Below are 288,358 nucleotides of genomic sequence, written 5' to 3' on the forward strand. Positions count from 1 at the left end.
ATCACCCACAAGACAAAACAGAGACCGGAGAAATGAAAAACAACATGAGATTTACAAAATACCTACCTACCTACCTACCTACATACATACAAATACTTGTCAGCCAGCCCTGAGTGCTGGTACCAATTACCCAGTGCATACATTCATGGTTTAGTTTTTAGAGCAATGTTCTCAAAAGTTTGTTATTGTTTCATAAAAATCTTTTTTATTTTTTACTTCTATGTGTGCTACTTGTTTTATGTAGTCTACTGGTTTTATATAATCAGGTTTAAGTACTTTGCATTAAATATTTTTCACCTATATATAAATACTTGTAAATACTGATGAGTCAAATTTTAAAAAAAGACATAATTTATTCTAATCACCATGTTCTATGAATGAGATATTTATTTTATTATTTAATTCATGCCCCATAAAATATTCTCCAAAGGTTTTTCTACCTTTTTTCTTGTGTAGGGGAGGGATTGATAAGGTTGTTCAGTTGATATAATAATAGATTTATGACAGCTATAATGCACATAAATCATGTCATAATCTCTCCTTACCAAAAGGCATCTGAAGTTTTCCATGTCACGTCTTCAATAAACCGTCCTATAGTTTGGAGCTTTCGAGAATAATGATAGTGAGTTTTAAAATATTTTAAATGAATACAGTGTATATTTTCTCAAGCTGGAAGCTCAATCTGTTCTTTTAGCTTTAGGTATCTTTCCTAGCTCATCAGTATGAGGTAGGATTGAAAACCACAGTCGATAAACTGAAATGCATCACTAAATAAAAACAGGAAGTAAGTCAATGATTACCTTCCCTGTTGTATAAATATGTGAAGAAACATATTGAGCACACATCAGTTCCATCAACAATATCAGTGAGTAATCTCTACCTGTATGTTTTCCCAAATATTGTCTATATTTAACTTATCATACTTTGATTTAATTTGAAGTGCAATGACTGACTCTCCCCCAAAAAATAAGAGAGTCTGTGATAACCTTAATTTCAACATATCAAGTCCTGTTTATTAATAACCTTGAAATGTTAGCTTATGTTCTAATAGCACAAATTCTTTATTTATACATGAATTTGTAATTAATTTCCCAAACAAGGAAAATTTGAGAATAAAAGAAGCCCTATTAATTGTAATAAAAGAAGAGAGGGAAAAACCCAGGACAATCCTGGCCATAATTCAATTATTTAACATTGTTGGCAGTTTACCAATATACCCATTTCTAAACTCTACAGTCCCAATTTGCCTTCTTTTTGCATTCATGATCCCTACTGTAGAGTCTAATTTAGACAAAAAGAATGAAGATGAACAGCAAAGAGTCTGTACCCAGACTGTGTTGGTTCAAACCTCAGTTCTTCCACTTACTCTTTGTGATGTCTGGGGAAATTTACCTAAACTCTCAATGACTTATTTCCTTTACCTTTAAGTGGGACTGAAGATTTCAATAAATATTTCAAATATTTGTGAGGATTGATTAGGATATAAGATATTTGAGACTGTACTTAGCACATAGTAAATGATTAATAAATATAAATTACTATTATTGACTGAAATATACTACAGTCAGTTCTGTATATAAAAATTGGAGGGGAGGAAGCCCAAATTGTATTTTCTTATTATATTATCTTACTTTTTCATCAACAGAAGTATTCGTGGTAAATTAAGTATATACAATGAAGAATGAAGTTTTGGTGACTAGATATGAGGAAGAATCTCAATTTTTTTTTAAGATTTTATTTATTTATTTGACAGAGAAAGATCACAAGTAGGCAGAGAAGCAGGCAGAGAGAGAGGGGGAAGCAGGCTCCCTGCTGAGCAGAGAGCCCGATGCGGGACTCAACCCCAGGACCCTGAGATTATGACCTGAGCTGAAGGCAGAGGCTTAACCCACTGAGCCACCCAGGCACCCAAGAATCTCAATTTTGCTCCAGTTTACATCCATGCAAGTTTGTGTGTGCACATTGTAAGAGAAACTTATTTATTTCCAAAGACTTATTTTTATTCCTTTTTAAAAAATTAACATATAATGTATTATTTGTTCTGGGAAATCAGTCTGTGAATCACCAGGTTTACACATTTCACAGCACTCACCATAGCACATACCCTCCCCCGTGTCCATAACCCAGCCACCCTATCCCTACGCCCCCACCCCCCAGCAACCCTGTTTGTTTTGTGAGATTAGGAGTCTTATGGTTTGTCTCCCTCCTGATCCCATCTTGTTTCATTTTTACCTCCCTACCCCCCATGACCCCCTGCCCTGCCTCCCAAATTCCTCATATCAGAGAGGTCATATGATAATTGTCTTTCTCTGATTGACTTGTTTCATTTAGCAAAATACTGTCTAGTTCCATCCACATCTTTGCAAATGGCAAGATTTCATGGGTTTTAATGGTTGCATAGTATTCCATTATATATATATATATATATATATATATATATATATATATATATATTCACATCATTTGACATCAGGGAAATACAAATAAAAACCACAGTGAGATACCACCTCACACCAATATATATATATATATATTCACATCTCTTTATCCATCTAGGCTCTCTCATAGTTTGGCTATTGTGGACATTGCTGCTATGAACATTTGGTTGCAGTGCCCCTTTGAATCCCTACATTTGTATCTTTAGGGTAAATACCCAGTAGTGTGATTGCTGGGTCATAGGGTAGCTCTATTTTCAACTTTTTCAGGAACCTCCATATTGTTTTCCAGAGTGGCTGCACCAGTTACATTCCCAGAACAGTGTAGTAGGATTCCCCTTTCTTCACATCTTCACCAACATCTGTCATTTCCTAACTTGTTAATTGTAGCCATTCTGATTGGTGTGAGGTGGTATCTCACTGTGGTTTTTATTTGTATTTCCCTGATGTCAAATGATGTTGAGCACTTTTTCATATGACTGTTGGCCATGTGGATGTCTTCTTTGCTGAAATGTCTGTTCATGTCTTCTGTCCATTTCTTGATTGGATTATTTTTTTCTTTGGGTGTTGGGTTTGATAAGTGCTTTCTAGATTTTGGATACTATGTCACTTTATCTGATATGTCACTTGCAAATATCTTCTACCAATCTGTCAGTTGTCTTTTGGTTTTGCTGACTGTTTCCTCTGCTGTGCAGAAGCTTTTGATCCTGATGAAGTCCCAATAGTTCATTTTTGCCCTTGTTCCCTTGCCTTTGGCAATGTTTCTAGGAAGAAGTTGCTGTGGCTGAAGTCTAAGAGGTTGCTGCCTATGTTCCCCTCAAGGATTTTGATGGATTCCTTTCTCACATTGAGGTCGTTCATCCATTTTGAGCCTATTTTTCTGTGTGGTGTAAGGAAATGGTCCAGTTTCATTCTTCTGCATGTGGCTGTCCAATTTTCCCAACACCATTTGTTGAAGAGACTATCTTTTTTCCACTGGACATTCTTTCCTGCTTTGTTGAAGATTAGTTGACTATAGAGTTGAGAGTCCATTTCTGGACTCTCTATTTTGTTCCATTGATCTATATGTCTGTTTTTGTGCCAGTACCATACTGTCTTGATGATGACAGCTTTGTAATAGAGCTTGATGTCTGGAATTGTGACACCACCAACTTTGGTTTTCTTTTTCAACATTCCTCTGCTATTCAGAGTCTTTTATGATTCCATATAAATTTTAGGATTATTAGGTCCATTTCTTTGAAAACACTGTTGGTATTTTGATAGGGATTACATTAAATGTGTAAATCGCGTTAGGTAGCATAGACATTTTCACAATATTTGTTCTTCCAATCCATGAACATGTAACGTTTTTCCATTTCCTTGTGTCTTCCTCAATTTCTTTCATGTGTACTTCATAGTTTTCTGAGTACAGATTCTTTGCTTCTTTGGTTAGGTTTATTCCTAGTTATCCTATGGTTTTGAGTACAATTGTCAATGGGATCAACTCCTTAATTTCTCTCTCTTCTGTCTTGTTGTTGGTGTATAGAAATGCAACTGATTTTGATGCATTGATTTTATTTTTTTAAGACTTTATTTATTTATTTTACAAAGAGAGAAATCACAGGGCACCTGAGTGGCTCAGTGGGTTAAGCCTCTGCCTTCAGCGCAGGTCATGATCTCAGGGTCCTGGGATAGAGCCCCGCATCGGGCTCTCTGCTCAGCAGGGAGCCTGCTTCCCCCCTCCACCCCGTCCCTCCCTCTCTCTGCCTGCCTCTCTGCCTATTTGTGATCTCTGTCTGTCAAATAAATAAATAAAATCTTAAAAAGAACAAAAAGAGAGAGAGAGAGAGATCATAGGTAGGCAGAGAGGCAGTCAGAGAGAGGGGGAAGCAGGCTCCCCACTGAGCAGAGAGCCCGACATGGGGCTGGATCCCAGGACCCTGAGACCATGACCTGAGCTGAAGGCAGAGGCTTAACCCACTGAGCCACCCAGGCACCACTCAGTGCATTGATTTTACATCCTTTACTGAATTCCTGTATGAGTTCTAGGAGTTTTGCAGTGGAGTCCTTTGGGTTTTCCACAGAAAGTATCCTATCATCTACAAAGAGTGAGAGTTTGACTTCTTTGCTGACTTGGATGCCTTTAATTTCTTTTTGTTTTCTGATTGCTGAGGCTAGGACTTCTAGAACTATATTGAATAGCGGTGGTGACAGTGGACATCCCTGCCATGTTCCTGACTTTAGGAGAAAAGTTTTCAGTTTTTCCTCATTGAGAATGACATTCGCTGTGTGTTTTTCATAGATGGCTTTGCTGATATGGAGGTATGTATCCTCTATCCCTACACTTTTAAAAGTTTCGATCAAGTTTGAGTTTGATCTTTGATTAAGAAAGGATGCTATACTTTGTCAAATGCTTTTTCAGCATCTACTAAGAGTATCATATGGTTCTTGTTCTTTCTTTTATGAATGTGTTGTATCACACTGATTGATTTGTGGATGGTGAATCAACCTTGAAGCCCAGGAATAAATCCTACTTGGTCGTGGTCATGGTGAATAAACCTTTCAATGTACTATTGGATCCTACTGGCTAGTATTTTGGTGAGAATTTTTGCATCCATGTCCATCAAGGATATTGGTCTGTAATTCTCCCTTTTGATGGGGTCTTTGTCTGGTTTGGGGATCAAGGTAATGCTGGCCTCATAAAATGAGTTTGGCAGTTTTCCTTCCATTTCTGTTTTTTGGAACAGCTTCAGGAGAATAGGTATTAATTCTTCTTTAAATGTTTGGTAGAATTCCCCTGGGACTCTTTCTGGCCCTGGGCTCTTGTTTATAGGAAGATTTTTTTTTTAATAAACATATAATATATTTTTATCCCCAGGGGTACAGATCTGTGAATCGCCAGGTTTACACACTTCACAGGACTCACCAAAGCACATACCCTCCCCAGTATCCATAACCCCACCCCCCTTCTCCCAACCCCCCCCAGCAACCCTCAGTTTGTTTTGTGAGATTAAGAGTCATTTATAGTTTGTCTCCCTCCCAATCCCATGTTGTTTCATTCATTCTTCTCCTACCCCCTTAAGCCCCCATGTTGCATCTCCACTTCCTCATATCAGGGAGATCATATGATAGTTGTCTTTCTCCGCTTGACTTATTTTGCTAAGCATGATACACTCTAGTTCCATCCACGTTGTCTCAAATGGCAAGATTTCATTTCTTTTGATGGCTGCATAGTATTCTATTGTGTATATATACCACATCTTCTTTATCTATTCATCTGTTGATGGACATCTAGGTTCTTTCCATAGTTTGGCTATTGTGGACATTGCTGCTATAAACATTCGGGTGCACGTGCCCCTTCAGATCACTATGTTTGTATCTTTAGGGTAAATACCCAGTAGTGCAATTGCTGGGTCATAGGGTAGTTCTATTTTCAACATTTTGAGGAACCTCCATGCTGTTTTCCAGAGAGGTCGCACCAGCTTGCATTCCCACCAACAGCGTAGGAGGGTTCCCCTTTCTCCGCATCCTCGCCAGCATCTGTCATTTCCTGACTTGTTGATTTTAGCCATTCTGACTGGTGTGAGGTGATATCTCATTGTGGTTTTGATTTGTATTTCCCTGATGCCGAGTGATGTGGAGCACTTTTTCATGTGTCTGTTGGCCATCTGGATGTCTTCTTTGCAGAAATGTCTGTTCATGTCCTCTTTCCATTTCTTGATTGGATTATTTGTTCTTTGGGTGTTGAGTTTGCTAAGTTCTTTATAGATTTTGGACACTAGTCCTTTATCTGATATGTCGTTTGCAAATATCTTCTCCCATTCTGTCAGTTGTCTTTTGGTTTTGTTAACTGTTTCCTTTGCTGTGCAAAAGCTTTTGATCTTGATAAAATCCCAATAGTTCATTTTTGCTCTTGCTTCCCTTGCCTTTGGTGATGTTCCTAGGAAGATGTTGCTGCGGCTGAGGTCAAAGAGGTTGCTGCCTGTGTTCTCCTCAAGGATTTTGATGGATTCCTTTCGCACATTGAGGTCCTTCATCCATTTTGAGTCTATTTTTGTGTGTGGTGTAAGGAAATGGTCCAATTTGATTTTTCTGCATGTGGCTGTCCAATTTTCCCAACACCATTTATTGAAGAGGCTGTCTTTTTTCCATTGGACATTCTTTCCTGCTTTGTTGAAGATTAGTTGACCATAGAGTTGAGGGTCTATTTCTGGGCTCTCTATTCTGTTCCATTGATCTATGTGTCTGTTTTTGTGCCAGTACCATGCTGTCTTGATGATGACAGCTTTGTAATAGAGCTTGAAGTCCGGAATTGTGATGCCACCAACTTTGGCTTTCTTTTTCAATATCTCCTTGGCTATTCGAGGTCTTTTCTGGTTCCATATAAATTTTAGAATTATTTGTTCCATTTATTTGAAAAAGATGGATGGTAATTTGATAGGAATTGCATTAAATGTGTAGATTGCTTTAGGTAGCATAGACATTTTCACAATATTTATTCTTCCAATCCAGGAGCATGGAACATTTTTCCATTTCTTTGTGTCTTTCTCAATTTCTTTCATGAGTACTTTATAGTTTTCTGAGTATAGACTCTTAGCCTCTTTGGTTAGGTTTATTCCTAGATATCTTATGGTTTGAGGTGCAATTGTAAATGGGATTGACTCCTTAATTTCTCTTTGTTCTGTCTTGTTGTTGGTGTAGAGAAATGCAACTGATTTCTGTGCATTGATTTTATATCCTGACACTTTACTGAATTCCTATACAAGTTCTAGCAGTTTTGGAGTGGAGTCTTTTGGGTTTTCCACATATAGTATCATATCATCTGCGAAGAGTGATAATTTGACTTCTTCTTTGCCAATTTGGATGCCTTTAATTTCCTTTTGTTGTCTGATTGCTGAGGCTAGGACTTCTAGTACTATGTTGAATAGCAGTGGTGAAAATGGACATCCCTGCCGTGTTCCTGACCTTAGCGGAAGAGCTTTCAGTTTTTCTCCATTGAGAATGATATTTGCGGTGGGTTTTTCATTTGTGGCTTTGATAATATTGAGGTATGTGTCCTCTATCCCTACACTTTGAAGAGTTTTGATCAGGAAGGGATCCTGTACTTTGACAAATGCTTTTTCAGCATCTATTGAGAGTATCATATGGTTCTTGTTCTTTCTTTTATTGATGTGTTGTATCACATTGATTGATTTGCGGATGTTGAACCAGCCTTGCAGCCCTGGAATAAATCCCACTTGGTCGTGGTGAATAATCCTTTTAATGTACTGTTGAATCCTATTGGATAGTATTTTGGTGAGAATTTTCGCATCTGTGTTCATCAAGGATATTGGTCTATAGCTCTCTTTTTTGATGGGATCCCTGTCTGGTTTTGGGACAAGGTGATGCTGGCCTCATAAAATGAGTTTGGAAGTTTTTCTTCCATTTCTATTTTTTGGAACAGTTTCAGGAGAATAGGAATTAGTTCTTCTTTAAATGTTTGGTAGAATTCCCCCGGGAAGCCGTCTGGCCCTGGGCTTTTGTTTGTTTGGAGATTTTTAATGACTGTTTCAAGGGTCTGTTCAGGCTTTCTATTTCTTCCTGGTTCAGTTGTGGTAGTTTATATGTTTCTAAGAATGCATCCATTTCTTCCAGATTGTCAAATTTGTTGGCGTAGAGTTGTTCATAGTATGTTCTTAAAATAGTTTGTATTTCTTTGATGTTAGTTGTGATCTCTCCTCTTTCATTCATTATTATATATTTGGATCCTTTCTCTTTTCTTTTTGATAAGTCTGGCCAGGGGGTTATCAATTTTATTAACTCTTTCAAAGAACCAGCTCCTAGTTTTGTTGATTTGTTCTATTGTTTTTTTGGCTTCTATTTCATTGATTTCTGCTCTGATCTTTATGATTTCTCTTCTCCTGCTAGGCTTAGGGTTTCTTGCTTGTTCTTTCTCCAGCTCCTTTAGGTGTAGGGTTAGGTGGTGTACTTGAGACCTTTCTTGTTTCTTGAGAAAGGCTTGTACCGCTATATATTTTCCTCTCGGGACTGCCTTTGTTGTGTCCCACAGATTTTGAACCATTGTATTTTCATTATCATTTGTTTCCATGATTTTTTTCAATTATTCTTTAATTTCCCGGTTGACCCATTCATTCTTTAGAAGGATGCTGTTTAGTCTCCATGTATTTGGGTTCTTTCCAAACTTCCTCTTATGGTTGAGTTCTAGCTTCAGAGCATTGTGGTCTGAAAATATGCAGGGAATGATCCCAATCTTTTGATACCGGTTGAGACCTGATTTAGGACCCAGGATGTGATCTATTCTGGAGAATGTTCCATGTGCATTAGAGAAGAATGTGTATTCTGTTGCTTTGGGATGAAATGTTCTGAATATATCTGTGATGTCCATCTGGTCCAGTGTGTCGTTTAAGGCCTTTATTTCCTCGTTGATCTTTTGCTTGGATGATCTGTCCATTTCAGTGAGGGGAGTGTTAAAATCCCCTACTATTATTGTATTATTCTTGGTGTGTTTCTTTGATTTTGTTATTAATTGGTTTATATAGTTGGCTGCTCCCACGTTAGGGGCATAGATATTTAAAATTGTTAGATCTTCTTGTTAGACAGATCCTTTGAGTATGATATAGTGTCCTTCCTCATCTCTTATTATAGTCTTTGGCTTAAAATGTAATTGATCTGATATAAGGATTGCCACTCCTGCTTTCTTCTGATGTCCATTAGCATGGTAAATTCTTTTCCACCACCTCACTTTAAATCTGGAGGTGTCTTCAGGCTTAAAATGAGTTTCTTGTAGGCAACATACAGATGGGTTTTGTTTTTTTATCCATTCTGATACCCTGTGTCTTTTGATTGGGGCATTTAGCCCATTAACATTCAGGGTAACTACTGAGAGATATGAATTTAGTGCCATTGTATTGACTGTAAGGTGACTGTTACTATATATTGTCTCTGTTCCTTTCTGATCTACCACTTGTAGGCTCTCTCTTTGCTTAGAGGACCCCTTTCAATGTAGAGGACCCCTTTCCTGTAGAGCTGGTTTGGTGTTTGCAAATTCTTTCAGTTTTTGTTTGTCCTGGAAGCTTTTTATCTTTCTCCTTCTATTTTCATTGATAGCCTAGCTGGATATAGTATTCTTGGCTGCATGTTTTTCTCATTTAGTGCTCTGAATATATCATGCCAGCTCTTTCTGGCCTGCCAGGTCTCTGTGGATAAGTCTGCTGCCAATCTAATATTTTTACCATTGTATGTTACAGACTTCTTTTCCCGGGCTGCTTTCAGGATTTTCTCTTTGTCACTATGACTTGTAAATTTTACTATTAGGTGACGGGGTGTGGGCCTATTCTTATTGATTTTGAGGGGCGTTCTCTGAACCTCCTGAATTTTGATGCTTGTTCCCTTTGCCATATTGGGGAAATTCTCCCCAATAATTCTCTCCAGTATACCTTCTGCTCCCCTCTCTTTTCTTCTTCTGGAATCCCAATTATTCTAATGTTGTTTCGTCTTATGGTGTCACTTATCTCTCGAATTCTCCCCTTGTGGTCCAGTAGCTGTTTGTCCCTCTTTTGCTCAGCTTCTTTATTCTCTGTCATTTGGTCTTCTATATCACTAATTCTTTCTTCAGCCTCATATATCCTAGCAGTGAGAGCCTCCATTTTTGATTGCACCTCATTAATAGCTTTTTTTATTTCAACTTGGTTAGATTTTTGTTCTTTTATTTCTCCAGAAAGGGCTTTTATATCTCCCAAGAGGGTTTCTCTAATATCTTCCATGCCTTTTTCAAGCCCGGCTAAAACCTTGAGAATTGTCATTCTGAACTCTAGATCTGACATATTACCAATGTCTGTATTGATTAGGTCCCTAGCCTTCGGTACTGCCTCTTGTTCTTTTTTTTTTTTTTTTTTTTTGGTGAATTTTTCCGCCTTGTCATTTTGTCCAGATAAGAGTATATGAAGGAGCAAGTAAAATACTAAAAGGGTGGCAACAACCCCAGGAAAATATGCTTTAACCAAATCAAGAGATCCCAAATCATGAGAGGGGAGAAAGGGGATAAAAAGAGGTTCAGAAAGAAAGAAAGAAAAAGAAAAAAAAAGAAAAGAAAAGAATTAAAAAAGAAAATGAATAAAGAAAAGTATAAAAAAGAAAAAATATATATATTAGATAAACTAGTTAAAAAACATTAAAAAAGAAAAGGGTAAAAGTTAAAAAAAAATTTTAGCAGAAGAAGAGGAAAAAAATGAAAAAGAAAAAAAAATTAAATTAACTGCAAGACTAAAAAATCACAGGGAGAAAGCCATGAGTTCCGTGCTTTGCTTTCTCCGCCTCTGGAATTCTGCTGCTCTCCTTGGTATTGAAACTGCACTCCTTGGTAGGTGAACTTGGTCTTGGCTGGATTTCTTGTTGATCTTCTGGGGGAGGGGCCTGTTGTAGTGATTCTCACGTGTCTTTGCCCCAGGCGGAATTGTACCGCCCTTACCAGGGGCCGGGCTGAGTAATCCGCTTGGGTTTGCTTTCAGGAGCTTTTGTTCCCTGAGTGCTTTCCATAGAGTTCCGGAGGATGGGGAGCCCAGAGGAGCTGAGAGCCTGGGGCCCCACTCCTCAGTGCGCCCTCAGAGAACAGCACCCAGTAACTCCCGTCTGCCTGACCTCCGGCCACGCTCCGAGCTCACCGAACCTGTGGCTGGTTCAAGGTAACACCAAGCTGTGAGCTTACTGTCGGCTCTGTCTCTGTAGCTGGCTTCCCCGTTCCAATACCCGCAAGCTCTGCGACACCTTCTGTGACCCTGCGGGACCTGAGGCCACGTTGACCCCGCGTGGGCTTCGCCCCAGTTTAGCCTCTGGAGCGATGACCCTCAGCGGAACAGACTTAAAAGTCCTGATTTTGTGCTCCATTGCTCTGTCACTTGCCAGGAACCGGCCCCTCCCCCCAGGGTCTATCTTCCCGTCGCTTTGGATTCACTTCTCCGCCAGTCCTACCTTTCAGAAAGTGGTTGTTTTTCTGTTTCTAGAATTGCTGTTCTTCTTCTCTTCGATCTGCCGATAGATTTGCAGGTGTTTGCAATCTTTAGATAAGCTATCTAGCTGATCTCCGGCTAGCTGAAGTAGTCTCAGCCTGCTACTTCTCCGCCATCTTGACTCTTCCCCCCTTGTTGGGAGACTTTTGATGACTGTATCAATCTCCTTATTGGTTATGGGTCTGTTCAGGTTTTCTATTTCTTCCTGGTTCAGTTGTGGTAATTTATATGTCTCTAGGAATGCATCAATTTATTCCAGATTGTCAAATTTGCTGGTGTATATTTGCTTATAATATGTTCTTATACTTGTTTGTATTTCTTTGGTTTTGGTTGTGATCTCTCCTCTTTCATTCATGATTTTATTAATTTGGGTCTTGTCTCTTTTCTTTTGGAGAAGAAAGGACCCTAGCCAGGAATGTATCAATCTTATTAATTCTTTCAAAGAACCAGCTCCTACTTTCATCGATCTGTTCTACTGTTCTTTTGGTTTCTACTTCATTGATTTCTGCTCTAATCTTTATTATTTCTCTTCTTATTCTGGGTTTAGGCTTTCTAGGCTGCTCTTGCTCCAGCTCCTTTAGGGGTAGGGATAGGTTGTGTACTTGAGAGCTTTCTTGGGTTGTTTTTTTGTTTTGTTTTGTTTTTTAGATTTCATTTATTTATTTGTCAGAAAGAGAGAGAGCGAGAGAGCAAACACAGGCAGACAGAGTGGCAGGCAGAGGCAGAGGGAGAAGCAGGCTCCCCGCCGAGCAAGGAGCCCGATATGGGACTCGATCCCAGGACGCTGGGATCATGACCTGAGCCGAAGGCAGCCGCTTAACCAACTGAGCCGCCCAGGCATCCCAGCTTTCTTGGTTCTTGAGAAAGTTTTGCATTGCTATAGACTTTCCTCTCAGGACCACATTTGCTGTGTTCCAAATATTTTGAACAGTTGTGTTTTCATTTTCATTTGTTATTTTATAGAAGAGTTATTTTAATTCTTCTTTAATTTCCTGGTTGGCCCATTCATTCTTTAGTAGGATACATTTAGCCTCCATGTATTTGAGTTCTTTCCAACTTTGCTCCTGTGATTGAGTTCTAGTTTCAAAGCATTATGGTCTGAAAATATGCAGGGAATGATCCCAATCTTATAGTACCAGTTGAGAGCTGTTTTGTGACCCAGGATGTGATCTATTCTGGAGAATGTCCCATGTGCACTAGAGAAGAATGTGAATTCTGTTGCTTTGGGATGGAATGTTCTAAACGTATCTGTGATGTCCAACTGGTCCAGTGTGTCATTTAAACCCTTTATTTCCTTGTTTATCCTTTGCTTAGATGATCTGTCCATTTTCAGTGAGGGGGGTGTTAAATTCCCCTACTATTACTGTATTATTGTTGATGTGGGATTTTTTTATTTTGTTATTAATGGGTTTATATAATTGGATGTTCCCATTTTAGGGGTACAGATATTTAAAATTGTTATATCTTCTTTTTGGACAGACTCTTAAGTATGATATAGTGCCCTTTCTCATCTCTTATTATAGTCTTTGACTTAAAATCTAATTTATCTGAAATAAGGATTGTCACCCCAGCTTTCTTTTGATGTCCATTAATATGATAATTTGTTTCCCTCCCCCTCACTTTAAATCTGTAGGTATATTTGGGTCTAAAATGAGTTTCTTGTAGACAGCATACCAATGGGTCTTTTTTTTTTTTTTTTAATCCATTCTGGTACCCTGTGTCTTTTGATAGGGGCATTTAGCCCATTTACATTCAAGGTAACTATTGAAAGATATTAATTTAGTGCCATTGTATTGTCTGTAAGGAAACTGTTACTGTATATTGTCTCTGTTCCTTTCTGACCTGTTACTTTAAGGCTCTTTCTTTGCTTAAAGGACTTCTTTCAATATTTCTTATAGGGCTGGTTTGGTGTTTGCAAATTCCTTCAGTTTTTGTTAGACCTGGAAGCTTTTTATCTGTTCTTCTATTTTCAGTGACAGCCTAGCTGGATAAAGTATACTTGGCTGCACATTTTTCTCATTCAGTGCTCTGAACATGGCATGCCACCAGTCCTTTCTGGCTTGCTAGGTCTCTGTGGATAAGTCTGCTACCAATCTAATATTTCTACCATTGTATGTTACTGACTTCTTGTCGCAAGCTGCTTCCAGGATTTTCTCTTTGTCACTGAGACTTGTATGTTTTACTATTAGATGACAGGTTGTGGACCTATTTTTATTGATTTTGAGGGGGGTTCTCTGTGCCTCCTGGATTTTGATCCTTGTTCCCATCACCAAATTAGGGATATTCTCTGCTATAATTTGTTCCAATGTACCTTATGCCCCTCTCTTTCTTCTTCTTCTGGGATCCCAATTATTCTGATATTGTTTTGTCTAAAGTATCACTTATCTCTCAAATTCTCCCCTCGGTGTCCAGTAGTTGTTTGTCCCTCCTTTGCACAGCTTCTTTATTCTCCATCATTTGGTCTTCTATGTCTCTAATTCTCTCTTCTGCCTCATTTATCCTAGCAGTAAGAGCTTCCATTTTTTACTGCACCTCATTAATAGCTTTTTTTAATTTCAACTTGGTTAGATTTTAGCTCTTTTATTTCTCTGGAAAGTGATTTTATTTCTCCAGAAAGGAATTCTCTAATATATTCCATGCTTTTTTTTGAGCCCAGCTAGCACCTTGATAATCATCATTCTGACCTTCAGTTTCTACATATTACTAATATCCATGTTGATTTGGTCCCTAGCTGTTGGTAGTGCCTCTTGGGTTGTTTTGTTTTGTTTGTGGTGAGTTTTCCCCCTTGCCATTTTATCAAGATAAGAATGGGAGAACAAAATTCTAAAAGGGTAGCAACGACCCCAGAAAAACATACGCTAACCAAATCAGAAGAGACCCAAAACTGGGGGAGAAGAAAGGGGAAAAAAGAAAGAAAAAATATATATGTATTAGACTGGTGAATAGAACAGAGCTGCACACTTGATTTTGGGTGTATTTTGGTCTGTTAGAAGAAACTGCTTCCCAAAATTTAAAAGAAAGAAAAACATACATATATATTACAAAGATAAGGGTAAACACAATGAAGGGATGGAATATGACTGTAAAGATAAAAATTAAAAAGTATTCTAAAAAAAGGAATTGATAAGATAAGTTGGTTGAAAAAGAAAAAAAAAAGCAGAAAGAATGTGATCAGGCTGGAGCCTGGAACAAAGCCATACACTAGAATTAAGGTATATTTTGATCTATTAGAAGAATGGTATCCCAACATTTTAAAGAAAAAAGAAACCTATATGTATACAAAAAATAAGGTTAAATACAAAGTAGGGAGAGAATATGACTATAAAAATAAAAAATTCAAAAAGATTTTTAAAAAGGTATTGATAAGATAAAATAGTTTAAAAAGGCTAAAATAGGAAAGAGGAAATTTTTAAAAAATAGAATAAGAGGGGTGCCTGGGTGGCTCAGTGGGTTAAGCCGCTGCCTTCGGCTCAGGTCATGATCTCAGGGTCCTGGGATCGAGTCCCACATCGGGCTCTCTGCTCAGCGCAGAGCCTGCTTCCCTCTCTCTCTCTCTGCCTGCTTCTCCGTCTGCTTGTGGTTTCTCTCTGTCAAATAAATAAATAAAATCTTAAAAAAAAATAGAATAAGAAAAAAATAAAATTAAAAAAATTTAACTTTGAAAGACTAAAGAATCATGGGGGGAAAGCCGTGAACTCTATGTGTTGCCTTCTCTAAGCTTTGGAGTCCTAAAGCTCTCAGTATCAGTGAACTTGGCTGGATATTCTTGCGGATCTCCTGGGGAAGGGGCCTGTTGCCAAGATTCTCAAATGTCTTTACCTGAGGCGGATTTGCACGACCTTTGCCAGAAGACAGGCTAAGTAATCTGCCCGGTTTTGGTCTCGGGAGCTTTTTCCTTTCTGTAGAGCTTTGGAGGACGGAAATGAAAATGGAGGTCTCCCAATCTCCAGCCCCATAGGAGCTGAGAGCTCAGCCCCGTTCCTCAGCGCCCCCTCCTCAAAAAGCTGTTAATCCCTCCCATCTTCCTTGTCCCCAGCCCCCACTCCCTGCTCTTCAGCCTGTGACCAAGAGTTTCTATCACAGTAGCACAGCACCATTTGGAGTCTCCAAACCCAGATTCCTGCTGTTTTCTCCCATGCCAGGAAGGAGGGGGTGTCCACAGATCTGCCACTTGTGGGGACACTCCTTGAAGACCAGTGGCCTATGCTTGGGATCATGGTTTAAGGAAAGCCTGAGCTGAGAACCGACTCCTCGGCCCCTTCTCTGGAGCCGGTTTCCCCACTCCCAATACCTGGGTGCTCTGCCACCCTCAGATACCCCTCGTCTTTTTGTGACCCTGTGGGTCCTGAGATCACACTGTCCCTGCAAGAGTTCCACCCCCCACTGAGCCTCTGGAACCACATCCCTCAGTGGAACAGACTTCCAAAAATTCCGATTTTGTGCTCTGCGGCTCTATCACCTGCCAGGAGCCGGCCCCTCCCCCCACGGTCTATCTTCCTGTAGGTTACCTTGGATTCACTTCTCTGCACGTCTCACTTTCCAGAAAGTGGCTGATTTTCTGTTCCTAGAATTCTGCTCTTCTTCTCTTCTACCTCCTACTGAGTTAGTAGGTTTTCAGAATGGTTTGATAGCTATCCAGCAGAACTCTTATGACAGGATGATATGTAGAACTCCTATGCCTCCGCCATCTTGCTCCTCCCTCCACATGTAGTTTTATTCTATCCTCTTCCTTACTTCTCTGAAAGGAAAATAAAGTGGTGGACTGGTGCTTGGTTTCTGAGTTGAAGAAATGGGAGACAAGACACTTGAAAGAGCAGTGTTCATGCTGACGTGGCACTCCATGCCAAGGGAGTGAGAGTTTGAAGCTTGGACTTGGAAGCATTGGTGTTCACAGAGGATGTGATCCAAGATTGCCACACTCAGAGTCCCTCAGCTGGTCTGCCTAAACGGACCCGTTCTGGCCTTTTGAAGGGCAGCTTGAAGGAGGAATGATCTGGAAGAGACACACCTGAGTGGGCCAATGTAGACAAACCCAGGGAATTCCAGAGCTAACAACGAACACATTTCTGAGGCTGGAGTTGGCTTCTCCGTAAGCAGCATTGAGCTGGGGAGGAAAGCAGTCTCTGGGTCTTAGGAGTCACCATGTCAGCAGGTATGAGCCTGGCAGAGGGAGTCAGATTAGATAGCTGGGAGATTGTGAGGCAGCGATGGGTCCTTCGCTCTTGATGCACAGGCTAGCTTGCTCCAGGGACAGGGCTCTGCTCCCCAGCCAGCCCTTCTGCTGCAGATGTGATAGGAAACTTGCTTCCTATTGGGTTCTCCAGCCCTCGTCTCAGCAGGGGGCTTGGTGGGAAGCAGCCCACAGGCAGCATTCTGGATTCTTGCCCAGTGTGCCCCTTGCTTCCTTGGACGAGGCACCACAGATGTCCTCTGACTGTTGTCTATGAATTCAGCCAGCAGAAGCACTTCTTCCAGAGCCACACCCCTGAGAAATCCTCCACTTTCCTGTGCTGTGTGCAAGAGGCCATTTTTCTTTTTTTTTTTTTTTTAAGATTTTATTTATTTATTTGACAGAGAGACATCACAAGTAGGCAGAGAGGCAGGCAGAGAGAGAGAGAGGAGGAAGCAGACTCCCTGCTGAGCAGAGAGCCCGATGCGGGACTCGATCCCAGGACCCTGAGATCATGACCTGAGCCGAAGGCAGCGGCTTAACCCACTGAGCCACCCAGGCGCCCAAGAGGCCATTTTTCATTTGGAACGGAAATCTCAGCTCCTGCCATGAGGTTCCAAGGCCACACGGCACACCAGTCTCCTTGAAGCTCTAGTTCCACATGGGGCCTGATGTGCGAGACTGATACCAATCCTGGAGAGTCCGCTCCTGTTCTGCTGCTGCTGCTGCAGGTTCCTTCCTGAGAAGTGTGTAGCAAAGCCTGGTTTGTGATGACATCCCAGGAAAGAGGGACAGGTGCACCATTCTTTCCCAGCACAGGAGGATGCTGGACGTCAATCACAGGTGGCTGGTGCAGGGAGGGGAGATGTCTGTTTCCCAGGACCTTGGCCAGAGGGAGATTTGGACCCTGGGATGCTTCTCTGCTCAGCTTTCTCAGGTGAGCACATCAGGCAAGAGGAGAATGTGTGTGCTTACCTGGAATCAAGCAAGGTGTCTGGTTTCAGGTTTCATGTGCAAGTGGATTTCTCTTGCACAAGGAAGCCTCCTGCACAAATGAGCCAAGTGGATGGCTCATTTTCCTGATGGTCTTTAGGGTGCCATAGGGGAAACTACTGACCTGGCATCCTGGCTGTGCAAGACCTCTGATCACATTTTCCCCCAGGGCTCTGGACTAGGAAATCGGAAGGAGTCAGTGGTGAAACCATCTGAGCAGGGCTCTGTTTCTCCTTTGTCAAGATGACCTGGTCAATGTGATAACTGGTCTGGAAATAGAAAGCAGGAGACAGGGCTGGGGTGCTGAAGGGAAGGTGGCAGTAGTGCCTGCTATTCACATAGGGGCCAGGTGTGTCTCCACTAGGAAGGTGATGCTTTAGTCAAATTCAAAAAAGTTTTTTTTGAGTTTTATCAATGAAGAGTCTTCTAAAAGGAAGGGAAAGCATATGCAAAGGCCCTGGGGCAGGAGCATACCAGGTATGTCCAGGTGCAGCAAGCCCTGTGGCCATAGGAGACAGCTTAGAACATGACCTCAGAGAGGTGACAGTAGGGTGACAGAAAGCCATGGCAGCGCTGTGACCCCATGGGACCCCGTTTCACTGGGCCATCCTGGCTACAGTGTTGAGAACAGATGACACATGGTTGAGAATGGGTAAGGGAGGTCAATGATGAAGCTTTTCTAGGAAGCGAGGCAAGAGATGGGCTCCAGTATGGAACAGACAGGCAGCCTTGGAAGGATGGATTAGTGCTATTCTGGGTACCTATTGAAGATGGAGCTCACAGGGTTTGCTGATGGGTTTGATATTGGGAATGGGAGAAAGGAGGAATTGAGGTAAGTCTGAGCTCTTGTGGGTTGTCCCAAGTGAGGCGAAAGAGGAGGTTTCTGGGGTAAGCGGTAGTCCGTGTTCCACCTGTTGAGGAAGATGCCTTTCACAGTGGACCTGCTGTTGTTTGTGTCCAGAACTCAGAACTTCTACCCCTTCAGCAACTTTCAAGTACAAGTCTTCCCCACTTTTCTCAAAGTTCATGGTAAGACACTTAGCTTTTTCAAAAGATCTATGTTATTACACAGCTCTAGTAGCAGGAAGAACCCTGAAGAGGATTTCTCTCTCATGAAAAAAGTCAAAAAGTGTGCATTGTGTTCAGGATCTGTTTTCTGGGGAACCACCACAGAGGCAGCGTGCACCTCAACCAGCTCCTTCCTAGGCACTGCTCTCCATGTCCAGCCACCAGCACTTTGAATTGTGTTCGTGAGCATCTGCTGTGCTTTATCTCCATTTATTTTGGGCATCTGTGAGGATGTTGTGTTCTGAGGCCTAAGAGGAGCCAAGAGAAGGAACTTTTGGTGTCTGAGCATGCTCACTCATGTTTCTTTAGAAATGAATGGTAATTCCTTTTTCCATTTATACCACTTCTGCTGTGAAAGGTTTCCTAGGAACACTGAACTTTCAAGTAGTGGGGGAACCTGTACCCCATCCTGCAGGGTTAGCTTTCATCTCCATTTTGCACAGAACATTCCATGACTTGTGGATTTTATCATTCAAACATGGCACCTTTGACTACCTTCACCCATTTCCCCTCACCATCTCTGAATTTGGAACCACCCATCTGTTCTCATTATCTATGTACTATTTTTTTTTCCACGTGGAATATCTATGAGAGCCTCTGGTGTTTGTCTTTCTGTGTCTGAGTTACTTAGCATAATACTCCCAAGGTCACCATTTCCATGTCTGGTTATCATGAATAATGCTGCCATGAACATGAGAGTGCATCTCTCCTTTGGAGGGAGTGTTTCTGTGTTCTCCAAAGAAATACTCAGTAGAGCAGTTACCAGATCATGTGGTAGTTCTATTAATTTTTCCTGGAAACTCCACAGCATTTGTCACAGTAGCTGCACCAATTTCTATTCCTACCAACAGTGCACAGGGTCCCGTTGTGTACACACCCTTGACCACACCGGATATCTGTCTCTGGGACGATTGCCGTTCCCACAGTTGTGAGGTGATAGTTGATGGCTCTTTTGACTTCTCTTTCCCTGATGACAATTAGCCATGTTGAACAACTTTCTCTGTGTCTTTTGACCATCTGTATGCCATCTTTGGAAAGTGTCTATTCACATATTTCTCAGTTTTTATTCAGCTTTTGCTTGGATTTGAAGGAGTGTTTTCTGTATTTTGGTTATTAGCCTCTTCTCACACATAGAATATGCAGATATTTTTTCTCCTTGAGGAGGTTGCCTTTAAAGGTTTGATGGTTTATTTTGTAATGCAGAAATTTCAGCTTGATGTCCTTCCACTTGTTTATTTTTGCTTTCGTTGCCTTTGCTTTTGGTGTCTGATGTAAAAGTCTCTTCCCCAAAACCAGTATCAAGAAACTTACTACCTGTGTTTTCTTTTTGGAAGTTTATGGATTCAGTTCTTATGTTCAAGTCATTCATCCACTCATAATTTGTATGTGCAGTGTAAGAAAGTGATCCAGTCCCATTCTTCTGCATTTAGTGTCCAGATTTCCCAGTACTAGTCATTGAAGAGACGTCTTTTCCCATTTTATATTTTCTGCTATGTCATAAGTTAAGACCATACATGTGGGGGTTGGTTTCTGAGGTTTCTATCTATCTTTCCTTCTTCCTTTTACTTTCTTTCTTTTTTTCTTTCTTCCTTTTTTCTCTTCTTTCATTATCTTCTTTCCTCTCTTCCTCCCTCCCTCCCTCCCTTCCTTCTATACTTCCTTCCTTCCTTCCTTCCTTCTATCTAGTCTTACAGTTTATTTGTTGGGAAAATATTTTTCCTGTCAGAATATATGTGGACTTCATTGGTGATGTCTTCATACTCTTTGGTAGAACTTTTCTCTCTGAAAACTGTTTTAGTAAATGAGTAGCTGGATCTATAGCTTTCAACAGGTTGAACATTTGGGCAGAACTACTTAAGTAGTATCCTATTCTTCCATCAGACACCACATTGTGTCTGATTCTCTTCTTTTGTGATATTCTCAGTTGTGATGATGGCTATCTGTTTCCTTTTCTGTGGTAAGTTTATTAAGGTGAATTTAATTTTTCCTAAAAGTGTGGATTCTAAATCATCCTTATTTTATAATATATATGTATATAAAACAGCATGTTTTAAAAATGCATTTATTGGTAGCAAACACTGGAACAGGACATCAATATTATAAATTCCCATTCAGAGTCAAAAATTCTATCAGAGCTAAGATTAAATATACCTTTAATATATGAATGAATAAACTTTGCCAAAAGAACTATGATTATGTTTCTGAGATTTCTGTTGTGTTCCATTGTCCTGTGTGTCTGTTTTTCTGCCAGTACCATACTGTTTGATGACAGTACTGGCAGAAATCTATAATCTAGCTTGAAATTGGTACTGGCAGAGATTTGTAATCTAGCTTGAAATTGGAGTGTGGTGAATCCAGGTGACAGTCGCTTGTTTGCTTGCATGCTTTCTTCCTTCCTTCCTTCCTTTTTTTCTTTCCTATTAGTGAGAGTATTTATTTATTTGTTTGTTTTTTAATTTATTTTTACTTATTTTACATTTGTATTCTAAATGTTTTTCTTTCACTTCTTTTTCATTATGATCATATAATGTGTTATTTGTTTCAGGGCTACAGGTGAGATCCTTCTGTTTTACACACCATACAGTGATCACCACAGCACATACCCTCCTCATGACCATAAACCAGCCACCCCATTCCCTCACCCCTCCCCCTCAGAAACCCTCAGTTTGTTTCCTGAGATTACGTGTCTCTTTGCTTTGACTCCCTTTCTGGTTTCATCTTGCTTCCTTTTTTTTTTTTTTTTTTTTCCTCTTCCCCTATGATCCTCTGTCTTGTTTCTTAAATTCCACATATCAGGGGCACCTGGGTTGCTTAGTGGATTAAGGCCTCTGCCTTCAGCTCAGGTCATGACCTCAGGGTCCTGGGATCGAGCCCCTCATTGGGCTCTCTGCTCAGCAGGGAGCCTGCTTCCTCCTCTCTCTCTCTCTCTTCCTGCCTCTCTGCCTACTCATGATCTCTGTCTGATAAATAAGTAAAATCTTTTTTTAAAAATTCCACATATCAGTGAGATCATAGGATAATTGTCCTTCTCTGATTGACTTATTTCACATAGCATACCACCCTCTAGTTCCATCCATGTCATTGCAAATGGCAAGACTTCATTTTTTTATGGCTGCATAATATTCAATGGTATATGTACATATATATCCACTCATCTGTCGATAGACGTCTGGGCTCTTTGCATACTTTGGTTCGTGTGGGCATTGCTGCTATAGCCATTGGGGTGCAGATGACCTTCAGATCACTACATTTTTATCTTTGGGGAAAGTACCCAGCAGTGCAATTGCAGGGTTGTAGGGTAACTCTATTTTCACCTTCTTGAGGAACCTCCACACTGTTTTCCAGGGTGGCTTTGTTGGGTCCATGGTCAAAGGAGCGAGACTGATACAAAGCGAAGGTCCAGCAAAGCTTTTTTTCACGCCAAACATCAAGAAACAAACTGACCAGTCAGGGCCGTCTCTTACAAAGAGGTGACCTCCCTCTGCCTTACCAACTAACTTTGAAAGGGCAAGGGCCATGTGGTTGGGTCTGGCCATGCACAGGTGGCCAATGAGATTGTGACACACGGAGAAAGCTGCGCAGTCATGCTAGTTCACACATGGGTGGCCAATTGAATTACAATTTACCCTTGTAGATATTTGAACTAGCCTATCACCTTGGTCAGAACTGGCGCCCAAAAGGCGCCCAAAGGGCAGAGCCCATACTCCTTGGTAGCTAGGGAGACAGTATGCACCCCCACCAATTGAATACCTCCACCTGGCCTGATCCACCCTTATATTTGGGCTTTGTTACCTGTGACTGGTTTCCGGGACTGGGAAGGCGGGGCGGGGCAGGGACAGCTTAAGTTTTACTGCTTAAGGTAAACTTAAGACAGCTTAAGTTTTACTTTAAACAACAAAATCACCGTTTAACCGGATGGCATCGCTCTGGCTAAATAGGCCCTTACAGCTTCACCAGCTTGCATTCCCACCAGCTATATAAAAGGGTTCCCCTTTCTCCACATCCTCACCAACACCTGTCTTTTCCTGACTTGTTCATTTTAGCCATTCTGACTGGTGTAAGGTGGTATCTCATTATGGATTTGATTTGTATTTTCCTAATATTGAGGGACATTGAGCACTTTTTAAGTGTCTGTTGGTCATTTGGATGTCTTCTTTGAAGAAATGTCTGTTCATGTCTTTGGCCTGTTTCTTGATTGGATTATTTGTTCTGTGGGTGTTGAGTTTGGTAAGTTCTTTCTATATTTTGGATATGAGCCCTTTATCTGATATGTCATTTGAAAATATCTTCTCTCGTTCTTTTTTGTTGTCTTTTGGTTTTGTTGACTGTTTCCTTTGCTGTGTAAAAGCTTGTTATCTTGATGAAATCCCAACAGTTCATTTTTGCTTTTGTTTCCCTCACCTTTAGAGACGTGTGTAGCAAGAAGTTGCTGTGGCTGAGGTCAAAGAGGTTGCTGCCTCTCTCCTCCTCAAGGATTTGGATGAATTCCTGTCTCATATTGAGGTCTTTCATCCACCTGAAGTCTATTTTTTGTGTGTGCTATAAGAAAATGGTCCTCCATTTCATTCATGACTATGGTATGGTTTTCTGAGTACAAATCCTTTGTCTCTTTGATTAGATGTAGTCCTAAGTATCGTATGGTTTGGGGTGCGATTATACATGGAATGGAATCCTTAATTTCTCTTTCTTCTGTCACATTGTTGCTTCAGACAAGTGGAAGTGATTTCTGTGCATTGATTTTATATCCTGACACTTTACAGAATTCCTGGATAAGTTCTAGCAATTTTGGGCTGGAGTCTTTTGCGTTTTCCACAGAAAGTATCCTATTGTCTGCAAAGGGTGAGAGTTTGACTTCTTTGCCAATTCAGACAACTTTTTTTTTTGCTTTTTGTTGTCTGATGACTGAAGCTAAGAATTCTAGTACTGTGTTGAACATTAGTGATGAGAATGGACATCCCTGTAGTGTTCCTGACCTGAAGGGAAAAGCTCTCAGTTTTTCCCCATTGGGAATGATATTCGCTGTGGGTCTCCCATAGATGATCTTTATGATGTAGAGGTACCCTCTCTCCCTCCATGGTGAAGAGCTTGGGTCAAGAAGGGATGCATTAATTTGTCAATGCATTCATTTGTCCTGCATCTACTGAGAGGATTCTATGGTTCTTGCTCTTTTTTTTTTATTAAGGTAGTGGATTCCATGGATTGATTTGTGGTTGTCGAACCACCCTTGCAGCCCAGGAATAAATTCAATTTGGTCGTGGTGAATCATCCTTTTAATGGGCTGTTGGATCCTATCCTATTGACTGGTATGTTGGTGAGAATTTTTGTATCCATATTTTCAGGGATAGTGGTCTGTAATTCTCCTTTTTGGTGGGGTCTTTGTCTGGTTTGGGGGACCAAGGTAATGCTGGTCCTATCAAAAGGATTTGGAAGTCTTTCTTCCCATTCTATTTTTTGGAAAAGCTTCGGAGGAAGAGATGTATTAAATCTTCTTTAAATGTTTGGTAGAATTCCCCTGATAAGCCATTTGGTGCTGGGCTCTTGTTTCCTGGAGGATTTTTGATGACTGCTTCAATTTTGTTGCTGACTATGAGTCTCTTCAAGTTTCCTTTTCTTCCTGGTTCAGATTTTTTCATTTCTATGTTTCTGGAAATGTATCCTTTTTTTCAAGACTGCCTGATTGGTTGACATAAAGGTGGCATCTTATGTTCTTATAATTTTTTTGTATTTCCTTGGTGTTGGGTATGATCTCTCCTTCTTGATTCATTATTTTATTTATTTGGGTCCTTTCTGTGTTCTTTTTGAGAAATCTGAGCAGGGGTGTATCAACCTTATTAATTCTTTCAAAGAACCAACTCCTAGTTTCATTGATCTCTTCTATTGTTCGTCTGGTTTCTACTTCATTGATTTCTGCTCTGATCTTTATTATTTCTCTTCTTCTTCTGGGTTTAGGCTTTCTATGCTCCACTTTCTCCAGATCCTTTAGGTGTAGGATTAGATTGTGTAATTAAGACCTTTCTTGGTTCTTGAGAAACGCTTGTAGTACTATATACTTCCCTCCTAGGACCGCCTTTGCTGCATCCCAAAGATACTGAACAGTTGCGTTTTCATTCTCCTTTTTTTCCAAAAATTTTTAAAATTTACCTTGAATTGGGGCGCCTGGGTGGCTCAGTGGGTTAAGCCGCTGCCTTCGGCTCAGGTCATGATCTCAGGGTCCTGGGATCGAGTCCCACATCGGGCTCTCTGCTCAGCAGGGAGCCGGCTTCCCGCTCTCTCTCTCTCTCTGCCAGTCTCTCTACCTACCTGTGATCTCTCTCTGTCAAATAAATAAATAAAATCTTTTAAAAAAAAAAAAATTTACCTTGAATTGACTGGTTGACCCATTCATTCTTTAGTAGAATGCTCTCTAGCCTCCATGTATTTGAGTTCTTTCCATCTTTCTTCTTGTGATTGAGTTTCATTTTCAAAGCATTGTGGTTTGAAAATATGCAGGGAATGATCCCAATCTTTTGGGATGAGAATGAACAGGGCAGCATCCCTATCTCTGGCCCCAGAGCTGAGAGCTTGAGGCCCCACTACTCAGTGCACCCTCACAGAAAAGCAGTCAATTCTACGTGTCTCCCTGGTCGCTGTCTGCACTTTGTGCTCACCAGTCTTGTGACCAAGAATTTCTGTCTCTGGCACACAACCCAGTTTGGAGTCTCCAAACCCAGCAGACTCCTGCAGCATGCTCAGGCACAACTCCTCCTGGGGGAAGAAGGGGGCTCTCCCCAGTTGTGCCACTTCTTGGACCCCTTCTCAAAGAGCAGTGGCCAGACTGTGCTGCAGATTACAGCTTATGGCAACCCCCAGCTTAGAGCCCACTCCTGGGCTCACTCTTTGCAGCCGGCTTCCCTGCTCCAATACCTGGGAGCTCTGCTGCCCTCGATAGCCCCTGGTCTTCCTGGGACCCTGAGGATCCTGAGACCACCTTGTCCCTTTGAGGGTTCCACACCCTGCCCAGCCACCAGAGCTACATCCCTCACCAGAGTAGACTTCCAAAAGTTCCGATTTTGTGCTCTGCTGCCCCTAGCATTTGGCAGTAGCCGGCTGACATATGCTCCCTCTCCCCAGGATTTATCTTCCTACCTATCAGCTTAGACTCACTTTACTCTATGTCCTACCTCGTGGAAAGTGGTCTCTTTTCTATTTGTAGCGTTGCTGCTATTCTTTTCTTGGATCTCTGCTTGAATTTGCAGGTGTTCACATTGGTTTGGTAGCTCTCTAGCTGAATTCCTTGTGCCAGATGAAATGAAGGTTTCCTACACCTCTGCCATCTTGGACTCTCTCTCTCTTCTTCGTTCTCCAGATTGCTTTGGGTTCGGTGGACATGTTAACATTATTAGCTCTTCCAGTTAATGAGCGTGGTGTATGCTTACATTTATTTGTGTCATCTTCCAAATCTTTGGCCCATACATTCACCCACCAGCACACACATATTTTTCCTTCCTTTTCCACCATGTGTTCAGTATAGCAGGACTTCCTCATTCTTGGTTACTTTTATTCCTAGATTTTTTTTTTCCTTGATGCAAGTGTCAATGGCGTTGCTTTCTTAGTCTTTTTGTGAAAGTTGGTCATCAGTACATAGAAATACAAGTTGGGGCACTTGGGTGTCTCAGTTGGTTAAGTGTCTGCCTTCAGACCAGGTTCTGGGAATGAGTCTGGCATTGGGTTCCCTACTCAGCAGGGCATCTGCTTTTCCCTGACTCTCTGCTGCTCCCCCTGCTTTTGCTCTCTCTCTCTCTCTCTCTCTCTCTGTCTCTCTGTGTCAAATACATACGTTCTTTAAAAAAAAAAAAAAAAGAAAGAAAAAGAAAAGAAAGAAAGAAATGCAACATGTCTCTGTATATTGACTTTGTATCCTGCAGCTTTACTGAATTTATTTATTCTAACTTATTCAAATTTGTTTATTTGTTAATAAAACAATTTTTTGTGGACTCCTTAGGGATTTCTACATATAGTATCTTGTCATCTACAAATAGTGACCATTTTCTTTTCCTATTTAGATTTCATATCTTTGTTCTGTTTTGGTTATTTGTTTTGTTTTGTACTGTTTTTGTCTAAATGGTTTGGCAAAGGCTTTCAATACAATGATGAATGAAAGTGGTGAGAGTGGGCATCTTTATCTTGTTCTTGCTGGTAGTGGGAAAGTTTTCAGCATTTCACCTTGGAGTATATGGTCAGCTGTGGGCTTTTCATATAGGGCCTCTGTTTGGTTGAAGTATGTTCCCTCAGTACCCAAATGGTTTAGAGTCTTTATCATAAATGTATATCAAATCTTGTCAAGTGTTCTTTCTTCATCTATTGTAACAATCCTAGAATTTTTATCTTCTATTTTGTTAAGGTGGTGCTTGCTATTGGTGGATGTGCAGATGTGGAATCATCCTTGCATCCCTAGAATAAATCCCAGTGGATCACTTTGTGTAATCCTCCTGATGAATTGTTGAATTGATGTTGCCAATAATTTGTTGAGGATTTTGCATCTCTGTTCAGGAGGGATATTGATCTTTCCTTTTCTTGTGGCATCCTTGTTTTGGTAGCAGGGTACTGCTGCCTTCATGAAATGAGTTTGGACCTATGCCCTTCTCTCCTTCTTTAAAAACAGTTTGGGAAGGGTTGGTATTAACTCTTCTTCTACCATCTGGTTACAACTCCTCAGTGAAACTGTCTGGTCTTGGGCATTTGTTTCCTGGGAAGATTTGACTATCAAATCAATCTTTTTAATAGTGATCAGTCTATTCAGATTTTTTTTTCCCCTTCTAGGTTCATTCTAGGTTGTTGTTAAGAACTTAACCATTTCTTCTAGGTTGTCCAAGGTGTTAGCCTCCACTTGCTCATAGTACTCTGTAATGATCCTTTGTATTTTTGTGATATTCCTTGTAATAGCTCAGGTTTCTTTCTCCTCCAGTTTGTTTCCTATGATTAAGAGTCTCTCATGGTTTTTCTCCCTCTCTGATTTCTTCCCATTCAGTTTTCCCTCCCTTCCCCTGTGGTCCTCCACACTATTCTTTGTGTTCCACACATGAGTGACACCATATGATTATTGTCATTCTCTGCTTGACTGATTTCATTTAGCATAACCCCCTCCAGTTCCATCCATGCCGATGCAAATGGTGGGCATTCATCCCTTCTGATGGCTGAATACTAATCTGTGGTATGTGTGTTCTACATCTTCTTTATCCATTCATCTGTTGAAGGACATCTCAGCTCCTTCCACAGTTTGACTCTTGTGGACATTGCTGCTATGAACATTGGAGAGCACGTGCCCCTTCATTTCACTGCATCTGTATCTATGGGGTAAATATTCAGGAGTGCAATTGTTGGGTTGTAGGGCAGCTCTACTTTTAACTTTTTGAGGAACCTCCATGCTGTTTTTCAGAGTGACAGCACCAGCTTGCATTCCACCAATAGTGTAAGAGAGTTCCCATTTCTCCACATCCTTGACAACCATTGTTGTTTCCTGTCAATTTTAGCCATCCTAACTGCTGGAAGGTGGTATCTCATTGTGGTTTTTAATTCTCTGATGACAATTGACTGGAGCATTTATTCATGGACTGTTGGCCATTTGTGTGTCTTCTTTGGAGACATGTCTCTTCCTGTCTTCTGTCCATTTCTTGAGTGGTTTCGTTGTTTTGTGGGTGTTGAGTTTGAGCAGTTCTTTGTAGATCTTTGATACCAGAACTTTATCCGTCATGCCACGTGCAAATATCTTCTCCCATTCTGTAGGTTGCCTTTTCGTTTGTTAATTATTTCCTTTGCTGTGCAGAAGCTTTTTGAAGCTCCTTGATGAAGTCCCAATAGTTCATTTTTGCTTTTGTTTCCCCTGCCTTTAGAGACATGTCTTGCAAGAAGTTACAGTGCCCAAGGTTGAAGAGGTTGTTGTCTGTGTTCTCCTCTAGGATTTTCATGTGAGACAGGAATCAATTATCTTTCTTTTCCTCATTGTATTTGAGCCCTCTTATTTTCTAGCTAAAAGTTTGTCAGTTTGTCAGTTTCCAAAAAAGGCAACTCATATTTTCACTGATCTTTTGTCTTTTTAGTCTTCTTTGGATTTATTTCCACTCTCCTTTTTGTTAATTCCTTCTATCTACTGATCTGAGGCTTTGCTTGTTTTGTTTTGTTTTTCCACTTCTTTCTGGTGTATATTAGGTTGGTTATTGGAGAGCTTTCAGATGGATTGATGAGGACCTGAGTTTCTATGAACATCCCCCTTAGAGCTACTTTAGCTGCATCCCATAACTTTTCATAGGTTCTCTTTTTCATTTGTCTCAAGCTGCTTATAAATAGCCAAGGTCCCGAGTTACCAACTGGGTGTTGGTGGTGGGTGGTGATGTGGGGCCTGTGGTCTGTCTCATCAAAACCTGTGAAATTCAGGGACACTCCTGTCTGTTGAATTGTGTGGAGGCAGGTACACAGCAGTCTCTGGCGATGCACGAGAGTCACACTAGACCACCACCAGAGGGGCAGTGTGTGGTGGGAGCCAGTGCTCTGTTTCCATGAAAACTGATCAGGATCTGGTGACTGTGATTCCTAGCAGAAGCATGGAGAGAGGAGGGTGGTGGTGGTGCACACTTGCTAGTGTTGTGGTCAGCACTAACCTGGAGTCCACTGAAGTGAACCATGCCTGGCACAGAAGGCGCCCAGTCACTGTAGCTGTGGGCACTGTGCCTGTGGCTACTTTCATGCCAGGGGCTCCCATGCTGCCGCCTCCTATTTTTCATCATCTTCATGGTCATGAGCTTCTGCTCTTGCCCCATGGCCTGCCGGGGTACTGCCCTCCCTCCATCTGGCCCTCATCCTTTGCCTTGTACAAGCCGATGCCTGGGTAGCTGTCTCAAGAGGCAGCTCTGTCAGTCCCCTGATGGAACACTTCCATCAATCCCCTGAGAGATGAGGATGATGCCCTGCCCTGGAAGGAGGCTGCAGGTCCTCAATCAGGAGACCCACATCTTCCTTTTCAGCCTGGCCTGCCCTCCTCTCCCCTCACTCTTCCTCAGGAGACAGCTGTGACCTTAAAAACCAATATTGTTTTGTGTTTCTCCATTCCTTAGTTCATCCATGGAATGTCTTTCAAACCTCTCAGTGGGTTTTCAGCAGTCCTGCAGGGCTGTCTGCTCAAAGAGGGGATGACCTTGGAGGGCCAGCCTTCCCTGCCACTGCCCTCTGCATGTCCCGCAGCCCTGGAGCCAGCTGCCCCACTGAGTGCAGGGGACATGAGCCAGCCCTTCCTGAGCCCAGGCTGTGTCAGCAGTGTAGACTGATGTGTGCCAGGAGCAGTGGGCAGGTGGCATGGGCCAGGGGCAGGCAGTATCTCTTTCCGATTCCTTCCCCCTTTTCCTTCCCAGAGGTAGCTCAGAGCAGCCTCCACACCCCACATCACGAGATCCCTTGACCTGCACTTCCAGCATTCATTTGGGGAGCTTGGTGGGCTTCCTCTTGCTTCTGTGTCCCATACCCACACACGTCAGTTCCTGGATCAGAGGAAGGATCATACCCTTGTCTGTACTTTACCCTCTTCCTATCCTGCACTGAGCCCACCCACTTTTGTGTCTTCCATGGATGCACTTGGAAGCAAGCTTGTACACAGGAAATCTAGTAGCCAAATGGATCCAAGTCATGATCACTGAATTAGTGATCCAGTATAGAGAACAAACCAGCTCTGAAACCTGTCACACACTGTTACCATCTTGTACTAGAACAGAAACAGCAATAGTTTTCTGGATTATAACATGGCATCTTTCTCTACTTACACTCTCTCTTTTTTTTTTTAAGATTTTATTTATTTATTTGACAGAGAGAAATCACAAGTAGATGGAGAGGCAGGCAGAGAGAGAGAGAGAGGGAAGCAGGCTCCCTGCTGAGCAGAGAGCCCGACGCGGGACTCGATCCCAGGACCCTGAGATCATGACCTGAGCCGAAGGCAGCGGCTCAACCCACTGAGCCACCCAGGCGCCGCTACTTACACTCTCTTGAATGCATAGGTGCTGATCCTGGATGAAAAGGGACCATGGCTCCTGTGGGCTAGGATTAACAGGTAAAATATAAGAATTTACTGAAATTTGAATTGGAGGCATAGAGGGAATAAATAGTGATGAGAAAGTACTCCAAAGTAGGACATATGAACATTGTGTATCAAAGCTTTTTCAAATAGGTTACTGAAAGAAAAATCTTTTTTATTGTTTATTTTAATACCAGCCAAGTTAGCAGACAATGTTATATTAGTTTCAGGTGTACAATAGCGTGAGTCAGTAATTCTATATAATACTCACTGCTCATCAAAAAAAGTGTAGTCTTAGTCCTCTTCATCGATTTCACTCAACCCTCCATTCACCCCCTGCTTTGGTAACTGTCAGTTTGTTCTCTGCTGTTAAGAATCTGTATTTTGGTTTGTCTCTTTTTTCTCCTTTATTTATGTATGTTTGTTTCTTAGTTCTACAGAAGAGTGACAATCATATGGTATTGTCTTTCTCTGACTGACTGATTTCACTTAGGATAATCCTGTCTAGATCTATCCATGTGGCTGCAAATGGCAAGATTTCATTCTTTTTATGGCTAAGTAAATTTCCACTGTGTGTGTGTGTGTGTGTGTGTGTGTGTGTGTGTACATATCTCTCAGCTCATTCAGCACTTTATCAATGGACACTTGGGTTGCTTCCATATTGTGACCTTGTAAATAATGCTGCAAGAAACGTAGAGGAGCATGCATCCTTTTATGTTATTTTTTTGTATGCTTTGGGTAAATACCCAGTAGTGTGGTTGCTGTATCCTAGGGTAGCTCTACTTGTAACATTTAGAGGACCTTCCATACTGATTTCTAGAGTGGCTGCAGCAGGTTGCTCTTCCACCAACAGCGCAGAAGTGTCCCTTTTCCACACCCTCCCAGCACCTGCTGTTCCTTGTGCTGTTGTTGGGAGCCATTCTGGCAGTATGTGCTAATATCTCATTATACTTCTGATTTGCATTTTCCTGAGCTTGGGTGATGGTGAACATCTTTTTATGGGACTGTTGGCCATCTGTATTTCTTCTTTGGAGAAATGTCCATTCATGTCTTTGGACTATTTTTTAACTGGATTGTTTTTCGGTGTTGAGTTGTATCCACTCCACATATTTTGGACACTATCTCTTTACTGCATAGGTTATTTGAAAATACCTTCTCCCTTTTAGTAGGTTGTCTTCTTATTATTACTTCTTTCTTCCTAGTTCTTCTGCTGTGTGGAAACTTTTTATTTTGATATAGTCCCAGTTGTTTATTTTTGCTTTTATTTCCTTTGCCTCAGGAGACAGTCTAGAAAAATGTTGCTTTGGTCCATGTCAAGAAGTTACTGTCTGTACCCTCTTGTAGGATTTTTATGGTTTCAGGTCTTCCACTGAGGTCTTGAAACTGTTTTGAGTTTATGTGTTTGTATGGTGTAAGGAAGCAAAGTAATTGCATTCTTCTGTGAGTAGATGTCTAGTTTTCCAAGCACCATTTGTTGGAGAGACTGTCCTTTTCCTTTTCAATATTCTTGCCTGCTTTGTGGAAGACTAATTGGCCACACCATTGCGGGTTTATATCTGAGCTTCTCTCCTGTTCCCTAGGGCACTGTGTGTATTTTTGTGCCAGTGCCATGCTGTTAGGATGACTACAACTTGGTAGTATAACTTGAAATCTGGAATTGTAACTCCTCCAGCTTTGTTTTTCTTTTTCAACATTGCAATGGCTGTTCAGTATCTTTATTGGTTCCCTACAGATTTTTAGGAGTGTTTGCTTGAGTTCTTTTTGTTTAACTGATGTCAGTGAGCCAACCTGTAGTACATCATTAGTTTCAGATGTAGTGTTCAATAATAGATCAGGTGTGTATAACCCCCAGTGCTCATTGCATCACATGCCCTCCTTAATGCCCATCACCCAGTTACCTCACCCCCATTCCACCTCCCCTCCAGCATCCCTCAGTTTGTTTCTGTAATGAAGAGTCTCTCGTGGTTTTCCTCCCTCTCTGATGACTTCCCATTCAGTTTTCTCTCCCTAAACCTCTGATTCTCTGTGGTGTTTCTCCTGTTCACATATGAGTGAACCCATGTCCCAATTGTCTTTCTCTGATAGACTAATTTCACTGAGTATAATACCCTCCAGTTCCAGCCAGGTGGATGTGATGGTAAGTCTTCATCCTCTCTGATGTCTGAATAATATTCTGTTGTTGATATGAACCACATCTTCTTTATCCATTCATCTGTCCATGAACTCCTGGGCTCTTTCCATAGTTTGGCTAGAGTGGATAATGCTGCAATGAACATAGGGGGCGGGGCAGGTGCCACTACTTTTCACTCAATCTGTATCTTTGGGGTAAATACCAAGGTGTGCGAATGCTGGGTTGTAGGGTAGTTCTATTTTTAAATGTTTTTAAGTTCTGGGCAGTCTCCACAATGGATTCTATCTCAGGAGTTCTGAATCCCATCGCCCCTGCTCCTATGGAGTCCCCCCATTGGACACAAAGGCTGTTCCATGGAGATTCCCCAGGGCAACACTGGACTAGCCAGTGTCTTCAGGGTGTGCCCCCAAGCCATCTGATGTGGCTGAGGGGCCATGAGCAATTCTGAACCCAAACCAAGGTTTTGGCTGTTCTGCCTTACCTGCACACAAATAGCAGTGCCTGGGTCCGGCCTTCACTGCAACTGCTGAGCCAGCTTAGTGAGGACCTTGCCCAGGACACTAGCCCCACGATACTGTGAGGGCATTCCAAGTCCACAGTGAAGTCATGCAATGCGGCAAGGGATTCTACATTAGGGTAGATGATGCAAGGTATCAATTCCCACCAGACAATAAAAAAAAAAAAAAAAACCATTTAAATGACAGAATAGTAAGTAGTTCAATGTACTCTATATAATGACAGTGATGGGCAAAGTGAACGATGGCATCAAAAAGGGGAAGGGGAGTTCCAAGAAGCAGGATGGAGTTGTAAAGGGGTAGGGGGTGTCTCGTGGAGGAACGGGCCAGGAGGCTTTCACAGGTTCCAAAGGGTAGCATCAAGATGTGCACTCTGCCTGACCCACAACCCTACAGAAATGCAAATTGGCCTGAGTCAGTCACTGTGGTCTCTTTGTTCCTGGGTGGTTCTTTCTCTGCTTCCGGAGGCTGTTGATTCTCCTTTGTTTTCCTCTGAGGGGCAGTATTTTGTGTGGATTCAGGGCTGTTAGTTGACACAAATTCTTCCTGCAGAGAAGTGGACTAGAAGCCATCCTTGTTTCCTAAGTAGACCTGAATAGATTCCATAGTAGTAGCCCTTTCCCAGGCCCCTGGGCCTTAATGTGCTCTCGAAGTTCTATTCTTAACAGGGTGAAAGAATTCTTTCAGTTTTTTAAAAATTCAACAAAGTCACACTTTTCATCATCTCTACCATGATCTGTAAACACTGAATGAACAAGGTTTGACAGGATGAAGGAAGAATTGGCTTTGCAGTGGGGTTTGGGGCACTGTTGCCCCCGTGTGGCCACTCTCCAGATAGCACGTGGTCGAATGTGTTTGGATTTACCGGATTCAAGGGAGAGTAAGACCGAAGAAGGTTGGTCCTTGAATTCCTTACCTCCTGAAAACCATCCTCTAATTAATGAGCAGTATCCTAAATCGAGTATCTCTTAACTAGGTATTAGGGTTAGGGTCAGGGCAGTTACATACATTAACTATAGGACAGCTTCTTGTATGTCAATCTTACCTGCCTGAGTTGTTTTTAAAGAATACAATAGGAGAAGATATAGTCACCAAAGCACTGAGCATAGGACCTGTCTCCCGAAATAGGTCACTAAACACAATGATTGTTTCATCTTAGCTCAGGACCAGGAAATGGGCCTATATGTGCTTGGCAGGTAGCATCTGTGGCCAGCTGGCTATCTCCCCACCACAGCCACCCACAGCCAGCTCAGCCCATCCTCCGCTCTGCTCAAGGGCAGCAAGCAGACGGACCAGGTGCAGGTGGGACTCCCTCCGGTCAGGTATGGCTTGCTCCCAACAGGTAGAGAAGTGGGTCAGCTCCCATGCACATGATGTGTTCCTTTGGTTCCTTGCTATAAGCCTCCCCTTTCTGTCATCCTGGTCCTGAACCTTTAGCTCCTGTGAGAACTTGGATTTGCACATTTGTGTTGACTTTTCAAAGTGTAGATCTGTGTTCCTTCGTTCACTGTCCTGGGATTGGAGATGAAGGTGGTAAAAGTCATCCTATTGTGAAAGCAGCCAAAAGAAATATCAATGTGCTCTGCTGCCAGCACCATAGATTTGAAAGCCATGGCCCACTATGTACTTCATGTTCTACACAATCAGCTTTAGGGACTCACAGATGCATGTGACATGAAAGCGTATTGTAAGAAATTTCATTACCAAACTTTTGCCTTGCAAGAGACAGTTTAGGGTCACCGCCTCTCACCTGCGCTATCATTTCCAGTCTGGCCAATGCCCAGTCACACTGACACGTGTAGCCACACAAGGGCACAGCTGTGACATCCTCCTGGAGCACCCCTGGTCCCCTTGTCCGCCGGTCTGTCCAACCCTGCACACCCCCAGTCCTCCAGAGCATCCCCCATCGCATCACAGCTGTGATCACCCTCCTGGAGCATTCCCGGCCCCCCACCCCCAGGTTGTCCAACCCTGCATACCCCCAGTCCTCCTGAGTGTCCCCTGTTGTGGCACTTGTCACACAAGGCTGTCAATTGTCTCTCAGTCTGTCCTTTCCGCTTGGAGTAGATCTCTTACGGTTGCCTGGCTGGGTGACAGGTGGATGAATGGTTTGGAGATCTTTTGTCCTGGAACAGAAGGTGTCCTTCAAATCCCTGATGGGCAGGGGGAGTCTCTGCCCCTCTGTGTGCCCCCAGCCTCAGTGGAACCTAGTGTCCAGGACAAGGGACTTGGGAGTCCTCACAGATGAATTTTGTTCTATGAAGGTGGCTTCCTTCTGAGATCACTATGCAACCACATTGCATGGCCATTCCTGGGGGACAGAAAGCATGCTACTGTATTGTATTCTCCTTGCACACTGTGGCTACCAAAGAGGAAACACACACTCACCCTCACAAGTTCACACTTACACCTCCGTTTCTGAACATCACTACCATGGAAATGACAATGAATTCCCATTGGACTGCAGACTTGTAGACGGGCCATTCAAGGTGTCAGTAGAGGAGGATGGAGATGGTGCTATGGCTAAAAGGATGGAAGTCCTTGCCTCTGGGGGTGAAGAAATTAGATTTGTCCCAGAGGCGCTACATTCTACTCAAAGAAGGGACAAGATCCTACGACCTTTGAGACCAGGGATTGGCAGACTTTTCTGTAATGTCTTCTGTAAAGATTTTCTGTTAGGTGTTGCAGTCCACATGGTGTCTCTGACAATGTCTGCACTCTTGCATTGTGGCTTGAAAGCAGCCACAGACCATCTAATGTTCCAGCCACACCTGATTACAAGAATATAGGGGGAGGTCCAATTGGCCCATGGGTGGTAGTTTCCCACACCCCAGATCTGCAAAATGTTGGATGATAGTGGAGAGGGCTCTTCCTTTCCAGTGGCAGAGTGGGAAGACTCTGTGATCTGTCCTGCCTGACCCCAGCCCCTGTCCTTGAATGAAAAGAAAGATGATAGTGAGATTGGCCAAAAGTTAAGGCCTCAGGAATCCTCCCCCCCATTTCTCTGACAGAAACTCTCTCGAGTTTCCCCCAACATGTTTTTCTGTGGTGGAATTCAACGTAGGTATTGTTTAGCTGAGTCAGTCCCCACTGCCTTGTGGCTATATCATTCAGGTTACATACCACACTGATGGACATCTTGTTCAGGCCAAGACCATGAGCACATTTAGGGTTCTCCTGAGTTAGCAGAGGATCCAGCATGTATGGGCTTCAGGACGAATCTGAATGAGTCCTCAGCAATGTTATGGGGCACCTAGCTTCCTGGGCCCTCTGTGGCACTGGCATGGGCCTGTCCTAGGCCACAAAAAACATAGCTTTTTCCATCTTCTCTACCCTCTGTCAGCATCTGTGTTTCCTACCAACTGTGTCTTTGCAGACAAACTCTGAGATGACCTATGGCTTGGGACTCCACTGACATCTCAGAGTCTCATTATAACCAGTGCCAGAGGTTTCTGTGGCCCTGACCTGACCTTTGTTCCCAGATATGCCCCATGAAGAGTCCCATGACAGCCTGGAAGTCCAGGAAAGATCTGTGGGTACAAAGGCAGGATCACCAAGGGGGTTAATGGCGGGCATGAGGTTCCGCGTTTATGGCCCGTGGTGCTGCCAATGTTGGCAGTGGTCTCAGTGGGGCATGCAGTTTCTCCTGTTCTGAGGGGTCTGTGCAGCTCCAAAGGGCATGGTTTCCTCCTGGGGTGTGACTCAGAGGTCCCCAATCTGGGGGGCTTCAGGGCCAGGACTCTGGGGACAGAAGCCTGAGAACCCAACCCAGAGTTGGGTTTCAGGCCAAGGGGCATGGAAGCCTCACCTTTCGGTGGGTCTCCCAGAGGGTCTGAGGAGAGGGAGGTTGGGTAGGCATTCAGAGGAGATCCAGGCCACATGTGAACGCAGCATTTAGAGTTCTCTCAGACAGGCTTCCATCCATGACCAACCAGGACCCTGGGCCAGGCCTAGGTGGCTCCCACGAAGGACCCCGCTGCCGGGAGCAAGTTCGCCCGGGGATTCCAGCCAATTCTCATGAGATTTCTGCCCAAATCAATGTTGATTTGGGCAGAAATCTCATGAGAATTGGTTGGCATTGGGTGGTGATTCTGGCCGGGCACCCACCCGGTGTTGGGAGCGCTTTCTCGCTAGTTGCATGTTGTGGCCATGTGGACCATCAGATGGGCCCACGTGGCTCCCCTGAGGGCCCCCGTGGAGGCAAGCTCCCTGGGGTCTGTGATGTGGGAGGGTGTGAGCCTGAGCTTCAGACTCTCGGTTTGTGGTTCGAAGGAGTACCATAGGTCAGGGTGGCCTGAGGGGGGGCATGTAGGTTTCTCCAAGTATGAGGGTTTTGCGCAGCTCCCAATGGCACGGTTGCCTTCTGTGTGGCAGGTGGAGTTCTGTGGTATGGCTCGGGGTCCCCAATCTGGAGGGCTTGGGGGATAGGCCCCTGGGGATGAAAGCCTAAAAACCCAACTTAGGGTTCAGGTTAGGGCCTAGTGGCACGTCAGGCCCGATCTGCCAGTGCTGAGACTGGCAACCCAGAGGGCTGAGCAGAGGGAGGTTTTGGCCATGTGTGCACCTGGCTTTTAGAGCACTTTCTTGCGTGGTTCGGGCTGCGACCACTCGGGATCTGGGGCCAGGCCCTGTCAGGTCCCCTTAAGGTCCATGTAGCTGGAAAGGAGTTTGCTGGGGATTTCTGAACAATTCTCACGAGATTTCTGTCCAAGTCGATATCAATTTGGGCAGAAAGCTCATGAGAATTGGCCAGCATCGTGCAATTCAGGCCACACTCATGCCCGCTGTTGAGAGCACTTTCTGCCTAGGTATGTGTTGCCACAATCTGGGAACTCAGGCTGGGGACACCCAGTTTCATGGGTGCTGAAGTCAGAAGGAGATTCTTTGGGAATTCTCCTGGATAGAGGCATGCTGGTGGTTTCAAGGGGCTTGGCGTCAGCAACCCTGGGGTAAATTTCATGCCTGACGCTGGGTGAGTCAGGTTATCCCACAAGTTTTCCGTTTCCTCCTTAGGAAATTGCTGGCAGATAATGTTCTGCTTGAAGCAGAACCCACCTGCACTGTCAGTGGGCATGCGGGCTGTTGCAGCCACTCTGGAAAAAAGTATGGTGGTTCCTCCAAGAGCTAAAAACTGAACTCTAGGATCCAGCAATTGCACTCCTAGGTATTTACCCAAAGGACACAAAAATGCACATTTAATGGGGTACAAGCACCGTGATGTTTATAGCAGCATTATCAACAGTAGCGAAACTATGGAAGGAGTCCCAATGTCCATTCACTGAGGAATGGAGAAAGAAGATGTGGGTGATCTATATCTATATCTATATACAATGGAATAGGACCCAGTTTCAAAAAGAATGAAATCTTACCATTTGCAAGGATGTGGATGGATCTGGAGTGGATTAAGCTAAGCAAAATCAGTAGGACAAGACCAATACCCTATGACTTGACTCCTATGGAATTTTCAAAAAGAAAACAGATGAATATAGTGAAGGGAGAAAGATAGGCCAATGAGAAACAGACTCCACCTTAGAGCACAAACTGAGGGTTGCTAGAGGCAGGGGTGTGGGGGAAGTGTTCAATGGGTGATGGCAATTAGGGAGGGCACTTGCTGTGATGAGCTCTGGGTGTTCTATGCAAGTGAGAAATCACGAAATCCTATCCCTGAAGCAAAGGATTTACCACGGCACAGAAACGAGTTGGAATTGAAGTCAATGAAGAAAAGAAGACCATGTTCTGCTTCATGAAGAGTGAGGTAAAAGTGGAGTGATTTTCACTCTCCTATTCTGTAGATGATCATTTTCAAACACACTGTGGTAGGATACGCTAGTTTATTTTTGCATAAGGAATCCTCAGAAAGCTGCCATGGGGAGGCACCTGGGTGGCTCAGTGGGTTAAAGCCTCTGCCTTCAGCTCAGGTCATGATCTCAGGGTCCTCCGATCGAGCCCCACATCAGGCTCTCTGCTCATCAGGAAGCCTGCCTCCCCCCACTCTCTCTGCCTGCCTCTCAGCCTACTTGTGATATCTGTCTGTCAAATAAATAAATAAAATCTTAAAAAAAAAAAAAAAAAGCTGCCATGGAAGATTCAGATCTCAGGGCATGTACATGTTCCATTGATACGTTCCTTACAGTTTGCCCAGGTACACAGGTAGGTGGAGAGAAATGTGACAGAAGAGGAAAGGAGGTGTTAAGCATTCAGGAGGTAGCCTTTTCCTTTTCTCATGAAAGACTTGGGCCAGTGTAATTTTGGAGGAAGGAGGGGGATCCCAGAGCTCTGCGGCAGAGGGAGTTCCAAGTCTGCCTTGAGCTGACAGGGGTCCCTGAGGTGAGCTAAGCTAAGGCACGATCTGCCAGTGCTGGAGCCGGATCCCTGGGGTGCTAAGTTGAGGGCAGGGTCAGGAGGTATGTCAGGCTGCGGGTTTGTAGCCAGGGAGCTACAGAAGGTGGGGGTGTAGGTTTCAGGGGGGCATACAGGTTTTTCCACCTCTGAAGGGTTCTGCACAGCTCCAAACAGCAGTTTCCATCTGGGTGGAAAGTGGACTCCTGGGGTGAGGCTCCTGGGTCCCAAATCTGGAGGGCTTGGGGGACAGGCCCTTGGAAACGGAAGACTGAAAACCCAAGCTAGGGTTCAGGATAGGGCTTAATGTCACGGCAGGCCCAATTGATCTGCCAGTGCTGAAAATGAAACCCCAGGGGGCTGAGTAGAGGGAGGGTTTGGCCACGCGTGCCCCCGACTTTTAGAATGCTTTCTCACAGGGTTTGAGCCCCAACGGCTCAACCACTTGGGACCTCCGGCTGGCCCAGGCAGCTCCCCTGAAGGCCCCCATAGCCAGAAGTGACTTCCGCCAGGGGTTTCCAGCCAAATCTCAGGAGCATTCTGCCCAAATCGATATCGATTTGGGCAGAATGCTCCTGAGAATTGGGCAGCGTTGGGCGGCGTTTCGGGCCACGCCGCCCTGAGCTAAGAGCACTTTCTCACTAGGTGCGTGTTGCAGCTGTGCAAGACCATGAGCGGGCTCCTGGAGCACCCCCCCTCCGCCCCCCCAGGCAAGCTCCCACGGTGCAGAGGTGAGTTAGGGTGTGGCCTGAGCCTCAGTCTCTAGCTTTTTTTTTTTGCAGAAGGGGGCGCTGAAGGTGAGGTGGTCTGAGGTGGACATGCAGGTTTCTACCGCTCTGTTTCCTGCAGCTGCCAAAGGTATGGTTTCCTCCTGGGTGGCAGGCAGCGCCCCGCCATATGGCCCTGCCCTTGAGGGCCAGGACTCTGGGGACGGAAGCCTGAGAACCCAACTCTGGGTTAGGGTTTGGGCCTAGGGGAGTGGCAGGCCCCAGCTGCCAATGCTGAGGCAGGCTCCTGGGAGTACTGAGTAGAGGGCGGGTTTGGCCACCATTCAGAGACGACTGGGGCTGCACATGCACCTGCCCTTTAGAGCGCTTTGTCGTAGGCTTAGGGGGACATCCTGCAGGACCCTGGGCTGAGCCCAGGCAGCTCCCACGAAGGTCCCGCTGCAGGACCTGGGGCTTTCTGGCCAATTCTCACGAGCTTTCTGCCAAATGGACATAGATTGGAAAGTCAATGTGACCACTTGATTAAACAGCATACAAAAGGTAAATAAGTGATGAGTATATATTAAATATACCATTCCAGATTTGAAATTCTATTAAAATTGCTTGATTTAAGTCTTCAAACAGCAAAGTCTTGAACATTCTAGAGCCAAACTTTGGAGGAATTTTTTTAAAAAATATATTTTTTTAATTTTTTATTTTTTATAAACATATGTTTTTATCCCCAGGGGTACAGGTCTGTGAATCACCAGGTTTACACACTTCACAGCACTCACCAAAGCACATACCCTCCCCAGTGTCCATAATCCCACCCCCTTCTCCCAAACCCCCTCCCCCCAGCAACCCTCAGTTTGTTTTGTGAGATTAAGAGTCACTTATGGTTCGTCTCCCTCCCAATCCCATCTTGTTTCATTTATTCTTCTCCTACCCACTTAAGCCCCCATGTTGCATCACCACTTCCTCATATCAGGGAGATCATATGATAGTTGTCTTTCTCTGCTTGACTTATTTCGCTAAGCATGATACGCTCTAGTTCCATCCATGTTGTTGCAAATGGCAAGATTTCATTTCTTTTAAATGTACTGTGCTCTATTTATTTTTTTAAAAAGATTTTATTTATTTATTTGACAGACAGAGATCACAAGTAGGCAGAGAGGCAGGCAGAGAGAAAGGGGGAAGCGGGGGGAAGCAGGCTCACCGCTGAGCAGAGAGCCTGATGCGGGGCTCGATCCCAGGACCCTGGGATCATGACCTGAGCCGAAGGCAGAGGCTTTAACCCACTGAGCCACCCAGGCGCCCCTACTGTTCTCTATTTAAAGGTGTTCTTGTCCAGGACAAGATATTTTTAAAAGTTTAAGGCAAAGCCAGCTTGGTAATATGCTTCAGGGAAAGCTAGGGCAGGGATAAGGATAGACATGTAGATCAATGGAATAGAATGGAGAGTCCCAAAATAAACCCTCGCATTTAAGCTCAATTGATTTTTGACAAGAATGCTAAGGCAATTTAACAGGGAAAGAATGTTTTTTTCAACAAATGGTGCTAGGACAACTGGGTTGCCCATGTGCAAAAGAATGAAGATGAACTTTTAACTCATACCAATATATGAAAACTAACTTCAAATGGATCAAAGATCCAAATTGAAGAGCTAAAACTATAAATCTCTTAAAAGAACACATAGATGTAAATCTTCATGACTTTGGGTGAGGCAATGGTTTCTTAGCTATGACGCCAAAAGCAGTAGAAACTAAAGTAAAAATAGATAAATTGAACTTCATCAAAATTAAACACTTCTGTGCTTCAGAGAACACCATCCAAAAGTGAAAGTGGAAGAAAATGTGCAAATAAGATCTGAAAAGGAACTTGCAAAAAGAATGTATAAAGAACTCCTACAACTCAATAATAAAAAGACAAATAACCCAATTTTAAAATGGGCAAAGGATGTGACTAGACATTTCTCCAAAGAGATATACAAAGGAGCAGTGAGGGGGTGCCTGGTGGCTCAGTGGATTGGGCCTTCAGCTCAGGTCATGGTCTCAAGGTTCTGGGATCAAGCCCCGCATCGGGCCCTCTGCTTGGCGGGGAGCCTGCTTCCCCCTCTCTCTGCTGCCTCTCTACCTACTTGTGATGTCTCTCTCTGTGTCAAATAAATAAATAAAATCTTTAAAAAAAAAAAAAAAGAGTAGTGAGGACACAAGAAGATACACAACACTAACCATCAGGGAAGTGACAGTCAAAACCACTATGAGATTCTGCACTCACCAGGCTGGCTGTAATAAAAGACAGTTAACAAATGTTGACAAGGACATAGAGAAACTGTCACCTCACATCCTGCTGCTGGGCCACAATGTAAAATGGTACAGCCACTGTGGAAAACCATCAGGAAGTTCCTCAAAAGTTAAATGTAAAGCTGCCCAGTGACTCAGCAACTTCCTGGATATGCTCCAGGAAGAACTGAAAACATATGTCAACCCAAAAACTTCTACACAAATGTTCATGGCATCACTGTTCTTAACAGTCAAAAAGATGAAACGACCAAAATGTCTATCAACTGATGAATGGATAATACATAAAATGGAATAATATTCAGCAATAAAAAGAAATGGAATAGGGCCCCTGGGTGGCTCAGTGGGTTGAGGGTCTGCCTTGGGGTCATGATCCCAGTGTCCTGAGATTGAGCCCCACATCAGGCTCTCTGCTCAGTGGAGAGTCTGCTTCTCCCTCTACCCTGTTCCTGATCTCTCTCTCTCTCTCTCTCTCTCAAATACATAAAATCTTAAGAAAGAAAGAAAGAAGAAAGAGGAAAAGATGGAAGGAAAAAAGGAAGGAAGAAAAATGGAATAGGAGGTTATGTAGAGCAGTGCCTTCTTGACTGGGTTGAGGCAAATACAGCAAACAGGTGTTGTGGGGCGCCTGGGTGGCTCAGCCAGTTAAGCTGCTGCCTTCCACTCAGGTCATGATCCCAGGATCCTGGGATGGAGTCCCACATCTGGCTCCTTGTCCAGCAGGGAGCCTTGCTTCTCTCTCTGCCTCTGCCTGCCACTCTGTGTGCTTGTGCTCGCTCTCTCTGACAAGTAAACAAATAAAATCTTAAAAAAGAAAAGAAAAAGAAAACAGGTGCTGTGATTTGTCCTCCTCTGTTTTCTCCTCTTCAGAGAAAAAAAAAATAGAGTACTCAGAGTTAGAGGATAAAGACGCAGGAATGTTGAGCTAAGGACCTTCCCAGAATTCATAAAGTACAGTCATCAGAGAAAACTTTCCTACAGAAAAGACTGGATCCTGGAAGGAAAATGGTGACTATGAGGAGGATGTTGTGGTAAATGATCCATAGCAAAGAGGTGGTCAACTCCAATGATGAAAAGGGCAATGGCAGAAAACAAATTAATTTTTTGGCTGAGATAACATTTAGCAATCATTTTCTGTGGCTCAGGCTGGGTTCTAAGTGATTTGCACGGATTATCTCATTTGATTTTCACAACAGCCTACTCTCTGCCCAGGGAGACAGTCCCCATTCTAAATGTAAACCAGCTCCTGGTACTCGCTGCTTCCCTTCCCCGGAAGCTTCCCTTATGCATAGGGTGGAACGCAGACACCTGACCACTGTCTCTAAGACCGAGGCCACCTTCTAGAATTCAGCTCATTCCACTCCAGCCACTCTGGCCTCCTAGTGTTGCCTTAAAGCCTGTTGCTGTCACAAGGACTTTACATTCCCTGTCCCCCAGCTTGGAACACTTTTCCCCAGGTGTTCCCATGGCTCACTCCCCAACTGCCACTCTCTGTTCAAATATTGCTTCCCTAAGGGAGGCCTTCCCCAAAGTCACTCTGCCTCACTCAGCATCTCCAATCCTGCTTTGAGCCTGCATCTCTGTCTGGCTAGTCATCGGCTTTACTGTGTCCCTCCTACATTACTAGTTCAATGAGAGTAGCCTCATCTTCTGTTCTGCTCTCTGTTCTAGCTACCAATGCCTGGAACTGAGTCTAGCATACAGCAAGCACTAAATAAAATGTGTTTGAATGAAATTGGTCCGTCAAATATTGTATTTGACTCTCTGTGTTGGTTTCCTTCTTATTTTTAGTAGTGTGATATTGCTGGGAGCTTTAATTCATGTTTTGTCTGATGAGACAAACAGGGAATGTTTTCTCTGAGGGAAAGGCTGAGTATGGTCCGCCTTTGGACCAGACCCTAAAAGAGGACATGGCACCCCCTGAAGCCAGCGTGATGGAAGCAGCAGTGACAAGCAAGAAATCATCACAGGACAGGTCCATCTGAGGAAAGAAGTTGGGCTCTGGGGATGCCTGGATGGCTCAGTCAGTTAAGCGTCTTCAGCTCTGGTCATGATCCTGGGGTCCTGGATTTGAGCCCCCATCAGACTCTTTGCTCAGCGGGGAGTCTGCTTCTCCCTCTCCCTGCTTGTGTGATCTCTGTCTCTCTCTCTCTCTTTCTCAAATAAATAAATAAAATAAAAAAGAAGTTGGGCTATGAGGGCTACCGCCCGCCACCTACCCCCTCCCCCCAACCATGGAACCCACCTATCATTCTCTCTCCACTGCCAACCATAGTTTGGTCCCAGTGGACTTGAGCACCTCTAAGATATCAAACAGTAATTATTCTTCTTTCCTGTTTTCCCTTAGTATCTCTAAACAAAGAAGCAAAGAAACCAGCAGGAGTAGGGCTTAGAGCATCACTTCTGAATAGTTCAAGGAGGAAAACCACCAGGAAGGCTGAGGTTCTTTCCTCCCTGACTGAGCATTAGATTCACCTGGGGAGCCTTTAAACCGCCTGCTGCCCAGGCCACACCTCAGGCTAACTCAGTCAGAACCCCTCAAGGTGGGGCGCAAGCGGCTATAGTGCTTACAACTCCGCAGGTGAATCTAATAGGCCCCCCAGTTTGAGGGTGGGGAGCAACAATTCTCACACTTTAATGTGCACACAGATCTCCCAGGGCATGTGTAAAAAAGTTGATTCTGATTCCAGCACTGGGGCTGGGGCCTGAGATTTTGCACATTTGACCAATTGCCAAATGCCACCTCTGCTGTCTAGCTCTCTGTGGACCACAGTTTGAGTAGAGAGTGTGAGATCAATACTGGCTTTGACTCAGGTTCACAACTTTCAGATCTAAGGTTTCGTGATCTGGACATCATTAATCCACGTGTTCTGCTAATTCCTGGGCGTCTCAGCCACTTGACGGCCCTTGTTCTCTTTGCTCTTCCTGGCTACCTGACTGGCTGTTGCTGGGGAAACAGAAGACCCACCTCTTGAACCATCCCACAATCAATGCTGTCCCCGATGTTTCTCAACTGCATGGCCAACTTGTGGATTATCTCCTCCTGGTGATGGTTCTGGCCACTGCTACTCTCCTTGGGCTGAAAAGGCAGATAGTGACCTACATGGGCAGAAGAGTTTAGAAGAGATTATTAACTATCTGTAAACCCCTCACCACTAGTCATAAAAAACTGTCTTATTAGACGAGAGGGATGAAATCTCATCATCAATGATTATAGAAAAGCAAAGTCTTATATTGGAATAGATTAGCTCTGTTCAATAAAAATATAATTCAAACTACATACTAATTTCAAATTTCCTAGTAGTAACACCTAGTATAACGTAAGTAATATATTCTATTTAAGATGATATATCCAGGGCGCCTGGGTGGCACAGTGGGTTAAGCCACTGTGTTCGGCTCAGGTCATGATCTCAGGGTCCTGGGATCGAGTCCCGCATCGGGCTCTCTGCTCAGCAGCTAGCCTGCTTTCCTCTCTCTCTCTCTCTGCCTGCCTCTCCATCTACTTGTGATCTCTCTCTGTCAAATAAATAAATAAAATCTTTAATAACAAAAAAAAGATATATCCAAAATATTATCATTAAATGTATAATCAATATAAGATTATTGCTGATATTGTTTTGCATTCTGTTTATTATACCTAAGTCTTTCAAATCCAACACAAATACCTACAGCACATCTCAATCCAAGCACTACCCTGCTTTCCAGGTGGAAAATCTTGATCTGTATTTAGTCTCATGCAATTTACAGTTTAAAACATGAATTCATGCATCCAAGTTGTTCCAAACATACTTAAAGTTTTCCAACAATGAAATCAAGCATCATTAAAGATGCCAATCATCGGGACGCCTGGGTGGCTCAGTTGGTTAAGCAGCTGCCTTCGGCTCAGGTCATGATCCCAGCGTCCTGGGATCGAGTCCCGCATCGGGCTCCTTGCTCGGCAGGGAGCCTGCTTCTCCCTCTGCTTCTGCCTGCCATTCTGTCCGCCTGTACTCGCTCTCTCTCCCTCTCTCTCTGATAAATTTAAAAAAAAAAAAAAAAAAAAACTAAAGTTGCCAATCATCCTCTGACTTGCCCACACCCCCTTTCAATAGAATCTGCCATGTTGCCTAAGCAATCAAGCTCCTTCTTCCATGTCCTCACCCTGAGCTCAGGCCCATAGCTGTTTGGATCAGAGATGGATACCTGACCCAAGAACCATGACTCACTGGCTGGTCAGGTAGTCAAAACCCAGCCCCTAAAGAGAACAGGGTCCCTTCTTCTCTGTTTAGTGTTCAGGAAACTAAGAAAAAATCGGCAGCAGGACCAGTAATGCTACAGGACTATGTTGGGCCCAGGGTAAGTCAAATCCATTTGCAAGCAAACATTATGAAAGGGAAGGAAACACTGAAAGAAGAGATGGAGAAAGCTGGTTGACAGAGAAGAAAAAGCCACCAGTAAGTAAGCCACCAGACACTTACTAGAAAAGCAAGATTAAAAAAAAAAAAAGACTGGCCCCAGAACTCCCTGAGAACCTGACCCCACCAAGTTCAGTTCTGTTTCATAAACATCCTCACCACAGCTTTTTGGAGGTGACCAGAGTAGGTTTCTCTTCCCTGCAACCAAACAAATAATCATCAAAGTATCATATCAATTATCATTGTGCAGAGCTGTCAAATGTAGGAAAAACTGTGTAGGAAATTATGTTGGCTATACAGCTGCTTCAGTACAGACTCTGAAAGCAAAATTTAAAAATTAGGTCCCTGGGGCACCTGGCTGGCACAGTCGGTGGAGCACATGACTCTTTATCTTGGGGTTGTGAGTTTGAGCCCCATGCTGGGTATATAGATCACTTAAAAACAAAATCTTTTAAAAATAATAAAATGAAAATAAAAAGGTTCCTGGTACTAGTGGCTTGTGTTTGGGTTCTGGTCATTTATCCATTCCTATTAAAATTTGAATGGAGGGGCACCTGGGGGGCTCAGTCAGTTAAACACCTGCCTTTGGCTCAGGTCACCATCCTGGGGTCCTAGAATCAAGCCCCGCATTGGGCTCCCTGCTCAGGAGCATCTGCCCCTTCTGCCACTCCCTCCGCTTGGCCCGCTCTCCCACCCCACAGAGCTTGTGCTTACATGCTCCCGTGCACACACTCTCTCTCTCTCAAATAAATACAATAATTTTTTTTAAGTTGAATGCAAAATGTCTTCAAGGCTCTGCTGTACTCAACCTGTTTAGTCAGGATCATCTGCTGACTAAAGAGAGACCAGTATCCCTGTCCTACATATATTTACACAGCAAAATACCTATGCCACAATGTTATAAGAAATATTATAAGATTACAGGAAAGAAATTATTTTTTTAAAGATTTTTTTTTAATTTACTTGACAGAGAGAGAGAGCACAAGTAGGCAGAGGAGCAGGCAGAGGGAGTGGGAGAAGCAGGCTTCCAGCTGAGCAAGGAGCCTGATGTGGGGCTCGATCCCAGAACCATGGGATCATGATCTGAGCTGAAGGCAGATGCTTAAATGGCTGAGCCACCCAGGGGAGACTGGGTGACTCAGCCACCCTGAGGAAAGAAATTATTAAATCAAAGCTCTAAAATAACCATATATCGGAGAAGTAAGAGGTCTTGTGACAAGATGACAAAAATGAATTAAACATAAAAGTAAAACTGTATTTTCCAAGAATTGAATTTTTAATATCCAGAGGGAAAAAGTATCTTGCTCTGTGCTGAAAAGTTGTGTGAATGTATATACGTAGATCTCCACACAGTGTTCTGAAAATAAAATCATAGTCTGAAAGGCCTCCTGGGAAATTTGGGACAATCATGTGGTTAATCTTTTGCAAGAATAATTCCTTCATAAAGCAAATAATAAGCCTCAATGTATTGAAACTTTAAAAAATATTGCTGTGGTGATAATCTTACCTAGAAAACTTTGTCCCTTCAGCTGCACTTGGGGAAACTTTCAAGCAAACATACTTCTAAGGTTTTATAAGTGTTTCTTTGCTGCTAGCTATACTGTGATTATTTTAATTTCTCCTATGGTGATCGTGCTTTCATAATCTTGATTTTGTTCACTAAAAATAGAGTTCTAGAGACTTCTGGCTCAAGCCTGGACATAAGCATCGGCCTCCCATTGCCCCTAATCCCTCCCAAGACACCACCAAAATGAATGCATAAAATTAGAATAAAACCACAACAGTGAAAAGAATGGGAGATGGATCAACAGCAGATGAGAGATGTGTATGTGTTTCTGGAAGGCAGAAAGCAGATGAGACGATATGGACAAATGAGCCAGGCAGAGAAAGTACCAAGACCTCACCACAGGAGCTCCTGAGGCCTAGAAGCCCATTTACTCCACTAAAACCCCAGGGCTGGGAGAAGGAGACATGACCTTGACTGGAAGGCTGGCTGATGGGGATCAACTGTACCACATGGTACCTTTGACACCCCCAGGCCACTATACCCAGCACAAACTTCAGGCAAGAAAAACCCAGGCCACTCTTCTCTAATGGAAGAGAACAAATTTTGTGGAGAAAGCCAAAGCTTCTTTATGAATGTTGGTGCCTCAAATTAAAGGTTTCCTTGTTGTAGCATTTGGAGGACCTGGGACCAGAAAGTGAGCTCCCTGACTCATGTTCCTAAAGTCCCCCTAACTCAGAGCCCTCCTATGCCTCAGTTTGAGTCCCCACTCAATGGGGGCACTAATTAATCATAGTGGTAAAATTCTGAAGCCAGATCACTTGGGTTCAAATGTAAAATCCACTATAGGTAACACTGTGTAACCAGGGACAAGTTATTTAATCTCTCTGTGCCTCAGTTTCTCCAACTGTAAGAAGGGAATAGTAATGTATTATTTCATCAACCATAAGATTTTGTAATGTCTCCAAAATCAGAATGTGTTTTATAACCTATGGCATGTCATATTTCAATGACATTTACCTTTTAGAAGTAAACAAAATGATGGTATATTTTACAATTGATGGCATATTATTAAACCTAATGAAATAGCATAGTAAGTCTCTCATAGAGAGTTTGGGAGATGACTGAATCAGTTCACAACAAAGTGTCCAGAACATAGATAGACACTACATAAATGTTAGCTACTACTACTACCTCCTTCATACTCACACAACAGCAGAAAAAACCCACACCAGTCCATAATTTCTTTAAAATAAAGGATCACTAGCAATTGAGAAGGACCACAGAAGCAAGAGAAATACCAGAAAAACAAAGAAAACTAATCCTGAAGAATACATGTAATTCAGGGAATGGAAGAGAATGTTTGCCAATTCTAATGTATATATTTTGAGAGATTTAAGAAAATATTACATTCAAGACAAAAAAGAAACTGCTATGAAGAAAGAACAATCCTAGAACAAAATCTTTCCAATTTAAAAAATATGGTCACGGGGCGCCTGGGTGGCTCAGTGGGTTAAGCCTCTGCCTTCGGCTCAGGTTATGATCCCAGGGGCCTGGGATCGAGTCCCGCATTGGGCTCTCTGCTCAGCAGGGAGCCTGCTTCTCCTCATCTCTCTCTCTGTCTGTCTCTCTGCCTATTTGTGATCTCTCTCTCTGTCAAATAAATAAAATCTTTAAAAAATATATATATATGGTCGCCAAAATTCAAAAGACAATGGATGGTCTGAAAAAATTAAGTCAAGGAAATCACTCGGGGAAAAAAAATCAGAAGGTGAAAAATATACGAGAGAAGAGATAGGTAATATAGAGGGTCATTATGGAAAGATGAGCATTTGATTTATGGGATGGCCAAAAAGAGAGAAACAGAGGAGGAAAATTTCAAAGCAAGCAGTGTAAGAGAGCTTCCCAATGCTGAAGGACACCAAACATCAGATTAGAAAGTCCCCCCAACTCCGCACCCTGCCACCGCCACACACACACACACACACACACACACACACACACACACACACGCCCCTCCAAGTTCCCAACACAGCAAATGGGGAAGTAAAAACCTCACCTCCAGAACATACTAAAATTTCAAAACACTAGGCATAAGAGACACTAAAAATCTCCAAAGAGAAACACAGGTTAGTTTGGCCACTGACTTCTCAACTACAATGCATACTAGAATATAAAGGAACCATTTTTGTCCCCAAGAATTCTATAAAAGATTATTTTCAACCTAGAATTCCATGTCTAGCTGAACTCTCAGTCACACGTGAGAGGCAAATGAAGATATTTGCAGATCTGCACAGGCTCGAGAATTTTTCTCCCATACAAAATTCCTTAGGAGGGAGTATTCCAATAACACAGAGTATGACTAAACCAAGAAAGAGAAAGAAGATTTAGCAGAAGGTGAATCCAACCCACGTGAAGGAAAGTCCCAGGATGACAGTGGGACAATAGGCCCAGAGAGAGACTAGATGAGAGCCAGAGAACAGCTCTGGAAGGACAGACCCTTGAGCAAGGGAGATTTAGTAGAATAACTGGTATGGAAGAAAATTGGGGGAAACTCAAAGAAATGGAAACTATGAATCATGTGGGAGAAGAGAAGGAAAGGGAGTGAGAAAGTCCAGAAAACAATAAAAGGTCATACAGGAAGTTTATGGCCTGAATGTGAAGCAAATTTTAATGTGGTTTAAATTGAAAATAAAGGAATCATTTTTTAGGTCCTTTCAACAGGATATTCCTCTGTGTTCCACTTAATGGTACTCTACCTGTATGACTGGACAAGGTTTCAAACAATCGCAGGTTTTGTCCCTTGTTTTATGACTGGGAGGTGATTACTCTGAGGGAAAAAGTCATTCTAGCACATATGGATTTTATTGCTGGTAGCAAGAACCCCTAATCCCAGAGCCTTGCATAACCTTTTACCTTTGGATACTGACACAATGGGTAGACAGAAATGAGTGTGAAGATTCTGAAGTCTTGGCCTCTCTTCATGCTGGACCATCTGCTTCCAAATTGGAAAACAGATACCTCCGCTTCACAGGGACAAACCACCTTTTCCAGAATGCAAGTCCTCATCTCAAACTCAGCGGGACCTTTTCTTTTAGCTGAGGAAGGGAACTTCTTTTAGGAGAGCTTGAAGCCATTAGCTAGTACTTTGAACATTTAAATCTGTGAAATGCAAAATCAACAGTCATTGCCTCATCTCACAGGACATCAAGTCAACATATTATAGTTAAATGTTCGATGGCTAAAAAATACCCGAGCTGAATAATAATTTCAAAACAGTTTGCCTCAGTTTAGTGGGACTACTGGTCAATCTCAGAAAGGCTCAAAGTCTCTCACCAAGGACAAACTGCTCTTTTTAAAAAGAACTGCTGATGTCACCCAGGATTGAAGTAAAGCAAAAGAAAATTGGCCATGCAGGAAGGCTGAACAGAAGGAAGTTTGCATGACTAGTGAAGTGTGAATTTGAACCACCAGACTAGATGTAGCATCAAGAAGTATAGACTACTCGGGGCGCCTGGGTGGCTCAGTGGGTTAAGCCACTGCCTTCAGCTCAGGTCATGATCCCGGAGTCCTGGGATCGAGTCCCACATCGGCTCTCTGCTCAGCGGGGAGCCTGCTTCCTCTTCTCTCTCTCTGCCTGCCTCTCTGCCTACTTGTGATCTCTGTCAAATAAATAAATAAATTCTTAAAAAAAAAAAAAAGAAGAAGAAGTATAGACTACTATTCCAAGCGGTGCCCATGATGGAAAAAGAACAGACAGTGGCAAAAGGAAGAGGTGAGTTGAAGGAATTTTCTAGGTTGAGAGTCTTGAGCAGGTTTTGTAGGTTGAGGAGAGGAACTAGAGCAGGAATAATGGCAACGGAACATAGAGCAGAGCAAATTGTTGAGGCCAAGTCCCAACAAGGTTTGGGACAAAGGTTTGGGACAAAGGAGAATAAAATCACATGGAAAGATTAACTTTGAATCAAAGTTAGAGGGTGGGGCACCCTTCCTTTGAGATAGAATAGTTGGTAAGATGTGACGTGCAGGTACAGAAGTCTGGGACAAGGGAGAAGGAAATTAGGTGTTTACCCCAATGACTTCAGTTTTGTACATGAAGCGGAAAACTATGCCATCTGCTGAGAAAGAGGGGGATCTTGAAGTGGCTGAAATCTGTCACTAACAGAAATGGAAAAAAGAAGGCTGACCAGAGTTACATAATAGGGGCTAAAGACAACCATCACCTCCAACCCCACCCCCCCCAAAAAAAAGAGAAAGGAAAAAATGTGTATATATCCCTGATGGACATTCTCTTTCCAGCTGGTAGGTGTCCTAAACTTGAACCTAAAGAAAAGACATTTTTATCCTATCTTCCCATAGGGGAAGCTTCAAGGCTTGGCCCAGTTACTTTCTAATTTCCTATTCTTAGGCAAGATACTTAGCTTCTCTGGGCCTCAGTTTCCTCATTTGTTAAAAAGGACTCTAAGATATTACGAATATTAAAAACTGATGTTCATAAAGTGCGAGGTATATAATAAGCTTTATATTATATATCTTAGCTACTACCATTGGACTTGGTATTAGATGATATTTACATAGGTATAAAAATGTAAACCAAGGTTACTAGTTTCTAACTTTTGGACTCAGCTGATGGACAAAGTATGGAAGAGTTGTTGTGGCTGGAGGCCAGAATATAAATGCTAATGACTCCAGCTATATAAAAATAAAATAAGTGTAAGGGACAAAGAGCAGGGTATGGAAGGCCAAGTGAACAGAGGACAGGGAAGTTAATATCTGCATCTTATAAAACTGGGAGTCATATGACAGTGCTAAAAATACATGAAATAAGAAAGAGGATTTTAAATTACTGAAGTCTCCAAAGACAACAAATGGAAGTTTTACAATAATTTAACTATCAACCATGAGAAGAGAGGGTATAGTATGAGCTAAACCCCATCTGTCATGTTAAAGAATCAATGGGGGGAGAAAAGAACCAATGGATGGCACCAATTTAATAAACCAAGACATGGAAGAATAAACACACATTATTAGAACAGTAGTTCTCAACTCTGGCTACACATGAAGATCAACTTGGAGACTTAAAAAAAATTTTTTTTTTGGTCTGGGAATAAAACTACAGATTGGTGGTTTTTTTAAAGCTCCCCAGGTGATCCTAGCCTACATGTAGCACTGAGACTCACTAATCGACACAAGTGGAAAACAGAGCCAGTTAAAGTTTCCTTCCTGGAAATGGGATAGTGGGGCAGGGGATGGAGGTGAAAGGAGAGACTGGATACTAACCTAGCCTTCCTTCACTCATTCATTCATTCATTCATTCATTCATTCATTCAAGAAATATTATAGGGGGCACCTGGGTGGCTCAGTGGGTTAAGGGCCTCTGCCTTCAGCTCAGGTCATGATCTCAGGGTCCGGGGATCGAGCCCCACATCAGGCTCTCTGCCCGGCGGGGAGCCTGCTTCCTCCTCTCTCTCTGCCTGCCTCTCTGCCTACTTGTGATCTCTGTCTGTCAAATAAATAAATTATATATATATATATAAAAAATAGAAGGCCTTCTATGTACCAGACACTGCTTCACGCCCTTTTTACCACAACCTCACCACAACCTCTCTAATACTAGTTGATTTGTTCTCATGGACATGAGTGCTTGGAAAAGATATTCTAGTGCAATGAAAACACAGCATCATTACCTGAACCTACACGTTGACACACTCTGGGCAGCCAGTGAGACCCACTTCTGCCTGACTACAAGGAGCATCACCTATGCAGGATGACACAGTTGGAAAACAAAATCTTTCACAAGGGGACAGCCAGGCTGTGAGGGGACTGGGAAAGACAACAGGAAGAGTGTCTAAGGGCACGGGAGATTACTCACCCCACTTCACAGGCCCCCTGTCCTACCGCCAGAAGCCACTGAGCCATGACTGCCTGGCTGGGTTCAAAAGTAGAGCTCTGAGGGCACCTGGGTGGCTCAGTCTGTTGAGCCTCCAACTCTTGATTGCAGCTCAGGTCACGATCTCAGGGTCCTGGGATGGAGCCTCATGGCAGGCTCTGTGCTCCGCAAGGATTCTGATTCTCTCCCTCTCCTTTTCCTTCTCCCTCTGTCCCTCTCTCTATTCTCACTATCTTTCTTTCTCTCTACAACAAATTTTTTAAAAAGCCTTTTTTAAAAAAGTGCTCTAAGGTCAATGGCTCCAGAATTCCTGAACCCTACAACAGGGTTAAGTGGGGAAGGGAGAATATAGGAGGTAAGGAGGGCCAGGGTCTCAGTGCATTAGCTCATTTCAGGTAAGAGAAGGTGAATTACATAGTAGGTGAAATATACGGCCCTTTGATAAAAATTGCAACCATACTGCCTGTCATTTCAGTTTCTATTGTTGTTGTCAAGAGTATCATGAACCCTATACACATTAATGACATTCTCATCTCAAACCATTTTGAAATAACACCCTACTAATTAGTTGACACCCAATCAAAGATTACGTGAGGGTACCAGTGAGGGCTGAGAGCTCACCCAGGAGAGAAGGCACGCAGAGAGAAGAAAGGGCAACCGAGTAGGGAGATCCTCCAAAGGGAGGTCACCTTTTCAAAATGGGTTTAGGACCAGCCCTGCCCATGCCAATCAGAAGCATAATGATCTCCATCTATTAGTTTAACTGATCAGTTAACTGACACCTGGGAAATACTAAATCCACTATCTGCATTAGGAAGATGGAATACAAGTTGTATATGTTTCAGTAATGGACAATGGGAGAAATGAAGAGCTATATAGAAGCCAACAATACTTGAATAGCTCAATTGGAATTGGGTAGGCAAAGGGGCAGAAAAGAAAGGACATGCAGATAGGATGCAATAAAGGATTAAATGTACCAAAGCTAGGGATGTGTTTTACATTCCAGAACTCAACATAATAAATAATATTTTGTGCATATCTGACCAACTAACCGGTGTATTCCAGGTACCTGGGTGGCTCAGTGGGTTAAAGCCTCTACCTTCGGCTCAGGTCATGATCCCAGGGTCCTGGGATTGAGCCCCATATCGGGCTCTCTGCTCAGTGGGGAGCCTGCTTCCCTTCCTCTCTCTCTGCCTGCCTCTCTGCCTACTTGTGATCTCTGTCTGTCAAATAAATAAATATTTTTTAAAAAAAATAAAAATAAACAGTGTATTCCTTGAGGACTGTATCTATTTCATAACTCTGAGACCTAGTTCAGTGCCCTGCATATAGAAGGTCCTCAACAGATATTATTGATTATGATTCTAAAGATGCAGTTGCATGAGGGGGTAGAGAGAATGGGACAGAAAATAAGGTTAGGGTTAGATGAAAAATGTTGGCTATTCTATAAGAATAAGAACAGCCCTACCTTTTAGTTTCTCTTGAAGACAGATCTTTCATTTAAACTTGTAAAATATCAACAATAATTCACATTCACATATTTTACCTCTTGGTATAGAACCTTATCAAAAGCCTGAAGAAACTCCCACAGTTAGTGGTGGGAGTGAAATTGGTACAACCTCTAGTTGAGGGGGGCAATGTATCAATCAATTTTTACAAATGCAAATATGTGCAAGGTTTACAAATACAAATATGCAAATTTGTTGTAGCACTGTTTCAATATTAAATGATTGGAAACAACCTAAATGTATATCAAGAATAAACTATTTTTTAAATTTTTTTTTATTTTTTATTTTTTATAAACATATAATATATTTTTATCCCCAGGGGTACAGGTCTGTGAATGGCCCAGTTTACACACTTCACAGCACTCACCAAAGCACATACCCTCCCCAATGTCCATAATCCCACCCCCCTTCTCCCAACCCCCCTACCCCCAGCAACCCTCAGTTTGTTTTGTGAGATTAAGAGTCACTTATGGTTTGTCTCCCTCCCAATCCCATCTTGTTTCATTTATTTTTCTCCTACCCCCTTAAACCCCCATGTTGCATCACCACTTCCTCATATCAGGGAGATCATATGATAGTTGTCTTTCTCCGCTCGACTTATTTCGCTAAGCATGATATGCTCTAGTTCCATCCACGTTGTTGCAAATGGCAAGATTTCATTTCTTTTGATGGCTGCATAGTATTCCATTGTGTATATATACCACCTCTTCTTTATCCATTCACCTGTGGATGGACATCTAGGTTCTTTCCATAGTTTAGCTATTGTGGACATTGCTGCTATAAACATTCGGGTGCACGTGCCCCTTCGGATCACTACGTTTGTATCTTTAGGGTAAATACCCAGTAGTGCTATTGCTGGATCATAGGGTAGTTCTATTTTCAACATTTTGAGGAACCTCCATGTTGTTTTCCAGAGAGGTTGCACCAGCTTGCATTCCCACCAACAGTGTAGGAGGGTTCCCCTTTCTCCACATCCTCGCCAGCATCTGTCATTTCCTGACTTGTTAATTTTAGCCATTCTGACTGGTGTGAGGTGATATCTCATTGTAAGAATAAACTATTTAAATAAATTATGCTATATTCACACAAGGGAATATTATGTCATTGTAAATAAAAATGACACTCTGTAACTATTAATGGAAAAATATCTACAAATCATACTGTTAACTGAAAAAACAAGTAAGGACAGTGTGTTTTGAATGCTACCTTTTCTCTAAAAAGGGAGGGGTATAAAAATCTATATTCACGTTTGCTCATACTTACATAAAAAACCTCTAGAGGGGCACCTGGGCGGCTCAGTGGGTTAAAGCCTCTGCCTTCAGCTCAGGTCATGATCCCAGGGTCCTGGGATTGAGCCCCATATCGGGCTCTCTGCTCAGCAGGGAGCCTGCTTCCTCTTCTCTCTCTCTCTCTCTCTGCTTGCCTCTCTGCCCACTTGTGATCTCTCTCTGTCAAATAAATAAAATCTTAAAAAAAAAAAAAAAGAACAATGGTTGCCTGCAATAAGTAGTCTTCAGAGTGGGAACTGAACAGACAGGGAACAAGAATGCAAGACTCTTCACCATATGCCAAAATTTTCATATTCTTTAATTTTCCACCCATGAAAATATGTTTTTATAGGCAAATACTTCTATAGCACTTAATATCTTAGTCATTGTTAAAAAGCCATTTAAAATCAGTAACCATTTATTATTAATGTATTAACATAAATACTCAAAATTTACTTTAGAAAGTATCTCAAGAGTGTCATAACTCTATTGTGGTTATACAGGAAAATCTTTGTTCTTAGGAGACAAATTATTTAGAAATGGAATTATTTAAAGATGAAGTTAGTAGGTCTACAACTTTATCTCATAACTTTCTTTGTAGCAAAAAAAAAAAAATCTGTACATGTGTTTGTGAGTATGTGTGTATAGGGAGGTAGAGAAAGAGAGAGATAAAAAGATAAATCAAATGTGCTCCCCCCTCCACCAAAAAATGATAAATCCATGCAAGGGGTAAGAGGCAAAGGGAGAAGCAGGCTCCCTGCGGGGCAAGGAGCCCGACGAAGGACTCAATCCCAGGACACTGGGATCATGACCTGAGCCGAAGGCAGTTGCCCAACCAACTTGAGCCACTCAAATGTCCCTCATTTGTACAACTTTTTTGCATATTTTAAATTTCCTAAGGTAAACAGAAAAGAAAAAAATATCTCAGGAAAGTCCTTAAAAGTGAAATAGAACATTTTTACTTAGTTTCTATAAACCCTTTGGACTGATTTTCAAGGTCCTTAGACTATATCTCAACTCACCTCTCCAGCCTTCTTACTCTATTTGACCAAATTTTATCTTTACCTTTGAATCACAACTCAAAAAATACTTTCTCAATATGGCTTTTTTGAATCTTCCAAAATAATGTGATCTCTCACCACTGTGAATATCTATAGAGCTTTTAGTTCTACTGAGATACATATTCTAAATTTTGTTATAATCATTGAATGTTTTGGGACGCCTAGGTGGCTCAGTCGGTTAAGTGCCTGCCTTCAGCTCTAATTATGATCCCGGGGTCCTGGGACTGAGCCCACTGCAGGCTTCCTGCTCACTGGGGAGTCTGCTTCTCCCCCTCCCTCTGCTTGTGCTCTCTCTCACTTTCTCTCTCTCAAATAAATAAAATGGAATCTTAAAAAAAAATCATTGCATGCTTTTATTATATAAAACAAGAGATGATAATGTATATTAGATGTGTGTATTAAATTTTTTTTTCAGGGTGTGGAAATTTTATTTCCTCCAGATAAATTTTCCCCTATGACAAGGTATAGAATGACATATATGAATGATGAGCAATCCTAAATTTAGTTTAGCTCATAAAACAAGAAACGGTTCACCCTCACTAATCCCTTAGCTGAAGTTATAACACTTAACAGTATGCAAATGACAGTACCATTTTATATTTAGGAAATCAGACATGACAAAGTGATTTTCTTTTCTTTGGGTCATAAGCTGTCCAAGTAATGGCAAAAGACTTAGTTATCTTAAGCCCCACTGGGATGCAGTTGCCTAAGCAAAACATCACTGCATCTGATTTATTACTGAGTACTCTGAGGAAGACCTTGGCCCCACTTTCGTCATCCCTTCAGATGACTTAAAGAAATATGACTTTTATTTAAATACCATGTACACAGTAACTACCTGTACATGAGTTTTTAAATGTTATATTGTTCAATTTTTCCTAATTCTATGAGGATGAAAAGTAACTCAGTAGTGGGTTGAGATTTGCTGTATGTCTTCACTACTAAGTTAACATTAAAATTATACCAGGCACATTTTGGCAGTTAGTGTAAACCCAGCATTAATGATATACATGCCAAAAGGTGTTTGCTTCCAAGATCTCAGCTGAAACAGATGCATGGGGGCCTACTTTCAAACTAATGCTTCAGACTTCCCTCTGATTTTGACATCAGTTTGGCATTTTGATTGCCTATGAATAAGAACTTCCTTAACACTGCTATTAGAGGCATCCTAGTCACCTCCCACTCTGTCTTAGTATGAAGTTGGAGATGGCCTTTGGTTACCTCCCCTTTTATCAACTGATCTCTCTTATGACCTTCCAGGATACTGAGAAGGGATCTAGGTGACTCAGTCTGGGCTAAGCAGGCAGGGTAGAGCAGGACGGCTTTTCCACCCACTCCTTAATCATTTGGTGGGCAATGGCTAACTTGGGGGGCAACCAGAATGTCCCGTCCTGTTGCTGAGTATATGGACTCTTTTTCCTCAGGGCTGTGGCCACCTCATCATGACTGAACCAGCCAGCTGCCTCTAGTTCTTTCAAGTTCACCTGGATCTCTGTCTGCCCTGGTTTCACAGTTGCATGACAAGCAATCATGAGTGAGCTATTAGGAAAGAGCCAGTGCTGGGATGCAGAGTACTGCAGTCTTTCCACCTCCAATCCCATCTCTTCTGCAACTTCTCTCCAGACAGCCTCTTCCAGACTTTCACCTATGTCACAAAAACCTGCCAAAGCAGAATACATTCCCTTGGGAAAGGAACTCTGGCGAGCAAGCAGGCATCGTGTCCCATCTGACACTAGAGTGATCACCACAGGAGCCATTTGTGGATAATAGATGATCTTATTGGAAGGGCACACACGCTTGCTGCCAGCCATATTCTTCTTGGTGGGCTGCCCACTTCTGCTACAGAACTGATGAGCATCATGCCAACGGAGAAGAGCCTGAGCCATGGTCAGCAAGGAGGCATCCTTTGTATTCAGCTGAAAGAGAGCCTTTGTCAGCTCAGTGAAAGAGCCCTTGAGCTCTGTCTCTATTTCTGGTTTCTGTAAGGCAGCATTTTGGGAAGAGGAGCTGGTCAGACCTAGATCCAGAGCAAACCATGCTTCATGCTGGTCAGAGCATCCAATCAGCACAGAGTCTTCTATTCTTTGTGTGTCCTGTCCAAACTTTGCCAGGAGCCTTTCCAACTCTAGTAGGCTATGCCGGGGAGCCTGGTATTGGTGTCCAGATTTCTGAAGCAAAGGAACCAGTCTATGAAAGAGGTAAAATGCTCCTGTCTGCTGGGCTTTTTTACATGCATCATCATCTTCCTTCAGCTCAAATAAATACCGGGTCTTAGCGACATAAGTTGACAGCAGCCTAAAGTACCAAAAAGATTTTCTCCTGCAAGCAATTCCACAATACAGGGACATTGTCAGGTCTCTGAATTTGGGGGAGGGTGCCTTCCTAGGCCTCTGGAATCAACAGAAACCAATTTTTTTTTTAAGATTTTATTTATTTATTTGTCAGAGAGCGAGCAAGCGAGAGCGAGCACAGGCAGACAGACAGAGTGGCAGTCAGAGGGAGAAGCAGGCTCCCTGCAGAGCAAGGAGTCCGATGTGGGACTCGATCCCATGACGCTGGGATGATGACCTGAGCTGATGGCAGCTGCTCAACCAACTGAGCCACCCAGGCGTCCCTAGGTGTGTTTATTATATACTTACCTACTGTACATACATGGTCTATAACAGTAATTATTAGTTATGAGTTACTCCCTAAGAACTTAACAATTAAAAGAAAAAAGAAGTGTCTTTGATAACTTAGAGGCCAATATAATTTATGTGTAGCGGAAATGAGAAATGGGCAGTCACTGGAAGAGGAGAGACTATCAGTTCTCCCTTGCCCAAAAGGCTCCCTTTGCCTCCTTCAGATCTCAGTCCAGGGTTAATCTTGAGGGAAGCCTTCTCCCAACTCCCTGCTAGATCAAAGCCCCGTTATAGCATCTGGACCTATCTGCCTCCTTTACCCCACAATATGCTCCAGGACGGAAGGGACTGTTAATGTTTTTGCTCACCACCGTCACCCCAGTACCTAGCAGCGTCTGGAACTTAGTAGACCCTGGTTTTCTTTTGGGTTTTTTTGGGGGACGGGGGTTTTTTGTTTTTTTTTAATTTGTAAAAAAAGAAAATGTGTCCCTCTGGAGAAAGAGGACACTTGAGACTTAGAAGAAAAGAGAAAGGGGCAAAATGAGCATCCAGCCACTCTCTGAGGGAGAAAGAGGCTGAACAACTGGATTCTCTACTGACTTCTACAATCAATATATCGCATTTATACTACCTACATACACACGCATACGTACAGACACACACATATACATAATTCTACCCTTTCCTACCAGTAATTATTACATTTTTAGAAGTGGAAAAGCCCTCTTTTTGCTCTTATTACGTTTTGTTTTCCCCAGAGTTTCTGATTTCCCTTAAACAACCTATCCGGGTGGTTTCTCCGATTTCCCAAGATCCTACGCATCTCCTCAAATTTTCTTTTAAAAAGCGTTTTTAAATTCCCCTGACAGAAATTGTGTTTTCTTTCTCCAAAGAGTTATACTTTCAAACATGTCTATTTCCCCAAAGTAGCCGAGACATTTTGGCTTCAGCGAGTCGCTAAGGACTGGGGATTTCCACTTTCAGTCTGTGCCCAAGAGGCAAAGAGGGCATAAGGGGACCTTTCAGTGACCAGCTTCCTCAGTAGGAGTTTTAGGTGAAGTCGTACTTAAGGCTTTTTTTTCCCCCTTTAGGGTTCCCAGCCAGAGAGCTTCCGCAGATCCTCCGCGCGACCTCCTCGACCTTTGCGGGACCTGCAAGCCGTTGACCGCGCTGCCAGTCTGTCCCGCGGGAAAGCGCGCGCTCCAGCTGGCGATTTTGGCGGCAGAGGTCACGTGGTCTCGCTGTGGCCAATGAGGGGCGCACACAGCGCTCGCGGCGGCCAGAATCCGTCTCCCGAGCGAACAGGGAAGCGCCCATCTAGCTGCTGGCCCCCGGCGCGCTTGCGGGAGCTCGGAGGCTGGAACCCCGGAATACACTGCCCCGCGCCTCCCGTTACCCTGCGGCTGGGCGTTCCTGACGCTGTTCTGACACCTTCAGGGCCCCCTCTGTCTCCATGCCTCTAAATGACCTAAAATATGAGGGGACAAACGCGCCGCCGCTTCCGGAGCCGGGAAGAGAGTGAGAGGGTGGTGGAGGGCTTCTGTCCGCTTCCAGCTCACGCTGACGGATCCCCTGTTTTTCTAACACGCCGGTGGCCCGCCCCCTGCCCCCGACTAAAATTCCTGTCACAAATAAGATTTCGCATGCAGGGTAAAACGAGAGTTCTAGGCGCGAAAGCAAACGTAAATTAGGTTGTTGGCTGTTACTGTATAACTCAAACGTAGGGGCTTTATTCTTCACCCTGCTTCTGTTTTTGAGGTGAAACTCTAATTTGGATTAAATGTGGCAACCGGCCACAGGGTACCTCATAAGTTGCTTGAGGAAGGCTCTGTGAGGCTCAAAGGGTATAGTTGAGTGCGGAAACACTGGGAAAAGTTTATAATAAAACAGAAGTTCCAGAATAGTGAAAACGATCGCACAACTTGATGAATATGCTAAAACCATTGGTTTTGCACTTTAAAGGTTTGAAGTTTATGGTGTACAGATTACATCTCAATTTTTGTAAAAAAATCTATGTTCTAGAAGATAGGTGACAGAATCTCAGGCTTTGAGAAATCATTGTTGACACCTGCGCAGATCAAAACTCAGTTATTTTAATCAATCCAGTTATTTCTGGAAAACGTACCATATTTGATATGTGGCAAGAGGCTCTCACGATGCTTGAATGTCCACTTTCTCAGTGGCATATATTCTTTTAAAACTGAAGAATAGTCTGAGATTAGCTTTAATTATTCCTTCCAGGTGTCTAGCATATTCTTTTTTTTTTTTTTTTTTTAATGACAGCGAGAGAGATCTCAAGTAGGCAGAAAGGCAGGCAGAGAGAGGGGTGTGGGGAAGCAGGCTCCCTGCTGAGCAGAGAGCCCAATGCGAGGCTGGATCTCAGAACCCTGAGATCATGACCTGAGCCGAGGGCAGAGGCTTTAACCCACTGAGCCACCAGGCGCCCCTATCTAGCATATTCTTTTTATTTATTTATTTATTTATTTTTTGGTCTAGCATATTCTTAATCTAAAAGTCTAAAACCCCATAAATTTAGCTTCTTTTTTTTTTAAGATTTTTATTTATTTATTTGACAGAGATCACAAGTGGGCAGAGAGGCAGGCAGAGAGAGAGAGGAGGAAGCAGGCTCCCTGCTGAGCAGAGAGCCCGATATGGGGCTGATCCCAGGACTCTGGGACCATGACCCGAGCCAAAGGCAGAGGCTTTAACCCACTGAGCCACCCAGGTGCCCCTAAATTTAGCTTCTTTAACCCCAACACCCTAGTGCCCTTCAAAACATGAGACTCTAATTTTCCAACACTCAGGGACATTTAGGAATCATGCAAATTTTTGTAAAACAAAAATTCATGTTTATATTTCCCTCATGTTCTTTCCTATACTGGCAAAATCAAAAAGGAACCGAAACTGAATTTTCTCTACTTAACAATATTGACTTTGTCTGGTCAAGTTAAAGACAAATCTCTATTAGAATGCAAATTTGATCTATTTTAGTTAATTTTGGATCATCTTAATGAGTTGTCACATCAACAATTTAGAGCTAACAGACACTAAGAGATTTATGAGGCAATGTCAGTCTTAGATTTTTACCACCTGAGAACATTAATGAATGATTGACCACTATCTTCTTACAGTTAATGTTTAAATAATCTATTTAAGGCCCGATTTTATGTCCTCAATACCAAGAAAAATACATGCTAAGTATAATATTTATCTTAGCTTAATGCAAATAATATCTTACCTGGGTTCCTTGACATGGCTGAAACTGGCTGGGAGCTGACAAGTCAGTCATGTACTCCTGAAAACTGTATTTCACCCACAGGGATTTGCAACGATTTGTTACTTTGGGAGAGGCATTCAGAAGTTCTTTAGGTTCACAAACAATGGTATCATGTTTTTTCTTCATGTTTTTTCCCTGTTGAAAATACATCTTCAGAAAATTTCCCCCATCAGTGTATATTCAGTATGTTTGATGAATATTGGTGTTCTAACAATACAAACAGGTTTTATTCTATATATCTAAGGGTTATGGTTTTGAGTGGAAAATGGAACAGAGTAACTAAGGTCTTTTTCAACTTAAATAAACATCTTTCTATATTGTTGGTCTTTAGATCTGCAACCACATCACATCCTCATCTCCAGGGAGTTCTTCTTCATTTTTTCAGTAGCCACATTCTACCAAGAGAGTAGTCTAAATAAGTATGCATAGAAAAACGCAAACAAAATGGCATAGTCAGAAGAAAGTAGATTTAAAGCCTAGAGATGGGGAAGGTTGGAGATGAAATATATTTTTGTCCTACTTCTTTGCGTGTGTATGATTTTGTATTCTTTCTTTAATTCCCCATGTACACATAGTCCATCTCTACACATGGTTCATAGTCCATCTCTACAACCTCTAATGAAGACTGTTCTTCCGCCCCTACACCTTTTTTCTAATACGGCAGCACCAAACCAATACACTGAAGAACTGAACTAAGACTTTCATTGTTTACCAGTGCACTTAATTCTCTTGACTTAAAGGTTAAGGGGCGCCTGGGTGGCTCAGTGGGTTAAGCCTCTGCTTTCAGCTCAGGTTATGATCTCAGGGTTCTGGGATTGAGCCCCACATCAGGCTCTCTGCTCATCGGGGAGCCTGCGTTCCCCCCTCTCTCTGCCTGCCTACTTGTGATCTCTCTCTCTCTGTCAAATAAATAAATTAAAAGAAAATCTTTAAAGGTTGGCCACAGTTTCACTTTGTAGTTTACCCTCTAAATCTAAGCACTTTAATGGAAATGGAAGAAATGGTTAGAAGTCAGACAGTAAAGAACAACTAAAGAAAGTAACAGAAGAGGACTTCAGGTGCCTTAGATCAATGCTATCCAATAAAAATATTTGCATCACATATGTAATTTTAAGGTTCCTAGCAGCTACACGAAACAAATAAACAGAAACATGTAAAATTAACTTTAATGATATATTTACCCAAATATATTCCAAAATAAATCCAAATACTATTATTCCAATGGGTAATCAATATAAAAATTACTGAAATATCTTATATTCTTGTTAATGTACATCTTCAAAATCCAGTATGTATTTTACAATACATCTCAATTTGGACTAGCCATATTTCTGGTGCTCAGTAGCTACCTGTGGCTAGTGGCTGCATTCCAACTTTAGACAAAGAAGCAAGAAGTAAAAACAAACAACTGAAAGAAAAGCAATGAGCAGTTATCCCAGCTATGCAAACCAAGAGGGGGTGGGAATCAGCCAGTAGAATTCTGACTCATTCTTTTTCAAATTTACTATATTTTCCAGAGCAGAATGCTACTTGAATATTTTGATTTTTACGATGTGGGCCAGATGAGGGAAGAGGGAGCTATGCTTTGAAGGGCTGTGGGTGCCTGGGCCTTTTTGATACCTTGGGAAGCTTGACAGTTGGTTTTTTTTTTTTAATCCCTGTGACTTCTTTATTTTATAACTGAAAGTTTCTTCTTCTTAAGCCCCTTCATCTATTTTAACAGTTTGGCATTTTAACTATATGCATCAGACAACCTTCTGATCCTAATCTGATTTCTCAAGTACACTTTCCATTGGAAAAAGGACTTGCTCTCCAGCTAATGCAGCACGGCCAAATTAGCCCTGAATAAAATTATTAAATTACTAAATTAGCCAAAATTGACGGTCAAGATACAGTTACAGGTTTGTTTGTTTGTTTGTTTAAGATTTTATTTAATTATTTGAGAATGATAGAGAGCATGGAAGGTTGTGCAGCAGGAGGGGAAGAAGCAGGCTCCCCAGTGAGCAGGGAGCCCAATGTGGATCTCAATCCCAGGACCCCGGGATCACAACCTGAGCTAAAGGCAAACCGTTAACTGACTAAGCCACCCAGGCACCCCCAGAGTGAGGTTCTTATCTGAAAGAGCTAGCTGATAGGCTTTCCCATCAGCCCCTTGTGAAATTATCATTTTGTACTGTGTATTCACATGACATTGCTAGATAACTGAGAAGGAAATATCTAACCATGGTCTTTCAAAATAAACAATTAAGAATGCTGGAATTGGTTTTCCCCAAGTAGGTTTTTATTATAATTTTTCCCAAACAATTCTACAGGATGTTAAGAGGTATTTATTGAAAAATAATCAATGCTAATTATATTTTTCCATCTAAAGTTTATTTTTAAATATATGTAAGAAAAAGCACTATGCTCTTTTTTATAGTTGTTCATATAATTAGATAATTGCCTTTAGGAAATGGTGTGCCTACCTGAAACACCAGGAAATCCCAGGATTCATGAAAGGACAATAATGGCTATGCACATGGAAGCAAGGCAGCTACTGAGCTGATGATGTATTTGTCTATTTAATAATCACTGGTTTAAAATAGCATGGAGGACAAGGGGAGTTAGAGAGGAGAAGGGAGTTGAGGGAAATTGGAAGGGGAGGTGAACCATGAGAGATTATGGACTCTGAAAAACAATCTGAGGGGTTTGAAGGGGCAGCGGGGGGGTGGGAGGTTGGGGGAACCAGGTGGTGGGTATTGGAGAGGGCATGGATTGCATGGAGCACTGGGTATGGTGCAAAAGCAATGAATACTGTTACGCTGAAAATAAATTTTAAAAAAGTTTTTTTTAAAAATAATCATTGGTTTACTGTCTTAGTATTTCAATACATATTTATGATATTTTTCACTTAATAAATTATGTTATCTACTTTGTTTGGAGGTTGTTCTGATTCAAAGTTTAAAGTATATATGAGGGAAGTTTTATCATTTCTTGCAGCAACTAATTCATGTATGGATTTACATTCTACTGTCTATGTGTAGTAGGCTAAATAACCATCCCCCAAAGATGTTCACATCCTAACCCCCAGAACCTGTGGATATTTTATCTTATGTGGCAAAATGGATTTTCCTTATGTGGTTAAGTTAAAGCTATTGAGAAATATCTAATCATCCTGAGTTATCTGGGCACAACTTAATCACGTGGGTCCTTATAAGAGGGAGGCAGAAAGGTCAGAGTCAGAGAAGGAGGTATGACAATGGGAGCAGAGGTCAGAGTGTGTAAGAAAGATTCAATGAACCAAGAAATAAAAGGAAGCCTCTGGAAGCTAAAGAAGAAAAACCTGGAAACAAGGAAATGGATTCTCCCCTAGAGCCTCCAGAAGGAAGGCAGCCTTGCCAATCCATTTTAAACTTCAAACCTCCAGAACTACAAGATAAAAAAATTTGTGTTGTTTTGTCACTCAGTCTCTGGTAATTTATAGCAGCAGAAATAGAAAATATATACACTATGCTGATCGGAGTGCATATTACTCTCAGTACATTATGATCTTAAAAGTGTCCATGTAAAGTAAGTTTGGAAATGGACAAGAGTCATTTTATAGTGTTTCTATAAATAACTAGACAATCATAACTAAGATCATGAAACTTTAAATACTTATTGGTGGTATCAACTGTAAATCTAGCTATTTTTTTAAAAAACTAATCTCTACATTCAACATGGGGCTTGAAGGAACTCACAACCCCAAGATCAAGAGTCACATGCTCTACAGACAGAGCCAGACTGGTGCCCCTAGCTACAAATCTTTATAATGAGTAATATATGTTGATCAACAATGAAAAATATATATTTAGGGATGCCTGGGTGGCTCAGTCAGTTAAGCATCAGCCTTTGGCTCAGATCATGATCCCAGGGTCCTGGGATCAAGCCCTGCATCAGGCTCACTGCTCAGCAGGGAGCCTGCTTCTCCCTCTGCCTGCCACTCCCCCTGCTTGTGTGCTCTCTCACACTCTCTCTCTCTCTCTAGCAAATTTTTTTTAAAAATCTTTAAAATATATGTACATAGCCCCTATTAAATGTTAGGCATTGCACTACACACTGGGGATATAGCAGTCAGCAAGACAGAAATGGTCCCTTCTCTGGTGGAGGTAATGGTCTAGCAGGGGAGGCAGACATATATACCTAATTAGAATCATGATAGGTATTTGAGACTGAATTATAGTGAGTGGACCTAACCTAGTCTGGGTTAGGAATGATGTTTAAGCGGGGACCGAAAAGATAACTTGGAATTGGCCAAGATAGCTGAGATAGTCCCCATATCACTACTCCCAAAAATAATAAGGAGGAAAAAGAAAATAAAGGTTTCATCTTTATTGAACTAGTAGTCACCCCAAACCACAATGCATGAAAATGGAAAATGGATTCAGGCGGGTGAAGGACTTAGTCAGGCCTAAGTGGTTGGAGAAGGAGAAACCAAGGAGAAGCAAGGCGGGGTCACCCTGAGGAGCCCTGGAAAGACTCATGAACTAGAAGGAGGTAAAGTACAGAGAGAAGTTAGAATGGAGATGGGAGGGGTGTAATGCTGAAAAGGAGATCTGTTTGAAAATCCATTTAACAAATGGACAGATCCCCCACGTTGTCATTCCACCTGATAGAATCAGGCTACTGCTTTTACCTCCATAGGAAACAGGAAATGCCACCTTTGGAGAAAGTAACCCAAAGGATTTATAGTTGTGGCAACACAAGGCATAGATCTGACTGAAAGAAAAGAGGAATTAAGTCTGAAACTGAAAATGAGGCACCCAGTCTGCTTCTCCAGCTCACAGAACTCTGCCACCAAGTTCTACTCTCTAGCAAAGAATAAAAGAAAAAAATGAACCATGCCAGAAAAAAGAGCCACAAATACTGACATTTGGAGGTCCCCAAAGGAAAAGCCTTTAATTAACAAGACTCAGACACAAATCAGGGCAACTGCTCAGCTTTTAGGACTTCACTCTTAAAATCTGAATGATAAAAATCACCAGATACCAGAGGGAAAACTTCAACATGAAAAATTTAAAAAACCTTCGACATATAAGAATCCGGGAGAGAAAAAGAATCACAAACAAACAAACAAAACCAGAGACAATGCAGGGAGCATAAAAATACTTCAAAGAAAGACACCTGGGTGTCTCATTTGGCTAAGCGTAAGCATCTGCCCTCATCTCAGGTCATGATCCCAGGATCCTGGGATGGAGTCTCACATCAGGCTCCCTGCTCAGCGGGGAGCCTGCTTCTCCCTCTGCCTGCCACTCACCCCTGGTTGTGCTCGCTCGCGCTCTCTTTCTCTGACAAATAAATAAAATATTTTTTAAAATACTTCAAAGAAATTGTAATGTCATCAGAAAATTATTGTATCCATGAAACAAGAACAGGATGAGAAAAGAAAAAATCATCTAAGAGCAAGGAAAGCAGCTGAAAATTACAAATGCTAAAATTCAGTAAATTCAGTAAAAAACTATATATTGAAAAATAAAGATAAGTCCTCTGAAATAGAATAACCTTAGAAGTTGATACAAGTCAAAAAAAAGTCATGAGGACATTCTACAAAAATAACTGGTTGGTCTTTTTAAAAAAAGTTAATCTCATAAGGAGATAAAATAATAGGCAGATGGACAACATTGCTCTAGATTTTAAAAAGCTAAAGAAATAAAACAACCAAATGCACTGTGTGAACTTTGGATACTAGCTTTAAAAAAAAAAAAGAAAGAAAAGAAAAACTACTATTAAAAAAGTTATTGAGGAATTATTGTTTCCTTTCCTGAGCACAATAATGCTATTACAGGCATACAGAGATTGTCCTTATTTTTAGGAGTTACATTTTAAAATATTTGGAGGTGAATATCATGTTGTCTGCCCACTTTCAAAAGGTCAGCAAAATAGTTAAATAAATATATAAAGCAAATATGGGGAAATGTTGACAATTGCTTAATCTAAGTAGTGGATATATTAATGTTGATCATACAGTTCTCTCAACTTTGAAATTTTTCATAATAAATTGTTACAAAAATAAGATAAATATGTCAAAATGTTGATTATTGTTGCATCTAAGTAGTGGTTACATTTTTGTTGAATGTATCATATCCTCATTTTTTCTTTGTGTTTGAAATTTTTCATAATAAAAACTTATGGGTAAAGGTCATGAGAGAGATCTAAAATTTTATAGACCTTTGTGTTAATTCTGTAAGAATTGTGGCCTCTTTTGTTGTGTTTACCATACAACGTATTTTTAAAAATTTGTTATTTAAATTCAACTTAGTTAACATAGTGTATTATTAGTTTTAGGGGTAGAATTTAGTGATTCATCAGTTGCATGTAACACCCAGTGCTCATTACATCAAGTGCCCTCCTTAACACCCATCATCCAGTTATCCCATCCCCCCACCCACCCCTAACCCCTCCAGCAACCCTCAGTTTGTTTCCTCTTATGGTTTGCCACCCTCTGTTTTTATCTTATTTTTCCTTCCCTTCCCCTATGTTCATGTTTGTTTCATAAAATCATATGGTATTGGCTTTCTCTGATTTATTCCACTTAGCATAATATCCTCTAGTTCCATCCGTCATTGCAAATGGCAAGATTTCATACTTTTTGATGGCCAAGAAATATTTCATTGTATATATAATCTGCATCTTCTTTATCCATTTATTTATCTCTTGATGGACATCTTAGCTCTTTCCATAGTTTGGCTATTGTGGACACTGCTGCTATAAACATCTGGGTGCATGTGCCCCTTTGAATCACTATGTTTGTATCCTTTGGATAAATAACCAGTAATGCAATTCCTGGGTCATAGGGTAGCTCTAGTGTTAACTTTTTGAGGACCTTCATACTGTTTTCCAGAGTGGCTGTACCAGTTTGCATTTCCACTAACAGTATAAGAGGGTTCCCCTTTTCCTGCATCCTCACCAACATCTGTTGTTTCCTGAGTTGTTCATTTTAGCCATTCTAACCAGTGTGAGGTAGTATCTCATTGTGGTTTTGATTTGCATTTCCCTGATGCTGAGTGATTTGGAGCATTTTTTCATGTGTCTGTTAGCTATTTGTATGTCTTCTTTGGAGAAATATCTGTTCATGTCTTCTGCCCATTTCTTGACTGGATGTTTTGGGTTTTGGGTGTTGAGTTTGGTAAGTTCTTCTTCTTTTTTTAAGATTTTATTTATTTATTTGACAGACAGAGATCACAAGAAGGCAGAGAGGCAGGCAGAGAAAGAGGGAGGGAGACAGAGCCTCTGCTGAGCAGAGCCCCAGTGAGGGGCTCCATCCCAAGACCCTGGAATCATGACCTGAGCCTAAGGCAGAGGCTTTAACCCACTGAGCCACCCAGGCACCCCCTAACTCCTTATTTTTAAAATACTGATGTTTGGTTGATACCACGCCAGATATCTTACAGAGTGTACCACAGGTGCCCCAAGTTTGGTAAGTTCTTTCTAGATTTTTGGATGCTACTCCTTTATCTAATATATCATTTGCAAATATCTTCTCCCATTCCATAGGTTGCCTTTTAGTTTTGTTGACTGTTTCCTTTGCTGATGAAGTCCCAATAGTTCATTTTTTGTTTTGTTTTCCTTCGACAGTGGTCTTTTTTGAAAATAATTCAAAATAGAATGAAGCTGTCAATAAACTGGCTGAATCCAGTCAAATGGGGTTGCTATTATAAGTCCTAATCATATTGAAAATTAGTTAATGATATAATTGAAATTCTTCTTAGTTTAAGTGGAACTGTTTGGGTGTATAAAGGCCAAATGAAATCAAACCTATATTTCAGATATCCAAGAGAATTTGGCATATAAGAGAACTAACAATCACCCATATTTATAAGTTTATTAGGCTTACACTAATGCACAAGTACTTGAAAAGTCTTTTCAGTCAGACAATTATGGCATGTAAAAAAAAATAGTTTAAATGAATGTGATTTGAAAAGATTTCTAATTAGTTAAGCAGCAAAAGCCTCTATTCAATCAACTACTAAAATGTGTAGACTTTCAACCAAAGTAATAAAATGTATCAGCTGAAATGTTATCATTTTCTTTTTATTCTTCTTTTAACAGCTTAGGGAGCTTGAAGTAATATTTTTCTGTGGTTAAAACCCTTCTTGAAGTTATGAAAAGTCAAACATATTGAAAAGAAGAAAAAGAGAAGACTAGAGGATCTAGAAAGTACAATATCTAAATAATAGGAATTGCCGGGGTGGAGGAGAGAAAAACACAGAGAAGGGAGGGGCTCATCAAAAGAAAGAAGTAAATCAATAATGATGGGGGTGGGGGGCATAACAAATTCTTTAGCAATGATTGCTTTCAAAATTATGCGCCTGGATTTTTTTTTTTTTTAAGATTTAATTTATTTATTTGACAGAGAGAGACACAGTGAGAGAGGGAACACATGCAGGGGGAGTGGGAGAGGGAGAAGCAGGCTTCCTGCTGAACAGGCAACCCAGTTTGGGGTTGATCCCAGGACCCCGGGATCATGACCTGAGCTGAAGGCAGCCACTTAACAACTGAGCCACACAGGTGCCCCCCTGGTTTAGCTTTTTAAAATAAAAAATAAAAAAATAAGGAAGCAAAGCAAAAGGAAGCCAGTGTGATTGAAGAATAATGGATAAGTAGCCTCCAAAAGAAAAGATTTATAGACAGGAGCCAAATCATTCAGGGCCTTATATGTCCTGCCAAGAGCTTTAGATTTTATCCCAAAAGAAGTGAGATGGGGTGCCTGGGTGGCTCAGTTGCTTAAGCATCCAACTCTTGATTTTGGTTCAGGTCATGATCGCAGGATCATGAGATTAAGCCCCCAGGTGGGGCTCCACACTAGACTGGGGCGTGCTTGAGATTCTCTCTCCCTCTTGCCCTGCTCCTCCCCTGTTCATACTCTCTTGAAAAAAATAATAACAATAAAAAAATAAAAGAAGTGAGACATTATTTGTGGGATTTAAATAAGGGAGTGACAAAACCAGATTTCTGTTTCAAAAGACCACTCTGGCTACTGAATGGAGGGGGTTTGCAAACAGACAAGAGATGACTATATTTCAGTAATCCACTAGGGTGGTAGCAGCGGAGATGGAGAAAAGTGGTTACATTTGAGAAGACTGAAGTAGAATTGACTGATTAGGATAAGTAGGATAAGTAAAGTCTAGGGAGTTCAGTTAGTTAAGCTTCTGCCTTTGGCTCAGGTCATGATCTCAGGGTCCTGGGATCAATCCCTGAATCAGGCCTCTGCTCAGTGAGGAGAGGGCAGATCTGCTTCTCCCTCTCACTCTCCCTCTGTGCTCACTCGCTCTCTCAAATAAAGTAGAGCTTTTAAAAAAGAGAGAGAGAGAGAAGGATGATAGGGAGATGCCCAAATTTTTGTTGAGCAAGTAAGTGGATTATGGTGGCATATTCTAAACCAGAGAACTCCAGCACAGAATTGACATTTTGCCTTGTTTGGTGATAGGTTTCATTTGGGAGAGGGGTATTGGTGACAGGAAATGGTAAGTTGGATATATTCAATGATGTCTCTGAAAATCATTCAAGTAAAGAAGTTAAGTGAGCATTTGCCAAGACAAATTTGGAGCTCAGAGGAGAGATCAGGGCTGGAAATTTAAATTTGTGAGTCATTATCCTAGAGAAGATGAAAATGCAGTGTAAGTGAAAAGAACACCCTTACGTTCAATCACTAAAGAAATATTTAATAAATTCCTACTATGTGCTAGACACTATGCTAGGCACTAGGTTACAATTGTGAGCAAAACCTTTACGGTACAGGATATATAAGTGGACTCCACTGTGGGCAGTACAAGTCCCTACAGGGTGTTGTTGAAAACAGTGTGGCGTATTTGTATAGTGATATTAGTGGGGGGTTATATTCAGATTTAACACTCCAATCAGGTATCATAAACCTACTCCAATGCCTGCCAAGATCCTGCCCACAAAAAAATTGTCCTACAACCTATATGCTATATTTGTACTATTCCTCTAGATATTCACGTAGGTTAAAAAATATATACATACATGTATAATTACCTAAGTTTAGAATTTAAGCCTGTTTCACATATAAATCCAAAGATTTTTTGCATGGGTTTTATATATACTGGAGTTTCTAAGAATGCATTACAGTATAAATACAGAGAAATCAAGAGAAACATACTTTTATTGCTACTGTTTTTCTGAACTTTGCCAAAATTCGTTTACTTTATCAGAAAATCAGATCATAGACTACACGCCACACATGGTAATCAAGTTCCTAATTTAATATACCTTATCAGACTATATTTGTGGCTGTCACATTTCCAGTGATTCTATGTATAAGTGCAACCAAATGACTACTTAATTGAGTTTTCTCTTGTATTATATCTGACATGTATTGAAAAATATATATATGGTAACTGCTATTATAAATTACTTTCCTTTCTTTTTTTCTTTTCAAAGATTTCATTTATTCATTTTACAGAGAGAGAGACAGAAAGCACAAGTAGGCAGAGTAGCAGGCAGAGGGGGAGTGAGAAGCAGGCTCCCCGCTGAACAGAGAACCTAACATGGGGCTTAATCCCAGGATCCCGAGATCATGACCTGAGTTGAAGGCAGATGCTTAATCAGCTGAGCCAGCCAGGCACACCAATTAATTGCCTTTCATTCTCCTCTATGAGAAGATAATTATATAGATTTTTTTTTTTAAATTGGATTTGTACATAGTTCCTATAAACCATACATGTCATTCCAGGATAGAAGATGAGGTGTGACAACACAGTTGGGTTTTTTTTGTTTTGTTTTGTTTTTTTAAGATTTTATTTATTTATTTGACAGAGAGAGATCACAAGTAGGCAGAGAAGCAGGCAGAGAGGAAGGGAAGCAAGTTCCCTGCTTAGCAGAGAGCCCCATGCGGGACTCAATCCCAGGACCCTGAGATCATGACCTGAGCCGAAGGCAGTGGCCCAACCCACTGAGCCACCCAGGCGCCCCAACACAGTTGTTTTAAAAAGTGTCTTTCAGGGATGCCTGAATGGCTCAGTCAGTTAAGTGTCTGCCTTCAGCTGAGCTCAAGACCCCAGGGTCCTGGGATTGAGGCCCACACTGGGCTCCCTGCTCAGCAGGAAGCATGCTTCTCCCCCTGCTTGTGCTTGCTCACTCTCTAATAAATAAATAAGTAAAATCTTTTAAAAAAATAAAAATAAATCAATCAATAACTAAAAAGTGACTTTCAAAGTGTCCTAAGGCCCTTATATTGTCCCAGAAGAGGTAAAAATACAAATGTAAATTTATGTTATACTTAGGAAGTTACACTTTTTATATGATATAAAATTAGATCTGTATGAATGGCTTCATGAAACTGTGACAGTAATGACAGTGTGCTAGCTCCAACCTGGGCCTGAAGGGGCCTAGTGTGTGTCCCTGTTTGCCCTTTTGTACTTCTTGCCATCTCCAGGAGAAGAGTTTTCCCTGGATAGCTGTTGCCCCTCAAACTGAGCACCAGAAAGAATGCCAAACAGAAGCCAGGAAAATGCCAGTAGGCTAGAATTAGGGATTCTTCCCCCTCCCTTTTCCCAAAGAAATGAATTAGCAATTCTTTATTCCACTCCCTATTTTCCAAATTTTCTAAATGAGCATAAATTACTTTTCATACTCAGAAGATAGAAAGGTTACTAAAGAAATGAAATCATTAACTCTTCTTGCAGTAGAGTAATGCATATTTATTTTTCCCGGGACACAAATTTATTAGAGTGCACACTGAGGGCAATAAACGTTTGTTGATGAAAAAAGGAACCCTCTTAACTCTTCTCTGCTGAGCAAGTCTGTTTGTTCTTAGTCTTTCTCTCCCTAAGACCAGCTTCCTCCTTTTCTCCACTTCCAGTTTCTCTCCTCCTGACTCCTCCTCCTCCTTCCCTAACACTTTTTTTTTTTAAGATTTTATTTATTTATTTGAAAGAGAGACAGTGAGAGAGAGTATGAGATGGGACAAGGTCAGAGGAAGAAGCAGACTGCCCGTGGAGCCGGGAACCTGATGCAGGACTCGATCCCGGAATTCTGTGATCACGACCTGAGCCAAAGGCAGTTGCCTAACCAACTGAGCCACCCAGGCACCCAGCTTTTTAAATAATTCATTCTCTATATTGTCCCAGCATTTTGTAATTTTTTTGAGGCGGGGCAGAGAGATGGGGAGGGAGAAATCCATAAGCAGACTCCCTGGCTGAGCACAGAGTCCAACTCAGGGCTCTATCTCAGGACCCTGAGATAATGACCTGAGCCAAAATCAAGAGTCAGATGCTTGGGGCGCCTGGGTGGCTCAGTGGTTAAGCCGCTGCCTTCGGCTCAGGTCATGATCTCAGGGTCCTGGGATCGAGTCCCGCATCGGGCTCTCTGCTTGGCAGGGAGCCTGCTTCCTCCTCTCTCTCTCTCTGCCTGCCTCTCTGCCTACTTGTGATTTCTCTCTGTCAAATAAATAAATAAAATCTTTAAAAAAAAAAAAAAAAAAGAGTCAGATGCTTTAGTAACTGAGCCTCCCAGGCACCCTCTTCTCTAACTGTTCTTAGTCACTCTTCTTTTCCTTCTCTCCAGCTCTAATTTTTCTTCCCATATTTCTCTCCTTTTCTTTTTTCTCCCTTTTCTCTTTAATTCAGCATTGCCTCCCCCCCTTCTTTCTTCTCTCCTCCTTCCATGGGAATTCTACCTCTTAGCCACAATAAATAATTATTTATAATGTTTATTGAAAGTTCATTATTTACAGAAATTCATCCTGTTTTTAGTGTTTGAATAATTTTAAAATGTAAAAATAGATCAATACTTGTGCTTAATTTTTTAAAGTTTTTTTTTTTTTTAAGATTTTATTTATTTATTTATTTGACAGACAGAGATCACAAGCAGGCAGAGAGGCAGGCAGAGAGAGAGAGAGGAGGAAGCAGACTCCCTGTTGGCAGAGAGTCCGATGCGGGGCTCGATCCCAGGACCCTGAGATCATGACCTGAGCCGAAGGCAGAGGCTTTAACCCACTGAGCCACCCAGGCGCCCCTAAAGTTTTTTTTGATGACACATTAACAGCTAAATTAAATTCCTTTTTCATTATGTGTGATGCTTTTTTGACTTTTCGGCGGTTGGTGATTCTAGGTGAAAGTTTCACTACCTCAATTTATGTCTCCAAAGAAAAGGACTGACCTCCAGTGACCTGACCTTTAGGTCAGGAATTTCCAGTGACCTGGAAATTCCACTTATTTGGACAGACAATATTTACCAACATAACCAAGGTCATCTTTAAGAAGCTTTTGGAAACCAGTCCAAATTCCACCTCCTGACACACCTTCTTAAATATATATTTCTACCCAGGTAGAGAATCAGGTTACAGAGTATTCATTATAGGCAAACCCGGAAGGGAAAATAAATTATGACCATGAGCTGATCACTCATCCTCTTTGGATCTTAGATTCCTTCTTAACAACTGAAAAACCTGACACTTATAATTTCTAAGGCCCTTTCCACATTTGGCATTTCATGACTGAATCCCAAACCATGAAATTTCTAAAAGGGAAACATGAAACCCAAGGGGTAGAATTTTCTCAGTAATCCTAGAATTTCAAAGCTAAATTGGTTCCATGGAGTTCACCTAATGTGGCCTAAAATAACTTCATCTCTTTGAGCCTTGATTTCTGTATCTGTAACATGGAACTAATAAACTCTGTCTTGCCAGGCTGCTGGGAGACTTAGAGCTACTATCTACCTACTGGTAAAAAATAAGACAATAGGCGCAAAATGGGATTGCTTCTGCTAAACCCCACATCACCAAATGGAGCCGTAATTACAGGTTTGGCTCTCTCAGGAATGAAATCTTAAACCAGTCAGTCAGGAACCACTGATCAGCACTAGGGAGGTAATCTACCTAACAGACCCCCACCCTCCAAAAACCCACTAAAGGAAAGTAACTTTGCAACAACCAACCTGCTTTTCGTGCCAAGTAATAACTTCTTTGTTCCCGCTCCCTTCTGCCTATAAGTCTTTCATTTTTACAACTCCTCAGAGCTCCTCTGTCTACTAGAAAATAAACTCTTAATTTTTAAACTTATGTATATTTATTGAAGACAAATTGACATACAATATTGTATTAGTTTCCAGTGTACAACACAGTGATTCAATATTTATAGACATTATGAAATGATTACCACAGTAACTCTAGTTACCATCTGTCACCACACAAAGTTGTTATAATATTATTGACTATATTCCCTACCCTCTGTTTCATCTCTGTGTCTTATTTTATAACTGGAAGATTGTACTCTTAATCCCCTTCACCAATTTCATGTGTCCCCTCCTCCCTCCCACAATCTTCAGTTTGTTCTCTGTATCTATGAGTCTGCTTCTGTTTTGTTTTATTGGCTCATCTGTTTCTTAGACTCCACGTATGAGTGAAATCATACAGTATTTGTCTCTCTCTTATTTCACTAAACATAATACTCTCTAGGTCCACCCACATTGTTGCAAATGGCAAGACTTCATTCTTTTTTTATGGCTATAAACTCTTAAAATTTTTAATGTGCCTCGGTTTATCTTTTAACACTACCCGATGGAAGGCAGCCAATAATGGCAGCTATCATTTGATCTAAAACTCCTGACCTAAATTTCTTTTAAGATTTATTTACTTACTTGAGAGAGAGCGAGAACGAATGGAGGGAAGGGTCAGAGTGAGCAGGAGAAGCAAGCTCCCCGATGAGCAGAGAGCCCGATGCGGGACTCAATCCCAGGACTCTGGGATCATGACCTCAGCTAAAGGCAGCCGCTTAAATGACTGAGCCACCCAGGTCCCCTAAAACTCCTTTTAGATGAAAAGAAATAACATATAGAGCTAATGACTGACCCACAGGCAACCAGGCTGATTACAGATGCCTGATCAGCCTTCTCTCATCTGACTCCTTCTCAAAGTCACTTTCTAAGTACAGGTTTCCCCCACTACCTGAAAGTAGAGCGTCCTCATGAAAACCTTTGTAACCCAAAATGGCATAAAGAAGAAGAAATCACCAGTTATTTATGTAGAAAATTTTTTGAACATTCCCAGACCCAAGCAAATAACCTCTCTTAAGCTTTTCTCATACCTTAAGGACACATCTTGCTAACAGATCCACAAAATAAGTTGAGATAAAACACAGGTGTTCAGGTCATGGCACCTTGATGCCGAGATGCTGAGCACAGTTCTGGGGGAGAAAACTTGTGCTCAGGTGTGCGCTGCTTGAACAGTTTCTTGTGAGATAAACACTAAATGCTGTTTTTCTTTTTGCCTTTTTTCTTGTAAAAAATGAAAATCCTCTTTGGATTTCTCTCATTTGGCAAAAACAGTTACTAATGTGGGTCTCTTGTGAAAGTAAAGTAGCATAAGTCAAACTTTCAAAAATCAAGGGGTACTTGATTTTTGCTTTTCGCTATCCTTTCCAAGGCCTGAACATCTACTAATTTTCAGCATCTTAGGGCCTATCAGCATTTACAAGAAGCGAGAGAGAATACCCCAAATTGCTATCTAAACTTGGGGTTAAGTGCCTCAGAAACCAGAAACAAGAAGACAAACTTTTTTAAATTTGTATTTAGATTAAATTAACTAACATATAATATATTATTAGTTTTGTAAGGGCCTATTTAGCCAGAGCAATTCCATCTGGTTTAACAGTGATTTTGTTGTTTATGCAGTAAAACTTAAACTGACCCTATCTCCCTGACCCCCTTCAGAAAACTTACTTAAAAGCAAGTCAGGGAAACCAGTCCCAGGTAACAAAGCCCAAATACAAGGGTGGGTCAGGCCAGGTGGAGACATCCAATCAGTGGGGCGCACATACTGTCCCCCAGCTACCAAGGAGTGTGGGTCCCGCCTTTTGGGCGCCAATTCTGACCAAGGTGATAGGCTAGTTCAAATAGCTACTAGGGTAAATTGTAATTCAATTGGCCACCCGTGTGTGACCTAGCATGACTGTGCAGCTTTCTCTGTGTGCTACAATCTTATTGGCCACCTGTGTGGGGCCAGGCCCAACCCTAGGGCCTTTGCTCTATAAAAAAGTTAGTCTGTAAGGCAGGGAGGGGTCGCCCTCTCCGTAAGAGGCGGCCCTAACTGGTCAGTTTGATTCTCGATGCTTGGCATGAAATAAAGCTTTGCTTGACCTTCACTTTGTATCAGTCTCGCTCCTTTGATTATGGACCTAACAGTTTCTGAGATAGAGGTCAATGGTTCATCAGACTTATATAATACCCAGTGCTGGGCACCTGGGTGGCTCAGTCGGTTGAACATCTGCCTTCAGTTCAGGCCATGATTCCCAGGGACCTGGAATCGAGCCCTACACTGGGATCCCTGCTTAGTTTCTCCCTCTCCCTCTGCCTGCTGTACCCCCTGCCTGTGCTCTCTGTCAAATAAACAAAATCTTTTAAAAAAAATACCCAGTGCTCATTACATCATGTGCCCTCCTTAATGTCCATCATCCAGTTACCCCTTCCTCCTACCCCCACTCCCTCCAGCAACACTGTTTGTTTCCTATGCTTTAGAGTCTCTTATGGTTTGTCTCTCTCTCTGATTTTGTCCTGTTTTATTTTTCCCACTCTTCCCCTATGATCCTGTTTTGTTTCTTAAATCCACATATGAGTGACATCATATGATAATTATCTTTCTCTAATTGACTTATTTCACTTGGCATAATACCCACTAGTTCCATCCACATCGTTGCAAATGGCAAGATTTCAATTTTTTTTATGGCTGAGTAGTATTCCAAAGACAAACTTTCTGAATTGCTCTCTTCAACCTTTGTATATGTTGCTATCATGTGATTTGAAAAGAGTGGTTGGGGGCACCTGACTTACTCAGATGGTACAGCATGTGACCTTTGATCTCAAGGTTGTGAGTTCAAGCCCTACTTTGGACTTACGTCAAAAAAAAAAAAAAAAATCAAGCAGTGGCTAAGGAAGGACTGAGTTAGTAATTTCCCACAATTCCTTCAGCTAAGGGAGGGTGTGCATGTGTGTGGGTATGGGTGGTGTGTGCACATGTATGGCAACCCTTAAAAATAAGAATCTACAAGGACAATTATTTACTACACCATTACAAAACTGCACTAGAAAGCACACATCAGATAGAGAACCAAATGCCCTCTTAAGAAAAGATGTTAAGGGGAGGACTGGGTAACTGGGTGATGGGCATTAAAGAGGGCACTTCATGTAATGAGCACTGGGTATTATATGCAACTGATGAATCACTAAATTCTACCCCTGAAACTAAAAATAGACTATATGTTAACTACATTGAATTTAAATAAAAATTTTAAATTAAAAAAAGATGTTAAATTCTCTTTAAAAGTAATTCAATTGTTACCAATGACTATGGCTAAAAAAAATATTGAAAATATTTTATCATTATAACATGGTTTATTTTCATTCACACTGCATAATGTTAAGGAAAGCAGTATATTTTGATACATAAACTATTTATGGTACATTAACGAGGACCACTTTATGTCACAAAAATAGTCTTTGGGATTTCTTTTTTTTTTTTTTTAAGATTTTATTTATTTGACAGAGAGAGAGACACAGCTAGAGAGGGAACAAAAGTGGGGGAGAGTGGGGGGAGCGGGGAGTGGGAGAAGCAGGCCTCCCACTGAGTAGGCCGCCCCATGTGGGGCTCCATCCCAGGGTCATGACTTGAGGCCATGGCAGCCACCTACCAACTGAGCCACCCAGGAGCCTCTGGGTGTTCCTTTTAAAGATAATATTGGTTCGGATGAAATGTGTATATCTGCCATTAATAGTCAATACTTCAATAAAAAATTGTTTTAAGTAAAAAATAGCATTAATATTAATAGCACCTCGAATTTCTCTAGTGCTTTGAGATTATGAATTTTTGCATACATTTTTTACTATGTTTTCTTCCCCGTAACAAACTCAAGGCAAAGGTAAGTTGGTTATCATGTTACAAATTAGGAAATCCAAGCTTGTGCATGACTTGCTCAGCCAGTAACTGGTGGAATGGCCTCAAACTGAGGTCATCTGGCTCTTCTTCCGATATTTTCTTGCACTACATTGTACTGCCTTATGAATCTGATATCACTTCATGTTTTTGTACTTCCTTTTTCATGTACTTTGTACATTCACAAACACTGATGTGCTTCCAAGTGGGCATGGTAACTCCAAATAAACAAGAACACTTTGAGCTCTTGGTTAGCAAGCAGAAGAGACATTTCTGAATCCACATAGTTCCTATTATTTATCTTACTATCTGTTCATTTTTCTTTTTTCTTTAAGATTTTATTTATTTATTTGAAAGAGAGACAGAGAGCACAAGCAGGGAGAGGAAGAAGCAGACTTCCTGCTGAGCAGGGAGCCTAATGTGGGGCTAGATTCTGGAATTCCAGGATCACCACCTGAGCCAAAGGCCGACATTTGACTGAGCCACCAAGCTGTCTCTGTTCATTTTTCATTATAAAGTTTCCCAAAGAGTGGAGGTGAGGGGCCAGGACACATGCTTTGGTAAATTTGCCATATATCAGTCACTGTGAATGTTTGGGGAAAGGAGGAGGTATGATTTGAACAAGGTGAAAGAATCTCCTGGTTTTCTATGGTGACTCAGTGGTAACTGGAGTCTATTTTGCAAGCCTAAAGCTTATTAGTTCAAACCCTAATTTGAAGAATGTATATTTTGGGGCCTATTTGTTTTCTTTTTCAGATAGAGTTCATTTAAAACTCGTATGAAGTTAAAAAAAAAAACAAAAAACTTCCCAGCGTTCTTAGTATTGGGTTCAAGAATAAGACTTGTGTGTTTATAAACAGAGGCAATGTGTGTTGACAGAACTGGTGCATGGGATTTCGAAGGTCAGTCTGTTTGCAAACTGTAACAGGAGTAATGACAGATAAACATATTATCAGTTTACACTCAGCCTCTGCTGAAGCCTCAGGATAACATATTTCTATATTTTCTGACTCCTCCATTCTGACTCCCAGCAGGACTTCTATTTACAAAGGTTTATTTGATTCTTGAATCTCAAGCAGAGCATTCTATGTCCTTTTAAAAAGTCACAGAATTCTGAGATGAATTGTCCTCACATGTGGGTGGGCAAGGGAGGAAGCTCCTGCCCTTGGCAAAATCTCAATGGGTAAAGTTATAGATCACTCTCCTGACCATTACTGGAATTTAACCATTAATTCTCAAGAAATTGTTCCTTATCTTTCATCATTCCATTCACCTTTTTTCTAACATTCAAAACACACTCTACTACCTACCTGTTCATCACCTTCTAAAAAAAAAAAAAAGACAGTACCTAAACAAAATTCAAAACTGTATTACAATGTGGATTGTCTTTCAAAGGATTCAGGATTTTTTTTAAAGCCTTTTGCTTTTAAAAATAATTTCACCTTAATATTGTTCCAGGAAACCAAACAGATATACATGCAAATAGCTAGATGTGGAGAAAATGCATTTCAGCTCTTGGGTAGGACTGGCCTGTCCCTCCAACTCTTTTTTTTTTTTTTTAATCTTTTTACCATAAAATAAAACACAGAAACAGAAGACACTATAAAGAAAATGTTCGCCTTAATAAATTATTTTAAGGAAAACACCCTTGTAACTAACCATCACCAAGTCAAGAAACAGAATTTGGCTACCTTCCCTTAGAAGCTCCTTCCAAGTAAGTGTCCCTTCTTAATCATTCCCGGCCACCACCATCTTCTAAGTGACCATGATCCTAACCTCTGTAGTATCACCTTCACTTCTTTTTTTCTTTAATGGTTTCTCCACCCAAATGTTCACCCCAGACAGTACAGTCTCTCCCCCAACAATTACGACACACTTAAAAAAAAATTTTTTTATATCTTTTAAGTCATCTTTTTTTTTTTCAACTTTATGGTTTATCTCTTCAAGAACAGAAGGCCTGGGGCGCCTGGGTGGCTCAGTGGGTTAAGCCTCTGCCTTTGGCTCAGGTCATGATCCCGGGGTCCTGGGATCGAGCCTCGCATCAGGCTCTCTGCTCAGCAGGGAGCCTGATTCTTCCTCTCTCTCTCTCTCTCTCTCTGTCTCTCTGTTTACTTGTGATATCTCTCTGTCAAATAAATAAATAAAATCTTTTAAAAAAATAAAAATAAAAAAAATAAAAATAAAATAAAAACATAAAAAAAGAACGGAAGCCCTTTGACTTGTAGAATTTCCCAGTCAGGACTTTGCAGATTTTATGACCCTGGTACAGTTCAACATATTCCTATATTTCCTACAAACTGGCAGCTGGATCTCAAGTCTGATCAGATCTAGCTTCAATCTCTTTAGCAGCATTTTAAGTGGCGGTGTGGTCTTCCCTCAGGAGGTACAGAAGGTCCACCTCCCTTTTTATTATCTTAAGAGCTGCTTAGGCATAATGCCTATATCTATTAATTCACAGGGAATTACAAACCTGGGATAGCCTATCATTTCTCTTTGCTTAATAGTGGAATACTTTAACTAGATTCACTTACCCTTATATCTTATTTGGTTACCCAAATAACCAAACCTAACTTTTATAAGTTCCTTTAGAGGAGAGATCCTATAATCATTATCTACATAATTCTCTTGGGGTCCTATACCTTTTGATTGTGCTACGTTTTTGTTGAATTTGCAGATGAGACATTATAAATGAGACTAAAAGACTCACTGAGTTTGCATGTAAAGCACATTTATACTAACAAGGATCCAGTAGCAAATTCCAGCCACTAGAAACTCAAATTCGTGATCCTTTGGTTGTTTATGTTTTCAAGATCCAGTCTTTGTTTCCAGTTGGTCATTAGCCTTTGTGACGTTCCTGAAGAGATTGTTAACAAAGGTGAACTGATAGAGTAAAGGAAAAAGGATTCTTGTGAATCTATTTTGCAGGGTTCCAGCATGCCCCCAAAAGTCAGGAATTAGTTATTTACATCTATATTTGAGCACAGTTTTGGACTTCCAAATGGAAGTGATGATTCTTTCAAAAAGTCTCATTTTATATGTCTGCAGTAATCTAGAAATCATAAAATCTAGACCATTTAGTTAAAAATGCAAATATGATTACTTTGAGAGTTCAGAAATCTTGGGATTTTTGCGTTGTTTTTACATTTACTACATATGATGTAGAAAGGAAAATTAGTTTCTTTTTTTTTAAGATTTTATTTATTTATTTGACAGAGAGAGATCACAAGTAGATGGAGAGGCAGGCAGAGAGAGAGAGAGAGAGAGGAGGAATCAGGCTCCCTGCTGAGCACAGAGCCCGATGTGGGACTCGATCCCAGGACCCTGAGACCATGACCTGAGCCGAAGGCAGCGGCTTTAACCCACTGAGCCACCCAGGCGCCCGGAAAATTAGTTTCTTATACAATAACTGATACCAGCTATTACTTTAAAAATATTTTCATTCTGGGGCACCTGGGTGGCTGAGTGGGTTAATCCTCTGCCTTCCACTCAGGTCATGATCTCAGGGTCCTGGGGTCATGATCTCAGGGTCCTGGGATCGAGCCCCATATCGGGCTTTCTGTTGAGCCAGGAGCTTGCTTCCCCCTCTCTCTCTGCCTGCTCTCTGCCAACTTGTGATCCCTCTTTTTCTGTCAAATAAATAAATAAAATCTTTTTTAAAAATTTTCATTCTAAGATGGAGTTGTTTGGTATTGACAGCTGAAGGCATTTAAGGTATCTCCTGGAAGTTCTCAGGAGTTCACCTGGAAGCAATAAGGGAGAACTGCCACACACTCAGTGGATGCTGAGCAAAACTTTGGGGTCAGATGATCCAAGTTCTCAACCCGCCAGCACCACTCTGTAGTTTAATGACCTTAGACACTTAACTTGTCTATGTCTTGTTTTCCTCATTTGTGAATCTGAGTAATAAAATCTACCCCCCAGGGTTGTTGAGAAGTTTAAGTGATGTGAAATATTGGAAAAGGCATTTTGCAGTATTTGCTAGTAGTGGACAGCATATTCAAAGAGACTTAACACAGTTAATTGTATGAACTGTATTGCCTTTTGAATTAGCCATCATGGCAATGGAAAATTCCAGGTTTGCCAATCTGACATGAGAAAGGGTTTTAGCTTCAGATAGAAATGCATCTGGGAGGGGAGGAGTCAAGATGGCAGAGAAGTAGCAGGCTGAGGCTACATCAAGTAGCAGGAGATCAGCTAGATAGCTTATCTAAACATTGCAAACACCTACAAATCTAACGGGAGATGGAAGAGAAGAAGAACAGCAATTCTAGAAACAGAAAATCAACCACTTTCTGAAAGGTAGGACTGGTGGAGAAGTGAATCCAAAGCGACGGGAAGATAGACCGCGGGGGGAGGTGCTGGCTCCTGGCGAGCAGCGGAGCAACAGAGCACAAAATTGGGACTTTTAAAAGTCTGTTCCGCTGAAGGACATCGCTCCAGAGGCTAAACCGTGGTGAAATCCTCATGGGGTCAGCGTGGCCCCAGGTCCGCAGGGTCACAGAAGGATTGGGGGTGTCTGAGTGTCGCAGAGCTTGCAGGTATTAGAACAGGGAAGCCAGCTACAGAGACAGAGCCAAGGAGTGAGCTCACAACTCGGGGTTACCTCGAACCAGTCGCAGCCTGGGTGAGCTCGGAGCGTGGCTGGAGGCCAGGAAGACAGGGGTTATTGGGTGCTATTCTCTGAGGGCGCACTGAGGAGTGGGGCCCCAAGCTCTCAGCTCCTCTGGGCTGGAGACTGGGAGGCAGCCATTTTCATTCCCATCCTCCGGAACTCTACGGAAAGCGCTCAGGGAACAAAAGCTCCTGAAAGCAAACCCAAGCGGATTACTCAGCCCGGCCCCTGGTAAGGGTGGTGCAATTCCACCTGGGGCAAAGACACTTGAGAATCACTAGAACAGGCCCCTCCCCCAGAAGATCGACAAGAAATCCAGCCAGGACCAAGTTCACCTACCAAGGAGTGCAGGTTCAATACCAAGGAGAGCAGTGGAATTCCAGAGGAAGAGAAAACAAAGCACTGAACTCATAGCTTTCTCCCCATGATTCATCAGTCTTGCAGTTAATTTAATTTGTTTTTTTGGTTTGTTTGTTTGGTTTGTTTGTGTTTCTTTTTTCAATTTTTTTTTTCTTTTTCTTCTTCTGCTAAATTTTTTTTAACTTTTACCCTTTTCTTTTTTAACGTTTTTTAACTAGTTTTTCTAATATATATATATATATATATTCTTTTTTATATTTTTTTATTCCTTTTCTTTTTTTTAATTTTTTTTTGTACCTCTTTTTATCCCCTTTCTCCCCCACCACGATTTGGGGTCTCTTCTGATTTGGTTAAAGCATATTTTACTGGGGACTTTGCCACCCTTTTAGTATTTTACTTGCTCCTTCATACACTCTTACCTGGACAAAATGACAAGGCAGAAAAATTCACCACAAAAAAAGAACAAGAGGCAGTACCGAAGGATAGAGACCTAATCAATACAGACATTGGTAATATGTCAGATAAAGAGTTCAGAATGACGATTCTCAAGGTTCTAGCTGGCCTCGAAAAAGGCATGGAAGATATTAGAGAAACCCTCTCAGGAGATATAAAAGCCCTTTCTAGAGAAATAAAAGGACTAAAATCTAACGAAGTTGAAATCAAAAAAGCTATTAATGAGGTGCAATCAAAAATGGAGGCTCTCACTGCTATGATAAATGAGGCAGAAGAAAGAATTAGTGATATAGCAGACCAAATGACAGTGAATAAAGAAGCTAAGCAAAAGAGGGACAAACAGGTACTGGACCACAAGGGGAGAATTCGAGAGATAAGTGACACCATAAGACGAAACACATTAGAATAATTGGGATTCCAGAAGAAGAAGAAAGAGAGAGGGGAGCAGAAGGTATATTGGAGAGAATTATTGGAGAGAATTTCCCTAATATGGCAAAGGGAACAAGCATCAAAATTCAGGAGGCGCAACCCCCCTCAAAATCAACAAGAATAGGTCCACACCCCATCACCTAGTAGTAAAATTTACAAGTCTTAGTGACAAAGGGAAAATCCTGAAAGCAGCCCGGGAAAAGAAGTCTGTAACATACAATGGTAAAAATATTAGATTGGCAGCAGACTTATCCACAGAGACCTGGCAGGCCAGAAAGAACTGGCGTGATATATTCAGAGCACTAAACGAGAAAAACATGCAGCCAAGAATATTATATCCAGCTAGGCTATCATTGAAAATAGAAGGAGAAAGATAAAAAGCTTCCAGGACAAACAAAAACTGAAAGAATTTGCAAACACCAAACCAGCTCTACAGGAAATATTGAAAGGGGTCTTCTAAGCAAAGAGAGAGCCTAAAAGTAGTAGATCAGAAAGGAACAGAGACAATATATAGTAACAGTCACCTTACAGGCAATACAATGGCACTAAATTCATATCTCTCAATAGTTACCCTGAATGTTAATGGGCTAAATGCCCCAATCAAAAGACACAGGGTATCAGAATGGATAAAAAAACAAAACCCATCTGTATGTTGCCTACAAGAAACTCATTTCAGACCCGAAGACACCTCCAGATTTAAAGTGAGGGGGTGAAAAAGAATTTACCATGCTAATGGACATCAGAAGAAAGCAGGGGTGGCAATCCTTATATAAGATCAATTAGATTTTAAGCCAAAGACTATAATAAGTGATGAGGAAGGACACTATATCATACTCAAAGGATCTGTCTAACAAGAAGATCTAACAATTTTAAATATCTATGCCCCTAACGTGGGAGCAGCCAACTATATAAACCAATTAATAACAAAATCAAAGAAACACACCAAGAATAATACAATAATAGTAGGGGACTTTAACACTCCCCTCACTGAAATGGACAGATCATCCAAGCAAAAGATCAATGAGGAAATAAAGGCCTTAAATGACACACTGGACCAGATGGACATCCCAGATATATTCAGAACATTTCATCCCAAAGCAACAAAATACACATTCTTCTCTGATGCACATGGAACATTCTCCAGAATAGATCACATCCTGGGTCCTAAATCAGGTCTCAACCGGTATCAAAAGATTGGGATCATTCCCTGCATATTTTCAGACCACAATGCTCTGAAGCTAGAACTCAATCACAAGAGGAAATTTGGAAAGAACCCAAATACATGGAGACTAAACAGCATCCTTCTAAAGAATGAATGGGTCAACTAGGAAATTAAAGAATAATTGAAAAAATTCATGGAAACAAATGATAATAAAAACACAATGGTTCAAATTCTGTGGGACACAGCAAAGGCAGTCCTGAAAGGAAAATATATAGTGGTACAAGCCTTTCTTAAGAAACAAGAAAGGTCTCAGGTACACAACCTAACCCTACACCTAAGGGAGCTGGAGAAAGAACAAGAAAGAAACCCTAAACCCAGCAGGAGAAGAGAAATCATAAAGATCAGAGCAGAAATCAATGAAATAGAAACAAACAAACAAACAAAAATAATAGAACAAATCAACGAAACTAGGAGCTGGTTCTTTGAAAGAATTAATAAGATTGATACACCCGTGGCTAGGGGCCTTTCTTCTCCAAAAGAAAAGAGAAAGGACCCAAATAAATAAAATCATGAATGAAAGAGGAGAGATCACAACTAACACCAAAGTAATACAAACAATTATAAGAACATACTATGAGCAACTCTACGCCAACAAATTTGAAAATCTGGAAGAAATGGATGCATTTCTAAAGACATATAAACTACCACAACTGAGCCAGGAAGAATTAGAAAACCTGAACAGACCCATAACCAGTAAGGAGATTGAAACAGTCATCAAAAATCTCCAAACAAACAAAAGCCCAGGGCCAGATGGCTTCCCAGGGGAATTCTACCAAACGTTTAAAGAAGAACTAATTCCTATTCTCCTGAAACTGTTCCAAAAAATAGAAATGGAAGGAAAACTTCCAAACTCATTTTATGAGGCCAGCATCACCTTGATACCAAAACCAGACAAGGATCCCATCAAAAAAGAGAACTACAGGGGGCGCCTGGGTGCCTCAGTGGGTTAAAGCCTCTGCCTTCAGCTCAGGTCATGATCCCAGGGTCCTGGGATTGAGCCCCACATCGGGCTCTCTGCTCAGCAGGGAGCCTGCTTCCTCCTCTCTCTGCCTGCCTCTTTGCCTACATGTGATCTCTGTCTGTCAAATAAATAAATAAAATCTTAAAAAAAAAAGAGAGAGAGATAGAGAGAACTACAGATCAATATCCTTGATTAACACAGATGCAAAAATTCTCACCAAAATACTAGCCAATAGGATTCAACAGTACATTAAAAGGATTATTCACCACGACCAAGTGGGATTTATTCCAGGGCTGCAAGGTTGGTTCAACATCTGCAAATCAATCAATGTGATACAACACATTAATAAAAGACAGAACAAGAACCATATGATACTCTCAATAGATGCTGAAAAAGCATTTGACAAAGTACAGCATCCCTTCCTGATCAAAACTCTTCAAAGTGTAGGGATAGAGGGCACATACCTCAATATTATCAAAGCCATCTATGAAAAACCCACTGCAAATATCATTCTCAATGGAGAAAAACTGAAAGCTTTTCTGCTAAGATCAGGAACATGGCAGGGATGTCCATTATCACCACTGCTATTCAACATAGTACTAGAAGTCCTAGCCTCAGCAATCAGACAACAAAAGGAAATTAAAGGCATCCAAATCGGCAAAGAAAAAAATCAAACTATCACTCTTCGCAGATGATATGATACTATATGTGGAAAACCCAAAAGACTCCACTCCAAAACTGCTAGAATTTGTACAGGAATTCAGTAAAGTGTCAGGATATAAAATCAATGCACAGAAATCAGCTGCATTTCTCTACACCAACAAGACAGAAGAAAGAGAAATTAAGGAGTCAATCCCATTTACAATTGCACCCAAAACTATAAGATACCTAGGAATAAACCTAACCAAAGAGGCTAAGAATCTATACTCAGAAAACTATAAAGTACTCATGAAAGAAATTGAGGAAGACACAAAGAAATGGAAAAATGTTCCATGCTCCTGGATTGGAAGAACAAATATTGTGAAAATGTCTATGCTACCTAAAGCAATATACATATTTAATGCAATTACTACCAAAATACCATCCATTTTTTTCAAAGAAATGGAACAAATAACCCTAAAATTTATATGGAACCAGAAAAGACCTTGAATACCCAAAGGAAAATTGCGAAAGAAAGCCAAAGTTGGGGCCATCACAATTCCGGACTTCAAGCTCTATTACAAAGCTGTCATCATCAAGACAGCATGGTACTGGCACAAAAACAGACAAATAGATCAATGGAACAGAATAGAGAGCCCAGAAATAGACCCTCATCTCTATGGTCAACTAATCTTCGACAAAGCAGGAAAGAATGTCCAATGGAAAAAAGACAGCCTCTTCAATAAAAGGTGTTGGGAAAATTGGACAGCCACATGCAGAAAAATCAAATTGGACTATTTCCTTACCACACATGAAAATAGACTCAAAATGGATAAAGGACCTCAATGTGAGAAAGGAATCCATCAAAATCCTTGAGGAGAACACAGGCAGCAACCTCTTTGACCTCTTCGACCTCTTCGACCTCAGCAACATCTTCCTAGGAACATCGCCAAAAGCAAGGGAAGCAAGGACCAAAATGAACTATTGGGATTTCATCAAGATCAAAAGCTTTTGCACAGCAAAGGAAACAGTGAACAAAACCAAAAGACAACTGACAGAATGGAAGAAGATATTTGCAAACGACATATCAGATAAAGGGCTAGTGTCCAAAATCTATAAAGAACTTAGTAAACTCAGCACCCAAAGAACAAATAATCCAATCAAGAAATGGGCAGAAGATATGAACAGACATTTCTGCGAAGAAGACATCCAGATGGCCAACAGACACATGAAAAAGTGATCCACATCACTCGGCATCAGGGAAATACAAATCAAAACCACAATGAGATATCACCTCACACCAGTCAGAATGGCTAAAATTAACAAGTCAGGAAATGACAGATGCCGGCTAGGATGTGGAGAAAGGGGAACCCTCCTACACTGTTGGTGGGAATGCAAGCTGGTGCAGCCACTCTGGAAAACAGCATGGAGGTTGCTCAAAATGTTGAAAATAGAACTGCCCTATGACCCAGCAATTGCACTCTGGGTATTTACCCTAAAGATACAAACGTAGTGATCCAAAGGGGCACGTGCACCCGAATGTTTATAGCAGCAATGTCCACAATAGCCAAACTATGGAAAGAACCTAGATGTCCATCAACAGATGAATGGATAAAGAAGAGATGGTATATATACACAATGGAATACTATGCAGCCATCAAAAGAAATGAAATCTTGCCATTTGCGACGACGTGGATGGAACTAGAGGGTATCATGCTTAGCGAAATAAGTCAATCAGAGAAAGACAATTATCATATGATCTCCCTGATATGAGGAAGTGGAGATGCAACATGGGAGCTTAAGGGGGTAGGAGAAGAATGAATGAAACAAGATGGGATTGGGAGGGAGACAAACCATAAATGACTCTTAATCTCACAAAACAAACTGAGGGTTGCTGTGGGGAGGGGGTTTGGGAGAGGGGGATGGGGTTATGGACATTGGGGAGCGTATGTGCTATGGTGAGTGCTGTGAAGTGTGTAAACCTGGTGATTCACAGACCTGTACCCCTGGGGATAAAAATACATTATATGTTTATTTTTAAAAATAAATATTTTTTTAAAAAAAAGAAATGCATCTGGGAGATTCAGGTTTGGAGAGGCATTAATTTACAAATGAATGATAAAAATCAGCATATACCAGTGCTTTCTGTGAATATACATTTCTCATACTTCATCTACTTGTTGTCTACCCCAGTAAGTGCCAGGTCTGATACGCTATTTATGACATGAAAGTAGAGACAAAAATAGAACAATTTAGTCTGAATTCCTAATTAAAAGACACAGTCATTCGCCTGATTGTTTGATCTTTCTGCCAGATTTTTGTGTTACAAATCTGCAGAGAGAAAACTTTCCAGAAAGGAAGGATGTCTTCAAGAACTATCCTGCAGTTCTGGATAGCTCAGTCCGTTGAGTAGATGCCTTCAGCTCAGGTCATGATTCCAGCAGGCTCCTTGCTCAGCAGGGAACCTGCTTCTCTCTCTGCCTACTGCTCCCCCTGCTTGTGGTCCCCCCCCCCACAAAAAAATAAATTCTTAAGAAAACAAAAACAAAAAACAACCTATCCTGTAGGAATATCAAGAAGGTTTTCTTCCTTTCCTTCTTTTCTGCTCTCGGGCATAATACTGTATTTTATAGAAATGGAAATAAAGGCATTAGTTTGAACAATCCTCTACTTTACTTTGTTAAGTTTGGAACTCTACAGTCAAATTATAATGAAAAAATTGTATAGCTTCAGCTTTTAAAATTAAAGGTTTTGACCCTGATAATGCAGTTTTGCCATACACGCTATAGCAACCTCCTAGAATGAGAGTCAAAACAATTTTCTCATATTCCTACCACTTCAACTCTAATCCTAATCTTTGGCCTCAAATTAGTTCCTAGAGACTTTTGTAACCAACAACAAAAAAAAGTTGACTCAGCATTTAAGAAATCATGCTATTAATTTACGTAGTTTTCAACATTTTTTTAAAGATTTTTTTATTTATGAGAGAGTGAGGGAGGAGTAAAGGGAAGATAAGTAGCCTTCCCCCTCAGCGGGGACCGCTACTCCAGCTCTGTCCCAAGAGTGAGATCACAACCTGAGCAGAAACTGAGTCCGATGCTTAACCCACTGAGCCACCCAGCTGCCCCAGTTTTCAGCAATTTTAAAATAAAACTGTTTGCATAGTATGTATAACTTACTTTTAAAAATACAAAAATCCCTAGAAATCAGGACAATAAAGACTGATATTATTTCCTTCATTTATGTTTTCAGCCCTCAAATTATAGGACATTGGCCATACGTTAATATTTTTTGAGTATTGAAAAATTTTACTCGTAACAGCCAATTTTCCAATAATTTGCTTTCGGTTGATTTAAAATTTGCAATTCAACTTTGTTTGCTATATATACCATGTGGTTTCATTAATTCAAAGTTTGAGAAAAATGAGGATTTTTTTTTTCTTCTTTGGTCAGAATGCATACCCAGGATAGGGGCTTCTAAGCAAAACGTGTTTGAGGGACTCCGTCATTCTTACTACATACCCTCTGCCCCAAATGCGTGAAGACAAGGAGGCTCCACAATGTCATTTAAGCATTAACTGTCCTGGGGCTGCGCAAGATTATTTTACAACTCCCGTAGCTACTAACGTTCCGTTTTATACCTTTAATAATTGAAAAGGGGGCATCCGCAGCTGGGAAACCGAATCCACCCTCCCAGTGCAGGTGCGAGCCTGTTGTCCATCAGAAGCCGTGGGCGTGGAGGGAAAGACAGAGGTTACCTACCAACGGCCACCCCAGGCGACGGGCCCGGAGCCTGGCCTTCCCGGCGTGCCCCGCGCGCCGAGGGGACTTTTAATGTGAAGCTCCGGGTGACTCAGCCGCGTGGCCGCGCCGGCCAGGGCGGGGGGCGCGCGCCGCTGCGGCACGGCGGCTTCTCGGGGCGCCGAGTGCGCGCGCCTCCCGGGCGGGTTCGGGCCCCGAGCGCGAGAGCGCGGCGGGGAGCGTCAGGTAAGTGTGGCTCGGGGCCGGTAGGGCGAGTGTGGCGGCGGACAGGGCCCGGGCTTTGCCTTTGTGTCGGGGGGCTTGAGGGCTTGGGGGGGCCGTCTCCTCAGGCTGCGGCTGGGGCGGGTGCCCGCCAGGTCAGGCCGCGGGACTGAAATCATCGCGAGGAAAAATGTCCGCAAGTGGGTTTCGGCGGCCCGTTTTCGTGTTGAGGATAAAGTCTTACAATCCGTGAAAGGGGTGTCGCCTTATATGGAAATCGTAAACGCAGTCGCGGGGACAGCTAAAGAGTAACTTGACTGTTTTCTGCAGGCCTGGGGTGTTTTCATCCCGCCAGCAGGGCGAGGACGGTAGCGCCGAGTGTTTCTTGATAACGCATTTGCAGACGCGGTTTTTTCCTGGCAGCTAATGGGACTCATTAAAAATCAGGTAGTTGGTGGGACTTCCTGCCAAACTGTGTCTGGAGCGGAGAGTGCGTCCTGCTCACTCCCCACCCCTCCTTCTGAGTCTTCCTTCTCTGCCACCCCTAAATTACTGGCTTTCATTAGAAGTTCCGAGTGCAGAGGAGCTGGGCAGAGCCTTAACCGGGGATCTTCTTTTCTTTTGCGTGAAATCCTACTTTTTATAGCAGGCAGTGACTTCAGGTTTACAAGCCTGGTTCTGCACAATCAACACACACACACAACCAAAACAAAAAGAAAACTCCAACCCCCAAACAGAAACCTCTTATATTTTGGAGTTTGTGATTCTTTCTGAAAATATCTGGGTTGGGCCGGTTTATTTTTAAATAAACCAGTGAAGCCAGTGAACAAACATGGTATACAAGGCCGTGGAGGAACTCTTTAACCAGTTCATGAAAATGCATTTTCCAGGCCCTTTCATTGTGCCCCTGTGAACTGTTAGAGGACTAGCTGCAGGTTTTACCTGAGAAATTGAGGGTTTTTTTTTTTAATGGTCCCCAAAGCAAAGTAGCCTAGTCATATGTAATGAATCCAGAGTCAAAAGAACCTCACCTTAGTTCCCTATCCCCATCCCTACCGCATCCCCGCCTCTCATCCCCCACCCCCATTCTGGGACAGTAGTTCTCAAATGTAAATTTGCTCCTTAAAAATGCGAGTACCACTCCCAGAAATTTGATGCTAGAGATCTGTGATGAGTCCCTGAAACTGCCTCTTAAGCAGGCACCCCCATCCTTAGTGTGGTATACCATACTTTGAGAAACACCACCATAAGGTTGGCCTGGGAATCTTGAGAACTGCCCACCTCCCTCATCCCTTTGTTAATTTACTCTCCCCTCCCTTCCAATCAGTCACAAGCCAAGAAACCAGCCTCTCCAGAGGGAAACTTAAGCTAGTGCTTTCTTGGACTCTGACACCAAAGTAGGAAATAACTTTCATACATATTCTGATATTGCCTTGATGAGTTAGAGATAGCCTGTGCCTACTAATCTGTACTTGTTCTTTCTGGGGCTGCTTCTAGCATCCTCATAATTTAAGCAGTGCCATCAGGCCACATCTTGGCATCCCATCTGACTCAGTCCCAGTCTTCCCTTTAAAACCAGGACAGCCAATGGCATGTAATTTCACTTGAGTCCTCAGATTTCATGGTACCTAGCAGTACTGGTAGCATTTATGAGAGCTTTCAGTTCAGGTGAACTCTAATTCAGTCATTAAATACCCCTGTAATGCCTATTTTGTGCAAAGCCTGTAGGAGGCCGCTTTAGCAACAACATTGCAAAGATGGCACAGAGTTGCATTGCTCCCTTGAGCTGGAAATAAGGACTGTGTAACCTCTACTGCTGAAAGCTTTTTCTCTTTCTTAGTTCCTCTTAAATAGATATGTAGGCATGAGGTTAGAGTTAGGCTGTTTGACTTCTGTTTTTGACATCTTTTTTGTCTCATATCTCTTATTAATCTTCTTCTAATTGGTTCACAATTTCCTTCTATAACTCCAGACTTCCTGATTATTGTGTCCTCCTGCCCCTGAGTTGAACATGCCTGCCCCTCTTTGGCTAACTGGAGTAAAAAGTTTAGGAAAGTTGTTGGAATGCTGAGTGACTTCTAGCGGGAAGACCCGGAATCGTGGAAATATGAAGCTTAGAGATACAAGGAAAGCTATTACAAATTTATTTAGTGCAGTCCTCTCATCTTTCAGATAAAGAGATGAGATGGCAGAGGTGAGGACCCCTGGCTCCTAGCCCAGTGTTCTTCCTGCTAAATCTTCTCAAGAAAGATGCTTCTAAAGTGGAAAAGGTTGAAAGAAATTCTGTTATAAGTAGAAGAAGATGGAGAGATTTCCACATGACTACAAAAGCAGTATTTTCTGGAAAAATGGAGATTGAAAGAGAATGTGATGTAACCATATAAATCCTGGAGTAAAGTCCTAAGGACTCTGAAGCTTGAAATAAGTAGTAGAAGTTCAAATAAGAGCAAACAGATGGTTACCTTGTGATCCTGAGAGACATTACAAACTTAATATTTTTTTAAGAATTCAGTAAAGGTTAAGATAAGTATATTGGCGAATTTTTATTAAATATTAGATGTTTGAGCAACGTCCAGAATGTTTTAAAGTTGTAACCATACTTATTGTTATAGAAGTTATTAGATGTTCTATGGGAGACCATATAAAACTGATCTAACTACTAATCTGATTTAATATGTTTTCTTAGGGGAAATAAGATTAATGACATGCATTTCTGGAATGTAGGAAGGAAATAAGTATGGATAAAAAAAGTTTTTGATAATTTTTTTTCTTTTGAGAGGGGGAGAGAGCGTGAGTGCATGCACTGCATACACACACGTGGGGGAGGGGCAAAGGGTGAGGGAGAGCAAGAATCCCAAGCAGGCTGTACGCCCAGTGCAGAGGCCTATGTAGGGCTCAGTCCCTTGACCTTGAGATCATAACCTGAGCCAAAACCAAGAGTTGGACACTTAACCAACTGAGCCACCAAGGTGTCTCAGGAGAACCTTTTGATATTTTTGCTTGGAGTCCTCAAATTAAACATTGTTGGATTCTCCTATTTTCCTTGTATATTCATGAAAGTAGATTAGAAGGGTAAGGGCTTAATAGTTAGACATTATGTGCCAGACACTGTACTAAATGCTTTTACATCCATTGGCTTATTTACCTCCCTTACAGAGCTGAGAATCTAAGATATAAACAGCTTAAGTTTGCCCAAAGTCATACCCCTAATAAGTGGCAGAACCACTATTCAAACTTAAATCTGCCTGCCTCTAAAGCCATTAAGATTTATGCTCAATAGTGCCCTCATTATACTTCATTGGGTGGCAATTCAGAATGTGGGCATTGAAGTCAGTCTTTCCTGGGTTCAAATCCTAGTTCCTTTATTTATTAACTTGGATAAAGTACTCATCAGTTTCTAGGTCTCTGAAATAGAGATTGTCACAGTTACGATCTCAGAGGGTTATTAGGGTCGAGTTAATTCATGTAAAGTACTTAGAACTGCCTGACACAGTAAATTCTCAGGAAATGTTGGCTTTTTTTTTTTTTAAGATATTCTTTTCTTTAGATTCAGATTATTCTTCCTACTGTTAAAATACTAAGACTTTATGATAAAAATAGATATAAACTTTATCTCTGTTCTTACTAAAATGGGGAGCCTTATGAATATTTTGGAAAATACTGGGGTATAGTGCAAAGGTCTGGGACTGGGACTAGAGGGTTTGGTTTTTATTTGTTTCATAGAAAAGTTTGTAAGGATCAGATAAAGTAACAAATACAAATGAAATTAAAATAGTATTTTATATTTGTATAGCATATACAGTTATGAAAATTAGAGGAAAGTTACAGTAAGTTATTGACAAGATTATTAAAGTTTGACCTCCTTAAAATAGCTATTGATTTACAGTTCTATAGGAAGATCACAGTCTATACATAAAACTATGTAAGATTCCTTCTATGTGTTTGTCCTAAATCTCTTTTGGTGGCAGAACCTGAAATTTAATTTTCGCAGTTGTATTTGTATATCATTAAAGTGATTATAGACTTTTAATCACATGTATCATATACTTTCACAGTAACATCGAGATTAGTGGGTTTGTTTTTTTTTAAGATTTTATGTATTTATTTGACAGAGAGAGATCACAAGTAGGCAGAGAGGCAGGCAGAGAGAGAGGGGGAAGCAGGCTCCCTGCTGAGCAGAGAGCCCGACATGGGGCTGGATCCCAGGATCCCAGGATTCCAGGATTCTGAGATCATAACCCAAGCCGAAGGCAGAGGCTCAACCCACTGAACCCCCCAGGTGCCCTGAGATTAGTGTTTTGATTGAACTAAGACTGTAGCTTAAGCAAGTTTACATGTAAAACTGACCATTATAGCTTCTCTCTAATCTTCAAGTCTTGGCTACTTTACTTAGTTGTCTGATGCCTTCAAGCAGTTGTTTTTCTGTTTTATCCATTTTTCTGAAGGATTCCAGGCAATAAGACTAAAATGAAACATGGGTGGGTGTGGGGAGGAAGGCAGACTTCAGCTCAACTCAGAAAGGAGAAATGATTTTCCCCGAGGATTGCTATTCAGTGATTGAGCAAAGCAAGAGACTCTTTATTTTTGGATATTTTTAGGTAGACTGGACTGAACTGGTAGAATTATTTTTGTAGTCCTAGGTAGATTATTGGGATCCAGATTTTTTGAGATTCATGATTGGTAAAATGTGGGGAAGGAAATTGGGAGCGCGTCAAAAGGTTGCCAGTATCTTTGTACATTTAAAAAAAAAAAAAATCTGGCCGTCATTTTCTGCCCTCATTATTTCATAAAAGACATTTAATACCAAAAAAGAATTGAAGGTTTAATTTAGGTATAAAGGACTATCCTTCCCAAGAAAGCATTACATTAACATATACTATAATTTATACTTTAGTTCAAACTTTAATATTTTTGAAATCGTGATGTTTCTTAAAGTCATGTATATATCTAATATGCTAGTACTTCTTTTTCCTGCAAAACTATTAGATTGATGATGTCTCAGTCAATGCTCACTGTCTGAACTGGAGTGATCTGTCTGTGTATGTGTAGATTGCATTGTCCTCATTTCTGCCAAGAATTCAGTGAAAACTTTTGACATTAATTGGTACTGGTCCTTGAACCATCTTTTATAGTGATTTTGGGTTGTCTCCAGAATTTTCAACATGTTCTGTAGCTACTGTACTGATCCATGGGTCTATCCCCTAAGACCTTCAGATCTTTCTTGCTATACATTCACTTAGCTTTTTCCAATAAAATGGCCAACTGTGTTGACTGATACATTTTTAAGTTTTGTAATTGCACTGCCTTGCACTGTTCCTTTTAAGACATTGGTAATAGTATGGCCCTTGGATATTTCCTGGAAGTTTGCCAAAGTAACCTTTTAATTGTATATCTTCATTTAAAGAATTATAAGCTTTTAACAAGAAGAAGAGTGTCCTGGACATTAGGAACCTCACCCTGGAGATTGTATAATATGTTGACTGGCTTTTTCTTAGGAATCTTAAGCTTTTCCTGGTCTGTTATGTGCCCTGAATTGCTCTTAGCTTAAAGGTGTCACTAGTATGACTACAACTAGTTGAATCCAATCAAAAGATAGAAATACTTGTGTGGAAATTACAGAATTTCATCTATACAGTTTTTACTTGATAATGTTGAAAGTTAAAGCAGAGTTAGATAAGATCTTTGAATTCTGGGAAGTTCACACTGTAAAATCAATCCCCATGTGGAGTTAGTTGATTTAGAAGTCCACTCAACTATTTAAACAGAAAAGGTGCTATATATGCCCATTATTGTCACAGTGAGGTTGTATACCCAGGCCCCAGATCTTAGGCTTGGAATTATATCTCCAAACCTGTGCAACTTAGATAGAAATCGGGAAGTAGATGAGACCTATAGGAGAGGTAACACAGCATGATGGTAACAGTAGACAGTGAAGCCAGAAGCCTGGGTTCTAAACCTGGCTCCACTATTTATTAGCTGTGTGACTGTGGGAACGTTCCCAAACCTTCCTCTGTTTCCTCACCTATTAAATGAGGGTTATAATGGCACCTACTTCGTGAAATTTTTTGACTATTAAATGTTTATGGAGCGCCTGGATAGCTCAGTCAGTTAAGCATCTGCCTTTGGCTCAGGTAATGATCCCAAAGTCCTGGGATCAAATCCATGCTTGTTGTTGGGCCCTGCTCAGTGGGGAGCCTGCCTCTGCCCTTCCCCCATTCCCACCTCCACTCACTCTCTCTGTCTCTCTCAAATACATAAAATCTTTTAAAACTAACATCAAGTACTGAGAAGCGTATGTAGCACATGATTCGCGTGAATAAAGTTCATGGCCATCTGTACTTCAAATGTAGGGTTTGTAGCAATTTGACATATTCAACAATCTCAACTGATTCATTTGTGATTCTAATGTAGAATGTGTTCTTGAGTAATTGGGTTTTAGATTTGATTACTCATTTAAGGATGGAAGAAAATGTTGCTGTTTGAAACCTGTTTGAGACTGTTGCAATATTTAAGAACTTGAGATAAACTAGATTCATCAGTTTAACTTTTTAGATTTACCAGAGTTTTTTCATTACTTAAAGATTTACTTGGTAGGCAGTGGAAGTGCTAAAACAAGAAAATAGTATATATGAAGATTGTAGATATAGTTTGAAATATCTGATGGAAATACCAAACTTAGGGTAGTGGCTATAGAGGATTTAATATATTACCATGTTTTATATTTTAAACTGGGTGGTAAGTATAAAAGTTTTTATTATATTATTTAAATTTTTTTGTTTCTAGTACCGTAGTTTTTTTAATTTGATAAATTTGCAAAAGAAACTGAGTAAGGGCAATCTTAGTTATAAATTGAACACAAGGTATTAAGTCTTAACTTAAATCCAAGTAATTATAATATAGTCTTTTTGTGCACAAAACCCATTCTTGGACCTAAGTTATATTGACAAAAAGGTACTGGGGGCAGTAAACTGGGGATGTCAAGTAGAAAAGACAAGAAAATATATCCACGCAATATGAACTTGTCACTACTGTTATTGTGCTTTTATCTGCCAACCTATTAGCATGGCCTCAGCAATTCACTGGGGAGAAGGAAAGAAAAGGGAAGTGGAAACAGAATTCCAGCCTTTCTGTCCTCTTCTCTCCTGCATCTCTTCTCTCATTGTGACTCTCTTCCAACGTAGAAGAAATGAGGAACAGAAGTGGCTCTGCCAACAGACATCTTTGAAATTTTTTTTTAAGATTTTATTTATTTGACAGATCACAAGTAGGCAGGGTTGGGGGGAGCGGAAACAGGCTCCCGACCGAGCAGAGATCCCGATGGGGGTCTCGATCCTAGGACCTGAGATCTATGACCTGAGCCAAAGGCAGAGGCTTAACCCACTGAGCCACCCAGGTGCCCCCATCTTTGAATTTTATGCCTTCCCCAACTTCTGTAGTTTTTTGCCTTACATTCTATTTTGTAGGCTATTAATATAGTTTCACCTTTAACTGGTGATCAAACTTATCCCCTACAGTGGGGTAACCTGGCATTATGTGCCTCTAATATGATGTTTGGAAGGATACAGTTGCCATCTGTCATATTCTTGTTTAGTCACAAGAAAATATTTTACTTATATGGAAATAGATCCAGGATGTTGGAACTGACCTATACTTTTTTAAAATGTCAGTTTCAGGGGTGTCTGGGCAGCTTAGTCATTTGAGCTTTCAGCTCTTCAGTTCAACTCAGGTTGTGATCTCAGGGTTATGCGTCATGAGATCAAGCCCTGTATCCTGGACAGGGCTCCAGCTTCTTTCCCTTTCCCTGTCTGTACTCTCTCTCTTTAAAATAAATATTTTTTTTTAAATGGGGGGAAGGAATATGTAATATTAAAAGATTGAGAATAGCCAAATGCAAGGAATGGGCCTTGATTGGATTATGGATCCCCAAAAAAGGCTATAGAGGAAAATTTGAGGCCAAATTAGTAAATTTGGTTATGGATTATATGTTGAGATTATAGAATTGTTCATTTTCTTAGATGAAATGGTACTGTCGTGTTTTATAGGAGAATGTCGTAATTCTTAGACTATGCATACAGAAGTATTAAGGATAGGAAGTGCACCCATCTGTAACTCTCAGGTGATTTGGAAAATGTATGGGGAGGGGAAGGAAGTGTAAGCACACACAAATGAGACAGGATGATCATTGTTAAGTCTGAGGGGTGTATATGAATGTACTGATTGTAATGACTTTTCCATTTTCCTGGAGATTTAAAAACTTTCAAAGAAAATGAGGGGCGCCTGGGTGGCTCAGTGGGTTGGGTGTCTACCTTCAACTCAGGTCATGATCTCAAGGTCCTGGATTAAGCTCCACATTGGGCTCCCTGCTCTGCAGGGATTCTACTTCTCCCTTTCCCTTTTTGTCCCCTACGGCACTTGTGCGCTCTCTCTCTCTCTGTGTCTCAAATAAATAAAATTTTTAAAAAAGAAAGAAACCTAGCTGATAAAAGTGTTTAGTTAATACATAAGATTCATTAGAAAGCTATACAGTTTTCTCACTAGGTAGAGCACACAGCTTTTGATCTCAGGGTCATTAGTTCAAGCCCTGCATTGGGTATGGAGCCTACTTTCCAAAAAAGAAAGCTGTGTAGTTTTTATTTCTAAAATTACAGGTTTGGTTTAAGGAAGTAACATGTCTGTTATCATTAAATGTTTGAAATTAAGAGTTAACAGTGGTACCATAATTGAATTTTATTACCTCTGCAAATGGACACATTCAAAATCCAGCAGTTATTCTTAATATAAAAAGTACAGCTACACATAGATAAATAGAGGTTGTTGGTATTAGAATGGAGATGAGGGATGATGTGGTAGGTAGGTAATAATGCAAGAAAAAAACAAGCAAAGATTTCAAAATGTTTTTGAATATGATTTTTAATAAGCCTGAAGCTACGTTTGAATATATGAATAGTAACAGCTATTTGCAGTGTTTACCATATATCAGAGATCGTACTCAATCTAAAGTATTTGTGATCCTTAAAATAGCTCTTTCAAATAGATATTATCAGTTTACAGATGAGAAAATTGAGTGTCAGAGAAATTAGTCATGTGCGCAGATTAACCTAGCAAATAAGTAGTGGAATCAAGAACCAAACTATGCAGTCTGATTTCAGAGCACTTGCTGGCAAATATGGGTGGCGGCATAGGTTATGGTTAAATATAACTTCCCTTAATTTGAGACTTTTTTAAGAAATGGTATGGTAAGTGGGAAAACATTTTATAGCACCAGTTCTTTGAAAAGAAATAGAAACTGAAAGATAAAGCAGTTAGGGCAAGGGGGTTGATCTTTACTAGGGATTAATTGCTTAGGCTCATGTAGAGAGTATGTAAGAAGGGCATGTGTAAAAATCTTGATCGGTATTTAAGAAGTACAGTATCTTGAGTTCTTTTTCTGCATAGAAGTCTTCTAGTATAGCTGCAGTATTAACCTAGACATATTCTTTAATGCATATGTATTTTTATATGTTAAAATAGCTAAGGAAACTTAGGTTTTACTTTGGAATTAAAAATTTGATTAAACAATGTCTCAACAATAAACAGCAAAATTGCTTTAGTTTTAATAGTTTTCTATTATCCATACATACTTTTAATATTTCATTGGAATGAATTATGGCAGTAATCTTTTCAGGTAAAGTGAATTTTTACTTCCTATAATAAAAGATGGAACAAATGGGGATCTGGCTGGCTCAGTTGGTGGAGCAAGTGACTCTTGACCTCAGGGTTGTGAGTTCAAGCCCCACGTTGGGTGTAGAGATTGCTTAAAAAATAAAATCTTTAAAAACAAGGCTATATTTTGGATAACAAACCTGGTAAAAGGAGTCTGTGTGTAATTGCTATCCATCAAATGTAATATTCAATGACTCTTATCACAGTGATTTTAAACTAAATATGTTACTCAAGGCAGAAAAATATATAAATAATTTAAGACATGATGTTAAAAATTAGAAGAAAAAATTTTCCTGTGTACAACTTAAAAATACCATTTTAGAGGGGCGCCTGGGTGGGCTCAGTGGGTTAAAGCCTCTGCCTTTGGCTCAGGTCATGATCCCAGTGTCCTGGGATTGAGCCCGGAATCTGGCTCTCTGCTCAGCAGGGAGCCTGCTTCCTCCTCTCTCTCTGCCTGCCTCTCTGCCTACTTGTGATCTCTGTCTGTCAAATAAATAAATAAAATCTTTAAAAAAGAAAAAAATACTTGGGGCACCTGGGTGGCTCAGTGGGTTAAGCCTCTGCCTTCAGCTCAGGTCATGATCTCAGGGTTCTGGGATCGAGTCCCGCATCGGGCTCTCTGCTCCGCAGGGAGCCTGCTTCCTCCTGTCTCTCTCTCTGCTTGCCTCTCTGCCTACTTGTGATCTCTCTCTGTCAAATAAATAAAATCTTAAAAAAAAAAAAAAACCATTTTAGAACTTCTAGCTAAGGGACATAGAAAAATGATGGCAAGATTGTTCAGTTGAAATTATACATGACATTGGCACAGAAGTAGATGAATTGGTGGAACAGAATGTAAAAACCAGATCAAGCATCTATTATCTGTTAGTATGTGATAAAAGTGACATCTCAAATCAGTATGGGAAAAAAATGGACTCCTCAGAATATATTAAGGCAGTTAATTGGTTAACCATTTGAATTTTGGTACATCCATACCTCATGCTGTATACAAAACAAATTCTCTATGGGGTAAAGATCGAATGTTTAAAAAAAAAAAGGCAATAAAACGTGAAATTTGGTATAACCACGTAATAGAATGTTAAGTACCATTGAAAATGATATGAGTGTAATTGTTGACCTACAGGCAAAATCATGGTATGTTGGGAAATATAGCATAATATTAACAGCAGAATTTCAAATTGTAAAAATAAAAAAATATATCTATGTATTTATGCTTAGGAAAGTCTGGAAGAGGAATTATGGGTGATTTTTATCTTAGTATTTTCTGTCAACAGCAATAAATCTGTACTGCCTGAGTACAGGATTATTCTTTGTTTTTTAAAATTCTGCAGGAGTAAAATAGCTAAAGAAAAGACAGCTTGTCAATAGAAGAGGAAGATACGGTGTTTTTCTGGGTTGAGTTGGGGGGTGGGAGAACGGAAAGACACAGAAGGTCAGGTGCAAATGAAAAGTTAGGCAACTGAGGCCAAAAATAATTTGTAGAATTCCAGCAACAGTACAGGGTATCGTCTCACTGAATCAAAATGAGGAAGGTGGCTGAGATCAGACTGGACAATAGTCAGAACGTAAGTATATTCAAAAGTAGAGGATGAGTGTGATGACAGGCTTAGAGAGCTAAAGAAATACTGAGCTGCTGTATGTGGGAGATTGACACATGTCTCCCAGGCTCATCTCTTGTCTTTTGTATGGTGCCTCATGAGTTCTGAGCGCTTTGTCCTGCCTCCTGTTTGAGAAAGGTTTATCTGACTTGGTAATGGCAGACATCCTCCTCCATTTTTTTATGGATGAAAATACTGAAGCTTAAAGGATGTTTTGGTGACATGGCTAGTTAATAACAAAGCCGAAGCCAGAACCTGCTTTGCTTCAGTCTAGTGGGTGGTCTTGTAATCATACCTCGTTCTCTCAGACTTCCAGGGAGATGAGAGCAGTCTTGGGAAACACCCAGTGGTTCTAGTCAAGCCTGACAAACTTGATATGAATAAATCACTATTACCTAATACCTGCCCAGCATGGTTGTTTTTCCCCACCCACCCAAAGGTAAAATTTTAAGGATCTCAAAGGTAAAATTTTTGATGAAAAAAACAATGGAAATGATTTGTTAATTTATCACATTAAAATGAGCTATCACATTTCACTTACCAGATTAGTAAAGATAAAGAAAACTAAAACACTGTTAGCAAAAATTCTGGAAAAAGTTGTAATTACTTTCTAAATCTAATTATGGTGTATAGATGAAGGGTAGATTGGTTTATTTACCAAATTCTGTGGCATCCTACCTCATCTTCACCACCCAGCTTACTCTGAAGTTAAAAAAAAAAAAAAAGAGGGGCGCCTGGGTGGCTCAGTGAGTTAAGCGGCTGCCTTCAGCTCAGGTCATGATCTCAGGGTCCTGGGATCGAGTCCCACATCGGGCTCTTTGCTCTGCGGGGAGCCTGCTTCCTCCTCTCTCTCTCTCTCTCTCTCTCTCTCTCTCTCTGCCTGCCTCTCTGCCTACTTGTGATCTCTGTCTGTCAAATAAATAAAATGTTTAAAAAAAAAAAAAAGAAAAGAAAAGATACTGCCTTCTAAAAAAGATCATATTCTGGGGTCCTGGGATCCAGCCCTGAGTTGGGCTTCCCACTCAGCAGGAGGTCTGTTCCTCCTTCTTCCTCTGTCCCTCTCCTGTTCATACTCTTCTGTCTCAAATGAATAAATAAAATCTTTCTAAAAGAATAAATAGGGGCGCCTGGGTGGCTCAGTGGGTTAAAACCACTGCCTTCGGCTCCGGTCATGATCCCAGGGTCCTGGGATTGAGCCCCGCATCGGACTCTCTGCTCAGTGGGGAGCCTGCTTTCTCCTCTCTTTCTCTCTCTCTCTGCCTGCCTCTCTGCCTACTTGTGATCTCTGTCAATTAAATAAAAAAAAGATCATAACCCTTGTACCATTTACAGTCTGAAAGCGTTATGCTTTTGAGATAGATTCATGTTAGGGTTGTTTGCTCCTAACCCTATCATATCTAGATTTTAAAAATCTGAATAGTTTAGTGCAAGGTATTGTACTTAATGGCACAGTGATCCATGCAATTACCTTGTTTTCTTCAGAAATAATTGATTAGAATAAATCCCAAGTAAGAAGAAAATACATAGATTTATTATAACTAGAAGTTATTTTGGATTAATACTCAAGGTGATTATGTTCTTGGGAGAAACTGGTGTGTCTGTTTTTAGGTGCAAGAAATATGTGGAGATAATTCCAGTACCAAAGATTGTGTCTAAATTTTCCAATATGGGAGATTATGAAGCTAAGTGGTCTTGCTATTCCAGGTCTGCAAAATCATGACTTAACAAAATATGAGCCTTCATGTGAGGCCTATGGAAAAAAAAATTATTTATTATTTATTATTTATATTATAATTTTGTAATACATAATTTTATAATATTATAAATATATAAAATACAATTTTATAATATTATAAAATGCTTACACATACTGTGTGGAAGTGAAGCTCAAGCTGCTTGCTGGATGTTAAGTTTTCTTGATGGCCATGTAGTCTGAGCTCCATTATTAATATATTTCTGACTCCTGGGGCAGCTGGGTGGCTCAGTGGGTTAAGCCTCTGCCTTCAGCTCAGGTTATGATCTCAGGGTCCTGGGATCGGGCCCTGTATTGGGCTCTCTGCTCAGCAGAGAGCCTGTTTCCCGCTCTCTCTCTGCCTGCCACTCTGCCTACTTGTGATCTCTCTGACAAATAAATAAATAAAATACTTAATTTTTATATATATATATATATATTTATACTTCTACTTCTTTCCTGAAGCAGTCTCGTCAGCTACTCTTCAGTGTGCCAGGGGCAGCACGATCCTTTGGTTTTTGTCATTGTATGCTGCTATGACTTTTAGGACTGCATTTTGGCCAAAAATAGTTTTTTAGCAATAGAGACTGTATTGTTTAAGTGCTTTGCTTTTTCTTTTTCCTTTTTCTTTTTCCTTAGAACTGTTCTGAGGGCCACAGTTCATTTGGGGGATGGTTACAGAATTGAACCAGGTTGGCAGTGAAAATACACATTCAAAGTTGAATGAATGTATCATCCTGCAAGGGGAGTGGTATTAGGTTTAAACAGGCTACTGTAAAATCTTCTGGTGTCAGTTAACTTTTTTGGTTTCAAAGTTTAAGAGAGTTTCATTCTGTCATTCTAGGATTATAGAGGAATTAATTCATAGAAGACTTTGGGAAATGTTGCATTGGGCGATTTCTTAATGTGTGCCACTAAGCGTTAATCCTAGTGAAGAGCTGAGAAACCGTATCTACAGATTAAGTGAAACATTGTCATTCAGAACCAGTTAAGCTTAAAGAAACACCCCCTTTTGGTCTTTCCAGTGTTGGCAATAAGCTCTTTCCAGTTCCATGGATCCTTTTCTTACCCTGTTCTATAGACCTGATTTTGACATCTGAATAAAACTTGAGGGCAGTGGTGGTTTTGACTTTACCAGTTGCTAGGGATCTGTTTTAACCGCTACATGCTACATGTTACTGCCCTTAGTGACCTAATTTCTTCCTGAAATGGTGTTAGCATGCAATCCACTTGGATAAAAATCAGTGGTGATGTAAGATGATTCTTCCACTGAAATTGCAAGTAGAAATCAGTATAATAGAATAATAATTAAGGTGAACTTCAGGAGTATTTCACATAGTTGTGCATCCCCTAAGGATGGAAGGGCTGCAAGGCAGGATTACCTGGAAGAAAGGTATGAAGCTTTTCACATAGTCCCCCCACCCCCCCACCCCCATTCTGCCTGATGAGCAAATGCCTAGCACAGGGAGATAGCTCGTTATGTGTTCCTCCCATGACTGGACTGCCTGGGGGAGTTAGCCTTCTAGCCAATGATGTCTTGGTGTAATTTTGAGGTTGGGGTTGGGGGTTGAGCATAAGGTACAGAAAGTAAAAGAGAACTTATAAAGAGGAACCTGGGTACTGTAAGTCAAATTTTGCTTGTTTGTTTGTTTGTTTTTTCTTTAGTGCAGGTGATTTCTTGTTTCAACAACCATAATGCTAATGAAAGATTTGATAGTTTTCATTTCCTAGTGCTTAGTTGTTGCAGGAACACATGTGTCTTGATTATTTTTCACATATGGGCAGGTTTTCTTTAATTGACCTGTTGGATCCTTCCCCTCTTTTGTGACTGTGATCTAAACAACACCAAATTACTGCACTACCATTTAACTTGTAGAACTGATCATGATTGGGGCCAAAATGGTGGGTGTGATGTCTGGTTTTGGATACAGCTTAAAATTATTCTCAAATAACAAGTTGATCAACATTCTTAAATTGTTAGTGATTTGGTAGAGATCATTAAATTTTATCCCAAAATAAAATCACAGAAATAAGTTTAAGATGTCATTTCTTCTTCAAACAAGAATGTGAGCCGTCTATGAGTTCTCCACCTCAGCTTTCATGCTTCAGAAGTCCTTGGAAGTCTGTTGGAGAGTGTTCTAAATCCTGCACATTCCTGTCTTCCAGGCTTTTTCTCTGGCCCAGCAGACAGTTCAGGATCCAGAACTCAAGGATGAACGTTCACCGCGGCAGCGAGAGCGACAGGGCATTGCGGCAGGAGGGCAGCTGCCTAAGCGATGACCCCACAGCTGTGGCCCAGGAGAGAGAAACAAATAGCCTGGCTGCTTCTGCTCTTCAGAGTCTCACTTACCCTCTAGGGCCCAGGAGCGATGGTACGATGGTTAGATCTTGACTGAATTTGGAGGGCTTTCTGACCCATGAGCGTCCACTCTACCCGGAAGGCATAAATAACCTCTCCAGCAGACTGGCTTAGTTACAGAAGGCTGACTGCCACATAACAGCCCCACTGACTCACTCAGTCCCACACGTCTAACTCAGCGGTAACGGTATGAGAAAGATAGTCCTGGGTCTGGAGTCACAAGACAGATTCAGAGTCTAGCTGTGCTATTTATCGTCTATAACGGTGGATGAGCTCCTTAATCTTTCCGAGCCCTGCTTTCTTAATCCGGAAAACAGGGATGTTAATATTCTTACTTCACAGGACTGGGAGACTTCGGAGTTAATGGATATGCAGGCTCTTGATAAACTGTCCACTTCTTTTTAACTTTGAATAAAGGCAGCGGCAACACTCACAATAGCAGTTACTGTTTATTGAGTGCTCACTGGGCTACGTGTTTTTAGATTAAGGATGGCAGACTGTTGCCAAATCTAAATCACTACCTGTTTTGTACATTTTTAAAATGCTGCCATCATGCCTGTTTGTTTACATATGGTCTTTGGCTACTTTGCAGCTACAATGGCAGAGACTGTGACCCACAGAGCTTTCTGGCCCTTTACAGAAAATGTGCTGATCCCTGCTTAGAGTCCTCCTCCTTGTGCAGATAAGGAAAGAAAGGAAATTTCAGGAACTTAACAGAACGTGCTCAGGCCTACACTGGTAGGAGGTGGGCAGCTGCCATTTGAACCCATGTCTTTCTAACCAGCCTGTGGTATTCTAGATGCGTCCGCTGGCAGAAGAGCAGGGCATGCCTGCCATCCTAGAGTGTGCCATTGAGGGGAGTTTGTGCACTGAGTTCCCCTTCCTTCTCACCCATGTACACCGCGTGGGACTTGAGGCGCCCTTCAGGAATCAGCCCACTGGAACTGCTTCGTTGTTGGGGGGTGGAGTGGGTAGGGAACCAAGCATCCTGAATTTATGATGTGGGTACCTACTTTCATTTTATAACAGCATTTTGAAAGTGAAAGCCATCTTGGTGATGTAAGCGTTTCTTGCTAGAAGCTTGTCCATGGGTGGTATGGAAGCTTGGCTCTTGTGCAAACAACAGGGCCACACTGAATCTGTCCAAAGCTGTAGAATGTGAACCCTCAGTTGGTGTTTGGTCTAGATTTTGGTTTCCTTTCCTTCAGAAGCAAATGGGGAAGAAATGTGAGTGCACTCTAGCTCACAATTTATTTGGTTATCTAAGGGCCTGAAATCAGGCTTATTTCCTGCAAGTGAAGAGCAGGTAACCCTGTTCATGAATTATTGTATACAGACTTAAAATTCGTGTGGGATAGGAGTCAGACACTCAGTTGTATCTTTAACCTGTTACTTTTTTCATAAAAGTATTTTAAGAAAATGTAGAAAAGTTAATTAAGCTTGTTAAATCTAGGTGACAAGATATGCATATTGTGTTAACTTTGGTATGTTTGAAATTTTTCGTGAGAGACTTTTTTACATTAAAATATATTAGGAGATCTGCCAGTTTAAAAGAATCCTTTGATAATGCTTTCATAAAAATTTCCCCCAGTTGTCTTCTGCATTATATCCAAATTTCACATATTTGGTTTTAAGCCTTTTTTCCATGATATGGTATTAACACACTTTGAAGTGCTCTCACATACTTTAATTCAGTTGATAGAAGAATCCTTTGAGGGAGTTGAAGTGAACATGATTCTCATTTTAGAGACAAGAACAGTGTTTAGAAAATTAAATAAATTACTTAAAGGAAATGCCTCCTTGGTGATACTAGCACAAAAACGGTTTCCATAAAGGAATCCTAACCCAAGGCCACTTGCACTGGAACCTTTCTGCTGAGGGCAAGCCCTGCCTCTTCAAAAAATGGTCCTGGTGATGTTAGGATTCTCCAGTGCATAGTGAAAATGCATTTTTATGTGAATTTCTAGGAAAGGTAATGCCTTAGACAATTAGAGACTGTCATCCCTTCTGGGAAATAACATTTAGAAACATTTGGAAATTTTTAGAAGGATGTGGGAAAGGAATAGTTTCTGCACCCAGAAGTAGCAGGTTCCTTAAATAAAACACAGGAACTATGAGAGTATTATTTAGAGCTAAAAGTGTAAACAGAAGTAAAAAGTGACTGCCTCTGTGAAACAAGACTGGGGGAGGGCTTGGAGTCTGGCAGAACCTTGCTGGTTATCCACAGAAATTCTCTAGTGTTTAAATATTTTTAAGCCATGCACATAATTTACTTTAAAATTTTTAAATCACTTTGAAATGTGGGCATTATTGCCTCCATTCTCTCCTCCCCAACATACAAACCTGTAAAAAAGCTCAGGGGGATCCAATATGAATCTCTAGCTTATTCTTCCTTTACTTGTTCAGGGCAAGAGTTTTTTGCCTGCGAACACCTAAAAGTTTGAGGGTTTTTGTTGTTGTTGTTTTTTAAAGAGACGAGATTTATCTTTTCCCCCAAGGCTTTTTGCTGTCAAGTTATTTTGGTTTGTTTGTATGATCTTTTAGACCTTTCACTTGACTATGCCTCTCAGCCAGCAAATCTTCAGTTCCCTCACATAATGCCACTTCCCGAGGACATCAAAGGCTCCTGCTTCCAAAATGGGAATAAACGGAACCATGAATCCTTTATGGCTCCAGAACGATTTGGAAACAGCACTGTGGGCTTTGGCAGTAACGTTCATTCCCAGGCACCAGAGAAAGTGACACTTCTTGTAGATGGCACACGTTTTGTTGTGAATCCACAAATTTTCACTGCTCATCCGGATACCATGTTGGGAAGGTAATTGATGATAATTTCCTTCCAAATTCACTGTGTTCTCTATGAATAGAAGTACCTGCTGTTTATCTTGCACTAGATGTGAGGAAAAGAAGGCCTGCGGTTGCTTATTTTTCTACCTTCATATCTTTGTGAGACAGGGAGGGCAAGCTTGTACAAAGCTATTTATGTGTTGACAATTTGGGGGATGTACTCTGTTTACAAAGCCAGTACAGCACAATGGGCCCCCACAGAAGGGCGTGCAATCAGGACTATGGAAAATAATCTGCTGAATATCCTTCCCTCTTCCTCAATAAACTCCCTCTAAAACAGAAGTCACACACCTCATTTCTTACCCATCTTATCCATAATAAGATGCACAATAAGTACACCCTCACAAAAGTAATCTTGCCTGAGTTCCACAGGTCAAAGATAGGGTTAAGGGGAGATCTAAGTTGTGGGTTCTTTTTTTCTTTTGTCTTTTAATAAAAAATAGAATTGTGTTCCAAATGACACAATAGCAAAGCTGTTTTATGGAACAGACTTTTGCCTGCCATCTGTCGCCCACTGTGCTTGGCAGCAGGTGTCATGCTGTCATTTTCTGATACCTCCGTCTCTATTCAAGTTTTCCAAAACGGAGTCTTTATGTCTTCCTGTTGTATTGTTTTGTGCCTGCTCTCTCTTTTCGTCATGTTCCATTCTCTGTGCTGCTTCATTGAGACCACAATCTTATCCTCCTCTCCCCATCTCCTGCCTCCAGCATTTTAGGGTTAGAGTTTAGGAAATGGAAAAAGCCTACCAAGGAGGAACACTGGCCAGAAAGTGTTCTTGGAGCCTGGGCTAGGAGTTAGGACATGCTCCTTCTGGCCAACCAGAGACCTTAACATGAGGCAGAGCAAATTGGGATAAGAGTAAAAATAATAATGTGTGTATGTATATTACACACAGACCTTTGGCTTTTGAGGATTTTCATTTACTTGGAAGTAGATCTTATATAAAGATTTAGCCTCACTCAGGACTTTGGACTAATTTGAACTGATTTAGAAATCAGAATGGAGGGGCACCTGGGTGGCTCAGTAGGTTAAGCCTCTGCCTTCGGCTCAGGTCATGGTCTCGGGGTTCTGGGATCAAGCCCTGCATGGGGCTCTCTGCTAGGCAGGGAGCGTGCTTCCCCCCTCTCCTCTGCGTGCCTCTCTGCCTACTTATGATCTCTGTCTTTCAAATAAATAAATCTTTAAAAAAAAAAAAAAGAAATCAGAATGGACCACACTCATTTGTTGAATTTTAGGCTAAATGAAATCCAGCTACTCAAATATACTTATATTTGAACATATACATACAGATTCATGATGAACCATTTTTAGCCAGAACCAAATCTGATACTTCTCAAACCTCTGAATTAAGACTAAACTAGAACAAGCAAGCAAACAAAAAAAGACTAATCTAGAACATTAAAACATTTTCCAGATTGGCCCTACATTTTATCAGATTTGACTTCCTGTCCTCAGTCTTGGGGTCACTACCACTGCCCACCCCACCACCACCCTACACACACCCAAAAACAGTGTTCTTGCAGCACTGGCTGGCTCTTCAAAGTAGATTGCCTCTGACAGTAGTGATCATAAGAAGAGAGGCAAGCATTTTCTGTTTGAATAATAGATTTTTTTTTTAAGATTTTTATTTATTTGATAGATCACAAGTAGGCAGAGAGGCAGACAGAGAGGGGGAAGCAGGCTCCCTGCTGAAGCAGAGACCCTGATGCCAGGGCTTAATTCCAGGACCCTGAGATCATGACCTGAGCTAAAGGCAGAGGCTTAACCCACTGAGCCACCCAAGCACCCATGATTAATAGATTCTTAGCTGACCCTCATTCTTTGAATCTAGGAATGAGTTGTTCCATGATGAGAGAGTCTGATTCTTAATCTAGGTGGTTCTTCAGCTGAGGCTATTGTTTCCGAGAGTTACTTAGGTTTGCTCTGTCCAGAGGTTACATACAGTGTTGGTAAGCCTAGTCAGTGAGCTTAAAAAATGTGAGCCATTAGTCACAAAGGGGAGGGGTTGAAAGATCGCAAGTGGATTAATGTTCATCCATACCATTACCAGAAAAATAACTCTGAGCTAGGTCTTGCTGATGAGAATTTGTGGGGGGAGGGGGGCATTGCATCGCATTTTGTTCACTATTTTGATTCATAGCTGTTTTGGTTGGACTTTAACCAGAATGTTTAGAAATGTCAGCATTCTTTGAAGACACTTTTATCAGGATGGATTTCTTATGTATGGTGTTAGTGTTTGGAAAGTATGTGATTTGGAATCTTTTTCAGACCTTTGAAAAGCAGCCAATTTAGGGTAGAGGAAAAGAGTTTTAACACCGAAGAGCCAGCCAGGCTTCCCAGCAGGTTGAGGAAGGAAATGGCGACGGCACCACTGGGAACTTAAATCAAGCTGGCCGAAGAGCCTGCCCGCCTGCCCTGTCCCTCACACTGGTTTCCCAACAGGAGTGGTGGAAGTCAAGGGGCCAGTTTTCCTGGAGGGGATCTGAAAGGGAGGGAGGAAGAATGGAAAAGATGAGTAAGAAAAGGCAAGATCTTCCTGTGCCCTCCTGACCTCTAAGTTCATGTACAGAGCAGGTTCGCCTCTCTAAACTATGCCGAACCACTAGATAAGCCTAATACCTCCATCCCTATCTGCTTGACCCGAAGTTCCTATCATTAGAGTTACTCCTTGGATTGAAGAAGGGTATTTTCCCCAGAGCTCCAGCATCAGAATGTACCAGGAATGGGAGGACAGTAACGTCTGCACCCACCAGGACAGATGCATCTATCACATTAGATACTGAAAAGCAAACCAGGGAACCACTGCATGCTAGATAAGGTAGGTTAACAAAGTAGGGAAAGGACCAGGAAGGGTCAGGAGCAGGAGAAGCACAGTCTTCCTGAGCTGCGGGCATATCCATTGCCACTGGGGAGGGCAGGAGAGGCAGCCCTCACACACACCAGAGAGTTTCCAAGGGCCAGTTCTGCAGATGCTGCTTTACTTCATTTGCTGTCCTGGAAGCTTACCACTGGTGATCCCTGAAGACTTGGCTGCTTCATTTCTCCTTGCTCTCAAATGCTGCAAGCAATTGCTACCACCTTTAATGTCTGGAGGGAGCTTCTTCATAGGGGTTGGGTCTCACTGATGTGTTTTTAATTTATACTATGAGAACATGGAATGGAGTCTTCCAGAATGAGGTGAAGAAGGGAGCGGTCCTCATGGGTGAAGAATCCAGCTGTCTGACATTGTTGTCCGATGTCTTTCAGAATGTTTGGACCAGGAAGAGAGTACAATTTCACTCGGCCCAACGAGAAGGGAGAGTATGAGATTGCCGAAGGAATCAGTGCAACTGTATTTCGAACAGTGCTGGTGTGTAGGACCCTTCTTGTGGCATCGTCTTCCCCGGGGGCAGGCACAGGCAGAAGCCTCGAGAGTTCCATCAAATTGTTACTGACTTCAGGGTCTCTAGTTCCAGTTCCCGTTCCCTCTATTTTCTCTCCCTGAAGTACCTCTTGTTTGTGTGAGCTCAGTCAGCTATCAGGCTGTGATTAAGCACATCAGAGAGCCAGGAGCCACTCTGCCAGCTGACAAGTCAGCCAGCGGGTGACAGTTCTAATAACCTACCATTTTAACAGAACCAGGAATGGATGAGGGGTTGAAGAGGTCATTCCTCATCTTAGTTCTTTGCCTACATTTCTTCTTTTTAACCTTTTTACAGGATTATTACAAAACTGGTATCATCAATTGTCCTGATGGCATCTCTATTCCAGATCTTAGAGATACATGCGATTATCTCTGCATTAACTTTGACTTCAACACTATCCGATGTCAAGATCTGAGTAAGTACAAGAGCAGCTCTGAGCTGCATTTGAGAAGCTGAACTTTGAGTTCGCTTGGAGTCAACTGCTATTCTTTATCACTAAAAAGTTTCGAGCATGGGTTGAAAACCATTCGCAGAGGCAGAGACGTGATACTAACCTTTCCCTCTCCTGCTTCACAGCTCTGTGAGGACGTGGAATAAACCAAAGAGAATGTGTGGCGGGTTCTGAATCCAGCTTGTCCAGTGAGGCACTGAGCTAACTGCTTCCCCTCTCAGGGACCTTGGTGTCTCAGCTAATAAATAAGGATACTGACTCTTGGACATTAGTGAGCAGAGTCAAACAGCATAAATTAGCTGGGTTCTTCTTAGAATTCTTTTTATCATTAACTTCATGTTTACTTAGTACTTTCTAGATGTGAACTTGCTTAAGTCTTAAAGCAGTGAGCCCTGCAAGTCTGGTAATAACCCCATTTAACAAATGAGAAGACTGAGAAATTAACTTGTTCAAAACTCTAAAAAGCTGGGATTAGAGCTGATTGTCTGACTACAAACGCCATTCTCTTATCATCACCTAGGCTTCCTGAAATTATTTAAAAAATATTCTTTGAGGTTCATGATAACATTTCCCTGCATATTCCATGAAGTTCTCTAGACTTGTGGTCTCTCTACTGGGTCTAGCGCACACTTAGAGCAAGTCCCTTGGTGTCCTCAAACTTCAGATGATCCCTCTTCTGTGGTACCATAACTCCATGAAATTGGGGTCCAGAGCATCTTCAGAAGAGGTACTACAAATGATGGTTCTTTCTCTTGTAGAATTAATGTGTGTGGTTTGACATTGTATCGCTAACAAAACTTCAGTTAGTCAAAGTGCTCAGGGATTATTCAACATGGGGGGGGGCGCCTGGGTGGCTCAGTTGGTTAAGCATCTGACTTGGTTTCTGCTCAGGTCATGATCTTGGGGTTGTGGGATAAAGCCCCACATCGGCTCCACACTGGGCTTGGAACCTGCTTGGGATTCTTTCTCTCTCCCTTTGTCCCCTACTCCTCCCTCCCTCTTGCTAATAATAAACATGAAAAAAGTTAGAGTGGTAAAATGTGCAACATATCTAACAAAATCTGCTTAATTAGCGCCTCGAAGCAAAAAACCATTTCTGCCTTTAATGGGCTATGACTCTAGAACTTCTCAGTGATGACAGCCAGTACCTCATAGTCTTTTTCCCGCCAGTAATATCTGCACTCAGGCCAAGAGGATGCTCACCTACAGTGTCTCTCCCCAGGTGCTTTGCTGCATGAACTGTCTAACGATGGTGCTCACAAGCAGTTTGACCACTACCTCGAAGAGCTCATCTTGCCCATCATGGTGGGCTGTGCCAAGAAAGGGGAGCGAGAGTGCCACATCGTTGTGCTGACGGATGAGGATTCTGTGGACTGGGATGAAGACCACCCTCCTCCCATGGGGGAGGAATATTCCCAAAGTAGGCGAAACCTGCACGGTGTAGATGTTTTCCACAACAAACGCACTGCCCAGAGTAGCATTCCCGGAAGCACCGGGAATATCACCGTTGAGCTGGCGATGAGTACACTCACCTGCACGAGCAGTGTGCTTGCTGCAGGGCTAAAGTTTGTGCTGAGCCTCCAACGTGTACACCTTCCACTGCTGCCTGGTGTCTGTCAGAGACGGTGGTGATACGGAGGCCACACTGAGGCCCTTAAATGGTGTCACTCTTCTCTCTGCTGGTTTCATTTTTAAATCCTTTGAATTGGTAACAACTCAAAGTACAAAAGGATGGATATACATTGAAAAGTCTTAATCCTAACCCTGCCTCACCCACTCGGTTTTCCTCCTGTTTTTTTAATATCCCTCAGATGTAATCAGTGCACATACATAAGCAGTTACATCCACGGTTTTTCCTTTTCTCCAAATGCTTCCATATCAACCTATTCAACACCATGTCTAACATAGAAATTTTCCACAATCTTTTTAATGGCTGTATAGTATTCCACCATGTGACTGTGCTGTGACTGATTTAACTAGCTCTGTTGTTGGACTTTGAAACTATAAATTACAAATGATGCTGCAGTAAATACCTCTTAAACAGTCTTCACACATGTGTATCTCTAGAGAATAATCTTCCTAGAAATGAAATTTGTGTGCCAAAGCTTTGTTATTTCATAATTTTGATAAATGTTGTCAAATTCTCCATATTACACTTACAAAACAATATATGACAGGTTTGTTTCGCACATCCTCACCAAAACAGTGTTTTACTGAACTTCTTTGTCACACCGATAGGTAAAAAATAGCATTGCATTTATGTTTTAATTTACATTTCTCATTTCATGATCAACACTTACCATCTTTTTAATTTCTAAAAGCCTTTTAATTTACTTTTCTGTAACTTTATATGTGCTTTTGCTCATTACAGAATTGATTTGTGTAGGCTCTCTATTTGTGACCACTCTATATATATAGTAAGAAAATTAGCCCTTTGTAATGTGAGTTGCAAGTATGTTTTTCCAATTGACTTTTGTTTTCTTTTAGCTTAGTTACAGTCATTTTGGCTAAGCAGAGATGTTGTATTTTTAGGTAGTTGAATGTATCAATTTTTATATTATGGCCCTGGTTTTATGTTGTACCCAGAATGGTCTTCCCCACCCTGAGACTAGAAGAATTTCTCATGTCGTTTCCTTCTTATGTTTGATCCATTACTTAATATTTCATTTGTGATCCAGCTGGATTTTTTTTTCCCATCAGAGTCAGGTATACCTTTCATTAGGCTGATTCTGTTAGCTCGTCTCCCTCCTCTTTTAGAAGTCTTTACTCTATGATTAACTCAATTTTTCTTTTTCCAGTTCTTTATAGCTCCAAGCTCTATAGATTCTTCAAATACATTGAGAATCGTGATGTCGCTAAAACAGTGTTAAAGGAGCGAGGCCTGAAAAATATTCGCATTGGAATTGAAGGTAATAAATATCCCAGTTAGTGTTCAGCTTGCATGGCTCAAGGGAGTAGGCTGTATCTGTAGGCACAGCTTATGTCCTTAAAACCCGGCTTCCAGAGGACCTGGAGAATAGGCACACATGAAAACTACATTCCTACCTGTGTGAAGGATTCCTGGTTTTGTTTTTGTTCACCCTTATATTTTTCATTTTATTTCCAGTCATAAATGCTTTAAACCAGCTGCAGGAATAAGTTCGGGTGTACTGCTTTGGGATAAAGAGCAGTGAGGGCTAAGGACACTGTGGGGTAAATGGAGCAGGGCCTGTGGGCTTACCAAGTGAGAGAGCCATTCTACCAGCAGTCTTGGTGAGGATCTTTTGGGGATCGGGAAGGGTCCTTCTGAAAACTATAGCTTTGGAGACTCAAAATTTGGATTTATTCCACTACACACCTTTGAGGAATGTCTGTGTGTATTGGTAGAATGGTTTGAAATGGTCGTGAGCAGGTGGCTCCCAACCTGTGTTCTCCATGGAAGGGTCTGAGACACTGATTCTTTGAGAATGCTGAAGCCGTCCTGGTCTCCCCTCATGAGTGTTTGACTCCTGTTTTGCTATTCTTGCTGTCTCAGTCTTACCTACAGAACCCATCAGGTCTTCACTGTGTGTGACTTAGATTGGAATTGCAGGTTGGAAGAGATTTTTGAGGTCTATTAAACCTCTTTCCATTGTGTCCCTCCTTTGTCACTGGAAACCCCGGGAACAGGGTGATAAGGATTATTCCATTTCCCAGAGCAGCCCATCAGACTGTCCTACCATTAGAACATTCTTCCATGTATCTAGTAGATAACTTCCAATCTCTTCAGTCTTCCTTCTAGTTCTAGCCTCTGAAGCTACTCTAAAATTTCTCCCATTTCAGATATTTCAGGCAAATTCCCTGTTTTTTCTTTAAGCTACACATTACATGCTTTCTTAACCTTCTCCTACAGTGTGCTCTCTAAGCACTAGAGTTAGAGACTGGACTTCACCATGGCCTAGTAGGATTTCTCTTCTTTGGCACTGGTGCCAGTAAGTACAGGCTTCTGAAATTACTAAGAGGCTGTTCTTGCCCTGCCATTAGAGGAGATAGAATTTTTGTTACTTCCATTCCAGGAACAAGACCTACTAACCTGGATGGGTGGGAAGTGAGCATGTAGAATGTTGTTGGGAGTGGCAGGGCATGGTCAGAAGTCATTTCCCCAGCCTTTGAATTTGGGAGGAAATTAATGTGGTTAGAGAAGAGAAAGCATGGAATCTAGAGTGGGTAACTTCCCACAGTCATAAGAATGGCCTTCTTCTGTTTCAGGTTATCCTACCTGCAAAGAAAAAATTAAGAGAAGACCTGGTGGCCGCTCTGAAGTAATCTATAACTATGTGCAGCGCCCCTTTATCCAGATGTCCTGGGAAAAGGAAGAAGGGAAGAGTCGCCATGTGGATTTCCAGTGTGTACGAAGCAAATCCCTCACTAATCTGGTAGCTGCTGGAGAAGATGTCTTAGAGGACCAGGAGATATTAATGCACCACCCACCTCAAGTGGATGAACTTGACCGGCTGAATGCCCCACTTTCTCAGATGGCATCTAGCGACTTTCAGGATTAGGGCCAGCTGTGGACTGTGCCTCTTCGGAGCCCTTCTCTGTCTGGGATGCCCACAGCCAGTCCTTTCCATGGTTTGTCTCCCCGTGAGTGTCAGGAGACCTGCTTCTCCATCCTTTCCCTTTCTCCCACAGTTAGCGTGTGTCCTTGTCATTACTGAAAAGTCTGTGCCTCCAGCAAGGGATTAAAAAAGCACTCACTGGTAAATAAGCTACCGGCTTTGCAGCAGCCCTGGTAACTTGAAAAATTTGGGTCTGGTGCCATTTACGGAGTCTTTGCACAACTGCAAAAAGCAGGAAAGGAAGTCAAGGCTCCTATTGCCTCATATTCATCAAAGCTGTCCTCTCATCCTTTATACCTTGTTTTTGGCTTTTTTGTTTGTCTTATACCAGGCAAGTTACTTAGCAGCAAAGGGACCAAACCTTAAAAAGAGACAATCTCTAGCTTCCATAAGCAGGCGGTAATAGGATTCTCATTAGGGGTCCGTAAAGATCCCATTCCTGGTGGCCTCTGTGCCCAGACCTGCATCTGGGAAGAACTAGGCTCTCATCTAAAACATTCAAAAGGAGATTTCTTAAGAGTGTAAATTAAGTTGTTTTTCATTAATGCAATGAATAGTTCAAAACCACACAGCTTCTTTGACAGAAGTCTGGTAATAGTGTAACAATGTTTATGAACCCTTTTTACGTTCAAGGTTTTTGAGTCTAAAGAAATTATTTGGAATGATCGTTTAGAATGAAATTCACAACTCAAGTAGAAGAACCTGTTCAGATTAGGCCACTTTGATTATCATGGCTTGGAATGTGGTGTGAAGCCACAGGTCTTCTCCCTAAGCAGCACATTGCTGTGAGTGTGGCTGGGAAACTTTCCTTAGATGATATGACTGAAAGGCTTGCAAGAGATGGGCAGAAATTTCTCACAAGCGCTCTGTTTCTCCATAGACTTGTAAAAGCTCCGGGGAAGAGGGCATTTAGGGTGAAGCTGTGTAGAGAAACATCACTTGCCCAGCCCTTGTCCCAGTGCAGGATTTTTCTTTGTATTTTTTTGTATATTTTTTACATACTGTGGGATTTTTTTTTTGGATCAGGATATTTGTCCTTGAAGTAGCCTATCACACTGCTCACACTAGGTTAGAAAACCATACTACTGTCATCCCCAAAGGACAGATGAATTGAAGGGGTATTAGGCCTAGTAATTTTGTTTCATCTGTTGGCTCCATTAATAATGCATGGTGTGTGACAGCACAGACCACTCCTCCCAGTACCGAACCATTTTCCCTTGTGTCCTCATGGCTATTAACAGCAGAGCTAAATTCAGAGTCTAGAGTCAGATGTTAAGTATCTAGGGATAATCTCCCATTTTATGGTAAAGGTTGGCCTTCTAATCACCTACCCAGAGCCTTTACTCATCATAGATTTCAAAAAGGTACATAGATTCCTTTAAGTTAAGATAACATGACTAGTTTTCTTAAATTCTATTCCCATAAGATACCATAGGGCAAGTTAGGTGATTCCATTTTGACTGCCATAGTTGTAGTCCTCCAAAGGTAAAGTCAGATGGCTGTCAAAAGCTGCTCTTTCCAGGCTTGAAGAACAAGAATGTTCTTAAGAAGGGTGTTCTCTGTGCGTGTGACCACAATCACAGTGGAGATCAATGCTCCGTTATTCAGAAAATAGTAGTAGTAAGGGGTTAAACTGAGCCATCTCCCACCCAGAGTTCTGACTACCACTAGCATCTAGCTTATAAGGCTGATGGTAAGTGTTAAAGTTTAGGGTGAGGGTTTTTTGTAGCCAGAGGGTAATTTTATGTCTGTGAAACTCCTTGACTCCTATTTGAGGTCAGGTTTGTTTTTGACCATGCCAGTATTTCATTCTTCCCCACTGATAGGTGTCCAGCCCAGATAATCATTTAATGGTGCTTCCTTTCTGCTTCTCAGTTGACTTCCTTCCATGCCACCACAAAGGAAATCTCAATGAACTGTTAGTCTAGCAAGTGTAACTTCTGTTCTCCAGCTTCTCCATTAACATTCAAGTGTGAACATGCCGCAGCTAACACTCTAAAACCAGTTAGTCCTTGCTTAGGTAAAAAGCCAGGTATGAAAGTATGGTGTGTACTTCGCACTCTGTTCTGTGTAAGTGATTAATCTCCTCAGGCTTTCAAGAAATAGGTCTCCCTCCCTCCCTCCACCACCCAAACTGGGTTAATGTGCTTTTGGCCCCAACCCATGCGATGAACTGGAAATCTACACAGGTAAACCTGCCAGTGTCACTAGATGGTGGTGACGAAGGGAAAAGTGGGGCCCACGGGTCCCTTCTGGTGAAGAGGGAGGTCTCTTCTGCACCCACCACCCTCCTGGCTTGGAGCCCAGCATCACTAATTTAGTAGCTCCCCTTAGCCATAGCTGCTATGTTCCTGGGGCCAAGGCAGTCCATGATGGCAGGACCGCTCAGTCCCCACAGGGACAAGGGCTGGGGTGCAGTTATTCCCTTCAGAGTCCGTTACTGGCTAGCTGGGCAAGAGCTATTTCTAATAAAGGTGGAACTCAGGTTTGCTGGGTCTTTTGTTTGTTTTTCTTCTAAGTGCCTAAATAAGTAAGCCAGGCTGTGTATACTGAACCATCTTCATAAGATGGTTTTGCTCAGACTGTCTTACTCAGAGGTAGCTCAGCAAGCCAAGAGGAACCTGAATTTGAGATTTAGAATGCATCATTATCATGTGTTATTGATTGGGAAACATTTGGCATTGAGCTGGAGAGTGGGCAGAGTGTTAATGTGTGTCAGGTGAGATGATCATGGTTTCTCCAAAGTGGAGGAAGAATATTGAAAAGATGACAGCAAAAATAGTAAGGAAGCTAGAAGGTACATTTAGTGTGTAATACATAATGGCAAATATTATTTTACAATAAATTCCAAGAAACCAGTATGTCATCTAATGTATACAGGTCTATGAAAATACTGTGGAATAAGCCCAGGAAGGAAGGAAGGATATATTTTCAGAAAACAATTGGCATAGGCTTTAAGTCAAATTGTCAAAGTGTGATATGGAGTCTTGTTTTTTTAATCAAGTTTCAATAGAAAGTTAAGAATCGAGGGGTTTTAGTAATTTATTCAATGCCACTTCTTGCCATTGTTTTGAAATTGTTAAAATGGGCATACGAATTCAGAAAGCATACCTGCTGCCTTCACTGGGGGACATGGAGCCACATTCGTGCTCTGGGTGGGATCACTTCTGCAGGAGAACATTACATATTCTCTTAAAGGCAAAATGCTCGTAGATTTTGCCTCTTTACTTTGTATTTACTTTTTTAAATTGCACTTGTTCACCTACAGTGTTTACGAAATCCTTTATGTGGGATGCTTTTTCTATAATAAAATATTATCATTTGTGTCCATGTTGTTTTTTTAGCAGAAAATAAAGCCAAAAGTCAAGATGTTCAGAGGGACCCAAAACAGTAGCATCTTGACTGCCCAGAACAGAACCTCTTTTTTGTGCCACAGGGTCACTTTGAGTCAGGGCATGCCCTTCCCATTCTACTGTCTATAACTCACAGTTCCAGAACCCTAATATTCTGCCTTCTTGAGTTCCTGGCTAATTTACATTCAAGACCTCCTGAATCCCCATATCCAACCACGTAAGACCCCCACAAAGCGAAGTATAAATCTGGAATGTAAGAGGACTCATAGACTTTTATGTTCTGGTTTCAAACAAGCGAGGAGCCATGGCAGGAATGAAAGGCAGTTCCCTTGGAAACATTGCTGTAAAGCTTCTGGCTCCTCCTTTGATCTGATTTGGCCCAACTCTAGTCAGGTGCCTCGGAGTTCCTCAGCTCACTTAGTCTGGGAGCTTATTGGTGATCCAACTTCAAGGGGTACTAAAGCCAGCATCTCCCCAGCAGGCCCGCCTTTAACAGTAGAGGTAAGGACATGCTCTGAAGACATGACCTGCTCGGTATATTCTGTGCCAAGCACTGCACGGCCACAGGGACACAATGACCAGAACGTAGTTCCTCTTCCTAGGGGTTTTTATACTTGTGGGGAAAACAGAGATCTATGAATAGTCCAGGTCACTCAGGAAACCCAAAAGGATAGAGCAGCCAGTTTTTACCATGAGAGTTCACAAGAGAATTCTAGAAGTGATAACGTGAACCAAGTCATGAAGAATGAATACTAGTTCATGATCCATGAACATGCAGGGAGGAGGTATTTCAGACCAATTAACTATGAGCAAAGATGCAAAGGTGAAATGATCAGGGAAGATGGGGTGATGGGGTGATGCAGAGATGAAGCCAGAGCGAGTAACGACCCTTCTACCTCAAAGGTGTTTGCTCTCATTTATATAAACTACCGGGAGCCTGAACAGGTTTTGTGCAGGAGAATGACATGATCAAACCTGAAACTTGAATTTCTTTGGCAGCAGGGAGGGCAGCGGACTTGAAAGGGGAAGGACCAGGGACAAAGTTCAGCTAAGGGGTCACTGTAGTAGATGCAGAAAGAAACGAAGGCACTGGTGGGACAGATGGCCATGCCCCAGAGTTTTGCTTGTTTACGACAGGAGCTGTATAACACGTTTCCAACTGGACAGCTGAGTAGACGGAGTCAAAAAGGTAATGGGGGGCGCCTGGGTGGCTCAGAGGGTTAAGCCTCTGCCTTCGGCTCAGGTCATGATCCCAGGGTGCTGGAATCGAGCCCCACATTGGGCTCTCTGCTCAGTGGGGAACCTGCTTCCTCCTCTCTCTCTGCCTGCCTCTCTGCCTACTTGTGATCTCTCTGTCCAATAAATAAATAAATAAAATCTTAAAAAAAAAAAAAAAAAAAGGTAATGGGATGCAAGAGGAACTCCATTTGGAGTAGTATTAGTTTGAGCCTTAACAAGGCCTTCCAGATGGTGATGTCTAAGGGATCTTGGCTATATGGGATCTAGATTCTGGGGATGGAGCTGGGAAGCTGGTCACTTTGATGACTTCACCACAAAAAATGGAAGCTGAAGCCACGGTGTTGGGGAGATCACTGAGATCACATGAGTAAAAAGAGGGCAAAGGCATTGCTTGGATGATTACTAGCATTTAAGTGGTGGTGAGGGAAAGAAGTCGGGTAAGAACAGTTTTTTGCGGGTTTTTTGAAGTTAACAGTATGCGTGCAACAGGTTGATCAAGTAAGATGAGGGCTGAAAGGGCTCCTGGGTGACTCAGCTAAGCAAGCTGCCTTTGGCTCAGGTGCTGATCCTGGGGTCACAGGATTGAATTCCACAGTGCGGGGGGGGGTGGGGGGGGTCCCTGCTCAGCGGGAAGCCTGCTTCTGCCTCTGCCGCTGCCCCTCTTCCCCCTGCTCTCCTCTCTCAAATAAATAAAATCTAAAAAAACAAAAACCCACAATGAGGGCTGAAGGGAAGTCAATGGCTACGGCAGTCAGGACATGCATGACCAGAGGAATGACAATGAAAATGAATAGTATGCTTTATACTTGGAATGATGAAAACGTTTTCACCTTAAGGACAGAAATTAGATGAGGTGAAGTGGAAGAAGGAAATGAGGAAGTAACGAAGACCCCAGACTGTTCCTTCCAAAGTAACAACTCCACGCCTCTACCGTAGCACAAGACCAAACCTACTGGCCTCCAAAATCCTGGGCTGTATCACCTCTACAAGTCACTACAACTAAAAAACTTCTGGAAGCTTCCCTCAGCTTCCCTAACAACTCTAAGTCAGCTTCACAGTACTACTACACTGTGGTACTGCGTGCTGTTAAGCCACTTGGTGGGAATTCTGGAATTGCTCTGCAGTTCAGGACCATGATAGGCTCCCCAGTGCCTCCCAGAGTGCCCAGCACTGTGCTCTCTGCGTGATGGACGCTTCAGTATGATTTGGGCTGAAAGTATGCCTGAAAATGCATCATGGCGGTTGTTTTTATGTCAGTGTTGATTTCACAGGTCATTCCAGGGAAATGTAAACGACCTTGCAAAAGAAACTACCATTCACGGAATCCTTTGAGTTCAAGAAAAAATACCATTTGAAGCTACACACATAGGCCCAGGAGAGACAAACAGGAGAGAGTGACACCCGAATACGCCTTCCATATAAGCTATTCAGAGAGAAAGCATTAGCAGTTGATGGCAGAGAACTCCGATTACGCCATACAGATGAGTTTGGAACATGTGACCTGCTATTCAGAGCCTGAATATTAATCCCAAAGGAATTCATCTGTAGCTTACTTTTGAAAGTAATTCTAAAAAGACACAGGTACTGGGGGGCACCTGGCTGGCTCAGTCAGTAGAGAGTGTGATGCCTGATCTCAGTCGTGAGTTCAAGCCCAATGTTGGGTGTGGAACCTACTTTGAAAAAAACTAAAAAAGAAAAACAGGTACTGAAGAAAATCCTGATGCACCCCTGAATCAAGAAGAGACTGGGTGACATCAGTATGCAGTTTCACTTCTGTGGGCAGTATGGTTCGAGTCCTATTTCCTAACCCCCCCTTAAGAGAGTGGGAAGCAGAACTATCTGCGAGGAGCACCAATACCAAACGAATGGTTTCCAACATATTTCTTGAAATCCTTAAGTTTTGCAAAGACAACATACATTCTGGCTGTGTTCAGCTTCCTCCTGCCCGCACTTTAGACCCTGGATGGCCTTTGCTCTTCTTGCCTCTTTCTGAGGCTCCTCTCCCTAACCCAGAGAAGGGGCTAATGAGGGGACCCCACAGGACTTCGGCTCTGGTGGACCCAGAGGGCTTGGCAGAAGTCCTGTCCTGAGAGCCTGTGAGGTTCCTGGTCAACCCCAGGCTGGGTAAACAGCTGTACAAATGTCCACCAACTGACAGCACTTGTCGGCAGGTGCCCCCTTAGCCCTGCTGCAGGGGAGAGAGCCCACTGCCCCGCAAGCCTGAGCCAGGTGGGAAGAACACATGCAGCCAACAGAAGATGGGTCTCTTTGTACAAACCAACTCAGAAGACTCCTCAGGGTAAAAAACAGGCCCCAGCGTCCCTGAGACAGAAAAGCATGTTGCCTAAACATGGTGATGAAGTGTTCTAAAGATACACAAACGGGTTCAAAGAAGCCACCAGCAATCTGGTCCCTGTCAGTTACAAGCCACATTTGCTTTATTTATTTTTTTTCCTTTAAAATTTTATCTATTTGAGAGAGAGCACAAGCGGGGTGGGGGGGGCAGAGGGAGAGGGAGAAGCAGGCTCCCCACTGAGCAGAGAGCCCAATGTGGGGCTCGATCCCAGGACCCTGAGATCATGACCTGAGCCGAAGGCAGACGCTTAACCGTCTGAGCCACCCAGGTGCCCCCACATTTGCTTTAAAACACATCATATTCACACTGTTTTCACACTGTTTATTCAGAAGTCTAAAATGTGGGCATTTTCCCCTAAAACAAATCATCCCTTGCCACTCCCCCCACACAGACTATCACCACTCCTGTGAACTTCTCTCTACCGTGCTTACCACACATACTTGCAAAACACCTGGGGGTCAAAACCTCAACTATTTGGTAATACAAAGGAACTACAAAGTGACACAAAAGAGTCTCATTTACTTCCTTTTCACTAGCAGAGCATGAATGAAAGATTAAGGGGCAAACATTACCTTCATCCAAAGTTAATACTTCCCTAATATTCTCTTTTTTCTTCCTCTAAGACATTAAAACCCAAAGCAGTTTCATTTACTACTATAACTCTGATATCCCATTTTTCGTTTCTGAATGGCTCAGCCAGGACATACTTTCAAGTTGATCTTATCCTCAAGACTGGCAGAAAGAGGCCTCCCAGCTACAGCTTGGCCATGATGCTTTGCAACAGGCAAAATCACCACACAGGTACAAATGATGCTTTCAGAGTTATCAACAATTTTAAAATAATGCATTAATATAGAGCCTCCACATTTTTCTGATGCAGCAAAATTCCTCTGAAGGTGGTGGCATCTGTGAAAGAAAAGGCACTTTGTGCTAAAATTCCGAGGGTCTCTCTTGAGAATGCCACAGCAGAGGCCTGGTCAGCCCAGGCTGCAGGCTACCCTTTAGGGTAGAGAGGAGCATCCCCCAGGAAGGCATCTGCAAAGGAAATATCTGTAATCATGATTCCAAGGCAAAATGGTTACTTAAATTGGAGAGGACAAATACAAAGACCAACAGAAGACAAAGCACAGTTGCACCAAGGACTGGGGAGTGAACTTTACAGGGATTGGTAGGCTGGCTCTGCACTTTCTATTGGGCTGGTTCCTTCGCTTCCAAGGAGGTTCTGGAGACCGAGCAGGAGCAGCACCTTAGCCAAGAGAGTTCCAGGCCTGCTGCCTCAGCCTGGACTCTCCCCGCTGTGTTCCCAGGACCAGAGTGAGTTCCTGCTGGCAGCACCTGTGGCTACTGCTGGTCCAAGACAACATCCGTCTGAGGGATTTTCTGATCCAGCCATGAAGAGACGGGAAGGATTTGCCACATGATCTGGCAGTCCTTGGCAAAGCCCAGTGGCTCGGGTCTTCTGAGATCAACAACAGATCACGCTAGTATCCCCCATCAACACTCAGAAAAGCAGCACGAGTGTTTTAGACGGGCAGAAGGAGAGAAATCGATGGATTGAGGGTCTTTATCCTAGTACCATAAATAAAGTGCACCATGAATGGAGGCTAACAGGAGCCACTCACCCCAGGCCGAGGTACGGGGAGAAACCACCATCACCACCCACTCAGAGGATGGTGGATCATTTCCTTCAGCCAGAATGCTGGCTGCTGAGGCTTTCGTTATTGCTTTATTTCCTTAGTACTATGGAACTTTTAGCTGTAAAGGAAAAAGAAATACTTGGTGGGCTTGGCAGAAAGCACGTCTGTCATAAAATCACAGAAATTGGCTAATAGTCAATAAGTCTATGTTACAATCTCAGTAATATTTGATGATGGCTGTTGTTTCTTCTTCATTCTTATGAACTTAGGAAAAAAAGTTTTTCAAAACCTCTATCAAATTGGCTCAGGAGGCTTCTAAAGAAGCAGTACAGCTGTTATGGCCGATGTGGTAGAAATGGCTGTCTCTGTTCTACAGGTTTCCAGTGTATTATGGATGAGAATTCACTTACTGTCACATTCAGGAGAGTTTACCATGACACACTGGGGGGTTCCATAAACTTCTTAGAAACTCTTTCAAAAGAGTGTGTGAGAGGAAAACAGTAATGATGTACCAATAACTCCGCTCCACTGAGAATTCTGTTTCAAGGATACTATTTGGCTGCTTTCATGTAGGAAGGTATTGCCCCCCGAGCCGTCAGGCCCTCAAAGCGCTTGTATGTGTAATTGATGAAGACCCAGTCTTTGTTCTTATAGTCAGTCTCAGGGTGATTACTGGTAGCCACTGGAAAAGAAACAGATGTGAGAGTTGATTCACCATCTTACCCCAAGGGACTACTCAGTACCGAGGACACGACATTGGGAAGAAGAGAACCACAGTTTCTACTTGGGAAAAATTGTTTTTCAATCTGCGAATCTTCTACGTTTGCTTATCTATGTTCTTTGAACCTCCTATTTTTCACAAATATTTTTAAAGTTTTACTTCCCCATTTCTGTCACTTCAGGTTACCTAACCTTTAATTTAATAAATAAAAACAAAAGAAAAAAACCTTATGATTTCCCCACCCCGTCCAGCACTGAACATGGGAGTCTGTATTCATTCTCCATTGAATAGGGCACCGCTGCTTCCCAGCACCAGCACTAGAAAACACTTAAAAAGAACGTGAAGAACTAAAATTCCTCTGGCTGACCTATAAACACAACCCCGAGACTGAGGGGCAATAATGTGCTTATAATGCAGCAGGAGGCACTGTTGGTGATGTTACCTGTTGGCTTAAGAATATCAGATTCTGGAAACTCATCGAAGTTTGAGGTATCATCAATGCTTTTGATCTCAATAGATATTGCAGCAGGTCTCTCTCTGCCAAGAACAGACATGATTACTATGGTTAGTAACCATGTGGATCACAGCTAATTAAGTCTTTCTCCACAGAGCCCCCTGGCCTGACATGGGGAGAATATCCACTGGTGGGCAGGAGCTATTTTCTCTGAAAAGCTTCTGACACTGAACAACCATGCCACCTGGCCACATCCAGACAAAATGAGAAAACAGAACTAACAATGATCCATAGCTGGAAATAAAGACAAAAATCATGAGAAAAATTAAAATCCCAAGTTAATGCACTGCCCTCATGACTGTAAAAAGGGGAACTAACCCTTTGGGCACCCCCTCAGGTGGGGTTCTGTCCTTCTACTGGAGATGCTAATGAAGAAAGGGTTAAAAACATGGCAAAAAGAAGCCAAAGGTAAAACTCTGAATAATGCAAATCAGAACTCGATCATGGAAGAGAGGACAATGTATTCACCTTTGGTTTGGCAACTGCCCAATGCCAAACAGCAGGTGAGAAGGGCTGCTGCGGGCCACCCTCCACAGTCCTCCACAGCCCCTGAGGTGGCCAGCTCACTCTCCCTCCACACGCCCCTTCTGACTCCAGCTTCCTGAACCAGGGACAGCCCTGTTGGCAGCTCCCAACACTACAGAAGTTGGAGTGTTCTAGGTAAAAGCAAGGGCAACACACTTCTTAGGTGCTCCCTTCACCATGGAACCCAAATGTCACTTCACTCAGGAAATAACTGCTAGCTTCACCACATCCCCTGGCACATGGCTGATGGAAAGCCCCAGCTCCCAACCCTCACCACGAAGGAAAATCAAGAGAAGACCCTGAGTTTCTAAGAAGTCATCTTCCCTTACCTGGTTTGCCAATAATGGTGCTTCTAATAAATTAGTATGAAGCAAATTATAGCCTTCCTGAAATAATCCTGAAAGTTTTTATATGGATATACCTGATGTGTTCCCAGTCAACGCCTTCAAAAAAAGAATTACTTTTGATTTCCTCAACTCCAGGGGCTCCAATTCTATGTTCCCACTCACAGCAGAATCTGGAAAAGACAGAAGCCTTTCAGCATACCTCACATAGTCTCTTTGGAAAAAGAAAAGGAATAACTCCCCCCACCACCACCTTTTTTTAAAGAGAGAAATGGGAGAGAGCAGAGGACAGACCCAGGTAATAATTTAAGTTTAAAAAAAAATGAATTCACTCATGTCAAAAAACCTGGATGGGAGGTGGGGGAGATGTTCTCTGACTAATACCTCAAAATTAGATCCTTGGCTTTCTCAGAGATAGGAACTTCTGGAGGAAAAGTCAAAGTTTCTTTCCAGTTCATCACCTTCTTATATGTCTCTTGAGGGGTCTCAGAACAGAAAGGTGGGTAGCCTGTAATAAAAAAGGAACTTCGGAGCTTTGACACTCCAGAACTTTGAATCTGACGAAGAGCATTTTCCTTAATATGATTCTATACATCTTTAGCCCTCCACATAACCTCTTCCATGACTTCCATTCATTCCAGAAAACATCTATTTTTTCATTTTCCCCTCAAACTCCTAAGCCTAAAGTGAATTTGTGCTTTTGGTGCCACAAGGGAAGCAGCTAACAGCTGAAGCTGGAAAAGGAAAGGAGGACAAGCAAAGCCTTGCACATGTGCACACTGAGCTCCAAGAAGAAATGAAAGGATGAAACAACATCACTGAGAAACGACCTTGTTCTTGGAATATCGTTATATAGTTAAAGTGCTAAACAAGTTGAATAGGAAAAAAGCCTAGGTTTTAAAGGTGACCACCATGCCTCTTCTTGAGAACAACAGACAAGGGGATAAATACTCTCAGACCATATTACTTGGCATGGCCTCCACACAGATCATATCCACCTCCACAGGCATCCATCCAAAGTTCCCAAAGACAGCGCAGCCAGAAGCCATACTAGTCGGCCGCCGACTCACGCACTCAGGACTGCCATGGACACACTTCCTCTCCTCGTGCTCTTGGGCATATGGCCACCCGCCCCGTCACAGTGTCCCCTAAATACACAGACACACCATACCAATAAGAGGGAGAGAGATCAGAGGGTTCCATGCTCTGAAGGCTTAGAGAGAGGAAGGGGTCAGCAAGAAAGTAAAGAGTACGTGAGGCCAAGGCCCAGTTAAAGTTCTCGCATACAATGAAGTGGAAGAAATGCTAGAGACTTAAAGAGCTGCTAGGAGAGGAGGAAAAAGGGGAAGAAGAACAGGATAAATGAACAACAAAGCAACCACAAGGTGCCAGGAAGCCAGACACTAAAGTTGACTATTTGAAGGCCACAAGCTTTCTACCTACGAGACTTCACATTAAAAGACAAGAGGGGAAAAGTGCTTAGATCACCCCCAACTGAAACAGTCTATTATCAATATGGGACTCTTTCCTGGCTTTACAGAAAACGTCCTCTGAAAGCATGCAACTTACCGATGAGCATCTCATACATGATCACCCCAAGCGACCACCAATCACAGAGCTTGTTGTACCCGGTCTGCATGAACACCTCAGGAGCAATGTAGTCAGGAGTGCCTACCGTGGAGAAGGCCTGAAACACGTACCATACATCAGGGGGGCCCCGCAGGCAGGAGGGTGCCCAGAGTTCTGTTCTAGGGACCAAAGGTTCCAAGCACCACCTAGAGCTACCCACAAACTAACTGAGCAGGATACCCCATAGCTTCACGGCAAAACTGATTTGCCAGAGCACTTCCAAAACAAACAATAACACTTGGTCAGGGAGGCAAGAGACCATTCCTAAATAGAGCCAAAGCCCATGGTCAATCAGGACAGAGGTATCCATCTTAACAACTTGTACCGTGGTTTACTGAGCACCCAGTGAGTGAGTGCATGGCTCCATACTTCTTGTATACTTCGGAGCCTATTTCGTCCTGACACAACTTAGCAAAGGGCTTTACCAGAAGATAAAAAAATGTGACACCCAAAACAGCTTTGTTCATGGGCTCAGGACTAATTAAGTGGCAGAACTCAGTTTGAAAATGAAATACCTTGTCTAAATTATACCTTTTTCTGTTATAAATATTCCTTGATTTGGCAAAGTCAGAAAGGGAAGCTTTATTATTACAAGTTACTCATATCCTATAGGTTATAAATTTATGTCTATTTACCAAACATACTCATTTATATAAACAGTTCTTAGGGGAATCTTTTCTAAATTCAAGTAATCTGCTCTCATATACCAGGACTACAATACTCAAAGCCTGCCAGTGTGCTCAGCATTTGAGGGTTTATCACATAGAAGACTCTAATCTAAGCACTTTGACATTATAGAATTTCTAACATAAAAAATAACACCTGTGTTGTCTTTTGAAAATGTTTATTACGGAATGCTGCAAACATACAGGAAAAAAAAAAAAAAACCAGCATACAACACACCTGTACCTATTGCCCATATTAAACAGAGGTTAATCATCTGCCATATTTGTTGTAGATCAGTTGTGTTTTTTTTTAAGACAAATAACTATAGGAACAATTAAAACCATAGGCCCTTCCTCCTTCCCTACTGAAGTCAAAACCACCCTGAAGTTGCTGTGCTATGCTTATATGAAGATTTGCATAAATGACATAATATTACTTCCTGAATATTTCCACTTTTAATAAAGGGTTTCACTTGGTACTTGTTAGTCTACAATGCTACAACTTGTGTTGACTCAACATTATGATTTTGCCATTTATTCAGGTAGCTCTGGTTCATCCATTTCACTGCTATACACGTACTCCATTATACAAATGTCACGATGTTTTGTTTTTTATCCATTCTCCTGTGGCTTCCAATGTCTCACTATGACAACACCTAAATAAACACTCCTGCAACCCCTCTTGGCCACTAGAGCAAGAATTTTTCTAAAGGATCTATCAGAAGGAGTACCACTGGGTCTTGCATTATGAACATCTTCCAACTGTCCTCCAAAGTGTTCAGACCTATTTAAACACCTGCTGTGGGGATGAGCTCCTGGTGTTCCGTATCTCACCAACACCTGGTTCTGTCAGACTTTTTAATTTTTGCCAATCTGATGAATATGAAATGGGATCTTGCTGTTTTAATTTACATTTCCTTCATTTCTAGCAAGGCTGATCATGTATTCATTCACTGATTAGCCAATTAGATCTTTTTTTCTCTGAATTCTAGTTCGGATCCTTTGCCCATTCGTTTTTTAGTTGCATCATCTTTTTTCTTATTGATTCGCAGGAATTCTCTATGAATCCAGGGCATTAATCCCGATTCAGGACATAATCCTTTACATACTGGAAATAACTTCTCCCTGTGTGAGGTTATCATTTTTATTACGGTTTTTAAGTGCTGTTATATATTATATATACCAAAAAATATGTAATTATCAAGTTATGAAGCATAATAATGAATAACCATGAGTTCAACTAAAGAAATGAATCATTACTAATGTCATTAGAACTAAACATGCACTCCTCTCCTTTCCATCCTCCTGCCTTTCCTAACCCCTATGGTTCAATTTTGTTTATCATTCCTCTGCTTTTAAAAAGATATTTAATTTTGCCCCACATCTGTCTCTAAATGAGATCTTAGCTTTATTTTGGGACTTTGCAATTTGGAATCATTCTACATGCAGTCTTCTGCTCCTTGATTTTTTTCTTCTCAACATTTTGCTCCTGAAATTGATCCATGATGTTCCATGTAGTTGTAAATCAATTCCTTTCACTGTTGTAAAACATTTTACCCCACAGTGAAACCATTTTCTGTCAGTGGGACACAGGGTTATTTCCAGTTTTTTGTTATTACAAAAATGTAATAAACATTCTTATACATGGCTTCTGGTTCACAAGTGCAAATTTTTTCAGACCATATGACTATGGGTAGAATCGCTGGGTTGTAGGGTATGTACATGAACTATAACATAATTCCAAAGTAGCGGGACCATATGTGGCTTATCATTTGTTTATGTCTTTCCATATATAAAGGGGTTTTTTTCTTTAAAGTAAAATCAAATTTTCCTTTATGATTTGTACTTCTTGTATCTTAATGTTTTTTAAAAATCCTTCATTACTCCAAGATCACCCTTTCAAGATCACCCTATAATATTTTAAAATTTTTAAATTTAAATTTAAAATTATTTAAAAATTTAAAAATTTTTAAAGGTTTTAAGTTTTTTTATTTTATTATTTTTATTTTTCCATCTACAACTTATTTTTTATATACTGTAAAGTAGGAATCCATTTTTTCCAACAACTGATACAAGTATCAATTGTTATTTTTAAAGTTTTAAAGTCTGTGACATAGACTGTGCTCTCCAAGAAGTATATTCATTCTAATCATAAAGGTTAAGAAACTACAGAAACCCCTCAACTTAGAAATTAGATTTATTCCAGCAAAGCTGAATGTTAAGTAGATCTTATTTGTTAAAAAAATTTCTATTATAAAACCAGAGACTGGGGCACCTGGCTGGCTCAGTCAGTAGAGCACGCAACTCCTGATCTCGGGGTTGTAAGTTCAAGCCCCATACTGGGCACAGAAATTACTTTACATACATACATACATACATACATACATACATACATACATACATACATAAATAAGCACTGCGGCCAAAGGTTAACTCTCAGCTTGCTTTAAAAAAAACTTTTAAAGATCAGGATTCCTTACCTTTTGTTAGCTTCCAAAACACAGGTAAATACCAGTTTAAATAATGCAGAGCTATTGTTTGAGAAACAGTTATTTTCAGTGGAGAGTCTCAACCTTTACTGTACAGTAAAATCACCCAGAGTCCTTTCAAAAAATCAGATACCCAGATTATAAACCCCAAACCAACTGAATCTATCTCTGGGAGTAGGACCCAGGCATCAATAGGTTCTAAGCCCCGCAGGTGATTCTGATGTGCAGCCAAGGTTAAGATTTACTACTCAATGGAGAGATGTAATAGAATCATCTGACCAAATTTGTTCCTGACATTTCCTCAATAAGCTATGTAAACAGTTTTTCGACCACATACAGAATTCAGACACTTAAAGAGTATCAGAGTCCGTAAGAAAAGGAGACTCTGATATGTCTGACTATACCAAGGTTAAGTATCCCCAAGTTCATGTGAGAAAAAGATATCCACGATGAATTTCAGTTACTACATCTCTAGAAGTGTTTGGTTTAAGATAATGCCTCTCCCAGGGCTCAGGCTGACTAAAAAAATCATTATACTCAAAGCACAGTCTGGCATGAGGCCCACTGAGAGGCTTAAAAAATGCAAGCCTTTCTTTTGATGCTTTCTTAAACAAGCTTATAGGCATCCATTTCCACTAGGACAGACAGCTACTTCCCAGTGACCTACTCACCGAGTTATTAAAGATACTACAGAGAACTCTAGTTCAGTATTTGACTAGGAAGTCTGACTGAAATACAGTATTTGGCAAACCCACCAAGTTACTACTACATACACCGACAAGCAGAAGTGCCACCATTTCTAGATACACATGTACATGACCATCACTCTGAATTAGCCATCATCTTCCATGGCTGCTGTTCTTGCTTTCTACACCCAATTGTTAGCTTAGCTTTACCATCATTTATTTCATCCACTATGTGTTTCTAGCAAAACCTAAATATGTGGTGATATACATTTCTATTGTCTCTGGTCTATAATTTTCCAATAACTAGACACTAGGACATACAGATTATACTTCAGATATAAACCAATGAATTAGAATAAAAGTCTGCCTTTCTTAGAAAGCAATATTTCACTGGTGAATTTGTAATATTTAAATAACTTCCAACATATCATCAAGGTAAATGCAGTAATGATAATTATTTTTAGGCTTGTAGGGCATAATGTTATATGTACATACTTAAATACTTACAAAGTTAAAAGCACTTTCCTTAAATTTCTCTCCAATTTTTATCGCCAAGTTCTCTTTTCCACCACAAAGGAGGAAAGGGTAAGGCAGGTGAACTGAAGTCTTGACTTGTACAAGTGAATCAAAATTTTAAAAGTTTGAGAACCACTGCCTTAAAGCTCTGGGTAAGATGTCTGTAACTAAGTTTCATCTTAAGAGACCTCCAGTTTAAATATATCTCATTTACAACACCATAAAAATAGGGAACAGGTGGAATAGGAAGGAAAGGAGTTGTCGCCAACGTAAAGGATCAGAATGAAGTCCTCCATTAAAACATCACAACCAAAACAACCTAATATTATCTTCCCTCTTTCAAAAGATTACCTTTGGTGCCACTGGCAGTGTGACAATGTTCTATTAAGGTAATCTTAAAAGCAAGGAATAGAAATGCTGTAAACACTTGTTGAATGCAAATTCACGTACCTATTTTTTAAATTTATTCATACTCGGTTTATAGCATTTAAGAAGCTAAAGATATTACTTACTAGCTGACGTCTATTTCTTTTCCAGGTTTCTGCTTTCCTTTTGGAATTCATGTTCTGGAAAGCTAAAAGCAAAGAGAACAAGTCCCAGTCAAAGTTTAGACAGGTATGTTTACTACTTTTTTAGGCTCTGGTTCAAGCCCCATGAGATCTTAAAGTCTTGCCTTTCTGCCCATACATTAGTAACTCTAGATAACATACTGCCCAGCAAGTCTGTAAACCCAAATCAAAGGCGTGGAAGCATTAGCTCAAGAATCACAAAGTCATGTGGGTCATGTGGCCACAAAAGATACAGACATTCATCAGAATTACAGGACTAGTTTCATCAGCAGCAAAGGTCCCAAACTGTACCTAAGATATTGATAATTTCTCAAAATTACCATCAAGTAATTTCCATGAGTAATAACTGGTCCATATTCACAGACTTCAGAATTAAAATACATTTTTAATATAAGTTACTCCAGGATGAACTGTAATTATACTACATAATTTCAATGGTTTCACAGTGCTGGAGTGAAAATTACACTTACAAAGATCAATTTCTTTCTGCCATGACAGAAAGAAGCACGTAAGATAAATCTAATCTGGAGTTGGTCCCAGGATTTGTTCCTCTACTTCCGCTTGCCTGCCCTATATTCATTTCCAGTAACCTTCTCAGCAGAGTTCCTAAGACTGCTCTTTTCAATATCTGCCTCAATATATCTGGTAGCACTCATCTTGCCTCATCATACAATAAAAATCACAGGCACACGTGGGAGGATACTTTTATTCTCTAGACTCATGCTGTGAAAATCTCCTAATCCACCCTGCATATTTTGGTTACCAAGAGAACAGCTCTTCCAGGCCCAGGTAAGGGATAAAAAGGCTGACACCACTGTTTACACTTACTGAAATCACTGGGGAGGCTGTGGTTCAGATTCCTATAAAATTCTGTCCTGTGTGCTTTTTTCAGTCCTGTGCAAAGGCCAAAGTCAGAAAGCTTCACATGGCCCTATAGGGAAGAAGAAACAAGGTAATGGATGAACATCCAGAAATGGGGAACAGACATTATACTCTCAGGCCCCTTCCAGTATCCATTACAGATCCAGAGTATGCTCTCTTTTTTTAATTTGTTTATGGGGAAAAATAAATAAAAAATCAAATTTTAAAAATCCTATTATACTAATTACTACTAATAGAAGTATTTCAATTTTTACATATTATCTTTTTATCCAAATATAAACTTCCCAACAGTTTGAACCCCCCGTGGTATTTAAAGATACTTCCATGACTTTTTTTTTAAGATTTTATTTATTCATTTGACAGAGCACAAGCAAGGGGAGCAGGAGGCAGAGGGAAGGGAGAATCAGACTCCTCAGTGAGCAGAGAGCCCCATATGGACCTCGACCCAGGACCCTGGGATCATGACCTGAGGCAAAGGGAGACGCTTAACTGACTGAGCCACCCAGACTCCCCCCACCTTTTTTTTAAAGTAGGCTCCATACTCAGCGTGGAGCTCAATGTGGAGCTTGCACTCAAGACCTGAGCTGATATCAAGAGTCAGACTCTTAACCAACTGAACCACCTAGATGCCCCCTCTTATTACTTCTTAAACTCATTCACTCAGTCCTGTGTTTCTACATGGTTTTCAAAATCACCATTTTTAATGTTTACATAATATTCAAATGACTGAGGGGGTGCCTTCAGCTCAGGTCATGATCCCAGCATCCTGGGATCCAGCCCCATGTCCCTGCTCAGCCAGGCATCTGCTTCTCCCTCCCCCTGCTCTTGCACTCACATGCTCTCTCTCTCTTCCTCCCTCTCAAATAAAATCTTTTAAAAAATTTCAAATGACTTAGCACATCATTTTTTACCTAACCATCATCCCAATTCTGGATGCTTATTCCATTTCAAATTCTTCCCTCTCATATAATGTGGATTATAAGGACCCCTGTGATAGAGTCTGTGTTCCCAACCCTAACCATGCAAGGTACAGAGGATAGTCTCAATAAATGATTGTGAAATAATGAGTAAATGAACAAATTTTTGTTCATGTAACTTTGCCTCTTAAATTGTTTATGATACAGCTCAAGAAATAAATAATTCCAAAGACAGAGAATCAATGTTATTGCATCGTTCCTGACAAATGTTGCTATACTGTATTTTAATCTTAAGTGTCTGGCTTTATCAGTCTCTTTAAGGAACACTTACACCTCCTCTGAGCCAAGCCTCATGTTTTAAATGTGTCATCTCATTTATAACTCTTAAGCCACACTTCAATGACTCAGACTCATTAAATGGCTTGCTGGTGAAATGGCAGAACCAAAGCCAGAAATCAATTCAAGTCCCTTTTCTCCAAACCAGGATTACCTACCCTCTCCAACCCCTTGATCTCATCTGGAAAATGGAAATAATGGTCTCTTCCTGGCAGGAACGAAGAGAATTAATGCATATAAGGCTCCTAACCTAGTGCCTGGCACATAAGCAGTCCTGAGGAAGAGGCAAGTGTTCTTGGAGTGATAAAATTTCAAGTAGTAAGGAAATAAAGCCAAAAATACAGAAGGAAATCCTCATGCTCAGGGATCTACATTGTTCAACATCACATAATTAGAAGTGGTGTGGCCAAGGTTTAAGTCCTGGTAACTTCAACATCTGTGGTCTTTCCATACCACATTCCTTCAGGACATCCTTAGGCCTTAACATATAAACTTCTCAGGATAGAGAAGGAGTCTACAGAAGCAATGCTCAGATGGGTGAGGTTTTATATTGTTTCGTTTTACAGAAATCCCATTGTGTTTGGCGGGGTGTGTGTGTGTGTATACATAGGTGCATGCACAACAAAGTAAACAGCCAAATGAAGACAGCTTTGAGCTTGCTAACCTGGCATCATTTTTTTCAGATCTGCAAGTAACTTGTTGTACAAGTCAAGGAAAAGAGTTTAATTCTAGTTCTCAAAACCAGACTTCACCTGGACACCTCTAAGAAAGGAATGTGTCTTAAAAATCATTACCTGAAGCAAATGCTATTGAAGCCTACATTCTCAGGGAATTCTGTAGCTATCCTAAGTATGCAGCAGGAACTCAAAACATCTAATTTCACTTCTAGAATCTGCATAGCTTGAACACCTAAATAAGCTCGCTTGTGAGAACATTTTTCTACAAGTCTGGGCAAGCATCTTGTAGACAGAGAATGTGCACCTAAAAGGGCTCCCGACTTCTCCTCAGCCACACTGAGGCCCCAAGTTCTTTGCCTTCAAGATGTTTGCTGGACCTCCACATAGACTATGGGGTTCATACTAAGCCTGCACTAAGACACCCAGAGTACAGGACCAGGGCATCTGAACTTAAACACATAAAGTAGGGCCATTGCTCTATTAAAAGTATATCTGAACACAATGACATAGAAAATTAACTTTATATACAATAACATTTTAAAAGCAGAAATACCAAGCTACTTTTGGGATATTAACTGTATATAAATTATAAACACAAAGAGAAGAGGTACTGAAGATACTGTACCAAAATAGTAGCTATCTTCGAATGATGAGGTTATATGTATTTTTCTTCTTTATAACTCTTTATACTGTTCAAATTTTCTACTATGTATACACATTATTCTTATGAAGAAAAAAGCTACTAACCAGAAATTATTTGGTAAATCTCCTGCCACGTCAAAATAGAAAGATAAAATTTTTTTAAAGAAAATATACCAAAAGCTCAGGTTTCTCAAAGATCACGAGCAAATTATCAAAAGGCAGCACTGAGCTGGCTCAGTCAGTGGAGCATGTGACTCTAGATCTCGGGGTTGTGAGTTCAAACCCCACAGTGGGTGTAGAGATTACTTAAATAAATATAACTTTTTAAAAAATGACAATAAAGAAAAATACCCTAAGAATTAAATTCACTATTCTATGTAAAAGAAGAGTTCAGCCCAGACAACAATTCTGTGTAACAGAACAAAACATCCTAAAATTTTAGAGCTGGAAGGGACTCTGGAGCTTCTCTGGATTAATATATTCACTTTACAGGTACATGAGGTCTGGACAGTGGGGAGACTTGCCAAGGAGCAGCCAGCAATCTAGCAGCACAGGGACTCTCTTCTTATTTGCTGTGAGTTTAAGAACCAAGCAAGTGAACTCATTTCCATGTCTAAAGAAAAATACAATAAGACCAGTACAGAGGGTGAGCATGACTCTTCTTTAAGCAGAGGGCAAATGATCTGGAACCTGAACTTCGGGACGGACTGCTGTTGTTGTTTTTGTTTGCCTTACTTCCTGTTTCTTGGCTGGGTTCCTCCTCCTAATAAGGTTGCCCAACAGAGGGGTTCCCAATAGGTGATGCATTAGTAGAGTTAATTATATGCTAGGAAAAGATGACTATCTTTGGCTTTATTATAAAATAAGCTTCTAAATCAATTTTCCTCTTAATCATTTTCAAAAAGGTCCTTTATTATTCAGAAGAACGTTCAATCAAATTATAGAGTCATACACCTTTCAGAGAAGGGAAGTAACAGCAAACTTACCTGTAAAAAAAAAAAAGAGAGAGAGAGAGAGAGAAGAATACACAAGGCAATTCCTGGCTCCCTTACTACAATTACAAGTGGTACAGGTGTGAAAGCAGAGACTGCTCAGATGAGAAAACACATCGAGCATGCTACTCTCCTAGCACAATACCTTGCTGTCCAGGAGAAGGTTGTCTGGCTTGATGTCTCTGTGGATGAATCCAAGTTGGTGAATGGAGTCTATGGCTAATACTGTTTCTGCTATATAAAACTGAGTCTCCTCTTCTGTCAGGGTATCTTTCTTCATTAATAGGGTCATCATGTCCCCTGGAAACAAGAAGACACAAGCCACCATACACACACACACACACACACACACACACACACACACGCACACAACAATACATGAGTAAGTGCCAGTTTTCAGAAGGTCTTACCTATCTGCCTACATAAGGCAGTGCTAAACAGGCCTCTTCTGTGTTCCAGAAACTGACCCCACACTGCCATTACGGGTGGAAATGGGAAGTAGTCTCTAACACTTAAAGGTAAAATACACAGCCACAGAGAGCAAAATGTTTTTAACCTAATCTGATGCTGACCACTGAGCAGTGATTTCCACTGCACTTAGGGGAGAAAAAGGATATTTCTTTCTCTCTCTCTTTTACACACACACACACACACACACACACACATGCACGCACAATTTGCTTAGAGTAATTTTTTTAACTTGGGAGGAAAACTGCTTTATTTTTCACTTTGCCTGCGAACTTCTCTATCCCTAGAACCGAATGGCATTTCCACATAGGTTATACTGCCCCTGTTGTAGACAGAGGCCAAAATGCTAAACAAAAAGTAAATATATGAGGAGGCAGAAAACAAGTTCTCCAGTCTGTCCCTACAAAACACTTGAACATAAACAAATAAAAAGATGGGATTTAGGTAGCAGAGCGTAAGTCAACAAAAGCTAAAAAGAAACTGAAAATGCTATCTCCTGAGATATGTAATGGCTGCCTCCCCAAGTACAGAGTGAACACCTCCCAAGATCAGTGGAGTATTTTCTCCAGTGTTTTATTATAGGTAGTTAAATATACACCAATATGCTTTATGCAACTTTTAAGACACAATTATCAGTATTCCAGCAGTTAAAAGGTAAACTCCCTAGTTTTCAGCAAAGTCAAAATTTAACTATTTCTGCTTAATACCAGCAACATAAAATGGCGAAAAAAAAGATTCTGATCCTAACTCAATGGTCAGACAAAAGCAAAGCAAAGAAAATATGTATAAGAAGTTTAAAGCTAAGAGAAACAGGAAAGATTCAGTTTAGATTCCATATAAAGCCACTTATGGTCAGAAAACAAGAAAAGAGAAAGAAACCTCTGATTTTAATAGAGCATCATGCTGTTTTTTTTTTAATTTCATTTATAACTTTGGGGGAATTTTTTTATATTCCTGGAAAAAAGGGGATATTTTAACACTCAGGCAAAACTCAAACCATTTATTAAAACGCTCTCTTTTTTTGAACCAAGACTTAAAAAACAGGATTCTCTAATCACTCCTGGCAGCTACATATTCAATCTGGAGGCACACCAGAGACATGGGGGTGGTGTACTCAGGCCAGCTCTAGGGTAGCTGTGTGGCCTTAGCGCTGTGGCCCAGGAGAACAGCCAGTGGCCTCACCTGTGCGAGTCTGCCCAGATGATCAGAGAGCTCAAGGCAGATGGTCTATGGCTCTGCAGGCCAGCTCCACCGAGTGCAAAGGGCGGGGTCCAGGAGACATGAGGAGCTATGGAAGATGGAGCATGTAAGGCTCGAGGAGACACGTGTCGAGGGGCTGGGGACTGAGCCGATTCTTATTCTTATTTAGGAACTGGCATCTAAATGTTCAAAAGTTTCTCCTAATGAGGAGACTCTTTCCTAACTTGCATTTTAACTGTTCATTAAAAATTGATGACCCTAGATCTAAAGAAAGGTTATCACAGGATAAAAATATTATGCCACAGTTGTATTTGCTTTGTTATAGAACCAAAAAGAGAAAAAGTTTTCTTTTTTTTCTCCCACCAGGGTTTGCTCACAGCTCATCTGCTCACTTGCAAACAGACTGTGTTCCCCAGAACAGATGGTATGTTCTGTTATGGGTTCACTTTGGAGCAGTCTTAGGAGATACACATGCTGAGTTATGTAAAACTTGAAATCTCAGAAATGAGAAACTGTTTCTGGCTACTAATATAGGTAATGAGAAAGTCACTCCTTATTAATACAAGTTACAGAAAAAGAAGCAAAAAAGTTGAAGCAAAGAATGTAATAGCTTCAATTCGGTCACCTGAGTAATTGATTATACATGATTCCCACTGACAGGAGAGCAGGCAGAGTCCCTATTTTATTCCTATATATTGAAAAAGAAAAAGAAAAGAAAGAAATGTCCATCTGAAATCATGAGAATGAATGAGAAGGTTACTTTTATGGCACTAAGAATTGTAGAAAGGCACCCCAGCACAAGACAGGTTACTGACCTCCTTTACAGACCTAAAAAAGATACAGAAAGCAACTTTGTGAGCACGGTTAAAAGTAGAAAGGAGGGTTAATTGACGTGAGAGTGAAAGAAATCACAGAACAAAAAGGAAAAATGACCTTTCATCGTCAAGTAATTACCTCCAGGCAGGAACTCCATGATTAGGTAGAGGTTTAGCTTATCCTGAAAACTATAGAACATTTTCACAACCCACAAACTGTCTGCCTCCACTAGAATGTCACGCTCCGCACGAATGTGGCCAACCTGGAGGTATACGCATTTGATTAATGACAAGCCTTGCTCTGCTTTATTCGACTGTATATTTGTTTAAACAATTTAAATACTGTTTGAGTATTAAATTGTGATGACGTAAAAGATCTAATTTGTGCTCAGGCAAACTTAAGAACTCAAAACGGAAAACATTTGACTTGAAGGTATTCAGTCATGAACACCTGAGTGATGAAAGGCTTAAAAAAATAACACAATGAATGGCTGTAATGCAAACGGCAACTTTCGCAGTGCTAGAAATTGAACTTCTGATTAGTTAAAACTACCATTCTTTGGCACAGCTTTTTGTCCCAACAACCTTTTAAGACAAAAAGAAGTCCCCGAGATGAGACTCTCTAAACAAGTCTTGCCTTGGATCTGCAAGGTTATCTGCAAGGACAGCGCCCTGGTTGACAGTTCTAGAACACTACTCCACACCATTTGGTTCACTGCTGCACACAGAGTAAGGGCTCAGTTCTTACTAAATTGAATATAAGAACATCTAAGAGAAGTTACGGATTCAAATTTCTGGTATTTCCAGTTTTCTGCTCTTATAAACTATCTAGCTAAGGAGACCAAGTTGCCAAAAATTTGGGAAAACTGGCAGAATTACTTCATTATAATAATATTTTACTATCAAATTTACCTTATCTATTTCATTTTTTTTTTTTAAGATTTTATTTATTTACCAGAGAGAGAGAGGGAACCTTATCTATTTCAAATATGTAATAGTAATCAAAACACTGCTGCATGTTATCAAATCCCAACCCCTCCTTACATAAGTGTCATAAGATGCAAAGCTGGGTTCATCCATGTCTATGTTTATTAAGACCCAGTCCAATCCTTGAGAAGAGGTTTTGCTCTTAACATATGCTACAGGGCTTGAGTTCTCCTCTATGTTTGGAGGTAAAGATGTACTAAAGCTCACAAACTTGCCCTTCTGTGGCAAACTCAGCCCCTGGTTGTTGTTTTATTTGCTACGATGTTCTATTTGCTTGCTTGTTTTATCGGAATCTCTTTAACAAAGTCAGGCATTTGCTCTTCCAGTTGGGCGCAGCTCCCAGCCCTCTCCCATCTTACACATAAGCTGCCTTATTCTTTCTGCAAGCCTCAGGGCACTTGAGTTTACAGATTTCGGTCCCAAGGCTCTACTAAAATTGTTTAGGAACTTTTTAAATAGTTTCAATGTTGCAGAAAATTTCTACTTCGTACATCTTTACTTAGGTATGAGTGTGGAAAAACAAAGAAAAGGGTGGTAAGAACAGTGTTAGGAAATCAGGAAGAAACTGAGTAAGGGTAGATGTTTTTCCTCAGCTTTCATACAGAAGCAAAGTTTGGGGAAACAACAATGCCACCTGCTTGACTGCAGCTGAGGCCAAGCCCTGGGCATTAACGGACATGAAGACCATACAAGTCAAACTCCCCCTGCCTCTGCTCTCCTGGCTGCGGAGAAGGCCTTTACTTGTCGCAGGGAGCCAAAGAAAAGGGGAGGGACTACTACTACCACTCATCAGTCACCCTGGAGGACAGAATGGTGACTGCCACATTCTCTGTTTGCCAAGGGGAAAGCTCTAGGTCACCTGTGCATATCTTGCCCTTCCCTCCTGGGCTGAAACAGCAGCTAGGAACCCCAAGAGTAGAGTGGAGTCAGGTAAATACAGAGTCAGGGAGGGAAGAACCAGAGGTGCAACTCACATCAGAGGCTCCCTTTCCCTGTTCTGTAAATATATAATGGGGTAGGGAGCTAAATGCTAGCTGCTCCCCTAAGTGCTAGAAAAGCAAAGATAAAAGTGTGTATTTTGTCCCATCCTAATATGATATTGGCATCACAACTGGGGTTTTCCTTTGCAATGTAAGAGAAACATGAAAAAAAAAAATAGCTAAATGCTGGTCTCTTATCCTCTAAAATTTATTATCCTTAAAAATTTCTACCCTATGGATCAGGATAACAACCTGAACTCTCAGTGAGTAGCTTTATTTCCTTTTCAGTTTAGTAAAAGCAAACAACAAAGGTAGGCACCTCTACCTACAAAAAAATGAGGCTCTGAATCTAAACTTTGTCAGGCCCACTCAAAAGTGATGGATCTGCACTGGTCTACTTCCTGTCACACCCGACACAAACTATGCTTCAGAATGGCTGATCCAGGCAGCGTGTGGGGCCAGAGACTTTAACTGGACCACCCTGAGATCAAACCCACAGAGTCCAGCAGCATGGTGAGCTAACAATTCAGTTAATGCATTGTTAACAATTCAGTTAATGCATTCTCAGAGAAAGCCCCTCTACTCTCATGTAGGAGAACTTTAGAAAATGATTTTGAAGAAAGTACAATATTCAAAAAACTATTTTTACACCCTATGCTTGGGATTGTCCTCTGTGACCCTGCTGGGCAACAGGCACACGCTATGAAGGATCAATAAGGGAAAGTCCTCATGCACACTTCTTTTTACAATGTGATTCTGAACACTAATTGTTTGATGAAGAAATGTTTTAAAAGCCTTTGTTTTAAAAAACTATAGGAAATAGGTCTTGTAAAAATAAACTTTACTTACGAAATACAAAATACAGTGACTAATCAATATAGTTTTACATTTCATTTTTCAAGACTAACTGAAACTCTTTCACTGCCTATACCCATTCCACACACTAATTTTAGATAACACATAAACAGGGCTGTTGAGCGTTCTGAATGGAGCCAGCATTAGCATAAGCTATGATGTCTGAAGGTTCACTGCCAGGGTATTTGATACTCTCAACCAAAATTCCTGCAACTCTAAGTTTATGGGTAGTGTATGAAAATTGAAGAGAAAATAAAAACTCCAAACGGTGACTGAAACTTAAAAGGCAGAGAAGCCTCAACGATCATGTCTCAAGAGGCAGAAGGGACTGGCTGCAGAGCTGCTCTCCATTCCTGCTCTTGCACTCTACACCCAGAGCTCTCCTTGCCACAGGGTCTCTCTTTGCCCTCCTGGAGCATCTGATCCTTTACAGGACATATGCAGGCATCACCCACTACAATCTGTTCTTAAGCAAACTGCTCAATGAAATTAGATTTACAGAAATACAGCATTCTTGTTTTTAATATATTATCCAATATTAAAAATTTTATTTTGCATAAGGTACTTCTCATCTTATATATGTCTACTCAAAGTAGGTTTAGGTTTTAGAAAGTGCTCTTAATCCTTAAAAGAGAATTTGCACTGCTCTGCCGTTTGCATTAGATTTTTTTCAAATTCATTCAGAAAGAAGACTGGTCTCTCTTGGGTAGTAACAAGCTACTCAGAAGACCCAACTTTGGTTTGAGGGTACAGAATGAAGCATAGTAAGACACATTTTAGATTCCAAATTCCAAATTCTGGTTCCCAAGTCTCAGTTCCAAAGTATATATATACAATTTCTCTTAGCATTCAGTAGGAACACGCTACCACAGCAAGTGTGACCTCAAAAACAGGCTCCTCCTGACAAGCACAGTTTGTAATCAATTGGGAGATACAAACAACAGATGCTTCTAATAGGTTTTCAATTTTTAAAAGACCACACAACATAAGGCAGTACTTGTCCTTTTAAGATATATGTAACTGCTTCTTTGTTGGGAAAGAAAAGTAATATTATATGTATATTCACACATGACAGTGCTAAAGAAAACTGTAATAAGAAAATACATTTTGAATAAACAAAAAGAACAGCTTTAGATGACAAAAAATTTTATAAGTTGACTAAAATCACTGCTACAATTGTGGTTTACCTGCTCTTTTTCAAGCATATCTGCTTTACGTAGTATTTTCATTGCATATACATGCCCTGTATCTTTCTTCTGAACAAGCCGCACCTAAAAGTTATAAAAGAAATGCCGAGTCAAAAGTTCACAATGTCAAGCTAGCGCTTTCATGTACAACAAGAAATAATTTAAACCAAAAGAAGTGTTACAATATTAATATAAGCAACCAGCAATAACAAAGCAGAAAAAAGTGCCTTTTAATGTTCCAAAATGGATATATTTATTATATACCATGAAGTCAGCCCTGGAAACATTCTCAAAAATCTCCACATCTGAACAGCTTTGGCTCCCTAGCTGAACACATCAATCTAATTTAAAACCCTCACTTTCAAACTTAAGGACTCATTACACCCAAGGTACATGTCATCCAATCAGCTCAGAACCCTAAGGAAGTGATGACAACAATGTTTAATACAATAGCAAAAGCTCATGCATAGGAAAAATGTCTAGAAGGGAAAAAACCCTAAAATGTATAATTAGGGAAATGGGGTTTTTGCAGTTTTCCTTTCTCTTTTTTATCTTCCAATGTTTTGAGAAAGAACAGGTAATTTTATGATGAAAAGAAAACTAATGGCCTACAAACCCAAAGACAGACTTCTTGGCAAGTCCCTGCATACCACCCCCCCGCACCGCACCCCCTTCCCCAATAAGTAAGCTTTCTTCTCCCTGCACTTTCTTCAGTTTTTCCTGACTGAGTCCCATGTCCCTTCCTCCCTGAACAGAAAGCCCTTTTAGACGTGGTACTGTACCTTTCCCTCTCTCCACAAGCCAACAGGGATTCTGAACACTGAGGGATCAATTTAATCTTTCACTTGTGCCTCTAAGTTCGTTGCTCACATTTCCCCTAGGTATGGCTTTTTAATAATATGCTGCTCCTTTTATACAAAGTTAATGAAACTATTGCATCAGTAAGCCGTTCACTTTGGGTGTTTTCCTTTAATGAGGATGACCTTGCACGGGCTCATTCAAACCCTCCCCAACAGACTGCCCTTGTGACTAAGCAGGATGCGTCCACAGGACCAGGTGGGATAAAGTGGCAAATGCTTTCAACTCTCTACCACTACCTGTATAACCCATTCTTATAAATTCTGTTTCCTAGGGCCATCATTAGAGCAATAGCAATCTGAGGGGAAGAAGGGTGGAGATATGCTGTTAGTTTGCTCCTGGAGAGGCAATATAATCCTAGGAAAAGCGAGAGCTTTAAGTTCAGGAACTCCTTTAAGAAACAAAGCAAATGGGCAAAGGGGGGAAAAAGAGAAAGAGGCAAACCAAGAAACAGACTCTTAACTACAGAGAACAATCTGATGGTTACCATAGGAGAGGCGGGTGGGGGGATAGGTGATGGTGATTAAGGAGCACACTTGTTGTGATGAGCACCAAGTAATTAAAAACTAAAAAGAAAAAAAAAAAAATCAGGAACTCCTGGGCCCAACTTCTGGTACTGCTGCTCACTGGTTGTGACAATGGAACATTATATATCCCCCCTGAGTCTTAATTTCATCATCCATAAAATGAGTTATTGTCATGATTGTAAGGGAGAAGCACTCAGTAGATAATAAGTATTGATTTCTTCTACCTTTCAACTCTCCCTCTAGATCAATACTTAGAGCATCAACACCATCTCTGGCAAAACAGAAGAACAATCAGAGACCTGGGACAGTGGAGGGGGAAATAAAAGACAGATGGAGCAGTTACGAGGTGGGGCTGGCATGCCTGACCCACCTACCCCATATTGCAGATCTATCAACAATCAAGAACTCACGGGATGTCAGCAGCTTCAGAGTTGTGTGGTGTTTTTATATCTGATAAATAGCTGTGGTTTTTTACCTCACCGAACGCTCCTCTGCCTATTACTTTTAAGGACTCAAAATCTTCCAATCCAAGTCTTGTTCTCTTCAAACGAAGAAACTCTGTTTCCTTCCGTGCATGCGCTGACCTCCTCAAACGCTTCTAATGTTTAAAGGGAGAGAGAAATGGGAAGGGGAGGAGCTGAAACTGCAACTTCATAGCAGTCTTAATTGCAAATGGGAAAGCAGGACCAAGCGGACTAAGCAGAACCTTCTGAACCCTTAAGAAGTCACATCTCTCCTTGCCAGCCTTTGGACACAGTAACCAAACCATACTGAACAGACGAGTGCCTCCTCTGAGGACTCTGACCAACCTAGTTTGGCAATCAACTATCCTAACTTTTCTAAAGAAGGAAGAATAAACAATCAGTATTTTTCTTTAAACTTCTATAAAATAAAAGGGTATAGGGTTTTCTCTAATTTCCCTCTGGGTTTAGTCTTTTTTTATACATTGGAGTTCATTTTATGCTCTATATTTCCTACAAGTTTTCAGTATTTTTCACCATTTTCCTGAATTCTATGATTCATTCCTATTTTTGAAGGCATTTCCACTTTCAGTTCCTTGAATAGTTTCTTAACTGTATTTTCTCCTACCACATCAGTAGACACTGGGAGGACTCATCTGAAGAGATATTTTGCCTGGATAATGATTTCAGAAATTTGTTCCACTCCTATCGAGACTTTTCTGTGATTTCCATAAGTATGCTATAATCTGTTGTTGTTGTTTTTTAATTTTAATGTGATCTCATCTCTTTCTTTTCTTGGAATTCTAAATCTAGTTAATTTATTACAACTGTGTCTAGATAAATCTTCCTCTCTCTGATACTTAGTAATGAATTTCTCCCTTTGCATGAGTACCTAAATCCAGAAATACATCAGCCCTCATAAATTCCTCTAAGCCAAGCACCCTATGTACCAAGGCTAACAACTTGCTGAACAAGATTTGCCATGCTGGGTTCAAGGAAAAATTTCCCAATATGAATTACCTCTTCATCTTTTAGGCCTTCTTCTTCCATCACTTTCTCTAACTTCTTTTGTCTAAAAATAAAGATATTTGAAATAACAATTGAATACCTTTCTGAAAAGTCCATATAAACACAATATTTTTTTAATGGTAAAAACAGGTAAATCTCAAGTGCTCATTAAAACAACAAATTACAGGGTGCCTGGGTGGCACAGTCAGTTGGGTTACTGCCTCTTGGTTTCAGCCCAGATCATGATCTCAGGGTTGTGAGATGGAGCCCCACATTGGGCTCTGCGCTCAGCGTGGAGACTACTTGAGGATTCTCTCTCTCCCCCTCCATCTGCCCCTTTCCCCATCCCCACCACTTGTGCACACATGTGCTCTCTCAAAAATAAATCTTTTTTTAAAAAACTACAGTTACTAACATAAGTGAAAAGATTCCCACCCTTTGTTAGTTCTGCATTTTGAAAAAGACCATATGTTAATGCAAGAAAGAATCCTATTTCAAAATGAAAAGTTTTCTCTCTTTTTTCAAGTATTTCCCCCTTAAACAAACCACAAACAGCTGGTGTTTGATAACCTCTTCTATCAGGGTGTCACTCTCTCTCCCTGACTGAACTTCACTTCCTTTATTTTTATATCTTCCTGCTCCTCCCTGCCATAAGCAAAGAGCAATAAACAACAGTAAAGGCAGAATTCAAGATTCAAGGGGAGAGGCAGGAATGATCAAAACAGGTGACTGTCACCACTATTAAAACTTAAAAGACTTTAGGGGCACCTGGGTGGCTCAGTGGGTTAAAGCCTCTGCCTTTGGCTCGGGTTGTGATCCCAGGGTCCCAGGATCAAGCCCCTCATCAGGCTCTCTGCTCAGCGGGGAGCCTGCTTACCCCAACTACCCCGCCCCGGCCGCCTTTCTGCCTACTTGTAATCTCTGCCCAATAAATAAAAATTAAAAAAACAAAAACAAAAACTTAAGACTCTAAATCCCTGGAGTATTAAACCTTAAAAACTGTATCCAAGAATATTTTTTATCTACAGTCTCATATTGATTTGATAGAACTAAAAGAAACAAGAAAAACTTCCTCAGAACTAATTCTATACAACATGCATTTTTTTCAGCATAGTAAGTGAAAGCATGCTGGCTGGGATCTCTATCCCTTATCAGCGTTTCAGGTAACAGGCGATGTGGGCAGGACAGGGAAGAATGACAGTAGGAATATAGGGCTCCTGAGTGCTGCAGTCAGTTGAGTGCCCGCCTCTGGATATTTGGCTGGTATTGTGATCTCAGGGTCATGGGATCAACCCCGAGTCAGGCTCTGCACTAGGCACACAGTCTGCTTAAGACTTGCTCTCCCTCTCCCCACTGTGCACCCTGTCTCTCTCCTTATCTCTCTTTATAAAATAAATAATAAATCTTTAAAAAAAAAAAAAAAGGAAAGAAAGTTGGGAGTACATGAAGCAATACCTTGAAGTCTAATGCAGGGAGGCATGCAGCACTTCAAATGTCACACTGAAAGGCCTGGCTCTTAATGTGGAAACAACTAAGAGCTCCAAGGGTTTGTGTGTAAAGGAGTGATGTGAAGAGGTTTCTATTTTAAAATGACAGCCAGCAGTAAGGAGCTGATAGACTGGCAGGGAAAGTAACTGACAAAGACTGAAGCAAACTAAAAGCTCTCATAATGATTCAGATACAGAGTCCAGATCTGGAACAAGGGCTGGAAACCTAGAATGCAGTGAACAGAGGGACTATAAAGATGACTAAATGGCAGGAGGCGTCAAAGGAAAAATCTTAGACTTTCTTGTGTGGGAGGATAATGATGCTGCTAAATGAGAAAGGGAAACACAGAAAAAGGACCACAAGAAGATAATGGGTTTTATTTGGGTCAATAAATAATTATTGCAATAACAGCAATTACTTAAAATTAAAAGCATGTTAGAAATCATATTACAAGTCTACAGTATCAGATGATATATATCAAGTTGAGTCTAAGCTCTCAGGAAGTGAAAAGATCTGCTCTGACCCTGTTGGGGGGATGGGGGGAGCACTTCCGTGGCTTCCAGCCTGCCTACTTCTCTGGGTTTCCAGAATATTTTGTGATATGCATCTTTGTTTGCAAGTATATTGGAGGGGTAAGGCTGTACTTACTGTTGGTATTTTCAGGAATATATGCTAATTAGTTGAAGTAAAGAAAAGTAAAAAGAATCAAAGATAGCATCAATAACTCAACCATGGTTAGCTCTTTTTATGCCTCGAATATCAAACATCATCATACTTTCTGACTGTATTCTTTTGAATGATCACACCAGATTGAGCTAGAAGTCCAATGTGCTATCATACAATGTGTGTTCTAGAGATGGCTGCTTCTGACTATATTTTAAATCTCGATTCAAACTAAGAAGTAGCTTGACTGCAAGTGTAAGTTATTAAATTGCTTTTTGAACCTACCTGAGAGTAAAGTTATCAGAATCAACTCCTTGAACACAATCAGATTCTTCCATTAGAAAAAGTATCCAGAAAAAGCCTATCATGCAGAATTATCCATAGTAATGATTCATTGGGTCTAAGCCAATGAAGACCTTAAAGACACCCAAAATGGCAAGGATAGCCTGAAATGAGGCTTACAAGTGACAACCTCTGTGAGATGACACCAAGAAATTACTGTTAACTTTGTTAGATTCATGGTGGCATTGTAATTATACAAGGAAATGGCCATATTTTTAGAGATGTACACTTAAGTACGAAGGACTGAAATGACAGATGTTTGAAATTTGCTTTAAAACACAACAGGAAGAAAAAATAAAATGGAACAAATTTAACAAAATCTTGATAATTACTGAATCTGAGGGCTGACTATGGGAGTTCACTTTATTAGTCTTTCTGTGTGTGTGTTTAAAAGTGTTCATAATGAAAAAGAAGAGCAGGCCCCTCCACTGGTTGGTCTCTGATCAAAGATCCTTTGACAAAGCCATTCTTCCATACAACTCCAATGTTCCCGAGAAGAATTCTGGGAGAGAGACTGGCCACTTTCATGCTTAGAGGCCACACCCGACCTCACCTCATTACTTTCCATGAGCTCTATTAATTTGCATGTGAGCTCACTTCTCACAGAAGACAGTAAGATTTTTGGAAGGCAAGGTTCATATCTGAATCCTCCTTCTCCACGAAGAATAGTGCTTTGTACACAGCAACTTTATAAAATGTATGTCGCCAAATGGCGGATGGGGGGAGGGATCACAGTGTGTAATAATGTGCACACATTCATGACTATGTGTGTAATTAGCCCCCTTTGCTAATATTAAATTCACCTCACAGCACAGCTTGGTCAGCTTGGTTAGCTTGGTTCAGAGGCTGCAGGGATAGGAGAAAAGGGCTAGTGAATTCTACAAGAGCTGACCAGACAATATTTCTCATTTGAAATGATGATGAAAATCATTGAAATGATGATGAAAAATTAAAAATGAGGAAAAACAGTACAGAAATAATCACTGTCATTTTCATGCTCAAAACAGAAAATTCTCAAGAAATACCCTAAAAATGAATTTAACACAGATTTTTTAAAAATCTCAACAAATTGGGGTTCCTGGGTGGTGCAGTAGATTAAGTATCTGACTCTTGGTTTTGATCTCAAGGTCATGAGATCATGCTGGGGTCAGTTCCCCGCTTGGAGCTGAATCTGCTTGTCCTTCTTCCTCTGCCCCTCCCTATTGCTCTCTTAAAAAGAAAAAATCCAACAAATTACTTTGGTTTGACTGATGTATCTAGTCAGTGAATAACATTCAAAGCTCAAGACTTGCTCATCTCTGGGACTTAAATAAAACTGACACTTGCTCACTAATAATAATCACATATTGCAACTCAGTATCAGATCAGACCAAACACAGACACAAGAAAACCTGGGTAAAAATACCTAAAAGGAGGGCACCTGGATGGCTCAGTTCATTAAGAAACTGCCTTCGGCTCAGGTCATGATCCTGGAGTCCAGGGATCAAGTCCCACCCACATCAGGCTCCCAGCTCTACAGGGAGTCTGTTGCTCTCTCCGACCTTCTCCCTCTCACGCTGTCTCTCAAAGAAATAAAATCTTTAAAAAAAAAAAAAAAAATACCGAAAAGGAGTAGCAGACAGTGCTGGTTCTCAGTGGGTAAAATGTAGGAAAGTTTTTATTTGACTTGGGGGCTGGAGAGGAGGGAAGCATACCATTACTTCCTATTAAACTAGATTTTTGTGGCTTTAATTAATCCACCAAAATAGTATTCATGAAGAACAGAAACAACACAGAATATTTTATAAGAAAAAAATGTCAGCTTTCTCAGTTTTGATTTCAGACTGCTATAAATTATTTTTTGTATGAATAATTCGGCAAACATCAATATTTACTGGATACCTAGCATCACATAAGAGAGAGAACAGAAGAAATGCTATAACTAGATAACCTTACCATCAGAGGCAAAACAAAGATTAAATGAAGAAGATAAACTTGCACTCCTGAGTGGGTTCAGTTGATAGTCTACCAGTAGCATTACCAGGAGACCATCAAACAGACACCTGACTTAGGGGGTTTAATTGTTTATAAATAGATCAATAGAACTTGCTATAATGTTTCTAAACTCACTGAATGTTCTCATATTCTACTTCTATACAGGAAAGCATTCCTAAATGATTTTTCTTCTTTCTTCTACCTCTAGGCTTTGGCTTCATCTCCCCTGTCATTAAGTACTTTGTTTCAAATATAACCTAGTGTTCTACTATAAATGGAACAATGCAAAAGGTGCATATGTGTGGAATAAATATTAGAGATTTTAAAGGAATCCAGACAAGGCATATATATTAAAAATTTATATAACCTAATCTCAAAATTTACTAGCCCAATACTTATTTCAAACCACTCATCACATACTAGTGATATACTCATAATAAAATGTTTATCATTGATTGTCTCATATTATTTAGACTCTGCTTGTTTATCAAGGTTCTATGACATTTCCACCCATAACATGAAAAAGCCTGAAAATCCATTTCTTATAGGCTTGGGTTTTTTCCTTTTTCTTCCTTCCTTCCTTCTCTTTTCTTTTCTCTCCTCTTCTCTTCCCTTCCCTTTTCCTTCCTTCCTTCCTTCCTTTCTTTTGCTTTCTTTAAGTAGGCAATGTGGGGCTTGAACTCAGAACCCTAAGATTAAGACCTGAGCTGAAATCAAGAGTCAGACACAATCAGCTGAGCCATCCAGGTGCCCCATCTAACAATTCTTTTTCTTTTTCTTTTATTTTACTTATTTATTTGACACAAAGAGAGGGCACACAAGCAGGGGGAGTGGGAGAGGAAGAAGCAGGCTTCCCGCTGAGCTGGGAGCCCAAGCCAGGCTCGACCCCAAGACCCTGGAATCATGACCTGAGCCAAAGGCAGACACATAAGGATTGAACCACCCGGTGCCACCATGATATAACACTTATTAATAACATAAACAAAACCATATGTCATATTGTTCCTAGAGAATGTGATAATATATTAATAATGAACCATAAGGCAGAGCCAGTAGGATTAAAAACCAACTATTATTAAATAAAACAAGGTTCAGTTGGTTGAGAATCCAACTCTGGGTTTCGGCTCAGGTCATGATCTCACAATCGTGGGACTAAGCCCACATCAGGCTCTGTGCTCAGCGCAGAGTTGGCTTCAGATTATCTCTCCTCCCTACAGCTCACACGCATGCTCATTCTTTCTCTCTCAAATAAATAAATAAAAGATTTTTTAAAAAAATAAATAAATTGGGGTGCCTGATTGACTCAGTTGGTTCAGCATCTGGCCCTTGGTCTCGATTCAGGTCATTATATCAGGTTCTTGAGATAAAGCTCTACATCCGATTCCACGCTAAATACAGTCTGATTCTTGCCCCCTCTCTCTGGGCCTCTCCCTGCTCATGTTTGTGTGCTCTCTAAAATAAAAATAAATCTTTAAATAAATAAAAGAAGTAACTTAATCAGAACTCAGAGTATTTGTTTTGTGACTACAACACCAGAAACTCTGATTTCAATAGAGTGGTTGTATTAAAAAGAGCTATCTAGGGCGCCTGGGTGGCTCAGTGGGTTAAGCCGCTGCCTTCGGCTCAGGTCATGATCTCAGGGTCCTGGGATCGAGTCCCGCATCGGGCTCTCTGCACAGCAGGGAGCCTGCTTCCCTTTCTCTCTCTCTGCCTGCCTCTCTGTCTACTTGTGATTTCTCTCTGTCAAATAAATAAATCAAATCTTTAAAAAAAAATAAATAAAAATAAAATAAAATAAAAATAAAATAAAAAGAGCTATCTAGTAGTGAAAAGAAGGGCCATCCGTACCCCAATGTTTATAGCAGCAATGGCCACGGTCACCAAACTGTGGAAAGAACCAAGACGACCTTCAACGGATGAACAGATAAGGAAGATGTGGTCCATATACACTATGGAGTATTATGCCTCCATCAGAAAGGACGAATATGCAACTTTTGTATCAACATGGATGGGACTGGAAGAGAAGACGCTGAGTGAAATAAGTCAAGCAGAGAGAGTCAATTATCATATGGTTTCACTTATTTGCAGAGTGTAACAAATAACACGGAGGACATGGGGAGATGGAGAGGGGAAGGAAGTTGAGGGAAATTGGAAGGGGAGATGAACCATGAGAGAATATGGACTCTGAAAAACAACCTGAGGTTTTGAAGGGGCAGGGGGTGGGAGGTTGGGGGAGCCAGGTAGCCAGGTGGTGGGTATTATGGAGGGCACGCATTACATGGAGCACTGGGTGTGGTACAAAAAACAATAAATACTGTTACGCTGAAAAGAAATTAAAAAAAAAAAAGAGCTATCTATCTCCACTAGCATGCCTACAGATACACTGTGCAAATTTATTTTTGAATTCCCCATCTTCCTAAACAGGGCACTTACAGGCACTTGTCTATTTCAATAAGCAGCAGCTAGCTGTACAATATTTTGCTATTCCACATACAGCTCTGCATATTTAAAGTCTAATCATGAGTTACATCCTCTTGAAAAATGTGCCTGCAAAAGCCCTTATCAAAATATTAGCATATCAAATCTAGCAACATAAAAAAGAATAATACATTATGATCAAGACGGTTTTACCCCAGGAATGCAAGGTTAGTTTAACATGCAAAAACTCAGTCCATGTAATTCATCATATTTTTTTAAAGGTTTTATTTATTTATTTGTCAGAGAGAGAGAGACTGTGAGAGAGGGAATACAAGCAGGGGAAGCGGGAGAGGGAGAAGCAGGCTTCCCGTGGAGCAGGGAACCCAATGCAGAGCTCAATCCCACGATGCTGGGATCATGACCTGAAGGCAGACACCCAAACGACTGCGCCACCCAGGCACCCCTGTAATTCATCATATTAATAGAATAAACAATGATGCAGAAGGGGATGCAAAAAAATTATTTGACAGAATTCAACATCCACTCTAGTTAAAAACTCTCAGCCAACTAGGAACATAAGAAAACTTCCCCAACCTACAAAGGACATCCCTGAAAAACCTACAGGTAACATCACAACAAAGAGTGAAATATTGAGTGCTTTCACCCTTCAATCAGGAAGAAAACGAAGCTCTCTAGTCTCAACCACTTAGATTCAACATTGTACCTGATATCCTAGCCAAACCAATAAGGCAAGAAAAAGAAAGAAAAGGTGTCTCTTACTCTCACAAAACAAAGTGAGGGTTGCCGGGGGTGGGGTGTTGGGTTATGGACACTGGGGAGGGTATGTGCTATGGTGAGTGCTATGAAGTGTGTAAAGCTGACAATTCACAGACCTGTGCCCCTGGGGCTAATAATACATTATATGTTAATAAGAAAAAAAAAAGAAAGAAAGAAAGAAAAAAAGAGAAAAGGTGTACAGATTGGAAAAGAAGTAAAACTCTCTATTTGAATATGACGTGACTGTTTATACAGAGTATCCTAAGGAATCTACAAAAGAAGTTGGTAAAATAAATAAATTAGCAAGCTACAGGATTTAAGGTCAGTATACAAAATTCAGTTCTATTTCCATATACTAGAAGCAAATAATTGGAAAAATATTTTTAAATGTCCACTTAAAGCAGCATCAAAAAAAACCCCAAAATACTAGCAACAGAAGAAAAAAATAACATGTAAGATCCCCACACTAAACACTACAAAACACTGATGAGAAAAACTAAAGACTTAAGAGAATGGAAAAATATAGCATGTCCATGCATCAAAGATTCAATACTGTTGGGATGTCAGTTCTCCCCCAAACTGGTCTATAGATTCAATTATAATCATAATCCCATCAAGCTTTCCTCTAGAAATTGACAGGCTGATTCTAAAATTTATATAAAAATACAAAGAACCTAGAATATCCAAAATAATCTTGGGGGGGGAAACCCAAAACAATTAAATTTAAGACTTACACTAACTAGATGACTTCAAAACTTACCACGATACTAGAGTAATGAAGTGTGATACTGCCATAGGGACAAAAAGATCAGTGAAAGAGAACAGAAAACCCAGAAATCGGGCCCTAGTTGGTTCAGTCAATAGAGCATGTGACTCTTGATCTAGGGGGAGTAAGTTCAAGCCCCACAATGGATGTGGAGATTACCTAAAAAAATCTTTAAAGAAAGAAAAAAGAAAGGAAGAAAAAAAGAAACCCAGAAATACACACACCTTACATGATATTTGATTTTTGACAAAGGTGCCAAAGAATCTAATGGGGAAAGGAAATCTTTGCAGCAAAGGGTACTAAAACAACCGGATATTCATAACAAAAAAAAATAAATAAAGCTCAACCCCCATCTCACTCACTTATTTTTTTTTTTTTAAGATTTTATTTACTTGTTTGACAGACAGAGATCACAAATAGGCAGAGAGAGAGAGAGAGAGAGAGGAGGAGGAAGCAGGCTCCCTGCTAAGCAGAGAGCCTGATGCGGGGCTCGATCCCAGGACCCTGAGATCATGACCTGAGCTGAAGGCAGAGGCTTTAACCCACTGAGCCACCCAGGTGCCCCTCACTCATTTATTAATTCAAGATGGATCATAGAACTAAATGTAAAAACTAAATTATAAAACTTCCCGAAGAAGATACAAAAGAATATCTTTATGACTTGGGGGCAGAAAAGTTTTACTATAAAAAAAAATTGCCAAATTAGATTTCTAATTTAAAAACGGAATTTAAAATTTCTGCTTGGGCGCCTGGGTGGCTCAGTGGGTTAAGCCGCTGCCTTCGGCTCAGGTCATGATCTCAGGGTCCTGGGATCAAGGCCCGCATCGGGCTCTCTGCTCAGCGGGGAGCCTGCTTCCCTCTCTCTCTCTCTGCCTGCCTCTCTGTCTACTTGTGATCTCTCTCTGTCAAATAAATAAATAAAATCTTTAAAAAAATAAAATAAAATAAAATAAAATAAAATAAAATAAAATTTCTGCTTATCTGAAGACACTATAAAGAATGAACAGGAGGGGCATCTGGATGATTCATAGATTAAGCCTTCTACTCTTGACTTCGGCTCAAGGTCATGACCTCAGAGTTAATAGATTGAGCCCTGTGTTGGTCTCCAAGCTCAGCACAGAGACTTCTCAAGATTCTTCCCCCCGCCTTCCCCTCAGCACTTGCCTGCGTGTGTGCTCTCTCTCTCATGCATGCTCTCTCACTCTCTCTCTCTCAAATAAATAAAATCTTAAAAAAGGGGGGGGACACAGACATTTTGTTAGCAAAAATGTAAAGCAATTGGAAGTATCACACAAGGCTGATGATATTATGGAAAAAAGTCTAGCAGTTTCTTATAAAACTAAACATACACTTATGTATACTTATGGTCCAGTAATTCCACTCCTAAATATTATTTACCCAAGAACTGAAATCAAATGCTCACAAAAAGGTTTATACACAAATGTTCATAGAAGCTCATTCAAAACAGCCCAAAACTCAAAAAAGCCCAGATGTTTATCAACAGAAGAATGTAAAAACAGAGGTATAGTTAGAAAACAGAATGGTACCCAGCAACATAAAAGAACAAAGTATTGACACAATAGCAACATGGGTGAACCTTGAAAACATCAGGCTGAGTGAAAGATGCCTTACTCAAGTGAGTACTTACTACATCAATCTGTTTACATGCTTCATTTATATGGAACAGGCAAGACTAATCTATGATAGAAACAAAATTCCAACAAAATCTATGATAGAAACAAAATTCCAACAGTGGTTGCCTGAGTTTGGAGGAATGTCTCCAGAAAGCAAAGGACTTTCTGGAATGATGGTAATGGTCTAAGTCTTGATAGGAGTTTAAGTTCTACAGGTATATACATTTGTCAAAACTCATTGACTGGTACCCTTCAGATTGTGCATTTCAGATGGAACCCCACACTATGTGTAGAAATTACTTTAAAAAAAAAAAAAAGGAAGAAGAAGGGGCACCTGGGTGTGGCTCAGTGGGTTAAATAAAGCCTCTGCCTTCAGCTCAGGTCATGATCCCAGGGTCCTGGGATCAAGCCCCGAATTGGGCTCTCTGCTCACTGGGGAGCCCTCTTTCCTCCCATTCTCTCTGCCTGCCTCTCTGCCTACTTGTGATCTCTCTCTGTCAAATTAATAAATTTTAAAAAAAAAAGAGGGGCGCCTGGGTGGCTCAGTTGTTAAGCCTCTGCCTTTGCTCAGGTCATGATCTCAGGGTCCTGGGATCGAGCCCCGCATCGGCCTCTCTGCTCAGCAGCAGTCTGCTTCTCCCTCTCCTTCTGTGCTCTTTCTCTCTCTCTCTCAAATAAATAAATAAAATCTTTACCAAAAAAAAAAAAAAAAGGAAAAAACACAACTAGAGGAAGACTGTGCATTTCACCATATGCAAAATTCACACTCTCTTAAAAATATATATATATAGAGAGAGAGAGAGAGATACAGTTATATATATAAAGAGAGCGAGCGAGTGAGCACAGACATATTACAGAAGTAAAACATAATGACACCTCCAACATATTTTGTATGTATGTGTGTATTTTAAGATTTTATTTATTTATTTGACAGAGAGAAATGGGAGAGAGGGAATACAAGCAAGAGGAGCAGGAAAGGGAGAAGCAGGCTTCCCACTGAACTGGGAGCCCAATGAGGGGCTCGATCCCAGAATCCTGCAATCATGACCTGAGCCAAAGGCAGAGGCTTAACAACTGAGCCACTCAGGTGCCCCACCAACATACTCTGAAGCAAGTAAAAAATTAGGATGGTTTAATGAATGGATAGAGAGATGGATAGATGAATACATAATACAATAATGAATGACAATTATACAATCTAGATGATGTATAAAAGGGTATTCAGCATATTAATCCAATTTTTTTGCACATCTGAATATTTTCATAATAAAATGTTGGGAATAAAATTTCAATCACGAATTACTACATGAATAGTGTACATTGGATCAATAACAACAGGTGCCAAGTGATTAAGTGATTACTCTGTGAGAAACACTATGATGGTGACTCACATTCGTTATGTATAATCCCCAGAGCCAATATTGCAAGGAAAGTATTATCCCCATTTTCCAGATAGGAAACTGATACACAAAAAGACTAAGAAACTGGGGGGCTTAGTGGGTTAAGCCTCTGCCTTCGGCTCAGGTCATAATCTCAGGATTCTGGGATCCAGCCCCGCATTAGACTCTCTGCTCAGCATGGAGCCTGCTTCCCCCTTTCTCTCTGCCTGCCTCTCTGCCTACTTGTGATCTCTCTCTCTCTGTCAAATAAATAAATAAAAAGTCTTAAAAAAAAAAAAAAAAAAAAGACTAAGGAACTTATTCCAGACACAGACAGCTCCTAAATGATAAAGGCAGGATTCTAAATCCAGGTCTGATTCCGTAAGGGCTGCTCTTTCCGTTACATCATTCTGCCTTAACAATGAATCCAAGGATTTGGCCCAATTAATTTTTTTATACTACTGTGAAATTCTGTGGGGTTTTTTCCCCTAAGAATTAATTTTAAGTAACCTCTGCACCCAATGTAGGGCTCAAACTCACAACCCCAAGATCAAGAGTTGCATGCTCTACCAACTGAGCTGGCCAGGGACCCCTGTGCTACTGACTAGTAATAGAAAGAAGTGTGTGAATAGCAAGGGCTTTGGAAATCAATGACACTGTCCTTCCTTTGTAATGGGATAGGCTCTTACATGGCTGCTGCTATTCTTACCTCCTTTCAACGATATTATGAATGTGTCTTATGATCCTAGACACAAATGCCAAAACCATGACACAATTATCTCAAACACAGCCCTTTACCTCATTTCTCGTTCTTCATGTTGAGCGATAAGGTTGCTATAAAAATTCTCCAGTGTCACTTTGGTCATGGTCACCCTTTCCTTTGTGTGATTACTCATGGAGGAGCAAGGTGTTGAGCTTGTCATTGCCATGGCCGCTAGAAACAAAGAAAGACGTATTAGTTTTGGAGTTAGAATCCACCAATTATGCACTCTCCTAACTTACTGGTAGGAAAGTAAATTGGTACAAGTTTTCTGGAAGACAAACATATAATATACAACAAAAGCCAGACAAACAGAATACTTGGTGAAAATAAGTATACAGTAAGGTCCTATGACCCAGAAATACCACCTCTAGGTATAAGGCCTAAAGAAATTGTCTCACAGACTCTTAAGAAATGCACAAACTTGTGCATTACAGGGGATGTTTATTATGCCATCATTTGTGTTACAGTAAGCTGAAGCAAATTCAGAAAGAAAATAAAGAAAACGCTGTGGGTGCACATAAAGAAATAATATGCAGCGGTGAGAAGCAAATCTATTTGTATCTAAAAGTGACATGAATATATCTTTAAAACATATGTTGTAATTTTATTTATTCATTCATTTATTTATTTATTTATTTATTCGACAGAGAGAGACAGCAAGAGAGGGAACACAAGCAGGGAGAGTGGGAGAGGGAGAAGCAGGCTTCCCGCCAAGCAGGGAGCCTGATGCAGGGCTCAATCCCTGCACCCTGGGATCATGACCTGAGCCGAAGACAGACACTTAAGGACTGAGCTACCCAGGTGCCACTTTATGCTGTAATTTTAAAAAGGAAGAGAACAAGATCACAATACCATAAACGCAAATTAAGAATATATAACACAGACACAGTTTAATTCTTTGTCATCCAAGAATCTACATTGGAGAAATCAAAGACCCATAAGGATTCATACATACACGGGGGTTCAAAGTAGCACTTTGAACTTGAATATCCAACAACAGGAATGAGAAGTCCTATAGATAAATAATGAACAATTAAAATATGTTCAAATGTTGAACATCAGGGGAAATGTTTCCAATCCAAGTGGAAATAGGTCACAGAACAGTATACCATGATCTCAGTTTTATTTATGTGTTTACTAGAGGTGCACAGAATTATTTGAAGTATGTACCAAAAGGTTACTAATGGCATAATTCCAGGCAATAAGAATGCAATAGATCATCTTACTCTTGTTTGGGCTTTTCCACATTTTATGTATTTTCTTCAATGAGCATGTACTATTATTTTTAAATTACCAATAATTTTTAAAGACTATTTTTAAGTTGGGTGCCTGGGTGGCTCAGTGGGTTGGGCCGCTGCCTTCGGCTCAGGTCATGATCTCGGGGTCCTGGGATCGAGTCCCGCATCGGGCTCTCTGCTCAGCGGGGAGCCTGCTTCCCTCTCTCTCTCTGCCTGCCTCTCTGACTACTTGTGATTTCTCTCTGTCAAATAAATAAATAAAATCTTTAAAAAAAAAAAAAGACTATTTTTAAGTAATTTCTTCCCCCAATGTGGGGCTCGAACCTACAAACTTATGATCTCTGTCTGTCAAATAAATAAATAAAATCTTTTTTAAATTTATTTATTTATTTATTTATTTATTTATTTATTTGACAGAGAACACAACAGGCAGAGAGGCAGGCAGGGAGAGAGAGGGAGAAGCAGGCTCCCTGCAGAGCAGAGAGCCCAATGCAGAACTTGATCCCAGGACCCTGAGATCACGACCCAAGCTGAAGGCAGAGGCTCAACCCACAGGCTACCCAGGTGCCCCCTGAATCATAATTTTAGTGATGGAAGGGATCTTAAAAACAAAAAACCCTAACTTCCTCATTTTACATATGAGAAACTGATATCAACAAGGTCTAAATAGCTTATAGAACATTTTTTTCCCAAATTTAAATCTCCTTTTCGCCCAGATATTTTTGCCAGCCCATACTGTCACACTTGGCCAGACCATTCACCAATCTGGACTTGCTCCAGCATTGGCAATAATGCTCAATATTTTACCCTCATCATGCCTCCCTCCAACATGACCTGCCTCTAAGTCTGTCCTTTCATCCCAATATAAAGCTGAGAAAAAATCAGGAGGGGCCAAGGGCCATTTTCAAAGATAGTACACTTTATGAAAGTTTCCTTAAGGTTCTTCCATTAATATTTAGCAGCTTTTTAAAACTGTCTCATAGATTAAGGCTATTAAGGAATGTGCAAACACTTATTACTACTAAGACAAACTTAACATTAAGCAATCTTATTAAAAGATTCTCAGGGAAAAATCATGTAAAATAATCCTTTCAGAGCAGAGATTCAAAATAAAGGCTCTACTTCAAGTATTTTTATTCATGAAATGCCAAAATTATCAGTAATAACAAATTCAAGAAAGTGAACTCAGCTCTACCTTACTATGTTATTTGTTACAATTTTATTTTTTATGGGGAAGTTTCTGCCAGTACCAAAGCAAACCCAAATATTTTTAGGCTATCAGAATTGTTTAAAGACCTCTGTTTTATGAAGCTTGGGTGTGGTTCCTTATTTGTCAGCCTGTACCCCCTCCACCCACAATGAAAACCACATGCACTCTAAGTCTGGTGAAATTTTCAAACCAGATTTAAAAACAAGTCTGAAGCAAGGGAGTGCTCTGTACTCCTCCCTTGTATGAACATTTCTAGAGACCTTTTTATATATACATATATGTGGTTACATTTTAACAACTGAAATAATTCAACATAAAAATACAACTAAAGTATTTAAACCTAAGACAACCAGTGCCTTTCATATCATAGGTGGTTAATAACAGTAAGTTGAGCAACTTAATGATTTTTTAGTTGTCAACAAAACTAAAGAACAAAATTACATTTACGTTGGTTAGGTATATAAATCTGAGGTGGAGAAACTTTTTACTCATTTAACTCACTGGCATGGCTTTCTAAGCTTTTAAAAAGATCAACAGGAGATTAAGTGTACTCAAAGATGCTCATATAACAGATGAACAGATTTAGCAGAATGATTTTCGACCTTCACGTAGTCTCTAATGTAATGGCAAAGGTTACACTATCCTTCCCTTTGACCTTTCTTCAAAACCTTCTCCTCCTTCCCTTCCTCCACTCATAAAAGGATTATCCTATTCTAATAACCTTCCATCAAAAGATACAATTACTATTGCCCTATAGTAATTTATAGCTTTACTGGGTCAACCAAGTACTTTTTATAAGAGGGCTTTCCCTCACACTTTTGAGAATTCAAGCCTTCATGCCCTGACCCACAGGCCATCAGAGGTCCCTTCCCTGTTTGTTTCATTCTCCACCTCTGCAGAATTAGGGAATAGGTAGGTAAGAAATTCTTAAGTTTTAAAAATTTAAGAAAAGAATGTGGTCTTCAAAAATTAGGGGTAGGTACTGCAAACTTATATAAAAGTAGATCAAATGAGGGGGCGCCTGGGTGGCTCAGTGGGTTAAAGCCTTTGCCTTCGGCTTGGGCCATGATCCCAGGGTCCTTAGATGGAGTCCTATGTAGGGCTCTCTGCTCATCAGGGAGCCTGCTTCCTCCTCTCTCTCTCTCTGCCTGCCTCTCTGCCTATTTGTGATCTCTATCTGCCAAATAAATAAATAAAATCTTTAAAAAGTAGATCAAATGAAAACAATTTTTTATTCAACCTAGATGGTTATCCTTGGTTGACTGACTTTACAACAGTACTGTTATGTCTATGAATACCCCTTCCCTCACCAATTCTTTATTTCTTTGTGACTGACAATCCAGTATCTTCCATTTGGGCAAGTGAACACCGATACGAGTCCTTAAGAATCATGTATCTTAATTTGTCCTCCTGAACTGTAAGCCACAGGAAAACAAGCACCTGTCTTAGACTACTTTTAATATCCTTCTCCCATCTCATGCACAATGCTATGCACTTAGTAAGCACCTTATGAAAGATTTACTGAGAGCTAAGGATTACGAGGAGCTAAGAATATATGTATGTATCGTGGGGATAGAGCTGGGAGGTGAAGTTGTTTTCCATACAAAGTTGGGGAATAGAGTTCTGGTCCTGTTATGAGTGGAGCCTGTAATCGTGGTGTTTGTTTTATGTTCAGGGAAATGACATCTACTGCCTGGCTAAGTCTAATTTAGAGCCAAGGTGAATTGAAAGGGAGAGGAAGCACAAGGTTTACCTCACTTCAACCTTCCTCTGTACATTTCAAAAACAACAAGTTGCTCTTTGTGCCTTTTAGTCCATTCAAAATGCAAACTGGGAGATCTGATCTCTCCACTAGCTGCTTCTGCACACTTTCTGACACAGACTTTCCTCTAAGTCCTTATCGACTTTCCTTTTCCACTCTCTTCTTGAAAAAAAAAAAAAATCGTCACTCGATTTTCCTGTAATTTTAAGATTATTTGAAGCTCAGTACCCTAAGACTAACCATGGGGAAGGGGGCAGACTGCAAGGAACCACACCCCAAAACGAGCTTTGCACATCTCTGCCTCACACAACAGCTCTCAGGTTCTCAGACCCCAGAAAAAAGAAAAGAGGTGGACATTGGTAATGACTGAGATCCCACAGGGGACTTGAGCGGACGCGGCGAGAAGACAAAGCTGGCAACACGAGAAAGAGAAGAGAGCCTGGCTCCCCGCCCCAACAGCACAAAAAGAAAGAAAGAATGGGGTGGGGAGCCTGAGACTGGGAGAAATGTGGCGAGGTCCGACAGGGGAGCCTCTGGAAACCGGGAGAAGAGGGGAGGCTGTCAGTAGGCTGAGGAGAGCGGCCGCGGGGCCGTCAGGACAGGGCTGGTAAGAGGAAGCCGGCGGGAAGGGAGAAACCCAAAGAGTCGGGCGGAGATGAGGGGAAGAGCCTGGGATGGACTGAAGACAGCGGCAGCAAGACACTCACCAGAGCCCCGTGGGTGGAAGAGCTGGGGGCGGCGGACAGCCGCAGACGCCCGCCCGGCCAGCGACCTCTCTCGACCGGCGGACAGGCGAAGCCCCAGTGGCAGCAGCCCGCGGACTAGAGGAGAGGTGGGGACGCGTTAGGGTCTCTGAGGTAGGGGTCGAGGGGGCGGGTGCGGCTAAGTACAACAGGAAGCGCTCCAACTGCCGGAAAAGACGGCAGCGCGAAGGGGCCAAGGCAGCCAAGTCCCCCGCCGCGTAGAGGGGCTGGCGCGGCAGCCAGAGGCCAAGACTGCGCAAGCGTGACTGCCCAGCGACGCGGCGGGGATTTTAGGACTGCGCGTGCGCGGCCGGGCCGCACCCACTCTCCCCGCCTTACCTGAACAGGAGGGGCCATGAGGAGGGCAGAAGCCGGGGATGTGGAGCGGTCTTGGTGCCGCTAGGCTGGGCTCAGGGAAGGTGCCCATTGTTTTCTGGTTTCTTTGTGTTTGCTGTATTTGGAAATAATTATAGACTAACAGAAAGCTGCAAAGTTAACACAAGGAAGTCCCTGTACCCATCACCCACCCAGCTTCCCTCACCGTCTTACATAACCACGCTACATTAGCAAAACCAGGAAATTGACATTGGCACAATACAACTAACCAGACCAATACCACTGACTAGATTACAGACCTTACCCAGATTTAACCAGTTTGCCATGCACTCATTTGTGCCTCTGTGTGAGTTGGCGTGCTCTCACTCATCTACAGCTCTATGAAATTTTATTACTTATATCGTCGTCCTCCCTGATTTTTTTTTTAAGATTTTATTTATTTGACAGACAGAGATCACAAGTGGACAGAGAGGCAGGCAGAGACAGAGAGGAGGAAGCAGGCTCCATGCGGAGCAGAGAGCCGGATACGGACTCGATTCCAGGACCCTGAGATCAGGACCCGAGCTGAAGGCAGAGGCTTAACCCTCTGAGCCACCCAGGTGCCCCCCTCCCTGATTTTTTATTATTGTAGCAATAAGACGGCTGGAGCCCTTGGTCCTCTCTTACTCTTCCTCAGTTAAAGGACTAACATACCTTACTTGGGATCTGGAGAGCTCTCCTAATATCAGGCCATCAGGAGGGCATCTCAGTGTGCACAGAAGAACCTGCTTTTCAAAGCTATGCAACCCTTAGTCTGTACCACCTTGGAATAAAGAGGACCCAAGCCTTTGCACGCTCATTCTTTCCTTGAGAATGGAGCACAGTGCTCTTGACCAGGAAGTGTCAGACTCCTGTAAACAAAGATGAGTAAGATATGGTGACTGCCTGCCTTCAAAAAGACCATGTAAGAAGCAAAATGTACAAGTCATTTATTAGGGTGTTTTGTGCTAGTTTGGTGTCTCTCTCTTGAGTTACTGTAAGACTATAGAGCTTGGTTTTCCCTTCAAGCTTGGGGTCCTGGGGTTTGTTTCTTTAATGGTCTTAAAAACATAGGCATTCCTTGACTGCTTTCATCTTCCTAAACTTCAAAGTTCAGTTTCCTTTTGTCTCACCTCAAACAAAAACCACTTCAGCCTTCATTCTCTCTGCCCAAAGGCCCTTCTTCCCCAATACCTTTTGTTAAAGTCCTACCTGTCCTTAATGACTTAATAACAGTACAAGATGTTTGCATAGTGCTTTTCACTTTGGAAAGCCCGTTCTCTTAGTTAATCTAGTTCATCCTTACAAGTCTTTGGAGTCTTTGGCAGGTCACGCAGGATCAGTTTTTACACATAAAGTAACTAACACTCAGAGAAGCATAGTGACTTGCCTGAATTGTCACAGCTAGTAAAACAAACAGCAAAGAGAGGAGTCCCATTTTCTGGTTGCAAATCCAATGTTCTTTCTGCTTTCCCCTTTCCCCAGCTGAAACCTTATCTTTTCCTTGGAGACTTCCCAGTTTCGCAAGAAGCATCTCATCCTCTATTCTCTATCATTCTGTATGAACTTATCTGTACCCTAATTCTTTTTTTTTTTTAAGATTTTATTTATTTGACAGAGAGAGAGAAATCACAAGTAGGCAGAGAGGCAGGCAGAGAGAGGGGAGAAAGCAGGCTCCCTGCGGAGCAGAGAGCCCGACGCGGGGCTCGATCCCAGGACCCTGGGATCATGACCTGAGCTGAAGGCAGAGGCTTTAACCCACTGAGCCACCCAGGTGCCCCTGTACCCTAATTCTAATAAACACTAAGGTTTTCCTCAAAATAACTCAGCCAGAATATGCTGCTCTTCTCTGGTAGACTCCCTTGTGGCCAGGAAGTAGGCACAAAACCTAAATGGCACCAGTCACTTATACCCACCTCAGACTGTGAGTTGGAAGAAGTGAGCGTGATCTGACCCTGCACCCATGGGACTGGGCTTTATTTGCTTCCCTCTGCTACTGGTGATGTTGGATCGTGTCGTTATTATAAATGCTGATCTTTAGTTCATCATGCATCTTTTGCATTAATTTTTATTTTTTAAACACTGCATTAAAATATTATTTTGTTTACTGAGTCTTTTGTCACCCTCATAAATCTTATGTAGTATGTAGACATCCACAGATAGACACTCCAAGGGAAGTGTCTTGCTCTCCACACCCTACTCCAGACCCTGAAAAGATCACTCTGAATCCATTCTGGTCAGAGTGTAGCTGTTCCATATAGCTTCTAGAGACCTTCATAGAGGTCTCAGACCAGAACTGTGACACATGGCCACCCTTCTGGGGAGAGCAAATACTCAGCTTTTTAAATATTCTGTAATGGAGGCTAGCAAAAAAGAAAGGGAGTGAAAATGGTTATTGGGTGACCCCACCAATAATGTTTGCCATGGAGTATATATTACTTTGCTGTTCTCTTTTAATCTAACTCTCCAATCTAAATGGAGAATGACATATTGCAGGATTTTTTTTTTAAGTTTGTTTTTTTTAGTAATCTCTATACCCAATGTGGGGCTTGAACTCAAGACCCCAAGATCAAAAATCACATGCTCCTCCAACTAAGCCATCCAGGACCCTTATCAATTGACTTCTGGTTAATGGTAACACCAAACAGAGTCAATCTCTTTATATTTTCTATTCTGTATTATCTCTGTCCTCATATAATTATAGCTATAATATAATTCACCTAATCAAGATTCTCAGCTTGGTGGGGCTTTTTTGTGTGTATGTGTCCTTTTTTGCCACAAAGTATGTGTTCTTTTCATTAATCATACAAATAACTTGCTGTACTATCCCAGGGCAAACTGGAGAATTTGGCAGTCCAATTAGGGGTCTCCTGAGAGACCCACAGGCCAGTAGCATCGGCACAGAGTGCCCAGGTTCACAGTGTAGCTTGTCACCCACTCGAGTCCATCTTGCAGGTGGATCTTTGTCCATGTCGTGACTGGAGTGTCTCAAAGATGACAGGGCTGGGGAATCCTCCAAGTTCTTAGGAAATTTCATGCCACTTCTCCTGCTCAGTAGTTTCTTGGGTTGACAGGGTATTCTGGTCTCTGTTTTCTTCTGCCTGGCCTTATGGAAGCTGGGGATTTCCCCATAGCCAGCTTGTCTGCTATTTTCTTAGAGCCATCCATGGAGTCCCCCTTCAAGCCCTGTGCCTCGTGTACCCACTTCTGTTGCTGCAGCAAGAGACCTCCATTTTGGGATTTTGTTTTGTTTTGTTTTGAGATTTTATTTTTAAGTAATCACTATACCTAAAGTGGGGGGGCTCGAACTTACAACCCCCAGATCTAGAGTTGCACGCCCCACCAACTGAGACAAGGCACCCCCCCCAAGATTCTCCATTTTATAACTGATAATCTTATAAAAGCTGCTGGAAAACCAACAACCTTAGAGTATACTGAGTTATCCTTCATCCTCATGGGACTTGAGTTATTTGGTCAGAATATTAGTACTTTTTTCCCTAAGATTATTTATTCATTTATTTATTTGAGAGAGAGGGAGAAAGAGAGTGAGAGCACAAGCAGGGAGTGCGGGAGAGGGAGAAGCAGACTCCCCACTGAGCAGGGAGCTAGACACAGGGATCCATCCCAGGACCCTGAGATCATGACCCAAGCAGAAGTCAGACACCTAACCGACTGAGCCACCCGGTGCTCCACACTTTTTTTTTTTTTTTTTTTTTTTTTTTTACCCAAGTTCTATGCTCAAAGCGGGGGTTCAAACTTACAAAAACGAAGATCAAAAGTTGCATGCTGAATGCCTGAGTGGCTCAGTTGGTTAAGTGACTGCTTTCAGCTCAGGTCAAGATCCTGGAGTCCCAGGATCAAGTCCTGCATCAGGTTCCTGAATCCAGGGGGAGTCTGCTTTTTCCTCTGATCTTCTCCCCTCTCATGCTCTCTCTCTCTCAAATAAGAAAAAGACAGATTTGCATGCTCTGCCAACTGAGCCAGCCAGGTGCTGCAAATATTAACTCTTTTGTCATGCTTGCTCTTTCCCCCAGTTTCAGACCCACTAACCTTTTCCTTCTCTTTAAACATTGCCGCAGGGGTGCCTGGGTGGCTCAGTTGGTTGAGCAACTCTTGATTTCAGTTCATGTCAGGATCTCAGGTCAGGATCTGAGGATCAGGAGATGAGCCCTGCCTCAGGCTCCATAAAGCAGGGAGTCTGCTTGAGATTTTCTCTCTCTCCTTTCCCCTTTTCCCCTCCCCACCCTGAGCGAGAGCAAGCCCTCTCTCTTTCTCTCTCAGTGTCTAAAATAAATAAATAAATATATCTTTAAGAAAAAAATAGAAGTTTCCCCCAAATTGTTCTTTGTTCCAAGGAAATTACATGTTTCTTGCCCATCAGGCTGACCTGTGATTGCTTCACTGGCTAAGCTCATCCTCCTGTCAAAGACCACAATCCTCCAAAGAACAGGTATCTTACAAGCTGACAGCATGTGTCTCACCCAGTGGGGGCAATGACATCAGTGGCCTCCGAATATTCCTTCCATAAGAAGATAGGAACTGTTCTTGGTGCCTGCTAGACCAGTGTTCCTCCAACTTTAACATGCACATAAATCCCCTAGGATTCAAATAAAATACAGATTCTGATTTAGAAGGTCTGGGCAGAACTGAGATTCTCTATTTCTTTTTTTATTTTTTCAAGATTTATTTATTTACTTATTTGAGAGAGAGAGAGAGAGCATAAGAGGGGAGAGGTCAGAGGGAGAAGCAGACTCCCCACCAAGCAGGGAGCCCGAGGTCGGACTTGATCCCGGGACTCCAGGATCATGACCTGAGCCGAAGGCAGTCACTTAACCAACTGAGCCACACAGGTGCCCCTGAGATTCTGCATTTCAAACAAGCTCCCAGGTGATGCTAATGCTGGTGGTCCATATGCCACATCTGGGATAGGAAGGAACTTGAACATATATCCAAGAGAAAAATAAGAAGGGGAAAGTGCCTATGATCCAGTGGCCCTAGGTCCCTACCAGGGCCAGACCGGGGTAAAGCAAGTGAGGCACCTAGGCTCAACACTGGAGGAGGCTCTCAAGTTCAGCTGAAGCAAATGCATTGCATGACCCTGAGGGTGAGCATCTCCTTATATCGTGCACACAAGGCATCTTGTTTGCCTGCCCTTGTCACTACCAAGTCCCTCTAGAGTACTTTCTGATACACATATAAACAAATGGGGATCATACAGTGTATGATTATACTGTATGTAATTATACCTGTGATATTGCACACACGATACTGTTCTTATTTGTTCCCTTACATCTTTATTATGGTATTTTGAAAACCTCAAGCTCTGACAATTTCATTTCAAATTCGTTTAATACTCTTGTTCCTCTAAAATGTACACTGTTGCTTTCCCTGAATGGAAGAATGATGAACGATTATTATTTTCTCCTTTCGACTTTTCTCTGCTTTCAAAATTTCCCATATAACTTTTAATTTATTTTTATCAAAGTAAGGCACATGTAGACTTGGGGGGGGGGGAGAAAAGAGGTCTACAAGACTTACAGTGATAAACAGCAGCTCCTTGCCCCATCTACTCCTATCAGATTAAATCAGCAGAAGCAGCTGCTTTCAGCCACCTGAGTGGCTCAGTCAGTTGATCATCCAGCTCTTGATTTAGGCTCAGGTCATAATCTCACGTCAGGCTCTGAGCTCTGTACAGAGTCTGCTTGAGATTATCTCTCTCTTCCTCTCCCTTCCCCTCACTCCCTCCCTCTCTCTCTCAAATAAATAAATCTTAAAAAGAAAAAAGCAGCTGTTTTCAACATATAGTTGTTCTTCTGCTATTTACCTCCTCGCTTCTAAGTAGCATTGCTGTTTCTGAAATTTTCAGGCTTAGATATTTTTGAATTTCCTCCGTGAAGGTGAGGATTGAACTCAACACAACTTCCACCACTACTGTTCTCCTTAAATCAATATTTGGTGTTTGCAACTGACCCTAACAAGGCAGAATAATTACTCTGCTTTTTTTAGGATTTTTTTTTAATTTATTTATTTGACAGAGAGAGATCACAAGTAGGCAGAGAGGCAGGTGGTGGAGGAGGGGTGTTGCAGGGAGCAGGCTCCCTGCTGAGCAGAGAGCCCAATTCGGGGCTCGATCCCAGGACCATGATCCATCCCAGAATCATGACCTGAGCCAAAGGCAGAGGCTTAACCCACTGAGCCACACTGGCGCCCCTACTCTGCCTTTTTGCACCACTTTTTGTTTTCCCTGAGGTTAAAAATTGTTTCAGTTTGGGGAGGTTTGAAACCCCCTTACACAGTTTTATTTTAAATATCTCTCACTGGGCTGCCTGGGTGGCTCAATCGCTTAAGCGTCTGACTCTTGATTTTGGCTCAGGTCATGATTCTCAGGATCATAAGATCAAGCTCTGCCTTGGGCTCCACTCTGGGTGTGGAGCCTGCTTATGATTCTCTCCCTCTGCCCCTTACCCCTCCCCGCTTGTGCTCATTCTCTCTCTCTCAAAAGAATAAAAAATAATAATAATAAAATATAATATCCATCCCTGATTTATCTGCAAGCTCTCTATCAAAACTGGAAAACTTTTCTCAAATTGTGTTCAGACTCTCAGCCTATCAGCTCCAGTTTTTTCTCTAGGGTCATCCTTCCTGGAGCTCTCTGTGTCAGTCAACATTCTCGAGAGTAGCAGAAGAAGTAGGATAGAACGAGAGAGATTTGTTTTAAGGAACTGGCTCACATGATCATGGGCACTGGCAAGTCCTAAATCAGTAGGGCAGGCTGACAGACAGGAACTCAGGCAAGAGTAGATGTTGCAGCCTTGAGTCTGAAATCCACAGGGTAGCCCAGCAGGTTGGAAACTCAGGCAGAATTTCTATGTTCTCATCTGGAGACAGAATTGCTTCTTCCTTTGAACATCGCAGCCTTTTCCTAGAAGGCCTTCAATGGACTGGATGAGACCCACATACCTTATAGAAGGTAATCTGCTTAATTTTAAGTTAGAGGATTATAAATATTACTTGTATCTAAGATATACTTTCACAGCAACATTTAAACTAACATTTGACCAATTTGAACACCACAGCCTAGCCAAGATAACCCATGAAATTAACCATCCCCCTAAGTGATCTCTCTCTTACCATAGTTTTATTTTCTCATTAGTGTTCCGCTCCTACTCAATTTCATCGCTATGAAATTGCTATGAATTGCTATTTCCCTTTTAAATATCAACTGTAATATTGAAATATTGGGAGAATGAGTGGGTACCTCTAGCCCCATCCAGCTGCCTTCTCATCCCCATTTCTTTCCCATGGTCCTAGGAGAGCAGAAGGGACAGTCCTGAGCTCACACAGCATATACTCTGTGATAACCGCCAATAATCATACATGGCCAGGAGAAAAAGAATTTATTTGTAGCTGCAGTCCTTCAGGAAGCCTTTGTATAATTGACTGGGCCTGCCACAGCTGTCTGATCTTTTTTATCCCAATGCTTAGGCCTCAAACCTGAAAACCTCAAAGTAAAGAAAGCACTAAATGCAAACGTAGTTTTCCATTTTGTTTCTTGGGTGCAGACTAAAAGTATGCCAATGCCTAGTACAATAATAGCTTTGCTCATATGACTTTGCCTGCTTAGAGATTTTTATTTTCTTCAAACTGCTTAATCATGGGGCCAAAATAATTGAGAAGTCTTCAGAAACATAGATTTTTTAAAAGATTTTATTTATTGGGACTCCTGGGTGGCTCAGTTGGTTAAGCAGCTGCCTTCGGCTCAGGTCATGATCCCAGCGTCCTGGGATGGAGTCCCACATCGGGCTCCTTGCTCCGCAGGGAGCCTGCTTCTCCCTCTGACTCTGCCTTCCACTCTGTCTGCCTGTGCTCGCTCTCACTTGCTCTCTCTCTGACAAATAAATAAATAAAATCTTTAAAAAAAAAAAAGATTTTATTTATTTATCTGACAGACAGAGATCACAAGTAGGCAGAGAGGCAGACAGAGAGAGAGGAAGGGAAGCCGGCTTCCTGCTGAGCAGAGAGCCTGACTCAGGGACCCTGGGATCATGACCCGAGCCAAAGGCAGAGGTTTTAACCCACTGAGCCACCCAGGCGCCCCCAGAAACATAGATTTTGAATCAGTTTTTTTCCAGATGATTGTGCACGCCTGTGTGTCATGTGTGTCGTAATGAGTCAATGTTTCTTTGGGAGTCGAGGGTGGAAAATCTCCAAAGCAAATGAAGGATGCGAAGCATGGCAGGTTCAGTAACCAAATGACACATAAACTGTTCCCACCTCCCCATTTGGTAGTGAAAATATTAGGAGGGAAGAAATTATACAAACTTTATGGGGGAAGGAAAGAAAGAGAACAATAATTGCCGAACAAAGAGAGGGATGAAAACAAGTTCCCCAAAGGAAAAAAATACACTTGCTCTTAGCCAAAAGACCGAGAAGCAATCCCCAAAGCAAAAATAAATCAAAACCAGAAGTGAAAGGGATAAGATGTCACTGATCTCATTGTGCTTAGATGGGAACCTTCCTGTAAAACAAGGGAGATCCTGAGGTTTCTACTGTTGAAAGGTTTTCTTTTAATTGGTGGGGTGGAGAGCTTTGAGAGCAAGACTGACAGTCTCCCTTAGGAATGTACTAAATCTTCCCATATTCGTAGAGGCCCCAGAACTGCCCTAACTGCCAACTGATAGCTGATGTCATACATTCCCTAAAAATGGAAGCATGTGAATCCCATTTGTTCCCTAATAGGACACAGCAAAACATTCTATACCCATAAGTTTGAAACGTGCTGGGTTAAGTATAATTATGTGAGACTCTTTCTGGCAGGCCTTCTCAGAACCTTTAATAGCATAGTGACTCTCCATCAGGAATATTTATTATTCAAGATTCCATAGATGTATTTGAAATGTTTCACAGAGCACTAGTTAACATTTCCCTAAACTAGCGCTCTGAGGAACACAGAAGTAGATGGTTACCACCAGAGTGTGTGTGTGTGTGTGTGTGTGTGGTTATAGGAGAGAGGGGCCAAGATCATATGCTAGTTCGTATGTGGCTTCTAATCAAAGGGGCAAAAGGATACCCAACAGCCTGTTTCCACCTCCTGGCTTTGAAATATAAGCTCATAAATTCCCCTTCAGTTCTAAATTGCTAACAACTGTTTTAGAATCCAACAACCAACCTAAAAGGGAACCTAGAGATCACTTCAACTAATCCTCCATTTTACAAAAGTGAAACAGTCTATGGACAAGAATTAAGTTGCCCAATGTATGGATACATTAAATTGCAAAGTTCCGCTAGAGCCAGGTTTCCTGACTTCCTTGTCCCCTGATCTTTCTCCTGCTCTCTAGTGCCTCTCCATACGACTGAATCCACAGACTAGCAATGGGCTGTCATTGCATAATTCTGACAAATCTGCCTATTACCAAAAATGAGATCTAACCCAGATGCTGGCCCATACGATCAATCTCTTGACAAATCTCAATGTGATAAAATAATTCAGTCACAGTTATTGGCATTTGAAACAGCAGGATTTGACCTGTGGATTCAACACTGGATTCTTCATTTATCTCTGAGGGCATAGCTTCATGACGTCTTCCTTGAAAACCGAATTTTAAGTCATGTCGATGTCATGGCCCATCTCTCCTCATAAAGTTTTATTTTTTTAAAAGACTTTATTTATTGGGGTGTCTGGGTGGATCAGTGGGTTAAAGCCTCTGCCTTCGGCTCAGGTCATGATGCCAGAGATCCGGGTTCTCTGCTCAGCGGGGATCCTGCCTCCTCTCTCTCTGCCTACTTCTCTGCCTACTTGTGATCTCTGTCTGTCAAATAAATAAATGAAATCTTTAAAAAAAAAAGACTTTATTTATTTGACAGAGAGAGAAAGAAAGAGCACAAGTAGGAGGAGGGGAAAAGGGAGAGGGAGAAGCAGACTTTCAACTCAGCAGGGAACCCGATGTGGAGCTAAATCCCAGGACCCCGGGATCATGACATGAGCCAAAGACAGATGCCTAACTGACTGAGCCACCCAGGCACCCCTACTGCTTATATAGTTTTGAAATGTGGAGCCTAACATGGGACTCAAATTCACCGCCCTGAGATCAAGACCTGAGCTGAAATCAAGAGTCAGATACTCGGGCACCTGGGTGACTCAGTGGGTTAAGCCTCTGCCTTCAGCTCAGGTCATGATCTCAGGGTCCTGGGATCGAGTCCCACATCGGGCTCTCTGCTCAGCAGGGAGCCTGCTTCCTCCTCTCTCTCTCTGCCTGCCTCTCTACCTACTTGTGATCTCTGTCTGTCAAATAAATAAATAAAATTAAAAAAAAAAAGAGTCAGATACTCAACAGCTAAGCCACACACTTGCCCCAAGAGTTTTTTTTTTTCTTTTGAAGTTTGTTCATTTATGTATTTATTTATTTTTAGTAATCTCTACACCCAACGTGGGGCAACTGTGACATCAAGAGTCACACGGTCCTTGTATTTAGCCAGCCAGGTGCCCCTCCTTCCAGAGTTCTTTATGCACATAAGGATAGAGAATCATTTTTCTCCCTTATTTACATAAAGGGCATGATCTTTTATTCAGGCAAGTTTCTTCTCATTCAGGCCTTAGTTTCCTCATTTATTAAGAAAGGATAGGAGTGCATTAGGCTGTCTGCTCAGCAGGGAGCCTGCTTCCTCCTCTCTCTCGGCCTGCCTGTCTGCCTACTTGTGATCTCTGTCTGTCAAATAAATAAATAAATCTTTAAAAAAAAAAAAAGAAAGGATATTGTACCAACTCTCTCCACCCACCCTCTGATATTCTTACATGCTGGCCGTGCGTTAAGCTCCCTTGCTACTTATTCTGCCCCTCTTGACAATATCTGGCCTTTTGGAAAGTCACACTTGCATGGCTGGTTTTGTCAGTTGACCTCAAATTTAGAATACTTGGGGTGTGGTTTATAGACTCTGGTGTTTCATGCTTTAAGAAAATCCAGGACACAAATGTCAACATTTCCAAAGCAAATGAGGGAGTGGCTGTTTGCATTACAAATGAACCTTTGCAAAATAATTCACCAAAGGCATCTTTTATGTATTTATATATATTTTATTCATTAAATAAATAATACTTACACTTGGTACAAAATATGAAGGAGTGCACATGAAAATCCCCCACCTTCATCCCTGGTCACCAAGCTCTCCTCCCCATGGGTCACCTCTGTTGTCCATTTCTTGTGTATCTTTCTATAGTTTTTGTGTATGCAAACCTATCCCTATATACACTTTTTTTGAAAATAGCATTCTGAACACGCTGTTTTGTACCTTGTACTTTGTCATTGAAAGAAAACATCTTGGAAATCATTTCATATTAGGACAAATAAAACTGCCTCATTTTTAAGGGTTATTATAATAACCCTTAAAATATTCTAATAACCCTGTTCCAATGGCCAATATGCCAAAATGAATTCATCTAAAAGGGGTTCTTTGCAATAGTGAATTCTGTTATTCCACTGACAATCTGATTTCATTCCTGAAGTCCTATTTGCAGCTGCTCTGTATTGTAGGAACAGAATTCTCTCAGGGTACTCCCTTTTGTGCAGGAAGCACATTCAAAGCAGACATTAAAGCCTACGGACCAACTTGGGCCAAACAGAAACTCACAAGTTTCTAACTTCTAAAGTTGGAACTCAGATGCTTCAAGACCCTCAAAGCTTAATCTTCCTAATTTTTAGAATAAGACTTTACGGAGGCACCTGGGTGGCTCAGTCCATTAAGCGTTTGCCTTCCACTCAGGTCATGATCCCAGGGTCCTGGGATCAAGCCCTGCAGTAGGCTCCCTGCTCCGCAGGGAATCTGCTTCTCTGTCTGCCCTTGCTTCTGCGTGCTGTCTCTCTCTCTCAAATAAATAAAATCTTAAAAATAAATAAATAAATAAGATTTTTTTTTTCCTGTTCCTAATTTTTAGAATAAACTTATTTCCCTCTCTCTCCCTCTCTCTTCCCCACTATCTCTCGCTACCCCTTCCTCATGACCGAAAGCTGAACAATGTAATGTAGCTTTTTTTTTTTAAGTACCTAGCTTTTGAAACCTCCCTCATTCTCCAAAGCTCTGACTAACCCCCCTAATGACCACTGACAGCTCTTACCCTGGGTGGTTCCCAGCTCTGCTCTCACAACAATAAAGCTCCTCTACCATCATACTCGCTATAAGAATAAGAAAAACCTTGATCAGAAGCAGAGGATGATAATAATAGCTCCCTTCCAGCCCTCAGTGTAGCCAAATGGACCCAGGCAGGCTTGGGAGCCTCATCACCGATTCACCACAGGAGAAGTACTAATACTTTTGTTTTTCTTGTTAAGGTTTTTATTAATTTCGGGGTGCCTAGGTGGCTCAGTCAGTTAAGCATCTGACTCCTGGTTTCAGCTCAGGTTGTGATCTTGGGGTCATGGAATTGAGCCCTGTGTCAGGCCCTGTGTTCAGCGTGGAGTCTGCTTGGGATTCTCTCCCCCTCTCCCTCTGCTCCTCCTCCTGCACTCTCTAAATAAACAAACAAACAAAAAAATGTTTTAAAGATTTATTTATTTGAGAGAGAAGAAGAGACGATGGAGGGGGAAGAGGGAGAAGGAGAAGCTGTCTCCCCTGTGAGCCCAGAGCCTGACCTAGAAGGTGAGGGGAACGATCCCAGGACCCCGAGTCCATGACCCAAGGTGAAGCCAAAGACAGACGCTTAACCAGGTAAGCCACTCAGGTGCCCCAAATATTGTTTTTTTAATGTGTGACCATGAGAATGGTTGATGAGCCCCAGTGAGCATACGAGGAAACACTGTCCTTAGCACATTTTGGCACACAGTGTGTTCTGGTGAATATGATTGATTACTTGGTTGGATAATATAATCAGGCACTGGAAATTCAATAAAGGGTGGCCTTATATAAGATAACTATATATCTTCTCACTTTTTTTGTGTGTGCGCCAACCCAAAGAAAGAAGACATGACACCCACAGATATTTTATAATCCTAATCCTAGCTGACCTCTTATTCCACTTACTTAAAATATTCACTTCCCTTAGTTCTGTGATATGACATTCTTCCGCTTTGCTTCCTACCTCTACAATCTCCTCTGCTGATTCTTCTTCCTTCTACTGAGCCTTCAGATGTTGAAGTTTTTCCAGGTTTGGCTCTTTTTCCTCTTTTCTCTCCCTGATCCATGTCAATGACTCTTGGGCAAACCCTGTTCTGAGGAACCCCAAATTGATGTTTTCAGCCCATATCCTTTCTTTAAGCTCCAGACCCATTTAATCTGACTTCTCTCTGTCAGCCCTTCTTGAATTGACTCAGATGAAGCATCTGCCACCTAGAGGAATGAGACCTCAAAATAGAAATCAAAGTACTGAAATAGAAGGGGTTTTGTATGCATCTAGAATTCATACCCACTCTACCAGCTGTTTCACGTCTTTGCACCTTCTTTAATTCTTTGATTTTACCAGCCTTCCCACCCTGCAACCCATCCCAGTGAGCAGATCCTATCAATTCCCACTTCACAGAGACCCTTAGGCAGCTCCCTTACCTTCTGCCACCAAATTTACAGATAACTGAACCCTCAGCCTTTTCTTCTCCCACTTAGACCAGTTTCCTACTGGGTCTTTGGTTTGGGTCATTTCTAGTTCCTCAGGGGTCCTTTGCTACCGAGTGTCCCCCTCCTCTTTCCTTGCTCTCCTACCCGCTCTTCTTGCTACTTCCTACCTCTGTTTATGCATGCTTGAAGGCTCCCCGCACTAAAAGCCTCTTCATTTGACCCCATATCTGGCTCCCACCTACTGCCCTTTACCGTTCCTTTTGCAGCCAAATTTCAAGGAAGAGTTGTCTCTGTTTACCATCTTTAGTTCTACACCTCCCATGTCTCAATCTCCTGCAATTTTATTCCCTGTGCACCACCTTCCTGGTCTGCGGAGACTAGCCCCGACAAAGTCAACACCAGCGTCTTCTGTATTCTTTAAATCCAGTGGTCTTCACATTGCCTGACCTCTCTGCAGGGTTCACCACCACTGACCAGTCCCTTCTCCTTGTTCCGTTGCTTTTTCCCTTTTGACAACATTTCACAAACGGTTCTAGGTGGCTCACCAGGTCAACAGTCCCTGGCCAGCCCAGGGACTATATTTGCTTTCTACCATCCCAGACACCTCGTTATCTCTAACTCACTCCTCAGGTCTCAGCTCAAGTCACCCTCCCCTTTCCCCAGAGAACTGTCTGCACGATTTCCTGTGTTTTGCCTGAGTAACAATGATCACAGATTACAGTAAGATATGTTAGGGTCATTCTATACCCCCAGCTTTTCCCCAGAGTTGTATCTAATATCCAGGGACTGCTGTGGTATAGAGACACAGGGGAGAGGCCCTTTCTGCTCCTGCAAATCACCCCGGGTACTATCCAGCCGAAATGTACCAAGAGCTCACAGACCTCACGAATACTAGTTTAAAAGGATCGGAACACCCTCCTCACACAATGAAATTGCTTTTCCTCTGTTCTTCCAGACTTTGTCCAAAGTGATCATTAGAAACAAAGCAACCGCCCCCGAGAGTGGCCCGATGGAGGCCACACAGCATCTTTGTGTGAAATTTCACCTCACAACAACCACTGAAGTCACCAAAACTGTAACAGTTTTGGGTCACCACCCTCAGAGTGGTGAGGGTCATTCCCCTCACCACTGTCCCTACCCCCCACCCCAGAAGTCCTGGTCCAGTTGTGGGGAACACAGCACGAGGCCTGGAATATACAAGCTTCTGAGTTCTCCACTCACCATCCCCTCAGTCAGGGGACCCTGATCTCACCTAGAGGTCAAGAAGACTCTTCCAAACCTCGACAGCTCTCTTTTCATGAGTCTTTTCCGTTACCCACATGGTCCTGGCTCCAGAGCTGCAAGGAAAGACTCTTCTTTCAGATAGGTCCACCCTGCCCTAAACAACAAAGATTTGGTTCACCAAATGGGCAAAAGGCTATGGAGAAAAGAAAATCCTGGGGACAAAAGCCATCAGTTGATATTCTAAAGGAGCCTCCCGACACAGTACTGTGGATATTGAGACTCCAGAGAAATACCGGTTTGGAGATCATAGATAAATCCAGAACTGCCTGGTGTCTCTGGCCAATAAACAGATACAGCAAAGAAAAAAAGCATTTTGCCAGAGAGTAGAAAAAGAAGGGCCGTTTCATCTTCAGCATTACACAGAGCAATTTCCAGAGGAAAATGTGAAGATTTTGTGACTGTTGAATTTCAGAGGGTATGAGTCATTTGTAAATATTAAGGAAACTAAAATGTGTACTTGTGCCTAAATGCAGCTAGCAAGAAGATTAATAATCACCCACATATCTCCCCTTAATTATCTAATTAATCTAATTACCTCCTACCATCTCTTGACCTTTCTCTTCCCACATATCCCCATTTAACATGTATTACCTAAATGAAACAGCAGGATCACCCCAAACAAAAAACCCACAGATAACCAAGAGATGCCACACCTATGAGAAAGAGTTCCATTATATTTTCATGTAACTCTGTATTAACACAGCTCTTTTGGGGGCGCCTGGGTGGCTCAGTGGGTTAAGCCTCTTCCTTCGGCTCAGGTCGTGATCTCTGGGTCCCTGGATCAAGATCAAGGCCCAAATCGAGCTCTCTGCCCAGCAGAGACCCTGCTTCCCCCTCTCTCTCCGCCTGCCTCTCTGCCAACTTGTGATCTCTCTCTCAAATAAATAGATAAAATATTAAAAAAAAAAAAAAAAAAAAAAAACACCCTGTGTTTTGTTTTGTTTTGTTTGCTTTTAGAATCTCAGTACCTAAAAGGAGAATGGAAGATGCAAGTTGAAGGCAATGTGACATGCTTTCCTTCAAATTCTGCTGGTTCTCTGTGGGGCAGGAAGCCAACTCTAGAAGCCTCTTGCTTTGTGATAATCCTTCAGGACACAGCCGAACAATAAACACCAAGTGTCTGCTTACAGGGGGCTAAAACCTGACACAGGCCATAGTGGGGGTCTATACAGTTGCCTTCTCTCTCGACAGCAAGATGCACCCTGAAAGCTGCCTCTCTTCCACTGATGGAGAAAGACTTAAAATGGTTAAATATCTTTTCTTCTTGTTGACATCCCCACAGTGGAAATCTGGCCTTTGGGGGCCCCTGCAAATGACTTTCTCCCATGATATTCTATCTGCCTTTGTTTTTAGATGCTCTGTTTTCTTATTCTTACTTAGACTTCTCTTTGGAGAAACCAGAATAATTGGACTCCAGGGAGAGTTAAATTGCAGAGCTGAGGCTTAAACGAACTGACAAACTAATTTTCTCTACATCATGTTTTTAATTTCAAAACCCTGGTTAGGAACCGGCTTATAGTTGAAGTATTCTGTTTTTCTCATCATCATCATTATTATATACATATTTTTAAGATTTTATTTATTTTTTTGACAGCGAGAGAGGGAACACAAGCAGGCGGAGTAGGAGAGGGAGAAACTGGCTTCTGCGGCGCAGGGAGACCAAGGCAGAGCTCTATCCCAGCACCCTGGGATCATGACCTGAGCGGAAGGCAAACGCTAACCAGTTGAGCTACTCAGGCATCCCGTCACTATCATATTACTGTGAACAATCACTTATTGCATACTTAATAAACATTCTGCTAGGCCCTCCAACGGATCCCCTGGCATCCCTAAGAAGCAAGCATCTTTAACCCTATTTCAGAGATCTGAACACAAAAGAAGGGCCAGTGAGGGGCCATCAGAGGCAAATGAACCAGGAAGGTAATGAAACTAAGGAAACTGAAGATATCCTCTCTTGCATGGGCCTCTTTCCAGACTCTGCATCTAATTCTGTATCCATAAGCTTTATTCTTCTCCTTAAAGGGAGCTTTCAATATCGTATAAACGTCAGTTCCCACCAAATCTGGTTCTGTCCCTGCTGTGGAGCCAGTGTCCGAACCCAGAATTATCTGACTTTGAAGTCTATCCTCTTCACATGGAACGCTTATTCATCTTGAAATTCAAAAGTCAGGAAAGAGGCTCCGTAACTCTGCATCGTCTTGAATATTCCAATACCCTTAAGAGAGCACACTGTTCAAATGCTAAATGAATCACTTGTTTGGAGAATCATGGACACGTATTAGCAGATACTCATTTCTCACCATGTGTCTGGTGGGATGAGAGGCATGGGAGACAGTGTTTCAAAGGACAGGCTTTGGGGCTGACTCCCAGGGTTAAAACTCTGGTTCTCCCACTTCATCCTTGGCTGTGTGTGCTTAGGCAAGTTACTCAGCCTCTCTGAGTCAGAATTTCCTCTTCTGAAAAATAGGTACAAGAACAGTTCCTTCCACATGGGAATTTATGCATGTCTACGTGTAGTAAATGACTTAAAGGTGTTTTTCAAACTGCGAGTCAAGACCCATTAGTGGATCACAAAATCAATTTCAATAGTGAACTAGCATTTTTTTAAATGAAGTAAAATCAGAATACATTTTAAGTTTCCAGAACGCATTCATTACACACAGCGTAGGTAATTGGTTTGGTTTTTTTTTTTTAAGACCATTTATAAATGTTTTGTTTGTTTTACTTTTTTTAAGATTTTATTTATTTGACAGAGAGCACGTGAGAGAGAGAGCCCAGCAGGGTGAGCAGCAGGCAAAAGGAGAAGGAGAAGCAGGCTCCCCACTGAGCAGGGAGCCCAATGTGGGACTCAATCCCAGGACACTGGGATCCTGACCTGAGTTGAAGGAAGACACCCAACCAACTGAGCCACCCAGGCATCCCAGTAATTGTTTACTGAAAGCTTTTGTTTTCATAGTATATAGTCTGAAAGTATATATGTAGGAGTGTGCTACATTGCTCTGTAAAATGTTTTCGTGAGTCACCATCCAAAAGGTTTGAAAACCCCTCAATAAATATAAGAAAAGCAATTAGAAGTATATGGATTACCTTGCAAACACTCAGGACATGTTAGTTATTATCATAGTGGTAGACCCAAAGAAGTAGCCATACGTGCATTTAATTTAGCCCTAATTCTTTATCTGTATTACCTATTATCTCGTGTAAGTCTAATATTCCTTTAAAAACAATGTTTTGTCAGTATAAAATTCTGCACGTGCAGAGTAGAAAGGTAGAAAATCCAAGTAGGCAAAAACAAGAGAATAGCATCATCCCATTATCAGAGATTACCACTGTTAATATTTTAGTGAATTTCAATCGGTATCTTCTTCTATACCCACAGTTTTTAATTCAATAAAACTATCTCCTTCATATTATTCTGTAACCTTTTCTTCAGTCACCAATCTCTTCTTCTTCACTCTTGTAAACTTTCATTTTATCTAATATCCAAATTATATTCAAACTTTGCCAAAATGTCCTTCTCAGCAACCTTTTTTTTTTTAAAAGATTTTTATTTATTTATTTGACAGAGAGAGATCACAAGTAGGCAGAGAGGCAGGCATAGAGAGAGAGGAGGAAGCAGGCTCCCTGCTGAGCAGAGAGCCCGATGCGGGGCTCGATCCCAGGACCCTGAGATCATGACCTGAGCCGAAGGCAGCGGCTTAACCCACTTAGCCACCCAGGCACCCCTTTTTTTTTTTTTTTTTGAAAGAGAGAATGAGAGCACGAGTGGTGGGGGAGCGCACAGGCAGAGAAAGAAGCAGGCTCCCCGCTGAGCAGAGAACCCTGATGTAGGGCTTGATCTTAGGACCCTGGGATTATGACCTGAGCTGAAGGCAGATGCTTGACCAATTGGGACACTTAGGCACCCCTCAACAAATTCGTTGAAACCAGTATGGGTCCAGTAGTGTTCAAAACCCTTAGCAATTTCTTCTCCTTTCGTCCCAACATTGACTTTCAAAGAGGACAGGCCAAGTGTCCTGCAGAACATTCCACTTTCTGATTTCTCTGTTTACTTTCTTGTGCCACTGTTTATCTTGCACCTTGAATTTACTGTAAATTAAAAGCTGTGTCTAGGGGCGCCTGGTTGGCTCAGTCGGTAGAGCATGTGACTCTTGATCTCAGGGTCATTGAGTTTAAGCCCCACGTTGGCCATAGAACTTACCTTAAAAAAAGAAAAGAGGGGTGCCAAAGCCTCCGTCTTTGGCTCAGGTCATGATCTCAGGGTCCTGGGATAGAGCCCTGCATCAGGCTCTCTGCTCAGCAGGGAGCCTGCTTCCTCCTCTCTATCTGCCTGCCTCTCTGCCTTCTTGTGCTCTCTCTCTCTGTCAAATAAATAAAATCTTTTTTAAAAAGAAATTTATATCTAAAGGTGTGAGAGATTCAATTTAAACATTTTGGCTAAGTTACAGTTTAAGTAGTGCTGTGTATTCATACCACATCATTGGAAGACCCCTGATATCTAGACCCATTACTGATGCTAAAATTCACCAGTCTCAGGGAATGATACTCTGATTCTCCCACAATATGATCACATCTACTGACCTCCAATCTGAGACTAAAAATGAACCAATATGGTATTAATTGACACTATTTATACATTCAGTTCTCTATCAACCTTTTTTTTTTTTTAAAGATTTTATTTATTTATTTGACAGAGAGAGCTGGAGAGAGCACAAGCAGGAGGAGCAGCAGCAGAGAGGGAGGGAGAATCAGGCTTCTGGCAAGCAGAGAGCCCCTTGCTCAGGACCCAAGAAGGCCTACGCTTAACTGACTGAGCCACCCAGGTGCCCCTCTCTTCCAATTTTAAGGAACTTTTTGATTATATATGGCCCACCCAGATAATCCAGGATAATTTCCTTGTGTTAAGGTCATCTGATTGGTAAACTTAATTCCATCTCTTAACTTAATTCCATTTTGCCATGTAATATACACATTCATAGGTTCTAGGGATTAGGAAGCAGATATCTTTAGGAGACCATTATTCTGCCTACCATGATCTGCTCTGTGATCCCCAAAGATTTATGTCCATCTCATATGCCAAATATATTTACTCCATTCCAAGATCTCCAAAATCACAACCCATGAGAGCATGAACTCAAAGTCTAAAATCTCAACATTGAAATCACTTATATTAGTATGGGTGAGACTCTGGATATAGACCATCCTGGGGTAAAATTCCTCTCCGTCTGTGGACCTGTAAAACTGGAAAGTTTTCTGTTCCCAAAACACAATGGTGGGACTGGCACAGGACAGCAGTTATAAACATTCCTATTTTAGAAGGGAAAAAAGGAATCACTTGTCCCAAGAAATTCCAAAATTTAGTCAGGTAAACTCCCATCAGGTTTCAAGGCTTTGGGAATAATCCTCTGCGATCCTTACCTCTGTTTTCTGGGTTTGAGGCTTCATCCTGAGTTGTCCTCCCTTTTTGATGAAAGGATTAAGTGTTCAAAGCTGAATAGTTTTATCAGCCTCCTTCCTGTCTGTAGAATTTTAGGGGTCTGGCAGCCTTTCATTTTATCTTCTCCATCCCTTTCAGTCCAAGCTGCTCCACTGAGTATAAACTTCTCAAGAGCCTTGTGGGTCTCCTGTGAATGGTGTGGGGATTCATCCCAGTAGACAAGAGATCTTTCCACATATCTTTTCTAGATAATCCTACTTATTTCTTTTATTGAGACGGCTAAGGGGATCTATGAGTCACACCCTTAATCTCTTCAAAGAGTTTTTTGGGGCTATTACAAAGAAATCCTCTGCAAACATTCGTGTATTAGTCTTTGTGGGGACATACACTTCTATTTCTCATGGGTTAAATATCTAGGTGTGGAATGGCTGAGTCATGTGATGGATATTTGTTTAACTTTTTAAAAAACTGCCAAACTGTTTTCCAAAGTGTTTGTACATTTTACATTCCCTATCCCCTCCCCGCATTGCATGAGAATTCCAATGCCTCCAAATCCTTGCCATTTAGTATGGTTGGCATTCTTAGTTTTAACACTAGTTGACAATCCTTGCTTACATTAACTTTATTAGAGCTTGCAAAATGCTGATTTTATATTTCTTTTTTTTTTTAAGAGTTTATTTATTTGAGAGAGAATGAGTTGGAGGGAGCAGGTGGTGAAGAGAGAAGAGCAGACTCTCAGTGGAGCCACAGAAGCAGGGATCCCAGGGAGCACAACAGGGGGCTGGGTCCAGGACTCTGGTATCAGGACCTGAACAGAAGAGTCATCTTCTGTTAACTTAACTGACAGAGTTAAGTTGACCTTAACTGACAGAGTCATCCAGGCACCACTGGTTAGTTCCTTCGTTCGTTCTTTCTTTCCTTCTTTCTTATTTATTTGAGAGAGAGAGGGCACAAGCACATGAGCAGGGGGGAGGGGCAGAGAGAGTGGGAGAAGCAGACTCCCTGCTTAGCAGGGAACCCAATGAGGGTCTTGATCCTAGGACCCAGGGATCATGACCCGACCCGAAGGCAGACGCCCAACTAACTGAGCCACTCAGACTGGTAATATCAAACCAGCGGTTTGATATTACTAACATTATTTCTACACTGATAAGCTGGTTTTCTTAGTAAAATGGAGCTTTCTCTCATCAACTGAGGTTACAAAGTTACCTTAAACATAGTTTGCATTAGAACAGAGCTTAAATCTTTAAGCTCTCCCTTTAGTTGCCCATTTTCAAAACAAAGAGTTGTTTTAATTCTCACATGCCTTTTTTGATTCAGGTCAGTCATTCTTCTTTTCCTAATTTGTAAAACAAGAGATATGATAGCGAGACTCAAAAGAGTTCAAGACTGAAAAGCTGCTGAAGGTCTCAGTCTTAGCCAACAATCAAGAATTCTGGTATGTGGGGCGCCTGGGTGGCTCAGTGGGTTAAGCCACTGCCTTCGGCTTGGGTCATGATCTCAGGGTCCTGGGATCGAGTCCCACATCGGGCTCTCTGCTCAGCAGGGAGCCTGCTTCCTCCTCTCTCTCTCTGCCTGCCTCTCTGCCTACTTGTGATCTCTCTCTGTCAAATAAATAAATAAAATCTTAAAAAAAAATAAAAAGAATTCTGATATGAGTTTGCTTCTAGACTTAAAGGTCTCGGTTGTTAAGGTACTTCGAAGACTTGTCACAATATGCTCTTCCTGGGTGCCTGCTCCTAGCAACGTGGTCAGAGTCTACAGAGAAGCATTTTGTCTCCCTGCCATTAACTCCCTCATTGGCAGCAGGGTCATTACCAAGTGTCTCCCAGGATATTACATCGCGCTTCCCAGCACCTGCCGGTGTGTCACAGAATCTGAACACTGTGGCCCAACAGACCTGGAATACATTCCTGTTCCATTAAAGCCCCTTCATTGACTTCTGTCTGAGCAGACTGCTTTTCTCTCAGAAATTAGAATGAATTAGGCGTGACCTCCTGGGCTGTTTTCCAAGCAAGGATGAGGCATAAAGTAGTGAGAAGCAGAAAAGCCAGGAATCTGAAAGCAGGTTTAGACAAGAAGTTAAGGGGTAGACAGAACTGATTTTCAGTTGGAAGTCTCTGGAACAGAGGTAATAGTTGTCAAAATATTCAAATACTGGAGCGCCTGGGTGGCTCAGTTGGTTAAATGTCCGAGACTTGATTCTGGCTCAGGTCATGATCTCAGGGTTGTGGGATCAAGCCCCTGAGTTGGGTTCCATACTGAGCATGGGGCCTGATTAAGATTCTCTCTTGGGGCGTCTGGGTGGCTCAGTGGGTTAAAGCCTCTGCCTTCGGCTTGGGTCATGGTCCCAGGGCCTGGGATCGAGCCCCACATCGGGCTCTCTGCTCAGCAGGGAGCCTGCTTCCCTTTCTCTCTCTGCCTGCCTCTCTGCCTACTTGTGATCTCTGTCTGTCCGATAAATAAATAAAATCTTTAAAAAAGAAAAAAAAAAGATTCTCTCTCGCCTGGGTGTCTCAGTGGGTAAAGCCTCTACCTTTGGCTCAGGTCATGATCTCAGGGTCCTGGGATCGAGGCCCACGTCGGGCTCTCTGCACAGCAGGGAGCCTCCCCCCGCACCCCGTCTGCCTCTCTGCCTACTTGTGATCTTAAAAAAAAAAAGATTCTCTCTCTTTCCCTCTCCCCCTGCTCCTCCCACCCCACTCTCTCTTCGTTTACGTGCTCTCTCTCTCTCTTAAAAAAAAAAAAAAAAAATCCAAATACTTCTGTTTGTTGGTAAAAAGCTGCTACTCTGAGAACCCCATTCCCTATCCCAGGACCTAACCCATCTTGAACCCTAGTCTCTTCTCTTGCCACCCACTCATGACTGTTTTCATCAGCTGGGGTCTAGGCTCAACTAGGGTTAAATATTTTGAATAACTTCCCTGGGTGTGGACACAAACTGGATTGGAATTCTAACTGGTGTGACCTGGCACCTGTATTCTAATTTGAACATGACCCTAGTGTTGTCAACCACTGTGGAGATGTGCCTACTCTTGGGTCGTGTACTTGTGGGTACTGGGTTGTGTTGTCACACATATTTTTTACTGTTGGGGTCAAAAGCTTGAAAAACCCTAGCTAGGGCATTCCAGGCAAAGGGGACCAAATACAGAGGTATGCAGTTTGTTTCTGAAAAGGAAAGACAAGATGACTAGAAGGTAGGTAGAGCCAGGTATGAAGGCCATGAGGCTCCCTGTCAGTCAAGAGTAGCCTGGAAGTTGGAGTACCTGGGTGGTTCAGGTCATGATCTCAGGGTCCTGGGATGGAGCCCCAGGGAATCTGCTTCTCTCACTCCCTGTGCCCCTCCCCCACCCCATTTGAGCACTCTCTCTCTCAAATAAATAAATAACGTCTTAAAAAAGTGGGGTGGGGGGGCGGGGAGTAGCCTAGAAGCAGTGAGACTCAACTGTGGGGCATAGAATGGAAAGAGTGAATTGGGGTCTGAAGAATGCTGGGGACATAAGGGCATGTGTAATATTTGGATATATGGGTGGTTTTTTTTGTTTTTTTTGTTTTTTGTTTTTTAAGATTTATTTATTTGACAGACAGTTCACAAGCAGGCAGAGAGGCAGGCAGGAAGAGAGAGGAGGAAGCAGGCTCTCCGAGGAGCAGAGAGCCCGATGTGGGGCTCAATCCCAGGACCCTGGGATCATGACCTGAGCTGAAGGCAGAGGCTTTAACCCACTGAGCCACTCAGGTGCCCCTATATGGGGTTTTTAAAATTTTATTTTATTTTAAACTCTATGGTCAACGTAGGGCTCACACCCAAGACCCCGAGATCTAGAGTCACATGCTCCATCAGCTGGGTCAGCCAGCTGATGTATACTGTATAAAACATACTTGGATGTATGTTTTAAGCATGAAGGGAATAAGCACCCCACCAAAGATAAAGCAAAGAACTTAGGTCCTGAAACTAGACGAGCTCCCTCTTGGAGAGAGATATACAGGGAGCCAGGAGGAGACAGTAGAGGCCACTTTTAACCAACAAATTTGAGCACTGAAAACCTGAATAAGGCAAAAGAGCCCACACTACCTGCCCCCCCATCTGAATACAAATAGACTCATTTGGTGACCCACCTCAAATCTCCCATAGGCCCTAAAGGATCAATTACAACCAGGCACAGCTCCTAAAATTACCAAAAAAGAGAAAATTCCATTTGTCCCCATACTCTCTCAATCTGCCCTGTTACTCTACCCCACCACCAGCAGCTTGTCATAGACAGTCTCTCCTTTGCCGTCCTGCCTGCTGTTCCCTTGCGGAGTAGTCAATGAACTTCTACCTCTTTTGTTCTGCTTTGGGTGAATTTTTTCATTGCATACTGCCAGCCCCCTCCCAGTTTGGATACCCCACATTTGATGGCCCCCCATCCGATTGGAGCACCCCACAGAGACCGAGAGGAGACCATGAGGGCTCCCTGCATTAGTGGGCACTGAGAAGGAGGAGCCAGATAGTTGGGAACTTATAAAACTGAGAGGGAGGAGGGGCACCTGGGTGGCTCAGTAGGTTAAAGCCTCTGCCTTTAGCTCAGGCCCTGATCTCAGGGTGCTGGGATGGAATCCCACATCTGGCTCTCTGCTCAGCAGGGAGCCTGTTTCCTCCTCTCTCTGCCTACTTGTGATCTGTCTCTGTCAAAGAAATAAATAAAATCTTAAAAAAAAAATTATTTAAAGAAAACAAAAACTGAGAAGGAGGAGACAGAGATGCTGGAGGAAGGGAATCATCTGTGATGGGTTAGGTGGAGTAAGGAATCAGATACCCGGAGGGCTCAGAAGCAGAGTGGGCCTGTGGCTGGTATCCTGACTCAGGGGTCAAACCTGGCACTGTTAATTCTGAGCTCTGGGACCTTGAGTAAGTGATTATTTATTTATTTATTTGATGGAGAGAAAGAGAGATCACAAGTAGGCAGAGACAGGCAGGGGGGCGGGGAAGCAGGCTCCCTGCTGAGCAGAGAGCCCGATGTGGGGCTCAATCCCAAGACCCTGAAATCATGACCTGAGCTGAAGGCAGAGACTTCACCCACTGAGCCACCCAGGTGCCCCAAAAATTAAATCTTAAAAAAAAAAAAATGTGTAGGGGAAAGAGGAGATAGACACTCTTTAAACCCAGTTTATAAGGCTGTTTAAGTGCTACAGGCTGGTATTGCTAAATTATGACAACAGTTATAGTACCAGCTACCTAAAATTTTTTGCACTTTCTAGACTTGTGAGTTTCCTTGGCTATAAACTAGAGATTGGTGTGTAGGCCCTAGCAACTCAGAAAATAAGGGAAAAAAGAAAGACAGCCGTGGGGGGAGCTGAAAAATCAATCTTTTTCCAAGCACAGAATTAAGCACACACTAGAACTTGTGACATCTTGATACATTTGTTGGCCCTCTTCAGTTGCTTCTTGTAGTTTCTTTTGAGCAAACTCATTTCCCTACATGTATAATTTCCACAGGACCAGTCAGGATCCATGAAATAAAGATTTCTCATCCCCTAGCTGCAGAAGCAATTCCTTTACTCAGGCCTGGATCCTTTTCCAGACCTCTTGGTGGGCCTGAGAACCAAATAAGGCAATACACGAGGCAGGCATTGACGTTTACCCGGAGGGGGTGGGAGGAGAGGGTGGAGCTGAAGTCAGCAAGGGAGACTCAGGAACCCAGCTGCCAGAGGGGGCTGGCACAGCAAGGAAGGACATGTGTTCATGTAACATGTTGTTCCTTGGAGCTGAAAAAACAAACACACACACCCAGATATGTCAAAGGCAGCCTTTCCAAATGGCCACAATTTCTGAACATTGCTACATTGCGCTCCTGGGATGATCTTCAGGCTCCAAAGCCAGACCTGAGGTTTGAATCCCATCTCCATCCCTTCCAAGCTGTGTGACCTCAGGCAATTTACTTAACCCTTCTGTATCCCACTTTCCACTTGTTTCAAGTGTACAATTAATATCTTATGAATCAGGTAAATCCCAGAGAAAACCAAGGTGAAAGATTAGTGCCTGTGTTGGGTTGAGGGTAGGGAGCTGCTACCTAAGGAGAAAGGTGTTTGGTGGGTAGGCACTGGGGGGCGGGTGGGTGGAATGGAATTACTCAAATTAGCTCTCAGCTCCAGCCCACACTTCCGTGGTCTTGTGACCCCCCAAGCTAGGAGAAATCGGATTCTTAACTGATGATTATTGGACACTGGCAACCAACTTAAAATAAAAGTTTGAAGGCCTGAAGCTCATTGTTTCCCAAACTTGCTGATTCTGTGACCCACTTTGATAGGCCTTCACCTTCCCTAGACACAACATGGTGAATGAGAGAGAGTAAGTATAACTTGAACAGAAATCTCAGCTCTAACTTGGATTGAACACCCCCAACTTGCGGGCCCTGCTCCTTAAACTTTAAGAACAAACAAAAACTCATGAAGCAAGCTACAGATTTTTGCCTGGAGAATAAAGCTTTAGCTAGGTACACTTGTAATTTAAATTCTAAACTGTGTGGCAAGCAGTGTGAAGCAATCAAATCTGGCTTGGAAAGGCTGGAAAGAGACCAGGAGCAAAAGAGGTGCTATTGTGAGGGGTCCCTATGTGTTATACTCTGTCTTCGCTCTCAGGCCAAGCTTGAGAGGAACTGATTGCTGCAGAGCCTCTGGGCAAGTGTGGGCAGGGCTGGGAATGAGAGCTTTCATACTCGCTTCTGATGAACATTTATTGTTTTCTATGTGTCAGTCTGGCCTCAGTCCCAAGGCGGGCAGGCTTGTGGTTGGCAGGGAAGAAGTTTACAAAGAAGCTGGGAGCTCATCTGTTATCTCTGAATGACTGCATGTAAATGTGCTGTAATCCAGAGATTCTTCTTTTTAAAAATTTAATTAATTAATTAATTAATTTGTGGAAAGAGAGGAATTGCGTCTGTGTGTACACGGGTTGGGGGAGGGATAGAGGGACAAGCAGACTCCCTGATGAGCTGGGAGCCCAAGTTGGGGCTCCATCGCAGGACCCTGAGATCATGCCCCAAGCTGAAGGCAGATGCTTAACCAACTGAGCCACCCCGGCGCCCCTAAATGTGCCATAATCTATAAAATGCTACAGTATTATGACATCAGCAGCAGGATAATTATTTCTTCTCCCTTTTTCTTTCCACTCTCCTCTTTCTGCTTCTCTCCTTTTTTTTTTTTTAATTATGGAAAATTTCAAACATATAATAAAAGTAGACAGGAGAGTATAATGAACCCCATATCTGTTGCCCAACTTCAGCTAACCCTTCTCAGCTTGCTTGATCTGTGCCCCCATCCACTTCCTCCATCCCCATATTATTTTGAAGCAAATCTAGAACTTATCATTTTATGTGTATCTCAGCGCATATCTTTAAAAGGCAGACACTTTAAAAATCATAAGCATGGTATTGTTAAAATTCTTTAAAGATTAATTGTAATTCCTTAATGTTGTCAAATACTTAGCTTTCAGACCCCACATGCTGGCCCAGAGTCAACACCCTGATGTATCATATCTATAGATTTATTAATTTTTTTATTTTGTATAGACTGACTTACTAAATGTCCTAGCTTGGGCTGCTCTAATGAAGTACTGTAGGTTAGGTGGCTTATAAACAACATAAATTTATTTCGCACAGTTCTGGAGGCTGGAAGTCCAAGATCAGGGTGCCAGCCAGCCTGGTCTGGTTCTGGTGAGTCCCCTGTTCAGATTCGCTATGTGTCTATATGTCTCTATATATGCCCACTTCTCTGTGTCTTCACATAGTCAAAAGAGGGCTGGAGAGTCCTCTAGCTTCTTCTTTTAAGGGCACAGATGCCGTTCATGAGGACTCCAAGCTCATGACCTAATTACTTCCTAAAGGCCTGTCTCTAAATACAATCACAAGGATTAACATTTCAACATATGAATTTGGTGGGGTGGGGGACACAAATATTCAGCCTATTATATTACATTTATAAGAGTTCTCTTAGAGGTTTAGAATACTCCAAAAACATTTTCATCATCCCCAGAGGAAACCTGGCACCCATTAAGAATCTGCTCCCCGGGGCCCCTGGGTGGCTCAGTCTTAAGGTTAAGCATCTGCCTTCAGCTCAGGTCATGATCCCAGGGTCCTGGAATAGGGTCCCAGGTCAGGCTCCCTGCTTGGCAGGGGAGTCTGTTTCTTCCTCCCCAAAGCCCCTCCCTCACTTGTGCCCACCCCCCCGACTCTCTCTCTCTCAATCTCCTCGAATAAATAAAATCTTTAAAAAATCTGCTCCCCACTCATCTCTGATAATTCCCAGTCTGCATTCTAACTGTGAATTTACTCATTCTGAATATTTCCTATCCATGGGATCATACAGTATGTGACCTTTTGTGCCTGGCTTCTTTCACTCAGCATGTTTTCAAGGCTCATATACCAGTACTTTATCCCTTCTTGTAGCTGAATCATATTTCATGGTATGTATATACCATGATTTGTTTATTCATTGATGGACATTGGGCTGTTCCGGCCTGTTAGCAATTGTGAATCCAGCAGCTGTGAGTACATATGTGCCTGGACTTGTTTGAGGAACAGTCTTCAATTCTTTTGGGTCTATACCTAGAAGTGGGGCTACTTTCTCACAAGGCCATTCTATCTTCCACTTTGTGAAGAATGGCAAAACTTTTCCGTAGCGGCTGTACTATTTTACATTCCCACCAGCTGTGTATGAGATTCTGATTTCTCCACACCCTCCCCAGAATTTGTCATTTTCCTTTCAAAGATTATTATAGCCAACCAAATGGGTGTGACGTTATATCTTACTGTGATTTTGGTTTGCATTTTCCTAATAATTAATGAGGTTGAGCATTTTTTCAGGTGCTATTGGGCATTTTTTTTTATTTTTTAAAGATTTTTATTTATTTATTTGACAGGCAGAGATCACAAGTAGGCAGAGAGGCAGGCAGAGAGAGAGGAAGAAGCCGGCTCCCTGCTGAGCAGAGAGCCGGATGCGGGGCTCAATCCCAGGACCCTGGGATCATGACCTTGAGCGGAAGGCAGAGGCTTTAACCTGCTGAGCCACCCAGGTGCCCCGCTATTGGACATTTTTTAAATTGAGTTATCTTTTTGTTATTGAGTTGTAAGAGTTCTCTATACTAGTTCCAAGTATTAGACTCTTACCAGATATATGACTTCTTTTTTTTAATCGAATATGTGATTTGCAAAATATTTTCTTTCTTTTTTCTTTTAAAGATATTATGCATTTGCTTGAGGGAGAGAACGAGAGAGAACATGAGCAGGGAGGAGAGGCAGAAGCAGGTTCCTTGCAAGCAGGGAGCCCAACACGGGGCTCGATCCCAGGACCCTGAGCCCAAAGCAGAGGCTTCACTGACTGAGCTGTCCAGGTGCCCCTGAAAAATATTTTCTTCTGCTCTGCAGGCTCGTATTCCATTTCAACTCCACTTGTTGCAATTCAGCTTGATATTAGACACCCAGAGTTAGTGTCAGAAACTAGAGGCTTAAGGGTACAGTTCCTGACAAGACAACTTCCACTTCAGACACCACCTTCAGCATCTGGAGGTCCCCAGGCCACCTGCACTCTTGAACATGTAGGTTTCCATGACCCCCTAGGTTGGATAATTCACAGGAGTGACTCATAGAATGCGAGAAACCATTTTTATGCAGTTCCATTTTTATTATAAAGAATGTAGGTCATGGTGTGCCTGGCTGGCTCAGTGGGTAGAGCATGTGACTCTTGATCTCAGGGTCCTGAGTTCAATCCCCATATGGGGTATGGAGATTCCTAAAAAAAAAAAAAAAAAGAAAGAAGAAGAAGAAAGAGAGGATATAGGTCAGGAAGAACCAAATAGGGAGATGCATAAGGGAAGTACTGGGAGGGGAGCATCCCCAACACAGAGCTGGGCTCTCTCCTCATAGAATCAGAGTACATCACTCTTCATGCACATCAATATATTTACCAACCGGAAAGTTCCATTGAGCTTCAGCCTAGAGTTTGTTTGTTTGTTTTTAAAGATTATTTATTTATTTATTTATTTGACAGAGAGAGAGATCACAAGTAGACAGAGAGGCAGGCACAGAGAGGGGGAAGCAGGCTCCCTGCTGAGCAGAGAGCCCAATGTGGGGCTCCATCCCTGCACCCTGAGATCATGACCTGAGCCAGAGGCAGAGGCTTCACCCACTGAGCCACCCAGACACCCTCAGCCTAGAGTTTTTAATGGGAGTTTGATTATATAGGTTTAACTGATTAAACCACTGGCTACATGATTGATTTCATCATCAGGCCCCACCCCCACCTCCCTCTGCCCAGCAGTAGGGCTGGTTGCTCAGGAAATTCCAAGGGTTTTAGAAGCTCAATGTCAGGAGACTGAGACACTGACCAGACAAATTCTTTATTACAGAGCAGCTGCCTGCAAACTTTTTAAATAATGCCTTTTAACATGCAAACATTTTTAATTTTGATGAAGTTCAATTTCACTGTTTTTTCTTTTGTTGCTAGTACTTTTGGTGTCATATCTAGGAATCCATTGCCAAATTCTAGGTTATGAAGATTTACCCTCATGTTTTCATATAAGAGTTTATGGTTTAGAATCTAATACTCAGGTCATTGGTGAATTTGCAGTTAATTCTCTTTTATATTGTATGAGGTAGGATTTCAACTTTTTTTTTTTTTTTTTTTTTTTTTTTTTTTTTTTTTGCTTGTAGATATACAGTTGACACAACACCTTTGGTTGAAGAGAGTATTCTTTCCTCATTGAATAGGTTTGGCCTTGTTCAAAAATCAGTTGCCCACAGATGGATGGGTTTATTTTCAGACTCTTAATTCTATTCCATTGGTCTATATGTCTATCTTTGTGCTGCTACTGCTACAGTCTATTGAGTACTATAGCTTAGTACTATAGTAGGTTCTGGAGTTAGGAAGTGTTAGTACCCCAAATTTTTTTTAATATTATTTCTGTTTACTGGGGCCTCTTCTGAAATCATATGAATTTGAGGATTGATTTGTTCATTTCTGCAAAAAACCTTTAGAATTTTGGTAGGGATTACTTTGAATCTGTAGATTGCTTTGGGTGGGATTGCCATCTTAACAACATTAAGCCTTCCAATCCATGAACACCAGAGATGTTGCTTGTTAGACTTCTCAGTCTGCTGTGATAGACCTTTGCAATGTTTCAGAAAATTCAGTGTTAAATGTACAAATGTTGTTGGATATATTTAAAGGAATTAAATCAGTGAAGTGTATAAGGTTTGGTTAGGGAAATTCTGATTAATATTTTATTCTATTACCTTTTTTTTTTTTTAAAGTAATCTCTACACTCGACGTGGGGCTTGAACTCACAACCTGAGATCAAAAGTTGCATGCTCAACTGACTGAGCCAGGCAGGCATCCCAAATTTCTGATTCTATTAAAGATTTATCTAAGGACAGTGGGAAATATTTTTTTTTTTTTTTAAGATTTTATTTATTTATTTAACAGACACGGATCACAAGCAGGCAGAGAGGCAGGCAGAGAGAGAGGAGGAAGCAGGCCCCCCGCCGAGCAGAGAGCCCGATGTGGGGCTCGATCCCAGGACCCTGGGATCATGACCTGAGCTGAAGGCAGAGGTTTTAACCCACTGAGCCACCCAGGTGCCCCGACAGTGGGAAATATTTATTTTATTATGAAACATTAGTTTTTAGAAAATAAAATAACAATGATTGGAAGTTTAGCTTAACGGTACAAAAAGAAATGGATTCAAGAATTTGAGGCTGATTAATTTAATATTAATCAAACACCAGAATTAGGGGTACCTGGGTAGCTCATGACCTTTGGCACAGGTCATGACTGGGAGTCCTCGGATAGCCCCATGTCTGGCTCCCCGCTCACTGGGGAATCTGCCCTCTCCCTTTCCCTCTGCCCCTCCTCCTGCTCATGCTCTCTGTCTTTGCACACAAAGAAATAAAATCTTAAACAAATAAACAAACAAACAAAACAAAACCAACCCCAGAATCAATCATTATTCCTTTCCAGGTACAAGAACTCTGCCCCACTTTGAAAATAAAAAGTCCAGGGACACCTGGGTGGCTCAGTGTGTTAAGCCTCTGCCTTCAGCTCAGCTCCTGGAATTGAGCCCCACATCAGACTCTCTGCTCATTGGGGAGCCTGCTTCCCCCTCTCTCTCCCTGCCTACCTCTCTGCCTACTTGTGATCTCTGTCAAATAAATAAATAAAATATTTAAAAGAGAAAAGAAAAGAAAAGAAAAAGTCCAGTTGTCACCTGGAACATTCCATGTGGAGGAGGAGAAAGTCTAGTGGGTACATAGCTTTTTCTTTTTCTTCTTTTTTTTTTTTTTTTTTGGTGCACATACTTCTAACATAGCATTATAACAACAGCTTTCAGCCTATCTCAGAGAAACGTAAATACTCAATTAATTTGATTGACTGAATGAATGTGACTGATCGATCTTTTCAAAAACATTTTTTAAAGATTTATTTATTTGAGAGAGAGAGAGAGAAATCATGAGCATGGGGGAGGGGTGGAGGGAGAAGCAGACTCCCCGCTGAGTAGGGAGGGAGCCCAATGCAGGTCTTGATCACCCGGAACAGGACCTGAGCCAAAGGCAGACATTTAACCAATTGAGCCAACCAGGCACCGTATAGTTGACACACAATGTTACATTAGTTTCAGGTATAGAACATAGTGATTGGATAAGCTTATACATTATGCTATGTTCACCCTAAATGTAGCTACCATCTGCTACCATATATTATTACAATATCATTGACTATATTCCTTACTCTGTTTTTTATTCCCATGATTGATTCATTCCAGAATTGGAAACCTGTATCTCCCACTTCCCTTCATCCATTTTGCCCATCTCCTTACCCACCTCCCTCTGGCAACCACCAAATACATTCTCTGTACTTACAGGTCTGATTTTGCTTTTTGTTTGTTTATTCATTTGGTTTTTTTTTTTTTTAATTCCACATATGAGTAAATCATATGCTATTTGACTTTCTCAGTCTGACTTATTTCACTTAGCATAATACCCTCCAGATCCATCCATGTTGTCAAAAATGGCACAAACTCATCCCTTTTTATGGCTGCATAATATTTGTCACTGATTGACCTTTCTTCTTTGAAAGCACTTAGTAGGCACTTGGTAAATGAATATAATAATATAATAATAATATAATAATAATATAATATAATATAATAATATAATAAATGAATATTTTACATATTAATTAAATTTCAAATTATTCCTTTGTGTTGCAGCCACATTGGATTTTTTTTTTTAACTCCTCTAACTTACTACAGGAACTTTACACATTCTTACTACAGGAACTTTACACATTCCAGAACATTCTCTCACTCCTCTCATAAATTTTGCCCTCTTGCTTTTGCTCAATCATAACTTCCTTTGGAAAGCCTTCTTGGGTCAATCTTTCCTATGATACACTCTTTTTTTCCCTCTTATGATGTGTTGTTCTTCTTTTTTAAGAAATTTTATTTATTTATTTGAGAGAGACAGAAAGGAAGCAAGAGGAGAAGTACAGGGGAGAGAGAGAATCTCAAGCAGATTCCATGCTGACCACAGAGCCTGACTCGGGCCTCAGTCTCACAATCCTGAGATCATGACCTGAGCTGAAGTCAAGAGTTGGGCCCTTAACCAAATCAGCCACCCAGGGGGCCTTCCTATGATATAGTCTTAAGGCACCATGTCCCTCTCCGGATCATTTTGCACATAAATAATTTCACAACTGCTTGTGTCATTCTTCATCTAATTCCCCCTGTATTTGAATTTAGCCCCATGATGTCAGATGCCTGAGGCTCTGTTTGGGCTTATTATTTTTTCCTCCAAATCCATCTTGGCATTTGGAAAATAGAAGGTACCTAATAAATGCTTTTTGAATGAATGAATGAATGAATGATTATTAAATATGTCGTATGATCCCCAAAACTATTCGAAGGAATCACATAAAAAAAAAAAAAAAAGCATAGAAAAGTTAGCTATCAAAGCACTTAGGTTAAAAAAATCTTAAAATGATATAATTTTCAGAAACACTATTTTTAAGTAATTGTCCAGGAATAGAATGAGTTTTTAAATGTTTATTAATCATAATTGTCTGTGGGGTTTTTTTCATTTGTCCCTTGAGATCAACACCATCCAATAGAAATATAATGTAAGCCAAACATGTAATTTTATTATTTTTTAAATTTTTTAAAGATTTTATTTGGGGGCACTTGGGTGGTTCAGTGGATTAGCACCTGCCTTTGGCTCCTGGGATAGAGCCCCGCATCAGGCTCTCTGCCCAGTGGGGAGCCTGCTTCCCTTTCTCCCTCTGCCTGCCTTTCTGACTACTTGTGATCTCTTTCTCTCTGTCAAATAAATAAAATCTTTAAAAAAAAAATTATTTATTTATTTATTTATTTATTTGATTGAAAGAGAGAGCGAGTGCACACAAGCAATGGGGAGGAGCAGAGGGGGAAGGAGAAGCAGACTCCCTGCTGAGTGGAGAGCCTGATGCAGGATCTACCCTGATCACAACCTATCTATCAAATCACAACCTGACCCAAAGGCAGACGCCCAATTCACTGAGCCACCCAATCAACTGAGCCACCCAGGCTCCTCTAAAAATGTAATTTAAATGTGCCGGTAGGCACAATTAAAAAGTATGAAGAGGGGCGCCTGGGTGGCTCAGTGAGTTAAGCCTCTGCCTTCAACTCAGGTCATGATCTCAGGGTCCTGGGATCGAGCCCCACGTCGGGCTCTCTGCTTGGCAGGGAGCCTGCTTCCTCCTCTCTCTCTCTCTGGTTCCTGCCTCTCTGCCTATTTGTGATCTCTCTCTGTCAAATAAAAAAAAAAATAAAGTATGAAGAAAGAAATGAAGTTAATTTTAATAATATCATTTATTTAACCCAATACATCAAAAAATCATTTTAATATACTATCAATATAAAAATGATATATTTTACATTCTTTCTTTATACACTAAGTGCATGTATTTTACATTTACAGCACATGTAAATTGGGACTCAAATAGCTATGTGTGTCCAGTGGCTGCTGTATTGGACAACACAGTGCTGAATCAGTTTTCTGATCTTCTCTAACCTGCTCTGTGCCTGTGAGGCTGACCTCTAAGCTTGCATCACTCAAGCTCTCTTACCCTCAGGTTTCCCGATGGCTTTTGGGCAGTGGGAGTCACCATTAAAAGAGGGGATATGGGAAGAGAGGTTAAGTCCAGTTATTCCACTTCCAAACATCCCTACTCCCCCCACCCCGCCCCAAACTGGGCTGCTGCAGTTCCTCTACCTAAGGCCAGAGTGGCCTCTATTCATAGCCATAGCCTTTGGCTGCTTTTGGTAATCCTGCTCCATATCTTGCTTCATGGGGTCTGAGAACTGCCACTGGGAACAAACTCTTCCCAAGCGGGTTTCCTTAGCCCTGTAAATAATTACCTTTTCAGTTAACTCTTTGTTGAATGTGCCATCTGCTTCCTGCCAGTACAGTTACTGATCCAAGTAGTTAATGAACTATTGTCATGGCCCATGCTCTTACTAGATTTTCTTCTATACTTGAAGTCAATCACAATATTTAAAGTATTAATTTTTTTAAAGATTTTATTTATTTATTTGAAAGAGAGAGACAGCGATAGCAATAGTGAGAGAGAGAATGAGTGGGGAGGAGAGGGAGAAGCAGGCTCCCTGCTAAGCAAGGAGCCTGATGAGGGCCTTAATCCCAGTGATCTGAGCTGGAGGCAGACACTTAACCGACTAAGACACCCAGGTGCCTTTAAGTATTAATTCTTTTTTTTTTTTTTAAGATTTAATTTATTTATTTGACACAGAGAGAGAGAGAGAGAGATCACAAGTAGGCAGAGTAGAGGCAGGGGGGCGGGAGCAGGTTCCCTGCTGAGCAGAAAGCCCAATGCAGAGCTGGATCCCAGGACTCTGGGATCATGACCAGAGCTGAAGGCAGAGGTATAACCCACTGAGCCATCCAGGCGCCCCTAAAGTATTAACTCTTATACATAGATATTTATGCCTGGCCATCAGTCATTTTTTCCCTTAAAAAGAAAAAAAGTACTTAGGGAATTGGTAAGGGGTGAATTTGAGAATCAGAAGAAAACTCAGTGCCATGATTCTCAACTTGAGGTACTGAGAAGTGTGTGCCAGAGTAATTTCTGTATTCAGAATCTTTTTTTTAAATTCATTTAATTGGATTAATTAACATATAATGTTTATTGGTTTCAGAGGAAAGGTCTGTGAAGTATTTGGAATCTTTCTGTTTGCTAGTGTCAGGAAAATAAAAACAACTTAACTGGCTTAGGCAAATTGGGTGAGGTGTTAGGGAAGGTACATTAGGGAATTCCAGAAGTGGAACTGGGTTCAGGGCCTCTTAAACAAGAGTTCTAGGACTCTGTTCTCCATCCCTCAGATCTCTCCCTTCCTTTAGATTGGATCCACTGCAGGCTGCCTCTTTCCTCATGGAAACAAGATGGCTGCCCAGGCTCAGGAGCCCGCTAGTCAGAAGAAATGAGCACACCTCTGGTTGACCTAGCAGTAGGGCTAGAATTAGCAAATTAGTAGCTGACTGGTCTGATTGGATTGCTCATCCACTTCTGAACTAATTGGGGTGGGGGAGGAATGCTAAGCACTGGAATGATTTAATTAACCCAACCACCCCTGAATCAATACCATGGTCTACGATGAGAAAGGTAGTTCCCCAGAAGAAATCAAGAGATGTTTACTACAATATATGATCCCCATTCCCTGTCCCCACCAAGAAATACTGATATGGCCCTTTGAAGATTCATGTGGTTTACGAGTGGCTGGTGGTTGAATAAATTTAAAGTAGCATTAAAATAATCTATAATTTAAATGGATAATTCACTTTGTATGCTGTTATCAGAAGATGGAAAGTGTGTGTGGTTGGCTATAGGAGGTTCAAAATGTATTCTGGAATACAGCTGGAGGGATTAAGAGTGCTCCATTGAAAGATGCATGCTGGAAGAGCATTACATACATAAACCCCCCCAAAACAGGAAATATGGTAGGAAAGAATAGGATACTCTTTAAAAAGAGCATTTTTTGAATAGAGTTTGCAACTGATCTACAAATATACTTTCTTTAGGTCATTAAATGGTTAAACAAATATGTTTAGGGGCGCCTGGGTGGCTCAGTTGGTTAAGCAGCTGCCTTAGGCTCAGGTCATGTTCCCAGGGTCCTGGCATTGAGCCCCAAATCGGGGTCCCTGCTCAGTGGGGAGTCTGCTTCTCCTTCCTCTGCTTGCTGCTTTCCCTGCTTGTGCTCTGTCAAATAATAAATAAAATCTTAAGTATCTATCTATCTATCTATCTATCTATCTAAAATACGTTTATGCGCTCTGTGCCAGATTTGTTTCTAGGCCCCAGGGATGCAGGAGTGACCACAACAGACAAAAGCTGAAGTTCCTGTGGGAAGAGACAACACATAACAACCCTGCAAGGCTGATATTATCCCATTTTACAGAAAAAAATAATTCTGAGACAGGTTAAGGGGTTCTTCTCAAGATACTTTAGTAGTAAGTAGGGGGACTTGGGTAGTTCAGATCCAGGAATGTCTGCCTTTAAAGCTTTTGCTTTGGCAGAAGAAAATAAAATTTAAAAGAAGAGAAAAGCTTACGCAGAGGAGGGGATCAAATCAAGGCAATATAAGTGAGCCAGAAGAGAAAAACATACAGAGAAGGAAAGAAAAGTAAGAAGAGGAACAGAAAGGGTTTGCTAAAATCCCCCCTCACCTGGGAAACACCCCAGGTTAGGCTAGCACAAATCCTGGTTCAAGAACTGTAGTTCCCATTCCCTCTCTTTCCCTGCAGTATGAAATTCCTATTTTACAGTGAGAAAACTAAGGCTCCGAGCCATTAAATTTCTGTATTTATTTTCCCCCACGACGCATAAATGTTTTAGAGCCACAGTAGAAGATAAGATTTCAAAAGAAAATATCTGGGAGCAGTGAGTAAATAATGGCATATCCTTCACCTTGTGACTGAAAATACATTTTAGTTTTCTTTTTCTGGGGAGATTTAAATTTTAGCAATAAGTCGGGCAGCACTGAAAGGGGAGAGGAGAGTAGGTTTCAGGACACCAGACTAACTTCCCAGTGTAACTCACTGTTCCAGAGAGAGAGAGCTTAACCATTTTCGGAGCACGATTGAGGTATTTCTCTCCCAGTAGTTAACTATTCTTGTGGCTCTCTTTCTCTAGAGGGAAGTGGAAAACAGAGGAAGATGCGAGCGGTCTAAGGGCCCGAGCCCCACCCTCAAGTCTACGTATCAACCTAGCCTCTTTGAGGAGAAAGGCCGGAGGTGCCCTTCCTGGCATTCGTCTGGGGGCCCCGGATTGAAACTAATTCTTCTTCAGGAAGTTCCTTTTGCTGTTATTTGCTAAAGGTGAGCGTCCAGATGGCCTGACAGGTCTCATTGGCCTTTGAGTTTCTATTAAACATTTTGAGTCCCGGTTAATGACGCCACCCCTCTCTGCCAAAAGCTTCGGTTTGGGTGAGAGGCGGGAAACCAGCCAGAGTCCCGCCGCCTTTCCAGGATCGGGCTTTTCCATAGTGTAGGACGTGGGCGGGTACAGCTTGGTGTGCAGCCGTGCTGGCAGCTTGGTCATCATACACAGCTCAGTGACCTTGGGAGAAACTCTAAAGCACGTTTGTAAACGCGAGGGTCTTAATCCCAGTCTAACCGTTCTCGAGGATGAAGTAATTAACGAATTAATCTACTATCTAAATCTTATTTGGAGGAAACGGCTCAGTCGGTGTTTGGGAGCGACGACAGTAGTGTTATGAAACCCCAGCCTATTCGGAGAAGAGGGAAAGGGGACTGAGGGTAACTTGGAGAATGTCCACGCGTAAACACCCGAGGGTGCCCGAGGGCCCAGGCGACTGGAACCAGGCGGCTGAGGTCTCCCGCGATCCCAGCGCCACAGCCAGAGCGCGCTCCCAGCAACCGCGATTCTCGTTACGTTTCTGGCCGTAACGTCACGGCCTCCTTCGCCTCTCATTGGACGAACCCGTCCAATCATGTGACTTCGGCGAGGCATATAAATAGAGGCGAGGAGAAGGCGGTGGTCCGCCATTTCGTGGACGCCGGGTCAGCGAGAGCATCTGCTGGAGCCGGGAGGGGTGGGGAGCGGGAAGACCCATCCGAGGGTGTGTTGATTTGAGCGTCAGCTTTCTAATCCACGATCTCGGTAAGTGACTGGCGACTAAAGGAGTGTAGTGGGAAATGGCACCTAACAGGACCGCGGAAGGACGAGGCCCAATGGCGGCGCCAGGTTGAGACAAAGAGACGCCGCCGCCATTTTGTGACGTTCGGCATGGGGCGGTGGCGGGGGCTTTTGGCCCATCAGAGAATGTACCTGGGCCTTGAAGTGGAGGTGTTTATAAACTTTTACGGGGGCGAGGGGTAAACTGAGAAGTGGGATTACCCGAAAGTTAAGGCGGAGTGGGGGAGCCGCTAGCCGAATTGTATTCCGTGCTGCGGCCTTTCAATTTATGGCGCCTTTTTTCCTCCTCAACCCCCCCCCCCACGTTTTCTTTGGGAACTAATCTGAAATATTTTTTCTCAAGTCACCGATCGAGATTGGACCTTTTGAGCTATATTACGCGGTTTCTGTACTCACTTGTATTTTTATTTAATTTTAATGTGATTTTTCTGTATCCTGTCACTTTTTTTTTTTTTTAAACCGAAGGATCTTGCTTGAGTAGCCTTGTTCTCGTAGCAGTTTCCCGTTGATGGTTAACTCTGAAACGGTTTACGGCTAAGTTCTTAAAAAACCAATCTCCAGCAATGATTTGGCTTCAGAACTCCAGGGTACAGGGTGGGGTCATGCAAATAGGATGTGTCTGGACTAGTTTTTTTAATTGGATAAGCCCAGAGTGAGAAGAGCGTACTGTTCATGAGAAACCCTTAAGCTGGGTTATTGGTTTGGCTACTCTTTTGTAGTTGAAACCCGCCTACAAGTTGATTTTGATTCATTGTCGAGGTGATTTTTTTTGAATATCTATCAAATGCAAGACCCCAAAGGGCAGTAAATATGTACTCTAAGAACCCCCCCCCCGTGAAATTAACATAAATTTCCTTTTAAAGTGCAAATCTGTACATTCCTAGTGCTGTGCGACCATCCTGCCTAGTTCCAAACCATTTTTGTTATCCCCTGAGGAGTCCTGTACCTTATTAAGCAGCTGTTCCTATGTCCGCTGCCCTCTTCCCAGCTGCTGGTAACCAGTAATCTGTCTCTGGGTTTACTTGTTCGATTTCTCATATATGTAGAATCTTAGCATGTATACTTTTGTGTCTGGCATCTGTAATAGCATGTTTGTATTCATGCTGGAAGCATTTATCAGTACTTCATTCTGAATAATCATTGTGTGGATAATACATTTTGATTATCCGTTTATCTTTTGATTTTGGCTGTTGAGAATAGTGCTGCTGTGATGTACATTTAAAAAAAATTTTAACAAACATATAATGTATTATTAGCCCCAGGGGTACAGGTCTGTGAATCGCCAGGTTTACGCGCTTCATGGCACTGTGATGTACATTTATTTTTAAAAACCTAACACTAAGCTGCTTGAGGAGTGATGCTGGTTAAGTTTTTGTTTAGGAGGGCACACAGTACCATTTTTCAAGGGGCTCAGCCTTAACTACTGTCTTGTTTTAAGCATTTTTCATTTGGTTTTTGTGTCTCCAGGATTTGCTTTGGCAAGTTATCCTACTTTTTCTTAAGAGCTTTATTTTTGAGATTAATTGTAAAAGTCCCTGATTCAGTGCCAAGATTGTAGTAAATGCCCCTTCGGTGTTTGTTTCCTCCGTGGATTTTTCAGTGAGACCTTTTTTCTTACAATTTGTGCTGGCTTCCTGTGTTTGTCAGTACAGATTAGAGAGAAATGGGTGTTTCAAGGGTAGTAGTTACTTGGTTTTTAGTATTTCAGCATACTTTTTTAAGGATCTGTTGTTAACTGTGTCAATTACTAAATAAATGATTAATGTTTGGGGTATTCTTTTTGTTACAGAAATGCATCGTGATTCCTGTCCATTGGACTGTAAGGTTTATGTAGGTAATCTTGGAAACAACGGTAACAAGACTGAATTGGAACGAGCTTTTGGCTATTATGGACCACTCCGAAGTGTGTGGGTTGCTAGAAACCCTCCCGGCTTTGCTTTTGTTGAATTTGAAGATCCCCGAGATGCAGCCGATGCTGTCCGAGAACTAGATGGGAGGTAATTTAATGACTAATTTATACTGGTGATAAATATTAATATTTAAATTTTCTAGGACATGTGGCTTTTAGAAGGCTTCTTGGCTGTCTGAAGTTAATGTTATTAGAGACTTCTATAAGTCTTTGCTACAATGAAAAAGGACTGAACAGTTTTACTGGAGATACACAGGAAGGTTCCTTTTATTCAGGTGGTCAGTGAAGAGATGAAGTTTAGTGGGTCACTTCTTGGTGGGTGGATTTTTGCATCCAGAATGTGATTAAAACGGGCTATAGCTCAGTGGTAGAGCATTTCACTGCAGAAAGTGATTAAAACATTTTAATCTACATCTCAAAGTGTCACATGTGGTGTCACCTTTGAGTTGTTTCTGAAACAATTGGAAATCAGATATTCTTTTCAAATAAGAATGGCCACAGACTGACAATTGTTGGATGAGGATTACATGGGGCTTATTATACCATCATCATTTATGTGTTTTAGATATTTAGGAAGGGAGAAGTATGGAGCTATTTCCTTTGTTTTTATGGTGTACTCTTACTGGCTGTTAAGTAAGTGTTACTAAGTCTTAGAGGAAACGGGTGCTGCCCTTCCCCTCCTTCCTGGTCTTTGAGAACTATTGGATCTCATGAAACCAGGGGAAATGGTTAATACTTTAGATCGAAAAGTTAAGGGGTCTGAGTATTAACCGTAAAGCTGTATAAAGGGTCATTTGTACAAGCAGATTATAGAAACAGATTTTTCCAGGTCCCCACCTCTTCCTAATCATTGTCCAAATAAATAATGGTTTATCTAAACAATGTGGAACAACAAAGAGGTGGGGGATTACTTTTCTCAGCGGCAGTTTCCTAAGTGTCGGTTACTGAGTGACCCCTGAGGGGTGATGGTGATGTGAAATGGCCAAAATGCTTCAGTTCACTACTTTGCACGGAGATGGGTTGTGGAGGGAGGAGAAAGACCAGCACATACAGTAAGATAATAAACAAGTGTTGGGATCTCAGGATCTCAAAGTCCCAGCAGGATGTACAGATGAACTAGTTGTTTGAAGATGAATCCATGGGTTTCACACTTGAAATGTTAATAAACAAAACTCCCCCATTTCCATGGAATTGAACAAAGCACTAAAATGTAAGAAAGTTTGTTTTCTTTATTAGAAAAACTTGTTTTGCTATTAAGAATTCTGTAGACATTGAGGTGTGTCCTTTGCGAGAAGCTAAAATAGGAGTGCTTGCTTTTTGCTTTAATACACATCGCTTAGAAAGTCTGTTCAACTCTTTTAATAATGTTTCTTCCCTTAGAACATTATGTGGCTGCCGAGTAAGAGTGGAACTCTCGAATGGTGAAAAGAGAAGTCGAAATCGTGGCCCACCTCCGTCTTGGGGTCGTCGCCCTCGAGATGATTATCGGAGAAGAAGTCCTCCACCTCGCCGCAGGTACTTGAGAGCGTGTTTAGAGGTATTGGTGTAATGGAGTAGCTAATAGGAGCAGGTATTTCTCTTAAGTTTGTTGGTGGGTTTTAAACTTTGAAGAATCGGAGGTTTTTATGAAACATTGGCTGGGTGTAGTTTGGGGTATGTGAGTTGTGCTGAGTGTTGGCTTTTGTCTTTAGGTCACTGTTCATGTTGGTAGTCAGTAACTTCTATCTTGGATCTATCTTCTAGTTCATCTTCTAGTTGCATCTTTCCAAGTCTTCCCTTATACTTCAATTTAGGCCTTTTTCCATTTCTTGACTCCATAATGACAAACATTACATTCAACTCTAGCTCTTCACAAAAATGTGTTTTCTACTATTAGCACGGTTGTAGTATTTATCAACCAGGCAGCTGTTGTAATGTTACAACTGGTAAAGTAGAAATCATTCTGAAACTAACTTAAGTCACTGACCGATAAAGGGGGCTAAAAAAGTAATCCCAGTCATCTATTCTTCAAACCCAAATAGGAGAGATTTCAGTTTTTTTATAATTGAAAATGACATCATTCTTGGACCAGGCAGTATTGTCTGGATGCTAACTCCACATCTCCTCAAACCTCCAAAATAGTTTCTATAGGACTGAATTTACCTCTTACAGGTGAGTGAAGTCCTTATAGGAGATAGGAGTTCAAAATCTTGCCCCTTTTGCTATTTTGAAAAACAAAACAACACACTGTTGCCCATCATAATAAAGAGTATTTGTTAGCTAAATAGATGGTTGTACTGATGGCTTGTTTTTCATTTTTTTTTGTGCTTTTTGGTCCATCTATTAATAAAAATGAACCCCGTTACAGAGTCACCATCATGTCTCTTCTCACCACCCTCTGAGTCTGCATTAGCCAGTCAACTAGCCCTTTCAGCGTCATGTGACCAGCGCGCCCCATTCAGCTTGGCTGGTGTCGTTTCACATGACCCAGGCATGGCCAGTCGTCAGGTTGCACCGCCCTTTGGTTCCCGAGCATGCTGTTTTCTCTCAGCCTTCTCTCCAACCTTAACCAAATCGGCAGCAGCCACCTCGACCGCCCACACATTCCTGGCCAATCAGCTCAGCTGTTTATTTACCAAATGTCTTCACAACAACTACAGCAGCAGCCTTCGGCTAACAAAAAAGCAGGAAAAATCCACAACACCCCCTTCGCCAACCAACTAAATCCAACGCAACATCTGGCAAAACCTTTTCAGCAAATTCTTCCTGGCCGTCAGTCCGGCAGCCTCACCTCACCATTTCTAGCTTGTTGAAACCCAAAACTAGTAAGTTTTTCCTGCTTATACAGTTTACTGCTGGTTAAAATAAGGAGTAAGCGGCTTAAAGTAATTCTTTTTTCTGGATCAAAGGCTGGCTGTGCATAATTGAATGGTAACGTACATATATATTGCTTGAATAAAACTTTTAAGGGTGATAGGGAACTCATAATGTAACTAGACCTTCAAGTGAAACTTATTTGCATGTGTGAGATGCCAAACTAAAAATTTTAATAACTCTAACAGATTTAGCTTTCCTTTCTAGCAAAAATTTGTTGAATCCTATCACCTTTAAATGGTTTTACTAACAGTTTTCAAAATTTAAATTTTGGGGGTGAAGTGGGCCAAGCTTAAGGTAATTTTTTATGAGCCTAAACACACTCTTAAATGTGACGATCACAAATGCAGTTCTAATGTAGCACTTAATGGCATCAGTATTTTACACCTAGCGCGTTTTCACAAAATTACACTATCCACCTGGTACCTAAGTCTTGTCATGGACTTATAGGTTTGCATGGGTTCCAAATACTGGTTTATGGTACTGTTTTTGGAACTACTTGTGGGACTATATTTTGGTGTGGTGTTTGGGTAGTGGAGTTAGTTTGACATGAAGTTTTGCATTGGACAGATCTGCTGTGAAGCATTCTTTGTTAAAGTGAATCCATGGTTGGAATACCTGCTTTTCACTTGAGCTTTTGGTTCCTTAATCCTTCTGTGCCTTTTTTTCTTTTCTGGTTTTTTTTCCCTTTTTTTTTTTTTTTTTATAGTTTCATTTATTTATTTTTTTGGACGATGGGTGCCAGTTCTTCGGCACAATCACTGGGCCCAACAGTGAGATTGAAAAGTTGGGAAATGCCTCACGCCATAAATAATAATTGACAGTTAGCCTAATTTTCCTGTTTCTGCTTTTAGATCTCCAAGACGGAGAAGCTTCTCCCGCAGCCGGAGCAGGTAAATAACTACCTTTTTTGGTTACATTCTCAGAAATGACAGCATTCTGTTCTTAAACTGTTCTGTAAATGACATGGCTAAAGGTAAAAAGACTGTGGCTTTAGTAATGAATCAAGTGGTCTATAGAGCCAGTGTTGCAGGAATGAACCAGCTTCTCGTTTTTGAAGACTTTTTACAGATGTTTGTTGTGTGTAATTCTGAATGGTCCTGATTTTCTTCCTTTGGTTTTAGGTCCCTTTCTAGAGATAGGAGGAGAGAGAGATCCCTGTCTCGGGAGAGAAATCACAAGCCGTCCCGATCCTTTTCTAGGTCTCGTAGGTAAGATCTTTAATGATTTAGACTGTTTATAAATAACCTAGTTAAAACAGGAATTGGTCATCTTAAGCCATTTTGATTATTTTTAACTATTTTTCCATAAAAGCCTTTGATGTAGTTGTGTTACTGAGAAATGTATGTAACTTTTGTTCTTGTTTTTCTAGCCGATCTAGATCAAATGAAAGGAAATAGAAGACCAGTTTGCAAGAGGAGTGGTGTACAGGAAATAACTTCATTTGACAGGAGTATGTACAGAAAATTCAAGTTTTGTTTGAGACTTCATAAGCTTGGTGCATTTTTAAGATGTTTTAGCTGTTCACATTTGTTTGTCTCTTGGAACAGTGACACACAAAGATGTAATTCTCTATGATTTGAATAGATCATACGAGGCATGTAATATCAAGAATTGTTACTTTACAATGTTCCCTTAAGCAAAATTGAATTTGCTTTGAAGTTTTGTCTTATATAGACTGATAATAAACCTCTTATTCCTGCCCAGCTAAATCTTGACATTTAATATTATGAGAACAAAACTGGCAAAAATTGAATGAAGTCTTTCTATAGCTGGGATAATAGTATGCAGCTGTAGTTAAATAAGCAGTCTTTAAAAGCTGGTGTGAACACAAGCCAGCAATAAAAATTAAGCTGCACTATTAAACTAGATTAGAGGTTTAAAAAAAAAAGAATCCAACTAGTCTTCGTACTGGGCAGGGTGTCTAGTTGGTATAGAATTGGAAGTTTCAAGAAAGTTAGTTTACCTTTGTTTTAGGTCATTAAGTTCCTTACGTGATTGCTGTATATGAAAACATGGCTCTTTGTAACATTCTCTATTTGGTAATTTGAAACTATTAAAGATACCAGTGTTCTGCCAGTTTAAGGGTACATTGTAGAGCTGAACTTTGAGTTACTGTGCAAGATTTTTTTTTCATGCTGTCATTTGTAATATGTTTGTGAGAATCCTTGGGATTAAAGTTTTGGTTACAAATTGTTGTTTAACCTGAAAGCCTGTTTTTCCTTGCAAAACTAAAATCTGTGAGCTTGGTATCAAGTCCAGGTATAACATTCCTATTGGAAGCCATACTTATATTTTCTTGTAAAGTGCTTTTGAATTAATAAAATATTAGCATAATTGTGTAATAGTCGAACCCACTATTAACATAGTTCTTGTCCCATGGAAATCAGTTGGTTACACAAATCTTACAAGAAACACAATTGAGGCTGAAGGGAACTTTCGGTTGTCACCTACATGATTGTTCCTACTTAACCATTTTTTAGGGGTAGGAGCTAGTTCAAAGATCATGATACTCTGTGACCAACATTTTTAAAGTATAGCAACATGGTACATTATAATCCAAAGTGACCCATTAAAAAAGGGTTTTATCATTAGCATGAGACCTTTGCAAAGCTTTAAAAATTGCTTCCATTTTATATAATTTGAAATGTTGCATGGGAATTCTAAATTGATCCATCATGATGTAAAATTCACTATATGGTTCAAATGTAACAGTGCAGAATTGAATTGGAAGCATGCATAACCTTCCTCTTAGAAATCCAGAGGAGTTGTAATTTCAAATTTTTGTGCAATTAGATTAAATCACAATGCAACAGTCTTGTGGCTTAGTTTCCTTAAATGTGCTACTTAAAGGTAGTTTCGGATTATTGCTGTACTGACTTTAATATGAAAGATGAGTCATTGCATTGAGTCTATAAAGATTTTCTAAGATGTAGGTTCTAAACAATTGTTTATGGTCCTTTTTAACCTTTCATGTAGATCCCAACAAAGGAGGATAGTCCTTGGTATCATAAGGTAGAATTGTCAGATTGGGTAGGAGACCCACTTTAGAGAAGACCTTTAAAGACTAGTGATGTATTGAGAGCTCTGGTGTTTTGGGCCTTTTGTCTCTGCATTTTTTCAAAGCCTAAGACTATCCAGGTTCAGAACAAGGAAAGATAGCTAAGAGGTTATGGAAGGAATATGGTGTATCAATAATCAAACTGCCCTTATAAATGGACATTTATATGCATGTTTTTGGCAGTATACAACTTGCAGAGTTGTAAGTTGGGTTTTTGTAAAAAGGATAGTAGGTTATGAGTACAATGTGGCTTTTTAAGTTGATCTCAGAGTGATCCTGACATAACAGGCCAAATTTGCAATCACTTTAACCAGAAGCCCCCAGCACAGTACTTATGGCTTGTTTAAAAAAAGGAAGTAGGGAAGGTGGTAGAAGCTGTTAAAATCCCTGCACACTCAGCTTCTTGCTATTAAAAGTTTTGGTTACTATAATTTCTAAAACTAGCTTTTCACTAGCCAGTTTGGTCCTTCCATCCTTTTAAGTACAATAATGAAAGATTAGTGACAAAAAATGACCTCTAGTGTAATGACTACAGGTGTTCACTAGAGGTCACTATTGATACTGGGTGGTGATTTAAGGAAATAAACATTTATAGTTGGTTTTTATACTTTTCCAGAATAATTATCTGGTTCTCACCTAATTGTGGGTTACTTCTGACCTTCATGTCTTAAGCAGAAAGGTGAAGATAAATTAGCCAGAGAAATTTTATCAGATGTAGATACTTATCTACTGTTAACGTACTTTCACAGTTCTTTACCTAGTTGTGATCCATAGACGTCATTCCTCCCTTTTAGTTAGACTCACCTGTATCAGATGGGAAGTCCTGGTTGCTTTTTCTTGGAGTGTTAATATGGTTCATGTTAGTATAGTGCTTTACTAGGAATGCTGTTGATAACAACTTTTTCCGAAATACAGCCTTGATTCCAGGCCTGTTCGCATTTTTTTTTAAAGAGTAATCAAGCACTGTGGTTATTTGAAAGAGTTCTAGGTGATAAATATCCCTGATTAAATAAGATTACTGGTTTAGTGCTTTGTTTTAATTTGCTTTTATTTTCAGAGTCCTAAACATGATTTTTAGTTGTCAGATCTAGTTGGTGGTAATGTCTTCCAGTTGTTTATTTTTGTACTGGACTGTTGCCTTTTGCTTTTTTTCTTTTCTTTTTTAAAATTTTTTTGAGAACATGATAGATTTTTATAATTAAAGTAGCTGAAGAAAAACTGGGTTGGAGTATATTTTTATCAAAACAGTTTGATAGTGTTGAATTCAATTTTCTATACCTACAGAAATAAATGCTCTTAAAGATTTCTTTGGAGTATGTCAAAAGAATTAGCTGTATAGCAGACTTGTAAGATTCTGAGAAGAAATCATTGAAAATTTATCTCGATAAACCTAGGATAACTGCTTGATTTTCTTCTTTCCCTTTATTTAGATTACAGAAATTTAGGATAACAGTATTTAGACTCCTTTAGTATTCCAGTTCGTTCTTGTTACAGAGCATATGACAACAGCTGAAACGTTTCCCAGACTAACATGATACACATGTATAATATTTAGCTCAATTAGTTTTTCTTCCATTCTCTGTGACCTATATAAAACACTGTGTAGTACAGGTCTGTACTTGGTCTTGAGGAAGTGAAACTTTCTGGAAACATTGTTACTTCCTTGTCACTTGGAGAGGTCCTTATATGGAGAATATTTAACAATTTCCAGAGCAGAGTTGAGCTTTCCAGAAAAATTAGGTGACTTTTATTTTTATTTAATCTCTACAACCAACAAGACGAGTCAAGTGACCTGCTGTACCCACGGATCCAGCCAGGTGCCCCAGATTTTACCTGCTTTTCAAGTCCCATTCACTTGTAAATAGCACCTTTATTTCAGTGTGTACCTCATTAAGGTTTCATATGGGGAAAGTTAGCATCCTTTAGGGGTGGTTTTTACTGACCTCCAAATCTGCAAATCAAGCCAGGGGGGAAAGTTGCTTTTTTGGGGTGTTAACTGTTAGTATTGTTCATTTGGGAAAGGAAATGTAAATTACCAGTATAAAAAACAAACTAAGGATAGCTAAAAGTTCTTCCCTGAAAATGATCTCTTAAATTTTTTATTTTAACACCACCACCACCTCGCCCCCCCCCCCAAGATTTTGAGAGCAAGCATGAGAGAAGGGAGCCTGAGCAAGAGGAAGGGCAGAGGTAGAAGGCTACTCACTGAGCAGGGAACCCCATACAAGGACCTTGGGATCATGACCGAGCTGATGGCAGACGCCCAACCGACCAAGCCACCCAGGCACAAATTTTTGAGAGCAGGAGGGAGGGGCAGAGAATGTTCTTTGAGCAGGTAGCCCCATGCAGGGCCTGAATTAGGGCAGATCCTTCACTGACTGAGCCATCCAGACACCCCTAAGTTCCTTTAAGCTTAAAAGCAGCTGGTAATCCTTAACCCATTCCAGCTGGCTCTGCCACCAGAATTTCTTTATAGTTTAGATTAAAATCCATGTTTAAAGGAGAGTCCTTACAAATAAATACAAATTGGAATTTGGTCATTTAAATTTTTATTTTTAATTTTTTTTTTAAAGATTTTATTTATTTGACAGATCACAAACAAGTAGGCAGAGAGGGAAGCAGGCTCCCTGCTGAGCAGAGAGCCCGATGGGGACTCGATCCCAGGACCCTGAGATCATGACCTGAGCCGAAGGCAGCAGCTTAACCCACTGAGCCACCCAGGCGCCCTTATTTTTATTAAAGATTATTTGACAGTGATACAGAGCACAAGTAGAGTGGCAGGGAACCTGATGTGGGGCTTGATCCCAGGACCCTAAGATCATGACATGAGTTGAAGGCAGAAGCTGAACCAACAGACCCACCCAGGCACCCTTGTCATTAAACTGTTAAACCTATCTCACATGATAGTCCATGACACAGGGACTTAGTGGAATGGGGTACAGGGAGGTATACCACCAACCAGCCTGGTATCTAGTATCTAGAAACAATTGTTTGACCTGAGTTGAAGTTCAGGAATTGTTGCCTAAACTATGCTACTTCATGTTTTACCCATTATAGGCTAGGATAATTTAAGAGGTGTTGGGAAGGAGAGCACCGAATCCTAAACACTAGACCACCAGGGATAAGAAGTGTTGGTTGTAGAGCTTTACATCCCCTAAGAGGAAGGTTCTTAGAATGAGGTGGCAAATCTTCAGTTGAGGGTCCTTCGAAAAGTCCCTGTATTAGGGGGACTAAAAGCTTGTAAAGAATCTGAGGCCTGAGGCACCTGGATGGCATCTGCCTTTGGCTCAGTTTATGATCTCAGGTTATGATCTAACCCTGCATTGGGCTCCCTGCTGAGCAGGGAGCCTACTTCTCTTCCACCTGGCACTCCTGCTTTGGGCTGTTGCTCTTTCGGTCAAATCTTTAAAAAAAAAATTTTTTTTTTAAAGATTTTATGTATTTTATTTGTCAGAGAGAGAGCGAAAGCACAAGCAGGCAGAGGCAGAGAGAGAAGCAGGCTCCCTGCTGAGCAAGGAACCCCACATGGGACTCGATCCCAGGACCCTGGGATCATGACCCGAGCCGAAGACAGTGACCCAACAGACTGAGCCACCCAGGCGTCCCTAAAACATATTTTTGAGGTGAAGAAGTGACTAACTTAATTACAAAGCAGTTCAGAGAATGACCAATTGAGTGTGTGGCTGCATTAAAGGGTTTGGAGGTAAAAATAGAAGGATTCTGCAACTGTGAATTGAGGTGGTTCCAGTCACGATTTTTTACTTTTCCTTACGTCATACTACCAAATAAAACAGGTGAGGGATAACTTGTTCGACATTAGTCCTTGCAGGATGCCAAGAAGTTGGGAGTATCAGCACTAGTGGCTGGCTCATGTGTTAACAGCTGTTAGGTTTGATGGGGATACAGAATTGACCGAACTTGGCAGCTCTTCTTGGACCTCAGTTGGCAATCTATAACTGTCCATCTGACCTTAAAGTGGCTCCCAGGAATGAGTTTGGGAGTAGAAGCTGCCGCCTTTGTAAGTAGTATGGAGTAGATGAATGCTGATCATTTGGAGAGTGCTAGGACCGAAGCTTACAAAGTAGATGGCCTCTTAGAGTGCCGGAAGCTTCAGTGAAGACAGTTGAAGGAAGTGGTCAGGAAAGAGAAGTTTTGTCTTTGAGTACCACTCTGCCAACCATCGTGCAGGGTCTTTTTCTTACGTGATGTTTAACCACTTGAGAGGTGAATAAACACTGTTAGGGCAGAAAGAAGTTCTCATACATTACTCATCTGACTAAACAATTAGTGTATTCATAACAGGCGAGGCCTTGTTTTCTGTTCCATTACACTGCAGCTTTCTAAGCCCACTCATAAGATACCATTTCATTGTCATGAAGTGATTATCAGGATTTGGGGCCTCTTTAATTTTTAAGTAGGTTGCATGCCTAGTGTGGGGCTTGAACTCAGTCCTGAGTTCAAGATTCACATGCTGTATGCTGTACTGACTGAGCCATCTGGGGCCTCTAATAAGACATACTCATGGGTCTCCTGGGCAGCTCAGTTTGTTAAGCAACTGCCTCGAGGTTGGGGCATGATCTCAGGGTCCTGGGATCCAGCTGTGCATAAGACTCCCCAACTCCCCCACTGAGGGAGGAGCCTCAGTGGGGGAGTCAGCCTGTCCCTCACTCTGCCTTTTCCCTTCCCACCCCCCGCCACTGTGCTCGCTTGCTTGCGTGCATATACACATACGCTCAATCTTTTTTTTAATTTTTTATTTTTTATAAACATGTATTTTTATCCCCAGGGGTACAGGTCTGTGAATCACCAGGTTTACACACTTCACAGCACTCACCAAAGCACATAGCCTCCCCAATGTCCATAACCCCACTCCCCTTCTCCCAACCCCCCTCCCCCCAGCAGCCCTCAGTTTGTTTTGTGAGATTAAGAGTCACTTATGGTTTGTCTCCCTCCCAATCCCATCTTGTTTCACACTCGATCTTTTTTTTTTTTTTAAAGATTTTATTTATTTGACAGAGATCACAAGTAGACAGAGAGAGAGGGAAGCAGGCTCCCTGCTGAGCAGAGAGCCCGATGCGGGACTCGATCCCAGGACCCTGAGATCATGACCTGAGCCAAAAGCAGCGGCTTAACCCACTGAGCCACCCAGGCGCACCACACACAATCTTTTTTGAAAAAAATAACCTACTCATGGTAAAGAGTGTAAATCATATATACATTGGAAAATAATGTCTAGTCTTTTTAGAGGTAACTTGGTAAAATTTTCTTCTAGAAAGCTATGTGGTGAGCAAGTATTTATACAGCTAGAAATGCTAACCGCATGTCCAGCTTTTTCCTTTTTACATATCTGGCACCTGCTCATCTGAGGTTTATATACTAAATACATGCCATCCTCTGGGCAGGTACCACAAGCAGTAAGATGTAAGACATTTCTTGGCAAAAGCTAGTCATTGTCAGCAGAAGACGAAGCTGTGCTCTTGTGCATAGGTTGGCATTCTGTGTCTGTTCATGATTAGCCATGTGAGCATGCCTTGAAACTGGCTACTTGTGGTGCCTACTCCATTCTCCTGGTCTTGATGTCTCCATAGTTTTAACTCAGGAATGGGAGAGCAACATCGGTGAGTGGCATTTTATATCAGGACCAGTGAAATTTGGCGGCTTTTTATAAACTTAATAGAGAAAAATTCATAATTCCCCCCCTTCCCTTTTTTAATGGAGTCTTACAAGGAATACCAGAGAATTCTGTGGCTTGGCAAAGGCTGTTGCAGATTCACGAGAGTACCTTCTCTGGTTTCAAAACCAAGTGACTCAAGTTAGGTGTCTGTGTCTGTTGTGCAACATATCTTAGTTGCTGGGGAAACAAAGCAGGCACATTTGAGTGATCACTTAAGAGTTTGACAGTGGACTTGATTAAAGCTATTTAAATTTTTTTTTTTTTAAGATTTTATTTATTTGACAGACCGAAATCACAAGTAGGCTGAGAGGCAGGCAGAGAGAGAGAGGAGGAAGCCGGCTTCCCGCCGACCAGAAATCCCAATGTGGGGCTCAATCCCAGAACCCTGGGATCATGACCTGAGCCGAAAGCAGAGATGAGCCGCTGAGCCACCCAGGCGTCCCGATTAAAGCTATTTAATTGTCTCCCAGCAGTTGCAGTCTGTTGACCTGGATGAATGCTCCATTCCTTTCTTCAGATGATTTTGATTAATTCTTAATGTATGGATGAAAGGAAGGGTTTTTAAGTACTTACACGTGCATCATCCAAGACTGGTTCCTGAACCAGGGCCAACTTTTGGGTTGACAGCAAGTTGACAGGAAGAAAATGATTAAGAAGGGTATTAGTTATAGGACGGATGTGATCATCCCGCATTGCTGAAGTACAGAGAAGGCTGGGCAAGTTATCCCGAGTTGCACTCTAGTAATGCTTGAGTTAGAACAGCATAACTCAGATTGCACGGCCAGGTGTAGGTTCACGGGAAGGGGTCTTAAAATTGTAGCCCCACTCCTATGTTTAAAGGTGAGAAGGTGGATTTGCCTGAGGTCACACAAGGATCCCTTGGCAGAGCTGAGATGAGGACTCTTCCAACAGCTAATCTGTTTTTAGTTTCAGGGAGCAACATAATGTTAAGGCCTTCAGGCTTTGAAGCCAGTAGCTAGAGTCTGAATCCTGCCTGCCTGCCTTCTAGCGCATGACTTTAGCTACATTATCTCTTAATGTTTCATTTTCTCATCCATAACACAGATAGCAGTAGAAAGTTTCTGTCTTGTGAATGTAATGATGTGACGTGTAGGTCACTCAACATGCAATAGCTGTTACGTGCTAGGCTCACACACCTATGTAGTAAGTACTCAAGGAATGGCTTTTAAGTGAAATCGACCCCTATTGTTGCCGGGCAGGCAAGAGTGCCCCCCCCATTAAAAAATAAAAGCAAAACAGTTTATAAAAAGTTTCATGTTTCTGTATGAAGGTGTCAGGTAAGACCGCTAGAAGCTGTAACAAGTGAGATGCTTGAACCTGCTTGAAGCCATTCCATACTTGCCCTGTGGGAAAATTAAGAGTGAAGACATTTGTACATAAACCTGGATAAAAACTAGAGCCAGGAAGTAATGATTGATCAGACTTACTTGAATATGATAAGAGAGGGAGAAATCAGCTTAATTGAAGTAAGGATAACCTGCCTAGACAACAGACTTCTGCACTGGAGAAATGAGGAAGTACCATGTTCTCACAGATGTGCTGGGCCTGCACACTAATATTCAAAATAACTTCCCTATTACAACATGGAGCTGGGGGAGTGGAGTAAATGATGAGGGCCTACCCCATGGGGTTACGAGTTTTAAGTGAATTATTAATGTGCTTGATCAAAACAGTTCCTGGCACCGGAAATACTGCGTAAGTATTAAATAGTACATATCCTTTGATAGAAGGAGAATTAACTGGTGAAGAAAAATCGAGCAGTCTGAAGTTATTTCTAGCCAATGTCTTTATTCCATTTAATTATACTCTCTATAATGGCCTTATGCAGCACTTTTTATACTTCGTACCTGCAGTTGGCTCAGTCCCATGGGCACGGGTAATCCTTTTTTTGTCAGACATCTAGTATGTCGCCGTCCCTGAAAGCCTGTTGTGCTCCATGGCTGGTGTGACAGCCTTAAAAACCCGTCAATTCCCCCAAACAGCCACTAGGAGGCATTACTACACTGTTGAGAATACTGGGCCGAATTTCTTTTGCCTCAGGTTACACATTTACTGCTTAGATTGTGTCTCCATTGACTCCAAAGCCTCTTCCACGGTGACAATAACAATATTGACAGTAATAAAGATAATAGAATAGTTAGCATTCCTTGAACTCCTGTGTCAGCATTTTGCTAAGTGTTTTAGATCACCACCTGTTCCCTTAAAACCTCTGTCTTCATTTCTGTTCTGCTGTCATTTTGCAGGTGAAGAAACGGGATTAGGTCCAAGACCCATATGAGGTGTTTTGTGTAGAAAGGTTGTACTGGAGCTAAATGCTGAAGAATGGGATTTGGATACAAAAGCCTTATGCATAAAAGCAAAAGCAGGAAGTATCAAGGTTCCATGTGGACTGACAAGTTTAGACCCTATGAATGGGTTCAGGGTTTAGAATGGGAGGTTAATGGAAAGTGAGAGCTAGTGGAGAGTTTGGGGGTTATCACGGATGGTGATTTTCAGAGTTGAAAACTAGCCAAACCTATTTTGGGAATGAAATCTTATACATAAAAAAATTTAAATGATATTGCTATAAAAAGTGCTAAGTTCTAGTAGATGATACAAGCTCAGAAAGACAGGAAAAATGAATGTTGTTTTGGTAAATGCAGCCTTAGATTGACCTTTCGAACCCAATTTTTCCTGTATTTTGGTCATAGAAGTAAATGCAAATGGATACATTTCCTAACACCATGTTGCAATTCTAGAAGTGACGGGACAGGAAGATCTACCCCAAAACAACCTAAAAACACAGGTTAACTTCAGCCTGTTAATATGCATATTGTTGAATAGGTTTTATGTTTAAAAATAAACATGTGAAAAAAATCATAGGACATACGACAATGAAATGCTTGTGAGACTCCTGCAGCACAGATGAGAATTCCTTATGCTGCCCACATCTTTGCAGAAGCAGAGCCCCAAGTGAAAGGTTTGGGGGAGTGAGTCGCTCAGACCACGTTGCTCAGCCAGAGCCATCTCTGGGCGCTCAGCCCCCTGACTCCTGGCCCAGGGCTTCTCTGAGAGGCCGGTGGTGACGTCTGGTCTGGTGGCAAGCTGCAGCCTGGCTGTCCCACCCCTTACTCGGGAGGGCCCTGGCCGCTGGCCCATCTCCCTGGCAGATAAAGGCTCAGACGGAGAGCAAACAGTATGCGGCTCCAGGAGTCCGTGAGGGTCTGATTCAGCCTTGGATTGTGCCCCTGCCAGCCCCAAGGCTGTCCCCTGATCTCTGCTCTTTTTGTATCACTTCCCTTGCTGTGGCCAGATTGGAGCTCTTTTTTTTTTTTTTTTCTTTTGATTTTGGAACTCTTTATTTTTTTTAAGTATTTATTTTTAGTAAACCCTAAACCCACCCTGGGGCTCAAACCCATGAGTTGCCGACTCAAGAGTCGCCCCCCCTCTCTTCCAACTGAGCCAGCTGGGCGCCCTGACACGGGAACCCCTGTGAGCGTGAGAATGGTGCCAGCTCTTTAAGGAGGGTTTTCCCAGGCCCAGAGAGCCTTATCGGCCCCACTCCTCTGGGCAGCTGAGAACCTGGCCCCATCAGCCTCGGTTTCAGTATCGGGGTGGGGCAGCGTCGTGGCGTGGGGCACCGGGTCACTAGGGCGCAGACGCGTTGTAGTGGCAGGTGGTGGTTCTTGTGCACGGGGAGAACAGGTGAGCTGCCTACACTGGGGATTTCAAAAACACCATTTATCAGTATTTGCTTTTTGGAAAAAGCAGTCTGCTTATAATGGCAGGACATTTAGAGATTTAACTTGCTCTTTCAGAGAAACGTTCATATTAAACCATTATTAGGGCATGTTTCTTTTTATTCTTTTTTTTTTTTTTTTTTTTTTGAGAGGGAGAATGGAGGGGAGGGAAAGAGGGAGAAACAGAAGCTCAAGCAGACTCCCTGCTGAGTGCAGAGCGTGCTGCAGGGCTCCATCCCAGGACCCCGAGATCCTGACCTGAGCTGAAATCAAGAGCTGGTGGCAAAGCCTTTGACGGCTTTGGGAGCTGGGTCTTTGCAGTTGAGAAGGGGGAGCTCCACTGCTTCCATCCCTGGCGTGTTGAGACAGAAACCTGAGGTAACCACGTCCGTGTAAAGCATCAGCAAGCGTGCCCGGTTCAGAGGCGGCCCTGAAAGTCGCCAAGCTCAGCATTTTCCTTCACATCGGCTCCCTTCCATCCCATTTAATTTAATTACTCACATTTAATTCAAAAGTAATCCATGACTGCGGTGGAAAAATTAGAGAACACATATCAACAAAAAGACACAAAGGCGACCCCAAAGCTTCTGGTTTGCATAAGCAGTTTTGTTTTGTTTTGTTTTTAATGCTGTTTTCTGTATTTTGTGTGCCTGGAGTGGGAAGTTTCTTCATTTGTGTTTAGAGGGGATCAGAGAGGTGATACCACGGCTCCACTCTGCAAATGAGGAAACTGACTTCCAGAAAGAGGAAGTGCCTTCTGAGAAGTCACAAAAATAGTAAGAAGGCTAAGCTGATTTCTGAAATTCACAGCTACTGAGTCCAGGCCCAGAACTTCTGTCAGGCCCAGGAGGGGCCTCAGATGTGGGTCTCAGACACCTGTCCTTGCACTGTCACGTGTGCTGGGGGCCTGTGTCCGGAACACCACGTTTCCCTCATGACCACTTGAGGCACTTAACATTCCCCACTGAAGACAGACTCCTAAGTCCTAGAGTCCCAGGAATGGGCGGGTTGTGAAAAACAACCCAGTTGGGTGGGATTTTGCAGCCTCTCGTTTTGCTTTCCCACATTTTGCACTGTCCTTAGGCCTGCCAACACATAAGTGCTATCCTGAGCTTTCCCCTCACTTTTAAGGGTGCTCTATAACCTGTGTTTGCTTTTTTTTCCCCCTGGCCTTTTCTTCTAGCTGGCTGTCTTGGGGTTCCCAGCAAGTATTTCCATTGTTTGCTAAGAGAAAAACAATCATGCACTGTTTTAATGGCTGAGGTAACAAATATGCATTGTTTCAATGGTTAAAATTGTACATTGAAGTGGAGGTCAAGTGGACTGTGGGCAGATTGTTTCCTGGAGGTCTACTATTCTAAAGAATGCCGAAAAGATAGAGACATCAGTCCAGGGACCCCAACTGTGTGATGATTTTAAGTTACCATGTGTTATATAGGCCCTGCCCTACGCTGGTCTGAATGGTGCGCAAACCTATCTCCCGTGCCAACAAGACAGATCTGGGAGCCCTGAGAGTCAGGTGAAGCACGACTAGAGACCTTCATTGACTCAGTTTGCCCATCTGTAAGAGGGGCAGTAGCGCTCGAGGTGGCATGTACCTCACGAGGTGGCCTGCACCCCCTCCGTGCCAAACCCGGGAGCAGAAGGACCACAGTGTTCTTCCATCTGCGCTCTGGCTCTGGCCTCATGCACTGCTTCAGGTTGAGGAAGCTCTCGACAGAGACAAATTTGCCACACTGGGACCAGAAGGACCACGAGGTCCTTTCCAACACTGACATTCTAGGATTTGGCAACTCCCCCCCCCAAAAAAGGTTGTTTCTTTGTAAAGACGGCAGGGGGAGGCAGTCATCTTTCCTGAGGGGGAAGGAAAGATGTCAAATGCATACGGCGGGTGACAATTCAGCCGAGGCCACATCAGTCTATAAGGCATTTTTGTTCTAAGAGGATAAGGCAACTAACGGTTAGTATTTGGTCAAGATTGGAAGAGTCTCTTAAAACTTGGTCCTCCTGCAACTTTGTTAAGAGTTCTTTGCCACAGATGTGGAAGCAGAGCTCAGAGAAAGGGATACAACGTAGCCCAGAGGAAATGGCACAGCCAGGACTAGAACCCAGGACCTGACTTCCTCAGACCTGCGCTCTTCCAGCACATGTCAGCCGAGAGGAGAAGCTGCTTGGGTCTCATGGTGGCTCAGAGGCCACTTGGGGAACATGAATACCCACAGAAGCCCCAGAGGGAAGGAGGTTCTTTCTCAGAAAGGGTCACGGTGTGGGGGAAGGATGCCAGTGAAGGCTGCAGATCACCAGCAGCCCCTGGGTCACCTCACATCACTCAGATCAGCGGCAAGCAAGTTGTGCCCAACACCTGCTTGCATACTGAGGACTGAGGGTCTATGGCTGCCTGGGGTGGGAAGGGCACAGCACTCAGGCTGGAGACCTGCAATCGGCTCCTGACAATACTGTTACACAAGCCTGGGCAAATTACTTTGCTCCTTGAACCTGGGTCTTGTCATCTGTAAAATGGAGCTAATTATCCTACTTCATAGGGTTATTACAGGGTTTAAATAAAAAGACCAGTAACCTTGCTGAACGCTTGGTAGGTGCCAGGTGCTGTTCACCTGTATTAACTCAATCTTCAGAGCAGCTCTCGGAGAGGAAGTGCTATTCGTCTTTCCAGTTCAGGAATGAAAAGTAATTTGCTTGATGTTGCATAGCTGGAATTGGGACCTGGACAGTCCGGTTTCAGAGTAGCTGTTTGGTGGGGATCTTAGATAAATACATTCTTGGGCTGGTGAATCCTGGGCAATGGCTTTATTTTTTTTTATTTTTAAAATTTGTATTTATTTGAGAGAGAGCACACGTAGCAGGGGGTGGGGGAGAAGGAAGAGGGAGTGAAGCAGACTCCCTAACTGAGCAGGGAGCCTGATGTGAGGCTCTATCCCAGGACCCTGGGATCATGACCTGAGCTGAAGGCAGATGCTTACCGACTGAGCCACCCGCGAACCCCAGGACAACAGCTTTCAAAGACTATTGAAGGTACATGGGAATGTACCTTCCCATTGAAGGTACATTGAATGTACCTTCCCGTTGAATGAGGACCCCAGAGGTCAGAGGGTAAAAGACCTGCTAGAGCTCTTGGTGCTTCTGGTGGAGCCCAGGGGAGGACCCAGGCCTCTAAGCTGTCATGCCCAATCAGGGTGCCATAGCTCACAGTCCTGACGTTCTGTTCTAGGAAACACAACCCAGTGAGAAAGTGCATTCACTTCCATTATCATTAATGCAGAGTCTCGGTGAACTCTTAAGGTGCCGCCACTTGCCCACATGTTGTATCCATTGACCCTGTCCCCAGACACAGGAAATAAAGTACATCTCAAATGATAATGAAAGAATACAGCACTATGCAATGCTCAGTGGTAATACCTCCGAAATCCTGCATTCTAGAACACATACGGATAAAAAAAAGTTATATCAGAATGGCTGCCTATGGGGCAGGGGAAGGAGAGGGCCCCACGGGTTAAAGGGGAACATGTAGAACAAGAGGGGACTAGCCAGGACCAATGATGACTGTGAGCCATCCCCTAGGGGTTAGAATTAACTTATCCCATTGCACCAAAGGGCCAAAAATAAAACTGAGTAAAACTAAGAGGCTGAATGAAATCACTTTGCCTGAAACACGTTGGCTCTGGGCTCAAGGAGGAAAGGTGGGGACACATCCTGGGCTGCCTCACAAAGGCCAAGTCCCGAGTCCCGGAAGAGTGTTCCTGGGCGGGACAAGTGAGATCAGGGGAAAGTCAGTCACACCTACCTCTGAGCTCAATCTGCAGGTGCGAGGCCAAAGGCAGAGCCTCCCAAACCCTAGGGAAGGAGTGAAGAGCAGCATCTGGATTAGTGTCAGAGGTCACGCAGTCACCTGCTGTCACGCCTTCCTCACCAAGGTTTAGCCAAACCCAAACCCACTATCAGGAAGGTTCTAAGGGTGTCAGGAAGAAGTGGATATAAGCCAATAACCCCACGATTGTATGATGATTGTAGGCTTAGTTGCCATAGGGGTCCTGCTAGGCACTGGCCCAGGTGGCATCTGCCTCCCATGCCAACAGTGTGCCTGTGAGGATAGGGTGAAGGAAGAGGGTGTCTTCACCACTCAGCTTGCCTATCTGTAGATAGGGAACAGTTGGAGGTAGACCTCCCTTAACAGCCCACCAGGCTGCTGGCACTTCTCTGGGAAGTGGTCCACCCCTCCCATCTTCCTCCCCTGCGTCCTCCCCCGCCCCCGCACGGAGGCTGCAGTTCTGGACTTAGGCCACCAGGTGGCAGCATGGGAGAAGAAAGCGGGTTCCCAACACCAGGCTGAGGACGCCCAGATTTGCCAGTGGGCCAAAGAAGGGTTCCCTGCGGTGCTGCGAGAGAGTGGCTCATTATTACACGTAGAATGAGGCAGAAGCCTGTAAGCCCAGTGGCTGGGGAGGGGCAGCAAGGAGAAGCAGGAATGATTTTCTAGAAAGTAAACCTCTAGGCCTCAGTCCTCACCCATTCACCACCACAGAGGTGGGTGATTTTGTGTGTGTGTGTGTGAATGGCTGTGTGTCTATATGTAAATGTGGGTGTGTATATGTGTAATTATGTGTGTGAGGGTGTGACTGGTGAACCCGTATGCGGGAGTGTGGGGGTGGGGGGAAGAGGCAACCTCAGGTGTCGCCAGCGAGGCGGGGAGGATACCATAAAACCTGGGCGATGTCCTCTTTATCAGCAGGCCCTTCTCCTGGGTCAAGAAGGGCAGAGCCCAAAGTTCACGCAGATAGTAGCAACTGGGAGGCCTGAAGCAGGACGTTGGCACTGGAGGGGAGGAGGTGGCTCTCCAGTGGGACAGGAAGGGCCGACATGAAGCTACATTTAGTTCGAGACTTAAGAATGGACGCCGGGCCCAGCAGAACCAGGTTCCAAGCAGCCCAGCTGTTTTCCAGTGAGCCATATATGGGGCGCCTGGGTGACTCAGTCAGTTAAGTGATGGCCTTCAGCTCAGGTCATGATTTCAGGATCCTGGGATCAAGCTCCGGTTGGGACTCCCTGCTCAGCGAAGAACCTGCTTCTCCCATGCCCTCTGCCCCTCCCCCTGCTGGTGCTCACTCATTTTCTCTCAAATAAATAAAAATAAAATCTTAAAAAAAAGAGAGAGAGCCATGTATGTAATGCTCTTAGAAGGCCTAGTATGTGATGAGTGTGTGTCTGTTGGCTGTGGAGAAAACATGAAATTGTGCTGTTCCAGAATGCCCTTGTACAGATCCGGTTCTTACCTGCCACTCATAAGGTCAGTCTCCTCTGCCCATCCCCAGCCTTCCAGAGAGGACCTTTCTAGTGGTGGAATGGGCCTTGTTAGAAAGCCGCAGGTGCCCTGTCTCTGAAGAGGAGTCATTTTCAGGGGACAAGCCTGCCTGGAGGGGCCTGCCAGGCCAACACCTTCTAGATCCAACGTCAGCTCTGACACTGCCCCCTCTAGGCGGCTTCGAGTACTGACTCACACTTCCTTCTCTTCAAGCTTGCCCTTGTTTTTTTTTTCTCTGTATTAAGGACTGGGTGGGGAGCAGTTGGTGTCATCAGGGATTACTTTGAAACTACCGCTGCTTCACTTTGGGAGCTGGCCTGAGTCAACTGGTCACCATGGAATTTCTTTTTTTAGTGCATAAACAGCCAAGCTCCCGGCAGCTGTTGCCCCGTCCAGGGCGGAAAGCAGCCTGTTGATGTGGAGTCGCCTGGCTCATATTTCTTGGGCAAACAGATGCCATGTCTCTCAACTCACCGATTAGGAAGCCCACAAACCGTGCTTTGGAGACCCCATGTCTGGTTATGTCTAGTTATTCAGGTGACTTCACCTGGGAAGCTCTCTCTGAATGTTAAAACTACAAGATACGGACAGGTATAGTCACCAGGGTGCTCCGTGTCTTAGGGGCCACCCCAGGAGGCAGTGAGTGCTAAGTGCCAAGTCAGTGAGGAAACTCCGTTTTGGAGCCAAAGCATTAAAAAAAAAAAAAAAAAAAAAAACCAGCCACAAACCACTGAGCCTTTCGTGAGGGCTTGTTTTGTGCAGGTTCTGAACCCAGGGAGGGCCTCTGGGGGGAGAGGAGGAAGGAGCTGGAAATTTATAGTAGGAGGAATTACGCTGGATGGGGTAAGGAAGGCCCTTCCAGAGGTAGGAACAGCATGAGCAAAGGTGTGGAGGTAGGGAAGGATACATAATGAAGAGTTTGGTTGGAACAGAGTTTACAACAACAAAGGTTTATTTAGTTAAGAGAAGAGGGCAGGGGGAGAAAGGAGGAGCAACTCCTTGAGCAGACTCCCCACTGAGTGCAGACATGGGGGATCCCTCCTAGGAACCTGAGATCATGACGTGAGCCCAAACCAAGAGCCAGACGCTTAACTGACTGAGCCACCCGGGGGCCCCAGCAGGAAATAAACCCACCATACATCCACTGAGTGTCTTCTGTGTGCTAAACACTGTTCAGATCACCAGGATGAAGAGAGTGAGTGAAAGTCCCTCCTCTTTGGAACTCTAGTTTAATAACAGCTATAAATCATAAATATGACTTATTATAAGAATAAATATAAATAGTAACAATATAAATAATGGTAGACCGCTTTTAATGAGAGCTTACTACATGCTCTAAGTATTTTATATTTCTTTACTCATTTAATCCTCCAAACACCCACATAAAGGAGGCCTGGGTCTTATCTCCAGTTCACGGGTGAGGATGGTTAGGCACGGAGCCACAGAGCGGAATCCAAACCCAGAGCTGTGCTCTGACCATGACACTTCCCTACTCCAGTAGCCTCAGTAAGAAGGGGTGAGAGGTCAGGTGGCCAGGTAATGTGGACTAATCTGGAGGGGAGCAGAGGCCAGGCAGGGGTGTGGGGATCCAGTGCTTTCCAGAAGACTAATCTAGGGATATGTCTCGAGTCAACTGGCAGACAGGAGGGACCTGGGGGCCCAGCGGGGTAGTGCAGCCCCCTGGCCACACTGAAGAGGGGAGAGGCATGAAGAGGAATCAGTAGGTAGGACCTGGAACATTTCTCAGGCCTTACCTTGCCTGGAATTAATGAACTTGGCAGATCACTCCCCATCAGTGGACTGACAGTTTACCATGGATTGTTTTTATTATTATCAATTGCAATTCATGAGGGGCGAGAGGGCCTTTCTGGTAGGTTTGAGCCCTGAGCACACAGCAAGGAGCTCGAAGGCCCTCCAGGGCTCTGTCAGAAGACAGGATGATTTGCAGTGTCCAGACTCCCCCCTTCTCCGCAAATTCCATTGGGCAACCACCAAGCTCCGCCTTCAGGTGAGCCACAGACCCACTCCCACTCCCCCACCCAAGCTCCTCTCCCAGCCCTGCCCTGCAGGACTCCTCCCAGTTCTTTGTCAGAAGGTGGAGACCCAGCCCTGTCGTGTGGGCAGACTACTGGTCCTGAGCACGCTGGGACACTGATGGGGGGGGGTGGGGATCCCCCTGCTCTTTTCTCTCGGACTGCCCACAACTGCCCCAGAAGCACAAGCCAACTGCCTGTTTTAGCCTCTTCCAGCTTGGGTCCACAGTAAGAACAGCCCAGCTGCTGCCTCTGCAGCGCCACTCCCCACACAAGGGCACCCTCTCGGCCCCTCGTTGTCTTCTGCCCCAGGGAAAGGCCCATCCCTTAAATCCCAGAAGGGCTTGGACCCTCAGGTCAACCTTCCCACTTGCCCTCTCAGTGTACCCCTTCTCCCTTCCTTCTCCCTCCCACTTGCACTTTGCTCGGACCCCCAAAACACAGGGCCAACATCAGACACGTACCCCCTCTGAGGTGAAGGGGGGCAGGGCTGCGGTTACCCCCTTGCACTGGCCAACGATGTCAAAAACGAATTTTAGGGTTGCCCTTTAAGACTGTCCTCAGCTCAGTAGGGCCCTTGAGGGCTGGGGATTCCCGCCCGGGAATTTTTCCAATTTTCTGCCAGCTGTTTCTGCTCTTTCAGTGGTTTTATTATTTTCCTTTCTGTTCCAGCCCCTCCTTTCGCTTTCAGTATGGCAGGTCAGGCCAAATGGCGGTGGAGGGTGGGGACCTGGCGTTTGCTGAGGCAGGAGCTGTGGCCAGGGCCGGCTGTGCCAAGGGAGGGGATGGGACAAAGGAGGAGACAGGAGGGGAACAAGGAAGTGAGACCAGCAGCAGGCAGGGCAGCCTCTGGGTCTTCTGGTGATTTTCCCGTCATTCAGCTCTGGGCACATGGCCTCGGCTTCTTCTGGCCCCCATTGAAAACGCACATGGGCTCCTTGGGAGGGTGACACATTAACCCAGTAACACCAATCCGCTGGGCAGATGTTCTAGCTGCTGCCTGACAGAGGAGAAACCAAGGAGAGGGGCGCATAGAACACATCAGTGGTGAAGAAGAGCGCAGGAGGGGTTGGGAGCGGGGAGCACATGACTATGGCGGTGCCAGATAAAAGGGGTGAACCCCTACCTAAGAGGACTTTTTTTTTTTTTTCTTCACTGCATAATTAGGCTCCAAGAGGGCAGGTGGGGTGAATAGGGTCCTTGATGAGATCATTTCCCTGGTGTGATGTCAGCCCCACAGCACCTGACTGGGCCACTGGGTCTCTGTGGGTCCATTGGACAATTTCCTGGTGGGACAGCCTCTGGCATCTGTCTTCAGGTAAAGATGAAACTCAGCTGCGTGTAACAGAGAAGCAAAATAAGGGCTTAAATCAGAGAAAGCGGGGTGCCTGGGTGGCTCAGTGGGTTAAAGCCTCTGCCTTCAGCTCAGGTCATGATCCCAGGGTCCTGAGATCAAGCCCCACATCAGGCTCTCTGCTCAGCAGGGAGCCTGCTTCCTCCTCTCTCTCTGCCTGCCTCTCTGCCTACTTGTGATCTCTGTCTGTCAAATAAATAAATAAATACAATCTTAAAAAATAATCAGAGAAAGCTTTATTTTCTTCTCCTGTAAATGAATGGTGGAGGCAGACAAACCTGAGCATTTAAAAAAGCAGACTTAAAGGAAGAAATATCCGGGTTCCCCTCGTCTTCCTGACTCCACATCCAGGCATTCTCCTCCAGCACACAGCTCGTTCTGCACAGAGCTTGATAAATGCACCCCATGTGGGTTTCTTTCCTTCCCTGTCTCACATCCCCATGACCCCACTAGCCGCCTGGGCTCCCCTTCCAAATCCTTGTTTTAGGGTCTGCATCTATGGGAACCCTAACCAAGAAGCTAACATTTTTGAGCCCTTACTGCATGCAAGCCATTTTCTCATTATTTCCTCAATCCTGGGTGATGGGATCCAATTATTAAGTCCTAGTTTAGGGAAGAAGCCATTAACTTACCCTGGGTCACTCACTGTTGGAGCCAAGACTCAAATCAGGCTGACCATTTCGTGGGTGATCATTTCCTTGGGATGGGTTCCTCAGCCAGAACCCTGGGTCAGAGGGTACACATCTTCAGGCTTTTTTTTTTTTTAATTAATTTTTTTTTTTTTTAATAGATGGGAAGAGAAAGAGAGGCCGGGGAGGGGCAGAGGGAGAGAGAGAAAACCTTAAGCAGGCTCTGCGCACATCAGGGAGCCCCACATGGGGCTCGATCTCACAACCCCAAGATCATGACCTGAGTGGGAATCAAGAGTTGGTGGCTTCACTGATTCAGCTGCCCAGGCGCCCCAGAAAGCATTAACAAGCCAGTCAGCCTTATGCTAACAGATCCGCTGCAGCTGTCTGTGAGTTGAACTGAAAAGGGATGGAGCCAAGTAAATGAGTTCCTGACCCAGCAGAATAGTCTATTTCCTGCCTCCCCCTCAGCTTTCCTGGAGGGGCAGCTCTTGCCCAGCTCCCCGCCCCGGAGCCAGCGGGCGGAGGTGCACGGGTGGGCAGACAGGAAGGAGAGGGAAGGATCAAGGAGGAAGGGCACCTGGGCGGCCACCATGTGGCGAGGGTCTGGGGAGGGAATCTTTGATGCACAGCTCTTCTAGCAGAACTGCTGGTGGGCCTGGTGGGGGGGGCGGTGAGGGGAGAAGGGCTGTGCCCCAGCTGCCTATCTCTCCCCCTTAGATGTCTGAAGAGCCAACCAGCCACTCCCCAACCCAGGCGTGCCAAATGCCTGAGGGTGGCAGGCAGACAGGCAGGCCACTGGAGAGAGGCACGGGAATGCTTCCCTCCCCAGCATGTGAACACGCTTCAGATGTCCTCGCTGAGCTCCAGTTGAGGGCTGTGCCTTCCCGACCCCCTTTCTAATAAAACTCTCCTACCAGGCTTTATAGTAACCCAAACACGTTCACATCAGGGAACTCCTTTGATCCTTCCAGAACCTTAAAATGGGCTATGCCGGGGAATCATTATCCCCATTTCACAGATGGGGAAGCTGAGGCTCTGATTAAAATGACGGTTCCAAGGAACACGCTATAGCTCCAGACCTCTGTAGCCTTGTCGACGAATTGTCATGCCATCGTAGTGATGACAATGTCCATTCACCTTTCTTACAGACAGGCGCTGTGAGACTCTTTGTCTTACGGAAGTGGTCTTCCAGGCTTCATTGAACCGTCTCAGGTGGATAGTTAACAGCAGAGCTGGGATTTGAACCTGAGCTGTCCAGCTCCAGAGCCACGGCTTCTCAGAGTGTGGTCCCCAGACCAGGATCTTGTAAGAAATGCACATTCTCAGGCCCTGCCTCCGACCTACTGAGCTCTGGGCGGAAGGCTGGGAAGCCTCTGGTTTAACGAGACCTCCAGGTAATTCTGATGCACTCTCCCATTTGAGAACTGCCATCCTAATATGTTCTTTTAACTCAGTGCATTTCAATCCTGGCTGCACAATCGAATCACTGGGGAGCTTTAATTAATAAATACCAGTGCTGTGCAGGACTGGCATCTCTGGGGTGGAGCTCCAGCATCAGCATTCTTAGAAGCTCTGCAAGCCGACCTGTCTGCCTTTGACACACACTGCACCAGGAAGGTGAGCCCTAGAAAGTTCCACATTTTACCAGAAGGTTCTAGAGTGGAATGAGAGGGCATCCTACTTCAGAAGATCCTGGAGGGCACGAGGGAAGACTTGGAGGAATCCAGGAAAGAGAGACTCTGGGGGCTCTGCCCCTCCTTCTTGAGATGACTCCATGCCAGCCCAGGAAGCCCGCAGCCCTGGTGGGGCCGCAACTGTTTGTCTTGGCTTTTGCCCAAGCAGGCGGTTCTGTGTGGAGCTGCAGCTCTTTTTTTTTTTTCTGTGATTTAACTGTTGGCCCAGTTTTTCCAGGGATGATTAGATATTCCTCTTGGGTCCCCAGGATTCCTGAAAACAGCTGTTTCCCCTTAGAGCCGAAGCAAGGTGCAAGGCGGGGTCTGGGGGGCAGTCTCCTGCTTCTGTTCCACTCTGAGCCTCAGGTTCAAGGATGCATGAGTTTATCACTCAGGGTCCATCCAGGAGACAGAGAACATACCAGTCATTCTCCCAGAGAGAATCCAATATGAAGAATTGTCAATTAGGTACTGAAGGATAGAAAAGACAGAGAGAGAATGCTGGAGGGCCCTGGGGTCCCAAGCACAGGAAGCAGTAAGTAGGGTTTCCTTAGGGCTGGAGGAACAAGACAAAGACAAGTTTGCAATTTTTCAAACTCAGACACTCTGAGGACCATTTGCAGAGCTGGAAGACATTTGGGGAGGGGATGCCCGCTGGTGGTGCTGGTGTTCCTGAGGGGAAACCATGAGGCTGGTCCTAAAAGTATTAGGGAAAAAACCAAACTGGAATTAATTGCTCCTCTTGGAATGAACTGCTGGCTGTCAGATGGAAAAAGCTTTGCTCAGGTCCAGGGAGGTGGGGAGCAGCTGGGTTTCTGGTTCCTGACTTCTCTCTGTCCTCGTGGACCCTCCCTCCTCACCTCACTTCACTCTTGTCTCTCAGTTTACTTCTTTCCAGAACCAATCCCAAAGATGGCTGGTTCAATCAATGAACACCTAGTATGGCCCCCGGCTCTGTGGACTGGGTATCTGAGAAAGAGAAATACAGTAATAGCACCCACATTCACTGATTGCTTACCTTCCTTACCCTGCTCAAAGCATCTCTCATGCAGTCGCTCATTTACGATTACGCTCATTTTACAGATGGGAACACTGAGACACAGAGCCATTTGGTAACTGACAGAAGGTGATTAATGAGCTAGCAAGTGGCAGAGCCAGAGTGACTCCACTGACTGCGTTCTTCAGCAAGTCACCTCATCGCCTCAAGTCCTAGAAAGCCGGACCTGGGAACAGCTGACCGCCCCACAGTTTGAGAAGACCATGTGGGGCGGGCCTCCAGAACTGGTAACTCATGTCATCCATTCAGTCAACTAAGTCTTTAGACTGGTGTGCAATGGTGAGCAAAAACAGACATTCTACCTGCTCTTGGGAAGCTTCTGGTGGATACACAGATATTAACCTAATCATCACACCCAAAAAAGTTAGCTCCAATGCACAATTCCCTTGGCTGTGAAAGCTGCAATCATGGAGGTTTGTTATAAATGTGGAAATGAGAAGGTTACTCCCTGGGGCACTTGGGTGGCTCAGCCTGGGGCTTCAACAGCTCTCCTCCCCCACCCCACACGTCTGCCTTCTGCTCAGGTCATGATCCCAGGGTCCTGGGATTGAGTCCCGTGTCCGGCAGTGGGGAGTCTGCTTGTTCCTCTCCTTCTGCTCTGCTTGTGCTCTCTCTCTCTCTGGCAAATAAATAAAATCTTGAAGAAGAAGGGGAAGAAGAAGAAAAAGGAGAAGAAGAAGAAAAAGAAGTAGAAGAAGAAGGCTGCTTCCTGGAGAATGTGATGGTTGGGCTGGAACAGAAAAAATGAGTGGGAGTTAATCAGATGAAGAACAGAAAGAAGAGAATTCCAGGCAGAGGGAATAGTATGTGAAAAGGCTCTGAGATCGGGGGCCGGGGGTGCATATGAGTACGAGGACAGTCAGTCCTGCCCCTGAACCCTGACCAGTGCTCCCAGGCATGAAGCCCTCCTGTTGGAACCCCCACCACTCCAGATGGGAGCCCTATGGCCAATCCATCCTGGATCGTGCTGGAGGCTGGGCCCCCCTAGTAGTGTGGGTATGAGCTTCCTTCAGCTTCAGGTAACAGGCTGGCCTCAGGGGCCTCTGGAGGGAGGCCTGAGAAAGCTCCAAAGCTGGAAGATGGTCAAGGGACTAAGAGAGACAGTCCTGTTGGATAGGGAGTGGGGCAAGACCCCGCTGAGACTCTGAAGAGTGAGTGAATGGAGGCACTGTGTAAATGACCTTTGTAAAAAGAAGCATCGGGCCACTGGGGGCCACATGGGCCGGGAAGGCCCCCTCCCACAGTCCCCAGAGCCTCTACTGGGAGTCTTGGAGCACTGGGCTCACACCAATTAACACCCACTCCTTGACTGGGTGGGGAGGCAATGATTAAGCCCATTTTACAGGGCAGGAAAAGGGAAAGGCAAGGCTAGCGAGGAAAGCTGGGGTTTGGGGCCACTTCTCAGCCTGACCCTTTCGGGAGGCAGTTGGGCCTTTGGAGAGTGAGATTCTGAGAAGCCATGCAAAGTTTTCATGCAGGATCCAGAGGCTTGGGGATGAGCGGGCAAGATCTTAGCCTCCTTATGGGTCAGAAAGGGGGGACAGACAGACTAGAGGAGAGGGAGGCACCACTTCCTGTCCTCAGCTCCCTCTCTCTGCCCTGTTTACAGAAAACAAAGTGCCTTTGGCTGACTCTAGACTGGGTCCCCTGAAGCAATGAGAGCAAGCGCGTCAGTGTTCCTCCTCCCCTCCTTTCATCAGACAGAGCATCCGTCAGCCCAAGGTGGGGAGGGTGCATGGGGGCATCTGCTGGGGATCTGAGGGCCCCAACAGCCCTCCTCCCTCACTCCAGACAGCACTGAAAGTTGCCCAAAGCCGTCCAAGTTTCCAGGGGCCCAGCCTCATCGAGACTAATTGAAGGCTGTGTCATCCTCATCGCTGGGAATATCTGGTGAGAAGGCACATCATTGAATGGGCCCCTCTGGTTCCCAGTGGGAACACGAGCCCCTCCCTTCCTGACTCCCCTTGCCAGCCCCAGGCAGGCCTTTCAGCAGAACCACCAGACCACAGGCACTGAACAAAGATGATCTGAGTTCTCTGAGCCTCCCTTCAGGGCAAGGGTGAGGGCGTGCGCACAGATCCCTGTTGTGCCTTGTTGGGTTGTGGGGTCCATCTGCCACCCAGACGAGGCCTTGGGGCTGTTGGAGGACAGGGGAACCACCCCGAGGGCCTGACAGGGGCCAGGACCCAGGGACTGGGGCAGAGACTCAGTCGCTGACAGAGGGGCAAGTCCCCCCGTTGATTTGTGGGCATCCAGAGAATACCTGATGCCATCTTTCCTCCCGGCCTGCCGTGATGTTTGGGTGGCAGAGGGGGGTTCTTTCTCTCTCCCACCTGCCTCGCGTCGAGTGCAGTGTGGTGGAACAGGCTTGCACAGTCTTTTGAGAGAGTCCATTGTTAAATATTCAGGAATTCTGTGAGCTGATGGTGAAGCACAGCCAGCACTGAAGATTAAATTACATAAACCGGTGTTTCTCAACCTTTTGCTCATTATTGCCTACTAAACAGCCTTTTCAGACATTTTCCCCCTAATTTCTATCAATCTCCCCATAAAAAATCTAATGTCACAGATGTGCTGTATGTCTGTTTATGCATTGAATGTGTATCTGTACCTTATACATAAGAAGAGTAAAATTGTTCTTGTCCCTCACCAAACGGACACCTCTGTTGAAAATGCAGGACACAAACTCACAATTTAATAAATTATAGATAGATAGATACACACATATAATTAAATATATATACATTCAATATATATATTTAAGATTTTATTTATTTATTTGACAGAGAGAGCACAAGCAGGGGGCAGGGGCAGAGGGAGAAGGAGAAGCAGACTCCCCACTGAGCAGGGAGCCCAATGAGGGGCTTGATCCCAGGACCCTAGGATCATGACCTGAGCTGAAGGCAGAGGCTTAACTGATTGAGTCACCCAGGCATGCCCAGCTCCCCGTCTTTAAGCCAGGAAGGAGGCTCACAGCGCCCAGGCTGGAGTGAAACTGCATGAGCGAATGTGCCTAACACAGAGTCAGTCCTAGTGGCCAGAGTTGCCCACCCCATCCCCCCACCTCATACGTTTGAAGTCCTAACCCCTAGTAGCTTAGCATGTGATTATATTTGGGAAGAGTGTTCTTAAAGAGGTAATTAAGTGAAAATGAGGCCATTAAGGGGGGCCTTAATCCAATATAACTGGTGTCCTCAAGAACAGAGAAGATTAGGATGCACAGAGAGACGCGTGGAGGGGGGCAGGAATGCATGGAGGGTCAGCCACGTGGAGGGGCAGCAAGACAGCTGCTGTCTGTCTGCAAGCCAAGGAGAGGCCTCCGGAAATCAAGCCTTCTGGCAACCTTGATCTTGGCCTTCCAGCCTCCAGAATTGTGAGAAAGCCAACTTGCTTATTTGTTTTATTTATTTGGGAAATAAGTTATAAATATAATTTATATTTATATTTTATATATAATATATCATATGAAATATACAATACAATTTTAATATAATATACAATATAAATTATATATAAATCATTTTTTTTAAATGTATTTATTTGAAAGAGAGTGGGGCAAAAGCCAAGGAGAGACAGCCTTAAGCAGACTCCACAGGGAGCACAGAGCCCGACATGGGACTTGATCGCATGACACTGTGGTCAGGACCTGAGCGGAATGAAGAATTATACATACACTTGACCACCTGCGCCACCCAGGTGCCCCAAAAGTAAGTTTGTTTAAACCATAGTCTGGCGTTTCGTTGTGGCTGCTATCCAATAGTCTTTAAGAGGCACTGATTCTTTCTGCCATTAACTTGTGGCAGCCGTGTTTTCTGTGTGGGAAGTCTTGTTTCTCTGCTTATAAACAAATGGACTTGTGATCCAGGCAGATGTATCTTACCCCGGTCTTCAGAAGGCAAGCTCAATGCCAAGCATAGAGTGTGCTTACCTCTGTCCCCACTGCCCACCTTGCCCACCTACCAGCAAGGGTGGGGGAATCACCAAGATGCTATTCAAACTTTAGGTCAGGAAATCAAAGCAGTGAATCCCTTGAGCACTTTTCCAAAAATAATAATGTTAGAGAGCAGAGAATAGAGAATGCCAGTGTGCAGCTCAGGTAGTGAGGGAAAGCACTATTTCATGAAACTTGTGTTTGGTTTTGCACATTTATAAATAGACAAACGAAGTCACTACAAATTATTCTAAGTGCTGGGAATTACGCCTGGGTGCCTGTGTCCTTTGGGCTCCGTTGTGGTAGTAAATGCATTTCTTGCTGTGAGTTACAATCCATAAAGTCTGAAAAAACCCTGACCTACCAGTGTTCTTCAGTTTTTTCTCTGAGCAAGTTGATGGTTGAAAAGCCAGTATAATGTCCAGGGGCACCTTGAGGTGGGGTGGAGTTAGGGCCTGGGCCCTTAGCTGAGGGAGGGCCTGAATGGGCAGAGTCACTTTGTCCTGGCCAGTAGCCCCAGAACTCTGGCCTTGGGCTCTCTTGGGTTCTTTCCTCTCTGTGTTCTGGAACAAGGGAAGTGACTGCCCTGGCCTCAGTTTTCCGATCTTATAAAACCTACTTACAAGTGTGCTATGAAGATTACCAGGAACCGAAGAACGTGAAAGTACACACCCATTGAGGTAAGAGGCAGTTTTGTTGTTTTCTCATTCCCTTTGGGTCTGTCTGCTCTGAATAGGCAAATTGTTTCTTTTTCTACTATCCCAGGAGAAGGGAATGCACGTGCCCCTCACCCCTCGGGAATCCCTGGCTGGGGGTAGGCCGGGCCCTCAGGGGGTATCCAGAAAGTTATTTCAGAGGCTAAATCCCCAGGGGAGACTCTCTTAAGGATTTTATTCAGATAAAGCCAAATTCTGGTAAACTCTCAAAGCAGTTTCCAAAGGTGAGTCAATGTCCCCAGAGGCCAGGAGGAGTAGCCTCCCACCCTAGGAAACATAGGGGTCTGGCCCTCCCCATCTGGCTGCTCTCCCAGAAACATTGCCTGCAAGTCCTGAGTCACTGCAAGAGGCCATCCTGGGCTCTCAGGGGTGCAGGGCTGGGACAGAAGCCCCCCCCCAACCCTGGCGGTCTCATGAACCCAAGGGCCAGGCCCTTTCTCTACACTGCACATATCTCTCCTCTGCACCAAAACCTCTCCGAAAAGCCATGTTGGCAAACCCACTTCCAAGCAGAAAACGTGGACATGAGTGGAATATCTGGAATTCCTGGAGGATTTGTAGCCCAGCAGCTGGGACAAGTATGGGTGGCTGACCCCAACCCTACCCCAGCGCTGACCTGGCCTCTAGCTCTGGCACTGGTCTCCCCTCTCTGGCCCCCAGAGCCAAATCTAGGTGACCATCCTGGCCTGCATCCATTGGGGCAAAGCAGACAGTACTGTATCCAGCGTCCGGAGCTAAAGATCTGCCTCGAGCTCTCTGCATGACCCGGAGGTGGGGGTGGTCCACCTCACGTCTGCAGACTTTTTTCATCTGTAAAACAGGCAAGCTAATCAGAGATGGGCTACTGCTTGATTTTCTGTAAGAGTCAGATCTTGAACTGTTCTTTCTACAATTCTAGGAAATGAACCAGAGGAGCTGAAACCAGTTTCCAGGCTGGTTTCCTCTCTGAACTGAGGAATGGACACCTGTGTACCTGAGGATAGAGTCAGGGCTTCTGAGCTGTCAGACCAACCTCCAGGGTTTGGGATCTTTGGTGGGACCTGGGGCAGGCATCTTCTGTGCAGCCCACAGCAGCAGGGTGTGCACTCTGGATGGCACAGGGTGTACTCAAGTCTGGGGCGGGGCGGAGAGAGTGGTAATTCCCTGCGCAGCTGCATTCCTCGCCAGAGTGGGGGAAATGGGGAACTTCTCTCTGGCGGTCCTCACCAGCCGTTCTCTCTTCTCCTCCTCTGTCTCAGTGCTGGGACCCTCTGCCTTATTTTGGAGATGTCCATTGCCCAGGGCTGATCAGAGGGACCCCCTAAACCACACCCACTCAGATCTGCCACCAGATCGCGGCTGTCACCCACCACTTCCCCTTCTCCAGACACCTGCCCAGCTGTCCTTTGTGAGTTGGGAGAGACCGACACCTCTTCAGCCCCTCTGGCTTGGACTTTCACTTGGTAAAATTAATTCTCAAAAAAGTGGCCCTCAAATGTTCTTCCTCCTCTGTGAAACCTGCTCCGACCACTACCCCTGGTTCCCATGCCTCTCCCCACTTCCTCCACACCAGATACTCAATGACTTAATCGCTTGTCCACTCAATGTGTACTGAGCACGGCCCACCTACCCTGTGTTCTGGGGAGCTCTGGGGTAAGGAGAGCAGAACCAGACCCAGCTCCCCCTCGGTGGGAATTTAGGGTCCACCAGGTAGGGCCAGCGGCTCTTCTTACATATCCCTTCCTCCTTGCCCCCACTCCGTCACCCCCCACAGCCTCCACCCCCTCCCAGACCAGCACCCTGTCACACACATCGCTGCAGCTCAGTGCCCAGCAAGTGCCCACCATCTAGCGGGCCCTCAGTGTGCTGCACATTACATCCGAGCACCCTGAAGGGAGATTGGTTCCTGCCTGAACTTGGTCCTCACTCTGTTATTTAGGGATAACAGAGGATAGGGAAAGTAATTAAGGCTAGACACTGGGTTAAATCATATGTTGCTGCTGCCTACAGGGTACACTTGGACCACAGCTCTCAAAATTATAAATGCATTCACTTTTAGACCCAGCAGTTCCACTGCTCTGAGTTTATTGGACAGATAGATGCTCACACATGGGAAAGGATATATGTACAGTGTCCTTCTCCATAGTATTGTTTGCAACAGATCAGCAACAACTTAATTGTTTGTCTCTGGGGCCCTGGGATACATTATGCTATGCCCACATGGAGCAAAATCCTATGCAGGGTGGGGAAAAAAAAGATAAGGAAGCTCTCCTTATTTTTAAATTTTTTTAAAAGATCTTTTATTTTTTTATTTGAGAGAGAGAATGAGAGAGGGAAAGAGAGCACAAGCAGGGGGAGCAGCAGGCAGAGGGAGAAGCAGACCTCTCTGCTGAGCTGGGAGCCCAGTGCGGGACTCGATCCTGAAACTCCAGGATCGTGACCTGAGCTGAAGGCAGTTGCCCACCTAACTGAGCCACCCAGGCGCCCCAATTTTATTTTTAAGTAAGCTCCACACCTAACGTGGGGCTCGAACTCACAACCCTGAGATCAAGAGTCGCGGGCTCTAGGCATAGTGCACTGTACAGACTGAGCTGGCCAGGCGCTATGAAGAAGTTCTCTTTGAATATAAATAGGAAAACCTCTGAGACATCCTGTTGCACTGAAAAGGAAGTTGAGAAAGAGTGTAGTCGTTCGTTTAGTGTAAAAGCTGGAGTGATGGGGAAGGCATGCATTTAAATATACACATATTTGTTTTGATATACGCAGACGGGTCCTCAGGGAGGAGTCACAGGAAACAGGCAACAGTGAGCACCACGGGAGGGAAAATCGGCAAGTGGTGAACAAGGTGGGAAGAGACCTTCCCACTGACTACCTTTTGAATTTTTTTTTAAAGATTTCATTTTTATGTATTTGAGAGAGAGAGTGAGCATACAGGTAGGTAAAGCCGCAGAGAGAGAGGGAGCAGCAGACTCCCTGCTGAGCAGAGGGGGCTCCATGCCAGGGCTCTGGGATCATGACTGGAGCTGAAGGCGGACGCTTGACCAACTGAGCCACCCAGGTGTCCCTTTATTTACTTGAGAGAGAGAGAGAGAGAAGACATGCATACTATTATGGGGAGGAGCAGAGAGTGAGGGAGAGGGAGAGAATTTCAAGCAGGCTCTGCGCTGAGAGCCCTGTGTGGGGCTCAATCTCACAATCCTGAGATCATGACCTGAGCCAAAACCAGGAGTTGGTCAATCAACTGGCTGAGCCACCCAGATGCCCCAGGCTTTGAATCTTGAATATCATACTAGGTAATATGTGACCTGTTAAAAATTAAAATAAAGTAAAATTAATTTTGAAGACTGTGAGGCAACTCATAGTTGGAAAAATGTTTATAGGATAGGTGGGAAAAAAGTTAAAAACAACAACAACAACAATGAAACAAAACCCTGTATTCAGTAGGATTATAAATGTGTAAAATAAGTGCATGTTAAAATTTCTATCTGTGGAAGGAACAGTCTGGGTAATTTTTATTTTCTTCCTTTTTTGTAATTTTCCCCACAAATTTCTATTGTGAACACACATTGCTTTTATTATTAGAAAAAAATTATGACCAAAGAAAAAATATATATAGGAAGAGAAATGTATATTCTGTATAATCTCAAGCAGGAAAACAAGGTTGAAAAAGACTGGAAGGAAATATGCAAAATGTTCACAGTGGTTGTCATGATATACGAGGTAATTTTTAAAACATGGTATTTTGTATTATTTTCAGGACAGACAGAAGGAGTGAAGGGAGGAGGAAAGGAGGAAGGCAGCGACTTCGTGGAAGGGAGTTCTTCAAAATAACAGTCGTGTTAGGGGAGTACAGATTAGGAGTCATTTTTGTTGTTTTGTTCAGTTTTCCAAACCTTTCATTATGTGGTTTTGTTGTTATTTTAGCAGGAACGGAACCCTCACTGCTGTAGAGTGAGACTTCCCTCCCCAAAGTCCTGCTGATTTGTCTTGAGCTGGAGCTCCCTAATTGTGCGTTCTTCATTCCAAGGGGTTGCTCTGGATGGCAGGAGATGGCTACCGATGACATGCTGCTGGGGACAGGGACGGCAAGAATCAGAGCATCTCAGGTCCCTTCACACATCTTAGTTGGCAAACATTTAGGGAACCCTGACTGTTAGACTTGGTGCTGACAATATAGGATCCCAAGACCCAGTCCCTGCCCTGCCTGGGCTCTAGATTCCAACAGCATCCACAATGTTTCAGGCAGAGATAGAACAGGGGTCCTTAAGAAGGACCTCCTCTGAGCAGAGGCCTGGCAAGATCAAGCCTTGTAGGCAGTGACAGACTTTGACAGTGGATAAAATTAGGCCTGTCTCCGGGGGTTGGACCCTCCCTGGCCCTAAACTGCCTTGCCATAGTGAGCACCTGTCCCCCCAGACTCTTGGTGGAAGGACACGGCTAGTGATTATAAAGCAAACTGCCTAACCAAGATTGTGGTCCTCCAAACTTGAAGGACCTGGGTTCTGATTGTGGCTATGCCATTAACCAGCTATGGGATCTTGGGCAAGTAATTCCACCTTTATGAGCCTCAATCTCCCTATCTGCAAAATGGGGAGAATCATAATAATAATGAACAGTCTTTGCCCTGACTACCTCCCGGAGTTCTTGTGAGGGTCGGGTGACATGATATACATAAAAACACCTTCTTTTAAAAGTATGAAGGATGTCCGCTGATGAACAGACCCAAAATGGGGCTTACCAACACAAGGGAATACTATTCAATCTTAGAAAGGAACGAAGTACTGATACCTGAAAACATGGATAAACTCCAAAAATATTATGCTCTGGGTGCCTGGGTGGCTCAGTCAGTGGAGTGTCTGATTCTTGGTTTCTGCTCAGGTCATGGTCTCAGTGTGCTGGTGGGGTGGGGAGTGGGGGGTGGTCTGTACTCAGCAGAGAGTCTGCTTGAAGAGTCTTTCCTACCCTCAACTCGTGCCATTTGAGCATTCTCTCAAATATATAAATCTTCAAAAAAACCCAACACACACTATGCTTAGCAAAAGAAGCCAGACACTAAAGGCCACATGTTATATAATCCCATTTACGGGAAATACCCACAACGGGCAAATATACGGAGAAAGAAAGATTAGTGGTTGCCAGTGGCTGGGGGAGGGAGAAGTGGAAAGTGCCTGCTTAATGGGGATGGGGTTTCTTTCTGAGCTGCTAAAAATGTTCAGGAACTGGGCAGAAGTGATGGCTGCACAACACCATGAATGTACTAAATGCCACCAGATTGTTCACTCTGAGTGCTTCACCACACGGTAAATTTTATGTTGCATTTATTTTACCACAGTTTCCTTTTTTTAAATATTTTTTTTATTTTTTAATAAACATACAATGTATAATTAGCCCCAGGGTTACCACAGTTTCTTAAAACTTAAAAACGGTATCAGTGGTAATTCAAATCTGAATTTATTATAGTTATTATTTCCATAATTAGTAATCGAACAGATTTGACATCAAGAATTTCAGAGTTTTGCATCTGACCCAGGGCAGAGTGAGAAATGACTAGAAAAAACAAAAAGAAAAACAAGGAAATCCCCCTCAAGTTGTGCAGAGCCCCAGGGACACGCACCCTTCAGTCCAGGAGCAGTGTAACCAGAGGGGAAATCCAGAATGCCAAGGCCAGGGAAACACAATGATCTGGAAACTTCAAAATCCATCTGCGTGGGCTCACCCCTTCATTTGGTGGCTGTGCAAGCCCTTGGGGAAGATTCCATCCCCAACCTCCTGCACCCCAAACTGTTTCCCAGCCCGACTGGAGGAGTGCAGTTTGGTTCCTGCCCTGAGGGGCTAAGGGCAGCTTCTGTGACATAAAGGGGCCCAAACCCAGCTTAGTACCCCAGTTACCCCAGACTCATAGGCTTTAAAGCCTGAGAGACTGACTAACGAGGACTTCTTGATGACAATGATGTGATATTTTGATAATTTCAAAAGTTGTGAGTTGTAACAAGAACAATAATTCCCTGACAGGACTCTCAGGAGTTCAAAGAAGATGTGCAGACACTCAGATGTGTCTTCCTTCCTTCCTTCCTTCCTTCTTTTTTGTCACTGATTTAATCTGCCTCAGGAGCCCCACCTCAGGGAGTGGGAGTCAGCAAGGGTGGGGGCAGCTTGCCACTTCAGCATCTTGGTCTTTTCCCATTTAAACTGTCCCTAGCAGGTAAATTATCAGTCAACTCATTAGCAGCAGCCCTCTTGCCCAACCCCCCCCCCCCACCCCCTTGTCCCTGTGCCACCTTGGGGAAGAGTCTATCTGCACCCAGGAAACTTGCGGCTTCCCCTGCCCCTTTCCCTCTCCTCCCCACAATGCACCAGGGCACGAGGGGCAGACACACATTCCCTTCCAGGGGTTTCTAAGCTTCCCTGACAAGAAGCAGTGACTTGGGCACTGGTTTAAAATGCCCATTCTGGGCACCTGGGAGGCTCAGTTGGTTAAGCATCTGCCTTCAGCTCGGGTCATGATCTCAGGGTCCTGGGATCGAGCCCCGCTTCAGGCTCCCTGCTCAACCAGGAGTCTGCTTCTCTCTCTCCCTCTGCCCCTCTCCCTGCTCATGCTCTCTCTCTCTCTCTCACAATAATGAATGAATGAATGGATAGATAAGTAAATAAATGAATAAATATATAAATAGCATTTAAAAAATAAATAAAAATAAAATGCCTATTCTGAGACTCCTAGCCTGGAGAGTCCAATCAAGTCAACTGGAGGGGAGTAGGCACCCAGGAATGTGAGTTTCCTTCTCTCCCAAGGAAGTAAGGGAACCACTGCTCTGTGTCTTACACTGAGTTCTGTCTAGCCTGGCTTATAGTAAGCCTCATGATCGAGTCCTCCAGACTGAAAACATTTACAAAATCATTTTCTTCTCCCGAGCCCGGCTTTCAAGATTATTGTCTTGCGAGGAACCCCCAGCCCCACTGAAAAAGCGAGCTTGTTAGTTGAAGGAAGTGATGACTTTGTTGTATAAATTGCTATCAGCTCCTCTTGCCATTCCCAAAACCCGTGGATTCTGACCTGGAGAGCCCCAGAGGTCAACATGATGTGCTTTCAAAACTATTTTTTTTTTTTCAGTCCTCATTCACGAACCATAACAATAGCTAACATCGAGAACTTACTATGGACAAAGCATTGTGTTATAGGCACTCGTGGATTACCTTTTTTATATTCACAGCAACCTTACACCAGGACTCTCCCCGGTTCAGATCAGGAAACTGAGGCCTGGAGAGGTTAAACTACTTGGCCCGGGGTCATGCAGTGGAAGCAACAGGATTTAAACTGATGTCCCGGTCCTTGTAAGGGTTCTTTTAATGACTAAGATACCCCTCCCTTACTTGAGTTTGAGGCCTCTTGGAAGGCCTCAATCACTTCCTCCGCCTCTGTATTTCATAGGTGTGGACACCCGGGCTTGGAGAGGGAGTGACTTGTCCCAGGACACACAGCTGGTAGGCAGCAGGGCTGGGAGTGGACCCCTGGGGTCCTCCCTGCCACTCAGGGCTGGCATCTGGCATGGGGTGTTGGGCATTCAGTATCTGCTGCTGACCAGAGCTGTGCCCAGACTGCCCAAGGACAGTGAGTCTTCTGGGGACTGAGACCTCCCCTGTGGTTTCATAATTTCACTGAGTTCTTAAAACGGGAGGGGCACATCCAAAAGCCTTGCTTCAATATTGTGGCACCATAGCTTTTTTTTTTTTTTTTAAAGATTTTATTTATTATTTGACAGAGAGAGACACAGTGAGAGAGGGAACAAAAGCAGGGGGAGTGGGAGAGGGAGAAGCAGGCTTTGCATTGAGCAGGGAGCCCAATGTGGGGCTGATCCGAGCACGCCAGGATCATGAACTGAACAGAAGGCAGATGCCCAAACGAAGGAGCCACCCAGGCACCAGCACGGTTGAGTTCTATTCACTGATTCTACTATGCATGGGATTGGGTTAGGACTCCAGACCGTTTGCAGTTTCATTGTTTTGCAGATTTTTAGGAGTCAGAAAAAGAGTGATGGTAGCTTTCACCTCTGCAAGGTGCAAAGCCCTGAAGCAGGAAACTCCGTAGAGGGGGTGAGGAAAGGAGTGAGAAGCCTTTTGACCTCTGGTCACAGGATCTTTGTCACAGTTCATCTCACACCCATTTCACAACCTGCAAGGGAGGGTGGGGAACTCCAGCTACAAGGCGGAGGAAGAAAGGAAGAACACGTTTAGAGAGCAGCTGCGATGAGCCAGACCCTGGGTTAAATACTTAACAGAGTTCTTTCATTTAATTTCCACCTTCGCCCTGCAAGGCTGGTACTATTATCCCCATTTTACAGATGATGAAATCAAGGGTTACAGAAGAGGGTAATTTGTCTGAAGTCTCACAGGTTTCAGATGAGCTGACCTGGAATTTGAGCAAAGTGTGCAGGATCCCAGAGACTCTGTATGTAGGAAGCCACAGAGCCTTCAAGGGGGAAATGCCACCTGCAGGCTTTACCGAAGCTGGCAGGTCCCATTATTTGCTCCTAGACATGGTTCCTCTTCCTCCTCCCTCGTTCCTGATCCTCTCCTGGCAGTTCCTTATTTTTTTTCTTTTTAAGATTTTATTTATTTATTTGACAGACAGAGATCACAAGTAGGCAGAGAGGCAGGAAGAGAGAGAGGGGGAAGCAGGCTCCCTCCTGAGCAGAGAGCCACACAGGGAGCCTGATGCAGGGCTCAATCCCAGGACCCTGGGATCATGACCTGAGCTGAAGACAGAGACTTTAACCCACTGAGCCACCCAGGTTCCCCAGTTCCTTTTTTTTTTTAAACAGTTATAATTGTTTTTTCCTTTTTTTTTTTTTTTAAGGATTTTATTTATTTGAGAGAGTAAGCGAGTGAGACAGAGCACAAGCAGGGGGAGGGCACAGGGAAAGGGACAAGCAGATTTCCCACAAAGCAGAGAGCCTGATATGGGGCTTGATCCCAGGACCCTGGGATCATGACCTGAGCTGAAGGCAGACACTTAACGACTGAGCCACCCAGGAGTCCCTGTTTATTTTTCTTCATTCAAAAACCAAACAAACAAAAAATGGTTTCAGTGACAAAAATAGGTGAAGAAATCACAAGAAGGGTTTCCATATGCCAACATACATGGTTTATCTACAGGAAAAAAAAAAACCCTGTTATTGCTTTTCGTCAGTATGATATATTGAAGGAATTCCCATCATTAAAGCTCCTGTGCATAACACTGGGCAGCCATCAACCACAGGACAAAAGTGTTGTTTTCCTGGTGGACCTCCCACACCCAGCAGTAACTTCCTAAGACTCCCCTGTCGGCCGGCCTCCTTTGGTAGGCTTCGGTAGGCTGCAGAGTAGAGCGCTGTGGGCATTACTGTGTAAAAGACCAGTATCACAAGGTCAAATGCAGGCGAGAATCCAAAGTTGGCTTTAGAAACCCAAAACTGCCTGTGTCAAGAACAAATGACACATCGGAGAGGCAGGGCAGGCTGGTGGAGGCAGTGTTGCAGAGACCGGTGGAAAGGAAGCAGGTGGATGCTATCAGTGACTCGAAGACCACTACCCCAACACTCTGAGGTCATCATGGGAGTGGGAGAGCTTTTACAACCCGGGGACATCTGGACCCACAGTTCCTGATTTTGTGCTGCTCTGTCTGGAGCTCTCGCTTAAGCCCAGTGTCAGCCTTCTGTTTCTGGCTAGGAGGAGTTAACTGCCTCGATGAGGGGGTGTTCTAGAGACGTCCTTCCCTGCATGCCCCAGCCACACCCCTTCTGGGGGACTTCTTCCCTGGAAACCTGCCCCCCAGGGTTCTAGCTGATGGCTCCAAGGCACACACCTGACCAAGGTCAGTTCAGCTGTCATTAGCTTCTGCTTTGTGGGGCCTTGCTTAGTAAAGAGGAGCTGTTCAATCCAACGCTGTTTTGAGAATTGGGAACTGGGAATTCCAGGAAGGACCTCTGAACACTAACGGCACTTGAATTACAAAGGTTGTGATATAGCCAGGGCCTAGGAGGTAGGAAGAGGTAAAGAGCCGCTTCTGAATGGATGAGTAAAGAAACCAAGCCTACGACATGAGAAAAGAGTAAGTGTGCAGAGTGGCGGGAAAACGAGATACCTATGTAGGGCAGCTGCAGTTTCCATGAGGCCGTGGTAGGCAGTGGTTCCTGGTCTTGGATTCCCATGAGCCTGCTGTTTCCTTTCATTAAAACCCCTTTTTCCTGAGACAAACTGAGTGGGTTTCTTCTTTCTCGAAACCAAAGAAGCTTGGTCTGCAGCAGGAGGAAGTAACTTACAATGTCCGAACTTCCTGACAGTTGGCAAAGGACACCTTTGGGTTAAGGCTCCCAAAGGTCACTCCAGCCAACACCTGGAGCTTTTAAGCAGGGACTGAAAAGTAGTGACATGGTTTTCCCGTTATCTACTGCTGTGAATACCATCCCAAACGAGATGCATAAAATGATTATTCATTTGGCTCCTAAACCCATAAACAAGACCAACTTGTTTCTGCTCCACCTGGCATCAGCTAGGCTGGCTTGAAGGCTGGGACTGGAACCACTGGAAAGCTGGCCAGCTCACTCAGATGGTTGGAGATTGGTGCGGGCTGTTGCACGGGGCTCAGCTGTCTACCACCACCCACATGTGGCCTTTCTATGTGGGTTTGCCCCTTCCTTGTGGCACGGCAATTAGGTTCCAAGAAGAATCATTCCTAGAGGGCTGAGTGGAAGCTGTATCATCTTTTACGACCTTGTAAGTTACATAGCATCATGGACCAACCCAGATTCAAGGGGGAGAGCATACATGCCAGGTGGAAGGTCAACATTAGGGACACCTGGGTAGCTCAGTCAGTTAAGTGTCTGTCTTCAACTACGGTCATGACCCCGGGGTCCTGGGATCAAAGTCCCACATCGGGCTCCCTGCTCAGCACGGGGGTCTGCTCCTCCCTCTCCTTCTGCTGCTCTCTCTCTCTCTGTCAGATAAATAAATAAATAAATAAATAAATAAAATCTTTAATAAAAAGAAAAAGTCAACATTACATTGTAAGGAGAGCAGGTTGGATGGGATATGTTGTAGTGCTCAATTATGGAATACTCTGCCAGATTATATAGTGAGCTATAGACTTAGTAAGAGAAGGCCCTCAACCCAAAATCAAACAAATGCATGTTAAATGCAGCAACAGATCAAAAGGTTCAACAAAACTGTTTCAGTGAGACAGAATTATTAAAAAACAGAAGCATAGAGCATAACAGTGTGGGATGATTTATTTTTTTTTAAAAGATTTTATTTTATTTGAGAGAGAGCACAAACAGGGGGTGGCAGTGGGAATGGGCAGAAGGAGAGGGAGAAGCAGACTCCCTGCTCAGCAGGGAGCCCCACGCAGAACTTGATCCCAGGACTCTGAGATCATGACCTGAGCCACCCAGGCACTCCAGTGTGAGACCATTTAATGCAGATGCAAATAGCCTAGCAGACCTCAGTAACTCCTAGGAGTCTAAGACTAAGGAGTCTACATTAGCACACTAGTATTGACTAAGGAGTAGTGTTAAAGTTGAATTTTAACCTTCTGTTAAGAAGTGAAGGATGGAGGGATGCCTGGGTGGCTCAGTCAGTTGAGCGGCTGCTTTCAGCTCCAGTCATGATCTCAGGAGCCTGGGAGGGAGTTCCAGTATTGAGCTCCTTGCTCAGTGGGGAGCCTGCTTTTCTTTCTCCTTCTGCAGCTCCCCCTGCTTGTGTTCTCTTTCTGTCAAATAAATAAAATAATAAAATAAATAAATAAAATCTTAAAAAAAAAGAAAAGTGAAGAGTACGATGATATACTTTGGAATGAGTTCCATCAGAAATCATTGAAATGATGTTTTGGTTTTTATTTTTATTTTCATTTTCAAAATTTTTAAAAGATTTTATGTAATCTCTATGACCAATGTGGGGCTTGAACTCACAACCCTGAGATCAGGAGTCACATGCTCTTCAAACTGAGCCAGCCAGGCACCCCTGTTTTGGTTTTAATTTTTAAAGATTTATTTATTTATTTTGAAAGGGGACCCACATGTGTGAGTGAGGAAAGGGACAGAGGGAAAGAATCTTTAAGCAGACTCCCCACTGACCATGGATCCCGATGGGGCTTGAACTTACAACCCATGAGATCATGACCTGAGCTGAAATCAAGAGTCAGATGCTCAACTTGACTGAGCCACCCAGGTGCCCAGTTTGGTTTTTAAATAATTGATAACTTCAGTAACACATTAACTTCCCCTCATGATGATATATAAATATTACTACAGTATCCTACAATTATTTTATGTTCTACCTTTCATTAAGAGCAACTTATCTTAGAATTCTCTTGGAGATATCATTCCACTATCTTCCAGTCTCCATTGCTGTTGAAGAGAAGTCTGCTGAAAATCTATTTTGGGTCCTTTGTAAGTTATCTGTCTTATTTCCCTGACTGCATTTAAGATTTTTTTTTTTTGTCTTTGGTGTACTGTATTTGCTCGTATATATATGTCCACCTGTGAAATTAAAAAAAAAAAAAACTTTGGGGCACCTGGCTGGTTCAATTGGAAGAGCCTGCAATGCTTGATCTCAGAGTCATGAATTCAAGCCCCCAGTTGTGCATAGAGATTACTAAAAAAAAAAATAAACTTAAAAAAAAAACAAAAAACCTCTGCTCAGGGTTTAATAGGATTCTCTAATCTGATGACACATGTTATATAATAAAAAATTTGGTCTTTGTCCTGGGTTCCTGGACAAGAGCTTCTAAATACTTCCCAATTTTTCTGGTGGAATATCTTTGTTAATCATGGTGGAGACCTTAGACCACATCTGAGTTTACATTAATGAGTGATGCTGAATGGGGGCTATTCACACCAGAACGACTAACCATGTGATTAAAGTGTTGGGTATTTCAGCCTTATGATATTAGTCCAACTTCCTCTCGGGAGGGAAGGGGGCTGGAAAGAGCTCAGTCAGTCACGTGTATATAATGAAACTCCAACAAAGATTGTGGGCAGCCCTGCTGATGTGCTGGGAAAGTGGTATGTCCTGATTCCACAGGGAAGGGGGCATGAAAAGTCTCTGTTCGGGACCCTTCCAGACCCCACCTATGAGTCTCCCCATTTGGTTGGTTCTGATCTGCATCTTTTATAACAAAACCATGATTAAGTATAGCCCCTTCTTGAGTTCTATAAATCATTGTAGCAAATTAAGGATCCTGAAGAGGTCATGGGAACCTCTAAATTTGTAGCCAATTGGTGAGAAGTGAGGATGATCTGGGGACCCCTTGAACTGGCAGTTGGGGTCTGAGTAGCGCAATCTTATTTGGACACTGCGCTCTTAACTTATGGAGGCTGTGCTAACCCTGAGTGATTACTGCCAGCATAGCTTTGCAGTCTTACACACATCTTTCTTCTCTCTGCAAAGATTTCAGTGTTGGACACCTGTGATCATCAAATACTATACTGGCTTATGAAAGAGCAGTAATGATTACCCAATGCCTATTGTTCCAAGTGGAGCAAACGGTGGACCCTCTCTCTGCCTGGCATCAAAGGCATGCCATTCACCACAGAAGAAACAATGCCATGCCTCTGATGTAGAAATAGGACAGTGTAAGGTAGAGGCAGTGTGGCAAACGGCATTAATGTTTCTTTAGTGGGGGACGCCTGGGTGGCTCAGTTGGTTAAACAGCTGCTTTCGGCTGAGGTCATGATCCCAGTGTACTGGGATCGAGTCCCACATCGGGCTCCTTGCTCAGCAGGGAGCCTGCTTTTCCCTCTGTCTCTGCCTGCCATTCTGTCTGCCTATGCTCGCTCTCTCTCTCTGACAAATAAATAAAATCTTTAAAAAAAAAAAAAAAATGTTTCTTTAGTGGACCTTACTGGTGCTCAGATCTCTTTTCAGATTCTAGCCCTTCTCTTGATTTCTTTGTGACTTGTTTCTAAGGGCCACACACCTGTGACTTTTTAAAGATTTTATTGATTTGAGAGAGAAATCACAAGTAGGCAGAGAGGCAGGCAGAGAGAGAGAGGTAGAAGCAGCCTCCCTGCTGAGCAGAAAGCCTGGTGCGGGGCTCGATCCCGACCCTGAGATCATGACTTCAGCCAAAGGCAGCTTAACCCATTGAGCCACCCACGTGCCCATCTGTGATTCTTTTTAAGGGACTGCTCCTGGGCTGCTTCACCCAGGTTTGGAAAGCCAAAACTGCTCCATTGCTTAAGTCCCCTGGGACCAGCCCTTAGCCAACGACTGACACCTGTGGAAATAGGAAAGCCTCGCTCCCTGCCTTGAGTTGGGATAGACTCTGAGGCATGATTTATACTCCAGAATCCCCTGCAGAGTGAGGCTCAGCCCAGGACTTTGCCTGATATTATACCCTTACTTAGCTTTGTCTCATTCTCTGTTCTGTTCATCTACTCCTTTTCTGGATTCTCCTAGGAACACTCCATAATAAATCACTTACCCACAAATCCTTGACTCAGAGTCTACTTCTGGGGAACCTAACCTAAAATAGCTCGCAATTATTCACTGCCAAGAATGCCTGCCATGTGACTTGCAATGCCCGGGGGGAGGGTAATCTATTTTTCAGTCTCCATTGATTCAGGCTTGGCCATATGATATGCTCTGGCCAATGGAATGTAATGAGAAATAATGTATGCTACATGTTACCTGAATCTTAAGAATTATCACATGTTACTACTAGAATTGCTCTTTTCTCTGGGGAAAGGCCAAGATAGGGGTTGCTCCTTCAGCCTGGGTCCCAGAACAAGACATGGGAAGAACCACAGCTGACACATAGTCAACATGTAACATGAGCAAGAATAAAACTTTATTATTGGAAGACAATGAGATTTGGGAGATTTTACTGCAGCATAACTTATCAGCTAGAATACAGGCAGCATAACATAGTAGTTAAGAGCATATGTCCTGGTGTTAAACAGCCTAGGGTTAAAGCCAAACTCTACTGTTATCTGTATAACCTTGGCCAAGTTGCTTAACCTCTCCAAGCCTCATCTTCTCCATTTGTAAAATAGGGATATTAATGATATCCACTTCATAAAGTCATTGTGGAGATCAAATGAAAAAGTGCTTCAAACAGTGCTTGGCACATGGTAAATATTTGATAAATATTAACTAAAGCGAACTATAAATATGAACTGTAGATATCTCATCCCCAAGTTTTTAATGTTTTCTCCCACAACCACTCAGCTTGTTCGTTTCCTCCCCAGCATACATTCCACTCTTCCCACAGTCTTGATTTCTATCTGAGGATCTATCAGGTCGTGGGGAAGCTGATTTCACTGAGACTTCACTTGGCCCCACACAAGCCAGTGTGTTGGTAAACTGGATCCCAGAAGGGTGGGGAGGGAAGGCAATTTCCACAGTGTAAATACACCCTACATAGTCAATTTCAAGCTACCAAGGGAATTGGCTTGCAAAATGCTTGAATATTTAACAGTCACCTGGGGAGCCAGGACTAGTTGGCCCCAGTCCATCACAAGCCACCCCTCTAGCCCGAATACATAAATTCAATCTAATCTGTGAGAATCTCAGGATTTCTGCAACTCTAATCAAACATAAACAATTCGTGCTGTAAAACAGAAAAGAACTTTCCAAAATGTATTATGTTGAATGTAAGAAATTGCCAATATTTAACTAGTTTTGATCTACGTGAGGGGAAATTTCATAATTCAACTTAATGTAGAGCGAATACACAGGAAAATATGGCAGAAGAGCAAGGAATGAGGAACGATGGAAGGAAAGAGGAGGAGGAGAAAATGGAGGAGGAGATAGAACCCATCAAAAGTAAATGTGAACTATGACCATGTGGCATTCAAAGAAAGATGTTAATTCTTCACTCCACAATGGGTATTAAACGTAATTTTGGATAATCATCTTCTTTATTATTGAACTATAGACACTCTGGGAAGTATCCTATTTTTACCTCACAAGCCTTTCCAACATTTTCATTCTTCCCACTTTGTTTATATGGTACTTAACCTAGACTCCCTTTCCATCATGGGCTAGAAATTCAGAAAGGTATCAGGAGAGATTTTGGCCAATACCTCATGGCAGGTTTGGGGGGAAACTCAGGTTTACACTATGCAGAGAGTTCCACTTCCCTATGGTGTTTTACTCGCTTTAACTTCACTTGCCCCGAGTTGGGGCGTGAGGGACTCGAGTGCAGCCCGGTCCTTCACCTGCCGGAGTTTCAGGTCACTCCCCTGTGCGGTGGGGAGAACTCCCCTCGGTGGCGGGGCCGTGAGGACTAACCAAGGAAATTCAGATAGCGGGCAGGGAGCTCGACTGCAAGCCATCCTTAAATAGGACAATGTAGTCACCGCGGGGATGCTACAGCACTCAGCCACCAGCAGGTCGGGAGACCCGGGCTAGAGACCCGGTGCATTTCCACAGCGCCCGCCTTCACCGCTTCCCATCAGCCCCTGCGGTGGGCGTGGCCCTGCTTCCCAGAATGCCCTGTAGATGGGCTCGGGCGCGGCGGTGGAGGCGTGAAGTCCTCTGGGGGGCGTCGGGTCCGTGGGACCCCGGCCCCGCCCCCCTTCCTACCGCACAGCCCCCAGGGGCAGCACGCCCTCCGCGAACAGATAACACTAGCACATACCTCCTCCCACGACGGTGGGCTCTGCTTTCGACCCACGTATTGACACACCTCTCCCCCACGCTGAACGAAGACCCCGCATCATGGCATGCGCACACCGCAACACGGGGCATGTGCCTACTGGTGTCACTTGTCAATCCCCGACGCCGATCGCAGTATTTGCTCAGCTCGCGGAAGACGACATAATTCACACGACACAGCACACGCAACACATACATTAGCGCACCAGTTACACAAGCACACGCTGCAAATACCATGTATTTTGCAGAGATTACACGAGTCACTCCCATCACGCACAACGCACGCTTTCCCTCCTCACATAGATGGCATGTGTACATTGCACACTACACCAAAGACGAAATATATGCTTAAACCTCTGATTTTAAAAAAAAACACATGATTACACACAAACATGCATACTACCCACACCACGCTAAATACAACACATTACACAAGCCCTAAACATAACCCACGCATCTTACAAATACATACTCATAGCACAGCTTCACACACTCAGCAACATGCACAGGACACACAAGACCCAAATGTACCGGTAAATCCACAGTACACCCACCTAATATGAATAATCACACACACTCTCTAGGAGCAGAGAGATGGAGGCTGCAGAAGCCCAGAGCCAAGGGGACTCAGGTGTGGCTCTCTGAGTGCTAAATTCCATCCTCTGACTTGTCTGTAAAGGGAAATGCAGCTGGGGGAAATGCCTAGCTCTCTGCACCTTCAGAAAAGAAAGAAAGAGAGAGAGGAGGAGAGAAGGAAGGAAAGAAAGAAAGGAAGGAAGGAAGGGAGGAAGGGAGAAGTCTAACTACACCTGACTCTGGGGTTTTACCCTTGGCCAAACACTTTTACTGAAGTTACCTCATCTTACAAAACCTGTGAGGTAGGTAGTGTAGGTGCTATTATGACAGTGATGCTGGAGTAGCACAGGCAGTGCCTGAGGTCACAAAGCATAGGTCAGGTGGAGCAAGTCTGGAAGCAGCCCCATCTCCCAGATCACACCCAGGCTTCCCCCTCCTGCCAGCTGTCTACAGCCCCCCTCTTTCCCCCATCCTGGCTGAGACACTGTGGCTACAATCAAGAAGCCACCTGTCTTGAGCCACCACCTTCAAAAGCCTTTCATTCCGTCCTAATGGGGCAAGGCGCCCAGGCCGCCCCACCCTTAGGGTGGATTAGGCCTCCGCCTCCCTGTTGGGGTTTAAGGTACATCAAAAGAGCTCCCTGCACCAAAATAGCTCTCACAGGCCCTGTCTGGTAGCTTGAAATCACACCATGAGAGATCTTGTTTAGGTAAAGTCATTGTGCTTCGAAGGCCCCTGCTCCAAATGCCCCCTGTGTTCAGACTCCCCCACTGCAGCTTCCAGGACCGCCTAGCTGCTGTTGTCTTTCCAGTCACTCTGTGCATTGCAACAGACATTGCGTAACACCAGCTTGTCGATGGGACTTGATTGTTTCTAGCAATCCTGTGGGAATGGGGCACAGGATGGAGAAGTTTGATCCTGGGTGAGGGAAGTGTGAGAAAAGTGCAGAGTGACTTGGAGAGGGGAAAACAGGATCCTAGGTATTGGGACAGTTTGGAGAAGATGGGGACACACCCTTAGGAGGAGTGGAGGAGACCCTGGGTCCAAGAGTCAGAGCAATTGCCGTGAGCTTTCCGGAGAGGCGGGGCCGGGGAGTGGTGGTACAAGAGGGTCGAATGTATATGGTGGGCAAATGTGGGGGGATGGGGAGGTTGATGGGAGAGAGCTATTTGTGGGGGTCACTCTGGCTCATTGCTGGCAGCACCCCGATCAGGACACTTGAGCAATCATAGGTTATTCCTCTATGGAAGTTGCAGAAGAAAATGTAAGGTCATGGGAAAATGTTTGCGATATATTGATAGTGAGAAAAAAGGAGGTTTCAAAACAGGAGGTAGAATGGGGTTCCTATTTTGTAACCTGGCTGGAAAGATATCAAGAAGTTCACCGTGGTTATCCTTGCTCTAGGGAGGATGACTTCGCATTTCCTCTTGGACCCTTTCTGTATTTTCCAGATTTTCTACAATGAACTTGGAATATGACTGTTGTCCCTATCAGAAAGAGTTATTTCAGATGAAGGAAGACTCACTGAACCCTTACAGAGTGCTTATTAAATTCTGCAGTGCTGGCACCCCACATAATGCAGAGAAATCTAAGCCATGACTGCTGTTCTCAGATTACCCTTAAGTCCAGTCATAGCACAGGGATTCAGTTCTGAGCACAAAAAATGTGGCCTCTGGAACCAGGCTGCCTGGGTTCAAGTCTCTCTTCTGTAGCTTCCTAGCTGTGTGACTTGGGGCGAGTGCTTTGACCTTTCTGTGCATTGGCTGCCTTATCTGTAAAATTGAGTAATAATAATACCTGGAAGAATTAGTTGAACTGATCCATGTGAACCCTTAGAAGAGCAGCTGGCAGTAGCTAATCGCCACGTAACTGTGAGCTGTTATTGCTATTAGTGGATAAGAGCTTTGCCTGTGGAGCCAGCCTGTCTGGGTTCAAATCCGTGTTCTGTCTCTGTCTGGCTTGGGCAAATGATTTCATCTCTGTTTCTACCTCAGTTTCCTAGTCTTTAAAGTGGGGATGAAAGTGATGGTTCATAGAGTTGTTAGGAAAACTCACCGAGTAGTTATGGATAAAGTGCTTAGAACCATGCCTGGCACATAGGAAACAGTGTCAGCTGCTATAATACTATTGTTGTTATTACCACTGGGGAGGCAGGGATTGGGGCACCACCAACCAGAGCGCTGCAGGTAGAGCCAGTTGTTGGGGGGCCCAGGGTACACTGAGCACTGAGGATGGATAGCCCCATCCACTCTCTCTGGCCTCTCTTGTATTCTCCTGCAGCCCATGTTATTCTGGCCTTTAAGTTTTACTGTTTTATTATTTTTTCTTATTAATGATTTTTATTTATTTATTTATTTTGGTGGGGGTGTAGGGGCAGAGAGAAGCAGACTCCCTGCTGAGCAAGTAGCCCAGTGGATTGGGGGGGTTTTGATCCCAGGACCCTGCCTGAGGTCATGACCTGAGCTGAAGGCAGATGTTTCACCGATTGAGCCACACAAGCACCCTGGTCCTTTAAGTTTTAAAACTGTACCCCGCCTCCCATGGTGCCAGACCTTGCACATACCCCACTACTTCCCTGAGATTTATTTAGCTATAGGCTCTGTAGATTTATGGTGAAGCTGATGAAGGGAGGCTTTCAGGACTTATTTGCATGGGAAGGGCCTGACAATGTTATATTTATAATTGTGTGTTCTTTTTCTTTCCATCATTACATAAATTTCAGCCCCACCTGGATCCTCCCTTCATTTTAGGAAGGGGGCTCCTAATTCAGACTTCTGATAAAATCCAGTGCCTTTCTTTAACTGGGCCTGGTCACTGAGAACTATCCGGGTGGGATTTTTGTCCATGGGAAGCTGTTTTCCTTTGTGACTGGTGCATACTACTTTCTATTTCTTCCTGCAGACAGAGCCTCTACCTGTGGTAATGTCATGAATGAATGAATGGATGGATGCATGCGTACATGCACTCTAGGTCTGTTTTGTTCTCAAGGAAAACCCGCAGAAAATGGCTTAGTTCTTGGAGCAAAGCCCCTGGCAGACAAGTGAAGCTGGAAGTCTTTTCGAATCTCTGTGGAACAAAAAGCCTCTGAAATCCCAGAGTGGTTGGCAGCTTAGGAATTTGACCACAGGTCTAGCTGGGAAAATGTGTTAAGTCTGGAGACTTCCAGAAGCTGAAATTGATGAATAGTCACAGGTCAGGGAGAGAGGATTCCTATCATACCTGAGTTCTTTATAGAGAACTCCTGTTCTCCTTATGTGTAGGCTTCATTAATACTGCTCGGCTGGGCCACTTTATTAAAGATTTATGTTGTAATTTAAAAATGAGCAAAAGCAACAGGAGAGGAAGCTTGCTTATCTGAGTATTAGGCATGAGTTTCCAGTCTATCTCTGGCTTTCTGGACTGTGTTTGAGGGGACTTTGTCAGGCCGTGCTCAGAACATTGCAACTGATTCCATACTGAATGCTTCGCAGTCTTTGTGATCGTTTTGTGTCCCTCAGCTTTATCTCCTCTGTGACTGTTAACTCTGGGAAGGTGGGGACTTTCACATAGCATCCCGGACAAACACTCAAAGCTGAAGAGTTGGGGTAATAAATAGGAACGATGTTTAATTTTGTATCAACTCAGTAGCCACCTGTTTGGTCAAACAGCAGTCTAGATGTTGCTGAGAAGGTATCTTTTAAACACGATTACCATTTGTGGTGCCTGGATGGTTCCGTGGGTGAATAGTTTGACTCTTGATTTCAGCTCATGTCATGATCTCAGATGGTGAGATCAAGTCCCATGGTAGGCTCTGTGCTCAGTGAGGAGTCTGCTCGAGATTCTCTCTCTCCCCCCCCCTGCCCCTCCCTCTGCTTGTACACACTCTTTCTCTTAGAATAAATAAAATCTTTAGATGTGATTAACATTTACATCAATAGACTTTGAGTAAAGGTGATTATCCTCTTTAGTGTGGCGGGGGAGCGGGGACTCCTCCAGTCAGCTGAAGACCTAAGAGAAAAGATCGAGGCTCCCACCCCCACTCTAAGAAAGGAATTCAGCCTCTGGAGGGCCTTCCAACTGGAGACTGTAAATGGACTCTTACTGAAATTGCCAGCCTGCCCTACGTTGTGGACTCGACAGTTCCTCAAAAGCATAAAACCCCAATACCTTACAATCAACCTCTCTGTGTCTGCCCATCTCTGTATATATACCGAGAAAGTAGAGAGTTTTAATTCAAACTTTTATAAACTGAAATGGCATAAAGCAAAGAAGCAACTTCCACGAACTTATATAGAAACTTTTTTTAGGGTTCCCAGACCCCCCAGATGAACCTCTCTTAGGCTTTTCTATGATGTTAGGACACATCTTGCTAGTGGATTCACAAAATAAATTGAGATAAGGCACAGACGTTCACAGTTCAAAGCTAGGATGGCTCGATGCTGAGCAGCTGAGTGTAGTTCCCCGGGAAGGAGCTTGGTGGCGCCATTCTCGCTGCTTCCTCGCGCGGCCTCTGTGACCACAGGTTGCAGAACAGAGCGCTGTTTTCACTTTTAGCCTCTTTTTCATAAAAGCGATAGTCTTCTTCAGATTTCTCTTGGCTAGCAAAAACAGGTGCAAATGTAGGTCTTTCATAAAAACAAAGTGCGGTAGGACAGACTTTTTTTTTTTTTTTTTTAAAGATTTTATTTATTTATTTGACAGACAGAGATTACAAGTAAGCAGAGAGGCAGGCAGAGAGAGAGGAGGAAGCAGGCTCCCCGCCGAGCAGAGCGCCCAACGCGGGGCTCGACCCCAGGACGCCGGGACCACGACCCGAGCCGAAGGCAGAGGCTTTAACCCACTGAGCCACCCAGACGCCCCTAGGACAGACTTTTGAAAAGGGAGGATACCTGTCTATATATTTCTTACATCTCTAAAATTTGGTTCTGTTTCTCTAGAGAACAATAGTACAATAGGTCTGAAGATATGTTGTTTCCTTGCTCGGGACAAAATCATTCTTAATGCCCCTTCCTTCCTTCCCTCCTTTCTTCCTTCTAGCAGGGAGTCTGCTTCTCTCCCTCTCCACCTCTCACCACCAATCATTCTCTCTCAAATAAATAAAAAAATAAATAAATAAATAAATAAATATCTTTAATTGGGGAAAAAAAAAGTGAAGTTAGTTCTTCCTCAGCTATGCGCTATGTAGTTAGCCAAATCTAAAACTACGTGTGTCAGATGCCTAAGTGGCTCAGTCGGTTAAGCATCTTGGGCTCAGTTCATGATCTCAGGGTCCTGGGATGGAGTACGGAGAAGCACATTGGGCTCCTTGCTGGGCAGGGAGCCTGCTTCTCCCTTGGTCTGCCTCTCCCCTTCCTTGAGATTGAGTGCACGCGCTCTGACAAATAAATAAAATCATTAAAAATAATGGAAAATATTCCTCTAAAAAAAAAAGACTATGTATGTTTGCAATGACAAAAGACCGGAGACAGCCAAAATGTCCAATCACGTGATGTAGTACCATGCAATGGTCAAGGGAATGGGGGTCTTTCTCCGGACTGATGTAAGATACACTGAGCAGGGGGAAAAAAGCAAGGTGCCCCGCACTGGGTTTCTATTTGGGTGGGTGATAGGAATCTATGCATACTTGCTTACAGGTCCACAGTCCCTCTTCCACAATCCCCAAATCCAAAAGCTCTGAAAATCAAGTCTTTTCTTTGGTTTGTGGCAAATTTGCGTGGTAGCAAAACCAGACCTAAAAGGATGTGAAGACATTTGTGGTGGTTGTTTATTCTGTTATCGTCCTGTTTTCCTGGGACTGACAGGGTTCGTTGAGCAGAGCTGGAACTTTCAGTGTTCAAACCGGGATTATGAGTCACCCTATACAGAACCTATAGAGAGGGTGGGGGAAGGGGGCGTAACTGAGTACATGTAGATGTTTGTCCTTATCTGTCTGAAATCAGAAAAGCTCTGGATTCGGAAACCGATGTGTCCCCAAGGGTTTGGGATGAAGGACTGGACCTGGACGTTGATGGTCTATCTCTGGCAGGAGACACGGGAACCAGCCCCAGCGCCTGGGCAGGAAATGGGTGGGTGCGGGGCGGAGATAGGCTGCAACAACCCCCACCCCCGCCGCCGCATATTATTTCTCATCTTTTGACTATGAACCATGTGAAGGCATCGTCTCCTAACAAAAATAAATACAGGAAATTATGGAAAAGCAGAACTCTCTGCACATTTGACTAAACTACAAATAGAATCTGAAAGATTTGGAAAAACTGAAATCTCGGTGCTACCGTGGTGGGCGCCGTCAGAACAATATTTGTCTTTCTGATTCTGCTGCTTCCAGCGTATCCTGTCCTCAGAGCCACTTGGACCACGGAGCCCCGGTTTGGGAGTCCAGACACTTGCTCTCAGTTTTGTAAACTAGGAACGCTGCGTACGTCTCTCCCTCCGGGAGCAGCAGGTGGCCCAGGGCTCTGGCTTCAGGAGCCGGCTCCGCAGCCCCGGGCGATTTTTTTCCTGGTTAGTAGTGGTTATTATTATTTTGAAAAATCAAGAACAATCGTGCAGAGCAAGTAGAAACAGGCTGGGTCAGCTGAAAAAATGCCCACACGCTGCCGCCCCGGGTCTCTGGGTGATATAATTAGCCGGTTGTATCCAGCGGTGAGTGGGCGGCTCGCTCCCCTAGCACCGGCAAGGCCAAGGAGATGATGTAACAAAAGGCTAGCCCGGGCAAGGCCGAGCCTGAGCGGGGCCTCCGGAGATGCTGACGCGACGCTCTGCGGCGGGAGCGGGAAGGGAATGGCGGAGGGGGGCGGGGGACGGGGGGAGAGGGGAGCCGGGCGCGGGCGGGGGTGGGGGGGTGGGGGAGGCGGAAAGCGGGGGTGGGGAAGGGAGAGAGCTAGATGGGGGTGGGGGGCGGGTCAGGGCTGCAGGGGTGGGGGTACTGACGCCCCGAAAGGGAAAGCCAGCCTTCTGTTCCACCCAGCCTTGCACACCCCTCCTGCCCACCAGCCTTACTTGTCTCATGCTCACTCGGGTGGAAAGGTCTGACCAGAGCTTCTAGAGCCGAGGAGCCTGGCTGGACTTCATCCGGGTTCCCAAAGCTGTGAGGGTGGAGAATGCGGATGATTCAGTCACCGGGCAGATTTTTCAGAACACCTGTGAACTTGTGTTTCTGGCTGCCCCTCACCCAGTTTTAATTCCAGAGGTTCAGATAGGACCAGACATTGGAATATATTTTTTCATCGTAATATTGACTATTACAAAAATATATTATGAAGAATAAACCTACCTTGCTTCCTAGAACCCCCTTCCCCGGGGCCGGGGGTGGGGAGGGCAAGCAGGCGATACACAGCACACCTCCAGGGGGCACGGTCCACGCAGCCCCTGGATGTGGGTGACACAGTCCTTGTTTATTGTGTCTTCTTCCAGAGAAAGCCCGTGTGCTTGGGAGATCTGAACATTTTTCAGAAGGGGGTTCCCTTTCCTCCCACTCTGTAGGTTGAGGCACACTGAGCTGAAAGGAATAAGTTCTATTGGGGGGTCAGGCCTCTACAGGGTGATAAAGGAGGAGTGGGTTCTTCTTCAAGTCTTCCCACAGCAAGCTTCCCCCATCCCCCACTAGGTCAGGTCCAGGCGGGGTCCCACAAACCCTGGACAAAAACCTGTCAGGGTCTCTATACCCTCATTTCAGGCAATAAAAGTCTCTTAGTAATCCTCCCAAGCCCTCAGGCAGTTTTCAGATGGATTTGCTGAGTAAGGGTTTTTCCTGCATTTCAGTGTTCTCAGCAGACTTTGATGTTGACTAGTAAAAACAAAACAAAACAAAACAAACCTGTGTACCAGAGAGGGGAAACTGGGTCCTGCTGTGCGGCTTTAGACAAGTCACACTGTCTCTTTGTGTCCTGGTTTCCTCCTCTGGGAACCGAGGTACGTCAGGCCTACCTCATGTTTTTTCATACTCTCAGGGAGGTTGGAAGATCACGGATATGAAAGCACCCACTTTACAGATGAAGATATTGAGGTCCAAGTTAATGCAGCTCAGAGGTGGCACTGTTCCTTTTGTGGTGAGATCCAGAAACTCAGCAGGAAAACATCCTCTTGTAGGAAGATGGGATACAGAGCAAATGGCTCTGATGTGCCTCTGTCCCCTGTTGTGGCAGAGACAGCCTGCAGGTCATCACCAATCTGAGCCCCTATCCAGTGACAACATAGACTCTTGCATCTAGGCAAGGATGCCTGACAAATTCTCACTTATGAAGTATGGGTGGGAAATGTTGTATGTCACTTCAGAGCCAGATGTGAAGAAATGCATAGGCCTTCTTCCTCCTTCCTCCAGCTGGAAGCAGAGATCCTGATGTCCTAGAGGATGGTAGAGCCAAGGGCTGGAAAGAGCCGAATCCCCAAATCACCTCATGGAGCTCGGCTACATGCCAGTCAGAACACCTTAGTTGTATTCATGTGTGTGGGAAAAATAAATGTCTTTGGGTTGTCTTGAAAATCAATTTGAGGGTGGGGGCACCTGGGTGGCTCAGTGGGTTAAAGCCTCTGTCTTCAGCTCGGGTCATGATCCCAGGGTCCTGGGATCGAGCCCCACATCGGGCTCTCTGCTCTGCGGAGGGCCTGCTTCCTCCTCTCTCTCTCTCTGCCTGCCTCTCTGCCTACTTGTGATCTCTGAGTTTCAAATGAATAAATTAAAAAAAAATCAATTTGAGGGGCACCTGGGTGGCCCAGTCTGTTAAGCATGTACCTTCGGCTCAGGTCATGATCCCTGGGGTCCTAGGATCCAGTCTATCTTTGGACTCCCTGCTCAGCGTCTCCCTCTCCCACTGCTCCTCCCCCTCACTCTTGCACTATCAGTCACTCTCTCTCTCAAAACAAATAAAGAAAATCTTTTGAAAAATCAGTTTGAGAGTTTATCTGTTACCATGGCTAGTGACATCCTCATTTTTTCCCTAAGCTCAGCCCTAAACTGCTTTCAGTACCCAGGAGGAGACACGGACAATTTTTCCTTCCAGCAAGGGCAGGGTGGTTAGAAACCACAGTGTGGGGAAAGGGAGACGTGGTCTCCTCCTTAGCTCCGAGATTGGGACCAGGGGTTGCAGCTGTTGGCATTCTGCAATGGCTCTGGTGACATTATGACCATGGTTGACACTCAGACACATCCCAGGGAAGCACAGACAAAGATAAGCAGTTGATGGGAGGGTGGGGCCGCAACCAGAGCCTTGGGTCTCCCCCTCAGCCCCAGCCAGCACCTCCTGGGGCCACCATTTTCCGCATCTGTAATATGAGTCAAGGAATGAGGAGCAAGGGAGGTGGGGATGGTGAGGAGTGAGGTAAGAATCTGAAATCACTTTCTAAGACTCCACACTGCTGTGCCATCCAAAGAGCCAAACCCAAGACCCTTAGGACTCTGATTTATGCAGGGGATATTCCTTGGAAGGTGCTTAAAGATTACTCATTAGGGAAGAAAACAATGGAAGGTCGCACAATTCCGACTCCTTGGGGAATCATCCAGAAGGTGATTCTAAGCTAAGAGGCCTGGGAGACAGGTGGCTTGAGGGCATTGAAGGCCAGCTCAGAGAACCAAATTCCGTGTCCGTGGGCAGTTCCCCTTGCCATCAAATGCTTACTCTCAGGTGTCCAGTATCTGAAATTCCACCATTAGTGCTTCCTTACTTTTTTTTTTTATTAAGATTTTATTTATTCATTTGACAGAGAGATCACAAGTAGATGGAGAGGCAGGCAGAGAGAGAGAGGGAAGCAGTATCCCTGCCGAGCAGAGAGCCCAATGTGGGACTCGATCCCAGGACCCTGAGATCATGACCTGAGCTGAAGGCAGAGGCTTAACCCACTGAGCCATCCAGGCGCCCACTGCTTCATTACTTTGGATGCTTGTTTGTTCCTCCACAAAAATGCAAGCAATGATAATCCCCAACATTTGTTCCTTGTCTTAGATTTGTTCCAATAATCCTAAAAGAGGCCCAGACACTGGGGGTGGCATTTCTTAATCACTTCCCCTGACAAGAAGATGGCGGGCAATTCTACTCCTAGGTGTATATCCAAGACAAACGCTTCCACAGGTACTCCCAGAGAAATGGTTAAGGATAGTCAGAGCAGGGGTGCCTGGGTGGCTCTGTCTGTTAAGCTTCCAACTCTTGATCTCAGCTCAGATCTTGATCTCAGGGTCGTGAGTTCAAGCCCTGCGTTGGGCTCCACATTTAAAAAAATAAAGTCAGAGCAGCCGAGTGCTTGATAACATAATGTTGGAAGTAACCCAAGTGCCCCCTGAGAAGCAATGGGGACCACTGGATGTTAAAGAATGGTGAAAATGATCAAACCCCATTTTAATTAAATATTACGACACAATAAACCATCCTACAGCATAATGACAACCACAATCTTTACTTTCTCACAAGTCTATAATTTAGGCAACAGCGCATTGGGAATGGCTTGCCTCTACCCCACAGGTCTTTGACTGGGGAGGTTCACCTGAACGATCAACTTTCAGGATGGTCCCACTCACAAGGCGGGTCCACCAAGCCTGGCGGTCAGCCAGGAGATCAGCTGGGGCTATTCGGGGAGAGTGTGTGTGGTGGGGCAGGGGTGGGGGAGGGGCTCAGGGATCTTGCACATGCCTCTCCACATTACTTCTCACAGCATGGTGGTCTCAGAGTCCTCAAATGTCCCACATGTATCTCAAGGCTTCAAGAATGCAAAAGCAGAAGTTGCTAGATCTCCTTCAGGCTTAGGCCTGGAAGGGGTACAGGTTATTTCTGTCCCATTCTGTTGGCCAAAAGAGCATGAACCAGACAGATTTAAGGGGAAGCAGCTACAAAAGAGTGTGAATACCCAGAGGTGTACTTTGCCGTGCGCCACAGACTTCTATGAACTGCAACTGCCCAGAGCCACATTGATAAACCTTTTTTAAGATTTTATTATTTATTAGAGACAGGGAGACAGAGAGAGAGCATAAGCAGGGGGAGGCACAGAGGGAGAGAGAGAAGCAGACTCCTCAGTGAACAGGGAGCCCAACACAGGGCTCGATCCCAAGACCCCAAGATCATGACCTGAGCTGAAGTCAGACGCTCAATGACTGAGCCACCCAGCTGCCCCCCACTCCCATGGAGAGATCATAGGTAGGTTATCGTGCAGTAACAACCTTCACATTTCAGTGGTTATGCAATAAAGGGGTATTTCCTTCTCACATACATTCCCCACCTGAGTCGGAAGGGCACTCTGTTCCACATGATTTCTGAGGAACCCAGGCTGCTGGAAGCCCCACCATGTTGACATGGCATCATCTGGGACATGAAACCTCACCTTTGCCACAGCCATGGAGGCCAGAAAGCCTGGAGAGTTTCACTTGGCCTCAGCCCTGAAGAGACAAAAGTCACTGAAACTCACATTTCATTGGCCAGAACAAGTCACATAACCCTGTATAACATGCAAGGATGGGCTGGGAGCACATAGAACAGTGGACCGGCATGACTGTCTTGGCCACATGTGATAAAACTATGGAAAATAAAGGAAAGTTCAACATAGAATTCAGGGTAGTGTTTACTACAGGACAGGGAGGGACTCACAGGAAGGTGTCAGTGATGTTCTAGTTCTTGTAATGTTCTAGTTCTTGGGGAGAGCAATGAGTGTTAAGTGAGTGTGTGTGTGTGTGTGTGTGTGTGTGTGTGTGTGTTTGTTTGTTAATTATATATATATATATACATATATATATATATAAATGAATGAATGAGTGAATACATGAATAAATAAATAAAAGGATTCAGAAGCAGTGACATTGAAGCCTAATCTCAGAGTACAGGCTAAAAATGGCACTTTTGTAAATATTCAGTGAACTCTGGCTGAGGCTGCTAGGCCTCAAAGGTACAAAGATGAATAAAATATGGGCTCAACCCCTCCAGATTCCTGGCTCAGGGAATACAGTTGGCACACAAACCAAGCAAGCCAGCAAGGCCCAGTGGAATGGATTGCTCACCAGGAGCTCTGGGAGCCAGAGGGAGCCCTGAGAAGGCCTCCCTCCGAAAGGTCATGTAGGTTGGGTCTTGCAGCTTGGGTCATGCAGGATCAATAGGAGTTCAGCACGTAGAGAAAGGAGTGGAGGTGGCGTAGGTTGGTGGGGAATACTCATTCTAGGAACAGGGAACAATATATGCGAGGCATAGTGAGCCCTTCATTCCTCAGGTGGTCTGTGTTCACAGCACTTCCTGTGCCACCCAGAACCCTCTGCAGGACCCAGGCACTCATTCTCCCTACTGGCTGTTGCTAATGCTTACAGGAATCAGCCTCAGATAAGGGAGCTCTCTCACCCAAACTCATCCCATCCCCTAATCCAGGGGCAGCCACATCCAAATGATTGGTCAAAGCAGGAGAATAAAGGCCCAGCCTCCTTGCTTCAATTCAGGGAACTCTGAAGGACATCCCAAATCCAGAGCTCCCTGTGGGATCCACTGGAGCCTCTCTAGGGCCTCTGATCTCCCTCACAGCCCAACCCATCTCTCTGTCAGATCCTGTTTCTTTTACATCCCCACAGGTGTTGAGTCTGGATGCACTCCCCAAGAAACCTCCTTCAAGCATATCTCCACTTCAGAGTGTTTTCTAGGAAACCTGCCTAAGATACTCACTAAAGTGTAAATGATTACTCAATTTCAAGGGATGCTTTCCTGAGGGTGCTTGTATAGCAATCGGTAATAATAGCTAATCATCACAGAGTGATTTCTATGTGCTAGGCACTATGCCTATATGAGCTTATTTAATAAAGAAAAGAAGGAATCATGCCAAAGGAATGAATTTCTAATGGTGAAATTTCAGACTTAGGGAAGGTGAAATTGTCAGGTTAGACAGACTGGAAGTGTTTGTGTGACCCATATTCTGTCACAGGTTTCTCTGTCTCACTGTTTAGTAGTCCTAATCTTTTGTACTGGTTGACTGGCTGGGCAAAGCCCCCAGCAAGTCAGGGTTGGAGCTCTCAAACTCATTCTTCCTTAAAAAAAAAAAAAAGAAAGAAAGAAAAAAAAAAAAAAAGAAGCAGTACTTCTCAGTAGTGCAATAAATATTTCTGTTCTGTCTTTTTTCTAGGGTCTCACTTCTTAGGAGCCTGTGTGGAGGTGAATTCCTCTGAAAGCCTAGTACCCCTATTCGGGACTCCCCGGGCATGTTCTGAGAAATGGCGACATTGTTCCTAGTACTTCCTCTCTCTTCCTGGGCAGCTCCTGTAGCCACCCTTACATCTTCCTTCTTTAGACTTGGACTTTCCAGTTTTCCCTTCCGTTATTACCTCCCTCCTGGTGGAGGGGCTGACCTGAAACCTCTTGCTCTCCAGGCAGAGCCTCCCTCCATCCTTAAGCCGACGCCTTCCTGGGGAGCATGCCCGGGCAGCAGGCTGTAGCCCCGACTAGCCCTCCAGCCCTCAGGAACATGTCCCAACATGTTGAGCACTGGCCTGGAAGGGGGTGGTGGCTGTTCTGTCTTTCTGGCTGCCAGCTTTGGGACAAAGTGGCAATGGTAGGACACAGGAGACCCCCAGAGACCCCAAGGAGACTTTGGTCTGAATTTCTCTGAACAGAAATATGAGGTTTGCAGCAGATCCCTTGGGACTAGCCTGGCCTGGGATCTGGTGTGTGTGTGTGTGTGTGTGTGTGTGTGCGTGCACACAGGCAATTTTTGTTTTAGATCTTGTGTGTGACTTCTAACAACGGGCTCTTTTGCCCTCTTCATGGCAGATGTCCTCCTTTAAGGACATACCTGGCTATACACTCAGTGTATGGTTGGAAACTTTTTTTAAAAAGTACTGAACAGTATTAGATACTTAGTAGGTACTTAATAAATATTTGTTGAGTTCTGTTGTGGTGGTGGTGGTGAGCTAGAAGTTATATAAAAAAAATAAACCACAAAACTCACTTCCCAACAGCAACAACAAAAAGAATTATTTCATTGTGAAGTTCAGTGCCACAAAACTTTAAATAATTCAATACAAACCTTCATTAAAAAAAATTTCCCGCCCAAAGTAAACAGACAGACAATATCAAGTCTATTTGAAGTGCTTGAAAACCAAGGGGATTCAAGGCAGTTGGAGGATATGCTTGTCTTCTGCTGGACATTTGACAACCCAGCCTTTGGGTATGTGTGCGTTTTGGGGATGGGGGCAGGGAAGGGATTGGTCCTGGGGTCTTGGCCTTTGTGAGGCCCTCCTGATGTCCAGGTATAGTCCTGGTCTGAGTCCAATATCAGGCAGGCAAGGGAGTCTGGTGCTGTGCCTTCCCACCCCTACTGGGGCTCCTATGCCAGCAGCAGAGAAGACCTGTCCTCCCCGAGGTCAGCTGCGTTAGAGGAAGAAGATGGGGCATGTCTGGGCAGAGATTTCCAGACACTGAACAGTCCTAGATGTCAGTAATTGTAGCTGCTCCAAGCCTGGGTTCTATTTTTTTAGAGGGATTTCTGTTCAAAGTAACATTCTGTTCTCTGTAATTTTTTAAAAAATATTTTATTTATTTGACAGAGAGAGAGAGGGAGAAAGAGATCACAAGTAGGCAGAGAGGCAGGCAGAGAGAGAAGGAGAAACAAGCTCCCTGCTGAACAGAGAGCCCAGCGCAGGGCTTGATCCCAGGACCCTGAGATCATGACCTAAGCTGAAGGCAGAGGCTTAACCCACTGAGCCACCAGGTGCTTTCAAAAGATTAAAAAATTTATTTTAGTGTTCCTTTTTTTTTTTTTGTCTGTTTGTTTGTTTAAAGTAAGCTGTATGGGCTGCCAGAGTGGCTCAGTCCATTAAGGGTCTGCCTTCAGCTCAGGTCATGATCCCAGGGTCCTGGGATAGAGTCCAACATCAGCCTTCTCGCTCAGCAGGGAATCTGCTTCTCCTTTTGCCTGCTGCTTCCTCCTGCTTGTGCTCCCTTGCTCTCTCGCTCTCTCTCTCTGGCAAACGAAGAAATAAAATCTTTAAAAAAAAATAATAAAGTAAGCTCTATGCCCAACATGGCCCTTGAACTCAGACCTCGAGAGCAAGAGTCATACGTTCTCCTGACTGAGCCAGCCAGGCACCCACCCCTGTTCTCTGCCATTTTTAAAAACAAAAACTACAAATGTTTTAGGTGAAAGGAGGAAACAACAATGGGGTGCAAGAGGGGCTAGTGGTGGGAAGTGGGTGGGAGGAAATGGTCACCTCATTTGCTTCTGACCCACCAGTGAGAAGCACAAGTGGACATTTCCAGAATTGTCTTTCATCAGTGTCACCTCTGCACACTGCCTGAAAATGAGGGGTGCTGGGGCTTCCCTTTCTAGATCCACTTTTAGTAGAGAGGGCAACAAGCAGAGAGCTGGGGGAGGCAATAGGCCTATGCTCCAGTCCGAGCTATTTATTTACTATGTGACCTGAGTCAGGTCACTGAACTTCTCTGAGCCTTAGTTTCCCCAGGAGTGTAAGTGAATTGTTTGAGAGAAAATCCAGGAGATAATTTGCTTACAAATCCTCTCCCCTTCCTAGCCAACAAATCTGTTGCAATCAGGGGCATCTTTGTGGCTCCGTGGGTTAACCATCTGCCTTCAACTCAGGTCATGATCCAGGAGTCCTGGGATTGAGCCCCAAAGTGGACTCCCTGATCAGCGGGGAGCCTGCTTCTTCTTCTCCCCCATCCTTCCCCTCTCCCCTTCTCTCTCTCCCCTTTCCCCTGCCCCTACTCTTGCTTCTCTCTCTCTCACTTTCTCTCAAATAAGTAAGAAAAATCTTTAAAACAATATTTGCAATCATAGGGATCTCTGCTATTCAGGTGAGAAGGAGGTGGATGTGGGCCTTGAGGAGGAGGCATAGGGAAGTTAGTTCAAGGTATGATTTACCCCATTTCCTGATTTCCTCTAGAGACCTGGTTGGCTCTTTTTTGAGAAGGATTCCCAAATCCCTCCTTCCTTGAGACTTTTGACAAGCAACAACTTCGCATCCCTTTAGTTCTGTGGACCTTGATTTCCTCACTGTGAAATAAAGGGGATCGAATCCTGTTCTGGTCTCCAAGATGCTTTGCTGGGGTGTCTGGGTTCTTCAGGTGGTACTTAGGGAGGGGGTGTCCAGTGAGGGATCCGTGGGAATAGCGGTGGTAGAGTGGGCTTTTCCGGGAATTGCAAATCGAGGTACATCTTTGTTATTATTTATGGAGTTTTATCTATTAATGTCATACCTCGTGTTTTCAGGGCCAGAGAAAGGGCTCGCGTCCTAAGAATGCCATCCTTTCGTGGGGAGTGCTAACTCACAGCCCAATTCAAACAACCCGGATTTGGGGCTTCGTTGGGGGTGACATGTGTTAAGCACAGAGGCCCAGGCGCGGGCTTGGGGAAGGAGGGAAGCGCCCGCTTGCAGCACGCGACGTTGGCATCTGAGCTCGGAGGTTTCAGAGCGCTGGCGGGCTGCGCACGGTGATCCGCGGCAGCAGAAGGGGCGGTCCCCGGCCCTCGGTGGGCGGAGCCCTCGTACGTCAATCCTATATAAGGGCAGCGCCGGGCGGTGCCAGCCGAGGTGTGAGCTGCTGCCCGAGACCGTGGCTTGGAGAGCGGGAGCCAGGCGCTGATTCACGGAGCCACCGAGACCCTCCGAAGAGGTGAGGGAATCGTGGCAGGCAAGAGCGAACGCTGGGCTGGCGGCTCGGAGCGGAGCGGAGCTCGTCCGTGTGTGTGTGTGTGTGTGTGTGTGTGTGTGTGTGTGTGTGGTCTTTACAGGTGAACGCCGTGCGTGGGTCTGTGCGTGGGTCTGGGTTTTGTTCCCACGGGTGTTGCTGTACCGGGCGCTTGTGACGGAGGTAGGGCAGTGTCGGAGACCCCGGCCGGCGAGAGACAGGGCTCCGCTGAAACCGAGCAGCGGCGAGGGGAGGCGTGGACCCGCGCGCCCCGGGCCCCCGCGCGGCTCCCTGTGGCGGCGAGCGGATAAAGCTCCTGAGCGCCGAGCCCCGGGAGGGGCGGGGAACGCCGCGCAGAGCAGGTTCACTCGCGATCCGCTCCCCGGCGGCTCTAGGATCCAATCGGCGCCGTCTCCGCCCAGACCCCTGAGGTCTGGGTCCCCGACGCCTCCGTGTCCGCCACCGGCTGGGCGCTGAGGTCAGAGCGGGCTGTGTCCCTGGTCCTTGGGAACGTGTTGGGACACGTCCTTTAAGGGCAATCGAGGAGGTGACTCACGGTGACAAGGAGACCCCGGGAAACTGGCTGGGTGAGGTCAGAGCTCCGCCCCGGCTGGGGGACAGTGGCCCCCCAGAAATCGGCTTCGCGGCCCTCCGCGGTCCCTGTCCTCTCGTCAGCACAGTGACTGTTTGGCTGGCAGCCAGTGTTCTCAGGGAAGCCGGGACATCAGGAGGGCCAGGACTGGTGTCCGGTCCCCGCCTCGGAGAGCGCCCTCGAGGACCCAGAGCTGTGGCCCTGCGCGGGGTGAGCTTGCGCCAGGAGTCAGTTTGAGAAGAGCAGGAGTGTGACACACTTCTCTTCCAACGCGCCCGCAGAGCCCCAGCCCAGCCTGCCCTTGGGTCAGGGCGCCGTACTCCGCCGCGGGAGCCGAGCCCTGCACTGCGGAGCAGCGGGGCGCGCAGCCCACGCCCGGGGAGGGAAGGCGCTGAGAGGTCACATTGGAGGGTGGGACTTTGGGGGGCGCGACGCTGCTCAGGGACTCTGACAGCCGCATCCGGTAGCCCCCGGTGTCCCCCATCAAGCTACCCTCTCCGAGGACGACAGGACTTAGCGGAGCAGGAGGACTAGTCGTTCTTTAGGCGCCGCCGCCCAGAGCGGGCCACAGTGCATCCGCCCTGTCGGGGGCCCTTGGGGGACACTGGCGCCCTCTTTGTGCGAAAAAGAATCTGGGAATTTGGTTTGGCACTTTAGGGTGCCCAGACAGCTCCCCCGCCCTTCCCTCTCTCCACGTCGCGTTTCGAGTAAGACTTTCGAGCGGTTTTGTTTTCCTTGCTTTCGTCTATTTTTATTTTCCAGGGATCTGACTCATCCCGTGCTTTGGGCGTGGAGATAAGGTGGAGGGACCAAACCTCTGCGCGGCTGTGCGTGCGGAGTGTGTGTGTGTGTGTGTGTGTGTGTGTGTGTGTGTGTTTCTGTCACAGAGGAGCGCGGTTTCCCAACAGTGGCGGGGCTTTCGGAAGCCTGGCTAGCTCAGCGTGACGTGTTTGCGGCCCCCGGCACCCCCCCCTTCGCCCCTCCCTACCCGAGGGTGACGCTGCAGCCTGAGTGGAAGCGAAGTTTTGGCGGGCGGGGAGGACTTTGCAGGAAACTGACTCATCACAACTCCCTGCTGCTGTCCAAGGCTCTGCCCACGCACCTCCGACCCTGAGCGTGATTTCCTGGCGACCAGCGCCCCCTTCCGGCCTCGGCGCGAATAGCAAGCACGCCTTCCCGCGGAATGCCGCTTCGCCCGCCTTTCCTTCCCGCCTCGCTTCTCCTTGGGCTGAGCGGCATCTGCGAACGCCCCTTGGGAAGAGTACCCATTGGTTCAGCAATGTGTACCGAGTTCTTACTGTTTACTTCGGAATTGAAATTGGTTGAAGTCTGAGGCACGAAGGCTAACAAAGGAAGCTATTCTCAGTTGCCTGTAAAACAAGGGTTTGTGTTTCAGAGTTTTTCCTGTACTGGGAGTTATGATAATGGGAGTGAGATCAGGTTTTGATGGGAAGCCTATGAGAGCCATAAGGGCAGGGATGGTAGGAGGGAGGATCCTGCCTGGATTCGGGTCCCATCTTCAGCTCCTCGAAGCCAGGGAACATCCAGCTTCCTGATAAAATCCTAGGCATGCTCCTCCTAGAGCCAATGAGGCACTGAGACCCAGAATGTCTGTTTGGGCCATTCTGTGTACCTCCCTTGAATGGCAAACTAAGAGTGCCTATCTGGGAAACTGCCAAACACCTGCTTAAATCCCTTTTTTTAAAAATCTGTATTTTTAAAAAGCTCCCTACGTGATTCTGCTGGGCTGAATCACAGAAGCCCCTTCCTGGGCTAGGAGCACAAAACTAGAGAGGGAGTGGGAATGAACACCAGAGCACAGCTGGGTTCAAATCCTGGCTGTGCTGCTGCTTGTGAGCTGTGTGACCTTGGGCAAGTTACTTAACTTCTCTGAGGCTTAGTTACTTTTGTTTAAAAAAAAAAAAAAGGAGCAAATATACCCACTCTCAAATATATCCACTCCTTTAGGAAAATTAATATCGGTAAACTTATTAGAACAGACTCTGACACATAAAAATACATAAGTAAATCCTGACCCTTGCCCTGAAGAGAGTGGGTGAAGGTTATTTGAGGACTCTGCCCACTGCACTGTGTAACTCCCCCCATGGGGCAGTGGCCCTTGGCCTTTCTGGTTTTCTGATTTAGGGGCAAGCTTCATATCTCTCCAAACTCTTGCCCTTTAAACTTGCTCTGAGGTCACCTAGTGCCTCCCCCTCTCCCATAAGCTGTGTGAGTTGGGGTAGGGAGGGGTAACTGTGGCAAGGGTCCCAGGCTTCCTGCCCCAGGAGATCACTCAGCAGAGCTTTTACCCTCCGAGCCTGCAAAGCAGGACTTGTCCTCAGGAAGACCCAGTCCCTGCCAAGGTTGCCCAGCCGCTCAGCCTTGGCATCAGGCCAGAGCAGGGCAGGTGGGGGCCGGCACCTCGTCATGAGCACACTCACCCTCGCTTTTCCCTCTTCTGAAGTGGGAAGGGAGGAACCCGGTAGACTGGCCACGTCTAATTTTCTTTGCCTGCAAAATGGGTTCCTGGGACACAGCAAACGTGGGGCAGGGGCTTCCAGGCTGTCTAGACTACAGATCACCCAATGTGCCTGGCAGGATGTGGCTCAGCCTGGGAGAAATCCTCACCCAGCCCTGCCCAGCCCTGCCCCTCCTCACCCCCAGGCCTCCTGCCTGATGACATCCTTGGGAAAGGCCCTCAGCACATAGCACCTGTCAGCTGGTGTCTGAAGGAGCTGGTGGCCAGGGGGCACCGACATAGAGAAGGCTCGGGAAGAACTGAACACAGAGAGAGAGTAACACTTCTGTTTTCCGAGCCCTTCCACATCCAGGTGCTTCTCTAAGCATGATACCTACGGTAACTGAAGTTAATCCTCACGTCTGTCCTCTGAGACATGCAGTTACTGTCTCCATTTTACAGACGAGGCAGATAGAGCCCAGAGAAGTCAAGCTACTTGTCCAGGGTCACCCAGCAGAGCCTGGATTCAACCGAGGCCATCCTGCTCCAGAGCCCTGGCTCTTAACCACAAAATACAGCCTCTCACCTCTGTTCTATTGCCTTGCCTGAAGGGACTCCCTGACCGATTGCTTGAGTGTGCTTCTACAGTCCCATTTTATAGATGAGAAACCTGGGGCCCAGAGACATTAAGTGACTTTTAATATTTTTAATTTTTAAAAAATGTTAAGGGATTCTTTAAAGTTTACATAGTAAGCAGCAGAGCTAGGACCACTAGGTGCTTTTTTTGTTTGTTTGTTTTTTGTTTTGTTTTTGTTTTTGTTTTTATTCCAAAGACCAGGACTTTTGGTTTTTTTTTTTTTTTTTAATTTTTTTTTTTTTTAAAGATTTTATTTATTTTTCAGAGACAGAGGGAGAGAGCACGAGTGAGCACAGGCAGACAGAGAGGCAGGCAGAGGCAGAGGGAGAAGCAGGCTCCCTGCCGAGCAAGGAGCCCGATGTGGGACTCGATCCCAGGACCCTGGGATCATGACCTGAGCCGAAGGCAGCTGCTTAACCAACTGAGCCACCCAGGCGTCCCAGACCAGGACTTTTGAATTTCAGAACAGTTATGCCACATGGACATCTGGGTGGAGGGATTCAGGAGCCCAGAGGAGCTGTCAGCCTGTCCTTTCCCTTGGGACCTGACCTTTTGGCCAGGGCTGGGGTTGGGAAGCTGCTGGACTCTGGTAATTCACACGTACTTGGGGCATTCATGCCCATGAGGGACACCTCAGGGGGAAACAAATTGATTTTAGCTGATAATACCTGGTAGTAAACAGGACTCTGATCCCTGCTGTTGCAATAAACTTGTCTTTGTTGACATAACTTGTCCTTCAGCTGCCCACTCCCCCAGTGACCTTGCGGTGCTAGGATGGCTGAGTTCTGTCCCCACCCAGTGGCTGTTGACTGGGGGCTGGGGTGGCCTCTGGGAAGGAGATGGTGGCGAATCAACTGGAAGGAGCCAGAGAGACCTCATGTTCTCATAGGAAGGTGTCCTGCGAGCTCGCATAGCAGAGCTCGGCCTGGTAAGGTAGGGTGTGACCTCCCGAGTGACCGGGCCTTGTGTCTCAGCCACAGGTGACATGGAGGAGCCATCCAGGGAATACCGGCAGATCCCTCGGGGCAGCAAAGCTTGCCGCCGGCTCTTCGGCCCCGTGGACAGTGAGCAGCTGCGGCGAGACTGTGACGCGCTGATGGCCGGCTGCGTGCAGGAGGCCCAGGAGCGATGGAACTTCGACTTCATCACTGAGACGCCGCTGGAGGGCGACTTTGCCTGGGAGCGTGTGTGGGGCCTGGGCCTGCCCAAGCTCTACCTGCCTACGGGGTCCCGGGGGGGCCGGGATGACCTGGGAGGGGGCAAGTGGCCCAGCCCTTCGTCTGGCCTGCTTCAGGGGACCACTCAGGAGGACCATCTGGACCTGTCGCTCTCCTGCACCCTCATGCCTCACTCCCCTGAGCGGCCAGAGGGATCCCCAGGGGCGCCTAGCACCTCTCAGGGCCGGAAACGGCGGCAGACCAGCATGACAGGTGAGGACGGGTGCAGGAAAGGACACTGAGGGGGCCTCTCAGAGTTCATGGTGCAAGGGTCTGGCCTGTCAGGTCCAGCTTGCTCACTGGGCCAAAAGGCAACTTGCCTGAGGTCACACAACAGGTCTGCAGCTAAGACCAGCTAGCTAACATTTAATATATGCCAGTTCCCTTATAAAATAGTCTTTCTTTCGTTTGTTCTTTCTTTCTTTAGATTTATTTATTTATTTACCAGAGAGAGAGAGAAAGCATGAGCAGGGGGAGGGGCAGAGGGAGAGGGAGAAACAGACTCCCCACTGAGCAGGGTGCCCAACACGGGGCTCAATCTCAGGACCCTGGGATCATGACCTGAGCCAAAGGCAGACGTGTGACTGACTGAGCCACCCCGGGGCCCCTAAGGTGGTTTCTAAGGTGGATTTCATTTAATCCTCATAGCAGGCCTATACCGTATGGCATTCTTGCCACTCTTTTATCGAAGAGGAAATAAGGCTCTGAGTGGTGGAGTGGTTTGCCTAAGGTCCCACAGCAGATTTACAGTGTAGAGAAAACTAATGAGAGCAGTCTCCTGGCTACCCTATCCAAACCTAACTCACCTTCCCCATCACACACACCTGCCCCCTGCCTTCCCAGCCTCGTTTTTTTTTCTCTTTGGCATCTTGTTCCTTTGTCTGCTTTTACTCTCAACAGCTACTGCCTTATCTGGGTGTTGTCCGTCTCCCTCAGGAGTGTATTATCTCCATGAGAAAGAGATCTGCATCTCTCTTGTTTGTTGCCAAATCTCCAACACCTAGGACAGCGTCTGGCATATAGTAGGTGCTTGATTTAAAAAAAAAAAAAAGAATGAGCAATGCTGACCTTTGAGGCACTTCTTATGGCAGGGCCCAGACCAAAGCCATTAGAGCATTTCATTCGGTCCTTAGAGCACTGCACCAATGTCAGCTTCATATTATACATGAGGAAACAGGCTTGGAGAGGAGCAGTCGAGAATCCCATGGCACCTGGGTGGCTCAGCTGGTAAAGCGTCTGACTCTTGGTCTCGGCTCAGGTCTTGATCTCGGTGTCATGAGTTCAAGCCCTGTGTTGGGCTCCATGCTGGGTGTGGAGCCTTCTTAAAAAAAGAAAGAATCCCATGGAAACTTGCAGCTGGATCAGAACTAAGAACACAGACCATAATAATACTAGCTCACATTTACGTGGCTGAGTCACTGCACAGAAGACTTGTCATGGATTATCTAATAGCATTTCTGGAGCAGTGCTGTTTAACGGAATTCTGGGGTGATGCAAATGTCCAGTGCCAGTGGGCACAAATAGCCACTGAGAATTTAACATGTGGCTGGTGTGACTGAGAAACTGAATTTCTCATTTTATTTTAGTTCATTTCATTTAACTACACAGGGCTGCTGGCTGCTTTAGTGGAGCAGGCCCACACATGGAGGTCTGGTTATCGTTGGCCACTTCTGTGAAGGGTAGCGGGATGCTCTCTGTAATGCTCTCCTGGGAGGCAGAGTGGAAGTTTCCAGAGTCCTCCCCTGCACTTGGCAATGTGTCCCTTTGGCCCTAGGGGAGGGGTCCCTGCCCCCTCTGTGTGTGCTTTAGGTGGATAGCTCAGTCGGGCCCTCTGCCTCCTGGTCGGCTGACTTCTGTTTTCTTTTTCCAGATTTCTATCACTCCAAACGCCGGCGGATCTTCTCCAAGAGGAAGCCCTAATCCGTTCACTGGAAGCCTCAAGCTCCTAGATACGAGAGTTCCTTTCCGGCCCCCTCCCCATAACCCCCCTACCCTCCCCTTCTACACCTTTTGCCTTTAGCCCTTCAGTTTGTGCGTCTTAATTATTATTTGTGTTTTAATTTAAACTCCTCCTCTTGTATATATCCTGCTTGCCACCACCATTCCCCAATGCCTCCCCAGCCTTTGGCATTTAGAATTATTTAAAAAACCATTAGACAAGAGAACGATAGGCTTATTAGAGTGGTAGGTATTTAAGATGTCTTCACCTTATGGGGAATGAAGATGTCTTCATCCCCATTTGCGTGCTCCCAGAGGTCAGGTGGGGCTGGCCTGACTCTCCCCTGCTGGGTGGTGCTCTCCTGAGGAGCCCGCTGCCTCTGCTCACCGCCTCATAGGTGTTATAAAATCCCACCCCTTTTCTGTATTCCCAAACCTTATAAAATTCTTTATAATTTGAGAAGTAAATAGCACTTTGAAGGGGGCTCCACAGGATGGGAGCATCATCAAAACTTTGAAGTCCCCTCACCTTCTCTAAGGTAGGACAGGGTGACCTTGAAGTGGGCACAGCCTGGAACATGGCTGGGGACGTGGCACTCTCCTCGCCTTTGATGCCCCACTCTGTCCTGTGAAGGCCTGGGAGAAGGTAGGGTCCTGTAGCAAACCACCCCACCTCCCCTTACCCCTCTGCCACCACAGGGGAGCCAGTCTCAACATTTGGCCTCCCCTGCACTTTTCTAGAAGCCCCAGGTGCCTCTCTTTTCTAGCTGGGCTTTCAGGTCCCTCTCTGTCCCCCCACCCCATACCCTTTCCCTCTAGTACCTTCTCAGCCCTGGGTGGCAGCTCTGGGGTGCCTATCCCCCCAGCTCAGTGGACTGGGAGGAGAAGGGGTATGCTAGAAGTAGGGGGGTCCCTAGTTCTACCTCAAGCAGCTCAAGTGGCGGTCATCTCCTCCTCTTGCCTTCTGGGGCAGAGGTCTGGGGTGGTCGGACAGGCCTTCTTGAGTGGGGATCTCTCTGTCAGGGGCATGTTGTTGGGGGGAGCAGAATTTTCTAGGAAGGCAAGGGTGACACTGGCCCCTGGAACTCACCCAAGGACTTTTCCCACTGCCCCCCTTCCTTCCCCCATTTCATTGCACTTTGAATAGCAGCTGAACAAGGAGTCAGAGGTTTTAAGACGGTGGGGGTAGAGGCTGTGGATAGGGCTTGCTGAGTGGGCTCAGATGGAACTGGGAGCTGTGAGCTGTTGTCTTTCTTGGCACGGAGCCAGGAGCCCCTGGAGGCCCCAAAGCACTTAATCTGACCCCAAACACCTTAAGCTCCCAAACATCCTGGCTTGGACTGTTTCCTCTTAGCCCCTCATGTGTCCTGGTTCTCCTGTCTCCATCTAGACTGTAAGCCTCTGAAGGGCAGGAACAAGTCCTGTACTGCTCTGTGTCCCTCACAGCCTCTCCCACAGTGCTGGTATACAGCAGGTGCTAAATAAATATTTCTTAGTGACTTGACGTGTACTGTGATCATTATACCTCATCATTTGTAAGACCGAGTAGGTGGAAGTTTTTTGGGTCATTGCTACAGTTCTAACAATCGAGCATTTCAAGTTAAAAAAGGCAGACAGCTTAACAAACAGAAAGACCACGCGGCAAAAGACACAGCAAAACAAAAACAGTAAACATCCACACCTTGGCAAAGATCATCCTGGCCAATATTTGGGTTCATTGTTTGGCCTTTTTAAGTAAAGAACATACTGTTAGTCACCAGGGAAATGCAAATCATTACTCACTGGGGGAAATGCACATTAAAACCACAATAAGATAACGCTGTACACCTACCAGAATGACTAAAACGAAAAGACTGACATTGCCAAGTGTGGGCAAGGATAGGGAACAGCCAGAACTCTTAAATCTTACAGACGGAAGTATAACCTAGCTCACCTACTTTAGAAAACTGCTTGACAATACCTTCTAAAGATGGCTCTCCTGGGTGCCTGGGTGGCTCAGTTGCTTGGGCATCTGCCTTTGGCTCAGGTTGTGATCCCCAGGTCCTGGGATCAAGCCTTGCATCTGGGCTCCCTGCTCAGTGGGGAGCCTGCTTCTCCCTCTCCTGCTTCCCCTGCTAGTGTTCCCTCTCTCACTGTGTCTCTTGCTCTGTATCAAATAGATAAATAAATAAATCATTTTTTAAAAAAAGATGGCTTCCCTCATGTCTGCTGTGTGACTCAGGAATTCCATTCCTAAGTTTGTTCTCAAGAGAAATCAGTACATATTTCTACCAGACGAATGTTTCTAGCAGCGTTATTCTTGACAGATCCAAACTGGGAACAACCCAAATGTCCATACAAGAATAGATATGTAGGGACACCTGGGTGGCTCAGTCAATGAAGCGTCTGCCTCCAGCTCAGGTCATGTTCCTGGGGTCCTGGGATTGAACTCCTCATTGGACTTCTTGCTCAGCGCGGACAGCCTGCTTCTCCCTCTCCCTCTGCCTGCCGCTTTCCCTGCTTGTGCTCTCTCTCTCTCTCTCTCTCTCTCTCTCTGTGTCAAGTAAATAAAGAAAATCTTAAAACAAGAATAGATGTATGGATTGCGGTAACTTTCTGTAGTGAAGTACTACACGACATTAAAAAGAACAAAGTGACCCACAACTCTAATCTTCGATGAAGCAGGAAAGAATATCCAATGGGAAAAAAACACAGTCTCTTCAACAAATGGTTCTGGGACAACAGGACAGCTACAAGCAAAAGAATGAAACTAGGCTACTTCCTCAAACCAAATAAAATAAACTCAAAATAGATAAAGGTCAGATGTGAGATAGAAATCCATCAAGATCCTAGAGAAAGCAGGCAACAACCTCTGTGACTTTGGCCGCAGCAACTTCTTACTAGACGTGTCTCTGGAGGCAAGGGAAACAGAAGCAAAAATGAACTACTGAGACCTCATCAAGATAAAAAGCTTCTGCATAGCAAAGGAAACAATCAGAAAAACTAAAAGGCAGCCTATAGAATGGGAGAAAATATTTGCAAATGATATATCAGAAAAGAGCTGGTATCCAAGATCTATAAAGAACTTATCAAATTCAACACGCAAAGAACAAATAATCCAATCAAGGAAGGGGCAGAAGATATGAAAAAGTATTTTTTCAAGGAAGACATCCAGATGGCCAACAGACACATGAAGAGATGCTCAACATCACTCATCAGCAGGGAAATACAAATCAAAATCAGGATGAGATGTCACCTCACACCCATCAGAATGGCTAAAATTAACACAAGAAACAATAGGTGTTGGCAAGAATGCAGAGAAAGGGGAATCCTCTTAGTGCCTGTTGGCGGGAATTCAACTGGGGCAGCCATGCTGGAAAACAGTATGGCGGTTCCTCAAAAAGTTAAAAATAGAGCTGCCCTATAACCCAGCAATGGCATTACTAGGTATTTATCCAAAACATACAAAAATAGTGATTCAAGGGGGAACATGAACCCCAATGTTTAAAGCAACATTATCAACCATAGCCAAATCATGGAAGGAGTCCAAATGTCCATCAACAGATGAATGGATAAAGAAGATGTGGTATAGATACTTATATACAATGGAATATTATTCCGTCATGAGAAAGAATGAAATCTTGCCATTTGCAGCAATGTGGATGGAACTAGAAGGTATTATGCTAAGCGAAATAAGTCAGTCAGAGAAAGACAAATACTGTATGATCTCACTCCCATGGGGAATTTAAGAAGCAAAACATGAACTTAGGGGAAGGGAAGGAAAAATAAGATGAAAACAGAGAGGGTGAAAAACCATAGGAGTCTATTTAAGAGAACAAACTAAGGGGTACCAGGGTGGCTCAGTCAGTTAAGTGTCTGACTCCAGATTTCAATTCAGGTCATGATCTCAGGATTGTGAGATCAAGCCCAGCGTCAGGCTCTGCACTCAGTAAGGAGTCAGTAGGGAGAATCTCTCCCTCTCCCTCTGCTCCTCCTCGCAACCCATGAGTGCTTGCGCGCTCGCTCTCTCTCTCAAATAAATAAATAAATAAACCTAAAAAATAAGAGAACAAACTTCAGGTTGTGGAGGGAGGGTGGGGGGATGGGCTAATGGATGATGGGTATTAAAGAGAGCACACGTGATGAGAATCAGGTATGCTACACAAGTGATGAATCACTAAATTCTACTCCTGGAACCAGTATCACACTATCTAGAATTTAGATAACATTTTGAGGGGCACCTGGGTGGCTCAGTAGTTAAGCATCTGCCTTTGGCTCAGGTCATGATCCCAGGGTCCTGGGATCAAGCCCTGCATAGGACTCCTTGCTTGGTAGGAAGTCTGCTTCTCCCTCTCCCACTCTCCCTGCTTATATTAAC

The 288,358-nt window shown here is 43.1% G+C and overlaps 6 protein-coding genes and 1 long non-coding RNA gene across 14 annotated transcripts; 3 read left to right on the plus strand and 4 right to left on the minus strand.

The window, feature by feature from the left end:
* Positions 1-32,619: 32,619 nt before the first annotated feature.
* On the minus strand, positions 32,620-94,585 carry PXT1 (peroxisomal testis enriched protein 1). The gene is given in 5 exon segments (XM_032339749.1): positions 32,620-34,842; positions 45,645-45,775; positions 64,161-64,205; positions 64,208-64,334; positions 94,418-94,585. Coding segments are annotated over 5 exon segments (660 nt in total). The 5' UTR covers positions 94,442-94,585; the 3' UTR covers positions 32,620-34,509.
* Positions 59,325-60,700, minus strand: LOC116588545 (nucleoside diphosphate-linked moiety X motif 13-like). Of its 2 annotated transcripts, XM_032339748.1 has the most exons (2): positions 60,050-60,700; positions 59,744-59,946 (listed from the first exon to the last, which is right to left on the minus strand). In XM_032339748.1, the coding sequence occupies exons 1-2, from the start codon at positions 60,647-60,649 to the stop codon at positions 59,830-59,832; spliced, it is 717 nt and encodes a 238-aa protein (XP_032195639.1). In that variant the 5' UTR covers positions 60,650-60,700; the 3' UTR covers positions 59,744-59,829. The 2 variants fall into 2 exon arrangements, with proteins under 2 accessions (XP_032195638.1, XP_032195639.1); XM_032339747.1 differs by having other exon boundaries at positions 59,325-60,700.
* Positions 94,586-94,631: 46 nt separating the features above from the next.
* KCTD20 (potassium channel tetramerization domain containing 20) lies at positions 94,632-124,735 on the plus strand. Of its 3 annotated transcripts, XM_032339745.1 has the most exons (9): positions 94,632-94,763; positions 95,070-95,186; positions 109,938-110,143; positions 112,675-112,948; positions 116,224-116,326; positions 116,676-116,796; positions 118,055-118,252; positions 119,631-119,741; positions 121,060-124,735. In XM_032339745.1, exons 3-9 carry the CDS (start codon positions 109,984-109,986, stop codon positions 121,350-121,352), a joined length of 1,260 nt encoding a protein of 419 aa, XP_032195636.1. In that variant the 5' UTR covers positions 94,632-94,763; positions 95,070-95,186; positions 109,938-109,983; the 3' UTR covers positions 121,353-124,735. The 3 variants fall into 3 exon arrangements, with proteins under 3 accessions (XP_032195636.1, XP_032195634.1, XP_032195637.1); XM_032339743.1 differs by lacking the exon at positions 95,070-95,186; XM_032339746.1 differs by lacking the exons at positions 94,632-94,763; positions 95,070-95,186; positions 112,675-112,948 and having other exon boundaries at positions 110,034-110,143.
* A 3,922-nt stretch (positions 124,736-128,657) lies between these two features.
* Positions 128,658-169,867, minus strand: STK38 (serine/threonine kinase 38). 3 transcript variants are annotated; one of them, XM_032339741.1, is made up of 14 exons: positions 169,566-169,866; positions 164,684-164,819; positions 152,457-152,508; positions 151,451-151,573; positions 149,591-149,674; positions 145,721-145,844; positions 143,244-143,398; positions 139,481-139,583; positions 138,596-138,657; positions 133,668-133,785; positions 132,483-132,606; positions 132,176-132,271; positions 131,158-131,252; positions 128,658-130,676 (listed from the first exon to the last, which is right to left on the minus strand). In XM_032339741.1, exons 2-14 carry the CDS (start codon positions 164,812-164,814, stop codon positions 130,546-130,548), a joined length of 1,398 nt encoding a protein of 465 aa, XP_032195632.1. In that variant the 5' UTR covers positions 164,815-164,819; positions 169,566-169,866; the 3' UTR covers positions 128,658-130,545. The 3 variants fall into 3 exon arrangements, 2 of the variants coding, with proteins under 2 accessions (XP_032195632.1, XP_032195633.1); XR_004284997.1 differs by lacking the exon at positions 128,658-130,676 and having other exon boundaries at positions 131,163-131,252; positions 131,698-132,271; positions 169,566-169,867; XM_032339742.1 differs by lacking the exon at positions 128,658-130,676 and having other exon boundaries at positions 131,164-131,885; positions 169,566-169,867.
* Positions 169,868-209,274: 39,407 nt separating this feature from the next.
* SRSF3 (serine and arginine rich splicing factor 3) lies at positions 209,275-218,178 on the plus strand. Its single transcript, XM_032339750.1, has 6 exons — positions 209,275-209,412; positions 211,238-211,445; positions 212,738-212,872; positions 215,065-215,103; positions 215,335-215,421; positions 215,583-218,178. Exons 2-6 carry the CDS (start codon positions 211,240-211,242, stop codon positions 215,608-215,610), a joined length of 495 nt encoding a protein of 164 aa, XP_032195641.1. The 5' UTR covers positions 209,275-209,412; positions 211,238-211,239; the 3' UTR covers positions 215,611-218,178.
* A 46,619-nt stretch (positions 218,179-264,797) lies between these two features.
* On the minus strand, positions 264,798-267,913 carry LOC116588549. Its single transcript, XR_004284998.1, has 4 exons — positions 267,838-267,913; positions 267,579-267,649; positions 266,188-266,431; positions 264,798-265,162 (listed from the first exon to the last, which is right to left on the minus strand). It is a non-coding gene; the product is annotated as an uncharacterized LOC116588549 (long non-coding RNA).
* Positions 267,914-277,047: 9,134 nt separating this feature from the next.
* On the plus strand, positions 277,048-285,500 carry CDKN1A (cyclin dependent kinase inhibitor 1A). 3 transcript variants are annotated; one of them, XM_032339751.1, is made up of 3 exons: positions 277,048-277,144; positions 281,821-282,276; positions 283,934-285,500. In XM_032339751.1, the coding sequence occupies exons 2-3, from the start codon at positions 281,832-281,834 to the stop codon at positions 283,981-283,983; spliced, it is 495 nt and encodes a 164-aa protein (XP_032195642.1). In that variant the 5' UTR covers positions 277,048-277,144; positions 281,821-281,831; the 3' UTR covers positions 283,984-285,500. The 3 variants fall into 3 exon arrangements, with proteins under 3 accessions (XP_032195642.1, XP_032195643.1, XP_032195645.1); XM_032339752.1 differs by having other exon boundaries at positions 281,827-282,276; XM_032339754.1 differs by lacking the exon at positions 277,048-277,144 and adding an exon at positions 277,644-279,134.
* Positions 285,501-288,358: the final 2,858 nt, after the last annotated feature.

This window comes from Mustela erminea, chromosome 4 (assembly GCF_009829155.1).
Source record: "Mustela erminea isolate mMusErm1 chromosome 4, mMusErm1.Pri, whole genome shotgun sequence".
Classification (NCBI taxonomy): Eukaryota; Metazoa; Chordata; class Mammalia; order Carnivora; family Mustelidae; genus Mustela; species Mustela erminea.

Bases quoted from the DNA above. Each gene is read 5' to 3' on its own strand.
- LOC116588545 (XM_032339747.1), bottom strand. From the start codon at position 60,649: ATGTCCCTGTATTGTGGAATTGCTTGCAGGAGAAAATCTTTTTGGTAC.
- KCTD20 (XM_032339745.1), top strand. From the start codon at position 109,984: ATGAACGTTCACCGCGGCAGCGAGAGCGACAGGGCATTGCGGCAGGAG. The intron at 116,327-116,675 runs GTGTGTAGGACC...ACCTTTTTACAG, and splicing joins CTGTATTTCGAACAGTGCTG to GATTATTACAAAACTGGTAT. The intron at 116,797-118,054 runs GTAAGTACAAGA...GTCTCTCCCCAG, and splicing joins TATCCGATGTCAAGATCTGA to GTGCTTTGCTGCATGAACTG.
- STK38 (XM_032339741.1), bottom strand. From the start codon at position 164,814: ATGGCAATGACAAGCTCAACACCTTGCTCCTCCATGAGTAATCACACA. The intron at 152,509-164,683 runs GTAAAGGGCTGT...CTTTATTTTTAG, and splicing joins CATGAAGAACGAGAAATGAG to ACAAAAGAAGTTAGAGAAAG. The intron at 145,845-149,590 runs GTAAACCACAAT...GTATACCTCCAG, and splicing joins ATATGCTTGAAAAAGAGCAG to GTTGGCCACATTCGTGCGGA.
- SRSF3 (XM_032339750.1), top strand. From the start codon at position 211,240: ATGCATCGTGATTCCTGTCCATTGGACTGTAAGGTTTATGTAGGTAAT. The intron at 211,446-212,737 runs GTAATTTAATGA...TTCTTCCCTTAG, and splicing joins GTCCGAGAACTAGATGGGAG to AACATTATGTGGCTGCCGAG. The intron at 212,873-215,064 runs GTACTTGAGAGC...TTCTGCTTTTAG, and splicing joins AGTCCTCCACCTCGCCGCAG to ATCTCCAAGACGGAGAAGCT.
- CDKN1A (XM_032339751.1), top strand. From the start codon at position 281,832: ATGGAGGAGCCATCCAGGGAATACCGGCAGATCCCTCGGGGCAGCAAA. The intron at 282,277-283,933 runs GTGAGGACGGGT...TTCTTTTTCCAG, and splicing joins GCGGCAGACCAGCATGACAG to ATTTCTATCACTCCAAACGC.